At 44.5% G+C, this 241,136-nt stretch overlaps 4 protein-coding genes across 6 annotated transcripts; 2 read left to right on the top strand and 2 right to left on the bottom strand.

Moving 5' to 3' along the window:
* The first annotated feature begins 51,512 nt into the window (after positions 1-51,512).
* Positions 51,513-108,891, top strand: Ric3 (RIC3 acetylcholine receptor chaperone). Of its 2 annotated transcripts, none has more exons than XM_036196245.1 (6): positions 51,513-51,692; positions 81,417-81,643; positions 82,596-82,668; positions 85,984-86,077; positions 95,106-95,251; positions 106,211-108,891. In XM_036196245.1, the coding sequence occupies exons 1-6, from the start codon at positions 51,569-51,571 to the stop codon at positions 106,648-106,650; spliced, it is 1,104 nt and encodes a 367-aa protein (XP_036052138.1). In that variant the 5' UTR covers positions 51,513-51,568; the 3' UTR covers positions 106,651-108,891. The 2 variants fall into 2 exon arrangements, with proteins under 2 accessions (XP_036052138.1, XP_036052128.1); XM_036196235.1 differs by having other exon boundaries at positions 95,103-95,251.
* Positions 108,892-111,054: 2,163 nt separating this feature from the next.
* Tub (TUB bipartite transcription factor) lies at positions 111,055-191,439 on the bottom strand. 2 transcript variants are annotated; one of them, XM_036188808.1, is made up of 12 exons: positions 191,246-191,439; positions 124,957-125,008; positions 124,429-124,591; positions 121,708-121,851; positions 120,336-120,503; positions 119,671-119,789; positions 118,633-118,830; positions 118,249-118,361; positions 117,442-117,559; positions 116,023-116,121; positions 115,650-115,821; positions 111,055-115,265 (listed from the first exon to the last, which is right to left on the bottom strand). In XM_036188808.1, the coding sequence occupies exons 1-12, from the start codon at positions 191,422-191,424 to the stop codon at positions 115,132-115,134; spliced, it is 1,659 nt and encodes a 552-aa protein (XP_036044701.1). In that variant the 5' UTR covers positions 191,425-191,439; the 3' UTR covers positions 111,055-115,131. The 2 variants fall into 2 exon arrangements, with proteins under 2 accessions (XP_036044701.1, XP_036044710.1); XM_036188817.1 differs by lacking the exon at positions 191,246-191,439 and adding an exon at positions 132,975-133,320.
* A 9,028-nt stretch (positions 191,440-200,467) lies between these two features.
* On the bottom strand, positions 200,468-209,488 carry Eif3f (eukaryotic translation initiation factor 3 subunit F). Its single transcript, XM_036193294.1, has 8 exons — positions 209,078-209,488; positions 204,047-204,117; positions 203,740-203,819; positions 203,286-203,423; positions 201,803-201,894; positions 201,289-201,425; positions 201,092-201,205; positions 200,468-200,677 (listed from the first exon to the last, which is right to left on the bottom strand). Exons 1-8 carry the CDS (start codon positions 209,454-209,456, stop codon positions 200,600-200,602), a joined length of 1,089 nt encoding a protein of 362 aa, XP_036049187.1. The 5' UTR covers positions 209,457-209,488; the 3' UTR covers positions 200,468-200,599.
* Positions 209,489-216,804: 7,316 nt separating this feature from the next.
* Nlrp10 (NLR family pyrin domain containing 10) lies at positions 216,805-219,954 on the top strand. The gene is made up of 2 exons (XM_036177218.1): positions 216,805-217,081; positions 218,198-219,954. Exons 1-2 carry the CDS (start codon positions 216,805-216,807, stop codon positions 219,952-219,954), a joined length of 2,034 nt encoding a protein of 677 aa, XP_036033111.1.
* The last annotated feature ends 21,182 nt before the right edge of the window (positions 219,955-241,136 follow it).

Below are 241,136 nucleotides of genomic sequence, written 5' to 3'. Positions count from 1 at the left end.
GACCTGCAGCAGACAGGCAGACAGTGTGGCGTTTCTATCTGCCTGGCTGAGCTGGGCTCACCCAGAGTAGCAGGGATAATGCCACAGTGCCGGGCACAGTGCCTGGAAGGGAGCAGAGCAGACTATGGGCAGCTGTAGGCAGCCTGGCCAGGGAAGGCTGTGTGGACAGGCCCTCCACCCAGACCCTTACTTCTCTTCCTCAGGGCCTGTTCTCTACCTGGCTGGAGCCCTGAGCCCAGTGCTGAAGGAGCCTGGCTATGGCCTCCAGCTATGGCTACCCCTCCCATCTCTCTGCATCAGCCCCACACCTCCATTTTGAAGTGTGGAGACAAGGCTCTCAGGTGCCTGGAAGAAACTGCTTCTCTAAGTCCTGGTTTTGTGGCCAGGGGAAGGAATGAGTAGAAGCAAAGATCGTGGTGTAGGAATCCTCTGTGAAGGAGAGCATGCATCTCACACTCATGCATGTGTGAGAAAAGGAAGGCAGAAAAGGAGAGCCCAGGGATGTTTGTGATATGTGTTGGATGTGTTGGGGTGCTGACTGTGTGATTGATAGTGGACTGGGAATGAGGTTGAGTATATGCAGAGATGGAAGGATTGCAGTCCACAATGAACAGTTTTCTCCCTCAACTTGAAAATGCAGATTACTTTCCTGGATTGCAGCACAGTCCTCTACACCAGAGCCTATCTGGGCCCTTAAGGTCTAGGGTACCTGCCCCAAAGGCCTGGCTCCTAACTTCAGACTTTGCTGTAGATAAAGTTGTAACACCAGTTAATTACATGGTTATGGAGAGATAACGGAGCCACTCAAATGCAGTTTCTGGGCAATTACAATTGTTTCCAACAGAGTTACCATATTGCAGCCATGAAATAACATGTCATTCTGCAGTAATTATGTAATTAACTTGTCTCACCACTCTAGGTTGCACAACAATTAATTCACTCACAATAAGATAGACTCAAAATCAGACAGGCAGCATTTGAAAGCCCCCAGTAGAGGAGTTGGCCTTCTAAGAAGCCTCCAGACCTACCCTGTCCACCTCAGACCTTATCAGGGGACTTCCCTAGCTCCATATGTCCCAAAACATGCCAAGACCAGTGCCATGGACCTATTATTGCTCTCTTACCACCCTGCCCAGGAAGTAAGAATGAGCTGATTCCTAGCTAAGCCGGGAGACCCAGATCTACACTGTGAAGTGCTATGCCGGCTGACATGAGCTGGCCTCACCACGCTGGACATTGTGAGGGCCTGAGTAGGCTGCACCTCACCAGGAAGCCCCTATCAGTCCACAGATGCTCTGAAGGCAAACGATGCAGGCCTGGATTTAACCATGTGAAGCGACTAGGAGAGAGGATGTGACAAAGACTAAGCACTTTCTTGTGGGGCAACTGAGTCAGGGCAGCAATGACTGCTGAAACATAGGGATTGTGTATCTGGAGGGGATTTGTGCTCTCTAGGGGTAACTTAGGAAAAGCCTAGCCTCCCTCACCCCAGCCACTGCTAGGAGAAAGTCAACTGCAGGGTATGAATTACCCTAGGTTGGTACTCCTTGGGGACTGCAACCCACAGATGATTGAGGGTCAAGGACAGAGAGAGCTGAGAAGAACCATTGGGAGCTGCATCAGATCTAGCCTGGGGCACCTGGCACTTGAACCATATATGGACTGACTTTGCACTACACATAAAACCTTTCCATAGCCAGCCTCAGATGCGGGATGGCTCCATCTCCCCTCCCTGTCTTCCTTGGTGGCCTGGTATCAGAAATAATATCACAGAGCTTCTGGGCCCCATGCATGATGGAAACTGTTCTTGTCCTCAGTCCTTGATCTGAAGATGAACCACAGAGCAGTGCTCGGAAGGAACCTTGATGCCAATCTTGATGCTGCCTGTTGTGGAATCTCACATGAGTCTTGTCTCCTGGATCTGACCATGGTGACCTTTTTACACAGGAAGCATGGACAAAACCTACATGGCATTCCTGTCTGGGGAGCTCATCTCTATGAAGAGATGATTGCTTTTCTCAATGTCTGCCAGCAGAGACCATTCATGACCAGGCTCACTAAATCTGGCATTGAGTGATCCCCAGAACTACCTACCTGGCATACCAAGTGAGGGCAGGCCCAGGAAAGATGCTTCCTGGCTGCAACTGTTCATCACCCTCGGAGAAAATGCCATAGAGAGAATGATGGTGGTGGTGAGTCAATATTTAGCTATCTATTACCTTGAAAGCTCAAATTCCCAGGAAATGAATGAATATAGATGAGCTGATAGGAAGATAGGTGGGTTCAGAAAAAAATATTTGGTCAAGCCTGGTTTATCATGAGAAAATAGTCATGAGCCACTCTCCTCTCCTCTCCTCTCCCCTCCTCTCCTCTCCTCTCCTCTCCTCTCCTTTCCACTCCTCTCCCCTCCCCTCTCCTCCTCTCCTCTCTCCTCCCCCCCTCTCCCCTCCTCCCCCCTCCTCCTCCTCTTCTTCTTCCTCCTCCTCCTTCCTCTCTCTCTCCCCCCCCTCTCATAAAACCAGAAAAGAATTACCTTACTCAGAAACCATAGCCGCTTTTTAATCTCTGCACGAGATCCCCGAGGGCGGGCATTCATATCGCTTTAGCCCATCTAGGGTCTCAGTTTCTTGTCCCTGGGGCAGGAAGACAAAGGATGTTCCAGATCTTAGACTATTGGTACCACCAAAGTAGACTACATTTGAGCTCTTTACATCATTTTTGTTATCCACCATGAACCAGCCCATCCTTCCCATGGTTTTGTCTTCAATTTTGTGGCACTCTTGGCTCCTGCTATCACATTTAGATTCTCTTAAGCTCTTGTATGTCCAACGTGGACTCCTAGCAGAGTCCAGTGTTCAAATAGTAATCTCCATGTCACTCTATCTATCCCTTTAGGACTTGTATCTCCCCTTCTTGGAACTTGGGACATCCCTTGATGAAGCTACTTGTACCTGGGTTCCACCTTCTTGACACTCCAGGGTTTGAGTCTGACCCAGAAAGAAGGCAGTTGCTGTTCACAGTTGTAAAGGAAGGTCTGGTTCCTACTCTATGCAGGCTCAGGGAGGAGGGGGACAGGCACTCGGAAAAGAAATAGTTTTTAAGCCCTATTCCCAATAGAGCTATGTCAACCATCTTACATTCCGTTTGGACTCTCCCAGGCAGTTTTTGTTCTGGGCACCACCCCTCCATGAGAACTGGTGGGATCCCTCTGTGCTGCTGAGCTTCCTCAAAACACCCATTCCCCCTCTAGGCTACACACCCACCCAAGGCTCCCAGTAGATGCTGTCCAGACCCTGATTCTGTGAGTTCATGGGTTCTGAGTCCTAGAAAAGCAAGTACCCAATTATCCCCCAGAGCCTGGGCTTGGCGAAGAATCCAAGATCCCTTGAGAGTTTGGGTCCTTTTGGCTGGTCATGGTCCTTTGTGATGGGGATAGTCCTTTTCTCATCCCTTCCATCTTTGGCACACAAACAGATTCTGGAAAGGAAGTGATCCAGAGGGTCTTGCCTGAATGTTTGCTACAGATTCTGGCCTATGTCTGCTGCAGTGAGATGTCTTTCTGTATGCTGTGAATATGTGTGGCTCCCATTAGATAATAAATAAAGCTGTTTTGGCCTATGACAAGAAATCTTACAGCCAGGCAGGAAATCCAAGCAGAAATACAGAAAGAAGAAGGGCAGAGTTGGGAGAGACACCAGCCGCCGAAGGAGCAACAAGATGCCAGCAGACCTGTAAAGCCATGGCCATGTGGCAACATATAGATTAATAGAAATGGACTGAGTTAAGTTGTAAGAGATAGCTAGCAAGAAGCCTGAGCCATTAGGCCATACAGTTTGTAATTAATATAAGCCTCTGAGTAATTATTTTATAAGAGGCTGCAAGAGCTTGGGTGGGAGAGGTTCGTCTGGACTGTAGAGCTAAGCAGGACAAATTTCCAGCTACATTTGGTGGTGGCTGGTGTCTCTCGACCCTGCCCTTCTCTCTGTCTTTGTTTGGATTTCCTACCTGGCTGTAAGCTTTCTTGCCATAGGCCAAAACAGCTTTATTTATTATCCAATGGGAGCCACACATATTCACAGCATACAAAAAGACATCCCACAGCAGTCTGCTCTGTAGTGGGACACTGTTGAGGGACTGGAACTTCCAGGTTTGGGACAAATTTGGTTTTGTCTCTCAGAGATGAAAGATGCTTGGAGCGACTAAGGCAGGCTCTGGGTCATACGTCCCCACGTTGTGAGTCTCCCCACTGCATTTGGTGAACATAAAGACTTCCTATGGAAGATTCTGAGGGCTCCAAAGACTCTTAAGGCTCCCTTTCTCCTGTCTTAGTGTCTGTGCTCATCTGTCAGCCCACGGCGTAGGTGAGATCTGGGGCCAGACACAGGGAGCAGAACAAAGAAGTGAGAAAGAATACAAGATGATGCCTTGCCTGCTGGCACACACTTGTCATCCCAGCACTTAGGGAATAGAGGAGGAAGGATCCAAAGTTCATTGTCATCCTTAGCTACATAGTGAGGTCAAGGCCAGCCTGGGCTACATGAGACCGTGTCTCAAAAACACAGCAGAGAGGGGCTGGGGAGAGAAGACTCTGAGGTGGGGAAGAAACAAGAAGAGGAGTAGAGCAGGCATGAGAGAAGGGTCCAGGAAGAAGTGTCCAATTGCTGGGATGAGCCCAATAGAAAGGGTAGTGTGGCATGGCACTGAAGTGCTAGCTCAGAAGCCAGGTGGGTGACATGGTTAGGATTGTAGGCTCCCCACTTGGCAGCTGCGCAGTCTGGAGTGGGTCACTTGAGTCTCGGTGTACAGAGGAGAGCCATCCTTTTCTTTAAAGAGAATCTTGACTACCTATTTTTCAAAGTTGTCCTGAGATTTAGAAGATGGCACGGACAGCACTCGTGGCTTCAGACATGTTGGTGAGACCAGAAAAGCACTTGGTGTAGGACCCTTGACCTTATATAAGTGTACCATGTTGTCCACTGGTCTGACCTAGGTCTATACCTCCAGGACAGTTTCTGGGCCCCTCCTGTGCAAAGGCCTGACTCACTTCCACAGTCTTGGCCTCATCATTGCAGACTGTCTCTGGTACCTTCAAGCTCTCTGGAGAGAGCACTGTACCCTGGAGCAGGGGGGATCAGGGGACATTCATCCCATACTAGCCAAGAGGGCTTTCACAGATAAGATTATACCTGACCCATTTTAGCCTTTTTGCACTGTGTCCATCATTTGGTAGTTAAAAAAAAAAAAAAACAACACTAAAACTGAGGCCACAGGAACTTTGTGAGTTATACAATCTGGATTTGAACTCGGGCCTGGTCAGACTCTACCTTCCATGCAAGTTACTCAGAGATGAAAATCTCAGAGGCAAAGACCTGGGCAATAGAAGCATCTGGGAACCCAGAAATGAATTTTACTCCTGACAGAACCATGGGCCTGACTGAGATGGGGAGATAATCAGTTGATTAAATGCTTGCCTTGCAAGCAGAGAACCTGCATTTGATTCCCAGAAGCACATTAAAAAGTGAGCATGTACTATACACTTGTAATCCCAACACTGGGACGACAGAGGCAGGTGGATCCCTGGGGCTATCTAGCCAGCCAGCTTATCCTACTTGACAAGTTCCAGACCAATGAGATACCATGTCTCTAAATGTAGAGTGGATGACTTCTAAGGAATGATGTCTAATATTGTCTTCTGAACATACCCATGAGTATGCATACAGGATTGTTCTTGGGTGAAGACAGAGCCTGACATATTTGTCCTTCAGTGCATGTCTTAGCCAAGCATGTCAGTTCAGCCTGGTCTGCATTGGATGCTAGATAGGGTAACCAGGGCAGTCTCCTTATCTACTCCTCAGCTTGGAGCCCATCAGGGAGGCAGGCCCCAATGCAGCATTCTTCAGTCAGGAAGCAAGTCTACAGTCAATCAACTGAAAAGAAGCTAGTGCCTGCCACATGCTAGGTTTGTTGCTAAGAGCCGAGGAGTGGAGGTACCAGGTGCAAGGCAATAGGGCAGAGGTTTGAGGAGGGACAGGAAACATATTCCAAGGCATGGAGCAGCAGAGAGAAGCTTATTTAGATCAAGAGGTCTTAGGATGGACAAAATGGATCAGTGAGGAAAGAAAAGCCATCTGCCATTAAGCTTGATGACCTAAATTCAACCCCTGGGACCCAGTAGGAGAGGACTAACTAGCTCCCACATGTTGTCCTCTGACTCCCACAAGCACACTGTAGGATTTGTACACACAGAAATTGATAGATAGATAGATAGATAGATAGATAGATAGATAGATAGATAGATAAAGATAGGTAGAAGATAGACGGATAGATGAATGGATAGATGGACGGATGGATGGATGGATGGATGGAAAATAGATAGATAGATAGATAGATAGATAGATAGATAGATAGATAGACACATAGGTAGACAGACAAACAGACAGATTTAATAGAGTGGCCTCTGCTCACCCATCCATAGAGGCTACCTTACCCAAAAGGCTCACTCTGGGGACACTGAGGTCCAAAGAAATGTTAGGCAAGTGCACACTGGGTCCATCTAGCTTGAGGACTTGGTGTCCTTAACCTCCTGCCTCTGCCTCCTCCCTGTCATGCTTTGTGCTCCAGTCTAAGACTGCCTGGACACAGTGGATGGAGGACAGGAAGCTCCACGTAGCCCTGACACCTCCTCAGTTGACCTTTCCCTTTGCTTTCCAGATTAGTGAAAAATATTTTCCCCAAAATACGAAGAAAGAAATTGGGTTTGGGTTCTTGGCTGCCATCACCTATCTACACGTCCCATGGTACTACTAGCTAGGGACACATTGGCTGGATGTATGGTTTCTGGAGAGTCTCTTGGGGTCCTGGTGAGATTGTTCTGAACACTTAAAATTACTACCCTGAGCAGAAGATGCATCCAGAAAGCAGGTTTCTCTATACTCTGCATGACTAGTTTTCTAGGGAAAAAGACAATTTGCTATAAAAGCGGAATTAGCAATGCCCAAAGGGCCACAGGACATTGGGAGCTGGCAGGACTAGCCCCTGTTCTTTCCCTCTGGCCCTTCTTAATCTGCCTGGTTTGCTGTGATGGGGAGGGAGGGGCTGTGAGCTGAGGCTAAGCCTTGGCACCCATTCTGTACTTTCCTAGCTCATGGAACTGAACTAGCTTGAGGCTGCTGGGTTCCCCTTAGCTGTGACTTACAGGTGGGGTGTCCACAGGGCTGTCTGCTGCTACTGACAGCGCCCCCTAGAGGAGGGGTGTGTTGGCTGGCTCCTGTGGACCTCACAGCTTGCTTCAGCTTGGGTTTCATCCAGGGCAATGGATTTCCCAACTCCTGTCAAGGTGGACAGTCTTCATTCCTTGTCTGGGGACACCAGACCACCTTCTACTCATAGCCTCTCAGAGTGAAGGAGTGAGGCTGTTTTTTCACAAAGGAGAGTAGGGGAGGTCACTAGTTCCCCCAGACTCAGGAGCACTGAGACCACTGCTCCCAGTTCCCACAGGCTGGCTGTCTCTCTGCCTAGGGCTCCTGCAGCCCTAGCCTTTCCTGTACGCCTTCCCTGCACCTGCCTTCGTACTTAGGGCCTATGAGGGAAATAATCCTTGTGTTCATTATTTGACCCCCCTCCTCTGCCCCTCTGCTTTCATTAGAGACAAGAGAGCTAATTACCACCCCTCAGAGGCCCAGCTACAGGCCATTTAGAACTGACACAGCCCTTGAAATGATTTAAAAATCCCATTTTCCTGCAATGAAATGGGCCACCCTTCCCTCCTCATTAAGGCTAATTACTAAACGTTTCCCATTTAAGGAGGAGCCTTGCTCTCACCCTCCACCCAACCCCACCTCAGGAAGTGGTTTCCCACAGAACCTTCCCGGGTGGCAGCAGAGGCTCGCCCCTATCTTGACTGGATTTTGAAGACCCACTACACCACAGCATCCTATTGAATCCCCAAAAGCGAAGGCTGGATGGGACAGGCACAATGGGATCAGGCTCATGGAGTTGGATGGAGTGGTGTTGAGGAGGAGGGGAAGATCTGCATGGTGAGGGGACACTAGCATCTCTGAAGCTTGCTACGAAGCTGTTGACCCCAGACCAGAACATAAATGTGTTGCATCCCAGGGGGAGGCCTCCAAGGCTGGGGAAATGCTCCACGGAGCTCTCCGTGGTGCTGGATTTTCCTAGACAAGCCTTTTGGCTCAAGAGCAGATGGTTCCCTCGTTGGAACCAAAAAAGTAAAATTAATAATAATAATAATAATAATAATAATAATAATAATAATAATAATAACAATAACAACAATTATAAAATTAATAGAGTTGTGTGGCTTTTCCTAGGGGGATCTGAAAAATCTAGAGAGTGCCCTAGATAACAGATTAAAGAAATTATTCCACCTAAGTCTAGCTTGGGAGACCAGTGGATTTGTTGGGGTTCTCTACAGGAACAGGAGTGACTTAAATGGAGCTGCATTGCTGAAAAGCACACTCCAGCATGGATGGTAGCTGGCAGAAGCTGCATCCCTGATGGGCAGCTGCACCAGAGTTTCCTCTTCCCAGAAATTGTTTACTGTTTTTATATGCTTGTGAAGCTTGAGCCATTCTTGGCCTCCTGGGCATTGGAAGCTTTGTTAGGTTCCTCAGTCTTGTCTGGGTTCAGGAGGGAACATTTCAATTCAGAGGAAGTAGTTACAAGACACCAAATTAATAAATAAGACTGTTTTTTTTTTTTTCTGGGCAGTGTTTGGTATAGCTCAGGCTGACCTCAAATTCACTATGTAGCCAAGGATGCCCCTGAACCTCTGGTCCTCCTGCCTGTACCTCATAAGTATTGGGGATTAGAAATATGTGCTGCCACATAGTTTGTGCTTAATGCACGATAGACAAACACTATCAACTCAGCAACACCCCAGTCCTCATTCTTAATTTCAGTCTAAATTTGTTTATTTCCTAACATTTGTTCTTTGAATTTAGGGTTTCTAATTTAGGCTCTGAACTCCATCTGGCTCTGCTTTTCTGTATTTATTGAGGACTGGGAGACACAGTCCCTAAGGTTCTTCTCCTGGCATCTATCAGAAGCTTTTTATTTGCTTTCCAGAGGACATGTGGTGTAAACTGTCCCTGCATGCCTTCCTTCCAGCCTCACCAGTGAAATATGCACATTAATGTTTAGCTCCTAAGTGAGCTCTGTGTGGAGGGGCAGTATAAGGGAAAGTAGTGATGCCTGCTCTGTTAGGGGTGCCAAAGGCTTCTCAGTGAACACTTAGGGCAAGAAGGAATCACACTCTACACTCCACTGCTGTTTTTGTCTCTGCTGACCCCCCAGCAGCAGAGACACTTCAAAGAATGGGGTGCTATATTCTAATATATTCTAAGTCTTCATCTGGACTCTGTCAGTCCTGCCTACATTCAAGCTTTGCTTTCTGATGTTTGTAAACAAATGTCCAGGTAAGGAGAAAAAGTCCATGTAGAGGATGAAGCGCCCATTTCAGAGTCCCCCAGTAGATGCATATTCTATGCTCCTGACCCCATTTGGGGGACATCTAGATCTCCACTGCTCCTACCTCTGCTTGCTTAGTCTAAGCATGGTCCCTTTCTCAGTGTTCTCCAACTGCTGTGTCTGCAAGGAGCGGCTTAATATTTGTATCCTGTGGTATTTTCTGCCACAGGAGCTAGCCCTCTTCAGAATTTTTGTGACACAATTCCCATTCCCCACTCTCACTATGCTAATGGTCCACATCTGAACTGTTCACTTTTGTGTCACCATCATCATGCCTGGTGGGGAGAGCCGGAAGCAGGAAATACTTATTTCAGCCCATGGCTTCAGTCTGTCAAGGCAGCAAATGTGTAGTGCTGAGAGCATATGGCTGTTCACACAGTTGGGAACTAGAGGTCAGGCATCACCTTCAAATGCCCTCCCCTAATGACCTACTTCCACTGCATAGGTACCTCAGCCTCCTCAAACAGTGCCATCAGGGAAACAGCTACCGGAAACATGAATCTAAAAGGAACACTTTAGTTTTGAACCATGACAGTATCTCATATGCCACAGAGTTCTCTGTCCTAAGAAGCGAGAGAGCTGATGTCTATTCTCTCCTGGGCACCACCTACCTCCATGGCAACTTCTTGAAGCCTCAGGAAGAGTGTGACTGAGGCAGAAAAAAGTGAGATGATTTAATCCATGCCCCAACTGCCATCCCTCCCTCCATCCTGTCTCCCACCTATCTTTTTATTTAACCAGTGTCTAACAGGTCAAGAGAGATCCAAAAGATGAATGAAACCAAGCCCTCCCCTCAAAACTGTCACAGAGAGAAGAGTCAGGAGCTAGCCCTTGGAAATGTCATAACTCATTGTGCTCAGAACAGGCTACAGCAAGAAGGGACATGAGGGGACCAGCAGTCCAGGAGAAGGAAGTTTCTGAGCTCTCAAACACGGGTGGATGAGCATGTCAGACAGCAGTAGAGACACAGAGATGGGAGAGAGTGGGGCCCATAGCTTGGCATGCTTGCAGTCCAGAGGCCCTAGAGGTGACCTGCAAGGCTGATAACAGGGCTCTCTTATCAGGCCAGGGAGATAGGCCTTCACCCACAAGGCCATAGGGAAATGGCGAAGCTTTTTGAATGGAACAAGGACATGATTGATCTGCACTCTTTGAGAGATCATTCATGGATGACATCAAGGACCACCCCGAGGGAACCCAGGAGTGGGGACAGAGGGGACAACAGCCTTGGAGACACCACTTCTATCATCCAGGTAAGGAGTGGGTATTGCATCATTTGCTTCATGAGCCCTTGATGGACATTTTTGTGTTTTATTTTTAAAAAATAAAATTTGGGGTTGGGGATTTAGCTCAGTGGTAGAGTGCTTGCCTAGCAAGTGCAAGGTCCTGGGTTCAGTCCTCAGCTCAAAAAAAAAATTGAGGTAAGGACTCTTCATGTAATTTAGGCAAGCCCAGAACTTGCTATGTATTCTAGCCTGGCCTTGAACTTGCAGCCTCCTGCCTCAGTCTCCTGAGTGCTGGGACTACAAGCTGTAGCACTCTTTTTTGCAGGGGAGGGATAATTGAGACAAAGTCGCTTGTAGCCCAGACTGGCCTTAAACTAGTAATGTTGCCAAAGATGCCTTGAACTCCTGATTTCACCTTTCAAGTACTGGGCTTCTATTAATCCACACCCATAGTCACCTTACTTTTTTGTCTTATATCCATCAAAACCCCTTGGGGGGTATCAGAGGGTAGGTGCTCCCATTCAACCAGAGTTCCCTGGCTCTATTTCTCTCTGTTTAGAAATCATCCCAGATCACACACCAGGGATTTCAGCCACTCTTAAGTCCTCAGACACCATCCCCACTCCCTGCCCAAGAAAATAACATTAGGAGAGGTGTTCATACTGGACTGATGACTTTACCGAATTGTGTGAGCCATGGTTCTCTTTTCCACCCTCTGCTAGCAGGGCACTTGGGGCTTGCTGAGAAGTGAGTTGAGAGTAATGTCAGTATCCCCAAATGGCAAAGATGGAACATCTTTCTGTGATTAGTGGGTCCAACTGCAATCAAGATAGGGTCAGAAATGAGGAACGTCTGGAGTAATGGCACCTGCCTACAATCCCATCACTCAAGAGTCTAAGGCAGGAGGATCATATAGTCAGTCCTGGGCTATGCAGATATTCTATTGAAAAGAAGGAAGGAAGGAAGGAAGGAAGGAAGGAAGGCAGGCAGGCAGACAAACACCTAGACAACCATTCCAGGTAATGTTTATCAGACAACTAGGTGGAATGTGCATCTCTCTTGAGACCTTATTGCCTGTGGAGAGGAGCCATAGACATGCTGACTGTGGCTGGGACTAGAGTCCAGCCGTGAGCCCAGTGCAGTGATCCAGTGGTCAACTAACAGCCAGAAGCTGTATCTCCTGCCGCTTCACAATATATCTTGTTCAAAAACCTTAAGTTCCTTGCCCCTGAGTTAACTGTTGCTTGGAGACTCCTCTGCCACTCTGGGGCCACTGGCTCACCCCAGCAGTGCAGGGCCTGTCCCAGCACAGACCCTCCTCTTCCTCAGTTTTCTAACAGCTCCACTGACTGGGAACTGATTATTATTATCCACACATTACACTTGAGAAAGTGACTTGTGACTTGCCACACCCCAGCCTCTGTGGGTGAATTTGAGACTTCTGAGGGCCTGGTGCTCCCAGGGGGACATAGATATCCTTTCTGGAACCTAGGCTACCCCGTCTGGTGAGATGATTCCTGTGGAAGGATGGGAGCACATTGATTAGGGAAGTGGGGGAGCTTAAGTCACACTGATCCTAAGAATTGGCCCAAAGGAATAAACAGAGGACTCCAGGTAGCTGTACAAGGGTGGCTGCTGGGTCAGTGGAGGCCCTCTCCAGGGATCCAGCCTCCTGGTCCAGAGTCCTCTGAATGATCATTGCCTTCCCGAGTCCATGACTAGACACTCTCCTCTACCCTGTCCTGGAGGTAGAAACTGGGACAGTCAGTTCTCCAAGTGTGGCCAGGTGGCTTGTATCTCCCCCTCCCCTACTTTGAGCTCCCACTTCTCTAGGAAACTAGAAGCAATGTCCCCTAAAGACCCAAGATGTGACTTGCAATTCCCAGGTAGGCCAGCAGGAGGCACTCCACTATGTCACACTAACAGAAAGGCAAAGCGAGCTTCAGGGTTTCCCTAGCAGCTTGGCTGAAATCTCCTCCAACTAACCAGAAGATGGTTGTAGTTGTCAGCTTATTGTCTTCTGAAAACAGTCCCTCGTATGCTGGTTAGTTGTTTTCAACCTGACACAAGCTATTGTCATCTGGGAAGAGGGAATCTCAATTGAGAAAATGTCTCCATCAGATTGGCCTGCAGGCAAGTCTGTGGAGCATTTTCTTGATTAATGATTGTAGGAGGGTCCAGCCCACTATTTACTCCCCCTAAGCAGGTGGTCCTGGTTGTTATAAGAAACAAATTGAGCAAGCCATGGAAAGAAAGCCAATAAGCAATGTTCTTCAATGGTCTCTGCTTTGGTTCCTGCCTCTAGGTTCCTGCCTCCAGGTTTCTGCTTGAATTCCTGCCCTGACTTCTCTTCATGAAGGACTGTAAGCTGTACAATATAACCTTATAAGGACACAAGGTCTTTCCTCCCCAACTTGCTTTTGGTCATGGTGTTTATCACAGCAACTGGGAGCAAACTAATACACCTGGGCAGATTCTGGAGCTGTGGGAAAACCTACATCTTTAGCATCTCCAGGAGGATCAAATCAAGTTGTTTAAAAATTTTGAGAGTTGGCAAAGGGGGTTATTTTTGGCTTCTTTTGTAAATAGCAAGTCTGACTATTGGGGGTTGTGAGTGTTTTAGAGGGGAATAGACCCCTTGCCAAGAACCTTATTGCTGACCCAGGGTGCTTTCCTGGAGTGTGGGTGTAAACTGTGGGTGGTCATGGGTTCCCTCTGCTCTCCTAGATAGATTACCTCAGGCTTCTGGAAAGGTCCAGGACAGCAAAGATGCCACAGGAAGTCCATCTACTGTGTCAGAGCTGCAGTTCCCGTTAGAATGCAGCCTTAGTCCATGGTTTTCCGCCAAGGAGCAAAGTAGTCTAAAGTGGGGACTCCAGCACCTGGCAGGCTCTGGAGTGGCTGCTGTGGCTTTACATCGCTTACTTCAAGAGAGTGTCCCTACCTCCCAGAGACAGTAGGAAGGAGGTGACAGTTCAAAAGTGCTGCCTAATGCAATGTGGGGTGTATAATAGACCCAAAGTTAACACTCTCCTATGTACTATTATTGTTATTATATTATTAGCAGAATGACATCACAAGGAGAGGGTGACCGGGGATTAGAGAAAGGAGTGCAGACTTTGTATAAGGATCTCCAAGCTGCCTGTATCTCATTCCTTAAGGTGTTTAAATAGAGACTGGATGACCCCGTCTCTATCTCTGAGGGCCACCACTCATTATGAGCTAGATATTTGATGTCCTTCCTACAACTTTAAAAAATATAGATTAACAGATAAAATAGTATTAATGTGCCAGGCACAATGCAATGTTTTGAAATACTCACACACTGTGAAAGAGAAATATAGCTAATTAACCTAATACGTTACCTGGTCTCTTGTATACCTTATTGGTCTATTTTGTGGTGAAGGAAAGGGGGGAGTTGAGGTAGTCCCAGCCAATGTCTATAGTAGAGGACCCCAGAACTACTTCCCAACTCATGTCTCCATGCAGAAAAGCAACCCCCACCCCAAATTCCTTTTTCCCGAGCACAAACAGCAGGAGAGGGACCAAAATGGGGCCAGGAAGAGGTGGCTTAATAAAAAATCCCAATAAAGCTTTGCAGCCCCTGGTGGCCAGGGGCAGAGCCTGGGCATAAGCCTTCCATAGACCCTCCCACCAGGGGGCCCTAACTAATATTCCTGGAGCCTTTGCCTGCCCTGGGCTTCATTACCCATTCAGAAGGTCCAACAGGGCTCCCCAATGCTGCCTGACAATATTGCCAAGCTGCCTACCCCAGCCCCACCCCAGCATACACCCTCCCACTCCAGACCCTCTGATGAGGAATAGGATCCATGCAATCAGCCATTTGCCTAGGGGACCAACGGGGTCATCTTATTGTGGTCAGATGCCAGCTCCAGGGAGTCAGGCAACTCTGGTATGGAATTTGGAGCAAAGACTTATTAAGGAGCCACAGAGAGGCATGGGGTTCTTGTCCCCTCCCCCAGAACAGAGAGAACAAGATTGAAGAACAAGAACAGAACAAGATTGGTTCCAAGTAGCGAAGGTTTAGATAGATGGGACAGACTCCCTGCTAGAGTGGCTTGCTAACAGAGTCTCTTCTCCTTGGGAGCTCTAGGTGGGGCCAGCTCTTGCCTTGTTCCCTCTCTCTACCCTCTCATAGAAAAAAACAATGCTTTTAAGGAGTTCAGGCTGAGCAAAGTTAAGTCTGGCTAGTTTCAAGACAGCTAGACAAAGGGCTGGCACAAGATTGCCTACAAAAGGCAGGAAAAAGGAGTACAGACTCTGCAGTTAAGCTTAAAAAACAAACCTGTGAAACAGAGAGAGGTCCCCTGTTCCCCCTCCTCCAGCAGGAGCAGGAGGGGCTGAAACATTTGTTCCTAGAGAGGGTGGGGGGAGAAAATCCTAAGTGCTTCTGCTTTGGTGGTTTTTTTTTTTTTTTTTTTTTTTTTTTTTTTGCCAAATCATGCAGAAGATGCTGGCAGCTGCGAAGATTCAATTATGCACAATGCGAAAAATCATTTACAAAAATAATGGCACTCGAAAAAAAATGGCCTCTCCAGAAATGGCGTGGAACAATAAATCCGTTAATTAGCTAATTAATATTCAATTGGGGTCAGTGGACTTAATAGAACCTTTCTTGGAGACCCAAGAAATTCTAAACTGCCGTGAGGCGCCTGCCCACTGCCATTATCTCCGGCTAGCAGGTCCTTATCGGACTGCCAGCTGTCCCCAAACAATGCAGGCCCTTATCAGCTGGGGCAGCAGCCCTGGCCGCTCACTCCGACTGCCTCCACCCAGAGGAGCATGCAGCCTCTTGGTAATTGATATATGGCTCAGCTTTGTCTGAGGCTGTTTGCTCTGCTGGTATTTAAGGCAGCGCGGGACCCCCTGATTGATTGCCATTGGCCGAGTTTCTGCTGTCAATGACAACCTGTCAATGGGGGACCAGCCAATGATAGTGGCTAACATTCTTCATGTCCCAACCATCTGGGCCAGGCCAGAGGCCTGACATGCAGCTCCGTGGCCTGCTGGGTTTGGCCTGACTTTTGTTGTCCTCCTGAAGACTTGGGTAGGTAGATGTTTGACTAGAAGGCCACCTTGCCTTGCTTTGTCATCTGTTCAATCTTTCAGGAAATGGAAAGGTTGGACCAGACCCTTACTACTCCAAGTAAGGCCCATGAACTTGCAGCCACCATTGCCTGAGAGCTCCAGAGAGACTTCAGACCTCTAGAATTGAAGCCTGTGGAGTAAAAGCCCAAGAGTCTATATTTATCTAGCTCTCTGGTAAATTCTCAAGCTGGAGTTTGAGAAGTAGTTGGAAAGATCACAGTTCAAATCCCTGGCTGTGTCTCAGGATCATTTGGGTGTGAGGGGATTAGATATACTCCTTCCTGCTGTGTTAGGGTCTTTCCTTCAGTCCCGAGAGAAGTAGGTTGGCTAGCAAAGAGGCATCAGTCACTGTCATGGTCATGCCTGTGGGGATCCTGTTCAGTGTGAGAGAAGGCTGCACATGACCAAGGGGGTTGACAAGCTATGGAATACAGGACTCCAGGAATAGAGTTAGAATCCAATTCCATAGAACATGTTCCTATGGGAAGGGGTTCCAAGGCTAGCCCCTAGATGCTTTGAGACCCATAGCAGGCTGAATGAATCTCAGTACATCTCATGGACAGACAATGTAATCAGAAAGAGAGGAGAAGGAAGTAGAGGAAGTTGGTGAAGTATTGCTCTGATTGGTTGATAAATAAAGCTGTTTGGCCAGTGGTGAGGCAGAATAAGGTTAGGCAGGACATTCCAAATGGAGAGAGAAGAAGGAAAGAGGAGAGTGGAGGAGACACTGCCAGCTGCCTCCACGAGAAGCAAGATGTAAAGTACCAGTAAGCCACAAGCCACGTGGCAAAGTATAGTTTTATAGAAATGGGTTGATTTAAGATGTAAGAAATAGCTAGAGAGAAGCCTAGGCCATTAGGCCATATAGTTTGAAGCTATGGGAAGTTAGTGGGGGCAAAGCCAGCCCAAGCAAAGCACAGTTCTGTTTAGGAAAATGATACCTTGAGCACATGACCTGGCAGGGCCTTGAATCTCAAAACAATTAAGGCTCTAAGTCTCTGAGTGGTTATCTTAAAAGTGGCCGTGGGACTGGGGGCCTCGGGAGCTGGGCGGGACCAGATTGGAAATTTTCCTGTGTCCTGCCTGGTCTGAAGCCACTCAGACCCCAATAAACACACAGAGGCTTATATTAATTATGAACTGTATGGCCATTAGCTCAGGCTTATTACTGACTAGCTCTTACACTTCAATTAACCCATAATTCTTATTTATGTTTAGCCATGTGGCTTGGTACCTTTTCTCAGTTCTGCCTTGTCATCTTGCTCCCTCTGTGTCTGTCTGGTGACTCCTGACTTAGCCTTTCTCTTCCCAGAATTCTTCTTGTCTGCTTATCCCACCTATATTTCCTGCCTGGCTACTGGCCAATCAACATTTTATTTATCAACCAATCAGAGCAATATATATTCACAGCATACAGAACGACATCCCACAGCAGTGAAGAAGAGGGACCTTACATCTTACAAGGACTCAAAGCACAGGGTCAGTGTATCAGTTACTTTTCTTGTTGCTGTGAACAAATACTCAACAAGAAGCAACTTAAGGATGGGTGTATTCTGACTCACAAATTGATGGTGTAGTCCACCATCATAGGGCAGGCATGGCTGCAGGAGTGTGAAACATTTGGTTACATTGGGTCTACAATCAGAAAATAGAGATGGAAGCAGATATGCAGCTTGCTTTCTCCATTTTATTCAACCGGGGACCCCAGTCCATGGGATAGTGCACCTACACTTAGGGCGCATCTCTTCACCTCTGTTAACCCAATTGTAGCTCTTATAGACATTTCCAGAGGTTAGTCTCCTAGGCTGATTTTCTGTCTTGTCAAGTTGACAATCAAAGCTGACCATCATGGTTTGGTTTCAGCTGCTTTACTTTCTAAGTGGGCGTAGTGTCTTCAGTGGTCCACATTCCCACTGTACCCCATCTCTCCCTTCACCCCACTTGCCCATTCTCCATCAGTGTACCTTCCCAGGCCTGTTCTGAGAGGCCACATCTCTCCCTTCTCCCTGGCCTCCTCTGTCTAAAATCCACATGTCTGGAGCTGCATGTACTAGGGGACCAGCTTGCTCCTGTCTCTGCATATCAACAAGGAGGCTTAATCACTGCAGCTGAAGGACTGTAGGGGTCCTGGGCTTAAAGGCAGCCTAAGATGAGGCAGGTAGGGAAAGCCCACCTGGACAGCACCCCACCTCCTTTCAGATGCTGTGTGGGAACCACTCAAGCAACAGGGACAGGAAATTAATGAAGTAAAGAACACCAGGTAAAAGTAGCCCAGCTCACCCTCAATGTTCCTACTCTAACTCTGTCCAGGAAGGATGCTGCAGACCTCAGTGAAAGGAAAAGAGAACTGTAATCCGCCTAGAGCTATGCCCAAGTGCAAGGGAGTCTGGGTATCAATAGGGGGCAGGACCCAGCCATAGGAGCTATGGGAAGTTAGTGGGGCAAAGCCAGCCCAAGCGAAGCACAGTTCTTTTTAGGAAAATGATACCTTGAGCATGTGACCTGGCAAGGCCTTGAATCTCAAAACAATTAAGGCTGGAGTCCTTAATGACGCTAGATAAAACCAGAATGTGAGGGTTGGGCTACTGAGTTCTTTTCTGTCTCCAGGTACATCCAATATGTGCCTGGCAATCCAACTAGCCCCTTGTCCAATATGAAGCCACAGCACTCTCCTTGTCCAATATGAAGCTGTGGCACAAATGGGCTCCTCTAGGAACAGATGTCACCACCTCCTGCTGTGTGGGAGTTCTAAAAGGAATTTCCAGAGCTTCCCAGGGCCTTAGGGCAGGCTCAGCCACTTGCTCAGATGGGTGTGAGCTGTTAGAATCACCAGCAAAGAGCTTGGGGGAAAGAATAACTGATGTTCTCGGGCCACTAAATGATCCTAAGACTGTGCCATCACTGGGGCTCTGGGGTGATCCACAGGCTGATAAAGAATATCAAAAGCACATGTCTGTCAGTCATTGCTCTTCTAGATCCAATGACTGTCATTTGACTATGATAAGTTCTAGTGAGAAGCCTTCTGCTAAGTAAGTATGGATTATCCAAGCCTGAATCCCAGCCATTGAGCACTTAGCTCTTCAGCTGCTCAGGCCACTCAAATAGTTCATGCTTTCTCTCCCATCTGCTCATACCTGGGGCTAGCTCTCCCTCCTTGAGCAAGACTCCTCCTTTGAACAATTTGGGTTTAGCTCATCTCACTGGGTGTTGGAACTGCACATCAACATTGTTCCCATGTGGATTTGAGTTGTTATCACATCCAGAGAGAATGGATGTGGTACTGTCCTGGACAAGCTGGTGCAGGGTTAAGACACCCCGAGGCTCTTTTGCCCAGGTCCAGCCTGTCTTGGATATGTTTTAGAAGGCTCATAGGCAAAGTGTAGGTAGCAGAGATAGTGACAGAACCCCATAGCAATGAGACACTGAGACTCAGCAGTCAAATCTGAGAGAGGCAGAGGGCATCTCAAGCACTGGCTGGCCTGAGCAAGACAAGAAGAGCAACAGTCATTGGACTGAGGAGGCCACTTTTGTGCTGAGCACAGGCTTCCTGAGCCAATGGTGGCAGTTATCAGTATGAAAATGGTGGTAGACAGGAGGCCTGCAGGTTTTCAAAACTCCCACCCTGACCTTGAGTCTCTGGTTTCCCATATGCCCCAAGAGGCTTCTTCCTTGAGCAGGATGAGGGCTGAGATTGCTCTTTTGGGGTCCCTTGGACCATTCCACTTTATTTTCATGGGTGAGGAATAATAAGGCTCAGAGCACAATAGCTTTTTGTGGTGTGTGTGTGTGTGTGTGTGTGTGTGTGTGTGTGTGTGTGTGCTCGTGTGCGCGCACACATGTGAGAAGGCCAGAGGACAACTTCGGGTGACACCCTCAGGCACAATACACTTTTTTGTTGGTTTTAGACAGGGTCCCTTGTTGGCTTGGAACTTACAAAATAGGCTAAGTTGCTGGCTGGTCAGCAAACCCCAGAAGTCCGCCAGTCTCCTCAGTCCCCAAATGGGGATTTCAGTGTGTTATTTCACACCTGTCTGCCTTGTTGTTTGTTTGCTTGTTTTCAATTGTAGGTTCTGAGGACCGAATTCAGATCTTCATGTTTGCAAGGCAAGCACTTTTCTGACTGAACAAACTCCAAAGCCTGCTTTCCAAGTATACACTGTCCACATTGGGCCGGAGACAGGACAAATCCAGGGACTGCCCTTGCTCTTCCAGTCAGCTCTCTCCCTGACATCCACCGCCACAGATACACCCCCTCACTGGATGGACTCCACTGTGGGAGCGTCCAAGCCCTACCACCAGGGGAAAGAAAGTTTCTGTTAACCTGAAAACAAGGTTTAGGAGCAGGAGGCCCTGAGTGTGCCTGCGGAGTTTGGAGCTCCTTCAACTTCAGGACTAATTGCAGAGAGGCGGTGGGCGGGCTCTTGGCAAGCGATTAGCTGTCCCACTGCATGAATAATTTGCATAGAAAATGCTTTATTTTGGCAATCTATTAAAGGGCCCACAGTGCTGTGGCTTATCTCAGTCTCACAGCAAGGCAAAGGCTTGGCTATCTCGTTAAGTTCTGTTGATGCATAACAATTTGAAATGGGCACAAGCTAGTATGACATTTAAAGATGCCTTCACTTAATTATATTACACAAACACGGGGTTGTTTATCCTTGGGAATAAAGTCTTTTTGAAGTCAAAGTTGGCATGTGCATAAAGGAGGGCATTTTAACTGATTTTTCAAGAGGGGGCCTTCTCACTTCAAACTTTGGGGAGGGCGGCGTTGGATTTCCTTAGGGCCTTGTAACGCAGAAGGTTCTATGGCTGAGATGCAGGCTTTGAGATTGGTTCTTTAGTTTTTCTTCTTTCAGGGTGGCCTACAGTTTGGCACAGAGTACAGTACTGTGGAGAGAAAAGCTTATTAGAGCAAGGAACGGAGACCGGCTGTGTGACCTTGGGCGAGCGCCTTTCCTTCTCTGAGCCTCCCTTGCCTCCTGTGCAACACGTGAGGTGACCGCGTTTGAGGGCAGTGACCGGCAAACTACAGCTTATTTTTGCTTTCTCTTTGCTACTCTGTACATTGAGAGAGTATAGAAGCAGCCTTGGCTGACCATATGGCCCAACTTTAGAGTGTTTGTCTAGCATGCACAGATGGGTTCAATCCCCAGCACCGCATAAACTGGGCATGGTGGTACATGTCTGTCATTCTAGTATTTGGGCAGGAGGATCAGGGGTTCAAGGTTGGTCTCAGCTACACTGGGATACATGAGCCACTGTCTTAAGAACAAAACAAAACCACAGTGCAGCTTTTCTTGGGGAATCATAGGGAATTCAGGGAGCCCGTTGTGCTTTCTGAGGACTGGGCACACGCGGGAGGGGAAGAAGGGAAGGGCACACAGCTGTAGCAGGCATTGGCATGCTTTTGCTCTGCCAAGTCAGAAGGCCCAGGAGACTACAGAAAACACAACCTCGCCTCACTCCCTTTAACACTAGGAATTAAGTCCTGATGGGAGAATGCACAAGAGAGCTCTAGGGGCGCTTAGAGAGCTGTGAAGCTCTGTGAAGCCTGCCTGTATCTCCTTGTGCTCGAGGCAAAGCCATCTGAGAGTTGGCCGGGTCTTCACCTCTGGGCCCTGGAGCAGAGGCCAGGTCTGCCATGGAGAGGAGTTCTAGACCTGGGGTCCATTGGGCTGGCTTCCAGAAGAGCAGAGCTTTGGTGTTTCCAGTGACAGGGCTGTCTGTGGGTTCTTAACCGAACACACAACAAGAAGGGCTTTACCTGGGCCCTGGCTTCCTGACTCCGTGTTCTGAATCGCAGCCCTAGGAAATGGGTTCTCATTCTGCTCTCCATTTCCCTCCTGGCTCTCGAGGACTGAGGGCTACACACTCTTCAGCTTAGAGACATATGTTCATGCTTCTGCCTTTCTGTCACTCGTGTGTGGGTGTATGGATGTGCACATGACTATGTGTGTGCCTATGTGTGTGTGTGAATGTGTATGTTTACATACAGATGTGTCGTGTACACACATTTGTTCATGTATGTGCATGTATAGGTTCATAGGTGCACATGTATATGTGGGGATATGAATAGGTGTGCATATGTGTGTTTGAGTGTATCTCTGTGCACATGTGTGCATGCATGTGTTTGTTTGCATGAATTAGTGTGTCCAAGTATGTTTGCGTGTGTGTTCATGTATAAATACGCTCACACATGTAAGTGCATGCATGCATGTGTGCTTATATGTGTATTAGCGAGTGTGTTCATGACTCAATTTATGTGTATTTGAAGTTAAGTGTGCATATGTGTTTGTGTGATCATGTGTGTTTTTGTTTTGGTGCATGTTTTCACTTGTGTGTATTGTATGTTTGTGAATGAATGTGTAAGTCTGTGTTTTCATGTGTATATGCATGTGTTTGCACATATATGTGCATTAATGTATGTATGTGCATATTTGTAGTGCATGTGTGTGCTTGTCTACATATATGTGTGCATGTATGTGTTTTAAGTAGTGTAAGCATATGTTTACATATATATAGGTGTGTCTACATATATTTGCCAGTATATACCCATTTTTATGAATGTGTGCATGTGTGCTGCACTTGTGTATATGTATGTATGTATATGCATGCACATTGGCCTGAATGTGTTCAGGTGTATACTTGTGTGTACATCTATTTGTGTGTACACACATGTGCATGTGTGCATACCTGTGCATGTTTCTATCTGCATCTATTTATGTATATGTGTATTTCATGTTTCCATGTATATGCATGTACACTTGTGTGTGCATTCACGTGTGTATGTACATGCATATGTATGCTCTTTGTATTTGTTCATGTATGTGTATTCATGCTTGTGTGTGCAATGATATGTTTGTGTATGTTAGTGTTTGTGTGCTCAGGTATATGTATGTGTTTGCTTCTTCTTTTTTTTTTTTTTTTTTTGTGTGTGTGTGTGTGTGTTTTGAAACAGAGTTTCTCTGTGTAGCTTTGTGCCTTTCCTGGAACTCACTCTGTAACCCAGGCTGGCCTCGAACTCAAAGAGATCCACCTGCCTCTGCCTCCCAAGTGCTGGGATTAAAGGCATGCGCCACCACCGCCCAGCCTGTGTGTGCTTCTTAATGTGTGTCTGGAATTCAGATATGTTCCCTGCACTCACATCTGTCCCCTCAGCCACCTAGAAACCACAATGTCTTCTCTTCACCTTTATGTTGCCCAACCAGTGCTGAGAGTAGAGATGTTGTCCGTGGCCCACAGTGGAAGGAGGGAAAGGCATGAGAAACACTCCAGAAGGGCACCTGTGATGGTCAGTCTTCACTGTCAACTTGACTGGACTTAGAATCACCTAGGAGCGTAGCTCTAATCTTGCATATGGAGGTGTTTCCAGAGAGTTCGAAGTGAGGAGGGGACTTCACTCACCCTGTGTGCAGTGGCACCATCCCATGGGCGGGGCTCCTGAGTTAATAAAAAGGAAAAAAAGGAGAGAGCGAACTGAATGCAATGTGGCCAGCCTCCTCGGTTTCTGCTGCCTGGCCTTCCCTTTCACCATGCAGTGTGTCCCTTCAAACCGTGAGCCGAGCAATCTCCTCCTTCCTTAGGTTGTTTTTATTTTCTTGTCATATCATAGAACACTACTAACATAATAGTCTATGGTATAAATCAAGGCAGTGGACAGTAGTTATCAATCTTTGGCTAACTGTAACTAAGAAATTTAAATCTATAAAATGATGCACAATTATCATAGCTGCCCTGTTGAATCAAGTCCAATAACAAGAAGGCAATGTAGTTAGTGTAAGTGCTGCTTTCCGTCTTGGCTCAAGCAGTGTTTCAAAAGGGGGTCTTGGTCAGCAAAGGCCGATATTGGGCATCTGCCTCCCTGGGGTGGCTAAGCCCCTACACATGGCAGCTATAACAGTGGTCCACTTTGAGAGGAGTATAGAGGAAGCAGTTAGTCAATTTGGAGACTTCAGATCCCAGGGTCTCTTTGAAGCTTGAGGGGTGGATGGGTGTATATAAAAGGAGGAACATCTGATCCCTAAGGAACAGCAGGGGATGAAGAGCTGAACTTTCCTTGAGTCTTTTCCTGGTTCCCTAGAGGAGCAGAACTAATAAGATGACCATATGGCACAGAGGGGGTTTATTATATTGGCTTACACAATAGGGCTGAGTAGTTTAACAGTGAATGCCTTCATGCTGGAGAAGCTGAGAACCTGGTAGCTGGATGTTTTGACAGTCCCAACCTGGTGCTGAAGGCCTGGGGGATTCCTAGAAAGCCATCAGTCTTCAGTCCACACAGGAAAGCCACACACTGAGTTCTGATGGTAGGAAAAGACGGTGATAACAGCAGCAGCAGCACCAGGATAGACACACCTACCAGCAAGAAGTGAAAGTGGGCTGGAGGGATGGCCCAGTAGTCTAAGGGCACGTGCAGCTCTCCCTCCAGAGAGCCCAAGTTCAGGTCCCAGCACCCACATCAGGTGGCTCAGAATTGTCTGTAACTCCAACTCCAGTGTATGCACACTCATATGCAGATATACACACCTACACATAATACAAAATATTAAAAAAAAATTTTTAAAGGCGAGGGCAAATAAGCATTTCTACTTTTCCTAAGGACCTCTGTGTGTCTGGGCCGCTGCCAGCAGATGCTGCCCACTGTGAAGGACATTCTTTTCTATTCAGTTAATCCTTCCTGGAAATGCTCGCACAGACCCACTCACAGGTGTGTCTCTTAAATGGTTTCAGATATAATCACATTAATAGTCAAGATTACCCACCAAGGGGCTGAAGAGATGGCTCAGTGGTGCTCTTGCAGAGAACCCAGATTCAGTTCCCAGTCCTCACATGATAGATCACAACTTCCCATGGTTCCAGTTCAGGGGATCTGACACCCTTTTCTGGCCTCTGTAGGCATGCATATAATATGCAGACATAAATGCAGACAAAACACTCATACACATAAAAACATTTTAAAATGATTACCCATCATACCCAGTGTGGCTGGGGAGATGGCTCAGTGGGAAAAGATCTTGGTGTACAAGCACAAGGACCTGAGTTTGAATCCCTATCACTTATTTAAAAAGCTGGGTGTTTGGGTGGCAGTGGTGCACACCTTTAATCCCAGCACGTGGGAGGCAGAGCCAGGCAGATCTCTGTGAGTTCAAGGATAGCCTGGTCTACAAAAAGAGATCCAGGACAGGTACCAAAAACTACACGGAGAAACCCTGCCTTGAAATAAAACAAAAACAAAAAACAAAACAAAAAAAAACCTAGGGGCTGGAGAGATAGCTCAACAGTTAAGAGTACTGGCTGTTCTTCCAGAGGTTCTGAGTTCAATTCCTAGCAACCACATGATGGCCCACAACCATCTGTAATGAGATCTGGAACCCTTTTCTGATCTGCAGACAGAACACTGTATACATAATAAATAAATAAATCTTTTTAAAAAAAATCTAGGTGTTACTGTAGAAATGCCTATAACCCTGGTACTAGGTGGGGGACATAGATGGGATTGGGACTTTTGCTGTCTGCCAACCTAACTCCAGGTTTAGTGAGAGATCTTTCTGAAAGGGAATGAGACAGATACTCATAGAGAAGGACACCCAACATCTTCCTCTGACCTCTGTACACACACACACACACACACACACACACAGAGAGAGAGAGAGAGAGAGAGAGAGAGAGAGAGAGAGAGAGAGAGAGAGAGAGAGAGAGAGAGGAGGGGGGGCGTGCCCCTCCACCAAAAAACACCCCACACTCATACCCCAAATAAATAATAAAAGATAAACTATTATCCCCAGTAAAGTAATATCCTCATGCAACATACAGGAGCTGTATGATACACAAAGCTCTTTTGATTCATTATCTCATTTAATCTTGTAATAACTTCATTTTAAAAAGATAATTACTGCTCTAGTTTGGATGTTGACTTCCTCTAAAGGTCCACATGTTAAAGGCTTGGTTCTCAGAGTGTTATTATTAGGAGATGCTATGGATCTGTAGGAGAGGGGGCATTATGAGAGGTCCTTAGGTCACCTGGGGTACATCAGTGATTTGGGGAACTGTAGGATATGAATCCCTCATCTTCCTTTCTGCTTGCTTCCTGGCTCATGACATGGTTTTGTCTGCCACACATGTCAGGTCACTGTATTCAGGTACCATGATCCAAGGCCTGAAGCAATGAGACCACTCAGTCAGGGAAAGGAATCTCCAAAATTGAGAAGTAAATAAACCTTGCCTTTTATAAATTAATAATCTCAGGTCCTTCATTAAAGTGACAGAAGTCTGGTTCATACAACTATCCCACGAGGTAACTGAAGTCTCATGGGTAGATGAGCCTCCCAAATTTACTTAATGAATCATTGATAGTAAAGGAACCAGGGCACTTTTGCTTAATTCCTAGTCCAGAATTCCCCATTCAAAGCACACCGTCCAATGGGATGGGATGGAGTGGCAGGACAGGAGATCTATGATTCTGACATGATGGCTGTGGTATGGTGACACTAGGGACCACTCATCTGGCCTTTAGCATCTGCTCAAAGAGCCAGGGTCCAAGACAGCCTTCCCTGTGTGGAAGAAAGCAACAGATGCATAAACTGTCTTCCAGACAATCTCAGAGTATCTGAATCATTCCTCATTCAAATGTTGCCTGAAATCCTGCTATGTGCCAAGACTTGTTCTGGGTGACAGCCATCATAGTACCCAGGCTCAGTCCTCTTCCCCCCTATTTCTCCCAACTCAGAACAGGACTGTAGAATCTTGGTACCACAGACAGCTTATGGTAGGACATCAAGGAATACATTGGACCTGCAAAGAAGATGGAATCTTGGAGCATTTCCGGTCCCCCCCCCCATACTCCTTTTTTCCTGTAGAATAATTTCATTTGCTCTGGGAAAATATGATCTCCCCATAAAGGAGGTTTATGGCCTCCATCCTTCACACATTTAAGGCAATCTATAGCTCTGTTCTTTTGGCATAAGTCATTTAAAGCAGGATTATCTGCATATTCCAAGGCTACCTCCAGAAACCACCTAGATTCCCTCTTTTCTTGTTCTTTCTTTCTCCTCACTTCCTGACACTGTTTCCTGTGACCCAGCTCCTGTCTCACAACCCCAACTCCGATCCCTCTCCTGTTCTTTTAGACTCTGAGAGCTTGTCCTGTGACTTTGATTTTTCCCAAAATGAGTTCTGATTTAACTTGCTCTTTTCTTGCCTTGATCGGAGACCCTGATATGGCACCCAGACCTCCATGTACCTCAGGTAGCAGCTACATTTTCCTCTAGGCTGAACCTAGACAGGTAGTTGGTGGTGGGTATAACTTTGAAGTGGCTCACCCAGGAGAAAAAGAAAAAGCTGCAATTTGAGAACTATTTGGTGTCAGAGTCACAGCCAGGGAGAGGCTGCAATGTGCTACTGATAGAGAAGAGCTTGAAACGATTTCCTGCAGAAAGGCTTCCATTTCTTAGGGTTTCTTTTTAATAATGAGTAGAGTGGCAGGCGATGCTGCGGGAGACGAGAGGAGAGGGGGATACATTCTGAAATAGTCTCTGTGAAAAGCAGGAGACAGAGATGCTGGAGACCAAGAGCAGGAGGAGTGGGCAGTGTCAAGGATCTGACGGAAATGATGCCAAAATTTGTAGGATTCTGATTCTTGTGCCTGGGCAATTGTTCTTAGTAGCACTTAGCTCCCTGTATGCAGAGACAGAAAAAAAAAAATGGTTGCTGGAAGTTTGCTAACAGTAGAATGGAAAATGGAGGTCAGTGGAGTTGAGTGCTTTGGCCAAACAGTCAATGTAGCGGATTAGTGGAGGGAAGAGGAAGACTATGCCAGGAGGAAGCTGAAAACCTTCCAGAGAAAGGGGGGCATGAGAAACTGCCAGGTGCAATTAGAGAAAAAAAATCCAATATATAGAATCAGGAGGACATAAGCTTAGATGAGAAAATAATAGAAAGTAAGAATTTATAGGTAGCATAGCTTGGATAAGGGTCATGGAGAAGGTTGTTTCTATGGGCAAGGGCTGCCAGGTAGTTTGAGGATTGTACTGGTTAGTTTCTGTCAACTTGACACAAGGAGAGAGTGAATCTCAGTTGAGGGATTGTCTCCATCAGATTGCCTACAGGAAACTGTAGACAGATTATTCTGTCCTACTTGCCAGCTCTCAAATCATGACATGGAAACTTATTATTAATTATGAAATCTTAGCTGATAGTTTAGGCTTGTTTCTAACTAGCTCTTATTATCTTATAACTTAAATTAGCCCATTTCTATTCATCTACATGTTGCCATGTGGCTTGTGGCATTTACCTGTCCTCCTGCATGTCTTGCCCCTCTCTGTCTGACTGGAGACTCCCTTCTTCCCAGGATCCTCCGTGTCTGGAAACCCTGCCTAGCTATCAGCTGTTCAGCTTTTTGTTAAACCAATAACAGTGACACATTTTCACAGTGTACAAAAAGATTATTCCATAACAGGAAAGTCTGTGTAGCATTGTCTTGATTAATGATTGATGTGGGATGGCCCAGTCCATCTTGGGTGGTGCCACCTCTGGGCCTATGGTCCTGAATTGTATAAAAAAGGAAACTGGGGTGGGGGGTGGTGGTGCTGGAAAGATGGCTCAGAGGTTAAGAGCATTGGTTGATCTTCCAAAAGTCCTGAGTTCTATTCCCAGCAACCACATAGTGGCTCACAACCATCTATAATGAGATCTGATGCCCTCTTCTGGCATGAGGGAATATATGCCAGCAAAACACTATATACATAATAAATAAATAAATAAATAAATAAATAAATAAATAAATAAATCTCTTTTTTTTTTTTTTTTTTTTTTTAAGGAAACTGAGTAAAATGGAGAGCAAGCTAGTGTTCTTTCATGGCCTCTAGTTCAGTTCCTGCCTTGAGTTGCTGCCCTGACTTTCTTCATGATGGAATGTAAGGTAATTGAAGAAATGAACCCTTTCCTTCCCAAGTTGCTTTTGCTCATGGTCTTTATCACAGCAACAGAAAACATACCAGCACGATGATACAAATCAGAGTCATATGTACATGGAAGGTGATAGAGAAGATGGGAGTTCAGAATATGGAGTGGTCCCTTTCCACGGCTTTTTGAACCTCCTGCTTCTTCCTTGATGCTGGCTAAGAGGGTGATCTAGGGAGCATAAATCTATGTGGATTTATCTTATATCAATCACGAGGGCAAAGATAGGGACTCTTAGTGAAAATTATCTGCATGATGTCTTTCCCAAACTCCTTATCCAGCTGAGCCCTCATCTCAGAATATCAAATCCATGTGCAAAGCTCAAGTCCCCTCAGCCACCTCTTCCCTACCAGTGACAAAACATCATGGACACGCTGGTGGTAGGTGACAGATTGCAGATGTGGCTGCAAGTTAATCTTCTTTCCCCCCCTTTTTGCAGTGTGGCATGGAACACCCTGTCAAGATTACTAACTTTTGAATCTAGAAAGGTTTGAAGACTTGTCCAAAAGAATATGGCAGAAAAGCCAGGCAGTGGTGGTGAATGCCTTTAATCCCAGCACTCTGGAGGCTGAGGCAGGGGGATCTCTGTGAGTTCGAGGCCAGCCTGGTCTACAAAGTGAGTTCCAGGACAGGTTTCAAAGCTGGGCTTATGCAAGAGGCCATGTGTCTAAGGTCAGGTTAGGTTGCTAATTGATGGGGGAACCTACAGTCCCCAACTTAAATTCAGCTCGCTTCTAGAACTTTGAGCCATTGAATAATGCCATCCTGGATCATTATGCCCCCATCCGAGTCACCATGAAGAAGCTAAGAGTAGATGAACCAAACAAGGTGTCAGACTGGCCACCCATCTAGCCCATAGACTCACAAGAAAAAATAGTTATCACTAGAAGACACACTTTAGGGGACTGTGGTTTGTTATGCAGCAAAAATGCCAGCCAATACAGGATAAAATGGGGAAGACATAAAGTGAACTCTCCTAAGTAATAAAAAGATTATGATCATTAGTTGACACATAATAGGACCATTTCTCTTCTGCACAATACTGTCCCTTTCTTCCTCTGGGCTGATAGAGTCCTACACAAAAGAGCATGACTTGCCAAGGCATTACAAATAGGATACAGCTCCCATTTGTCCCTTAGACCCCCTTGTAAAGGCACACTTGCTCAAATTATGGTAGCCTCCTTACTTGTCATCAAGAAGCCTGATAGTGTCTTCTTCAGGAAACAAGTGTACTATGCTGTCCCCCAGCATAATTAATTGGATGGGAACCTGGTATCTGACTGGAGATGTTTCTTTTGGAAATGATAAAATGAATTTTATAGCAGGACTAGATGGTTAAAAGATGCATTGACAAAGGTCTTACAGAAAAGGTCTGGGTTTGAGTCCTGAAGGCCCATGCAGGTTATGGCAAGCTGAAACTAAGAAGCTGTGAGTGATAATAACTAGTGGTGGAATAGCAGACACAGGGTCTATGGATCCACTGGGTTAAGGACAGGACAACAAGGACTGTGAGTGCCTGCTGCTAAGGTCTCTCAGCCACCAGGATCAGAAACCAGTTTTCACCCAGGCCAATGTCCTGTCCTTGGGTTTCTGAATACTCAGACTCCCTGCTTATTCACTTCCCATGCTTTGGTTGATCCAAATAATACTACTCCTTGCATGGCAAAGCTCCCAGTAACACAGAACCATATCTCCTCATAGATACAAAGGCAGATAAACCCCAACACTGCCCATCTGTGAAGCTTCTTATGTTCTTAGTTCCTTTTCAAGTCTTGGTTAGACAGACCTAGGAGCAAAGACTTTCAGGGCCATCAGAAAGCACCTACACCACAACCTTCAGATCTCACAGTCACTCCTGAGCCTGCCCATAATACTTTTCTCCCTTCCACGGGGAAATACTCTTTAAAAACCGGTTGTCAATTCATACTAGGAGAAGCTGTCACCATTTACAAAAACCTCCATTCTACACTAGAAAGGATGCTGTGTATTCTCAGTTTCTCCTAACTTCTCCTGTTAGGACCCAGTGGTTTCAGAGCCAGAGAAGCTTATCACCCTGTCACATTTGTAAATGAGAAAATAGGATCCCACAAAGGAGAGTACCCAAGGTCACCAGTGCTGGACAGAAACAGGAAGTAAGACATGTAAGAACTGGAGCCCTTGTCTCCTGTCTCCTTCCTATTTCAAAAGATTCCCAACCAGCAGGTCTATGAGACAATTACAGACACGAAAGCATAGTGTGCATTTACACATTAGTTTTGACTATTTGTTATCTGTCAGGCCTTGCCTCAATTACATTGCCTTTAAGTAGTGTGATCTTCAACATTCCCTCTGGACCAACTCAACCTGGAGTCTATCTCAGGGCCAATGCAGAACCAGAACTCAGCCTAAAATCCCACTTCTCAGAGGTCCATAGAGGGTGACCAAGGGATAGCTGCCATGATCAACCTTCTGTTTCCATGGTAGTGATGCTGATGGAATTCTACCCCGGTCCCAGCCTCTACTTTTCTGAAATAAGAGGCCTGAGGCAGGCTGACCTAGAAATTTACCCTTCCTGCTCTGTTTATCAATCTTCGTGAGTCAGCATTCACCAAGAGCAGAGCAGCTTCCCTCTGCAGAGGCTCATCCAATGCCTCACAACTTTTGTGGTATATACTTCTAAGACTCATGCTGTAAAGAGGAAACTGAGGCTCACAGAAGTAGGCACTCCACTCCACAGCTCTAGCTAACCCTATGATACTACAATGGACATCTGAAAATTGCCAAGGGGCAGTGATTGGTGGCAAAAGTGACAGCAGGCACAAGCTAGAGTGTCTCTTCTTGGTGCAGGCTAGCTGAAGATCTGGGACCCCACTGGCTGCTTCCTCCTGGGTTAAACAGGGCTGTCAAGTCAGTTTGAACCTGAAATCCTGAATCCCAGACTGGGGTGGGGTGGGACTGTATTAGTTACCTTTATCTCACTGCTGTGCAAACACATGGCCAAAAACAACTTAAGGGAGTTCTCCCTTCCCCTCTATTCCTCTCTGGCTTACAGTTCAGGCAGTACAGTCATCTGTGGTGGACAAAATATGGCATTGGGAGTGTGAGATGGTTGACTGCGCTGCATCCCCACTCAGGAAACAGGGAGAGATGGATGCTGGTGCTCAGCTAGCTATCTCCTCCATACTCAGTCTCACGGGATGATGCTGTCTACAGTCAGGATGGATCTTCTCTCCTTAGTTAAACTTGTCTGGAAATGTTCTCATAGACACAACCAGAAGTGTGGCCTTCTGCCTTCATAGGGGCTCATGTTTCAGGCTCCAGGGATGGGAGGATCTGGGACTCAGGATGTGGGGTGGACAAGAGCTGCTGTTCCAGACACTATTCTTCAGGGTACAATTGTGGGCATGGGCAGTGTTCTAGTTTCATTTTGTTGTGATTAAAAATACCCTGACAAAGGCAACTTTAAGGGGAAAGAGGGTTATTTAGCTTCCAATTGGAGGTTACAGTCTGTCACTTGAGGAAGTCATGGCAGGGTCTTGAAGTAGATAGTCAGATCCAATCAAGAACAGAGAGAAATGAATGAGTACATGCTTCCTACTCAGCTCACCATCTCTACTTTTAAGAAGTCAAGGGTCCAAACTCAGGCTCCACTTTTAGGCTGGGTTTTCCCATGATCATAATGCAATCAAGAGACTCCCCTACATCATCTTGATCTGGGAAATCCATCATTGAGACTATCTTTTCATATGAGTCTAAGAGTGTGACAAGTTGACAATTCAAACTAAGTGGTGCAGGCAGTTTTCCCATCACTACAGGGTCATGACATAGAGTTGAATGTGCTGAAGAGAGTTATCACAAAGCAACTTTAACTTGAGAATGGAGCCACTGTTGTAGCAGTAGAGCTAGCCAGGTAGCAGGTAGGGTTCCCTGGTATGCGGGTGCCATGAGGACTTAGGGTCAGGTCTGTCTGCCATCCAGGGCCTCATGAACCTGAGAATACAGAGCAGAGCAGAGTGAACTGGACCATCTGGAGAGAGGGAAGGGGCTAGCCATGTTGGCTACGGAGCTCCTGGATAAGGCTCTCTTCAGCAGAGCACACACATAGTGGGTGATATATATATATATATATATATGGACAAATGACCCATGTATGACTACCGGTTCTTTGATAAGATGAGCAGTGATTCCATTCCTCCCTGCAGCCTACAAAATTCTCATCCAATGATCCCAAACCATCGCCATATACACACTGCCATCTGCTGGGGACAAAGAGGAGTGCTCCCAAAGCTGCACTGAGATTGGCCTTGCCTGCCTCTTCTGGCCTCCCAAGAACGCTCTCACACCTCCTTGGGGGAGCCAATCCCTTTGGGTTCTCTCCTGACTCCCCACTTTAGGTAGTTACTCCTAAGGACAGACCATCACAGAGGTACAGGCACAGAGGCAGGGGCTTGTCACAGGATTGCTGAGGGCTATTGCAGGGAGGCTGTGGAGTAGAGGTGTCTTTAGGGTAGGGGTGCTGCTCTCTGTTATGCATGGAGCATGGGAGAGAAGGAGTCACAGAGCCCAACCTGATGGAGGTCTGGAGTGAAAGCTACATGCATGTACTGACTCTAGTCTACTCAAGGGTTGCAGTCCCAGTGGACTAGGTTGGACAAGTCCAGAGTCGCTCTGAAGCAAAGGTGGGGTTGGGGACCTGTGCATCTATTTGAAAACTTAGGGAACTAATTGGGGAAGTCAAAGCCACATAGTGGAGAGGATGGAGAGATGATTCAATCAGTAAAATGGTTTCCGAACATGCACAAGGCCCTGAGTTCACACATCCAACACCCATGTAAAAAAGACAGGTGAAGTGGCATGTTGTTCCATGACTGTCATTCCAACACTGGAGGGGAATAGATCCAGGAGGATCCCTGGAGCTCACTGGCCAGTCAGCCCAGCTGAATTAGAGAGTTCTAGGTTCAGACAGAGACCTTGTCTCAAAATGATGATGATGATGATGATGATGATGATGATGATGATGATGATGATGATGATGTGGAGACTGAGGAAGATACTGACATTGACCTCTGACTTCCACATGTACAGACATGCATGCTTGTGCACTTTCATGCACACATGCTCATACATGAACATGTAAAGACAGCTATGTATCTCACATCAACACAACACACACACACATACCAACACAGAGACACCTAGTGGGATAGTAGAAAAGGACAGCAGCCTGAGACTTCCAATCAGAACTGCACATTTCATGCAGGAGAAAACTGAGTATCAGAAATACATTGCGTTTTGTCCTGACCTCTTGATAGGAGAGACCGTGGAAGCTCTATGAAAGGACTTGAGAGCATCTAGTCTAATCTCCTCGCTTATATAGGGGGAAACTGAGCTTCAAAGTTGGCAGCAGGCAGAAAAGCTGGCACACTGTCTGGAAATATCTGCCCCGCTTTTCTTGGGCACATGACTGTTCCAGCACGAAGAGATCAGCACCCTAATATGGGGTATGCTGAGGACAGCGGACTCTAGGGGTGGGGACTGGTGGGTGGGAGGCTGTCCAGGCTTCTGAGAGGAACACTGAGGCAGTAGCCACTGCATCCTGTCCTGTAGGTATACTTCCACCGCCTGCCTCACTGCTTAGCACAGGGCCAAGATGGGAAGCTTCTTTATTTCCATGCTTTTATTTACTCATCTTTTATTCATCCACATCCTGTCACTGTATATTATTTACATTATAAATCATATGTATTCCCATACTCCCTCTTTAGGAAAAAAACCCAAGAATCCAGATTGTTCTGAAGTTGTGAAAATGGTGGTGGTCGTGGCTACAGCTTGTCTCCTTCCCTCAGACCTCCCAGCAGGATGCAGAAACTCCTTGTGCCCAGCTGAAGCCTGGGACTGCCTAGACACCCCATCCCCAAGCCTCAAATGTACATCTGACCTTCAGTTCTTCAGAGGGGCACAGAAAAGAACAGGAAATAGCTTAGTTGGTACAGTGCTCACCATGCACATGTGAGGTCTTGAGTTCAATCCCCAGAATCCGTTTTTTGTTTTGGTTTGGTTTTTGTCTTGTCAGCCAGCCTGGTGTGGTGACACTAGCTTGTCATCCCAGCAAGCTCCAGGCCAATGAAAGAATCTGTCTCAGTTAAAAGGCTAGTGCCTTAAGAACAACACCCAAAGGTTGTCCTCTGACCTCCACATGCACACACACATACATGAACACTTGCACATACGTGAACATGCAAACACACATGAAAAAACTCAGAAAGGAGAAATGAAAGAGGGTGGGATCTGCAGGGAAACCACAGGATGGTGTGCCCCCCATTCTTGACATGAGGTGATCATGAAGGGTTAGATCGTAGCAGCAGCTGCTTCAGACTATCTGAGCTGAATCCAAGCTCATCTGGAGGAAAGCCTCAAGCAATCCACCAGAGAGATGGGCTACAGAGGCAGAGACCAAGTTCACATGTAAAGGAGCTGTGGAATCACGAGGTAACCTGTGGGGTGTGGTGTGTAAACCAAAACAAGTCCAGAATGAGGGCAACAGGTTGTGGTGGCGCGCAGCTTGTGGGAACAGCTTATATTTATAGCTTTGCAACTAAGTGGGCTTAGAAAGCCTGGAGTTCTGACAAGATACTGATTTTAAAAACTAGGCTGAGCAGATGTGCCCAGAAGCTGTGAGAATGAACGGGAAACTGATACCTACATGTTCAAGGAGGGCAAAGGCACAAAACATTATTTTATTTGATGTGTGCGTGTGCGTGTGCGTGTGCGTGTGCGTGTGTGTGTGTGTGTGTGTGTGTGTGTGTGTGTGTACACAAATGCTCAAATATGTGTGCCAGCACAACTGAATATAGTTGCACAGGCTTGTGTGAAAACACACATGTAGAGACCAGAGGACAATACCTTAGGAACCTTAGGTTCCACGACTCAGGTTTTGTTTAGAGACAGAGTCAATCATTGTACTGGAGCTCACCAAGTAGGCTAGGAGAGCTAACCAGCAAGCCCTAGGGATCTGCCAGTCTCTCCTCCCACAGTACTGGGATTACAAGAAAACAGTACCATGCCCAGCCACCTTGATCTATGTAGTGAGTTCTAGGCCAGGCAAAAATACAAAGTGTGATCCTGTCTCAGAACAGAAAAGAAGAGGAAGAAAAGGGGAAAGGAGGAAAGGAAGAAGAGAAATAGAAAACTGTTTGGCTTTTATTTGTTTTTATTTTTACAACAAAGCATCGCTCTACTGATCTAATTGCTTGCATTACTTATCACAAATAAATGTGACAAACAAGGAGTGCCACCTCACAACAACCCTTTATGAACATATTCTAAGAAGCCCAAATATATTCATGGAAATGGCAAAATCATCTTTATTCCCAGGCTCTGTCTTTTAAAAGTGGGTTAACCTGACAGTATTAGATACCAGGAGTTTCTAATATATTCAAATTTAATATATCCTATATCTGGATATATGTTTTATTCTCAAAATACTTGAAAATACATTTGAAGATAAAATTAAGAACAGACATTGAAGGAAGGCCTCTACTTCCCATGCTGCTATGAAACACCACCTTAAAACAGCCAGCTCTATATAGCTTGATAAATACTGTCTCAGTCCAACATGGGAACATGAGTGATCCATCACTCATTGCAAACCTGTTCCCACTTCATTTACCCAATTGTGGTTCTCAGTTGCTGTGTAATGTATATATCAACTTATTTCCAGACAGATGTTTTTTTCAAAGCACTCCATCTATAGAGTCTAGATGCTGTCATCTTCACTCATGCATCTGACAAATATTTATTGGAGCTATATGCCAGGATGTGTTCTAGCTGTTGGGGAAGCACAAGTCACCAAAAGATACAAGACCTCTTGTTCTCATGAAGCTTACGCTCTGAAGAGGAGGGTCAGGCAACCTGTGGAACTGATATGTATTGGAAGATGAGAAGGACAATGAAGAAAAAACAGGGCAGGAGGGTGAGCATTGTGTTTGCAGGAGTTGGTGGGTATATGTGCACATGTCTGTACGTGTGTATAGAGGTCAGAGAATAATCTCCTGTCACTCTTTAGGGACTTCCCACTTTTTGTTTGAGACAGGGTCTTTTACTGACTTGTAACTTGGCCAAGTCGGCTAAGTAGATCCCAGCAAGTTTCCAGGATCCACTTGTCTCTGCCTCCCTCCTCTCCATCACTGGAATTACAGAGGCCAAGATTTTTACATGGATTCTGGAGATCCAAACTCAGATCCTCATGTTTGCAGGGGAGTGCCTTGCCTTGGGTGTATTCTTGGCTAGTCAGTGAAGGAAAGCACTCTTAGAAGAAAGCCTTGGAGGAGGAGAGAGACTGAGCCATGTAGATATTTAGGGACAGAGCATTCCAGGAAGAGGGCACAATGTAGGCTCAGGATAAGTGCTTTCCAGGCATGTTTTGAGTGAGGCAGAAGGTGGAGTTGAAAGCTCAGAGAGGTCAGGGTATCTATGAACTCCCTCAGTGGGATCCAATCCTCTTGTCATTCAAGGATCATGGTTTGCCAGTTTCCTGGGGGACAAGCAACCAACGTTTCCAGGGCATCATTGACCTGGGTGGATACTGCTCCTCTGCTTGCACTTATTGTACCTCAGCCCTTCACTTGCAATTTTTGGTCACCTTCACAGTCAAGATTAGGATAAACCAGTCGTCCATTGACATTGTTACTGTCGTTGCTTTCTGTATGTTGCTGTGACAAATACCTGAAGAAGCAACTTTAGAAAGCCATAGTTGAACTTGTGGTTTAAAAAGGGATACAGTCATGGCAGAGGAAGCATGCTGGCAGGGACAGGAGGTGGCTGGTCACATTGCTTCCATAGTCAGGAAGCAGGAAGAGATGTATGCTAGTACTCAGCTCACTTTCTCTTTTTCATTTGGTCCAGGCACCTGTCCATGGAATGGTGCCACCCACATTCAGGGTGTCTTTTCCCTTCTCAGTTAAACCTCTTTGGAAGTTCCCTCACATATATTAAGATCAGAGGTATGTTTCATAGGTGAGTCTAAATCCAGTCAAGTTGGCAATGATTACTCATCACACTTTCTAATGCAGAGGCAAGAGTTATGGAACAAATATATTTTGTATTCCTAAGACCATTGCCACTGTCACAGGCATTTCTATGGGCTCAAGGAAAACATACAGAAAGCAAGCCTGGATATCAGCTTGCTGGAACCTAGTCCACAGACCATCTTCCTGCACAGGAGCACTTACCTGCCCAGCCCAACTCTCTATGAGTCCTCACCCCTCCACAAGTCACATGACTTAAAAGCTATCCTCTCTTAGCCACTCCCCAAGCTGTCAAATCCCTTTCTCTGGGCCATCAGAGTACTCTTGGATTTTCTTTCAGCCTCTTGCTGAAGGAAAACACTCATTTAGCTGGGAAAGCTCTTCTGCCTTCATTGTCTCAACTCCTACTCCAACTCAACTTAGGATGAGCCTGAGCCTTGTATGTGCAGAACCAGAAAATTCTTGGGAGTGCTTCCCCACTGCCTAGGTAAGCCGCCTGCAGTCTAAGAACATGGAAGCTTTTCTAAAAATGCCGACTTTTAACTCCTATAATGCTTGATACAAAAACTGTGGGGCTGGGGAAATGGCTCAACTGGCAAATTGCTTTGCTATGTAAGATGAGGACCTGTGTTTGAGCCCCCAGAATTGCTTGTGTTTTTAACCCAAGTGCTGGGGAGGTTCTTGAGGCTTGTTAGCAATCCAATCTAAGCCAAATCAGTGAGAGTACAGAGAAAGACTATGTAAAGGGAGGCTTTTCTCTGTCCTGCCCCATCCCATGGCCATTTCCAAATAATCACTCAGAGGCTTATATCAATTATAAATATTTGGCCAATGGCTCAGATTTATCACTAACTAGCTGTTATAATTTAAATTAACCCATTTCTATTAATCTATGTATTGCCATGTGACTGTGGTGTTACTGGTCTGCTCGCTTCTTGGGCAGCTGGCTAGTCGGTCAACTCTGCCCCTTTTTCTCTCTCTATTCACTATGGCTTTCCCACCTAGCTATAGTCTGCTGGCTATAGGCCAAATCAGCTTTATTTATCCACCAACGAGAGCAACACATATTCACAGCATACAGAAAGACTATCCCACAGCATTCCCCTTTTCTGTCTAATCAAAAAGAAAGGTTTTAACTTTAACATAGTAAAATTATATACAACAAAAGTTATCAAGTAATAATCAATATTTAGTATATTTGTATTAGGCAAAATTAAAGAAAATACTCCATCATCTATCCTATCTTTGTGAGTCTAAAGTTTTGTATCTAATTTAGCTTTTATCATAACTAAGGAAGACTGTAATTAGAACTATCTAGTCTTCAACTCTATCAGAGACCCCAGAAGGATATAATATTACCTTTGTAAACAGGAAGTGTATCACAAGCAACTTCAAAAATTCTAGAAATGACAGAGACATCTGGCTGCCTGGACAGTCACCCAAAGTTCTTTGGTAACAACATTGGGGCATCCATCTTCATCCTATAGTCCTAGAGTATCTATTAGAATTTTTAGTGAAACAAGAAATTTGAAGGACTGTCTTGTCTATTCTGTCAGTTTGTCAGTCATTTTTAGTGAAACAAGAAATTTGAAGGACTGTCCTGTCTATTCTGTCAGTTTGTCAGTCACTTTTCTCTGTGTCCTGCAGAATGTCTGGCAGTTTCTTCTGTGAAGCAGGAACCTGAAGGACCATACTGCCTTGTTTTGGCAAAGTTTAGCAGTCATTTTCCTGTGGGTCCTGCATGTCTAGTTTATACAGCATACTGTCAAACCATCAAGGAAAGAGCAGCTTCTTGTCCAAATGGCTAGCCTTGCCACATTGAAAGCAAAATCCATAATGAGTTTCTTCAATGCCCATCATCATCTTTAAAGTAATTGATCCTGCCAGAAGCAGATGTGTTTCACTGTTGAGAAAAGTCTAAGTTCTTAAAATATTTTAAATGCAATATTCTGTAGGTCTTTGAAGTGTTTGAAGATTACCTATCTCATGAAATATATCTTTGTATACCTAAAAAAACTTAACTATAATAGTCAAACTTATATGGCCATATAAGTTTGACTATTATAGATGACTATAAATCTGTATTTTAATTATATATTACATTTTAAATGAGATGCATAAACATAATACCTTAAACAAGAGTAGAAATATGCATACAGTATAACAATATTGACCTTAAATTTGTATCAATAAACCAAAATCCATACCAATGTAAAACATTTAGAGATTATTATCCTTTTAGAAAGAGACTGACTACTACCAATAACAATTTGTAACCACCCTCCCTTAAATGAAAACAAACATTCATAAATAATACTTTGAGAATTTTAGCATAGTTCTCTAGACTACTTTCTATTGACTGGGGGCGCTGGTAATCTGTAGTGGGAGTTTTCTCTAGTCCTGCTCAGGCTTGCAATCACTCTGACCCAAATAAACACACAGATGTTTATATTATTTAAACTGTTTGACCTAATGGCTCAGGCTTCTTGCTACCTAGTTCTTATATCTTAAATTAACCCATTTCTATTAATCTATAAGTTGCCATATGGCTTGTGGCTTACTGGTACCATCTTGCTTCTCATGGTGGTGGCAGCTGGCAGCTTCTTCTGACTCAGCCTTCCAGAATTCTCCTCTCTCCTTACCCCACCTACACTATACTTCCTGCCTGGCTACTAGCCAATCAGCATTTTATTTATCAATCAATCAGAGCAACACATTTACAGCATCCCCAGCACTTCCCCTATTCTTTTTTTTTTAAGGGAAGGTTTTAACTTTTACATAGTAAAATTACATATAACAGAACATTTATCAAGCAAGAATTATAGTTGCAATATCTAGTCTATTTATAATATCTAGTCTATTTGTATTTGACAAAATTAAAGAAGATATTCTATCTATCCTATTTTTGTGAGTCTAAGGTTTCATATCTAACTCATCTTTTATCATGACTAAGGAAATTATAACTATCTAGTCTTCAACTACATTAAAGACCTCAGAAGGATATAATATTACCTGAGAAATGGGAGAAGGACTCAAGCAACTTTCGGGAGTCTTGCAAGAGTAGACAGAGACAGCTGGCAGCCTGGATAGTCATCCAAAGTTCCTCTGTAAAGTTGGGACATCTATCTTCAGCCCACAGGTCTAGAGTCTCCCAGTCACTTCTTTTTGTGTCCTGTAGAAGTCTGGCAGTTTTCTCTGTGAAGCAGGAACCTGAAGTACCATTTTGCCAAGCGAAGTTCAGTGGTCACCTTCCTATGGGTCCTGCATGTCCAGTTGATGCAAACAGTCCAGGCAAGAACAGTTTCTTGCCCAAATGGCTATTTTTGCCAAGAAGAAGATAAACTCCATATAGAGTGTCTTTGATGCCCATCCTCCTCTCTGAAGTATTGGTGCTGCCAGGAGCAGACATGTCTCACTGTCCAGAAAGTCTAAATTTTTAAAACATTTTAAATGCCATATTCTGTAGGTTTTTGAAGTGTTTAAAGATTACCTATCTATCTGAAATATATCTATGTTTACCTAGGAAACTTAACTAACATGGCTACAAGTTTAGCTATCATAGAAGAATAATTATTAAACTGTATTTATTAATAATCCATTACAATCTAAATGAGTTACATAAACATAATATCTCAAACAAGAGTAGAAATATACATATAGTATAACAAAATTAACTTTAAATTTGTATCAATAAACTAAAATCCATATCAATGTAAAACATTTTAAACAAGTTGCTCTTTAAAAGTAGGTTCAACAATCTACCCTTTTATCCTATCATATCTATATCCTATATGTCTATATCAGTAATCTTATAGGGAACCTGAGAAAATTTGAAATAATGGCCAAGTCCTGGGAAGACCAGCTATAATTTTTGTTGATAGACATCACCTACCAAGGTTCAGGAGGTCTCCCTTGTTCAAACCTGATCCATATTAACCTGGAACAAATCCACAGCCTCTTGTTTCCTGTGGCAATAAAAGCAGAACCTCTTTCCCAAAGTAACATATCTTTTGACTTAAATTTTGAAGTCAAGACATTTTTTAAATATATAGGTTGGATTAATCCAGCAACATTTATAATCAAATGTCTCTTAGCAGCTGTTGCTCCTTCCTCAGCAGTCAGACAATTCAAAGACAACATACTAACATACAGTATCCAGACTCTCCATGTATTTTCCATCTTTATGTGGCCTTTTAAAAACATTCCTTTACTCCCCTTTTAAGGACTTTATTATTTTAAAACTGTTTCTTTTTGACTGTCTATACCTTCTTTTTTCTCTCCCAAGCCTATGTATATTTTAAACACACTGTAGCCTGTTTAGAGGGTTTTTTTTCTGTCTGAACCTGTTTTTACTGTGTATCAATAATCCTTTTTTTGTCTGCATGAGCAGAATTCCAAACCTACCATGCAGCATGCTGGTGGAGCTTGCGCTAGCAGCTTAAGGCAGTGGCTGGGAGAAGCCTCTCTGTACTGTGGCCCTGTGAGAGGCTGCGGGAGCCCACCATGTGGCTTAGCACATGGTGGTTGGTGGCCTGACCCACCTCACAGGCAGTTGTTGGGAGTCCAGTCTCTGTGCTACCATTGGCCTGAGGCTGTGAGACTAGGAAGCTGTGTCTGGCTCTGTTTTCGTGGATTTAGAACCTTCTTTTAAGCTTTTTCAGGTTTTATGTGAAAATTTCAGCTCCATGTTGGAATGCCATATGTAAATGGAGGCTTTTCTCTGTCCTACCCTATCCCACTGGTGTCATATAGGCATGGAATTGTCAATAAGGCATGGAATTGAAGCACAGCTCTCAGAAGTTACAAGAGTCATGTTGGGATCTTCTTGGCAGCCAAAAATCAGTGGTCTTCCAGGAATGTCTAATCAGAAATGGTATGGGCACCCCATGAGACAGATGGACATGTACTAACTGAATCTACATAGTCATTCAAACCTAGTAATGCATACTATGGCTTCTGGGTCAAGAGGATCATTCTTCTCATAATTCTTTAATCGTGTAGAGGTGGGTCCATGCTTTCTTCTACCTCTATTCAGTTTGGCCCTCTCACCTAGCCATATTCTGCTTGGCTATAGGTCAAATCAGCTTTATCTATCTACCAATGAGAGCAACACATATTCACAGATATAGAAAGACCACCCCACAGCAAGACCCTGCAAAATGAGGTAGAGAATGATAGAGGAAGACACCTGACAGACCTCTGGCTTCTAAACATACACATATGTGCATAAAGACAAATAACATACAATATAGATGTATAACACACACACCTATAGTATGCTGTGGAAAACATTACCTGGGAGACATACTACTTCACTGTATACTGGACTCTCTGAAGTAGAAGCTGTGGCCAAACATCAGCTATGCATTCAACCAGGTAGGGCATCTCCAACTACTATGAATGCTGGATCCTAAACTGCATTAGTTTCTTTTAAAATCATAAGGAAAATGAATTTTTAGGTCAAAGATTATGCTGCTACATAAACATCAAAGTGTTTGTCTTTTTACCAGGCAGAAAGATATACATGCAGGCATAAAGAATAATTTACAGACAGGCACAGTGGTATACGCTTTTAATCCCAGCACTCAGGAGGCAGAGGCAGGCAGATCTCTGTAAATTCTGGGCAGCCTGGTCTACAGAGCGAGTTCCAGGACAGCCAGAGCTACATAGTGAAACCCTGTTTCAAAAAGAAGAAAGAAACAAAAGAAAAGGAAAGGAAAGGAAACAAAAGAGAATAATTAAAAAACTTAAATGGGATTAATACAAAGGTACCTAAGAGGCCATACTAGTCCCTGGAGCCAGACAGAATCTTCCAGGAATTGAACCTGACTGGGTCACTGATGCTGGGTGGTTTGTCTCTCAGATCCTTGTAACCTAGTTGCATTAAAACCCCTTAAGTAAACTAGAATGACATTTAATTGCCTGTTGTTAGCAACAAGAAGACAGTACAGCCACAGTTATTTTGATAAGTATCTCTAACTGGGAGGGTAGCTAGAAATCAAACAACTCATGTTATGGAAAAGATGGAAAGGAGGAGGTAGAACTAAACTGGCTTTCTCTGGTTCTTTTCCAGGCTTTATTTAGGTCCTTGATCCACAGACCTTTCTGGAAATAAGTCAGACATGAAGGAAAGATGCTATCCATTTAAGAGTACCAGTAGCATTTAACAGAGGCAGGCTCTATGCAAGTTGCTTTGTGTGAGAACTCACTTATTCTTTGCACAAAACTTTCAGTTGCTAGCAATGAAGAAGAAACTGAAGAAAGCTTGATAACGACCCCCAAATGGGAGGAACGTGTTGATGGAGTGGAGGAGAGCTGGGGCAGCCTAGGAGAACAGTGTTGGGAACCTAGGTGGAGTTCCGTACCTGGGTGCTCAGGCTCCCCACTCCTGCTTTCTAAGGTGTACACTGTCTTCATGCTCCCTCCTTCAGACAGGACTGCTCCACCTGGTGGAGAAAAGAAGTTATCTGGCAAGCTCATTATATCTCTTTGTGTGGGTTCCACAAAGCCCTCTCTGAGGCAAGAATTCAAATGAACTGCTTTATTTGGAGGGTGATCTCAAAACAGGTAATGAAAGAGTAGGAAAGTGAACCAAAGTGGGTGTGGATGGGTTAGGAAGTGGTAGGGGGGAGTCTGTGTCAGGGACGGTTCCTTCAGTGGGTGGGTGGGTGGGTGTGTCAGGGAGGTGGCTATAGCAGGTGCAGCTAGGGCTCAATCTTACCAGGGTGCCATGGAGAGAATGTATGGAACAGCCCTCAGACTTGTTCTCCTTCAGAGTAAGAAAGACAGCTCTCTTCTTCACTGAGAGTTGGTCTAAGGGCGATGACCTAGCTAGCTTGCTTTCCAGGCCAGAGAATGACTTCATGTTGAAAGACTGAGGAATCTCCTACCCCATAATCAGAAACTGTGTACAGATGACTTCAAGGACAGACCACACTACTGTGACTTCAACGCCTTTGAACACTGTAGTTCCCAAAGCAGCATGGCGCTCTTTCTCCAGTTCTGTCCCCAAGGAGCCTAGAGGGCGAGCCACTTGCAAGAAGAGGGCTAAGGTCATATGACCACCATGGACTAATCACAGGTCCAGAGGAGCTGGAAGCTGCTTTATAGGAAGGAAGGAGGGCAGCTCATCTGTTGGAATAGAAAAAACAAACAAACAAACAAATAAAAACCTCTTATTCCTTTCCCTCACTCTTTTATGGACCTAAAGCCTCATTCACCCCTTTAGTGCTGAGTTATGAGAAGCGCTGACTTTGCTCTGCCCAATAGCCAGGGCGCCCGCAGACACGAACTTGCCTGCTTCTCTAGCTTTCAGCAACTTGATCCCCTTGCAGAAAGAAAACAGTCATTATCAAAAAGCCAATTGTCGTTATGCCTCTTTAGAAAAACTTCCATTAAAGATAAAGCAAATTTTAATTAGATTAAGTATCCAATTACTGTAATTACATTTTTTAAAAATTCACATCAGGAAGATGACCCTTTTAAAAAGGGTTACAGGAATAATTAGTGTATTCATATTAACCAAAATGTATTGGGTAATATTTATACCCAGAAGACAAAGTACGTTCTACACATTTCACCTTTGGGGGAAGCTTGCAAATGTTTTGGCAGTGGCATGAATATTTATAGGCAAGAATGTGCTCTAGTGAGATATGTGAGGAAGCATTTAAATGCTCACCCATTTTTACCCAAGGGTAAAGTATACAGAAAATGTAGTTCAGAGATTATGGATATGCAAAGTGTGACTTAAGTGGGGAATTTCTATTAGTTTGCTTAATTAATTGCCACCAAAGTCTATTTCTCCTTATTCATGGCAGAAAGAAGGTATCTGGCTTTGATTTCTTTTTGGAAGCAGAGAGGTCATTGTCCCCCTGCCCACTGGTCACCAGAAAGCATCTGTTGTTCATATTCCTTACTTTTGCCTACCCGGCCCCGTTGGGGAAGGAATCTGGGGCTTCTAGCAGCTTTCCCCCCACAGCCTTTCTTCTCATTCCAATTTTCTCCTTCAGGCCTGCCTTTCAGCTGCAGCCACACCTGCTGTTTCTGTTATGCATGTGCGGGTTCCCTCAAACGTAGTTTCCATTATACAGAGGAGAAACTCACTGGTTCTCTAGAGTTTGGATGGTCTCCGGGTGCTCCACTACACAACTTGTCTCCTGGAAAATTCTGATGACTGACTCCAGGCCTGTGTGGCCTCTACTCTGCCTGTCAGGAAGCTCTCCCTGCACCCTGGTGGAGGCAGATGGGACTGGAGCCTGTGGACAGGAAGCCTATATAAGAATATTTGTTTTCTTCTTTCTCGTCTCCTCCCTGGTTTTCTTCTTGTTGATTTCTCTCATATCTTATTTTCACATCTCAGTTGAAATCCCTCCTCCTCCAGACTTCCCACGAGAGTTCTCTGGCCTCTCTTCAGTCCTGTGTGCACCTATCTTCCAGGGAGGCCTCACATTTAGGAAGCAAAGAGACAGCTGTCACTTTAATCCAGTCACTTTACAGTTACTTATGAGTAAATACCCTGGAATTATATTTCCCATTGTCTCTCTCCCTGTGAAAACTCTGCAAGTGTCCTTATGTAAAGGATGTTTTAACTTCAGGATTGATTTCATGGACCTACTGCAGCTGCTAATCACCAGGATCACCACCTTTTGAGGACCTCGTGACCAGGACCACTAACAGGAACTGCCCAGGCCCCCCTGAGGACTTCAATTGTTTCTTTGGTCTAATACCTGAGGGTCTCTTAGTTTCCCCTCCTCGCTCCTGCCCACCTTTAGTCTTCTAGAATGGGTCTCTTGGAGGCTTCCAGTCTCAAGGGATGCTGTGGGAATGCCAAAACCAGCCTAGAATGTATTGGTAAATGATGCTGTTTGTTTCCAGGGAAAGAACAAGTAATCCGTAGTTATCTGTGGTCCCTGGTTATCTTTATGATCCCTTTGCCAAGCTGAAATGATTCCCTACACTCAAAAGTCCTTTCCAGAACTTTTCCCTCAGTTAATGGCCTGAATATATCCGTTTGCCAGGAGGACAGCTGTGTTGGGAAACATACTTCCTTGATCTGCTGTCCCTACACCATTCCTTTAACGTGTACCTGAACTCATCCTGCTCCTTTCCTCTATGCTGACTCTACCACTGAGTCCTTGTGTGTGCTTCAAGGTTTGGTCTTTGCTCTAATATTGGTCCCTCTTGCTTCTAGATTTTCCACCATCCCTTTTCTGACACTTCCCGATAAACACATAAATGTTTGTTTCTTCTCTTAAAAAAGAACAGTCCTAACCAGCTTTGGGGGCACATACCTGTAATCCAGCACTTAGGATTTGAAGTTCAAGGACAGCCTCAGCTACATGGCAAGTTCTATGCTAGCCTGGGCTAAGTAAGACCCTGTCTTTGAAAAACAAAGAATGCATACAGGCCTTCCTCAGCCTTCAGACACCTCAAATCACCACTGTACTCTATTCACTTCTTTCCATGCAAATCATACATGGGATGGACTTGACTTACCAGCTCTACTTCTCTGTCTTTATTTAGTATTTAGCTCATACCCATCAGATCTGGGATCTTCGTTCTCCAACACTATATTTAAAAACCTAAGCCCTTGCTTTTCGATAAGACCTGCATTTTTCTAGAGGATTTTAATTATGGTATACTTCTGGATTCAACATGTCCCTTGAGCAGGCTTTTGTCACTTCCAGGACTACACTTCATCTTGCTGCAATACTGACTGTGGATGCAGTTAGGGACTCCGGACTAAAACTTGGTGTTTTCACTTTTCATTAGGCAACTCCCCTGGTCTAATATGATCGTGATCTCTGTCCACTCACTGTAGGTACTGGCTGAAATTTATGCCACCACCAGTTCATTCATCTTCTCATGGTCTTCCATCCCTATACTACTATAACATAGTTCATCTCTTATCCTCCCTGTAATAAGTCTTTCTCTGTATCACCAGCTCCCAGATAATGACATGGAGACTGCTTATTAATTATGAAAGCTCAACCTATAGCTTAGGCTTGCTGCTAAGTAGCTCTTATAAATTAACTCATTTATTTTAATCTACATTCTGTTGTGTGGCTTGTTACCTCATCCCTCTGTACTGTGTGTCTCGCTGTCAACTCTGTCTTCTTCTTCCCAGAGTTCTCTCTCTGTCCTGAAGTCCCACCCATACCCCCCCCCCCGCCTAGCTATTGGCCGTTCAGCTTTTTATTACACCAATCACAGCAATATATTTTAACATAGTGTACAAATATCCCGTAACACTCCCCTCCTGTGCTTCTTCTTCTCCTTCCTGTACTTGTCTTAACTTTCTTGTTCTACTGGATACTTGGCTATTTCCTCTGGGCTGTTTCCTTGGCACTTTTTCCCTAAAAAAGATCTATTTGTCTTCCTATGGCTCAAAGCCTAGGAATGTAATAAGTATACAACTCATCCCTTATTAATGCTTTCAAATAGCTGCTTCCTTATAAACAAACAAACAAACAAATGAGCCAGTGCCACCACCATTAACAATAACAAAAATATAGTTCCAGGAGCTGGGGAGATGAGTAAGATAGCAAAAGGCTTTGTCTTACTAGTGTGAAAACTATGTTCAATTCCCAGAACCAGTTAAAACAAAAACAAACAAACAGACACAGTGCCATATGCTTTTCAGCCTAGTGCTGGTAGGTGGAAATAGGTGAGTCCCTAGGGCTTGTAGGGCTAGCTAGCCTACCTAGACTAATTTACTTAGTGATATCCAAGGCCAGTGAGAGACACTGCCTCAAAATATAAAGTGGATGGTGTACCTGTGACACTTAAAGTATCCCAAGGTTGTCTTCTTGATCTCCACATGCATTTGATTACACACACACACACACACACACACACACACACACCTCCTTAAAAGAACTTACCAAGTTCTTTGTTTATCATAGTTGTTTGTTGTATCTCTATACATATTACCTTTCAATCTTCTAACTCTCACTCAAGATTTTAACATCTGGGTCATTAGCTTCACCTGTCCATTTTTGTTCACACATGCGAACTTCAATATAGCATTGTTAACTCAATTTCCACTGTTACTCCTTTGCTTTCCATGAACACTCTTGCTAATGTCATTATCTTACAGACTTAATTTACTACTGATTATATTACCAATTGACTTCAACTTACACATCTCTTCTAAGCTGAACATACGTTCTAGATATTTCCATGTGGGTATTTCATGGAACATCAACATCAAAACTTGAACTCATGATCTTACCAACTTTATTATGTTCCTGTTATGAATTTTCTTATAGAGAATCAATGCCAACCCAGTCATGCAAACAAGGATTTGGGAGATTCTTCCAGATTCCCCAGTATCTCTTGGTGGCTGAATTCCCTCAGTAGCAGCTTCCTAACCTACACCTGTTGTCCATGAGCTCAGAGCTTCTCTCTAGCTTCTGCAGAGCGTAAAACTGGTAGTATTAGGGAAGGTATCCCTGGGTTTAAATCACAGATTCCAATTTATAGCAGGTAATTGCCGATAAGTGCCTTAAGCTTTCTGTGTCTTGTTTTTCTCATCTCTCAATTGGTCATATAATATTGCTTACTTCATACAGTTGCTAGGACAGTCACTTGAGTCATGTTTGCTGGTTAGTTTTTGTCAACTTGGCATCCAGGAAAGTCACATGGGAGGAAGGAACCTCAATTAAGGAATTGTCTCCATCATGTTTTCTTGTGGGTGTCTGTGGGAGATTTTCTTGATTGCTGGTTGATGTGAGAGGGCCCAGCCCACTGTGGGTGGTGCCATACCTGGGCAGTTATATCAAAACAGTAGCTGAGTAAGGGACAAGCCAGCATTCCTATGGTCTCTGCTTCAGTTCCTGCCTCTACTTCCTTTGATGATGGACTAGAAACTGTAAGCCAAGCAATATCTGTGAACCTGAGAATGTTGTAAGTACTTTACAGCTTTTAGTGGTATGAATGGCATAAATAAGGGTGCTAGCAGGGACAAACATCTGTAGGAAAGAAATCTGAAGGATATTTACTTCTGTTGTTTTTTGAGACAGGGTCTCTCTATTACATAACTCTGGCTGTTCTTGAACTCACTGTAGACCAGGCTGGCCATGACTCGTGGAGATCCACCTGGCTTTGCCTCTGAAGTGCATCCCATGCCTGGCTTGGATATCTGCTTCTCAGCTAGACCCTCACCCACTCCTCTTGTATTCATCTCCGTGCCACACCCTGACCTTTAAAGATAACCAGTGCTTCTAATTACTAGAATTTATAGGTTCTTGGGAGCAAAACAGTTTGCTTCATATAGGCTTTCCTTTTGTAGCCAATTAACTTTTTGTGTTGTAAATATTCATTATCCAATTGGTAGGTGGCTAGTGGATCACTAAAATGTGACTGACTAGTGCTACACAATCTGAAATAATATTTTGGATATATCAGTTTAAATAAAACTTACTTAAATTAATTCCACACATTTAATTTAACCCATTTAGTATGGCTATTAGAAATTCTGAATTGTGTTTCTACTGGATGGTGTTGCTGTTTTGACCTTTCTCATCTGCTATCCTGTTTTCCAGCATTCGGTTTAGTCTTGTAGGTTTATATCCTTTTTCATTTTGGGAGGTGTCTAGGGGAAAGCAAAGATAAACGCATGTGTTACACCCTCCATGTTTAACTGGAAGTTCTCCCTAGTTCTGAGATCTACAGTCTCAGGACTTTATGACTGGTCACCAACTGCATTGCCAGCTAAAACAAATAACTGATAGTTCTCTGAACATGGCAGGAAGCTTTGGGCAGTCCTGCCTTAGCTTTTTTTTTTTTTTTTTTTTTTTTTTTTTGCTTGATTTTCCTGGAATGCACCCCTAGCCCCTCTCACCTGTCTGCCTATTAAATAAAGAACTCAAACTACACCCCAGCAGAGCCTTTCCTGACTCCTCTTTGCAGCTGAATTGACTACGGAGTCCAGAATTTTGTTTAGATACCCACATGTTTCTCAGTGAAACCCATTTGATTCATCACACCCTGTGATGCTAACTTCAGAGTTTGATGTGTACTTTAAAACTAAAAGAACATTTGTTAAAGAAGTAGGGAAAGGTGGCATAGGGTCAAGGTTTTGTAACATGAAAAGGTTGGCTGAAAGGTTTCATAAGGATAGTTGTTCTAAGCTGTTTCTTCAGACAAGTTTTTGACAGGTGAAAATGACATCAGAGTTTTCCCAGGTATAGCAAACAAAATGAACAAAAGGCCCCTCGAAACAAGAAAATTAGTAGCAAATGAGTCATCCTGTTTCTAAAGAGCATTGGTAAGACTAGATCATGCAAGGTCAGATAAGAAATTTGATGTTATTCTGAAGGTCATGGTAGGTTCTGGAAGGCTTTGAGCTACGGCGAGAACTCAACAGTCCTGAGTTTTGGTTTTATGTCTTTGGTTGCAAATGGAGTTGTGGTTGCAAATGGAGTTGTGGAAGCGATGTGTGCATGAATGGAAGTTGGGAAAGTGAGTTCCTCCGGCAAATGAGGCAAGGGTTTAGAGATGGGTGGTGAATAGGGATAGAGGGGAACGAAAACCCTCCAGATTTAGGCACTAGGATGCCCGTGCCTGGGTGACAGCTGGACGCGGGCGAGCTGGAAGGTGGAAGCTTGCGGTTGATACACACCGCACCGCCCTAGGGAACTTGGCGGCGTAGCGGAGGGGGTACACGCGTCTTGTCCCTCGCGCGCCGCCGTCTGCGCAGGCTGCGGGTCTGTTGTGAGCCGGCTTGTGCGCTGCGGTTCCGGTTCCGGTTTCAACTCCTGGGCCCCGCGGTTCGCAGCCATGGCGTACTCCACCGTGCAGAGAGTGGCTCTGGCCTCGGGGCTCGTCCTAGCAGTATCGCTGCTGCTGCCCAAAGCCTTCTTGTCCCGCGGGAAGCGGCCGGAGCCTCCGCCGGGCCCGGAAGGTGAGCGCCGGCGATGCTCGCGGGCGGTCTTGGCCTCCCAGGCGTACTGCATCCCCCTCAATGGCTTGCATGACATCTTGTCACCTGTGCCTGAACTTAGAGTCAGTAGGTTTCCCCTTTCTACCATGAGTCTGTAGGATCCTTAGTTGGAAGTGGAGTTTCAGCTTTGTTTTGGATGCTCACTGGTCCAGCCTTTTGTTGTCTCTGTATAGTACAACTTGATCTGGGGTTGGTGCTGCACATCTGAAATGCTACCATTCCAGAGTCAGGAGGATCACTGTAAATCCAAGGCCAGCCTGGCCTCCTTAATGAATTCCAGGCCAGCCAGGGCTACATAGTAAGACTCTGTCTCAAAACAACATTTTGTTCAATAATTTAAACCATTTTTTCTTCCTGAGGTAGAGATAAGCAAGTTACTGTACTCCTCATGCCGGTTAGTTCTTGTTTTTTGGCATGTGTGTGATGTTTCAAAACCAGCCCCCTTGACTATTACACTCTGGCAGTTTTACAGAATCTGTAGATGCATGGTCCTGAATGCTGGGAGAATGGACTGGAACAATTTGCTGTTGTTCTCAAAATTCTGCTGGTAACTTTGGCTTGCTAATAATCCCTGTAACATCCTTGAGCCATGTGAACAGTCTGAACATTTCCTCTGATTTCAGCCTGTTGGTTGCTGGACAGCTCCCTTTGAACTGTAATCCTCTTTGAATTTGTGCATATTGGCTGTCCTTCCATCCTCTGGAGCATTAGAGATTAAAAATACTATAAATGCAAAGCACTGTGCTGTAGGGGCTAAAGGCAGGTTGAGCACATTATTCTGCCTGCAGAATGTATTTCATGAGCTTTCCTTGTAAAATTGCCATCTCCCCCCCCACACACACTTTCTGTCATAACAGAATTCAAAAAGTCTTGCTCATTTTTCTTTCCTATCATTGTTTTTAGTCTTGAGTGATGATCTTCAAGACCGTCTTCAAAATCTGTGATGATCCTGAACAGTGAAGAGTAAAACCCCCTTCCCCTTGGTTCAAATAGCTTAAAGAAGTACTATTGAATGTGAGTGGAAGACACTTCTGCTTCTCAGTGTTGTAGAGGGTATAGAGTTCATTGTAGATGTGGCTTCCTTCCCTTGAGAACCCAGGCACTGATGGTCAGTGTTCCCATCTTGAGGGTTTTGCCCTTTCTATTTTTTTTTCATTCCTCAGATGCTCATCTCTTGCTTCCTTCTTATCACCAAGTTTCTGCTCAGATGCATCCTCTTTAGATTTTGCCAGATGACCCCAGTTAAAGTAAAGCTTCCATCAGGACCACTTTAAAGGTGGTCTTGACCAACAGTTATGGTACATCCTATTATATGTCATGCACATGGTGTGCAGACACTCACTGAATTCCAAGGAACAGGAGTTAAGTCCCTGCCTTGGGGAACTCCTGGTTTAGTAGGTCTAGTAGAGGAAAACAGATGAGTACCAAAGTATCAGTTGCTGGTATTCATCTGGTCTACACTGAGAACAGTGGAGATGATCATATGCAACAATTTGTTATTGGAACTATAACAAAGGCTATATAGTTTTTTCTTTCTCTTCCACCCCAAGATCTAGTACATGTACCATGCAGTTTGTCTGTTTAAGCACACGAGTCAATTTCTTTTGCATATTCACAGTTGTGTAGACATCACCCCATTAAATTTTCCAACATTTCATCACTACACCCCAAGGTAATCTGTACATTTTAGCTGTCATCCTCCTCCTCATTTCCCCATCTGAGTCAAAGGCAGCCAGGCATCTTTTTCTGCCTCTGTAGAATTATCTATGCTCTTCCTAACTGGCTTTCTGTTTTGTTTTGGTTTTTTGAGACAAGGTTTCTCTGTGTAACCTTGGCTGTCCTGGAACTCACTCTGTAGATTAGACTGGTCCCAAACTCACAGAGCTCTGCCCACCTCTGCCTCTGAGTGCTGGGATTAAAGGTGCGCCACCACCTCTTGGCCTGACTGACTTTTTAAAACTAGCATAATGTCTCAAGGTTCATTTATCTTCTGGCATGTGCTTCATTCCTTTTAATGGCTGAATACTAGTCCATTGTGTTGATAGGTCACATTTTACTGATCTCTTTGTTAGTTGAGGACATTTGGTTTTTTTTTTTTTCTTCTTTTGCCTTTCAGCTCTTAGGAATAATGGTACCATTTATTTAAAGATTTCTGTGTGGACTTATATTTGTGATTGGAACTAAGAGTGTGATTTCCTAGTCTTATAGTTATATTTTACTTTTTGAGATACTGCCAGACAGTTAAAGCAACTTTACCACTTTAAAGGCTCATTAGCAGTATGTGATGGTTCTGATTTCTCTGTATCTTGCAAACTGTAGGGACAAAGTTGAAATGACCACAGCCATCATGGGTCATAACCACCATGATTGCCCTTGAGTAATCCTAGAGAACTTCCTGGCATAGTTTGTAGACAAAACCTTTAGAGTGGTATTTGGGACTATATGAGCAGAGCCCAGTGCTGTTGAGAATGTTCTTGACATCTTTGGCATTAGCTTGAGATAAACATGGTGTGTTCTTGGGTTTGGAGAAACCATTCTGTCCTGATGGTGACAAAAGCATCCTTCTTCTAACCCAAATAATGGAAAGTCACCAGTCTTTTTGCTGTTTTGACCACCATACTTCTGTCAGTTAGTCCCAAATAAATGACATTGAAGTCCTGGGTCTGTCTACCTTGCACCTTGCAGCTGGTGTAGCATTGATTGCGTGCCCTTCTGATTACAGCTGTCCTAATGAGTCAGAAGTGTCATCTCCTTGTGGTTATATTTGTATCTCTCTGGTGACTGATGGCATTGAGGAACTTTTTTGGAGGGGGGCATGTGTATATTTGCTTTTTGTATATCTTCTGTAGAGAAATATCCAAGTCTTTTATCTTTTAAGAATTGGGAAGCTCATCATTTTGTTGTTGAGTTGTATGTGTTACTATATACTCCATTTATTAGTCAAATATCTTCTCCCATTCAGTGTGTTGTGCTCACTTTATTCAAAAAAGAAAAGTTTTAAATTTTGATGAATTTCAGTTATTTTTTGTTTGTTACTTTTAGTGTCAGGTATGTCTAAGATAAGTCATTGTCTTACCTGATGATTTATTCCTATGTTTGCCAGTTCTATTGTTTATGCTACTGCATTTACATCTTTGGGACTTTGAAGTTATTTTTTGGCATATGATAGGAGGCAAGAGTCCAGTTCCATACGGGGGGTGTATAGTTGTTCCAGCACCATTTATTGAAGACTGCTCTTTCTCATTGAATTGTTTTTGGCACCCTTATAAACACCCTCAGTCAGCTATAACATGAGTTCATGCCTACATTTTCATTCTGTTCCAATAGTTTACCCATCCCCTACCTTTTTTTTTTTTTTTTTTGGAACTGAGGATTGAACCCAGGGCCTTGTACTTGCTAGGCAAGCACTCTACCACTGAACTAAATCCCTAACCCCAACATTGCCCTTTTGAAACTATAAAGTTGCACTCCCCTAGGTTTTCCTTTTGCAAGATGGTATAGGATTTTATGGGTCTTGTGACCAGCATTTCAGTATTAATTTAGTGACCAGTTCATTGATTCCTGAAAGAAAACAATAACAACAACAAAGAGCCAGATTTTGCTAGATTGTGTTGAATCAGTTTTGAGAATATTGCTGTCTTACTGATTAAGCTTTCAATCTGTGAACACAGGATTTCTATTTATCTAGATCTTTTTCTTTCAAAGAACTTTCAGTTTTCAGTATTTAACACTTATTTTGTTAAATATACCCCTTCCTAACTATTTTCTTTTTGATGCTATATTGTGAATGTTTTGAGATTGTTCCTTGTTAGACCATAGATACATGATGCTTATTGTATTGAGCCTGTACTTTACCACTTTCTGAACTTGTTTATTATTTTTTGTTGTTGTTGTTGTTTTGTTTTTTTAAGAAAAGTGAAACTTTTTTTTTTTTTCAAGATTTATTTATTTATTATGTATCGTGTTCTGCCTGCATGTATCCCTGCAGGCCAGAAGAGGGCATCAGATCCCATTATAGATGGTTGTGAGCCATCATGTGGTGGTTGCTGGGAATTGCACTCAGGACCTCTGGAAAGGCAGTCAGTGCTCTTAACCACTGAGCCATTTCTCCAGCCCCATATTAGGTTTTTTGTTTTGTTTTGTTTTTTTTAACATAATCATGTTGTTTTCAAATGAGAGGGTTTTACTTTTATTCTGATCTACATCCCTTTTGCTTCTTTTTTTGTGCTTAACTAGACTAGCTGGAGTCTAGTACTGTGTAGAATAGAAGTGATAAAAGCCAATATTCTATTTCAAGAAGAAATTTCTTGTATCATTAAATATAGTGTTGGTAGGGATGACTTAGTTGTCCTTTATCAGACTGAGGAAATTTTCTTTGTTTATATTTCGTTGAATCTTTTTGATCATGGGTTGGATATTGAATTTTACCAAATGCTTTTACACTGTCAAGGTGATTGTGTGGTTTGCTTTTAATTCCATTGAAATGGTATTTACATTAATTGGCTTTTATATATTAAACCAACCTTGCATTCTTTGGCTAAAAATGAAGAGGCAATTCTAACGACTGTGTGTGTGTGTGTGTGTGTGTGTGTGTGTGTGTGTGTGTGTTGTGTATGTGTGTGTGTTTCTTTTTCCTTTTTTTAAAACTGTTGAGAACTAGGACCTGACCTAAGGTTGCCTGAGGCCCTGATGTATGGAGAAGAACTGTAGCTCCTTTTCTAAACTAGGAATATGCTTGGTAGAGCCAGTAATAGTATGGGGCAGGGGCATGAGGGAGCTGTGGTTTAAGATCCTGAGAACCCAACTTGTCTACCCTAAAGGGCTATGGTTATCTATCCCAAGGCCTTTGAGATATCTTATGTTCCTTTTTTGCAATATTGCTAGATTAGCTTTCCACTGTCTTTGTCCCATTGTATAATTTTTTTTGCTGGCATTGTCCCATTTTTCCCTTTCAGAAAAAAAAAAAAAACCTATATAAGATAACGTACTTCTTTTTGTTGTTGTTATTTGTTTGTTTGTTTTCAAGGCAGGATATCTCTGTGTAACAGCCCTAGCTGTCCTGAAACTCACTTTATAGACTAGGCTGGCCTCAAACTCATAGAGATCCACCTGCCTCTGCCTCCAAGTGCTGGGATTAAAGGCATGCACCACTACTGCCCAGCTGGTGCTATACTTCTTAATAAACTTGCTTGGCATAAGACATTATTTATGTAAGACCTCTGACCCCAGCTTTACTGTCTTCTTTATCTTCTCTTTTCCTGGAACTCTCCCTTAGACCTACTGGTGGAGGTCATTAACCATCCAGTAGAAGAGAATTTCAAATAGGGGAAACATAGGGTCTTGAAAAAGGCATAAGAGTTTTGAGGTCTGAGACCAAAGATGTTGACAGAAAAGACCAAGTTGTGGAACTTTTTTCTGCTATAGTTGAGGAGTCTGGATTTTATCCTAGTCATCATAAGTTACAAGAGAAGAAGCGTTGTAAATTGTTCCAGTCTTGGGTGACTGATCGTTTACGTCAATGGGAATAATGAAGAAGAAAGGCCATGAGATGTTGTCCTTTTTAAAAATGGTTGCTTCCTTTTAAGCCACGGCTGTCTGAATCAGCAACTGCAACTCCGCTGCTACCAGCAGCAGTTAGGCCATAGGGCCATAGCTGGAAGGAATTCTGTCCCCTATGGCTCCAACTCTTTCAAAGCTACAAGGGAGCTTAACTGAACCTTTTTCCCTCTAAAGAACTCAAGATTCAAAGGTTAAGGTGGAATTCTGCTCTTCAGAGAGGCCGAGTAGCAAGTGGCTCACCCCCTCTCCTTTCTCAAGTCCTCCAAAAGCTTCTTACCCCTCCTTATAAAACCTTTTTCACCTGGCTCCTTCCTACCACTTCCTGTCAGCTACATGCTGACTCAATCTCCTGACCGCGGGTGGATTTTATTTAATCAAACATATTTTTGCATCATTAAACATTCCAGAGCATAAACAAAAGTAACACACCTTGAAATAAATTCAACAAGGAGACTTTATTACTTGTATCTCTGGATTTTGTTTCTTTCTGCTATGGTATCTCCAGCTCCCTTATCCACTCCTCATATAATGTAGTTGGAAATGGCTGAACACAGGCTACATTAGAAGGGGCTTCTAGAATTGCAAATAGCAGCAGGTATAAAGCAGTCCTGAGACAATTGTCTCCCTTCATATTCCTTTTAAAATTATTAACTGACTTTGCTGTGAGTTTTTGGCAGTCTCTCTGCTGACTTTGCTGTGGTGTATTAAAACTTCCTTTTAACAGTCATCTAGGTTTGTCCATTTTATACTGTTCACTTGACATTTTGGAACCCAATATGGGGCTTCGTAGTTTTCTCTGTTACATTTTTCCTGTTTAAGTTTGTCCTGGTACTTCAGCCTCTTGGAATTCTCTAAAGGGAATTCATTATTGAACTTATGTCTTTATCATTTATCTCACTATATTGATTAAAAAAAACTTTGTTAAAAATGTTTCAAACACAAGCAAAGGTAGAGTATGCTGTGTCTACACCCTCCCCAACCCCCACTTTCAGCCTTGACTGTGAACAGTGTGCCTTTGTGCTGGAGATTATGGGGGCCAATTACATTCAAACTACCACATTCCATTCCCTGGCCCCCATAGGCTTTTAACAGTATCATAATGCAAAATGCATTTAGTCTAACTTCAAAAGTCACCATAGTCTATCACCGTCTTAACAATGTTTCAAAGTCCAAAGCTCAAGGTCTCTTCTGAGATTCATGCAATCTCTTAATTGTAATCCCCTATAAAATAAAAATAAAAAAGCAGATCACATACTTCCAACATATAATGGCACAGGATGTACATTACTATTCCAAAACATAGGGAAGGGAGCTGCTAAGTTCTGCTGCTTGCTGGGCCTGGAACATGGCTCCCTCATTCAGTTACATCTCTACCAACTTTCTATGTTTCACTGCCTAAGTTTGGCTGTCCTTGTACTTGCTTTGTAGATTAGGCTGGCCTCAAACACAAAGATCCACCAGCTTCTACCTTCTGAGTGCTGGGATTAAAGGTATGCCCCACAATGCTGGAGAGCTCACTCTGGTGGTGAGGACAGGGGACAGGTGGCTGGTAGACCAACCCTACAGCTGCCCAGCCCCAGAATCAGAGTTATGACTTGGCCTGCCACAACATCTACACCATCTATGATTTTCTGGAGCACAAGAAGGGACCTCACCCACAGACCCAAAACTTCAGGATCTCTATGACACAGGGTTACAACAGAATATCCAAGAAGAGTCCCAGTGAGGGCCCAGCATCAATAAGGCAGTAGAAACCAGAGGCCTTGAACCAGACCAATGACTCTTTGCAATGAACACTTGCAAGTAAAGATATTCCGACAAAAGGGTTTACTGTGTGATTTACTGTGTCACACTGCAGCTTCTATGATGAGATTTTTAATGCCCTCCACTTTTTTTTTCCGTTTTTCTCTTAAATTTTGTTTTATTGGGGCGGGGTTCAGGGGCAAAGGGTGGAGGGCAGATGCAAAGAGATGGGGAAATGAATGGGAGCAAGATACATGATGTAAAAGATGCATAGAATAAATCAATAGAAAGTTTAAAAAAAAAAAGATATGCCTCACCACACCTGGCTTTAAGTTTTTCTTTAGTTTCTTTTTCTAAGTTGGAAACTTAGCTGGGTAGGATCTTGCCTTGAGGTCACCACTCCCTTTATTACATTTCTTAATCTGTTTATCTCCTTGAACACAGGGCTTAGCTCCATTCCACTTAACTCCATTCCTTTTCTCCTTTTTGTTATAAATCTTCATTAGAGTTATCACTAATAACTGCATGACAGAGTCTGTACTAGGTTGTTTTGAGATTTCCTCTGCCAACAGAATTAATCTAAAACTTTTCACTTTAGCCTCAGGTAGACTCTTTCAACAAGGGCAAAAAGCATCCACCTTCTTCAATAAAATATCACAAGAATGATCTCTAGGCAACATACTAAAATTCTTCTCCTCTGAAACCTCTTGAGCAAGCCCCCCACAGTTCATCAAATCGCACTCAGCACCACTGCCTTCCATGCTTCTACTAGTATGGCCCATTAAGCGGCACTTAACCTAAGTTGACACACAGCTCCCCTCCAGTGGCTTCCACACTCACTGGGATAAGGGCAAAGTCTTTATGTGACCGTAAGCCTTGTCCCTAGCTCCTTCTGCTTTCCCCTCTCTCCCATGTTGTTTTGGTCTCCTGGCCATCTCCTGGCTATTGCTTGAACACTCTGGACATGCTCTTGCCTCATGCTTTTATGTATGGTTCCCTCTGCCTGAAGGGCTCTTCTTTTCTCTACTCATATGTCTTTTCCTTCTTCTTCATGTCTTCACTGAAATGACATCTGATGTCTTCTCTGGGAGGTTCTGAGTAAAGTGTGTCTGTAGACTTCTGGTTGCTTCAGTTAAAGTTTCAGTCTCCTGAATCACTATCTATACTCTTCCTACTTTATTTTTCATCTTAGTATTTATCATCTTTATTGTCTCTTTTCCCACTTAGAAAGTAGGCCCCATTAGGGCAGGGATTTATGTTCATCTCCTCATGGCTGTATGTCCAGCTGTAGGTCAGGGGTACACAATGTAGATAGTATTTACTGTACACATGGAAGAATGAGTGAATTAGTACATGTTGCCTCCTAGGTATCAAGATTTTCACTATTAGAGTTTGTGAGCTATAATCATTGCCATTAATTGTGCCATTATTTATGGTTACGTAATTGGTCTTGCCTTCATGTGCTAAACTAGTGTGGATTTTATAAATTATATTGACAAAAAGCTTTAAGTGAGATGAGAATGTTGTATGATACAAATGAAAATAAAAATATGTATTCATTAGAAATATGTTCACATTTTAACAGTTGTTATATTGGACTGTAAGATTATGGGTGGCTTTTATTCTTTACATGTTTCTATGCATTTCTTATGTGGGTATATAGTTCTTTTATGATCAAAAAAGAACATATAATGGCTCTTTCTTCCCATACCCCTAGCCCCCCAACTGGAAGAATTCTTTTCAGAATCTATTGGAGAGCTAGAGCATGACTGCTTCTCTATAGTGTTAGAGTTCACCAGCCTCTCTATGTTCTGCAAAATGCAGCAATAATAATCTGGATCTTTTTCAGACTTCATCTTTACAGTTGTCTTTAATTCAGTGACTTTATTTCTCAGTTCTGTTGGTAGAAATTATATGATGAATAGACTTGATCATACCTTCCTCTGGAACTTCCCCACTTAGTATTGTTAATTATCCATTTAACCTGAAGGTTGCCCCTGTTGATAGAATGCATAGAAACTAAAAGCCAAGAAGTTCTGCTTTCTCTGCATCACGTTTATCACCAGGCAAGTTCCCTTTTTGCTCTAACCTCACTAAGAACACCATTTATTTTGCTGACATGTTTGCAGATTTCAACTTGTTTTGGACCATAGCCTCCTTGCCTAGCTTTTGGAGGTCCAAGTCATTCATGCTGATTGCTTCTGTGTTTGTTCATCTTTCTGGCCTTTTATAAGGACTTGTCTCCTGACTTCACTTTATATTTACTTTTCCATCTTTTTTCCCCCTACTTGTTGAGATTTTTTTGAAATGTCCAGCCACAAATGTACTTGAAGAGCTTTCCTCTTAAGGTCTCATGACATGGAATTGAGTCTCTGTGTTTTAAAAACTTCTTAACTTTGTCTTCCCAAGCTTGAACTGCACAGCTCCTGCTCCGGTTGCTGTAGCCACTAAGAGGGTATTCGTTTCTTCTTGGTCATGGTAGTGATCCATTTGCTTACCGTACATACCTTTTGTAGAACATAAACATCAGCACAATGGGTCAAGCTAACACTCTGTCCAGTGTTAGTTGAATCAGACTTTGAATGACTTCAGGGTAGTTGGATGCTAGAACTGGCATCAGCAGAGTCTTGTCCACCACCTGCACTGGCTGGGAGCCTTTCCTGCTCCCAGTCATGTATCTGAGCATGCTTGCCCTGCTGTCCTATAAGCCTTTTGCACTTAAAAGGGATGGTTCCTTACTGGCCACTTTCCAGGACACTCATTCCCTGGAATAATAGCTCAGTCTCTTTTACCACTATGTATTTCAGTGATGTGGGGCTCACTGAGTCTTGATTTCTCTGAGCTACAGAAGTGCATACATATGTATTATATGCCACATATGTCTGATTACTCTTGGTTACTTTAATTGGTACCTTTGTATTGGTATATAAGTGCCCAAGAACAGATGTCTTAACATGTCTGTTATCCTTATGAAACATCAGACATGTGCTCTGAAGGAGTGTTCAAAGAATATAGGCGATAGCCTGGCAGGAGACTGGAAAGGAAGAAGTCTGAGCTGTTCTAGCTCCAATGTTAAGGCATGTTGTGTTAAGTATTGCCACTACAATATCAATGTTCAGGGAGAAGCTTCTGCATCTTAAGGCCCTAGCCATTAAGACCATTCTTGAATTGTGGTTTAGTAGAGATACAAACACATCCAGTTCTTTATTGATTTATTTGCCCCATTAAGACCTTTCATGAACTGCTCTAATAAGAAATATAAACACATCTAGTTCTTTATTGATTTATTTGCTCAAGAATGAAATGCTACAGATGGTTAATGCTACTTTCAGAAAATTCTTTTGTTAATAGTGTGAGAGTGTATTTATGTTTGTCTCATGAGCAATATGGTGGTTACTATCAAGTGAAAGTAAAACTCAGCTCTGGAACGCCATTAAGCTTTTAGCCAAATCTAAATGATATACTAAAGGAAAACTTAATGATCAAATAAACCTAAATATGGGAACGCTTTCAATAAACTGTTTGGATTGAGTCAAGTTACATTTTATTGAATATTTAAATACTTTTAGAGGTTGTCATGCAGCTGTTTTCAGTGTTAAAAAAACTATAAATTTTAATGTCTTTAGTATTTTTATTTTGATCTTTTCATCTGCTTCTTTAAAATTTTTTATTACATCTATTTATCTATTTAGAGGAGTAGATAAGAAAGTATGAGCCACAAGACAGGAGCCAGTTCTTTCCTTTCATTTTGTGGATCCTGAGGATCAAACTCCTGTCATGGGGGCTTGGCAGCAAAGACCTTTTGCTCACTGAGCCATTACTGGCCTTCATCCATTTCTTTTATCTGTGTGATGCATGTGTGTAGCATATGTGCATGCAAACACACACACATACACACACACACACACACACACACACACACACACACACACACACGTGGAGGTTAGAGGACCTCAGATGTTAGTCCTTGCTTTCTACCTTGTTTGAGACATGGTCTCTTTGCAGCTGCGTACACCAGGCTAGCTGGTCTGCTCGCTTGTAGAGGTTTTTGTTTCTATGTCCCATCTCATCTAGGGGGTGCTGATATTACAATCCCAGGCTGTTGAGTGTAACTGTAGGTGGGTTCTAGGGATCCAGACTGTGGTCCTCACTCTTGTATGGTAAGTGCCTTTACTGCTGAGCCATCCATCCCCAAGCCCCATTAAAGCAGGTCTTTAAAAATAACACAAATCCTATTCATAACTTAAAACTTCATAATACTAAAAGACCAGAAATAATCTAAATGTTCTTTATGTGGAGAATGGGGAAATAAACTGGAGGTTTATTTAAGATACTGGTCAGTAGTATTGGTGAACTGAGCTATACATATCAGCATGGCTGCATTTCTGGGCCAAGATATTGAATTAATCATTCTCAGATAAAAGGAGGTGGGGGTTGAGTAGCATGTATATACATACTATAGTGTCATGATATCAGGTTTTTGTTTGTTTGTTTGTTTTTTTAAATTGTGATACAAAATGTCTGAGACACTCAACTTATAAAGAGGAAGGTTTATTTTTGGCTCTTAGTTTTGGAGATTCTGTATTGGTTTGGCCTGGTATTTGGAGCCTATGGTGAGGCAGTGAATTGTGGCATGAACATATGAAGGGCAAAACCTCTTACATTAGGACCCAGAAATCCAAAGAGTGAGGAGGGTGCTGGGTTCCCATAATCACCCTTAAGGGCACACCTCCAGTGACCTGAAGACCTGCCACCAGGCCCCCACTTCTTAAAGGTCCCATAAGTTCCCAACAATACAAACCTGGACACCAAAGTTTTAGCACAAGTTTGACCTTTGAGAGACATTTAGGACCCAGTAATGATCTAAGGGATCAAGCCTCCAGGCTCTTCTTCATGGCTTTGATTTCTAACCCTCAGTAAATGTACCAACTCTGCTACTTTCCAAAAGTCTTGGTAGCTTAATATGGGGAAAGGCCAGATGTCTTAATTCCAGTTTCCCCTCCAGCAGTAGGCACTGTGGCCAAGTACCAACTATTAAAATATTTCAGGCAAGATGAAGACTGGAACCAAAGCAAGAAGAACTCAGAAGAGGGGAAGAAACCATCTCAGTGACAGCCAGTTTGTACCAAACTAAATGGAGCATTTACTGTTACATTCTGACAGTAATGTTTTCACTTTGAAACATGTCAAGTATTTAAAGCAAGAAGAAATGAAATTCATGGCAACCAGTTAAGGTCATATATTTAGGGTGAAAATGATAAAATATTAAAATGAAAGACATAAATCTTCTTTCTGAAAAAAATGTAGTAGACTATATGTGTACAACAAAACAAAATTTAAACAAATTTAGGTAGCAATTCGGTATTAAGTACATATTTTATTCATATATAAAGTTTCAAAACATTCAAGTCATATTGTATATATATTATGAGTTATTTTATATGTATGAGTATAGGCAGTGCTTATGGAAGCCAGAAGAGGGTGCTGGATCCTGTAGAATGGAGTTATAGATTTGTAAGCTGCCATGTGGGTGTTGGGAACCAAACTCAGGTCCTCTGCAGAGCAGCCAATGCTTTTAACTACTGAACCATCTCTCCAGTCCCAGTATTACATAAGTTTTATGATTACTTAATCATTACAAATCCTGATTACTTTTCAGTGAAATGTAAAAGCACACACTCTAATGCAGTTTTGTATTAGGTGTTGTATACTGAGTGCATGAGACAGGCCCTGTGCCAAGCAACTTAGACACATAATAATTTGTTAGATAAATTGGTTATGGGGATGCTAACAAAAGTTGGGGGGGCGGGAAGACCTGTCTCAATAGCAGAAAACATTAAAGTAGTGGACAGCAAACGAAGTAGATGGAAGGGGAATCTGAGAAGTTGGGCCCATGGAAGCTGCATAAAGTCCGTACAGACTATGTTTCCATAGACAGTGGTTCTTAACCTTCCTAATGCTGCGACTCTTTAATACAGTTCCTCATGTTGCGGTGACCCTCCAACCATAGAATTATTTTTATTACTACTTTATAACTATAATTTTGCTACTGTTATGAATCATAATGTAAATATTTGTGTTTTCTGATGGTCAGTTGGGGGCTGTGGCCCACAGGTTGAGACCACTGTCAGAAGATTCATCATCAGCTTAATTTGTGTAAGTATACTTTGATGTTCACACGGCAGAGCTGCTAACACTACAGTGTCAGAGTGTGTTCCCATTGCTAACAGAAATGATTGTAATGAACACCAAACTCAGAGAGTGAGGCCAGGAGCCGTGGGGGGCTAGATGTGAAAATGATATGTGGTTTCCACATGTCTTGTTGTTGACGTTTAAAACATTGGAGGTTATTCTATTGTAAGAAACTTGGTTCACCAAGCTCTAAGAGGTGAGGCTTCCCTATGGAAGCCACTTATCTGTATAAAGAGAAGAATCTCTTCATCTTTGGTGTTCTGACTGCAGCCTACTGGTCAAGTACATCATTGGTTATAGAGGTTTTAGGTCAAAGTCAAAGTTTGAGAGAATGAATCTACAAAAGCAGGGTTTAGAAGGGGAAAATGAGTTTCATTTTCAGGTTTGAGATGATAAACATACAAAAAGACATAAACTGAGTGGTATTGGAGGAACAAGGAGCTCAGGGGGAAAGTCAGAATTATGGGTATGCATTTTGGAGATTATGATGAATTCCTTGAGAGTGAACACACTTGCAAAGGAAAAGAGAGTGATTGAGACAGAATTGCTGTGGGATGCCTTTCTGTACACTGTGAATATGTGTTGCTCTGTTTGGTTGATAAATAAAACACTGATTGGCCAGTAGCCAGACATGAAGTATAGGTGGGGAAAGCAGACAAGGAGAATTGTGGGAAGAAGAAGGGCTGAGTCAGGAGTCAGCATCTAGACACAGAGGAAGCAAGATGACAAGGCAGAACTGAGAAAAGTTAGCAAGCCACATGGCTAAACACATATAAGGATTATGGGTTAATTTAAGTGTAAAAGCTAGTCAGTAATAAACCTGAGCTAATGGCCAAGCCGTTATATTAATATAAGCTTCTGAGTTATTATTTTATAAGTGGGCCATGGGACTGTGAGGACCTGGCGGGACTGGAGAAACATACAACTACACAGAATCTTTGAGTAATTAAAGAACCACTAGAGAGACTGAGAAGGGCCAAGTTGAATAACCAGGCATTTTGGGAGAGTGATACCCCATACAGATCAAGGCAGGAAACTTTGACAGAGGTTTGTTCAGATTAATATTTATTGAATGACTGATATGTGACAGTTGATAGCCACTTTCTTGTGCTGCAGAGTGTGTATGTGTGCTAGAAATGAGAAAGCCACTGACTTGGCTGAGGCGGGGGGAGCATGTGCTGCGGTCCTCTCTCATCTGCAAATGCTCTGGGACTGGGGCTTCACCTCATGTCACTTTAGTTAGTCTGTCTGACACAGCACCAGGTGTATTGTAAAGTGTTCAGTGGTGAATATGTGAACTGTTAGAATGAAGAATTCCTTCTAGGTTGTAAAAGTTATTTTTACCATCTAGCCTGTATGTTCCATTTCTCTCCAAATAATCTTTCCACTTTACAACAGCTCTGTGATATGAGTAAACTTTTTTCATTATAAAACAGGCTTTGTCAATAACCTTTTGGGTCAGTTCTAATAGATGTGTATTCACTTCTTGCCTCGTCAGGATTCATTCAGTGTTGGTGTTGAGACTTACTCCCATGAGTCACTTCTTAACTCCTTGTCCAGAAGTTCTTGGGGACTGGGGAGATGTCTCAGTGATTAAAGCACTGTATGTTTCTTTAGAGACATCTTCATTCAGACCTTTTGGCCGTTTTGAATTGGGTTGTCTTTTAGTATTGAATGTTAAGAATTCATTAGTAATTTGGATACCAGCCCTAATCAGAAAAGCGATTTGTTAGTCTTTCCCCCACTTGGTGGGTTGTATTCATTTCCTTGATAGTGTCTTTTACAGGACAAAATTTTTAAATTTTGATTATGTCAAATTTATCTTCTTTTTGTTTGTTAGTTTGCTGTTACATTTGAGAAACCACTACCTAATCCAGGGTCATAAAGACTTAGATCTGTTGTTTTCTCTAATTAAACTTTTTTTTTAACCTGTTATACTTAAGTCTTTAATCTATTTCATGTTAATTTTTAGTATGGTGTGAAATATAGATCCATTTTCTTATTTTTATACATGACTATGGAATATGGTGTGGCTGTCACTACATATTTGTTGAAAGGCTAGATCCTCTCTCTCTCTCTCTCTCTCTCTCTCTCTCTCTCTCTCTCTGTCTCTCTCTCTCTCCCACTCCTTCCAAATACGTTCATTTATGGATGTGTGTATATTTTCCCAGCACATATGTAACTATGAGGAAATTTAATTTATAAATTAGGTATAGTAATACATACCAGTAACTAATAATAAAATAGAGCAATTGTAACAATATGCTGCAATGGTAGCATCATTACTCTTCAGTTTTGTGACCATTACTAAGTAAAATAAAGGTCACTTGAGCAGTGCTGCCTTAGTCAAGCCTGATAACTGAGGAAGAACTAAGCGATTAGCAAGCAGATAGCCTATATCTCATGGTTACCATGGATGATTTACTTCCTAGACAGGATGGGGTGAGGTGATATGACTTTATCGTACTACTCAGAATGGTGTGTATTTTATAATGTTTATTACTGGAATTTTCTATGTATGTAATACTTTTAGATCATGGCTGTCTATGGGTAACTGAACTTATAGAAAGTGAGACCATGTATAAAGGAAGTAGACTACTATACTTTGGTTTCTGTTACTGCCTAAAATGATCAACAGTCAAACTATCATGTGGTAATCCATCTGTTACTCAAGAATATATTCTATCAACAGGCAGTGGTGACACATACATTTAATCCCAGCACTCAGGAGGCAGAGGCAGATAGATCTCTGAGTTTGAAGCCAGCCTGATCTACAGAGTTCTAGGACAGCAAGGGCTACACAGAGATACCCTGTCTTGAAAAACTTAAAAAAAAAAAAAAAAAGTTGCATCTGAAAACCTGCCATTAGTCAAAAAATCAGGTGGTTTTTTGAGACAGTCTCACTGCACAGGCCAGGTGGCAGGACATCCCAAGACTCTTGATCCTCCTGCCTATGTCATGAGTACAGAGATTGTAGGTATAGCCACACCCAGCTGTCAATCAGTTCATTCTTTTAGGCTTTTCAGTGGCCTTTTCTGTCCTCTGACTTTTATGCTATTTAGTTTGCTTTTCTTGTCTTTGATCATTCCCCCTTTGTGCATGGATCACTCTGTTCCTCTGGGCTTTTTGGTGTTAGAAAAAGTTGATCCAGTTTTCCAGCTTTTCCATTTCCATTTAGGTTGAACAGGGTTGCTGCTCAAGCTCACAGCAGTCAAATAACATTTCTTGCTGTGTTCCACCAATACCTCGGACCCAAGTGTGTTCAGCCTTACCCTAACCATGGTCCTGTCCATCCCTATCCATCACCTCAGCACTTGAACCTCACAGCTAACTTACTGTAATAGCTTTTGGCTATTTTTTCTAGACTCTGCTTCCTTTCTTACTAGGCCCTGTACTCAACTGCTAAATTAATCCCCCTCAAGCACCTTTCTCATTAAGTTAGTTTCCTGATCCAAGATCCAGGGTATTGAATTCATGTACTGCACAGTAGTGTGTGAACTCTCCTTGTCTCTACTACCCTTTCCTCAATGATGCCAAACCCACTTGGCAGTGTTTCTTTGTTCTCAGTCTCTCATTTCCTTCAGCAGTTGACCCCATTTGATGGCCCTTTCTTCCTTTTAAAATGTTTGTTTCCTTTTAGTGTTTAAAAGTGGAATCTGTGTGGTAATGAGAACCTTGGTGATAACCTTGCTTGTCATCTGCCCTAGTTGTGGATATGCTCCCTTTTATCAATACCGTTCCATGAAAGAACTTCATTTCTATTTTATTTATGGCTCTTTTCCTTTTTACCTAGGCAGACTCTTGAACAAAATTCTTGTTTAATAAATCTTTATGGCCAAGCGATTGCAATAACATCATCAGTATGTAGGTGGAGTTTTCTGTCTAGACTACCTATCAGGTCTCTCCCAACAGCTGCTCCCCAAATAACCACACTGAGACATATTATTAATTATAAATGCTTAGCCGATAGCTGAGGCTTGTTTTTTAGCTAGCTCTTATAATTTAAATTAACCCATTTCTGTTCTTCTGTGTGCTGCCCCAAGGCTTGTTTACCTCATGTATGTACTTCCTATCCTGATCGATCTCCCCAGACTCTGCCCTTCTTCCCAGCATTCTCTCTGTTCTGAAAATCCTGCCTAGACGTCAACCAATCAGCTTTTTATTAACAATGAGAGCAACACAGCTTCACAGTGTCCAGAAGGATTATACCACGGCATCAGTCTGCAGTTTAAAATGATGTTTGTTTTTTTTTTAATCTCATTATCTGATTTTAATTTTTTTCACATTTTGGAAGGCCTATTAGAACAGTAAAAGAATTTGAGAGCATGTTGCTACATACATTAAATTAGATTATTGATCAGTAGCCATCTGATATATTAGATTGTGTCAAGAGAAAGACTGCTTTTTTATATACTGGCTTGGCATTTTTTATTGTATAATTTTGAAAAGAGATTTTTAACTAAATGAAAACCATTATAGACAATATAAGAAACTAAAATCATAATAGTCATTTCCTAGCTTTAAATAACTAGATAAACCATAAAGATAACTAATACAACATCATAATAAAATATTTTATATATAATAATAATACTACCATTTGTATTCTACAGGAAAAAATGCTTTTCCATGGCATAGTTTACTTATACATATTTAAGAGAAAATCTCAATGTATTTTGAAAAGTAAAATGTCTACAAATCCTATTTTGTATTGAATTAGTACAAGAAAAACTTGAAACAGCAATAAAAAAATTAACACCCTCTAAGGCAAATGTAGTGGTTTGAATGTAATTGGCCCCCATTAGATCATAGGGAGTGGCACTATTAGGAGGTATAGTTTTGTTGGAATGGCTATGGCTTTGTTGGAAGAAGTGTGTCACTGTGCAGGGAGGTGGGGTGGGGGTGGGGTGGAGGTTTCCTATGCTCAAGATCCAACCCGGTGCCACAGACCATTTTCTGTTACTTTCTGATCAAGATATAACCAGCATCATATCCACCTGCACACCGCCATGCTCCGTGCCATGATGATAATGGACTAAACCTCTGAACTGTAAGCCACCACCTCAATTAAATGTTTTCTTTTATAAGAGTTGCCGTGGTCATGGTGCCTCTTCACAGCAATAGAAACCTTAACTAAGACAGCAACAGGAAAAAAAATAGTTCATTAGAAATGAAAGTTGCTAAATATTACGGAGATCAAACTATAAATTAAAATATTGATTATTTATCAAGATCAGCCAGGATGTAGGAAAATGTATATGGATACATACTGCTGTGTGTGAACCCATATACTCTTTTGTGGAGTGCAATTCAAGAATACTTATTAAATTTAAACATGTACATACCCCTTAACCCAGGAAAACCACTTCCTGGAATCTCTTGTAGATCTCATGTAGCGGGAGTTTTCTCCAGTCCTGTCCAGAACCATGGACCCACAACCACTTATAAAATAATCACTCAGTACCACATACCTAAGTTAAATCAAGACCAGATAAACCATTTAAATAGTCCAATAACCCCTAAGGAAATAGAATCAGTCATTAAAAGTCTCCCAACTAAAAAAAGCCCTGGACCTGATGGTTTTACTGCAGAATTCTACCAGATCTTCAAAGAATACTTAATACCAATGCTCTTTAAATTGTTCCACACAATAGAAGCAGAAGATATATTACCAAACTCCTTCTATGAGGGTACAATTACCCTGATTCCTAAACCAAACAAAGATGCAACAAAGAAAGAGAACTACAGACCGATCTCTCTCATGAACATTGATGCAAAAATACTCAATAAAATTCTGGCAAACAGACTCCAAGAACACATCAAAACAATTATCCACCATAATCAAGTAGGTTTCATCCCAAGGATACAAGGGTGTTTCAACATACGAAAGTTCATCAATGTAATACACCATATAAACAAACTCAAAGAAAAAAACCACATGATCATCTCACTAGATGCAGAAAAGGCATTTGACAAAATCCAACACCCTTTCATGATAAAGGTCTTGGAGCGATCAGGTATATAGGGAACATACCTAAACATAATAAAGGCAATCTACAGCAAGCCAACAGCCAACGTCAAATTAAATGGAGAGAAACTCAAAGCAATACCACTAAACTCAGGAACAAGGCAAGGCTGTCCCCTCTCCCCATACTTATTCAATATAGTACTTGAAGTTCTAGCCAGAGCTATAAGACAACATAAGGAGATTAAGGGGATACAGATTGGAAAGGAAGAAGTCAAGCTCTTCCTATTTGCAGATGACATGATAGTATACATGAGTGACCCCAAAAATTCAACCAAGGAACTGATACAGCTAATAAAACACCTTCAGCAACATAGCAGGATACAAGATCAACTCAAAAAAATCAGTAGCTCTCCTATATACAATAGACAAACAGGCTGAGAAGGAAATCAGAGATACATCACCCTTTACAATAGCCACAAATGATATACAATACCTTGGGGTTATGCTAACTAAGCATGTGAAGGACCTATATGACAAGAACTTTAAGTCCCTGAAAAAAGAAATTGAAGAAGATGTCAGAAAATGGAAAGATCTGCCATGCTCATGGATAGGCAGGATTAACAAAGTAAAAATGGCCATCTTACCAAAAGCAATCTACAGATTCAAGGCAATCCCCATCAAATTACCAACACAATCCTTCACAGATCTGGAAAGAATAGTACCCAACTTCATATGGAAAAACAAAAAACCCAGGAGAGCCAAAAGAATCCTGCACAATAAAACAACCTCTGGAGGCATCATGATCCCTGACCTTAAGGTCTACTATAGAGCTACCATAATAAAAAATGCTTAGTACTTGCATAAAAACTGACATATGGAGCAATGGAATCAAATTGAAGACCCTGACATTAACCCACACACCTGTGAACATATAATTTTTGACAAAGAAGCCAAAAATGTACAATGGAAAAAAGAAAGCATCTTCAACAAATGGTGCTGGCATAACTGGATGTAAATGTGTAGAAGGCTGCAAATAGATCCATATCTGTCACCGTGCACAAAACTTAAGTCCAAGTGGATCAAAGACCTCACATAAATCCAGTTACTCTGAACCTGATAGAAGAGAAAGTAGGAAGTACTCTTGAACGCACTGGCACTGGCGATCACTTTCTAAATATAACACCAGTAGCACAGACACTGAGAGAAACAATCAATCAATGGGACCTGTTGAAACTGAGAAGCTTTTGTAGAGCAAAGGACATGGTCAACAAGACAAAGCGACAGCCTACAGAATGGGAAAAGGTCTTCACCAACCCCACATCTGACAGAGGGTTGATATCCAGAATATATAAAGAACTCAAGAAATTAGACATCAAAATGCCCAACAGTCCAATTAAGAAATGGGCTATAGAACTAAACAGAATTCTCCACAGAGGAAGTTCAAATGGCTGAAAGCCATTGAAGGGATTGCTCAACATCCCTAATTATCTGGGAAATGCAAATCAAAACGGCTCTGAGATACCACCTTACACCTGTCAGAGTGGCTAAGATCAAAAACATAGAAGACAGCTTATGCTGGAGAGGATGTGGAGCAAGGGGAACTCCTCCACTGCTGGTGGGAATGCAAGCTTGTACAGCCACTTTGGAAATCAATATGGTGCTTCCTTAGAGAACTGGGAATCCAACTCCCCCAAGACCCAGCTATAGCACTCCTGGGCGTATACCCAAGGAATGCTCACTCATTCCCCAAGGGCATTTGCTCAGCTATGTTTGTATCAGCTTTGTTTGTAATAGCCAGAACCTGGAAACAACCTAGATGCCCTTCAACTGAAGAATGGATAAAGAAAATATGTTACATATACACAATGGAGTACTACTCATCAGAGAAAAACAATGACATCATGAGGTTTGCAGGCAAATGGATGGATCTAGAAAAAATCATCCTGAGTGAGGTAACCCAGACTCAGAAGGACAAACATGGTATGTACTCACTCATAGGAGGATATTAGATGTAAAGCAAAGATGACTAGACTGCTACACAACTCCAGGGAGGCTATCTAGAAAACGGGACCCTAGGAAAGACACAGGGATCACCCAATGACAGAGAAATGGATGAGATCTACATGAACAACCTGGACGAGAGTGGGAGTAATGAAGGGCAAGATTTGAGGGAAAGAAAGCTTAGAGGAGCAGGAGATCCCAGCTGGATCAAGAACAGAAAGGGAGAACAAGGAATAACAGACCATGATAAATGAAGACCACATGAGAACAGGAATAGGCAGAGTGCTGGAGAGGTCCCCAGAAATCCACAATGATATATCCTCTGTAGACTGCTGGCAGTGGTGGAGGGAGGGCCTGATCTGACCTAGTCTGGTGATCAGATGACTAAATACCCTAACAGTCGTCTTGGAACTCTCATCCAATAACTGATGGAAGTGGATGCAAAGATCCTCAGCCAGGCCCCAGGTGGAGCTCCAGGTGTCCAACTGTTGAGACAGAGGAGGGACTACAAGAGCGTGAATTGTTGAATCCAAGATTGCAAAAAGCACAGGGACAAATAGCCAATCAAATGGAAGCACATGAATTATGAACCAACGGCTGAGGAGCCCCCAGCTAGATCAGGCCCTCTGGATAAGTGAGACAATTGAATAGCTTGATCTGTTTGGGAGGCACCCAGTCTGTGGGACCAGGACCTGTCCTTAGTGCATGAGCTGGCTGTTTGGAACCTTACACAGGGTCACATGCTCAGTCTGGAAGGAGGGGACTGGACCTGCCTGTACTGAGTCCACCAGGTTTAAATGAATCCCCAGGGGTGTCTTGGTCCTGTAGGACATGGGAATGGAGGGGAGGGGCTGGGGGGAAGAGGGGGTAGGGGCAGGAGAGGGGAGGACAGGGGAACCCATGGCTGATGTATAAAATTTAAAACACATAATAATAAAATAAATAAATTAAAAAAAAATAATAATCACTCAGAAACTTGCACTAATTAAACTGCTGGGCCATTAGCTGAGGCCTACCATTGACTAGCTCTTACACTTAACTCAGCCCATTTCTGTTAATCTATATGTTGCCTACCATTGACTAGCTCTTACACTTAACTCAGCTCATTTCTGTTAATCTATATGTTGCCACGTGTTCCATGGCTTTACCTGTTGCCTTTACATGTAGCTCCCTGGATGGCAGGCTGGTGTCTTCCCCAGCTTCCACCTCCCAGCCTCTCTTCTCTGTTTGTCCCACCTATCCTATACTTCCTGCCTGGCTACTGGCCAATCAGCATTTTATTTATCAATTAATCATAGCAACATATATTCACAACATACAGGACATCCCACAGCAATCCCATATAGGCAAGGATATGAACATAAAAAAAGGACATTTCAGCCTTCAAAAAATGTAATGTGAATTGATGTATATAAAAATATTTGAAAGAATAGACTGTTACCAATAGATAACATTGTAGAATTGGCTAAAGATATGGTTCAGAAGAGATTACTTATGCCTATATTGCTTGAATTTTTATAATTAATAAAAAGTAATAATATATTTAAATTTAAAGTATCTAAGAAACAAAATATCATTTTGGTAAGTAGCCAAAGATCTAGTAACACAACAATTCAAATCTTTGAATGTTGATGTTATACTAGAAAGAATGAAAATAAGCAAATAGAGTACTCATTGGTAGAAGTTATGTACACACTAATTATAAGAAAGACAAATATACTGAAAATTAAAAATAAGAGTTAATGATTTAGTAGATTTATACAAGAGCTGGTTCTTTGATAGAAAAACGCCTGGGAAAGCTAGAGACAATGTAAATATCCAAAATTAGTAATGAAATTATTTGAAAAATATAGAGAAAAAATACCTTTGAGCTACTTTGTATGTTTTGATGAAATGTATATAATAGTCTAAGGAAGAATATATTTATAAAACATGTATTTTTATTAAATTAAAAAAAATCAAAATTAACCAAACTCCATAATTTATTAAAAATGCTAGGACCTAATGAAACAAAATGTTTTTCAAACCTTTAAGGAGCAGATAGAGTTCATAAAATTATTGGGATAACAAACAAATGGAAACATTTAAGATCATTTTTGTGTTTGGTATCATTTTAAATTTAAGTGTGTGTGTGTGTGTGTGTGTGTGTGTGTGTGTGTTGGGGGGTTCCCATACCATAGCATGTGTGAAAGGCCAGAGGAAAACTGTGTGGAATCAGTTATCTCCTTTACATCTTTACATGGGTTCTAGGGGTTAATCTCAGTGGCTTTGAGTTTTAAACACTCAGGAGGCAGAGGCAGGCAGATCTCTGAGTTCAAGGTCAGACTGGTCTACAGTGAATTCCAGAACATCTAGGACTATATAGAAAATTATTTCTTGAAAAAAATAAATTGCATAATAACCTTAAAGCCAACATTCCTCACTTAATATGATAATTGATAATTTAAAAGAGATATAGTCATCAGTACCCAGAATAAGAGCTGGTGACTTGGTGGTTTCTCTGCCCAAAGTTGTGCTTCCTTTGTTGACTGACTTAGCCACTGTTCTAATGCTGTGAAGAGACACCATGACCATGGCAATCCTTATAAAAGAAGGCATTTAACTTTCAGTTTCAGAGGCTTCGTCTAATATCATCATGGCAGAGAGCATGGTGGCATGTTAGCAGACATGGTGCTGGAGAATAGCTGAGAGTTCTACGTCTGGATCTGTAGAGAGCAGAAAGGGAAACTTCAAAGCCCATCCCTAGTGACACTGCCTTCAACCAGGTCACACCTCCTAGTCCCTCTAATCCTATCAAAGGGTTCATTCCCTGGTGACTAAGCATTTACCTATATGAGTTCATAGGGGTGGTGGGCATTCTTACTCATACAGTCACGCTGACCCACTCTTATTTTTTTTAATCATGTTTTGAGACAGTCTTACTTCATAGTCCAGGTTGGCCTGGAACTCACTGTGGTATCCAGGCTGCCCTCAAACTCATGGCAATCTTTCTGCCTTGGCCTCCCCGATGTTAGTGTTATAGGTGTGAGGCACCATTCCTGGGCTGACCCACTCTGAAACGAAGGGTCCCCATAGCTTCCACGGCATCCCAAGCCAGTGCTGAGAGGGAAAGGAAATTTATTGGAGAGGAGTGTGGATAAAAATAGGATACAAGCCAGTGTGGCAGTGGTGCAGGCCTTTAATCCCAGCTCTCAGGAGGTAGGCGGATCTCTGTGAGTTCCAGACTAGCCTGTCTACAGAGCAAGACCCAGGACAGGCACCAAAACTACGTGGAGAAACTCTGTTTCGAAAAACCAAAACCAAAAAAAAAAAAAAAAAAAAGAAAAAGAAGAAGAAGATACCAGGCAGAAGGCAGCTTCCATGCCCAGTAGATAATGGTCTAACCTCATTGCCTTCCTCCTACCTAAGGGTGGAGTTCACTTAAAGATAGATAGCTCTCTCCATAAGAACTTCAAAATCTGTTTTACAAGTACAAAAATACCTTTCTTTTTAGGTCTATGTATGTGCTGGAGTGTGTATGCACATGTGTGTAGATATATCTGGAGGCCATTGGAAACTTCAGGTATTTTTCCTTGGGCTCTGTCTGTCTGTCTGAGACAAAGTGCTTCACTGACCTACAGCATACCAAGTAGGCTTAGCTGGCTGGTCATGAAGTCCCAGAGACCCTCCTGTCTCTACTTTCCTACCACTAGGATTACAAATGCACACCGCCATGCCTCACTCTTAAATATAGGTTCTGGGCATCAAACTCCAGTCCTCATGCTTGCAAAGCAGGTGCTTTACCTACTGGGCCTCAAGCCAGGTCATATGTATCTTCTCTAATGTCTTTATTTTAAGCCTTTATGCCTTTGTGTTTGCTTAAAAGGAATACAAAGAAATTATGTGTGTTCAGCTTGCATGATATTATCATTCACAGCAAGAAATGCAATGCAACATTACTGTTGTACTGAACTAAGAAGTTCCTCAGAGATACTCTCATATTGGGTATAGCCTGGATCTTCACTTATGCCATAGGAAAGAACTTAGGAGTTGTTATAAAGCGAAATTGAGTTCACTAAGGAAAGGATACTATAAACCCAGTGTGTAGGTGTGGGCTTCTTAAGAGAGTCACATTTAAGTACCTTAGCTCTGTGTGTGTGTGCACATTCGTGGGATGTGATTTAGTAGTTTTTGAAGTTACATTGCTCAAATGATGTCATTGATATCTAAGTTTAAAAGATTAAGTGAAAATATTGTGGTATACTTTTTGGGGGGATAGTGTTGGGGATTTACCTTGGAGCCTTGGACATGTTAGGTGTGGTGATATTTTGTTTGTACTCCAACAAATAAAATTTTCCTGAGGATCAGAGGACAGAGCCAGCCGCTATATTAAACATAGAGGCCAGGCAGTGGTGGCTCACACCTTTAATCCTAGCACTGAGGAGGCAGAGGCAGATGGATCTCTGTGAGTTCAAGACCATCCTGGACTACAAGAGATTAATCTAGTCTAAAAGAGTAACAGAGCCAGACAGTGGTAGCACACACCTTTAATCCCAGCACCTGGGATCTCATGCCTTTGCTCCCAGTATTTGGGAAACACACACACGCCATTAATCCCAGAAAGGTTGAGACAGGAAGTGATATGGCTGGGCAGAGAAAAGCATATAAGGCGGGAGGAGACAAGATCTCCTTTCGGCAGAGGAATTGGTGAGGTGAGAAGTGGCTGGCCGTGTCTTGTTTGCTCTAATCTTTCAGCGTTTACTCTAATATCTGGCTCCGGGTTTTTATTATAAAACCAATTAGAATTCATGCAACAGCTAGGCAGCTGCGTTGCCAAATAAACTGCATCCCTAGCCCTGACTTTTTGTTTAGAGGAATTTTATTCAAAGGTGGCTTAAGAGGTAAGTGGTACATATTTACAGATAAGAGAGGACTGCTGTTAAGATACAGGCATAGGTCATAAAAAGTCAAAGTAGTTCTTACTGTACAGTAAAAGGTAGGTCCAGGCATGTGTTTTGATTATAGATGTGGTTTACAAACCTGCTTGTAAGATTTTCTCAGAAAAATACAGTTCAAAGATGAGAAAGGAATGGTGATAAAGTTTGGGGCTTAAGCATGGTCATTAGTTAATCTATCATCTATCTCTTTGTGCCCCCTCCCCTTCCCTGACCCCATTTTCTTTCTGAGATAGTGTCTCCTATAGCCCAGCTGGTTATTTACCCAAGGATGGTTTTGAATTCCTGATCCTCTTGGCTCCACCTCCCTAGTGCTGGAATTATAGGGACATGTGACCGTGTCTGACTCATTAGCTTATTTAACACTCCTATTTGAGAAATCTCAGAAGAGTAAGTCTTGTTTCTTTGCAGGCCATCTTCACAGTGGTTTTGCTAGTCCAGTCAAAATTCTTGACTCTTAGCCAGCAAGAAAGGCAGAGCAAACTGGGAGATGGTGAGGCATCCTTTTCCTTCCTGTCTCTCTTCTTGCTTTTTCTATCCTACCTCTGTTTGTGTGTTCAGCTGGGAATTCAATCTAGAGCCTTGGGTATGGCAGGCCAGTTGTTTACCTGTGAGCTATTACACATGCTCGGTTCCCTTTCCCACTTTTGAGACAGGATCTTGCTGTGTTGCCCAGGCCAGTTTTACCCACAATCCTCTTGCCTGATATTCCAAATTCTGGGTTTATAGGTATGTGCTACCATGTCTGTCTGTAGACACTCTTACAATTTAGTTTCTAAAAATATAAAATTCGGTATTTGTGTCAAATCCATTTCAGTTTTTCATTTCTAGTTATGGAGGTCAGTTACTTGAAGCTCCTTACTACATCATCATAGTGAGCATTCCATCACAGATCTGTAGTGAATAATTCAGCACACCTATCCATACCTGTATTTGAGAACTTTTCCCAGATTTATGCACCAGGGAGGGACCACTGGATCATCCAGTCTATGTATAGTATCAGAAAGGACAGGTGTGCCACTTAGCAGGAGGGCTGTATGTTTGCACTCTTACCTCAGTGCACAGCAATTCTTGCCTTGCCATATCTTGGCCAACTTTTGCTACTTTCCACCATCCTGCTGGGTAGAAAGTCCTTTCTCACTAGTTAAACATTTTGGTCACACACCCTGTTAGTATTGCTAACTCACTGCTTACCAGCCACTGTCATACTTGGAGTTTCATCATTTATGAGTTGGCAGCCATTAGGTTTCTCTTTCTGTAAGTTCCTTCCTCATATCTTTAGACCCTTTGCTGTGAATTCCTGTGATGTCATTGGGTGGTAGACTCTTCCTCTATAGTATAGATATCTAGTCCCTTTTCAGTTTCAAATTTTAGAGCTTTTTCCTGGATTTCATTCCTCCTGATTCTGTTCATGGTCTTCTGTATTGGATGGAAATCCTGAATTTTGTTAGAGTCCTATATAGCAAATTTGTATTTTTAGAGTTTCTTTAAGGTTCTTCTGATTTTGGTGTTCTGTGCTTTAGAGTGTTACCCCAACACTTGTTTTTCAAACACTTTTACTTGTGTTTTTTTTTTTTTTTTTTGAAGACTTATTGCTTCCTCTTGTTCCAATTGGGCTTGTGGTGTTAACTTTTGGCCACTCTTAATGGAGTTTTAAAAATTCAAGAAAATGGATGACAATGCTCCCCTTCTCTAAGCTCTTCCAGGATTGGGCCTTTGAGCCTGTTTCTACTGTATGAATCCTGTCTGCTCAGTTATAGCTGGTTCAAAAAGATGCTTGCCTCCCAAAGCTCTGTACTCAGTCTTCCTCCAAGGAATTGGGAATTAGGGCCAGTCTTAGCTAGTTTCTTGAAGGAGTTGCAAATTGAGAGGCTGGAGAGACTGTCTTCTACTGTGGGCACAAAGAAACTAGAGGAGCTATCTGAGGAAAGAGATTGAAGTTGTGAGCAAAGAAATAAAGGGGAAAGGCTATGGTCCCATAGAGAGGAGAGGCTTTGAGCTGGAATGTGAAAGTAGCCGGCCTGGATCCTGATGGCTTTCCAGTTTCTGGTTCTGTGCTCTCCTGAGGCTACATTACATTTCCTTTCGTATTAGATAGGGGTGGCTAACCACTGTAACAGATAGACTCCAAAGTATATAATGGTCCTCACACAATGAAAGCTCACTTCTCACTTATACAAACAGGACCAGATGGCTCTAAGTTAGCTGGGTGGCAGCAGTAGAGGCCTGTGCCACAGTTACCTAGGAACCAAGGTTGATGGAGGCTCTTTCATTTGCAACATTTTGTAGTTGGAGAGCTTCTCTCCAGGTCCCACTAAGCCCCAGCAGTCCAGTAGCCCACTTATAAAATAAACACACAGACATTTATATTATTTAAACTGCTTGGCCATTAGCTCAGGCCTATCATTGTCTAGCTCTTACTCTTATATTTAGCCTATTTCTATTAATCTATACTTTGCCACATGGCTTGTGGCTTATCAGTACCTTACATCTTTCTTGTCATGGCGGCGGCTGGTGGTGTCTCCCCACTCCAGCCTTCACTTCCCAGAATTCTCTTCTCCTTGTCCCGCCTACCCTATCCTTCCTGCCTGGCTACTGGCCAATCAGCACTTTATTTATTTTAACCAACCAGAACAACACATTTGACATACAGACCATCCCACAGCACTGTATGACTTTCAAGGTCTCCCTGGACATTAGTATTCATCCTACAGAAGGAAATGATCAGTAGTTGAACCTATGGGAAGCTTTATAGGCCAAGTTCCTTTGGCTGGAACTCTGCCACATTTAATTCTACAGGAAGCTGGGAAATGTAGTTTAACTATGGACCCAGAAGGAAGAGGAAATGGGTTTAGTGAACAGGTAGAAATTACCACAACATGTTTGTATCTGTTTGATACTTCTATCTTTCTACAAATTCCTGTTTTTTCCTTAAACATGTTTGAGTTGCTTCTATTATTTGAACTTCAATGCATAAGGTGTTTTTGCAATACTTATATTTAAAATAAAAGAGATAAAGCTGGTGGTGGTGGTGGCGGCGGCGGCGGTGGCACATGCCTTTAATCACAGCACTTGGGAGGCAGAGGCAGGTGGATCTCTGTGAGTTCAAGGCCAGCCTGGTCTACAGAGCGAGTTCCAGGACAGGCTCCAAAGCTACACAGAGAAACCTTGTCTCAGATATATGGAGAGAGAGAGAGAGAGAGAGAGAGAGAGAGAGAGAGAGAGAGAGAGAGAGAGAGAGAGAGAGAGGGAGAGAGATAGAGATAAAGCTGAGTAATTTTTTTTCAGGAAAACTGGGCCGATTTCCACCTATGATGCATCACCACTCAGCACCCTCAGATGGTCAGATGCCTGGGGCTCGTTTCCAGAGGTCCCACCTTGCAGAGGCCTTTGCAAAGGCCAAAGGAGCAGGTGGAGGTGCTGGAGGAGGGGGTAGTGGAAGAGGACTGATGGGCCAGATCATTCCAATCTATGGCTTTGGAATTTTTTTGTACATACTGTACATTCTGTTTAAGGTAAGTAGAATTCTCTTAGACATATGTCAGTGAAAATCTAATGTTGTTGTAATAAAAATCATCTCCGATAAAACCCTGTAAAGGTCACACAGCTCTTTCAAATCCATCATCTCTTTAAAAACTCATCTCTTTGAACTAGTTAAGATCGCTATATCTCAGTTTTACAGTTAAGAAATCTTAGTCTAGATTTACAACTAAAATGTAAGGCCAGGGTTTAAATCTGGATCTTTTAGTTCATAATCCAATCAGCACTAATTCAAAGGAAAAGGACAAAAGACAAGGCATCTTTGTAAGCTGATAGACCATAAAGATGCTCTAAGAAGAGGCTTGTTCATGGGATGAAAACCAGGGTTTCCAAGGAACCACTGAGAGGCCATATTTAATGCTTCCAGGGTATAATATACTGTGTCTAGTGTCATCTCTGTGATTCTCCCAAGACAAACTGTCATATCTAGACACTAAGCCCAACATTCCTGGTTCTGGGGTGTCTTGCAGGGTCTTTTAAGGTAGACCTCCTATTAGTGCCACCTCCAGGCAGGTTTTTGTAGGCTACAGACTTGTTCTCTGTGAAGAGGTGTAGAACCTTCACCTTACACTCATGCTTAGTGTTAAGTGAGGAGATTTTAGTTTCTTCTCACCCAGGAATTCTGCAGGCAGCCTGAGTTGAACATGAGAATGTCTCTGGGGTTCAACACATCACCTGTCACTTGGATGAGCATGGGTAGAGCAGACAATTATAAGGAGATTTTATTTCCTTTGTGCTTTGATCAGTTTTACCTTCTTGACTCTTTCGGTGGCTTTTAAAAGGACGTTTCTCTAATGTTGATACTTGGTTTGATTTCTGACTTAATTTTTGTCTCCCAGCTTTTTGGTTTTTTCATTTAACATGCGGTGTTCCGTGACTTTGAGGTTCTGAGCTGCTGTTGATGTCCTGTACCTCCTTCATCCTCAGCTTTCAAAGGGAAAAACTGCAGAGGATCGGAACTGCTCCACTGCCCCACCTGGGAACACCCACAGGAAGATTAGTAAGTGCTCCTTACCATGTACTCAGTTTTACTGAGTTGGAGTGGAAAACAGCCAGGGGGACAGTCTGTGGCTATGTCCCAAAAGCATTTCTCAAAAGTGTATGGATATTGGGCCTTAAGGGCTAATGCTGCAAAAAATACAAGGCTGCTAGTTCTTTGGTACATGTTAGCAAATTAACGGTCAACATTTGGCTTATTTACTTTTCACTTACAGACTTCAAAATATTTGTAGCAGAGGAAAACTGAGGGAGAACTTGCATCAGTGACACAGTCTATTATTAGCTCTTGACCCCTTGAAGTCTTAAAATGTTCTGTCAAACAGTTCCCAACAGAGTATGCTGTGCTGTCAGGGGTAATGATATGCATATAGCATAGTCCTTTTCTCTAAGAATTTGTAGATTAGAATGATGCCAGGAAATAGAATCTGTAAGGTAAAGCACTTGCTACACAAGCCTGAAGACCTGAGGTGGAATTTCCAGCACTTAGGTAAAAAGCCAGGCATGGCTGTGCACACCTGTAACTGCAGCACTGGGGAGCCAGCCAGCCAACCAGCCAGTCAGCACAATGAGCCTCTGCTTCATTGTGAGATCCTGTTCCAAGGGAATAAGGGAGAAAGTGACAGAGGAGGAGGACACTGTGTGTCAGCCATCTTGTATGGCACCTACACACTGAACTCACACATATACGTCACACAGAGGGAAAAATAACTTGTGAGGAGGCATTACCTAGAAAGAAAGGACTTATCAAAGGCATTATGGAATCATGTCTGGATGTCTTGAGTAAAACTTAGGCAAGCATGAACTCTTGAGCTTGTTGAGGGCTCGATGGTGTTCATGGGCAGAAGCTGTAGGGCCCACACTTACCAGAGGACTGCCTGCCTCTGCCTCCTGAGTGTTAGGGTTAAAGGTCTGTTCCACCTCAACCATCAAAGGTTTTCTTGTTTGCTTTTCAATTTATTTTTAAGATTTTCAAATTAAAGGACATTTTTCTCATCAAAAGTTTTTGGTTTCTCTATGTAGCTTTGTGCCTTTCCTGGATCTCTCTTTGTAGACCAGGCTGGCCTCGAACTCACAAAGATCTGCTTGCCTGTGCTTTCTGAGTGCTGGGATTAAAGGCGTGTGCCACCACCACCTAGCTCATCAGAAGTTTTTAAAAGAAAGGCATCAGTAGAATGAAGTGAGGATGAGCCACAGAAGCATCTGCCCTAGGCTGTATCTCCTTTTGGAATTATTTCTGGATTCACTATTGTGTTAAATCCTCAATCACATTCCACATCCTTTTTGGCAATCCTAAAACAGTCAAGAATCCAGGGAAAGCTGCTATATCTCATCATGAGATAATAATGGTATTTTTATATATATATATATATAAATTAAAAGAATTAAAAGAAACTGTAGACAGTGAGAAGTCTTGAACTGATGAGAGGATTCAGTGGGTAGAAGAGCTGCGGAGTTTGATCTCCGGAACCCATGTAGAAAGGCAAGATGTTGTGATATGCTTCTGTGATGCATTCCTTTGCTGACATGGAGGCAGAGACAGAAGAATCGTCCAGAAGCTCGCAGGCTAGCTAGGCTAGAGTATGAAGTACACCAGAAATAAGACATACCCTGCCCTGCCTCAATAGAGTGGAGGCCCAGAACTAACTCTTGCAAGTTTTCTTCTGACCTACACACACATACACACACACACACACACACACACACACACACTCACTCACTCACTCACTCACTCACTCACTCACACACTGTGGGGGCCATCCCACCCCCACTTTTCCCCAGGGTACTCTTGAGCAGGAGCATCAGGAAATATTAGATAGAAGTACAGAGGGGAGAGAAACAGAAAACACAAGATAACCTTGAGAAGGCCTGGATCCTAATCCGTCGGGCCCTCACTGTCTCTGCCAAAGGGCTTTTAAAGGAATGCCAAGGGGTGGAACAAAAGACCTTCCCCCAGCACACCAAGTGCAGACCCTTCCAGACACTGAGATAGTACTGAGGCCTGTGGTGCAATCATCCTCTTTATGCAGACATGCTGGGTAAAGCCACGAGGAAATGTAAATGGGCTCCAACAACACACACACACACACACAAAACCACAAAAATAAATAAAAACAAACCAAAAAGCACACTCTAATAATAAATAAAATAAAAAACAGATTGTTAAGACTGTCTCTTGTCAGCGATAGAAAGAAGTACATCAAATGGTAAAATGGACTACTAAGACTGCTTTTTATAGCAATGGCAATAGCAGTGAGCCAGCTTTATCCTTTAATTAGGAATCATGCAAAAATAACAATAACCTCAGCACCACACAGTGCAGTTTGCACCCACTTTACAGGTATTAACTGCCTTCAGAGGCCTTTTAGAGCCAGGCAGTAGTGGTGCACACCTTTAATCCCAGCACTCAGGAGGCAGAGGCAAGCACATCTCTGAGTTAGAAGCCAGCTTGGTTTACAGAGTGAGTTCCAGGACAGCCAGGGCTACGTAGAGGTATGAAATAGAAATTTAGGTCATTTATACTGAGCAGCATTTAATTTTCCTACTGCCTGAAAGTTTACTTCATGTTTTGAGTATTTAGTCTCTCTCTCTCCCTCCCTCCCCCATCTCTGTTTCTTTCTCTGTCTCTCTCTCTCTCTCTCTCTCTCTCTCTCCCTCTCCCTCCCTCCCTCTCTCTCTCTCTCTCTCTCTCTCTCTCTCTCTCTCTCTCTCTCTCTCTCTCTCTCTCTCTGTGTCTGTGTGTGTGTGTGTGTGTGTGTCCATTCTACTGACCCTGTCTGAGAAAACTGTGTCTAGGGACACCCTAGCATGATCTATTCTTTATCCTAGACAACTAGGGTTAGAAAACTTCAGGCATGGAGCTCTCAACCATAGTTCAGGATTTCCAGACCATAAGTAGAGGCAAATGGCTCACCTCAGAGTCCTGATCCTTTTTTTTTTAGTACTGTCCAGGCTTGGTGCCTTACCCAAAAGCACTGTTTGGATCACACCGTCATCTGCCTACCTTCTGCATCTACTCTGGGGTGACTTTGCATGGTGTGTTTTCAGTGTTGGATGTTTTCTTTAGTGCACTCTGCTGGATTACTGCGTGGAAGAGGGAGTGATTTATTTATCATTCCCTAAGTGAGTATGTATTTTGTTGATCCTGGTGGCCAGACCACCAAGCCTTTTCTGTGCTGATTGTATTAGAGAAGCTCATGTCTATTCTCTTGAGTCTCTGAAGAAGCCTGGATTATTACAGATCTTTTTGGCTAGACCTTTCTTGGAAGGGTTTAGGGAAATGCATGTGATGGTTCTTAGACTGATGCTTGTCTTTCAGCCAACTTTGAGCTTATTCAACTGCAAGAAAAACTAAAAGAGACAGAAGAAGCCATGGAAAAATTAATCAATAGAGTGGGACCTAATGGTGAGAGGTAAGTTTTCTTTTTTTGTTTGTTTGTTTACTTTTGAGACAGGATTTCTTTGTGTAGCCTTGATTGTCCTAGGACTAGCTCTGTAGACTAGGTTGGCCTGGAATTCACAGAGATCCACTACCTGCCTCCTGAGTGGAAGAAATGAGACAGTGTGATGGCTCCTCAGGTCAAGGTTCTCTTTTTGTTTGTTTGTTTGATTTTGTTGGTTTTTGAGACAGGGTTTCTCTGTGTAGTCCTGGCTGTCCTAGAACTCACTCTGTAGACCAGGCTGGCTTTGAACTCAGAGATCTTTCTACCTCTGCCTCCCCAGTACTAGAATTAAAGGCATGTGCCACCATGCCAGGCTTGAGGTAAGTTTTCCATGTTTAGTGTAGCAACACTTTTTGCTTTTGATATACAGACTACATGTTTTGTCTTATATAAATGTCAGCTTAGGTGTAATATATGTATTCTTTCTCAATTGACACATTTCCATTTTCATATTTTGAGAAATATTGAGAAACCTGTTTTCAAGCATTAAATGTGGTACAAATTCTTGTGAGAGTTTGTGAAATCTGTATATCTTGCAGGGTCAAATAACCTAGTTTTAAGAAGGATTTTTCCCTAGTTGTCTAATGTAAACTTTTAAGTAAAACCTGGTTATTGAATTTTTTTTCTGAGACCAAATTAAAACAACAACAGCAACAAGGGGCTGGAGAGATGGCTCAGAGGTTAAGAGCACTGGCTGCTCTTCCAGAGGTCCTGGCTTCAGTTCCCAGCATTCACATGACAGCCTACAATTGTCTCTAGTTCCAGGGGAGGGAGGTCCATTGTTCTCTTTTTGCCTCCCTGGGCACTACAGACATATATTCAGGCAAACACTCATACACAAAAAATAAAAAATAAAATCTTAAGGAAAAATAGCAGCTGTCACCACATTAGGCATTTGTTTTGTGTTGATTCACTCCTAGTGCAGAATTAGACATGCAAAGTCGGTGTCAAGGGCCAAAATAATCCTTAGGAAGGAACACTTCTGTTCTGCCACACTGCCAAGGATCTGAAAAGGTAGGTGTAGGAGGTTTATGAAAATGGGAACAACTAAAAAAACAGAGACAAAAAAAAAGAAAAGAAAAGAAAAGAAAAGCCAGGAGCAGGGTGGGGTGGCATATGCCTTTAATCCCAGCACTTGGGAGGCAGAGCCAGGAGGATTTCTGTGAGTCTAAGGCAAGCCTGGTGTATGGAGCAAGATCCATGATAGGTACCAAAACTACACAGAGAAACCCTGTCTCGAATAACAAAAAAAAAAAAAAAAAATTAAAAAAAAAAAGCCAGAAAGGAGAAGCCAGAATGTGATATTATGTACCAAGACAGAGTCAGTCTCAGCTGAGCCTTCTAACAGGGGAGGAGGGAGAACTTCAAGCCATAACAGTCTTGTGCAGAATATTGAACATTCATGTGCAACTGTGGAGTCTTTGATGTAAGGAACAGGCCTTGGCCTCTTCTGTTTGCATCTTTCAAGTATTGTGCTCTATGTCTCCTCCTTTGCTCAGTGACATCTAGTTTGCTCATTTGGTTGCATATCAGAAGAGTAGGCAGCTGGCCAGTGGTGCCACATGCTTTTAATCCCAGCACTTGGGAGGCAGAGGAAGGCGGAACTCTGAGTTTGAGGCTAGCCTGGTCTATAAAGCAAGTTCCAGGAAAGCCAGGACTATGCAAAGAAACCCTGTCTCAAAAACAAAACAAAACAAAACAAAACAAAACAAAACAAAACAAACAAACAAACAGAAACAAACAAACCAAAAAACAACAACAACAAAAAAGAAGAGTAGGCATCCTCAAACTGCTGCTTTGTGGCCTGGCATTTCCTTATAATATCTCCTATGCTGTTAAAATGAGGATAAACACTGGAACATTGACTATCTATGTCAGGAACTTTGATCTTTTCGCAGTTCAGAAACTAGACTTACAACTTAAAATGTTTTGTAAAGTCACATATATACATTACTATATCTGTGTGAGTATATAAAGGTTGACTAGACTTACTAAAGACTGTTCTGAGCTAACTGCTTTTATAGACATTATCTAATGTACAAATATATGTGTAACTATATATACTTTTGTGGCTTTCCTGTCTGTGTGGAGAACTACCCTGACTTTTATAGACCCTTCTGCTTCAGATAAATATCCGTATCTTGGTCTGGGCTGTTGACTGTCCCAAGCAAACCTAAGGGTCATGAACTCCATAGATGAGTATCTATGGTTAGAGCCCCTTACTTGGGAGATGCAACCCCAGGGTTAAGAAACCACATGAAGATAGTCATCATTACCCACCATTACTCAGACTCAAATTAAATGATCCATCACTTGTCCAGTGTGTACCATCTCTCTCTTGGCCTGGCAGGAATTCAGTACTGTACCTCCTACTACACCTTCTGTCTTCTTTGTGCTTTATGTGCAGAGCCAGGGGAAGTTGTCCCTGCACTGCAGCTAGAGTTGTGCCACCTCTTTGTTCATGGGGACCCAGGTTTTTGCTTCTGTAACGTCTTATTCTTTACAAGATGCTGAGGTGTGGACCACTTGAGAACATATCGATCCAGCCTGCAAAGCAGCAAATATGTAAAGTGTTACCTGTAATACTTCTCAGGGGCTGGAAGGCAACTCTACTTCCATGAAAGCACATTCCCTGATAGCTAAGCATGATAAGCACTTTTAAAAGCACTTATTGGCATGTGAGTTTCTTTTTTTTTTTTTTTTTTTTTTGAGAACAGTATATTCAGTTCAGTAGCCTATTTATTGATTGGATGATTAGATTTTGTTGTTTAATTTTCTGCTCTTTATATATTCTTGATATTAGTCCACTGTCTGATGTGTATATATCAGTCAGTATATATAGATCCTTTACCATTTTCTGTAGGCATCTCTTCACTCTTCACTCATTGTTTCCTTTGCTGTGCAGAAGTTTTTTAATTTCACATGTTCCTATTCATCAGTTCTTAGGGAGTTTCCTATGCTATTTGGATCTTTGAAACAAAAATCTTGTGCCTAGATCCTGAAGTGTTTCACTGCTATCCTCCAGCAAGCTAAAAGTTGCAGAACTTAGCATGATCTACCTAGTCCTGGGTGGGCAGACCTTACAGACTTTGTTATGGACTCTCTTTTATTTTCACCCTCTCCATAAGGGTTTTGATCTATTTGAATAGGTTCTTGTGCAGGGTGAGATGGGTACCAGGTTTCCTTCTGTGCCTGACTCGGTGGCGTTTTTCTTCTGCAGGTCTAATTTTCATGATTATCAGAAGATCTGTGGATGCTCCAATGTTTTCTATTAGTTTATTGTTTTAATCATATCTTGACTTCTGTGGGGCAAGGAGAGGATTTAAGACAAGGAGCACATGCTTACTTATAGGCTCTATTCTTTTGTATAGTATTCATATACTACATGCTCCTGACTGCAATATGTTGGCCTGAAACTGAGAAATAGTCAATCTTGAAACTGTACCTTACATATGTCTGTGTATGAATAGAAATGTGGAAATGGTTCTTGATGTAACTTGTAAATTTGTCAGCCACCTTTCACCTCAGTGGTATAGAACTGTACACATGCAATGGCCTCTGTGTTATATCTGATTAATTAAACACAGTATCAAACTCAGAGACACAGGTTAAGGAACCAAGGTGAGATGTTCTTATTTCTGCCTTTAGAATTAGCAAGGTTTCCCTCCAGGAATAGTATGTCTGGTCAGAAATAACTTACCTGCTTGAAACATGGTGTGTCTGTGGAAGCACTGGTTGATAAAGAGCCTAGGCCTGAGTGGCCTGGCCTTGCAAACCTCCTTACATGCTCTCTTTACACCCTCCCAACCCATGTAACTACCTTTTTCCCTAAAACATCCTTTGCATCTAGGACCTTGGGAATACATTTTCCTTTGCTCAGGCACTGACCTCCCACTCCCACTGCATACTCATTTTGACTCTAGATTGTCAAAGCTCTCAACAAGGACATAATTTCCTCTGAGAGTCCTTACCTGAAACCACAGAGGCTGGCAGGGTGGTGCTTTGTGTTCACATCTCCTGGGCTTCTTGGGTGCTCTCTATAGCTTACTGCCATCTAAGCTTGTCTTCCCTGATGTCCTGTAACCTTTGGGAGAACAGAATTGTCACTGTTGGAACCCTGATGATGTCTGCATACTCTGCAATAATGACTATTTTAAAGCAGGGTCTCCGGCAACAGTAGCGTCTTCTGCGGAACCTTGTTTCATTTGTTCTGTGCAGGCCTGTATGGTTGTTAATGGCAGTTAGTAGTTTCTCTAGAAGTAAGTGTATCTGAGAGAGTAAAGTGTGCTGCTGCAGCAAGTAAACTCCAATCTACTGGCTTAAATATTGTCGACTTATTATGCTTGAGTTCTGTTAGCATCCCTTTATTGAGTAAGAATCATTGGTATCAGCAGGTTTTCTTTTGCAAGGTCCTGTGCCACAATCTGTTACCTTAAAGTTTTCAGCTTCTAGAAGTTGCCACTCCTTGGCTTATGACCCCTTTCTTTATCTTCAAGGACATCAATATTGGGTTGAGACCTATTCAAATTATATCACTTTGACCTCTACTACCCCCCTTTCCTACTTCTAAGGACCCTCTTAACAACATGGTGCATTTTCAGATAACCCAGGATAACCTCCCATTGTAATGTCAGCTGATTAGAAACCTCAGGTGCCCCTTACAACCACAATCCTTTTACAGGGAATTTTATGGATTCCAGGGATTAGAACCTGTTTGTCTTTGTGGAGGTGAGTGGGGTCTGATGGAAAGGGGAGAGCTTGAGTAAGCTTTATAAGATAGAAGGGTTTCCTCTGGCAGAATTCAGAAAAAGGATGTTTCAGGAGATAGTAATGGCCAGTGAGAGGAGGCAAGTAAGTGTCTGGGATAGTGAGCAGTTAGGAGCTGGAGTAGGTGGCTGCACTAAGGGTAGGATAAATGGATAGAGAAGTGGGTAATGGGAGAAAACTAGACAACTAGGAGTGTGCCTGAATGATAGGCTGCATTTGGTATTAATTGTTTTTGTGAAGGTTTTCAGAAGAAATGTCATGTTTTCCTATGTTGACAATAGGGCAGACATATGCTAGAAGCCTAATGAGAACGTTTGATCAAAAGGCAGTAGGTAGTGCTGCCATGGTGGGCACTTGGGGTGGCAGTAGGAAGACTACAGTGTATTGGGTAGCCATTCCAGCTTTTTGGGTGCCAGATATTGGTGAAATTATTAAGGCCACGCCACGTAGTTAAAGGGGAGGTTTATTTTGTGGGGCAACTTACAAGTGAAGGGATAGGTAACAGGGTCTGGGAAAGGTGTGGCACAGTCCAGAGGTGTTCTCTGGAGAACTTTGCTTGGTCTACCTCCAGCCTTTAGGGTCCAGGAACCAAGAGAGCTGGCACATCTGGATCTCAGGTCTTTAGGGTCCTCTCTTGGCCCTGCCTTGTAGGCATGACAGTTACCGAAGCCTCAGTGGGGGTTGGAACTTCCAGATCAAAGCTGGAATGGCTACCCACTACACTACAGGGTCCCAGCCAACTCTTGCTACTTAGATAGTTCTAGAACAACCAGGCTATATAGACAAATCCTGTTAAAAACAAAACCAATGAACAAAAACAAAGTGATAGGCCAGTGAAAATAGAAGAGAGGGACACAGATTATGGGAATTTCTGGCCATTGGACGTAATCCAGTGCTAATTAGCAGAAATTTGGGGGGAAGAGTACAGAACTTAGAAGAATATGGGGTATTTCACAATATCAGAGTTTCAAACCTCCAGCTTTTAGGAAGAGGGGCAATCACAGTAGCTCTGAGTAGCTCTGAGGATTTAGGGAGCAGGAGTGAAGGGGCTGCTCCAGGATGAATTAGAATCAGAGATGTCCACTTCAGGCTTTACTTGCTCAAGCTCCAACTGGTGAACAAGTACAGTTGGTCCAACCTAGGTCACACAACTCTCAATGAACCAATCACAACAGAGAGGAAGATGGGTAGGAAGACTGCCACTTGACCACCCACAAAGGAAGGTAAAGGGATGAGTGTCTTTACCCTAACCTCTAATATGAGCATAAGAGAGGCTGTGCCCTCAAAGGAAATTAAGTAGATAGAATGTGGAAGGAAAAGAAAGAGACAAAGATGCCCGAAGATTTATAGTTCTTCCTGGGAGATTCTGGCATCAACTAAGATAAAACACAAAAGAAGAGAAAGAAGATAAGGATTCTGAGAGTGAAACATGGACTGAACTTTGAATGTGGTTGAGATGCTGTCACAATACCCACGTATAATATATGATAGCAACAGGATTATGTGTTATTGGAGCTAAGATCAAGGTCACGGTGAAGGATGAGATCACCAAATCTTTGAGGCCATCATGTTCTTCTGTTAGTCTTGGTCTTTCCTTTCTGTTTTGTTCTCTCTGTGTTTAACTCTTGGATTTGGACTTGATTCTTTTAGTTAAAAGTCAGGTGACAGGGTTGGGGATTTAGCTCAGTGGTAGAGCACTTGTCTAGCAAGCACAAGGCCCTGGGTTCGGTCCTCAGCTCCAGAAAAAAAAAAAAAAGAAAGAAAAAGTCAGGTGACATTATTTACCACCTGTGGCCTTATATTTTTGTAGCATTTTGGAATTTGCCATAGACAACCTATCATCCTGTTCTGCTTGTTCATGTAGCTTCTTGTGATTCTTCATGTGGGCCCTGGTTTTGAAGGACTGAATCTAAGGTTAATTTGAAATTTAATGTGATGATAGGCCCCAAGTAGAGATGCTGAGGAAATAATTGGGCAACATGGATATCTGGGTAAAAAGTAAAGACTAAATAAGGACATCTTCTCTTTAGGTTTAATCTGTGATACTGGGTCAGCCTTCCTGGAGTGTGACTGTAAGAATGGAGACATGGTGGTCCTGAGAGTGCACCTTCATGATGGCCAGGCCTAGTAAATGGAGAGAGAGGGCCACAGTCAGAACTAAAAGAAATGGTTAGAGAAGTGGGAGCGTGAAGGTGTGTTCCTGGCTAAAAAGGAGGAGGTGTCCAAAGGATGCTCTCCAGGCAGAAGAATCAAAAAGAGCAAACTGAAGACAAAGACCCCTAGACTCAGGAGTAAAACAGTCACTGTTGATTTGTGTAAGTTTTGATAAATGGTAGAGTGGAGACCACATTTCAGAGAGGTAGAAGAAAATAAATGGTGAGGAAATGAGAAGCAGCCAGATGGACACATGGCCATGTTGTGAACATGTCTAACTACCCTTTGGGAATTCAAGGCAGGCTGAGACAGTAGGAATTCCATAAAAATGTTCATTGCAGTAAATCCGGAAGATGTGAAAATGTGTATCCTGAACTCTGTGTTTAATGGGCAGCACAGACACACGTTTTCAAAGTTAAAAGGATGTTTTAGTTTGGAATTTCATCTGTTCTATTTGAGTTAAAGGTTTCTGTTTTCCATGAGTTAGGAAGCAGAGGCTCAATTTTGTTTGATTTAGTGTCAGAATATTCCATGCACAGTTGGGGAAATGGACTGTAAAAGCAGCTAGTCAGAGTTTGTAAAAGCAGCCAGGTAGGTTGTCCTATTCTGCCCCTGAGTTCCCCCACAAAATGGGTCATTTTCCTTAGAGGGAGTTGGAAAACTGAGCTGATTTCGTTTGCTTCCCAGGGAGGATGGTGGAAGCGGCACACCTTCCTTTTCCTCAGTTACAATCTTAATGTTGGAAGGAGGGAGAAGCCTGATTTTCCTGTTAGGTAAAGTTCGTTAGGCTGAGCACTGAGAGGAACGCAAGGTAGAGCACACTGAGTAGATAGAGAACGGGGCACGGCTTTCTCTTTACTCCTCCACTAGATGAACTGGCCTCAAAGCAGATTTCTGTTTTCTGTCCTGGACCTCCCCTTTCTGTGTGATGCAGTGTTTTCCTCTCAGCTGTGTCATTATCCTCAAGCCTTGTGCTGTTCTTACAGGTATTTGCTCAGAACCACTGTGTAACTGGAGTTTTCCTGGTCCTGCCTGGCCCAGGGTCAGGACAAATTTCTCCCACCTGCCAGTCCTGCAACTGCTCAAACCCAACCAAGTAAACACACAGAGACTTACATTACTTATAAACTGTGACAGGCTTCTTGCTAACTGTTCTTATATCTTAAATTAGCCCATTTCTATTAATCTATACCTTGCCACATGGCTCGTGGCTTACCAGTATCTTAGCATCTGCTTCTCATTATGGCGGCTGCCAGCGTCTCTCTGCCTCAGCCTTCCACTTTCCTGAATTCTCCTCTCTGCTTGTCCCGCCTATACTTCCTGCCTGGCTACTGGCCAATCAGTGTTTTATTTATTAACCAATCAGAGCAACACATTTAACATACAGAACATCCCACAGCACCACTGCTAGTTGGCAATCAGATGAAGTTTTCTAAACTATAAATTGAGTGTTGTGGTGGCACTCACTGGTAGAGTGTTTGCTTACTGGAGTCCTAAAACAAAGAAGAGGAGAGGGAGTGGGAAAGGAGAGGTGGAAAAAGAAAAGGCATGAACTATAATCTCCATATGTAAATTTTAGTTTGTGGATCTCAGTTCCTCAGTTTCTGTCTGCATGATTGAGTGTTCCAAGTTATGTACCTCTGAGAATAAGCCTTCTGACTCCAGTATTTTTCTGTGGTTGGGACTAATGGCCTATTTTTCTTTGACATCCTTACTTCAGAGAAAGTGTCTCAGAGTAAAGGGAATAATGTACGAGTTCGAGGGAAATAGCAGGAGGCTGGGGACTCAGACTGGTGAGGTGTGCAGCTGAGACCACTGGGATCTTGTTTCCATGTCAACACACCATGGACTCAAGCAGTCATTTGAAGTACTCTGGAGATTAGATTCCCTGTTTATAAGATCACAACATGGAACTAACATTTCTGGTGCCAGCCATGACATTCCAGAATCAATTCTAGAATAATCACCTGCTATTAGACCTCCTCTTTGAGGATCCAAACAGGTCATGGTGAAGTTTCTCCCATTGCTTAGGAGTGCTGACTACCAAATGGCTGGATTATCTGATATTTCCCAGCAGAGCGCAGACTGTGACATCTGACCAAGAGAAACGATTACTGCATCAGCTCCGAGAAATCACCAGAGTCATGAAAGAAGGCAAGTTCATTGACACATCTACTCCAGAGAAGGAAGCTGAGGAAGCCCCTTACATGGAGGACTGGGAAGGTAAAATGCCGCCTTACTTCTTTATTAGCTTTCATCCAGAAAGGACATCTTTTACCTGTTTCCTTAAAAATCAGTGTGGTACTGAGACATGACAAATCATCACTTTTATGTTTACTTTCATAAATGTGCAATTGGAAAGTTTGCCAAATGTGTACAGTTGTAATCACACTATAGCCTCAGAATAGGATCATTTCATCACCCTAGAAAGTCCTAGCCTCCACCTCTGGCAGCAGCTGAGCTGCTTTCCACAACTGTGGTTTGGCTTTACCTATATAAATGGATGGTATTGCAGATGTGCTGTGGTGGGTGTCTTCTGTTTAGAGTAATGCTTTTGAGATTCACGTGTGTTGTTGAGTGTATCACAAGTTCTTTCTGAAATTGCTGGGCAGTATTGTATAAATACACCACAGTTTGTTAATCTACTTACCAGCTGATTAACACTGGGCTCTTTCTAGCTTTGAACTGTAGGATCTGAGCTGCTGTGAGGTTTGCACGCAAGGTTTCACAAGGCTTCTTTTGGACATACTGTATTTCTCTTTCAATATATGCTTAGGATTGGAATTTCAGGGTTTACAGTGAGTATATGTTTAAATGTATAGATACTGTAAGCTAGCTTTAAAGTGGCTGTACATTTGCACCAGCACCTTGTGAGAGTCAGTTATCCCATAACCTTGCTAATACACTGTCTTTCTAAATGTTAGCCATTCTATGAGATTACAGTGTTATTGCAGTCATAACTCAAATTTACATTTCCCCACACTTTTTTCATGTGCTTATTTTCAAACTGTATATCTTTGTTGAAGAGCCTGTTCAAATTATTATTTTTGATTATTGGTTTGAATGTATTTTTTTAAGTTGTAACATATTTATTTATTGTATGGAGGTCTTTTTTGAGACAAGGTTTTGTGATACAGTAGCCCTGGCTGGGCTATAGTCCCCATATAGCACTCAGGCTAGTCTTGAATGCATTGTTCTTATGCCTCAATATCCCTAGTACTGGGATATTTTATGTGCCCAGCTGCAAGAGTTTTTGTGTACCTTGTATGAAAGTACTTCGCCAGTTAGGTATTTTACATGTATTTTCTTATAATCTATAACTTGCCTTTTTATTTCCTTAATAGCATCTTTCAAAGAGAAGTCTTAAATTTTTATGAAGTCATATTTTTCTTTTAATTCACATTTTTGTGTGTTCTCTTTAAGACATCTTTGCCTAATCTAAAATGTTTTTCTCTAGAAATTGTATGGCTTTAGTGCTTACATGTAGTCTTATTTTGAGAACCTTTTGTTAAGTATAATTACATCATTTTCTCTCTTCTCTTTCCTCCCTCCAACCCATTTCTTGAGTTAATCTTTATAGATGGTGAGGCATCAGGACTTAAATTTGCTTTTGCATATCTCAATACTGTATCACTCTCCTTTAATTTGATTTAATTACTTTAGCACATTGGTTGAAAGTCAGTTGACCCTCTTTCTTTCTCTCTATCTGTATGTGTATGTTCTTAGGTGTGAAACCTAGAGCTTTGCATGTGTGGGATCATACTCTATCACTGAGCTCCATTCTAAGTTCATACCAAATGTCAGCCCTGAAAACATGTACATACAGGTAACATACAGATTGAGCAGGTTGTATTTATATGTTTTGGAATGCACATACACACACATACACATGTCACAACAATTAAAGAAAAAGAGCCCTACATTGGTTTTTCAGTTCTAGAATAGCTACAAACATTTGTTAAAACCTACTTTGTCATGATAATGGCTAGACTCGGTTTGCAAACGATTTCTCCCCTTTTATTAAAAGTAGATTCTTTTCTCATATATCTTGATTACAGTTTCACCTCCCTCTATTCCTTTCAGTTCCTCCCCACCTCCCCTCTGCTTCTGATCCACTCCCTTTCTGTCTCTAATTAGAAAACAACAGGCTTCTAAGAGATAACAACCAAACAGAAGAAAATAAAATATAATAAGATTAAATAAAAACCATCACACTGAATTGGACAAGGCAAAGCAACAGAAGGAAAGAGCCCTAAGAGAAGGCATAAGAATCAGAGACCCGGCGGCTTGGAGAGATGGCTTAGCATAGGACCCGGGTTAAATTCCCAGCATCCACATGGTAGCTTACAACTGTCTGTAACTTCAGTTCTAGGGGACCCCACACCCGTGACAAAGCAGCAATGCACATAAAACAAAGTTAAATTTAGAAAAGAAAGAAAGAAAAAGAAAAAGACTCAGAGACCCACTTGTTCACAAACTCAGGAGTCCCTCAAAGCTCTAAGCTGAAAGCCATCCTATATATGCAGAAGACCTGGTACAGACCTGGGTCGGCCCTGCGCTTGCTGCTTGACCTGTGCTTAGTGGAACAAGAGGGCCTTGTTCTCCTGGTGCCCACCTTTCATCCCTCTGGCGCTTACACTCTTTCTGCCTCATCTTCCTTGGGGTTCCCTGAGCTCTAAGGGGAGGAATTTGATGGAGACATCCCATTTAGAGCTGTGCATTGCAAGGACTCCCTCTCCGTATAATGTCTGGCTCTAGGCCTCTGTATTTGTTTGCAAAGATTATTTTTTTATGCTGGTGTTTATAAAGTCTACTTACTAGTGTTTTGTGTTTTTTTTTTTAATCCTATACTGCCATTGGACTTTATTTCAGAGTAATGCCAGACACTGCCTCATAAAATACACTGGGGTTGCAGTCTTTTCTGGAAGAGTTTGTGTAGAACTACTGTTAATCCATAATCACTAGTTGAGTTGATCTGACCTACCTGGGGAATTTTTATGTTTTGGAATGTGTGTGCAGGCACATGTGTGTGGACTTGTAAGAATAAGTTGAATGTCTTTAATACTTTAAGTGAGCTTTGAAAGTAGTTTTAAAAGTTTTACATACTTCATACAAATGGGGTGTTAGAAAAAGTTGTTCATAATTTCCCTGCTTACTATCACATGAGGGAAGTGTGTCCTTCTCTGTCCTGATAATCTTCTCTTCCTCTCACTTCTTTTCCCTGTTCACTGTTCAGAGACTTAGAACTTTGACCTTTTCAAAGGCCTGGGTTTTGTTCTCATCGTTAGGTTGGCTCTGGTTACCTTAGTAAGCCTTGTTTGAACCTGGTCTCCTACAAGTCTTGTGCTCTGGATAGTAGAACACAAACTGTTCCTACCCATGTATGAACTTAGGATGTTCTTCCTGCTGATGCTTAGTGGCTTCTGGTTCTTCCCATGTCATCACTCAGCTACAAACATGAGTTTCCCTCTCCATGTCTCTGGAGTGTTTAAGTAAGAAGCCCTGTAGTTCTCAGCAAATTCTGACTGCCTTCCTTCTCTGAGCTCTCATGTCTGTTTTCTTAACTCAAGGAACTTGGGCCTCTTTTCCTTCTCATGGATTACTGTGGACACTTGTTCTGTAGTATTTGAAGATGTGCAGAAGACAGAAACAGATGTTTCAGCAAAGAGGATATTACAGATTGCAGATACACACATTAAAGTATATTCAACATGATTTTCCTCTTAGAAAACACAAATCAAACTTAGAATAAGATAGCTGGGTGTACCAGTGCACAACTCTAACCTCAGCAGAAGCAGAAGCTTAGGCAGGTAGATCTCTGTGAGTTTGGGGCCAGCCTGGTCTGTAGAGCAAATTACAGGCAAGAGGGTTACATAGTGAGACACTGTCTCAAAAAATAAATAAATAAATAAATAATAGAATAGGATGCTTCTCTACACCTTTCAGAATGACTGAAATAAGAAATTGCAGATTGGGATACAAAGAAAGTATTATGTATACATCAGTAGTGAGATATAAAAGGGAATGGACATGTATTAGTTACTTTTCTGTCTCTGGGACCAAATTACTTTCCTTGCCAATGGCAGGAAGACTTAGTGGAACATCCCATTTCATAACAGCGAGGGGCCAGAAAGTAGAGGAGTGGCCAGGGATCCATCCTCAGCAATCTATGTCTTCCAGCTAGGCTTTGCCTCCTCCACAGCCTCCCAAAATAGAACTATCAGCTGGGAACCAAACATTCAAAATATGAGCCTGTAAGGGACATTTTGTATTCAATCTGCAACAGGATGTTTTGGAAAACAATGTAGTAGTTTGTTAAAAAAAAAAAAAATCTAAGCATGTAAATACTGTGTAACACAGCAGTTGGAGCCTTGACATTTATTCCCAAGAAATGAGGACAGGGCATGTAGAACTTGGCATGAATATTTCTAGCAGCTTTATTTAATAGGTAAAAACTAGAATCAACTTGAATGTCCTTCAGCAGGTGAATGGTTAAATGGTGGTACATGTATTACATAGTATACCACTAAATAATAAGAAGAAATGAATTATTGATATATGCAGAGAATTATGCTGAGTGAAGGGTAGAAGCTTCTTCAAAAAGATATGATTCTATATGTATAATACTCTTCAAATGGCAAAATTTTGGGAATAAATAACATACTAGTAATTGCTAGAGGTTGAGAAGCGACATGCCAGTAGGAAGGAGCAGGTGTGGTCATGAAGGGCAGCAACATAAGGCAGCTTTGTGGATGGATACATTCTCTGCTATATTCTTTTCTTTTTGTGTATGTTGAATGCATGCATGTGTATGGGGTATGTGTTTATGTATGCACATTCACGTGTGTGTACAGTTAAGAGGTTGAGGTCAGGTGCCTTTCTTAATTACTTTCTACTTTATATATTAAGGCAGGAGCTCTTGTTTAAATCCAGAGCTTTCCAGTTTCACTAGTCCAGCTAGCCAGCTTATCTTGAGGATTCTATCTCTGCCTCCCAAGCATTAGAATTACAGACAGGTCACTCATGCCCTGAGGATTAAATTCCAGGCTTCATGCTTGCAGGACAAGTGCTCTTCCACTGGGCTATCTCCCTAGATCCTGTTCCACAAATGTAGCTATTTTGTATGGTGGTTTGAAAGAAAATGACCTCCAAAGGGAGTGGCACTATTAGGAAATATGGCTTTGTTGGAGTGTGTATGGCCTTGTAGGAGGAAGTGTGTCACTGTGGGGGCGGGCTTTGAGTTGTCCTATGCTCAGAATACTGCCTAGTCTGTCAGTCGACTTCTAGTCGCCTGCAAGATATAGGACTCTCAGCTATTCCTCCAGCACCATGTCTGCCTGCATGCTGTCATGATGATAAGAGACTGAACCTCTGAAATTGTATGTGAGCCACCCCAGTTAAATGTTTTCCTTATAAGAGTTGCCATGGTCATGGTGTCTCTTCACAGCAATGAAATACTATGCTATATTTTTATTCATGCTATCACTGGAAGAAACTAGAATAACATGGGATTTGTGTGCTTCTTATAACTATATGTCAATCTATACCTATCTCAAGATAAAAACGTTAATTTATTGAAGTGACACAAGAAGTTATAGCATAAAGGTTAATAGTAAAGCTTTCTATACATAAAACTTCCACCTTCTGTAGTTAAAATAGTGTAAGAATTTAAAGCTCACACTGGATAGCAAATACAGATGAAAACACATTGATGGGTATAATATATAAAAAGTTCTATGACTAATGCAGAAGTCACTGAAATTCAAATAAACAGTTCACAAGAGAAAAAATGCCACCAGCTGTAAAACCTGTGAGAATACTTCAGCCTCACCAATCATCAATGTTCTGGCTTATAAATCTGTATTGTACAACTTTATTCCAAATATTACTCCTTTCCCCATCCTTTTCTACCTGCCTTGTAGGTTGTGTTGAGGTCACATAGAATTTTAGCTGTGGTACTAACTTTTAGAGACACGTGCTTTTTCTGCTTTAAGAATCATTTAACCGCCAGGCAGTGGTTGCCATGCCTCCCAGCACTCGGGAGGCAGAGGCAAGCAGATCTTTGTGAGTTCGAGGCCAGGCTGGTCTACAAAGCGAGATCCAGGAAAGGTGCAAAGCTACACAGAGAAACCCTGTCTTGAAAAACCAAAAAAGAAAAAAAAAAAAAAAAAAAAGAATGGTTTAACCATGGTATTATATTCCATGCTACATTACCAATGATTGATTATTTTACAGTGCTAAGTCACTCTTTCCATTTTTCTATTCCTCTCTTCTCCCTTCCTTCCCTAACCTTCTCCCTCCATCCTTTTTTTTCTGAGACAGGCTCTCACTATATAGCCCAGGTTGATCTTGAACTTCCTAGTCCTCTGTCTCTGCCCCCTGATTTTAAGCATACATGGCTGGATATGACTTAACTACTTGCCTCCTCTCTACTATGAATTGAACTTACAGCCTTTGAACATAATATGCATGTTAGGCCAGTGCTTCACCACTTAGCTCCATCTGTAAACCATTTAAAAGGTTTAATGGGTCATGCTAAGTTGCCCAGTCTGGCCTTGAAATTGCCTTGCACCCTAGGTAGCCATGATCTCAGACTTGAGTAGCTTGCCACCACTTTCTTATATCTAGCTTCATAGTTACTGAATTTAACTTATGATGAATTTTTGTATGTGTCAAGACAATGACCTGCCACATTTTTGATGTTTACATGTTAAAGGATTGGTCCCTAAACTGACATTATTGGGGTGTGGGCCCTCAGAGGAAGTCCTTAGTTCATTGCGTGGATGCCCTCAAAGAGGACTGTGGTACCCTATCACTTCCTCTCTACTTTCTGGCCCAGGTAAGCAGTTTGGCTCTGCCTCTTCCTTCGGTTGCAATGTGCTGCTCTTGTCAGAGGCCTAAAGCAATGGGCTTCCCAGTCTTGGGTTGGACTCTCCAGAACCTTCAACCACAATAAACCTTTCTCTTTATGAGCTAATTATCTTAGGTGATGCAGTGATGTAGAGCTGACACATGCACTTGAAGCATTTTTACTCTGTATAAAGTGCCATAGGTCAGAATACTTGGATATCTATATGGCGTTTTCATCTTGCTGCTAGAAAATTCATGACCATGCCATTTTCCTTAAAAGTTGGAAAAATTCTTGTTCATTCTGTACTTTCACTTGACTGAAAACAAGAAAACTTTTTCTGGTCTGATCTCAGTAGGTAGCCTATTTTTAGTTAGCTGTTTGTTTTCTGTCTGGGAATTCATTTTCGTTTTGTATTTTAAATCTGAATTTAGTCACAGTCATTGGTTCTGTGTGTGTGTATACATGAATATGTTTTTACTTTTGCCCAGCAGTTAGTGAGCCTTCTGTCAGTAAATAGATGTTTTCTCTCATTTTTTATTAATGCTTTGATCTGTTTTCCTTTGCTTTCACAGTCTAGTAATTCAAAATGGGGTACAATGATCAACCTCCACAATTTCTCAGAATTTCCATCTCTTTGTCATTTGTATTTGTTACAGGAGAATTTTTTAGTGGGAACTTTTAATACTTGGATTTGTTTTTCAGTCATGTTTATCTTAATCTTGTGACCTTTATTCCTGGGAATAAATTTTTCATCTTGTGATCATGTCTTTCTGTTTATAGGAATTCTATTTATTGTTCTGTAGCCTCTTGGATGTCACTAGGGATAAGTTGACATGTTAAATCCATTCCCCGTGTTGACTATTGGTGGCTGATGTATAATTTGCTTAGTTTGGTTTTCATGTTTTGAACTGCTGTGTTTTTCATAGAAGCAGTGAATCTCTGTTGTTTGCTTATTTTTTTCCAATGAAGTTTTAAAGTATTATGTCATTTGACATGAGCTACTTCAGCATTCGGGTGGGTCATTAGTGATAGTTTTGGGTTTAACGTTAGTTTTCCCTAAGTATAAATACTTGTTTTTAGTTTTCCATTTATATGGGATATCTTCTTTTTATCCTTTTTCCTTCACTCTATGTATGTTCTTTGAGTTGAAATGAGTGTCTCATAGGCAGCATTCAGTTGGGCCTTTTTAATTTTTTTAATCTATTCAGCTATTCTGTTGATTAGAAAATTTAACTCATTTATATTCAGTGTAACAATTGATAGGTAAGGACTTACTAGTATCATTTAAATTTTTTATTACATTTATTTGTGTGTTTGTGTGTGTGTGTTCATATGCATGTGGGTGTACACCAGTGTGTGTATGAAGGTCAGAGGACAGCCTATTGAAGTTGGTTCTGTCCTTCCACTATGTTGGTCCTGGGGTTGGAACCTGGGTTGTTAGGCTTGGTGGTAAGGTAAGTGCTTTTACCCACTGAGCTGGTCTCAGGAGCCCCTGACTATTACTTTGATAGTTGTTTTCTGGTCCTTTTGTAGATTCTTTGTTCTTTTCCTCCCCATCAACCTCCTTTTGGGGTTAGATTTTGTTGTCCCCATTAACCCCCTTTTGTGGTTGGATTTTGTTGTTTTGTTTGTATCTTTAGGTGGCTTGCTTGAAGCCTGGATCTCCAGTGGATGACCTGGAGTTGGAATGGGCCACAAGACTGAGTCTGCAGAGGCTAAGTGTTGGGATGGGCCTGGAACCTTGAGTCTATAAGGTCTGGTGCTGGGGCAGACTAAGGTCCTATTTTGCATGAGAAAGCCTTATGAGCCTACTTTAGGTCCTGGGACTGTAAGGATCCATAAGGTGATCTGGAAGCTTGATGCTATGCATTGGTCTAGTGAAATGAACATGGGCCCTGAATCCTAGACCAGTGGAGATTAGCTTCAGGACTACACCATCAGTTGGTAAATCTGGAGCCTGTGTCTGCATGTAACAACTTGGTTTCTGACTTCAGAGGTATCTTGATTCTGGGCAGACCTAGAAGCTGTGGCTTGGGTTTGCTAACTGGTACAGGGCTAGTCTGAAACCCAAAGCTTGCTTGTTGCTGCGTGTACCTGTATCGTTTCTATGGGAGCCAATATCAAGATTGCTAGGTGTAAGCATTATAACTAGGGTCATGGGACTGCTAAACTTTGTGCTAAAGGAGGCCTGATGCCTGGGGCCATGGTGGCCAAGATGATCTCAATCCTGGGGCTGCTGGATTGGGCCTAGAGTTTGAGTCTAATTGTCTTCCCTCCTACACCAAAGCTGGTAGTCATTGAAAAGCAAAGGTAAGCTTTGCTCTTGGTGAAGAGTACAGGCAAGCAAATGGACTTCTCTTGAGAAGTCAGTGGTTGAGATCTAAGTAGCAAGCTCCTGCCCTGGGGTGGTGAAAGCCTTTGGTAGCTAGTGCAGTCCATTTTCTATTGCTATAACTGGATACCAGATGAGGTCACTTAAAAAGGACGGAGGCATATTTAGTTGATGGTTCTAGGAGTCTAAGAGCATGGTGTCAGCATCCACTTGGCATCTGGTCAGAGCCTGCTTGCTGTGTCATTGTATGCTAGAGGGCATCACATGGTCAGACAGGGCAAGCTTGAAATCTTCAGTTTTTCTTTTCATAAATCCAGGAATGCCATCATGAGGAACCTACCTTCAGACCTGAGTTAATCCCCTCCTAAAGATCTCCCCTCAAAATACCATTAACATATGACTTTGAGGATTGAGCTTCAACAAGGATTTTGAAAGTGACAAACACTCAAACCACTAGCACTCTGTTGAAAGTTGTCCTGGGAGTGAAGATTGCATGGGCAAGATTCTGATACTCACGTCAGTGCTGGTGGGGATTCGGTAAGAGGGAGTGTTCACATCTCTGTGAGAACTGAAATGTTATGTGGCTCTTCTGGAAAGTAATTTGGCAGAAGATACAAAGTCTTTTTTAATGACTGTTCTCTTTGGCCTACTCTCCATATTTCTAGAAGCCCATCTTTAAGAATTGGGGTAGGTCTCGGTTTATATTCAGAGCTCCTCACTGCCACATAGCTTACAAGGGGGACAAACTGGGAGGAATCTACTTGAATGTCTTATATAAGAATAGTGAATCATGTCAGTTGTATGACATGGAAAAATACCCATGACACACACATATTAAATGAAAAAGTATAGGACAACAGTACATACTCAACACGATCTTTCTTTATTAAAAAGGCAGGAAAATACTATCTATATAGATTTTTGAAAGCCAAGATAAATTACCAGCGATAGGATTCGAAGTGAATTGTTTTCTTTTTAAACTTGTCTGTAACTAAAATTAGTAGGAAAAATCTAACAAAATAAAGGCTATGCTACCCTCCTCAAAAATTCTGCCAAGTCTGAGTGACTTTCGTAATCAGAAATGTTGTGAAAATGTCTCTAGATACCTCACATTGTATCAAAAGATTGCCATTTTTTCACAACTGATGGACAAACAGTGGTGTCTGTTAGAGCTGACTATATGGTTATGTCACCATGCAAATGGATTTTGAATTCTCCAGCTCCCCACATTGTACGGTGAGCACTGCCATTGCCAGAACCAGCGTATGCGCTCCAGCGTGGCCCATCTGCTGCTCAGGCCGGGCTGGGCTGACACAGATTCATCTCGCTTCATTCCTTATTTGGCAGCATAGCCCTTGTAGCTGAGTTCAGTGCCAGTGTCACTCATTTCATTACCTGTTTGTTGTTTCATCCTTTTGTTCCATTTTGTGAAATGAAGATGCCAGCAATGGGAATTCTGACCCCGAAAATGCAGCTCTTGTCCTGTGGGGTCTTGGTCCTGTCTTGCTAACTTGCCCCTGCTCACTGACACTTACAGAATATTTTGGTTGTTTTGATAAGTAGGAAGCACCATGGTTTATTTTTCAAAGGATTTAGCATTCCTTTCCCCAGCCCCAGCCCCGACAGATTTGGGATCTGTTCCAAATAGAAACTGTAAACACTAGCCTTAAGCTAAGCCCTCTCCATCTGGTAGGGGTGCATTCTCTATGCTGAAGGCTCATGCTGTTTGCTTAATCTTCATCAGCGCTGCAGAAACATGAGGGGTGAGACTTACCTCTACCTCAAGCACCTTACTTAAGAAGGATTTTCCTCTGCTTTGGTTTGTATTTCAGAGCTCATAGGGACAGTCAGCCAGACTGCTAGGACTATTAGAACCATCTTAGAGATTTATTGAATGGATTTGTTAGAATAGGCTAGCTGCTGCCAGAGAATCCTCTCTGATCCTGATACTATTTTCGAAGATGCTCTTTCTAAGACTTCGTTTTACTTTGCTCTCTAGGTTACCCTGAAGAGACTTATCCAGTGTATGACCTTTCTGATGGTATCAAGCGTAGGCAAGAAACAATCCTGGTGGATTACCCTGACCCAAAAGAGCCTTCTGCTGAAGAAATAGCTGAACGGATGGGAGTGATGGAAGAGGAAGGATCAGAGCATTTGAGCTGGGATCATTTGCCCACTGACCCTGCAGCCCAGAAAGATAATTCTGTCACCCTGTGTGATCCTAAACCAGAATCATGCTCCTGCTGTTTTCATGAAGAGGAGGATCCTGCTGTCTTGGCAGAGAATGCTGGTTTCAGTGCAGAAGGCTACAGTGAGCAAGAGGAAGCCACCAAGGAAGACTGGCCCCAAGACTTTACAAATGAAGGGTTGGGGATCAGCACTGATAGTACACACATGGGTGGCATGTTGAGGAAGCGCAACCCCCAGAGTTTAGAGTGAAAGCAGCCTGTTTGATGAAGTATCCATTACTCTATTCCCAAGGTATCCTTCCTGAATTTCATCCATGGCCCTGTGCCCTCTACTTCCTTCTCAGTGTTCAATATCATAGTTCTTGGGCCACTACCATGGATATTATCTATTCTTCCTGGTGCTTGCACACCCACACCTGTCACCTTGTAAAGTAGACATTAGTGTGAACACAGGACAACATCACCTTTTTCTTCCTGCCTTTCCGCATCAGAGACACTAACTCATTAGGTAATTATACTTGGTTGATTGTGCTTGGAGGTGGTACCACCTATGCAAAGGTCTGACCCCTCATAGGAATAACAGATGGTTTACCTGTAAATGAGCATTACATTAGCAGATATTGGGGACTTAAGGTTTTAAGAATGAAGATTTTAGACTCTCAAATGCCTTATTCTTTGGGCCTTTTGAATAGGTTAGTAGTCTCCTGAGGAGAAGAGCATGCTCAATTGTGAGGATAAGGGGCCCAGCCCAGAAAGACAGCCTCCCCTCAGAGCCTTCTAGGTTAAGATACCCTGGCTCCTCTGGAGTAGCAGGCTATGAACACACAAGCCTATTTGGAGACCATTTTGCTTGTATATTGCCTTGATCCCTAGCTTCCTTTGTCCTTACTCTGTTGAACAGAATTGCCAAATCCAGAAGCACCTTTGTATGTCTGGTCGTCTGTGGCTAGGGGCTATTTGAGGCATAAGTACTAGTCTGTGTCCCACAAAGATGGAGTTTGAGGCTGTTGAAGCTACCAAATGGCCTCAGTATAGTGGTCCTTCCATGAGTTCAGGTGGCCAGGGAACCATGTCTTTGTGAGACAAGATGAAACCTGTGAATCCTAACAAGGGGGAGTCAGTTCAGTTACATGTGAGACCTACAAGCTGAAAGAAGGCATCTCCAAGGACATTCCCAGGCATGAAATGGGAAACTCAAAAATTAAGGAATCCTGTGAAGCTGGATACAGTCTTTAGAGTTCTATTGTGCATGGCATGAATATGACACCAGAAGACAGTTTTGACCCCTCAGGAGCATACTGACTGCCATCAGAAGGTATGGGACCACACGAAGCTTTATGTGTTAGTTGAACTAGAAAAGGCTCTGAAGATTGAGTCTAAAAATGCACTACACTGCATTGATCTTTGTATAGACCATTTGACTGCAATTGTGAAGAGTGCAGTTAATGTGCACTGAGGATAGTCTTGGCGTAACTAACACTAAGGGTAAAAAGCAATGTAAGTACTCTTGTTTTGGTAAATTATTTTCTGTGTGATTCCCTCATCCACTGTGTGAAGTTGATCTACGATGATAGGCCTGGGTTCTCACTCTTGTTCATTCATCAGATAGTTGTCTGTGCTGAGTACTTAGAAGACTGGATTTGTACCTGGAAGAGTTCCAGTTTAATATGGGAGCCTGACAGATGCACTATAGACTATAGAAGGCTCGAGATTGGGAATTCTTCTGGGTCCTGATCCTCTCCTGCAACTCTGGCCGTAGAATTTTGGATTGGCTCCTTAAGCAGTCTGAGCTTGGTTTGGGCATCTGTAAAGTGAGGGTAGTAGAACTCAGGTCTCATGGGGTTATAAGCTGTAAATGAACTAGTCAGTGTGCATAGGGCAGCCTGACTAGCTCATGCATAACAACGTATCATGTGATAGCTATTTTATTACAGTATGGATGGACCCAAAACTACAGGACCATGGAAGAACAGGAATGTTTTTGCCAAAGTACCAAAAATTTCAGAAGAGACACTGTGGCATTCTAAGAACATGGGCAAGGAAGAGAAAGGACATTTTAGCAGAAAGAGTGGGTTAGCAAGGACAGTAGAGTGTATATATAGATGGATATTCAGCTGAAAAGTGTTACAGAGTCAACTCTGTTATTATTGGGGACTAGCTATGGAAACAGTTCCTGCCAGAAGGACCAATCGCATATAGAAATATATTTGTCTGTATACACCTGAAACGTCAATGTACCTTTCAGTAATTTAGAATGTAGGCATTTGTTTATTCATTCATTCATTCATTTATTTGTATTTGTCAGAATAGTATCCTTTGGATATGATGTTTTTACATGTATATCCAGTCCAGGGGACTGGTTTTCATTGTGATATTCACTTCTCAGTATTAAAGGCTGCAGTCTTCATCAAGGCCTTTCCATTAGGTCTGCAGTGACCTCTGGGGCACTGTAGCAGTAGCTGGCCTGAGAAGCCACTGCACATCACCTAGAGCCATGCTTGGTGTTCAGCCAGAAGACCCCTTACCATGGTCATAGGAGGAACCCAGGACAGTGCCACATTACAATGCTCAGGGACTGGGTCTGGAGGTATGCTGAGGGGTGGAGGTGGATTTAACCTCTAGCAGTAATGGCCTATGAGAACCATGTTCTTTGTGCTTAGACATAGGTGATAATTTATGGTCTGCACTCACTTTGAAAAAGGGAACTTAGGTAACACACATGGCATAATTAGTATTTTCATATCACTGTGACAAAATATCTAACAAAGGCAACTTACTGCAGGAAGAGCGTATAGTTTGGCAGCAGGAGCCATGAGGACTGGTTCAGTCAGGGAGCAGAGAAAGATTAATGCTAGCACTTGGTTTGTTTGCCCTCTTTTATTCAATCTGGGACCCCAGCCAGTGGGATGCTACTGTCCACAGTGAAGATGGGTCCTCCTCAACTAAATCATCTTGTAAAGTGTCAGACAGGTGTGTTTCCGTGGTATTCTAAATCCCATCAAGTTGGCAATTGAGATTGACCATAGAGGCAACAGGTATAAACCAAGATCTTCCTGGACATGTGTTATACAAATTTAGGATTTTTTATCAACCTGATGACTAAACAAAACCCTTCCCCCTTTTAGAACATCTTGTATATGATCTTTCTTCCTCACAAAGGCAGAAGCTAGAGTCGTCAGGACATGGTTCAGGTAGGGAATGCTCTTAAGTCACATCAAAAAACACCTGAGTAGGGGCTAGAGATGGCTCAGCCATTAAGAGCACTGGCTGCTTTTCCAGAGGTCCTAAGTTCCCAGCCACCACATGGTGGCTCACAACCATTTATAATGGGATCTGGTGCCTCTTCTGGCCTGCAGGGACACATGCAGGCAGAACTTACATGATCAATCTTTTTTTTTTTTTTTTTTTTGAGCTAAGGATCAAACCCAGGGCCGCAAGCGCTCTACCACTGAGCTAAATTCCCAACCCACATGATAAATCTTTTAAAAAACAGTGGTGGCACATGCCTTTAATCCCAGCACTCGGGAGGCAGAGGCAGGTGGATCTCTGGTCTACAAAGTGAGTTCCAGGAAAGGCGCAAAGCTACACAGAGAAACCCTGTCTCGAAAAACCAAAACCAAAAAAAAAAAAATCCCCCTAATTATCAAACTACTCTTCAATTCACCATTTATTTTGACAATTTGTATCTACAAAGAATATTTCATGTGCCACCTGTTGAGCAGTGATCAATAGCGAATGAACTATCCTGTAACCTTAGCCATCAGCATGTCTAAAACATTTTTTTTTTTTTTTTGGTTTTTTGAGACAGGGTTTCTCCGTGTAGCTTTGCACCTTTCCTGGAACTCACTCTATAGCCAGGCCTGCCTCTGCCTCCAGAGTGCTGGGATTAAATAAGGCGTGCACCACCACTGCCCATCTTTAAAACATATTTTTTATTATCAAGAAAACAGGCCATTTTTCACTTCATAGGGCACCAGTTTCCTTGTGGATGGACTGGGCATCACATCCACCTTATAGGACTGTCATGGAGGGTCTGTCCCAGAGTGAAATGCACACCTTCACTGTCTTGAATCTCTTGCTGCTGGACTGCCCCACTTGATACCTTCTCCAAGGCCAGTCTGACTGCTGGGAATGGTCCGGGGTCACTCTGTGGGGTATGTGTGACTTTGTGATGACTCCCTTCAAGACCATTAGCTTTGAGGCCTGCTTTCAGTAACAACTATAGGCCTCTTTCCATCATTTTGGCTTCAAATCCACCGCAGACTGAAAAAGATTCCCATACATGTCCTGTTTAAATGGTTCCAGCTCTGGACATGGCTGGAATCATGTGACTGGGCCTTTTCCACCCTTGAGTCCTACATCCTGGTTCTGTCTACAAGGACCATGCCCACCAGGCACACTTAGGGACTATTGGCCAGTTCCTTTGGGTGACCCAGATGGCCTCGAAGTATCTTCTAGCCTCATTTTTCCACACTGGATGTGGCACCACATGAAAAGACAGTGTTGACCTGTATGTCACTGGTTTTAAACACACTCTGCGCCTTTTTTGTTGCTCTTACCCACTGGACCCTTGAAACTCCCAGGAATGCGTGGAATGGAGAACATTTTCAGGAGAGACCATTTTCTCCCTCTATGAAAAAACAAGGGCACAGCAGTCAAACAGTTCAAGTTTAATTTGTTGATACATGTCTGTACTTAGACAAACACTAAATTCTACAACATACATAATGTCATTATGGGAAAATACCAAGTTTGTCATTGCACATACCAATAAATAAATACATTTGCTTCAGAATACCAAAAAGTTTATTCAAAAAGTCACTTAATAAAAGCACAGTTTTGCAAGTTCATCTAAAACTCCAGATAATTTTAAACAAAAATAAAATGTCTGACCACTCCAAAATAGGAAAAGACAATCGTGTGCAAATGGACATACATGTTCTAGGCGTTGTGAAACTGGCTAAGTGTGCTCCCAGCAAGAGGAATGCTGCCTGCCCTCACCAAGCTGGTCACATCCAGGAGGCTGGAGCTGGGCTTCTCCTTCTGTGCTACTCTGAGGTGCTCTACAGAAGACTCTAGACTTTAGCTTCATCTCCAGCTCTACCTGGACCTCAATGGGGGAGGAGGGGCAGGAGAAGAGGGGAGAGGGGTGCAGGATCTTTCTTAGGAAAGAAAGAAGGCACAGTGATGAGCCAGGAAAGGTAGTGATGAGAGCAAGGATTAACCTTCACCAACCCAGCTTTGACAGGTAAGGAGACAGACATCGGATTGTGTAGTTTGCTCAAATGCCCTAGCTGCTGTAAATGCAGTTGTACCCTCCTGGATCAAGTCATCTCTGTGCTGAAAACCCAAACCCATCCCGGTACTTAAGATCTTGAAATGACAAAAAATTGCAAGCTGGAGTGAATAAGGGCAGGTGGTCATAAACTGAAGTAAGAATCCATCCCATAGCCTGTTCTGGAGACTGGAGCAGGTCTACAAGCCAGAGCCTAGGGCAGTGTAAGGTCCCAACTCTGCAGGGCAGTTGGGCCCCAGTCACAGTGCTAGGCACCACAGAAAGCATGCTTTGATGGCACCTGGCATCCTGAAATCCCAGGAGGATATCACAGCTGGGGCAAGGAGTACAGAGAAGGGAAGGGCAGGGCTGCTGCTAAGGGGAAGCAGGCTGTCCACTGAGGAGATGGCTGTTGTGCTTGCAGAGCAGGGCTGTGGACGTGGCTCCTCCCTGCAGACCCCATCTGAGCAGTCCTTCCTATTGCTTAAACTTAGAACTACTTCTACTTCTAAATGAAGTTTGGAGGCAAATACCCTGCCAGTTCCAGAAAGAAGGAAAAAATAAACCACTTCTACAATGTTGTTGCCTCATCCGTGAAGGTAGATTTACCAAAAGTTCTCTTCCAGCCTGTCATAACACATCTTGGCTCCCAACACCGGTCTTCCCCTAGGCATGTACCTGACTTGCTTCCCCTTAGTGTCAAGATTGTTAAGGCACCATCACTACACCATGTTCATTTAAAAGGATGCACATCTCAGCTCCTCCTCCAGTGAGACCGACACTACATTTCCTTGATCATTTCCTGCTTGGAACCATGGAAGAAAGAGCATGGAAAGAAGGGACATAATCCACAGTGGTCACAACTGCCTCATTTTTTTTTTCCTACTCAGATGTGATCTTAAATGTCTGTTGGTTGATTGCAGATTGCCCTTTCCTCCAGACACACGTGCAGACGCACACACAGACAGACACAGAGCACCTTGGAGCCAGAAGGACAGAAAAAGCTAGACTCGGAGAGGACTTGGGGAAGCTAATGTCACCACTCTGCAGAGGAACTGTTTTGGAGCAGAGGGTGTAGTTTTAGGGTGGAAAGCCAGTAGCATACAGGGAAGCTGCCTAAGGTTCCAGCTGCCCCACACTCGTATAGACTGTCCATTCATCCCATCATCAATTTGTTGCCTAGTCAAGGACCACCTAGGAGAAGAGGGTGTGAAAGGTAAGAAATCTTACGTGGGAGAGGCTGAACCCACGTGATCCCCAGGGCCATGGTATCTGAGGTCCATGCGCCTGTGCTCAAGAAAAGGCAACATCACCAGGGGCTGAGTCCCAAGATCTGAGCTTGGGAGGCTGGTCTGAAGCAGGTTACTCAACTACTCCTGTCACTGGTGCCCCACAGAGGCTCTTGTGCTGAGGCTGCCTTTCTCTATAGTGGGCCTATTTCCTGGTGCTACCAAATTTATATTCAAATAGCCAACACCCCCTTTTTTTGTGTGCTGAAGCAGAGAGCAGAGGCCAAGAGTTTCCCATTGTGCTTCCAGTTCCTTCCCACCAGGGGCTCTTCCACCCACTAGACTCCAGAATCAGCCTGTTCAACCTCAACATTGTAAACCCAGATAAAGGGCTTGACTAGAATGAAGATCTGCTTTCTGCCACCTCTAATGTCAGCAGATTGCTCCTTATAAAGCCAGGGAAGGAGGGCAAACAGAACTATGGGAAGGGCACAGATGGCACTGGAATCTTTCATCAGGAGATAGGCCAGCCCCAGCACAGACGTCCTGGTGCCCTCTCAAAACTGCACTGTAAACAAAGGCTAACTCACTGGAAGGTCCTCTCGTGGAGATGTATGGCTCAGGTATGTCAGATCCTACTACTGCAGGTGTGCCTTGCTTAGAAGGAAATGGGAGAATCCAGATGTTTTTCTTAAGTACTATTTCCATTTATATCAACCCAGCCTCCTTACCTGTAGAGCCTCATTTACATACTCAAAGTATGGCTTTACTTTTACTTAGCCTTTTTGTGCATATCTATTTTAAAGCAATGCCTAAATGCTCTTTGCTTCCCACTGGTTTCTTATCTCCATCTAGGCAAGAAGCTTTCAAATGACACAGGCAAGGCTTGCAGTTAGTTCCCACTAGATGAGTGGTGCCATCCAAGGAAAAGTGGCAGTGGAAGGGATGTCCAGGCCCAGCCCCTGAACCCTCAGGCTGCCTGTCACATCTACACAAAGACGTTTGCAGTGGCTCTGCTGTGTCTGTGCACAGCTTGAAGCCCTCATGGAGGGGCCAGGCACAGGCCAGATCGGATCACACAACTTTCAACATGGAAATGCCTGATGTCCTACTGAAAGGTTTTCAATCTGAGATTAACTCTGAGGGTCCTAAGTCTCTGGAATTGGGAAGGGAAAGGGCATGCAAAATGGACCCCAGAAGGCCAGAGAGTCTAGTTTCTGGGAAACAGTAGAAACAAAGGAACTTGAGGTTCTAAACTCTGTCATTAACCAGTTAGGTAACCAAGAGACAAGTCCCATGTTCTCAGGGATCAGCATTGCTTTTGGTGAGCCATACAGCGTCCTACCACCTGAGCTCTTGTGGCCCTAAAATATCCTCCGCTCTTCTCATCCCGCTCCATTCCCCCAAGAATGGCACACAGCCCTGAATGATCAGGACATGCTGGCAACAATGGGGACTGGGTCTTCCCAGAGAGAACATTCTTCCTGAAGCATGCCATTACTCGAATAGTGACCTCTACCCTACATATGTGTCATAGGAGTTGTGCTGGGGCTGCTCAACGTCAGCGAGCCCTGATGTAGGGAGCCTCCTGGATGACTCCTGTAACCCCTGTCCACTCAGATATTTGGCTTGGAGAGCTGGGTTCTTGCTTCCAGAAGCAACAAATGAGTTACCACTCTAAGCTACCAGCTAATTCACACAGCCAGGCCCCTGCTATCCTAGCAAGGCTCTGCCACTCACCTATTCCCACCCCCCAACTTCCCTTAGGCCTGATGGGCCCTTTTGAGATGGAAGTACTTTCTGCTGACCACCAGGCCCTTTGCTACACAAAGGGCCTTATATATACACAGACTCACTGTACCCTACCTCCTGGGACACCCACGGACTTGTAGGCTGAGTGGACGGCTGGGCCACAGCAGCCCTGCTTGTGCTTCCCGCCCTCTGCACCTCCTGCTGAAGAGCTTGCCCTGTGTGGTAAACATAACTGTGGCAGGGTACTGACCCAAGACTGGTCATATGTGCTGACCTGGGGGCACAGAAATACTCCTTTTCCCTTCATACCCATTTGCTATCCCCCCACTTCAGCAGCAGAGGCAGAGCAGCCAGTTTCTGGTTGGTAAGGCCAGAAAGCCCGCTGAGGGCCTATGAACAGAGGGGAGGCAGGGCTGTCTCGGCAGGCAGGCAAGCTCCACTCCGGACTGGGCCATCCTAAAGGCTGAGGAGGCCACTACTCGCAGGCCAGCTTGCTGTCAAAGCTGGACAGCGCAATGGCAAAGGCCTGCAGTGCACACAGTGGGTAGTTGTAATCCATGGTGAACACGTCTTCTGCTACCCGGCCAAACTGCATGACGATGTAGTCCGCTGTGGCCATGCACAAGCATGGGTGGTGGAAACAGGAAGAGTAGACGAGACACAAGCCACAAGAGGGAAGGAAAAGGAGATGCCAAGAGATCCCAAAGGATGAAAAAACAAAGGCTCAGGAAAAGAGACGGGTGAGGAGCAAGAGGGTAAAGGGGGGAGATGCATACAGACAGCAGGGAACAGGGAAGAAAAGACATCATTTAAAGGGTGTTCTCAAGCCCCAGATTCACAGAATCTGGGGCCAGAGCTCTGATCACTACAGTTGGAAAGTTCTTGCTAATATAAGCCATATACCCACATCCTGCAATCTGGCTGGTATGGACTGGGGAGTGAGGGCTAGGCACCACATGTACATCGTCAATAAGGAGGGTCAGCAATACTCACGGTCATTGCCATGGATGATCTGGAAGTTCTTCACAGAAGCCTGGGTGACGCGCCCATGGAAGTTGAGTACGTAGGACTGTGTGTCATCATTCCAGACTGGTGTCTTGTTTTGCAGCTCAATGATGGCCTCTGTGTTCTTGTTCTGCCAGCGGGCTAGCAGTGTCTCGTGCTCCTGGTGGTAGGGAAGTGGGGACAGCTTTTCTTGAGCCAGACCCAAGCCCTGGCATCATAACCACCCAAAGAGGGATCTTACCCAGGAATGAGGTTCCCTAAACTTCCAGAGTTTCTCAAATTGTATCCCCTACACCTTGGGGAATTCTGCCCTTAGAAGCTCATTCAGAGGCTGGGGTCCAGGAAAGTGTCAGAGACTCACATTGCGGGGACGGATACAGACTCTCTCATGAACCATGTTCATGCCCGGGACAATCACACTCATCTTCCGAGGTCCCTTGAAGCCTAGGACATTTGTCTCCTGGGAAAACAAGAGAATTTAGTACTGGCTACCTCGAATTGCTTACCCATAGGGAGACTGGGCCAAGGAGGTAAAGACAAAGAGGAATAAAATGTCTGCAACATCTATACTTGATAGTCGAATGTCACCTCTAAATTTAGCACAGCCTAAATTACTCCCATTTCCAGCCCAGCTTGCTTCAGTCCATGGCAGCTCAGCACTTACATGAACTGGAGGCATACTAACTTTACTCTCTCACTCCCCCTTCTCACTCCTAGCCTATCCAGAATTTCTATCAGCTATATGTTCAGATTACACCAGAATCTAAGATCACCAACTGCTAAAGCAACTCCTTGTTTCTGCCCTGGGCCCCACGGCTCTCCTCTCCACCATCCGTTCTCGACACAGCACCTCACTGTCAGTCCTATTAAAGGGTATGTTTTCCTTCCCTGCTTAAACCTTTATTCTATCTCCAGGGCCTTCTGTGATTTGGCCCCTAGTCCTTAGTTTTCTTGCTATCTTAACTCTCTTCTGCAATCACTCTGCCCTCGTCAGACATGTGCGTAGCTGGTTTTCACTCCTGGTCTTTACTGGAGTTGCCTTGGCAAGACCCTGCCTGCCATCACTCCTAAATGTCCACATACACCTTGACATTTCATATATCTGTATCTCTAACTAGATTTTTAATTCTGACCATTGATCCATAACATACTTATTTCACTTACATCTGTTTTATGCCTTGTCTCTCAATAAAGATTTAAGCGCCATAAGGGTTTGTTTCTATTTCTGATGTCCTGAATCCTTCCTTCCAACAGTACCTGGGACACAGACGGACTCAGGCTGCTTCTCTAAGATTGACCAGCAGATGGCACTATGGAATCATCCAAAATGGCTGAGGCATCTAATAGGTTCACAGGACACCCATCCTTTACTTTTAGAAATGAAGAACCCAAGTTTGTAACAGAGAATGCTCATATGTGTACATTCCAGTCTTGTTCTTGTTGGTATAATGTTAGCAAGCAAGCTTCAGTTTCCAGACCAGGGGGAACAGAATCTCTGTTCTGAAAAGATTCTGAAAGGGCCCCGGATCCACACAAGTGCATGGCACTGTAGCTGCAGCAGGGAGATGTGAGTGAAGTCTAGAACAGAGCCCAGGCATCTACTTCCTCCTATCCAGGGACGGTTCCCAGAGCTCCCTAGGCAGTTAGCCTGCTGTGGTCGGAGCCCTGGAGACAGGTAAGGTCTAGGTCCCTGTCCCACACAAGGTCAATTCTACAGAGATCCTCACCCCAGTCAAACTATGGTTTGAGTTTCATGTCTACCTAGAAACTGAGGACTCACATAGCACACAGCTGCCAGCTCCTGGCGCAATGTTCCACTTTCCAGCGTAGAAGATGATGCCTTCTGAGGGTTGATGCCATTGTCATACACAGTGAACTTTGTGCCCATCAGGTTGGACCTGAAGGAAAGGCACAATCAACAGGCTTGTATACCTTTTCCCATGTCATGGCACAGCCCATTCTCTTACAAGAAGCCTACGGAGCATTATGGGATGGGCCAAGGGCAGACCTGGGGACAGAGTGGAGGAACCCCATAAGCAGTCAACTCTAAAGTCAACTCAACTCAAAGGACATCTCATTTCAGTGAAGGAAATTCAGGGAGTGAGACAGTGTTCATAGGTTTTTATGAACCATAGGAGGGGACAGAGGCACTGCTTTTTCTGGAAAGTAAGCAGAGTGGCATCTGGGAGGCCAAAGAGGATTCTTCACCTCATGGAGAAGGGCTGTCTCTGTGCTTTCCAGGGCTACATCCAGCTTTAGCTACTCACACCTTCACTTACTCTTCCTCAATGAGACCTCACTTGAGGCCTCCCCACCTCACCTCCTCAGGGCTTCTTTGCCTCTGGGTCCCTTGCCTCTGACCAGGGAGCCAAAACAACTCTTCCATGGTGGCCTACATCATTCAGTGATAGTTGGACCTGTCACTTATGCTGGGCCTGTACCCAATGCCTTCGAGCAGCTTAGTCCTGTCTGACACAAGGCTGGGCATTGACTGGCCTGTGGTTGGACTTGATGGAGAGGATCTCATTCAGAGATATCAGAAGGCTTTCTGGTCCCCTCCCTCGCTTTCCTAAAAGAGCACTAGTACCGCAATTTCCCAATATAGCTGTCGCCTCCCCGAGACAAGTCTGTTGGGTCCACAGAGATGAGGTAATTGGAAGTTTTGCTCTTCTTTCTCTTCCTTCCCGCCAGGAGGAACACCTTAAAGAGTAAAGCAATGTCACATTCCATATCTAGCCTCTGGCCCACAATTATGGTGTCCACTCACATATCTGGGCACATACACAAATGGTCACCTTGCTTCATCTCCCCCAATACATCTATATGTGCACACATACAAGCACTGATAAGCCCATGAATCCACACAAAACACTTACTTCCCTGGAGAACTGAGGCCAGAGGGAGCTAAGCTTCCCTCACATTCTAGCCTCTAGGCCTTCAAACTGAAAATACCTGCCCAGAGGAACCTCACCTTCTTGCCATCCTCACGGTCTAGGTGCAGAAAGTAGGTGGGGTACATGCCCCGGTCCATCCCCTTTTTGTCCCGAGTGATGCGGCATTTGACGGTGATCCCTTGTGGGGCTGGCCTCAGAGCAAATTCCTCTAGATCCTGGACCTCAATTTCCACAGGTGGTTCTGGGGCTGCCGGGCTGGGGGCTGAGGCTGCCTCCTATGGGGGGGGAGGAGAAGACTAAATTGAGAGGCTCTCCCCTTGAGACTGGTGGTCCAGGGTAAGTCTGCCTCCTGATTTAGTGAGGGGAAGGAGAGGTAGGTCAGGACCCCTGGAATGTGGATGTGGCTACCATGCCCCGGGGTCAGGAGCTGTCTTCTAGCCTCTCCCTTTCCTCAGTTCCTGGAGGTGAAGACAGGGATCAGAGCAGGTTCTCAGGAGGTCATCCTGTCCAAGTCCAGCCCTCCCTGCATCCTAGCCCTTTAACCCTACTGAAGAGATAGGAAACAGTAGACAAGCAGAGGAGCTCAGAGAAGCTTCATACAGACACCTAACCCAAGGAAAGCTAGCACCCCATAATGTTATCACACACACAAACAACTGTTCTAGTTTATCAATTTGACATAGCACAGAGTCAAGGGGGTGAAGAGGGCTGTGCTTGCCTATACCAAACTGACCTGTGGCCATGTCTATGATGGATGGTCTTGATGTGAAGGGCCCAGCCCACTGTGGGTGGCACTATCCCTAGGCAGGTGGGCTCAACTGTCTAAGAAAGCTAACTGAGCACGAACCTGAAGTGAATGGTCTTGTGCATGAAGTAAGTGAGCCAGCAAGCAGTGTTCCTCGGTGGGTTCTGCTTGAGTTCCCTCAACGATGGACTGTGATCATTGTGACAATGATGGATATGGTAGAGTAAGCCGAATAAACCCTTTCCTCTCCAAAATGCTTCTGGTCAGTGTTTTTATCACAACAGAAAACAAACAGACCACCACCCATAGGCAGACCTCACCACCAGGGTCAGCCTCCTGCAGGGGGTAAAGGCTCCTTCTCTTCACTCACCCTGATGGACTTTCTGCTAGTGGCAGAACTGGGGCGGGTGTTGCTGTTTAGCTGGGAGGAGCTAGAGCTGTTTTCATCTTCATCCTCTTCCTCATCAAAGCTCATGCTGCTGGAGATGCCTATGGTAAGCAGGGAACGTGGAGGATGGGCAGAGACAGGTTTTATAGTGAGAATCTAGGTGGTCACGTGGAGATGCACGTTCAGACACTGACTCACCGACACCCAGGCACTCATACAGCCATCTGCACACACCCTCACATTGCTGTATGTACTCCCACTCATCCAGACACATACAAGGACACATGTTCTCCTTGGTGCACACATGAACTGGGGCTTGTCACGATTCTCTTTGGGATGCATCCCCACCACCCAATTTTAGCTCAGTCCCTACATCTCACCTCTTCTTTCCCCTCAGTTAAATCATCCCTATCGCTTCTGTATCAAAGCCTGATGCAAGGCTGGCTACGCCAGTTCATACTTCTTTTTCTTAACTTGGTCTTATCAGGAGCCCTGGCTCCAACTTTCTCATCTGATGCCAATAATTCCCCTCCATGACATCCAGGGAAGGACTGGACCAAACATAAGAAGGCTATTTTCTTGGAAAAGAGTGCATCCAAGAACCTGGGACTGAGCTTTGGTCCCAGCTGGGCCCCCATGGGGCTCACCCTTCCTCTGCATCGTGGCACGGAGGTCCTGCCCGCTGGGCCGTGTGCCCCCACCGGCTGCTGTCTCCCCTGCATCCTTGGCGTGGTCTGACTGTCCCACAGTCAGGATCTGCACTGGGCCTTGGGCCTCAGACTTGTCTTCTGCCAGAGTCGCTGGCCCGCTGGTGCCTGCAGGCCAGATACTCCTGAGTTATATCCAGAGGGAGAGGAAAAGCCTGCATTCTCAGGTGTCCAGGAAAGGAGACGGATGGGTGACAGGGCCCTCTGAAAAATCTTATTTGCAAAACTGGTTTAAAAAAACAACTAATAACTACTGTCAGCCTGTTGATACTTGGTAAATTGTAAAGGGACATGGGCTTCATTTCTTCTGTCCTTCCCCCGCCCCAAGGTAACTGCCAAGGGTGGGTTTGAAATACTCCACATCCTTAAGACAGACAAGAACCATTTACAAAATCAACTGCACAGTGGAAAGAACAAGACAGAAAACAAAGATCAATCCAAACCATAGTTGAGGCCAGTAGTCCTTCCTGGACATAGACCTCTAAAAGCTACACATGCTTGTGTTTACTCTTCACACACTCACACATGTACAATCCACTCACATACACCATTAAAATAGGGCCCTCTCTCAAAGTCTGTGACTGGCACCTAGTCGCCTTCCCAAGCACATGGCCTCCCGTCCCATGTGCCCTGTCATCTGTTAGCAGAGCCTGCCTTCTTTTACACTTCCTGCCCAAGGAGCTGCAGCCTGAGTGACAGAAAAAGAGCCAGCACACAGGTGGCAGCTTCTCTGCCCGCCTGAGCTTTGCTCAGTGCTATAGCCAGCTCCAGAAACCCAAGGACCCTGACACCCCACTGTTCAACTATGACACAATGGCCTAGAAATCACTGGCCATGAACAAGGATTGAAGAAACAGTAGCCAGGAAAAAGGACTCGGGGAAGTGGCCACCATCACGATCTGTTAGACTGAGGGGCAGACACTGGTCTGTGGGTCAGAGAGTTCTGGGGACAGGGCAGGAAGTTGGGAGAAATCCACATGATAAGGCACAGTTGACACCTGATGTGGGAGCAGAAGCTTCTACCAAAGGGAGCATCCTGGCTTGGGACTGGATGAGGGAGCTCAGGCTGAGGTAAGCTGGGAGGAAGGGGGTTGGTCCTGAGTCACAGCTAAGCTGTACTTCACTTCCTGGAAGTTTGAAAGGCCCTCCACCCCCACAAACTAGCCAAGGTACTCATGAGCTAGACAAGGCCCACTGGTGGGCACCCTGAGCACACCTGAGTTCACATTCAATGAGAATGCTCATGGAGGATAAGCTCCACCCCCACAGCGAGGTCAGGCCTCCAGGAGGTCTGAGGAGAAGTCGGGCTAACCTTTATGCTTTCCCTTCTTCTCCTTCCTGGGAGCCCCACCCTGGCCCCCCGATGCAGCTGCTGCCTTGGTTTTCTTGGCTGAGGCTGGTGCTGGTGGACGAGTGGTTCCCAGTTGCACACTGGCGAGTGAGTCGGCCTCTTGACCTGCTCAAGAGAGAACCCAAGACAGAAAAATGGGTATTGGGTGAGATCAGCACTCCCACTTGACCACAGTTCCCACACCAGCCCTCATGTAGCTCTTCACCCGTCTCATCAACCCACTCATCAACCAGGCAATGGTCAAGCACAGGCCCAGCCTACTACAGTGAAGTCGACAGCTAGGAACTAAAGTCAGCCAACTGTTCTGAGCCTGGGCAAGTGAAGGGGGAGTGTCATGAGAATGTGCCATGGAGGATGGGAAGGACGCAAAGGCTGTATCTTCCGAAAGAGATGACAGCCATGACAGATATTCCAGAAAGCCTGCAGAGGTCTTGGGTGCTGGGCCCATGGGATCCAGTGTAAGGGAGGAGGGGCTCTGTGAAACAAAGGGCTAGGTACACCAGCAGCGAAGTATCAGGAAAGGCACAGCCGGTGTCCTCTATGGTCTCCACATAGTAGGACCCTAATCTGCTCAAAATCTATTGAACAGCTTCTGAACGCTCAAGACAACCAGCAGCCTCCAGCCTGGTAGGCTCCTCCTCTCCTTCCTCAACCTCACCACACACTCTGCCACCCAGCATGCATCCAGCCACACCAGACTGGTTTAGTGCCTTGCACGAACCTCACTCCTTTTATGTTATGGTGTCCTTACCTGCACTATCCTTCCCATCGGATTAATTCCTACTTCTGATTTCCTGGAAGCTCCAGAGAAGCTGTCCCCCACTGCCTAGTGAGAGCCAGTGTCCTGCCACCTCCTCACACAGCCTGGCTTCTTCCCACAAAATACACTGCGACCACCTGCTGAAACTCTCACCCACGTGGAACGGAAGCTCCGTGGAAACAAAACCACATCTGCCTGCTTACTCTGTACCCACAGCCACTAGTCCGCATCCCTTCACTGAATACTTAAGGAGAGTTATGGACGTATACCATGAATGAGCTTGGCAACAGGTCAAACCCTTCCACTGAGAGTGTCAGTTCTTAGGTCACTCCCTTACCAGTGAGCCCCTGCATTAACACCAACAGCCAGCAGGGGGCAGGGCAAGAGGCAGTAAAAACTAGGGACATTAGTGGGCAGGCTCAGAAGCATGGGGTCTTGGGCAAACAGCAGGTGTGCAGCAGCCTCTCTTGGCTTTGTCCACCACTCAAGGCTGGACAAAGACTTTGGGCCCCAGAGAAGCAGCAGGAACCTCACATATGCCCAGTGTACCCCATGGGGAAGGCCCCTAAAGGCCTCACCTATTCTGATCTCAGTGGGGAACAGCAATCACCTGAGTCTGGGTCCTGGGACACATTGTGGGTTCTTCCATTTTCCAAGCTCTAAGGCTGATTCTCCCTTTTTATAAGTGAAGCAAAAAGTACAGGAGAGGCTAAGCGACTCGCCACATCCATGAGCAAGTCTTGCCATGGTAAGGCAGTGGCGTGGCAAGCCAGGATGCACAGGACCAAAGGCAGTGGGGATCTTCCCTGGATGAAATTACAACACAGCAAATCAGGTACCTAATGCGATCCTCAGCCCTGACAGATGCCCAGAGACAGCCTTCATTATCAGGAACGAATGGGTTTCTTCAGAGGGTGGGTGTGCACATGGAGACCAACCTTACTTAGTGTGCCAAGCTGCGACCTATGCAATAGGTGAAGGACACCTACTTCCTTCCTTTTAAAGCATCAGGATGGTGAAGAGCTGAGATAACAGAACACAGGGAAGAACCTGAACATTGTGGGGTTGCGGGGGCAAGGCCAGTGGTTAGAGGAAGAGATTTCTTCCTCAGAAGGAAGAAAGCACTGCTAAGATCTTTCCTACCCTACCTACAAAAGCCAGGTAGGTGCCCATGGCGTAACTCCCCATTACTACTGTGCAGGAAGCAGCCACCTGCATGGCTGGCGCCAGCCCAGCAGAGGGCAGTAAAGACCGAGTGTGTCTAGCTCCTATCTCTCGCCTTCTCTCTCACAAACCCTGTGGCACTGAACCCAACCTAAGCTGGACAAAGTCCTGGACACCCAGATGCAAAAGAGTCACACCTGGGTAGGATGGGCTCTGAGAGAATGTCCAGATTGGGCTCTGCTGAGCACCAAGTTTAAGGAAGGCAGCCCTGGGGGATTCAGTCCTCAGCCAGGAGCAGTGACCTACAGGTCAGAAACCACACATAGTGAGGAGGCAAGAGCTCAGAAAGGAAGAAGGCAGGTGACCCAGGAGCTCCTAGCCTGAGTAAGGCAGGAACGTGGGAGAAGGATTCTTCATAGGAGAGAATGCTGGTGGGCACAGGATCTCAGGGACATGTTGCAGATCAGCAACCTGGACCTTGGAACTCCCCAGTCCATCAAGTTTGAACCTCTTGGCCTCGAGACCTAACACAGAAGATGACCATCTGAACATAAACAGGAGCCCAAGGCTAAGGCTGTCTCTCTGCCTGCTTCACTCAGCTGACACCTGAGCCCGGCACAACACTCAGCCTGGGCAAACCTCTACAGGATGAGTCTGCAGTCTCTCACAACCCTCTACCACCCTAATCTCCAGGGTGTGGTACCCCAGTGCAGGGGATTCCCTAGACTGGCAGTCCCTGGGGCAGAGGAAAGGTGTACCTTGGTAGCTGGTGCTGCCACTGCTGCTGAGGTAGGACTCCACCAGGGGGGCTTGCTCCTCTGACTGTCTGGCCCGCCGGCTCCGGGGCCGCCCATCTGCATTGGCCTGCACCATCAGGGGCTCCTGGCGCTTCTTCTTCTGTTTCTGCTCCAACAGGGCCCGCTACAGAGGCACAGGGCAGGCACACAGAGGTGGACTGGCCCACCACCTCCTCCAGAAGGAAGGGGTTCCCACAGTGGGGCCAAAGGGAGCACCCTGATCTCTGGGCTAGGTTCCAGAAGTTGTACTGGAGTCTCTCTAGCCTTCTCTGGGTTAAGGACTCATGCTGTTGGCAGCCGGTGACTAGTTGCCAGCCTGGCAGAAGAGGCAAGGACTGGGGTAGGGTTAGTATAATAATACAGAGCTGATAAACCAGAGAGCTCACTTCTCGACCCATGTGACAGGGCCATCCAGATGGAGGACTCACTGCTCCCAGACACCTCTGCTGAGATGCTACCCTTCCCACCAGCCCCGGCCCCCTCACTTACCTGCCGGTCAAGCTTCTGCTGCCTCAGGTTGCTGCCCTCATCATCTAGGACACTGCAGAGGGAGAGAAAGGTATTCAGGGCTGCCCAGTGAGGTTCCAGGAGGTAGCCCAGAACCCACACCCATCTTTTAAACTCTTATCATGGTTCCCATGTGGTGGAGGGAGAAAGAACGGGGAGGCTGCCATCTAGGAGCTAATTCAAGACAAGAAGGGAACATTCAGTGGTAGAGCACTCCTTAGTGTACATAAGGCTCTGGATCTGATCCCCAGCACAAACTAAACAAAGCCTCCAAGACTGGGTGTGGTGGATCATGCCTCTAAGCCCAGCATTAGGGAGATTGAGACAGGAGGACAGGAGTTCAAGGTCAGCCTGGAGACCCTGTCTTTAAAACACAGAAAACAACGGGCCAAGCCATATTTCCGCCATGTTGGTGGCTTATCCTCCTCTATTACCTTGAGGACTTCCCAAGCTATCCTGGCCCTGGTAAGAACAGGATGGAACCCCTTCAGGTGCCTGAGTAGAGCCAAGCCTGACAGGAAACCAGGAGTCCAAGCTGGAGCATCGGTCATTAGCCAATCCCAAGAATGCTGGCCTTCATGCCAGGACTTGCTTCTGCGGTTCCTTACCATCTTCTCATCTGCTTCTTTCCATCCTTTTTGGAATGAGCTGGGTCCTCTAGGGCAGACCATCTCCTTATCCCAAATTCCTGGCTCCCAGGTAGGAATAGGGGATATACTGACACAACCCTGCTCCCCTAAAGAGGGCATAGTGTCCTCATTTGGGAGAGGCTAAAATGCCAACCAGTGTCCCCAGGACAAGGCCAGGGCTAGGTAAGAATAACTGCAGGGTAGACACAACTAGCTAAGGCACAGCCCAGCAAATGGCTTTTAGCCCTTCCCTGGCCATGGACACAGGGTCAAGGTAGTACCAAGAGCACCAGATCCTTGAGTCCCACCAGTCTCAGGCCAGACAGTTCTCACATAGACTGCTCCTGCCCCCCTAGGAAGGCAGAATATGAACAGAGAACTGTTGCGGAATAGTCTTGTTATACACTGTGAAGATGTGCTGCTCTCATTGGCTTACTAAAGAGCTAAATGGCCAATAGCTAGACAGGAAGAGGTTAGGCAGGACTTGTGGACAGGGAGAGATAACTGGGATGAAGAATGATGGAATGACCAGGAGATGCAGAAAGAAGCAACATGAACATGCCATGTTGAAGAAAGATAGTGACCCATGCAGTAGAATGTAGATAAGAAATAGGGGTTAATTTAAGTTGTAAGAGATAGTTGATAACAAGCCTAAGCTATTGGCCAATCATTTATAATTAATAATAAGTCTCGCCGGGCAGTGGTGGTGCACGCCTTTAATGCCTGCACTCGGGAGGTAGAGCCAGGAGGATCTCTGTGAGTTCAAGGGCCCACATGCCCAAGAGCACCTGCACCCGGGGCTCCCACACATTACCAGGATCCAAGACCCCAACAAGCTGCCTAAAACTTCAGTCTGATTGAACTGTTAAACATCTTGCCATGAAAAGCACACTGACTCTGTGGGGTACCTCTAGAGACCTAGGTCTCTTGGCTCTCCAGAGAGAGCACAGATGTCAGGTAATCAAGACTCTAAGGGCCTTGAAAGGCTTGAGAGGCCACCACTTCCCACCACCCCCACTACTCACATCAGTAACACAAGGGCAGAGCATTCCCTGCAACTGATGTCCAAGCCTCACTGTTCACCAAGGTCCACAGCAGTGCACACTCACTGCTTCTAGAATCTGAGTGAGAAATGCAGTAAGGGCTCTATCCAGTGACTGGCAGGGGCAGAAAGGTCTGACACCCAGACATGCTCTGGTTGGGCCCAGCAGCCTCTGATCCTGGCATTTGTGTGCTAGCGGCCTGGCCTCAAAAGTCCCTGAGTGATCTCCATAGGGCAGGTATTGGCTTCCTCTGTGCCAGTGGGAGAGGATATTTACCTCTTACAAGATGTCATAGGCTACATTCTTTCAGAGGGCAGTGCTGGGGACAGAGGAAGTTACCTGGGTCATTCCAGAACAAAGAATATGCTTTCCTCAGTGCCAATGAAATTTCTAGAGACATCTAGAAAAGGTAAGGTGTGCATCAGCAAAGCCATCTGCAGACAGGCTCTGAGGCTGCAAAAGATGTTTCTGAAGTGGTGACTTCACCGCTCTGTGCCACACAGGGAGCTGTTTTCTTATCACAGCAGCTGTCACACTGCCCTGGACCTTCCATGCAGTTGTGTCTGGGGTCAAATGCTAGTACTTCCTCTCCCACTATCCCCACATTTCCTGTTTGGGAAGATGGACAAAGAGTCACAGGTTGATTACCAGATTAGATACAGGTAGTGATAAACCAGCCAGCCTCCATCTTGGGCTTATAAACCATCCTATAGTAAAGATAAACCAGGTTTATTCCTGTTTATGATTAAACCTGTTTCTCAAGGATTGGGCTATGCCCCTCTTTTAACCTTAACAACGAATGGTTCTGTACTGCCTGTTCCAGGAAATGGCAACTATGTATGCCTTTGTTTCAGAAGGTTGTTGTGACCACCTTGTTATGCTTGTGTTCTGCTTCTGTAATCCCCAAATACCCTCATTTGGAAACCCCCTACTCCTAAGCTATAAAAACCTTATCTTTTCCACATCCAATGCTGATCTCTTGAACTCTGCCTTAGGGAGAGAGAGCCCATGTACACAAATAAAGCTTCCTTTAATTAATTTGGCAATGATTTAGGTCAGTGGTCTTTCTTCTCAAATCTGTGGGATTAACAGTAGCAGGAACTTAACTGTGGCTTTCAGAGAAGGATGAACACAAGGGTACAGTCTCTGAGAGATTCTAGAAGTCACAGATGTATCAGAAGAGCCCAGATAGCCACCCACTATCTCACTCACATCGGGTATGTTCCAAAGGAATTGTGCGTGGCAGCCCAAGAACTGCTGTTAGAAATGACCCTCTCTAGGCCCAGCAAGATGCACACAAGGGGCCTTGTAATAACCCACCCACCACCCATGTTCACACAGAGAAGGCCGGGTTTCTAGATTGGCAAGGATACTGGGAGATCACAATCAGCGGGCAGCGACAAGCTTGGACAGGGGCAGTGGTGGGGGTGGGGGAGTATTCTAGTGAGGACACCGCATCTAGACAAAGACAAGCTCCCTGGTGAATGACAAAAGGACCCCCAGCACAGCAGCTTGCACTGAGAAACAGTGCAGCAAAGACGGCTGTCTCGAGGGGGAGAGCCAAAGCTCCCTCCCTGCCCGCACCACACCGGCTAGCCTTGCCTCTTCAGTTCCACTACATCATTCCTAAGGTGTCTGTCTTTCTTACAACACCTCCCAGGCCTGCCTTTCTGATGGGCACCGTTCTAGGCTGCACTAAATGATAAGCATGCAAGGAGACATTAATGGCTTTTTAATGACTTTGGTTCCAAATATGGAATCACTGCCAAGCCTAGGCTGCCAGCTGCAGCCCCGCCAGGAGGCTCAGACAGAGACAGGGCACTGATGGATGGGTTTTCCAGCTGACCCTGGCGGCTCCTTCATTATGGTCACCTCCTACTGGGAGCCAGACCTAGAAGGCCAAGGGACATTCAAATGTTCGAGTCACTGGCTCCGGTCTAAAGTATCCCCTGATCTGGCTGCTCTACCCAGAGTCTAAAGGGTGGCAACTTCAACTCCCATGAAGCCAGGCTATCTACAGCCACTTACGCCCCTGGAGAGACCAGACAGGTGTCTAAGGACTTGTGCTGTGGGCTGGAAAAGACCAGTATGACCAGTATTATTAGGAAACCTGTTTCTATCCTTCTCTTCCTACATTCCACTTTGTAAATGCTAGCTAATCACTACCAGAGGCCCAGACCAGGACAACACAGAGATAGACTCAGCCATCTGGATGCCCCATCCAAGCCCACTTGCAACCTGCCCGTTTCTTCCTACCTCCTTCCTTTCCTCAGCCACAGCAGAAGCTGCTCTGAACCTAGGAATCAGAACAATAGGCTATAAGAACAAGCCACCCAGAATGTCTGGGCTGCAACCCTGTGCCAAACACCAGAATGAGGAAGTCCATATCCATGACTCCCACTGCCTAGCAGCTGCTTGGCACACAGTTGGAAATGGGGGCAGTCTCTCACCTCTGAGGATGGGTCATCTCCTTCCGGCCAGGGGTTCCCAAACACACTATGAGAATTAAAGCTGCTTGTGGCATGGGCCTTGGCTTGGTAATTCAGAACTACCAGGGAGCATGCTCAAGAATCAATTTTGTTGTTTTAAGCAAGTACCATGGGCTTCTCTAATAATCAGTCATGCAAATGACTCTTGTGACTACAGCTGGTGATCTTCAAAGAGTAAGAACTGGAGTTTCCAGAAAGATTGCCTGAGGTTGTCAACACAAGGCACCCGAGGCTAACCCTGGCAGCAGAGCTGAAGGTGTGTGTGTGTGGGGGGGGGGGTTATGTGGGGTGTCTAACAAGAGCCCAAAGGACAGGAAAACCAGAGTCTTCCTTAGACTCAACCCAAGGTAGAGCTTGCCAGTCCCAACTGGCTGGAGGAAGATGTTTGGAACAAAGAAATAGTGAGAGGCCTATGTGGACCCTCACAGCCTGAGATTCGCTATGGCCTGGAGCTGTACCTTGCAGGAGTTCTGGAGGCTTTGCTGTGATGAGAGAACACTTTGGGTGTGTTCAGAACCCAGGAATGGGACCAGAAAGTCAAGAGACCCCTAAATGTTGTCTGGAGTGTGACATGACTTTGATTATAGAGGTAGCATTTTATCTATGCTGGGGAGTGCTGAAGGCTCAGCCAGACATACATGAGGTCCCTGCTCTCCAAGAGTTCATGATTTGGTGAAGGAAGCCCTGAGCACTGCATGCAAGAACACTGAGGTTGAGTCTACATGGATGATGGCTCAGCAGGTAAAAATGCTTACTGCTCTTGCAGAAAACCTGAGTTCAGTTCCCAGCACCCACGTGGCTATTTACAACTGCCTGTATCTCCAGTTCTGTGGCATGTGATGATGCCCTCTGCTGGCTTCCACCAGCTCCAGAATGCCACGGTGCACATAAATTCACACAGGCACACACAAACACACACACATAAAAGTAATAAATAAAAGAAAGGACTGAAGACAATATGGCTGAAGCCATGGTCCTTCCTCAGAGCTCTACCACCTACAACCTATAAACAGTGGCAGAGTCATTCGCTACAGGCACCGAACACTCTTCAAAAACACCGGTCAAGAAAGATGGGCAGAACTGAAAATGACTAGTCATGGGAAACAAAAGGCAGGCCGTGGCTCTAATTGTTGATCTTTATAGGTGAAATGGCTCCCTTTTAAATCAGAACATGAGCTTAATCCACGGTCATTAGAAACTGAGCCAAAATTACCCCTAAGAAGATTAACACCAACTATCACTGCTTTGAAGAAAATGAGTGGAGCCTAGGGAATGCAGGATGCAACCATCAGAGAAAGAGAGAGAAAAACCCTATGAGAAGAACTAACTCGTCAGTCTTTCTCAGTCTCTCCCCGCCATACGCCACATTCCAGTCTGACGTGCTGCGGCATTAGGGAAACCTCATGCTAGTCAAAGCACGTGTACATGCACTGCCCCCTGCCCGGCTGCCGAGAAATATGCCATTTCTTCTGTCCTGGTTTTCTGCCACCAGACCAGACCTGTGGCTTTGCCTGCAATCAGCAGCCTAGTATTGCAAAGGGCCACTTGAGTCTCCTCTCTCAACACGCCTCCCCTACTGGGAAGTCTACGCAAGCCCTGTGCTTTTCCAGGCTCTGTACATGCCCAGAAAGACTGGACAGGGCACGGGACGATCCTTCTGATGGCAGCCCACCCCCAGCTGAATACCTACCCTCCCTACTCTACAGAACAAGGAAGCAGGTGACAGGAATGGAGAAAGGAAGCAGGGTGGGCTGCCAGGGTGCCAAGCTGCTTTCAGGGCCAGGCTTCCAGGGTGGCAGGATTCTGTGCTTTCAGCTCAGTGTGGGAGGGAGAATGGGGGGGGGGTGATGATTAGACTTGGGCTGGGTTGAATGTCAATCACCCATTTCAGGATATCAATGCCCTGGGCACTTGTAACAGATTTCTCAGAGATAACCCTACCTCCCAGAGGTCTCTTTTTCCAGTAGCAAGCAGAAACCTCCCTAGCTTGAGGTAGATTTTTCTCTACAAGCTTTGCAAGTTGCTTTAGTCCTTGGGTCCCTGGGACAACCAGCCTTGAACCATGACCAGCCCAGCCTTCCATCTGTCGATACCTAAGCATGCCGTTATCCCCACAGTCGCAGTGTAGCCTATGGTTGGCCACCATCCTACAACTGGATCCCTTGAAGGTACTTCTCACAGCACTCTTGTCTGCTCAGCCCACAGGCACCACCTTCCACCTCTGCTGGCAGACAAATGGTCAGTGATGCTCTATAGGGCTGCACCAACTTCTAGGAGGTCCTTGGACCACAGAATGGCCCCAACACTATCTGCACCTCCAGCCTGGATATATGTCAAAGGCAGGTAGTCTTTTGGGTTAGTGCAACCCAGTCCCCAGGTCCCAATCAGTATTCTCCCTTATCCATGTGAGACTGAGGTACGGGCTCACATGTCTGCATGAGATCCTGTGTGTGTGTGTGTGTGTGTGTGTGTGTGTGTGTGTGTGTGTGTGTGTGTTGCTGGGAAGATAGAAAATAACTCAAGGAGCTCCCACAGAAGCTGAGCTCAGAGGCAGTAATCATTCTCAAGAAAATCCCTAAATTCCTAGGCCTTTGACAGGTGCCTGTTGGTAGGAAGACCTGCTTTTAACAAGCTTCAGGCAGTTCCAGCTGATTTCTATTTAGGATTCTATCTGGACAGACTCCTGGAAGGGCTCTGTCAGATTCACTTTCTGTCAGTGACTGGGCTCAGCATCCTTGCCTAGGGCACGTGGGTCCTGAGTGTCTGATTTTGCAACCCACTGAATGTGCACCTGGGTCAGCAAAAAAAAAAAAGTGGGTCTTGGCAGTCCAGCACCCTTTTTACACACATGCCTCTCCAGGAGGCTTTGAGAGCTTGTAGCCCATGGCAACTAGAGAGCCAATGAGTGGCCACGGATGTGGTGCTGCTATGGCAATGAGCTCTTTTCCCCGGTAATAGAATTGAGTTGAGTGGATGGAGAAAGGCCTGCACCTGTGTGAGGCTGGAGACCACCCCTCCCCCACCTCCCACACAAGAAAACCTGGGCCTGCCTTAGGTTAGACCAACCAAGTATCCAGGAACAGGAGGTGGTTCAGGGCTCTTGAATCCACGTGAGCGTGTAAGAGCAATTTTCTGTATTGTGAGTTAGTACCTTTAACAAGCACATTACTATTACTGAATCTCTGAAAGGTACTGAATAGTACTTGTAAGTAGGTAATATGGTGTATTTCTATACAGATGTGAATATGCACAGACTTCTAAGTAAGCACCCCTGTGGGCCAAGAATGAAGATCTACAGAGATATATGGGTTCATGTATATGTCAGTTGCCTTGTGGTCTGGGTTCTAACTGTCTCACAAATCCATGCCTTGGGGATGTGAACTGAACAGCATGGGCACCTTTGGCCCAGCGCGCAGATGCCCTATGTGTGCAAGCGTGAAGATGCAGGGGTGTGCGCACAAGCTATCCAGGCGCATGTCCTGGGTGCTGGGCCTAGGAGGCGGCTCAAGGCAGTTGCTTTCTCCGTATGCTACCAGACTCAACAAGGCCAGGGATCCTTTCAGAACCCTTGGGATGTTGAGGGTGGAGAGGGCAGGTGGCTTCGAGAACCTCAAAGTTGGGATGAAAAATCTCGGCACCTCCAACCCGCGCTCTCGGTGTTGGAAAGGATGCGGAGGGCATCAGAGCCCTGCTTCCAGGCCAGATGACCTGACCGACGCTGCATCCCGATTTGGGAGGTGGTGTGCGCCCTGGCAGCGAGCTACCGCCCTCCCCCCGCCCTCGGCGTTGGAGTGGGGGTCCGCACGCGCCCCGGGGCTGGGGAAGCAGTGCCCGCGTACCTGTAGGGAATCCAGTCGGAATGCGGCTTGGAAGTCATGTCTCCCGGGGGCGGGGCGGCGGCTGCGGCTTCCAAGGCCGGGACCGCTCGGGGCTGGCGCCGGGACCCTGCTCAGCTCTCGGGCCGCCCCGGGCCGCATCCTCCCGGGCCCCTCCGCTGGGCCCCGCCGAGGCCCTCTCTGCACGCCAGGGCCCCGGCCGCGAGCTCCCAGAGCGGCTGTCTGTGCGGCGCGGCGCGGAGGGAGAAGCGGCGGGAGTGCGCGGGGCTGCGGGAGCGCGCGGGCTGGAGCGCGCCCGAGGCGGGAGAGGTAGACCGCACCGCAGGCGCCGGGTCTCGCGCCCGGGGCTGAGCTCTGCGTGTCAGTCGCCGCCCCGCCCCTGGTCCCGCCCTAGCGGAGACCCCACCCCGGCCCGAGGATACAGATCGCAGGGCACCCACCCTTCTCTAGGAAGGACGCTGTCACCCAGCCCTAGTTTCTCCCTCTAGGACCTCAGCTATCTCGGATTTACCCGGGACAGCGCAGAGTAGGGGGACTCCAGTTAGAGGTGTCTCTGGTCTGAGTACGGAGGCCTGCTTCCTTCTCAACCTTCCATTTCATATGCCTGCCCCCAGAACCTTCTGATCTTTACTTTTAGTGGAAGTGTTTCCTCAGCCAGGGTCCTTCTTTTGCACCTAACACTTCCTGTCTTTGCTTCCACAACCAAGGGGAAGGTTATGTTAATTGTTGCACTCCAGGCCCTTAGAAAGTTGGAGCATTAGTGGGCACAATAGTTTTGAGAAGCAAATATTTTATCTCTATTTCCCAGAGAATGAACTGTGAGACATAAGGACAAGGAGCAAGGAAGTGTTGGAGCTGAAAATGAACCAGGATCTCTCGTCCTTCAAAGCCCCTTTAGAGGACAGCGAAATCTCAAGAAAGATCCTCTTAACCTTGAATGCTGATGAGGTCCCAGCTGTGACCAGGACCCACGGTTAATAACAGGCAGGGGAAAGAAGGGTGGCAGATCCATAGCAGGGCTAGTTGGAAGTGCAAGGTGCTCAGCGATGTAGCAGGCTGAAAGGCCAGCCTGAACCCTGTGCTAGGGATCAGGGAAGGGATAACTTATGAGCACAGTCCCTACACAGCTCCTGGGTGTGCTCAGGTGTGCCTTAAAAGAGAACCTATGGGGAGGTGCCCTGGCAGGACTGGAAGAGAATGGGAATGACCCTCATGTTTAGGGTGGTGTGGAGGCCCACAGAGGTTTCCTAGTGAGATCTGAGCTTGCTTTATCCAGCAGGGCAGCATTAGAGGATGACTTGACTACCAGGTGATTGATTTCCAGGTGATTGGAAGGGTCTGCACTTGGCTGTGTTAGGGGGAGGTCTTTGCTCCTCCCTTGGCATTCCTATAAAAAACCCTTTAGAAGAGAAAGGATGGGCTGGTGGATACGGATCCAGGCCCTCCTGAAGCTATCCTGTGTTCCTGCCTGTTTCTCTCTCTACTATATTTCTAACCTTTCTTACCCTTCTCTCCTCAAGAGTACCCTGGGGAAAAAGTGGGAGCTGGCCTCCCACAGGGTGGATCCCATCTTACTGTCCTGGAGCGAAGTCAGGATCTCCACCTGGGTCTTCTTGCAGCTTCTCAGCCTTGTCTGCCCCACAAACTCCAAACAATAATAACGGTCAATGGACTGCAGGAGTTGGGGCTTTGTTAGGTGAGATCTGTATAACTTCATTAATTTTTAGTACTACTCTAGGAAGTGTATTCATATGATACATATTGTTTTCAGCAGAGGGAAGTGAGGCCCAGGGCAGACAAGCATCATGCTCAGGGTCTCATAGGTGGTCCCTGGTGAAGCCAGCATCACATATCAGCTCGAAGTCCGTACTCCTCACCCTCTGCTTCTTCCTAGCACATTCAGTGCTCGTGAGTACACTCCCAAGCCCCTCTCTGGCTAGGAAGGAATCTTAGCTCCCTAAATACTGTTATCTTTGAATATTTGTCAACCTCTTAAGGGCTATTACTATCACCATGGACCTCTAAATAAAGGGGAAATCAGCTGAGAGTGAGGTGCAGTGCAAGGCTCTTGCCTTCAGGTCTCCTACCTGGTCTCCACACGGCCTCCCAGGAAGGGCAGTAGAGAGGGGCTGGCTGGTACCCCTTCCCTGGCAGCTCATAGCACAGCAGCAAAACTACTCCCCAGAGGCCTCTGTCCTTTGGGCCAGACCCCTGCCTAAAAGATGTGCAGGAGGCTTTGGTCCCTGAACTCCCCGTTGTCCATGCCACTTCTGCCAGGGTTATAATTATTTGCTTTCTACCTCTTCAGGATGACAAGCGTCTAGAAGACTTTCCCGTCTTGACTTTGAGGCTGCGTTTCCCCCTTCTTCCCAAATTATCTGACACCTTAATGCAATCAGAATTAAGCTGGAAGGTCTCAGGAGCCTGGAATAATTGAATCTATTAAACAGACTCTTCAGGCTCTGTCCTAAGGGAGCATAATCTGGAGGTAGAGAGAGGTGCAGAAATAAGACAGTTTCCATGGCTTCTCTTTCTGCATGAGCTGTGTGTACACATGGGATTCAGAAGAACCAGGAAGACTGTGCCAGTCATGAGTGTGTATGTACCAAAGAATATTTATGTACATAAGATGTGGAAGGATCAAGAGCTTGTGTGCATTCACAAGGGTCTGTATGCACCTGTGTGTGAACATGTGTCTGAGTATGTGTGCACATCATATATGGGGAAGCTGAGGATCTGTGTGCCAGTGTGTGTGTGTGTGTGTGTGTGTGTGTGTGTGTGTGTGTGTGTGATGTTCAAGAGAAAGAGGAACCATGTGCCACTGCATAAGTAAGCACATGAGAAGCCACTGGAGACTGTCAGTCTGGGAGAGGGGTGAGGGGAGAGAGAGCAAGCGAGCCCTGTGAGCCTCTCTATAGACAGAGCAGGCCTATATAAGAACATTGGTGAGATGTGTTTTTTTAAGTGGTGGGAGAGGAGGATGTGGGTATTCTGCAGGGTTTGTAGTGTTCACTATCAACTCACAACTCATGGAGGATTTTCCCACTTGAGTGGCACCCATGGTTCACTTTTTAGGTTAACCCTGGTGCCTCCATCAAAAAGCTACTCTAGAAAATCATATACACAATATTAGACTAGGCCACGACTAAACATTGTACATTTTTACAAGTGTGCTATATAAGTGACATTTTTTTTTTGTATGTGGAGCTGAGGATCGAATCCAGGGCCTTGTGCTTGCTAGGCAAGCATTCTACCACTGAGCTAAATCCCCAACCCATAAGTGACTTTGAAGAAGGGCATCTAGCTCCAAGAGCAAGGTCATCTCTACTGAAACACTTTACACAGCAAACCCAACACGCCTTCCTCACCACTGGTCTAAATACTGTGAGCGTGGAATATTTGCTAGAAATTTAAATTCTCCTCATCATACTTTAGGCATTTTTTAAAAAATAAACTGGAGACAGTACATGAGAAGGAATGCCATCTAAGCTTGAGGACCCAATGCCAGCTCTTCTCACAGATCAGTTCATCTAGGGAAGAGTTTGCATTCTAGCGCTTTGTTACTGCTATGCAGAAGCTTACCTCTTCTACGCTTAGGACAAGTTTATTGAATGAGGCCACCTCTTTCAATTTTGGAAGCCAAGGGGTATGAATAATAAATGAAAATGTATATAGACTGGGCCCTGTCTGGTGGCTTGGCATTGAGACCCTGCAGTCTGACAACAGCAATCCAAATCAATCAGGCGTCTACAAGACCCTAAGGCTGCTGCAGGGTTTGGTGGCTTTGGCAGGGATAAGGGGCAAGACTGCTCTTAGGGAATTGTCACTCTTGCAGTGGAAAAAGAGAGAAATGATGACTGTTAGTAACCAAGTGCTGGGGGGCGGGGCGACCGAGGAGGAGCAGTCAATGGAACTGGCAGGAGAAAGAGCACAGAAAGCTGCCCCCCTGCGGATAGAAAAGGGTAATGGTTGATTTGGGTCTTGAAGAATGAGGAAGAATTTTGTAGACCGGTAAGAAGGGAAAGAGGGAAATAATAGTTACCAAGAGTCTATGAACACCAGACACCATGCTCACTCCAAACTAGGTGTCATGAGCAACGTCACGGACAGAGGAGTGTGTGAAGCAGTGTGCTGAACAGTCTCTGGTGGCAGAAGATGGGCCTAGAAAGTTGAATAAAGCTAGATCATGTGCTACGGTGTTGGGTTTTATCCTATAACCAAGGGGGAGTCACTGAAGGGCTTTAAGCTGGTAATAAAGTGCCCAGGAGTAACCTTTAGATAATTATAACTAGGGACAAGATAACCAAAAGGAGACAAGGATAATAAATAATATGGAAAACTCCTAGATGGACAGTAGGAAAAGAGAATAAGGGATAAAATTAGGGTGAGGACAAAATGCGTATCAATAAGAACACAATTCTTCTTATAAGATTAAGTATCTTTGATGAGCTTATAATGAGAATAACTGGCTTATGAGATGGGACATCCTTTTGAGCACCGGTGTGCTCAGACAGTCCAGTGCTTTTCAAAGCTGTGCAGTAGACGGTAGCATGTCAGTAGCCAGACAGCACCCCGTGTAAGTCCTATTTAAAAGAGCTCCAAAGGCTGTCAGCTCCTTTGTGGTGGAAGTGAAGGTAAACAGGCGTATGGCTGTCTTGATAACATGTAGGGTAACAACTACTAGAGAACCAGCCCATCTATTTTCCAAAGTGTTGTTGAATACAATAGCAGATAATCACATAGACTCAGGGCTCTAATCTCTGAAGGCATGAAACAAAAGAGTTATGAAATCAGTGCATGATAAATAGAGAACCACTGGGCTTGGACATGCAGGACTGTCATTTGCTGTGTGTGTTCTTTGCCAGGCAGTCCTCTGTGTAGTTCATAAAAACACATCTGGGTGATGGGTGATGAAATGGAATTCTGCTCCACGTTCCAGTCAAAGATCATAGATTGTACATTCGAAAGAGGAGGGTAACACACTAAGCAGGACTTGGAAGAGCCTGGATCTGTTCCATGAGCATCTTGGCACATACAAGAGAGGCTACCAAGAAGGTCCTGGGAGGTTTAGTAGGAATGTTAGAGAAAGCCTTAGGGCCTAGTGACGCCTAATGATTGCAAAGTGTGGAGGAGTCTATCTCCTCCTTCATCTCAGATCAGGTGAATGAGGCTTTGCAGAGACCCACAGTGGAACTTAGTATGTGGCCACAGTGGTCTTGGGGGAGAGTGGACAGACAGTGGATGCATGCCTGACAAATACACAGATCCAGTGGTGACTTGCCTCTTCTCGGACGGACGGCAGAGAGGTTGCTGGGGACTCAGTAGAGGCTTGTGCCCCAGGTGTGCAAGACTAAGGGCACAGGAGTGGGTCCTGTATGTTGCCCCTGACCTTGGCAGGATAGTGAAGTGTGACTGGCTTGGACTCAGGCTAAGCGGTCTCCCAATGTGGGAGGTGATGATACCATGGGGGAGGCAAGCGTGAGTTTTCTAGGGCCCGAGAAAGGAACTTGAGAAGGAGCTCTAGGGAGGGAGTATACCTACATCAAGGACTCTGCTAGAAGGAGCCACAGTGATAGCATGGTCTCCAGGTCCCCACAATGGCACTCCAAAGGGAGAGAAGGGCAGAAAATAACAGCAGCTCCTCAGTACAGTCACGGAAGAACCCTGACCCCCTCCTCCTATCTCTTTCCTTCCATCAAGGAAGCAGAAGGTCGTTCTTTGCAAGCTCTCCCACTCCCTGCAGGAAGCTGTTCTGTGTCAGCCTGTACTGGGAAAGAGTTGTTAAAGTAACTGAAGTTGGGGCTGGGGATGCAGCTCAATGGTAGACACTTTCCTACCAGGCACAAGGTTCTGGGTTTGATCCTAGCATCACATCACACACACACACACACACACACACACACACACACACACACACACACACACACACAGAGTTATTTTTAGTGTAATAGGACAGATGACAGATAAGACAACTTTGGATTGCCTGAAAATGGCCATAAAAGCCCAAAGATTTAGTCTTAGAACTAAATTTCATCTAATTCTAAGGGAGAAAGAGGCCGCACAGAATAAATGTAAAGAGATCATAGGGGACAAAAATAAATTTGCTTTAGGATGTCTCATGAGTCATGCCTATTCCACTTAGTTATGCACGGCTCCTGGCATCATCATTTGAGATAGCTACTACGATGGCCCTCATTTTGCAGATGAAGAAATAAAAAGGTGTAAAATTTGCTCAAGGTCGTGCACATAATAAACAATAGAATCCAAGTTCAAATTTAGGCAGCAGAGAGTTCCAGGGCCCATAGGTTCAACTGTCATCCTCTAGAAAAAAAGAAGTAAGAGGCTGAGCTCTTGACTCATTCTTGTTCCAGAATTCTAGCTAAGGGAAACATGCCTATTGATGCACAAATATATTCATTAACATTTTATTTAGAATAGAGGAAATCAGCAGGGGTGGGGATGAATGTCTATTGATCGGGACTCAGATAAATAATTCTGAGTTCACTGGATGGATCATAAAGCATCTTTTATGGGAAAATTCTAAAGACAGAGGAAAAGATTAATGTCCTAGGATACAGTCAATATATGAATGGTCTCATTAAAAATAAAACTGCCCAGGGTGAGAAAGGCACAGTCTAGTGCCATTGGCTATGCCACTCAAGGGACCAGATCCTCCATTATCTTCGGTTCCTCCTTCCAGATGCTCCCAGTGCCTCTTAACAATGCTTTTGGCACCTGAGACCTAGTGATCCCAGCATAGCAGAGACAACATCCCATCTCCTAGGGCTAGGGAGATAGACAAACACTGTCTGTGCACAATACACTTGAGAAATAAAACAATTTAAAACCATGTAGATGGTTTATATTGGGTGATATGACACGGTCCTAGGATTACATTGCAGGTGGCTCTCTACCAATGCAAGCCGAGGAAGAAGTGTCCACAAGTCTTAGTCTGGTTATTTATTTATTGTGTGTGCATGGGTGTGTGCACATGTTCCCACGTGGAGGCCAGAGGCCAACCTCCAGTTGTTTCTCAGGAGGCATGTATTTTATCTTTTGAGACAGACTACTGATGGGACCCAGGGTTCTCTTTTTTTTAGGTTAGTCTGATTGGACAGCGAGCTCCAGGGGTCCTTCTAGCTCTACCTCCCTAGCATGGGGATTACAAGAACAGGCTACCATGCCCTACCTTTGACATGGGTACTGGGGATGAAGCTCAGGGTTTCTCACTGGTATAGCTTGTGGTTATTTGTACTGGAAGCCAGGAGGTACAGGAAGGATGCTGAATCATTGTACCTGCCCTTCATCTAGCACAACTGTGCTCCATTTGAGGCACTAAGCATCCCCTGGGCAAGGAGATCCAGAGCAGAAGCACCATGTCCCTGACCTGGGGCAGCTTGTGTTCCCCCCAAGCAGATGAGTCTAGCTCTCCCAGGAACTGAAGCTAGGGTTCAAAATAGAAGATAAGCGGACCAGGCCCCTGCGCCCAGACTCCAGGAGTGCTTGTTGTACTGGCATTATTGGATTTACAGATAAGCAACAGGGAATAAGCTGATCAGGAAGGGAGGGGGGAGCCCTCATTTGTTCATAAGACAGGATTTATCTGGCGGAGCCTTCTCCTTTGTCAACAGAGAGCCCTTTCCTTTGTATCCTGCAGCAAAGGACATTTTATTCCATAACCTTTCTGCTGCAAAGCCCAGGAGTGTGGATTTTTGACCTGTTTTTCCCCTTATCTAAGAAAACCAAGGTTATTGAAAGGTTAGAATGCATTTTTAAACAGTCCTCTCCTGAATTTACAAGCTAACTAGAGGGATCAATCTCTGAAATATAATGTCAACTCTTTGTGAAATTTATTATTCCAAATGCCCTGATATGTTTTTTTTTTTTTTGAGGTGGGGGAGTCCATACCCCTTCTTTATGGCTACTGCTGACTCATAAATATCAGATTCCAAAGCCACTGAAGATGCTGGATCTCACAGGGTGGCACCACAGGAGTGGAATTAAGCTGTATTCCTCACTGGTTATGTTTCCCCATCTATGGGATGGAAATGACAGTTCTATAAAAGGCCTATAGATGCCAGCACACGGGGGGAGGGGGAGGAGAGAACACAGTCCTGGGCTCTGTCAGGACTCTGTCATTCACATGCTGTGACCTTGAGGAGCCTGCTCTGTGCCTCATGAAAAGCAGGATGATCCCAAAGGTTCTATCTAGAACGAGCTTTCTCAGACATTTTGATATTTTATAGTACAACCACTGGGAGGTAAAAGATAGTTGTAGTTTGCTCAACTCTGCAGTAAGGATAGAGTCCTCCTGATCCACAGAAGAGACACTGGCAGCAAACACAGGCAAGCTTTAGTGAGGGGGATTTAATTCTCGTCCTCTTGGTATTGCTACTTCATAGGCGCCAAGGACCACTCTCATCTGTGAAGTAGAGAGAGTGTGGCCTTGCTTCCCGTATGGTATGTGAGGTAACATCATTTGCTGAGCCCTCAGGGAAGGGCAGCAAAGCACCAGTGCAGACCTCATTGATGGCTCACAGGGACCCGAGGAGCTCTTACACAGGAAGAAGCAGATGTGCTGTGGGTGGTCAGAATGCAGGGATTTACTCAGCCGCAGCCAAGGTCTGGGCCACAGGGCTGCTGCCCACAGAGGAGACAGGGATGACCAGAGGTGACCCTAGTTGAAGTCCTGCCTGGCACTAGAAGACAGTGGGGCAGGTTCCTCTCCTTTCTGTGTGTCTGACTTCTGGCACTATGATGAGGCACTGTGCAGCTAGTTTCCAGACTTCCTTAGGTGAGACCACGCCCAGGGTGGAAGGCATGATGGGAAGCACTTTCTCAGGCTTGCCTGCCTGCCTCAAATCTCTTCTGATCCTGGGCCTCATCATGGTCTACCTTCTCTCCAGGCCTGTGTTTATTCTGCAGTCCCCTCCCAGTGCAGGGCCTTCCCCTTTCTGCCCTGAGCCCAGCAGGGTGTGGGGACATAAGGACGAGGACTATACACTCAGCAGGACAAGCCCCTGATTCTGAGCTGCAGATCTCAGGCTAGCTGGCTCTAGCCCAACCCTCACAGGTTGTCAGGACTTCTGGGGATCTCCCGTGGAGGTGGATGAGCTGGAACACACTCAGAAAGAACTACAGAGGTTTCAGACTGTTCCCTGTGGGCAGAGCCTTCAGAGGCATGAAATTCCTCTAGCTCAGGCCACACTTTGCTTTACTGCCCTGATGATTTCCCAGGCTCTGTACTGTGTCCTAGCTCCCATACTTGCATTTCAGCCCATCTGCTTTCTGTGAATTATTACCACTCATTTTTCTTGCCATTCCAATGTCTCCCCCTACCTTTTTCACTCTAGTGGGCTTTAGGACCTTCCATCGGCCCCCTGCAGGTGACTAGACACCTGCTAATGTCATGGTCTGATATCTTCACATGCTCTAAAAATGCAACCAGTGTCTCACATCAGGAAGAATAAGTTCTAGGCCCGAGTTCCTGGCCTTCTCTGTGCCTATAGGAGAGTCTCTCCCCAGATTCTTTGGCCTCAGTGTATAGATCTGTGGGAGGAGGGGATTAGATCACTAAGCCTCCAAACCCGTAGGAGTACCCATCTGACAGTTTAGAACAAATATTTCTCCTTTCAGCCTTCAACTGCTCTGGGAGGGTTGAGCAGGAAGCTCAGACCCAGTAAGAGACTCCCAAACCATACCCAGAAAACAGGTAGGTGGGAAGGGCAGAAAGCATCCTGGCAACCAGCCTCAATTTTCTAACTCCCCATGGGAAGGAACAGAGGGACAAGACAGTAGGAAAAGTCCAGTGGTCAATAGATACGTGGAAACCCCACTATCTCCTCCTCTCTTCCATTCCCCATTAACAACGGATCTGTCACTAGGTCCTGTTATGTTTAACCCTGCTCACCATGCTCAATGCCACTACCTTTGCCCACGATAATCTGGGCTGGTTTTAAAGCACACTCTGCCATGAGCTTCCTTGGTGTGTCCTAGGAGCTAAACAGTTAATATACAAAAGCCTCGGCTGTGTGAGTTGTTATATAAGGAGCTGCACCCCCTTTCCCTCTGGCCCCCCTGCAGTCTGTTCTCACATGGCAGAGAGTGATCTTTGCAGAATGCAAATCCATCCTTGCACCTGCTGTTTAAAATCCTTTGCCGACTTCCTTGCTCCAAGGCCAAATTTTTTTTAAAGTGCCTGCAAAGCTGATGGTTTCTGCTCCCCAGCCACACTGGTCTTCACACGTGCTAGGTTCTTGGTCTGTCTACATTTGTTACTGTTCTCTGGAGTTCACCTGCCATCCCACCCTTCCAGGCCCAGGCTCTTGGTCCCAGTTGAGGTTCAGTGGAATTGGTCCACTATCTACATAGGCTACAGGGCCAGACTACCTGCATTTCTCTAAAGCTCCTGAGGGGGGCACTGGTGAGCACTCACTAGCCTACTCTATTAGAAAGGCAGATTATTTACATGATAGCAAATGTAAATTGGGGTCCCAGGAAGACCTGAAGAAATCAACAAGAACATGACAAGAACTGGAATTCATCAGAGGTGTCAGATAAAAAGAAAACAGTCAGTACTATTTTTATATAGAGAAATATTAATGAAAATGAGAAAGATCTCATTTAAAATGTCAAGGTTGCGAAGGAAACATTTAAAAATAATATAAACGAGGCTCTTTGTGATCCATAAGAAGAAACCCATAAGATGTAATTGCGATTTATGTGAACAACTCGGAGAGATTCCCAAGAAGACTGTTTTAAAAAGGCAATAATTCTTCCTAATGAGACAGACTTACTCAAAGAACAGTTTCAAGAGGTGATTCTGAAGCTCAGTAATATACAGGGATTCCTTAAGTCCCACTTTGGTAAGTGTGTGTGTGTGTGTGTGTGTGTGTGTGTGTGTGTGTGTGTGTGTGTGTGTGAATACACGTTCAACTGTGCATACATGTTTGTTCTGGTGCACATGGATGCCAGAGGTCAATGTTAAATGCCCTTCTAGAGAGATTTGGCTGAAGAGGGAAGACACCCTGATCGGGGCAGCAGCATTCCACGAGCTTGGTCCCTAACTAACTAAAAAGGAGAAAGTGAACGTGAAACTTAACACCCACTGTCATCTCTCTCTGCTTCCAGACTAGAGATGAACTGTAGCCTAGCTGTCTCAGCCTCCTGCCACCCTGCTGTCCCTGTCATGATGCTCTGTGTGCCTTCTTAAACCGTGACCCAAATCAAATTCCTTAAGTGGCTCTTGTTGGACAATAAGAAAATTAACTAATTCACCCCCCCCCCCTTTCCACCCAATCACTGGGCCTCTCTGTCATGTTGAGAGCCAGGTTTAACTGACCTGGGTTACAGCAGCCTGGGATAGTCTCCTCCCCTGGATAGCCCAAAATAAGATTATCTAGAAGGGGGAGAAGTGAGCCAAAACTAAAGGACACAGGTGAAGAAGGTGAAGAGGGAAAATTCTGAAAATGATTAATAAGAGGAACACCAGTCCTAACAGTTATCAAAGCACAGAGCTATAGTAACTACAATACTTTGACTGTGGACCTAAGTCTCACATGGATCTTCAAATTGATGAAAATAAGAAACCCGGGGGCTGGAGCAATGGCACATCAGTTAAGAGCCCTGGCTGCTCTTCCAGAAGACCCAGGTTTAATTCCTTGTACCCACATGGCAACCCAAATATCTGTAACTACAGTCCCAGGGAATCTGATGCCCTCTTCTGGTCTCCATGGGCACCAAGCACATACATGGAACACAGATATACATACAGGCAAAACACCCATCCATACAAATAAAAACAAAGCAAATAAATAAATAAAACCAAAACCCCTAGAAAGCTATGCTCTTAATATTCATTTCTCTATTAGAATTTAATCATCAATCACCCCTGCCCCCCACCCAATACTAAGAATGCTAAAGAAAGCAGTGAAATGTCAAAAGCTTACATTTATGCATGGTTGTTATCTGCAGGGGAACAAAGAGAGATTTAGAGCTATGAGGCCAGGGGCTGATTTTTCAGTTCAAGTAACTGTTACCATTGTGGCAAGAGGTTTATGCAGAGAAAGACGACAAGATAGAATGGTTAGAGCAGAAAGACCCCTGGGCTACAAGCCAGGGGTCTGAATCCCAGCCATAACGTCTCCCTGCTGAGCAATCTTGGGCTGGGCCTTCCCCCTTCCTGGGCCTTAGTCCAACATCGCAAAGATAAAGATTAATACAGATGACCTCTGGTGGCCCTTTTAGCTCAGCTGTCTGGGATGCAGTTTCCACAGCAGTTCTAGAAAGTAGCACAGGAAGATATTTGGATCTTTCCTCCTCGAATTACCAAGGGACCTCATAGGCCAGATCTGTTTGGTGAGGCTCACTGTGTACTCAGCCCTGTTATCATGAGGATTTCGAGATGAATGGGACATGGCACAGGCCTGGGCTGTGAAGGCAAAGGTCAGTGAAGGACATTGATAGATGCAGACAACAGTCTCAGCCTTGCACAACAGATCCTTTGGTGCCAGTGGTTGCTATAGAGGTGGTTGAAGAGAAAAGTCTTCCCCAACTTTAGACCTCATATGCCACAATACAACTTGTCATACACGAAGTGCTTATTGGTGTGATCATGGCATGACTGTTAGGGGAGGTAACCAACTCCTTTCTGATTAAATCTGAGGCCAACTCTGTAGGTGGGAGTTTATGCCTGGTACAGCTGACTCAGTCAAAGGCCCATTGCTAAGGTAAACTCTACTACTTTTGTGCTATTAACTGGATGTGTCAAAATTGCTCTTAAATATTTATGTTTATATCCAGAGACTGGTGTTCTTCTCAGCCTCCATCAAGGAAGTGTCTGTTTGCAGCAAATGGTGGTTAAGACTGAGAGTCAAGGCTGGTCAAAGTGTCCAGAACAAATAACTATTGAATGCTCAGCATTAAACAGGACCCCCATGCTACCCTCTCCAAGGCTTAAGGGATATTCTGGAAAAAGGGAGCAGGAAGAGCTGAATGATAGAAAAGAGGTCTGTGAAATGCTGTCTTATGGGCATGCCAGAGCTATGACACTAATGAACTCACAACAGCTGGGCATGGAGCCCCGCACAAAACAAAACTAGTACATATTCAGGCACAGGTGGGGGAGGGGCTCATGGGGCCCTGTTCCCCACCCCAGGGGAGCTAAAACAATTGAGGGTTGTAGGTGAAGTCGCTGTCTTCAGTGATGTATCTACTGGTTGGTTACATATGCTCTAGTGGCTAGCACAACACTCATGCTCTTGTAGGAAGCCCTGGTTAGACCAGTGGGTCATAGAGTAACAACAAAAACAAAAAGATGTGGAAGTGGGATGGAGACTTGGTGGAGTGGAAGGCTGGTAGATGTGGACAGAGGATAAGAGCGGAGGAGGTATCAGCGTGACCAGAATTTATTATATTCGCGCATGGAACTGTCAAAGAATAAATTCAACTGCCATAACACAAAATGAACGGTTATTAGCATAACATGATAAAAAACAAAAAGAGGAGAGAAACGGCGTGACCTGAAGGGAGATCACAGGAAGCCATTTGAACTGCAGGCTGTGCAGGATGGGTGGGAGAATATTGGAGGTGCTCAGGACTCCAGGCAGGAGGGACCAGGGGCAGAAAAAGCACAACCTTTGGAGATAGCTGCTGCAGCCAGACTTCCTGGTCTCCCAACCATAGCTCCAGCCCTGACTTGCTCTGTCACCTCAAATCATTTCTTATCTGTAGACAATTGCAATTATTTCCTAGGGCAAATCAAGGGGTTGTGAGATTTAATAAATGGAAGTCACTAGATCAGACTTCCATGTCTGTCAGACTCCAAATTGGACACGCTGGAAGTCTATGATTTGTAGGACAATGAAGGTATCTACAGCCACAGAAACTTTCTACTGTGTGCCTGAATAGTGTTAGGGGCTTCCCATTATTATTGCTAGCTCACATACAATTCTGGAGGTTAGGTGTTAATGTACCTACTTTTCAGAGAAAGAAACCAAGACTCAGCATTTTGTCAGGCATTTGCTCCTTCTTATGCTGTATATCTGCCCAGCTGAATTCACCAATACCCTAGGCTAGATTATCCCAGAAGTCTGCCTGTTCTCGGCTTAATTCTGGTCTTACCATAGAACACGCTGAACATTACCACACTCTATATCCACTTCCCCACTTCATGCTCACAGGATTTTTGGTTTTGGCCTAGGATGGAGGCTGACCTGGGCTTTCATACCTGCTTTAGGTATTGGAAGAGGCAAAAAGGAGACAACCGGTATTAACTGGCTAAGAAACCAGGCATGGTGGGGTATGCTTGTAATCCCAGCGTTCAAAAAGCCGAGGCAGAAGCACAGTAAATCTGAAGCCATGCTGGGCCTCAATATTCTGCCTCAAAAAAAAATCAAAAGATCCACAAAGAGTCTTTTCGTGCATTCATCTCGTTTATTCTTCTCAGCTACCCCGTAAGACAGCTATGAATGTCCCTGTTTTCCAAACAAAGAGGCCAGGCTCAGAAACATTAACCAGAGGTTACACAATAAAGTGCAAAGTCAGGCTCAGAATCTATGACCTACACTTCTGCACCAAACCACTTCTCAACTGGTTCTGGGCTACCTGCCACAACTCTTCTGCCTATAGCTGTTTAGCCCAGCCCCCCCCCCCCCAAGCCCAGGTACTATGGACAACAGGCCAGGAGAGAGAGAGAGAGAAAAAATGAGGATTTTCTGTTGACCAAGGCCTGACATATGTGAACCCAAGACATCTGTCACCAAAGCAATATGTATACTTTCCCCTTAGCCTGATGTCCACGATCCTGGCCTGCCCTCTGCAGACAACTCTGCCCCTGTCTAGTTAGTAGGTGGGAATGCTGATCTGGTGGCCAGTTTCTACTGCTTCTCTGAGAGGTTGGGCCCCACTGTATACACATGCTGACCCTTGTCCTCCCTTGTTCCCAGGATACCTGCTTGTACTTGGAGAGGCCCCTGGCACTGAGTCTGTAAGATCCCTTGGTTACATACATCATTCTACTTCTCCACTCTGCCGCAAATACCCTTGAGGATCCTCATCTGTCTATTTGTTCTCAAGCCTGCTGAGTCCTAGGGAGCCAGGATTTAAGCTGCTCATCTCTCATGCTCTGCTAGTTCCTCCTGCTCCATCAACTCTGTCTGCTCTGACTTCTCTCCTCCCTCATCTGGTCTGTCTGCCCTGAGATTCCAGGAAGCCCCACTGCCTGCAAAATGATGCCACTCATCCATCCCCAGGTGCTGTGCCTGCCCTTCAGTCTCAAAGTTTTGAGGCAAAGTGTCCTGATGATTACCTGAGGGTAGTTTTGCACTCTTAATTAGATCAGCATTTCCTAGTCCTTTTGTCCACAATTCCCACACTTAGATTTCAGCCAAGACACCAGGGTTCAGACCCCAACCAATGCTACAACCTTACCCAGACTGGGTTCTCTGCCCACTATCGGAGCCCTGACTTCACAAGCACTGACACATGATGGTCATTAGGAAGGATAGACAAGCATACTCCAAGTCTCCACAGACACAGCTGTAAGCACAGCTTGCATCCAGAAGACCACAGCTGTGTGAGTGATGCTATAGTTCTCAGCAGAGCTCAGGCACAGCCCACCAAGCTGAGGACAGGCAGAGGAGCGCGACCCTCCAGCCTCTCCTTCATGTTAGTCTTCTACCAGGAACAAGTGGTACTCTTTTAAAACCACATTCATCCCTTGGTCTCCACGCATTGGACACTGTGGTCTTGGAGTACATCTTGGCCTATCATGAGAAGCCTGAAGCCTGAGTAAGTCTAGCCAAGGACAGCACACTTTGTTTTTTGAACTGGGGTCTCTCCATATGTTGTCCAAGTGAGTTTGATTCTCCAGCCTTAGCATCTTAAGTAGCTGAGACTACAGGGATACACCACCGTGCCCTGTTGGTCCTGATCCAGTTCTTTGACTGAGAACATTCCTGTCAAGTTACTGTTGTCATTGCTATAAGACAAATGATACCCCTCAGTCTCTCAAGAGTCCCAATCATGTCCAACTTTATGTATCCTTATATCACCACATGTATAAGAACTTCACAGCACCACTCCTAACAAATATGGCAAAACAGGGGAAACCCATAAGTAAAATAGCTGCCAATACACCAAAACATGAAGCTCGATACACTGGAGTGCCATGGGGACACTCATATGTAATTGGTACTGTGCAAAGTGGCTTCAATATAGCTGAGTAACTATCTAGTAATGTGTGACAAGAACTATAAAATTGTTCATGCCCTTTGACCTAGCAAAACCACTTGGGGGAATGCTTCCCAGTAAAACACTAAGAAAGTAATTTGTTCAAAGATATTCATAGCTGTGATATTTATAATAGCAAGAGATTGGAAGGAACCCAAAGGCTCAGCCCTCGGGGATTGACTAAGCAAACTGGGTCAGGTGAACACTTTGGATGCTCTCCAGCCAGGAGGTGTGGACATGTGCGGTCTCAGGTGGAGTGAAAGCTGGACCCTGGGCTGTGAGATGGGACATAAGCCAACCCTGCCTCTGACTCCAGCTTCCACCATGGGAAATGCACAGCAAAGTTGTGCTGCCTTCAGGCTAATTCAGTCAGGCAGTAGCCTGCATGTCAATTATGAGGGTTTTAAAGGTCATTCATTTTGTCTTTTATAAAGATAGATCATTTTGAATTAACTAGGCACTTTTTAAAAAAGTTACTTAAGATACTGAAATCCACCCAGATTTCCCAATGATCTTTGGTAGACTCAACTCCAGGAGTTCTCTCCAATCTCCTTCTTCATGTTTCTGTAAGAGGTTCCAGGCTCATCCCATGACAATAGGGATGTGGGAATTCGTGTGGACCTCAGGTCTTGGGAAAGCCATGAGTACCACCACCTCTGTGAACTCAGCCACTGTGCCTGCTGCAGCAACCCCTTGTCCCTGGTGTCCAGACCTCCCCTCAGCCTTCCTCCTTCAACTTTTCTTTCTCTCCTGGGTCTCAAAAGCCTCTGGGTCTCTCCCCTATGCAAAAGTCCAAGTGACCAGAACATCCTCCAGAACCAGGATTGGAATACCCTAAACATACCCAGGGCAGGTGGCCTCCTAGAGCGGTCTAGGGGAGCTTTGAAAAGTAGATTCATGGGCTCCAACCTGGACTCTCTGAGACTGAGGAGGAAATGTGCACTGTTAAAACTCTCCAAGTGGGTTTTTCATGGTGCAAAGCATCACTGGAGAGCCTAGTTGCTGAACAAGGGCATGAGCCTATTCTACTGGACTGTTAAGTTCTAAGGGCTCTTAGCTTTGGAGAAAACCAACTTGTAGCTGGCAGTCTTAACAGAGACACCCACCCACACAGGTAACACAGGCACCATTCAAGGGATATCTCAGCTAGTAACCTGAATCATGCCCCAGAGAGTCCCTCCACAGGTCCAAAGAAAAAAGAGCCAGCTTGTGCCTCTGTCAGAGCCCAAGCCTTGGAGTTTCCCACTGCCTAATGCAGGGTCTTTTAGTCCATGCCCTTGTCCCAGGTGGAGAGTGGGGGCCTGTGACCCCACTCACCTTGGCCATACTTACGGAGTCATTTTATAGAGCTGCGTCCGCCTCTCAAACAGCGACCCTCCCCAGGCCCAGGGCCACAACCCGCCCACTGGTGTGGCCTGGGCAGACTCGGTCTCACCGACCCCTGTCTCCAGGACTCTCTTCAGCTTCACATTGGTGCTTGCATCTCCCGGCCTGTTGTCAGGAGACACCATGAGTCGTCACCCTGTCCCCATCCAACCTCCCTGCCAAGTGAGAGCCAGTGGCAGCCTCCTTGTAGTCCTGGGATATAAAGAACAGAAGAGGACAGGAAAGGACTGAGGGGACAGGGTCTTCCCAGGGTTCCTAGAGTGACTTTCTGAGCCCTATCTGAGGTGCTGTTAAGGGAACAGGAAGAAGGCCACTTGGTTCTGAGGTTTCCCTCTAGGCTGTTCCTGAGGGAACAAGAAAACTGGGAAGTCCTGGAGCTCTCCCCCAAAGTACTGCCTTGGAACCTGGGATTATGGAGCCTGCAGTGGCCAGGCCTCAGACATTTGGACCCCATAGATAGCAGAGCTAAGATGGATTGCCTTCTAGGCAATAGGACATGACCTGGGGCTGAAATGACACAAGGCAAGCAACAGATCCCTTGTTCCTCAAGCTGACCCCCATCCTCCTTCTCCCTCACAGGACCCCAGGTCAAGGCTGGAGGTCTGCAGCCCATTCCAAATTCTGAGGCCACACCTGAGGACTGAGAGCCAGGTACTGGCTTCTCTGATCCATCATGGGAGCTCCTCCCTCATCCTCCCTTCCCACAACACAGTCCTCACACACTGGTGGGTCAGGCCCCATCTGGTACCTAGCTATCAGCAATGCTGGAGGAAAGCTTCGTGGGCTGAAGGGGAACTGAACACCCTCTGAGGAGTCCTCCCACACATGGGCCAGGCCTGAGAACTAAGTTCTGGTTTCCTGTTCCAGGAATCTCTGCTCTGTATTTGTAGAGACAGGGTGGGAGTGTTAATGCAAGGGAGTCAGATGGGCTACTTCCTGGCATCATGCTGCAGTTTGCCCCGAGCACAGGAGTAGGGCCTCACTGGGGCCGGGGGGCACTCCATTGATGTATACACGGTGACCTACCAGCCAAGGGAGGGAGGAAACAAACTCCTGTACCCTAGATAGAAATTATTGCTATGACTGCCATGATGGAAATGGGCCTAGAGGCTCACATGGTATCTGAAGCCCAGTCAGGCTAGCTGGCTTTCCTTACGTATTTCTTTTTCCATCCCCATCAGGTCTTCACTGCCCCCCACTATGTGCCACAATGTCTGGAGTTCTCTGGCCCCGTGGTTTTCAGCCGGAGTACACCCTTTCATAGGCAGGACAAAAGGAAACTTAATTGAACAGCTCTGCATGCAGCTGGGGATGGGGCAGCAGTGGGTGTTCCTTATCTTCCCGTCCCCCACACACTTCTTTAGAGATACTTCCTGGGAACACCGCAGGCTCCAAATGTCATTTGAAAATCATTGGCCCAATCCAACCTTATTTTCAGATGAAGAAGCCGAGGCTCAGAGTAGGTAGTGATTGGCCGAAGGTCACACAGCAAGTTGGTAGCAGAGCTTAGACTGGCCTAACCATTGTGGTCTCCTGGAGTCTCCAGGATGGCTCTGAACGCCCCAGCCTTCTCCTTTACCCATTTTCTGGTTCTACTGCATGGAAGGATGGACCTACCATCCATGACACATCTCCCAGAAATGAGGTCCACAGGCTCCTGAACAGGCCCTTCAGCATTAGGTCTTGAAGCGTCTTCTGCAGTTCTTCTCATTCTGTGATCTCCCTGCTGATCTTGGAACTCTATGGCTCTCCCACCTACCCACAGAGGCTCTAGCCTACTTCCCAGTCCCAAAATGCCTCTCAGCCCCCTCCAGAAATGCCCTGAAATCTCAAGACCCCGAACTAAGGTTATCATGGCCTCCTCTTCCTCTTGCTCTTTGTCATCCAATCCCACATCATTCCAGTAATCTAGATGACTACCCCAATCCCATCTCCCACCACTAGCCCCATGCTTGCCTGAGTCTTCCTACATGTCCCCTCCCCTCTGTCTGGGGGCTGCTGTTTGGGCATAGTGCTCACATACCTAGCCTCCTTCCCACCTCCCTGCCTCAGGAATGTCAGCTTTGAAAAATCAGTCTAAACATACACTTGCTGGCTAGGCTCTTCCCTCAGGCATGGATCCCTCCCCACTGTGGTGAGGCCATGGGTCCATCTATCTCCTGCCTCTGCTGCTCTCTCTCCTCCAGACTGTCCCACCTCAGCTGTGCTCCCCCTTTCCAAATGCCCCACACAGATCTCTGCTTTCCCCTCTCCCTGCCTTGCACCATACCCTCTCATCTCTCTCTCCAGACAGCGTTTCTCCAAGAGTCCCCTGAGAGTTCCCTTGTTCTCTGTCTCCTAGCCTATAGTCATGTTCCTGAGCACTGCCCTGCCTGGACTCTGGGAAGAGAATTGATGCATTTTCAATTCAGACCCTAGGAGTACTTTGCTCTCAGTGTAAAATACACACACTGGCTCCATCAGGCCAGAGACTCTTGTCCTGCCACCCCCACAGCATCAGCTAGGCCCCACCCAGACAGCGTCAGCTAGGCCCCACCCCCACAGCGTCAGCTAGGCCTTTTCTGCCTGTACACTCTGAAGGGAGAAACTGACTGTGACTTGGTATCTGCTGTTGTAGAATATTATTTGAAGGTGTGTTACTTTTGTTTACATTGGATTTGTTTAACTCTGGGAAGCTGTGTTACTGTGCCTATCTAAAACACCCAATGGTCTAATAAAGAACTGAATGGCCAACAGCAAGGCAGGAGAAAGGATAGGCAGGGCTGGCAGGCAGAGAGAATATATAGAAGGGGAGATCTAGGAGTGAGAGAAGGAAGAGGACTCCAGGGGCCAGCCACCCAGTTACACAGCCAGCCACAGAGTAAGAGTAAGATTTACAGAAGTAAGAGAATGGAAAAAAGCCCAGAGGCAAAAGATAGACAGGATAATTTAAAGTTAAGGAAAGCTGGCTAGAAACAAGCCAAGCTAAGGCCGGACATTCATAAGTAAGAATAAGCCTCCATGTGATTTATTTAGGAGCTGGGTGGCTGCCCCAAAGAAACAAAGAGTAAGAAGACAAACAACAACAATCTGGGCTGTGAGCTCCCTGCACATGATGAGCCAGTCTTCTCCTGCATGTGACTCCCATCTGATGCCTGGCACAGAGAAGGGACTTAGTTATGAGTGTTAAATGACTTGGATCCCCAAGTGAGCCCTTCCACTTATGACAGGAGGTGGTCACAGCTGATTTAGTGACAGGCCATAGCTTGTGGGAATGTGAAAAGCTGTTCCCAATCCCCATCACTTTATCCCCTCTACCATAAAGAAGTATATTGAAGGTGAGGGTAATGCCAGACCTACAAAATGCTACAGAACAGCATCAAATAGTGATGCTTAATATCTAGCTCTCTAGAAAGTGTCTACATGTATACATACATAAGTTACTATATATTTTACTGACATAAATGATGGGCAGTTTATAAATACAAATTAAATACCCAATACTCAAGTCAGCAAGATGGTTCAGTGGATTAGGGCTCTGGCAACCAAGCCTGATGACCTGTGTTCAGTTCCCTTCAATTTGTCTTCTGACCTCCAGATACACCTCTCTCTCTCTCTCTCTCTCTCTCTCTCTCTCTCTCTCTCTCTCATCTTACTGTCTGTGCCACAGCCCTCTCCCCCTCTCCCCCTAAACCTACTACATTACTTGATATATACCACGCATGTATTTTGGGTACATGTATATCCATGATGCTCTCAAACTGCATCATGCACAGGAGCATGTCATACCTCATTTACACAGGAGAGAAAACTGACCTGCAGACAGTGGTCACCCACATATCACCTCCATCATTCCAAATTTTCCTAATGCCCATACACAAAATTATATTCCACAAATATACATGCCAAGTACCTGGGATTTGCATGCTTAACATACACATATTCTCCATCAAATACTAATTTCACTTTCCCAGGTATTCCAACTCTCCGCGCGCACACACACACACACACACACACACACACACACACGAGAGAGAGAGAGAGAGAGAGAGAGACAGAGACAGAGACAGAGACAGAGACAGAGTGAGACACACAGAGAGAGACAGAGAGACAGAGAGAGACGGAGACAGAGAGAGACAGAGAGAGAGCAATATAGAAAGAGCAACAGAGAGACAGAGACAGACAACTGCCCCCACCTTATCCTTGCCTGTTATCTATGTACTCTACATCCTGCTGCTCCAAAAAGATACTTATTTCAGATTGCCATAGCAACACTAGTCAGCTTCCCTGAGTCTAGCCTAGGGGCTTTTCAGTAGATGTAAGCTCAGCATCTGGGCCTGCACTCCAGGCTTGGAGTGGTCATGACTCCCCTAAGGGCACAGAGCACAGCCCCAACTCTTTTGCCTCAATGACGGCCAGTGAGGATGAGGATACTCCTTGAGCCTGAAGCTCAGACAACATGGATTCTAGGTCAGGGTCACCTCTCTTCAGAGGATTTCTAAAATGGAACCACAATTAGCAGAGGATTTTCCTTCCTCCTCCACACTCCCCCTTGCCCATGGGGCTTCCACTTCACACTCTGGGCCTTTGACAGACTCTTTGTAATGACAAAAAGCAAGTCACAGGAGCACCAAGGCTCTGCTGAATAACTGCCATTCCCTTAGCCAGATATATGTGAGATGTGCTTTCCAGCTGTGTTTGCACAGACACATGTGCCCAAGCATGGGCACAAAGGTAGGCTATACTAAGGAACATGTATGCAATGTACATACAAAGCAGAGATATCTCTAGATATTATCTGTGTATACATGCTGGCACAGCTAATGAGTGACGTACATGCATGTGTACACATAGAATGCTATGTGAACAAGCTGGGACACATGTTTACGACAGGAAAGCACAATATATGCATCCCAGTTTGTGGATTACAGATGGGGTTATCGCCATAGCTACTTCCTGTTTCACATGCAGAAACACACACACACACACACCCTGGCTCTGTCTCTATCTAGACCCAAGAAGGGACATGTGGAATGTCATTAAAGAACTTGAAGCCCTTGGAAAGGATTTTACAAGCTCAGAAGAGACAGAGCATATCTGAACATCTGCTAGGCTTTGGGACTGGCATCTCAATGAAGTGAACTTTCCATAAAAATCTCAGTCTTTATGATGGCCAGGGATGTCACCATAGTGATCACTATAGGATACATGTGTCTCACAGTATAAGATCTGCTTTTCACATAGAAAAACAGGTAAATCTCTAAACTTAACATGCTACATAGAGAGTAGGCCAACTAGGCTACACTGTAAGGCCCGAGGTAGGAGGGGAGAAGGAGAGGAGGAAAAAGAGAAGAGAAGAGAAGAGAGGAGAGGGGAGGGAGAAAGAGACAGAAACAGAGAGCCCGACAGACTGACAGAGAGAAAGAGAGAGAGAAAGAGAGGAAGGAGGAAGAGAAGAGGGAAGAGGAGGTGAGTGGAGGGACAGAGAGAGAGAAAGGGAGGGAGAGGGAAGGAGGGAGGGAGGGAGGGAGAGAGAGAGAGAGAGAGAGAGAGAGAGAGAGAGAGAGAGAGAGAGAAGTAAACTGGGAACTGCATTATATTCACTTGACAAGACACAGTGCACTGGATACAACTAAACATCGTCCTGTTAGTTCTGGCCAATGCAAGAATTTGTGGGGTATTTTCATATAATTACTAGAAAAAAGATAAACTGATTATTATTTATATATCTAGTAAGTCTCTGAAAACTATTAGAATTGACAGTTTAATGAAATTGATAACCATAGGATAGCTGTTCATAAATTATTGCTTTTCCCACATAGCTGAAACATCTAGTTAAAATAAATAAGAAACATTATATTCAAATAATCTTTAAGTAAATAATATCTATAAAATTCAAGAAATGCCTTAGTTGTATGCGGAAAACAATGAAAAATCTAATGACCTCCCCATGTTACCTACACAAACAGCCTAGCTGCTGTGATCACCCCCTCTTCCCGCCTGGCATTAGAACTGCATGTTCTAATCACAGCTGAAGGGAGCTTTTCTTACAACCAGAAGAATTTATTTCAAACTTCATCTGGAAGAGCAAGCTAATTTTCCAAGACAACCAAAGAAATTTTGTAAAAGTACAACATGAAGGGACTTGCCCGGTCAGCCACCAAACTGCACTATGCATTTTCCAGCATCTTCATGCATACCACAAACCTGTACCCCAACTGGGATCACAAACACAAGAAGGACCGGTTGCAGCAATGTAGCAGAGAGACAGGCAGTATACAGAGTCATTTTTTTAAAAAAGGGCTCATGACATAGATGGTCTTTCAAACACACCCAAGGAATGTCAGGTGTTTAGCAAATGGTTTAGAGATCAACTTGCTACCACTCAGAAGAAAAAAAGTCTATCCCTATGTCTTTTTACACACAGATACAAGTAACAGGTGGGATAAAGATTTATTTACAAAAGGAAACAAACAGGAAGGCAAAAGCCTCAGCATCCAGACATTCTTTCCATCAACTGCAGGGAGCTGGATATCTCACTGGATCCTGTTTCTAAATCCAGAGGCTGTGTTTTATCAGGTTACAAAAAAAAAAAATCACAGATTTTTTTCCTAGGTTAAAAATTTTAAAATCCTATTTCTTAGGCCACAGCCACTCCACCTGAGATCATGCAAATTTGGTAGCTACACTTTCCTATTCCTTAGGGAGAGTCTACCGATAGCCTTCTGGAAGCCAATATGAGAATATGAACATTATCAATGATCTCTAAAGACATTCATTCTTTGTGAACCATTAATTTTCTTTCTCTGAAGCCTTTCTAAGAAAATAACCACAAGAACATGGACATTTATGCCCTATGTTTGTCATAAATTTAGGAATTATGGAAAGAATCCAAATAAGGAGATGTTTAGATTTTGTAGATTTGTTAATCTACAAAAATCATCACACAGCCATTAAACATATTTGTTATATTTAGCTCCTGGAAAATATATTACATGAAAACTTTACATGACAAAACAGAAAATTTCTACTTAAAAACAAACTCATACTGCATAATCTTATAGATAACGTCCAAGATAGTTTTTCAAATAGTGCTTAATAGGAATTTAAGCCCATTAAAAACACTAACAGTTTTTATTAGTGATGAAGAACAACTCAGAACAAATGATGTCACTGTAGGACCCATTCTGCAGTGTTCACCACTCACCCCCAGCACTTCCTAAGACAGTTCCCAGTAGGACCACACCAGCACTAGCTCTGAGATCAGAATCTGCCAGGGAAGGCTTCCATCCTCTCTCTAAATGTAAGCTTTTCATTCATCACAGTGCCTCTTCTGGAGTAATATCTGCAGTATCTCATAAAGTTGCATTCCAACAAAGACATAAGCACTGTTGTTGGAGCAAGTGGGAAGCATAGAGAGCAACAGCAGAATACACGTTTTCTCTTTGGGCTCCGCTAGTTCCAGACAACTGATTGGTCAGATTTCACCAAATGGTTGAATAATTTATTTAAAACAATTATGTTTTGACTCCATAGTAAGAGCCTTTGGACTTACTTTCTTGTCTTTGTAGTGAACTAAGGACTACGAGAACTGGCCATGTAAATGACGTATTTGTTAAGAAATGCATCAATGAAATAATACTCGATTTCATCATTCACTAGAGGAGTGAAAAGCAAGACCACAACTCCATGCTTTGCACACTTACTAAGATAGCTGAAGTGAAAACACAAAGACAAAGCATTGGCAGGGGCTTCCAGCCACCCAGACTCACACCCTGCAGTGGAGGGACACTGGCAGGAGCATTCTGGAGAACTGTGGCAGCAGCCACTAGAGTTGAATTTAAGTAAGCCTCTGCAACCCTGCTCCTAGTACACATCCTGTGGACAAGCATATGTAAGAGCCAAGAGATACATACAAGAATGTCCATGGTGGCATTGCTAACAATCTCCAAGCATCCCAAATGCCCATCAGCAGAATGGATGCAGACCTCGTGCCAGAGTCACCTGCCTGAATACTATACAAGGACAATACATGAACCGCAGTAGAACCACATGCCTAAGAGATGAATCTCACATTGAGCAAAAGGAGCCAGATTAAACGTGAAGATAGTAAATCATCCCATTTGCATGAATGCCAAACAGAGGGTGAAATTAATGTCATGTTAGAAGTCAGGATAACTATTAGATGCAGTTTCCAGAAAGGATCTCCTCAGGGGGTTGTAGGGTGTCAGTGTTCTTCTCATCAGGACAGGTGGTGTTAACCTGACTGTGCATATCTGTAGACATTAGAAGCTGTGAAGCTTGTAATTTGTGTATGTTGATGTACAGCATAAATACTCCAATGAAAGTTTAAGATGGAAATTAATCACCCATCAACAGACTTTACCTCTGAGTGTTGTGAGTACAGGTAGTTTTAAATTTTTTATTTTATTTTTAATTATGTGTATTGTGTGTGTTGGGGGGTATGTGCACATGAGTGCAGGAGAACATGAGCTCAGGGGTGTCAGAACCTCCTGGAGCTGGAGTTACAGGCAGCTGTGAGCTACCTGAAGTGGATGCTGGGAACCAAACTTGGGTCTTTTGTAAGAGCAGTATGTCCTCTTAACCACTGAACGCCATAAGTAGTTTTGTTTTTCTTTATATTGTTTCAGGTAATCTATATTCACTAAAATGAACATGTGTTTTTAAAATACTATTTTACATATGTATATATGCATATATACAATGTACATAAACACACATATGTACATACTCCCTGAGGCCACCATGGTTCTAAAAGGTGTTGTGAAGTTGGTGTAGGTAGCAATAGGTCACCATTTCTTTTCCTAATGGTTATTTATTGTCTTCTTCCCAGACTTGGTTCCCCAATCTACCTGGATATTACAAACACCAGGGGAGCTCTTGAAAGTTCAGGTTCTTGTCCTCCCCCAGTGTCTGATGGTCTAGGATTGGTTCCAATACAACATCCCTTGAGGCTGAAAACACCAGCACCATATACCTCAGGGTCTGAACTAGGAAAGCTCCAGCTTTCCCAATTGTACAGGGATGGGGGAACCTGCCTGGGATTTCCCTTGGGTGAGGCTGTGAAATGGAAAATGTTCTAGGGTTTGTGTAGAAGAGCAAGTGCTGGAGAGTCTCAAGACAGGCCAAGTCCAGCTGGAGCACTGGAGATGGTGGGCTGCAAGGAACTTAAGAGCAAACACAGAATTCAGCAGATTGGCTCCGATCCTGCTCTGGGCTCAGCTCTGTGACTTTAAGGTTTAAATCTCAGAGCCCCAGCTGTACCACAGGAATCCACAGGGAGTCTAGCAGCTATTTCACAGTGTTGTGAATATTAAGTAAGATAACTACCCAAAACACCTGAGCTTGAGCTGACAGCCCAGGGATACCCAGGCCACTGAGAACTCCAAGGCCTTGATTCTCCTTTCCAGACATGCCCTTTTGTGAGTGCCTACTCAGTGCATGGCCCTCCACTAAAGGTACAATGTGGAAGCAAGACATCCTGGTCTCAGAGAGATCACAGCTTAGTAGAATTACCCAAATATAATCCACGGTTATGGAAAGCATCCAAGGTGGGCACATGTGCCCCAAACTGATGGCTGGAGTTTCCAGACCACAGGTTTGGGGCAGAAAATTTAAACAGAGCCAAGTGGTCTTTCTGAATGGAGAAGATGGAGGCCAGAGTTCAACAAGACTAAGACAACTAGAATTTGGTAATGAGAATATAAGGGGCTACACAGGTAAGAGAAGACAGAAGATAAGGACAGACCACACGCTTCAGACAGACAGCTCTGTCAGGCCTGGCTGAGGGCTACTTTTCGTGTACGTGTAAGAAAACCACTTGAGGATAGGGAATGAATCACCAAAGAGTAGACATAGAAATGTCTACTCAGAGGGATGTGAACAGTTTGTTCCCATAGGTGTGGAAAGATGCGCTACTCCCTAGGACAGATCCATTCCTTGGAGGAGCACTGCCTTAACAGTGGGATCAAGTCAGTCCCTATAGGCTGCCCTGGTTCGGCTTGCACAATACAGGAAAGGAAACCCCAGGTTGGACTAAGCCCAAAGGATTATATTGTGTCACAACACTAGATATAACACAACACTACTCAAGGAATAGAATGGAGTCCATCACCTCAACACAAAGTTCACAGAAAGTACTAGACACGAAAACATAAAGAAAACAGGATCCACAACCAGAAGGAAAAAAAAAAATCAATCACTTGTGTAGTGTGGGAAGAAACATATATTTGGACTCTCCTCCACCAACCCAGTTCCTGTTACAGAACTTTAAAAATCCTTGGAATTTCCCCAGCAATAGGAAGCTTGTTCTAATCAACCTGGGCTATGCCAGCACAGCTCAGGCTCCCAGATCACTTCAGGTTATAGGCTGGTTGCCAAAGGGACCAATCATGTGACTAGAGGGTTCCAGCTTTCAGTCCCACACTCAGATCAGGAGAGAGTAAGGGAGCTGAAGTTCAGCTACCATTCTCCAAAGGCCTAATTGATCAGCTATGTAACAGAACCTCCACAGAGCCCTAAACATTGGGTATTGGAGAGCTTCCATGCTGGTGAACATCTGAGAGGGTGATGCACTGGAGAAGCCAGAGGCTGCCTCCACACCTTGTCCTGTGCATCTCTTCTATTTGTCTGTTCCTAAGTTTTGACCTTTATAATAAACTGGTAATAGTCAAGAAAGCAGCTTTTTGGGTTCCACCATCCATTCTGGCAAATTACCAGGGGATCACAAGGCCGCCCAAATCATAGCTGGTTGGCTAGAAGTACAGGAGGCAGCTGGAGACTTGTTAGCCTCTGAAATAGGGGTGGTGTTGTGGGGCTGAACATGGGGGACACACTGACTCCTGGAGGCAGCAGAGCTGAATGGTAAGACATCTGGTTGACATCCAGAGACTTGTCAAAGTGGTTGTTGGTGTGGGAAAACAAACAAACCAATAAAAAACAAATCTAGCCAACAAGCAAATAAAAAACCCAGACATTCAAGTTTAGAGTGTTGAGGGTAAAGGCGGCACAAGGAGAAGCCCACAGGTGAGACTGAAGACAAGTCAAGGAAAGATGTTAAAAACATTTCTGCGAATTTACTCCACGCATGGGAAGTAAGAGAAGCTATAAACATGGCAGGAGGAACGACAGCTATAGCCAACACTTCAAATGCATCGCTAGTACTAGATACTACAAAGAAAAGATCGCTCAACTCAAAGCCACAGAGAGACCTACTCCAAGGCTAGGTCAGTCGTACCTCTTGTACCTTCAGCTCTAGGGAGGTGGGGACAGGAATATGTCATGTTTGAGGCCAGCAAGAACTGCATGGACACCTTGTCTCAAAAATATATGTATGTTAAAGTAAAACAGAAAAACTATGGAAAAAATCCACAGTATCAGTTAACTGAGAAGCAGTGTCAAACAGGCTACACAGGTGCAATCTGTACAGGTGCAATCTGCACAGGTGCAATCTACACAGGTGCAATCTGTACAGGTGCAATCTGCACAGGTGCAATCTGTACAGGTGCAATCTACAGAGGTGCAATCTACACAGGTGCAACCTACACAGGTGCAATCTGCACAGGTGCAACCTACACAGGTGCAAACTGCACAGGTGCAAGCTACACAGGCGCAACACGCACAGGTGCAATCTGTACAGGAGCAATCTACACAGGTGCAATCTGCACAGGTACAGTCTGCACAGGTGCAATCTACACAGGTGCAATCTACACAGGTGCAATCTGCACAGGTGCAATCTACACAGGTGCAATCTGCACAGGTACAATCTACACAGGTACAATCTGTACAGGTGCAATCTACACAGGTGCTAACTGTACAGAGCAATCTACACAGGTGCAATCTGCACAGGTACAGTCTGCACAGGTGCAATCTACACAGGCACAATCTACACAGGTACAATCTGTACAGGTGCAATCTGCACAGGTACAATCTGTACAGGTGCAATCTACACAGGTGCAAACTGTACAGGTGCAATCTGCACAGGTGCAATCTACACAGGTGCAATCTGTACAGGTGCAATCTGCACAGGTACAATCTGTACAGGTGCAATCTACACAGGTGCAAACTGTACAGGTGCAATCTGCACAGGTGCAATCTACACAGGTGAAATCTGCACAGGTGCAATCTACACAGGTGCAATCTGCACAGGTGCAATCTACACAGGTGCAATCTGTACAGGTGCAATTTGTACAGGAGCAATCTACACAGGTGCAATCTACACAGGTGCAATCTGCACAGGTGCAATCTACACAGGTGCAATCTACACAGGTGCAATCTGTACAGGTGCAATCTGCATATGTACAATCTACACAGGTGCAATCTACACAGGTGCAATCTGCACAGGTACAATCTGTACAGGTGCAATCTACACAGGTGCAAACTGTACAGGTGCAATCTGCACAGGTGCAATCTACACAGGTGAAATCTGCACAGGTACAATCTACACAGGTGCAATCTGCACAGGTGCAATCTACACAGGTGCAATCTGTACAGAGCAATCTACACAGGTGCAATCAGCACAGGTGCAATCTGCACAGGTGCGATCTGCACAGGTACCATCTGTACAGGTGCAATCTGCACAGGTGCGATCTGCACAGGTACCATCTGTACAGGTGCAATCTACACAGGTGCAATCTGCATAAGTGCAATCTACACAGGTGCAATCTGTACAGGTGCAATTTGTACAGGTGCAATCAGCACAGGTGCAATCTGCACAGGTGCGATCTACACAGGTGCAATCTGCACAGGTACAGTCTGCACAGGTGCAATCTGCACAGGTACAATCTGTACAGGTGCAATCTACACAGGTGCAATCTGCATAAGTGCAATCTACACAGGTGCAATCTGTACAGGTGCAATTTGTACAGGTGCAATCTACACAGGTGCAATCTACACAGGTGCAATCTACACAGGTACAATCTACACAGGTGCAATCTGCACAGGTGCAATCTACACAGGTACAATCTGCACAGGTGCAATCTACACAGGTGCAATCTGCACAGGTGTCATTAAAGTTGGGGGTCCAGAAAAGAGGGGGATAGAAAAAAATATGATGAAATAATATCCTTAGTCGCTCCAATCTGTAGATCTGACACTCTCTAAAGACCTCAACCTAAGAAACATGCAGAAAGTACAGCAAGGCCCCTCATAATCAAATTGATGAAAACTAGTAATAAAGGGAAAATCTTAAAGGCATCTACAAAAGCAGGGGCAGGGCAGACATTGCAAAGAGAATGAACAAAAGAAACTTCTCATTCAAAACACTACGAACTAGAGTAAGCACCAAGAGAAAATTTTACGCAAATGCCTGGTTAATTTCGACTCTCCTGATGGCCAAAATATCTTTCAAAGATGAAGGCAAGATAAAGACCATTTCACAGAAACAGAGAGACTAAATCAGCACTAGAAGAAGTCTTAACCTAAGTCTTCCAGGGACAGCACAAAGAATAGTAGTGTAGTAATTTGAATATGTAAAATAAATAATTTGAATATATGTCTAAGTGTATGAAGAACACTGGAAATGGGAAATGATAGGTACATGCAAATTTTTTCCTCATTAAAAAATAACTAGCAAATTGAAACTAGCAACATCAAGATTATACATCTTGACTAACTGGGAGTTATCTCAGAAATGCAAAATTGACTTATCTTGCAAAAACCAATTAACAGAAAACACAATATAAATACAATGAAGAGTAAAGCCCATATTATCACTTCAGTAGATGCAAAACAAAACACTCCAGCAATTTAATACCTTCTCATAATAAAAGGCCATTCAACAGAGTAAGACCAGAAGGGGACTCCTAATTTATAAGGCAAATCTATGAAAAACCCACATCTGACAAGACACTAAAGGTGAAAAGCCAAACAAATCTGCCCCAGAGACAAATCTACTTCCCCACTTGAGGGTCTACCCAAGATGGTTAGGAAAAAGGTGAAGAGAAGGCACCCAGACTAGAACAGAAGAAGGAAAACTGTCCTCTACATGCAGATGATATGATACTGTTTTAAGAACATTGATTGTGTCCACTAAAATACTCCAGAATTAATAAACAAATGCAAAAAGTTTTCAGAACACAAGGTCGACATAGAAAATCAGTTATGTTCTTATAAACATTCAACAAACAGTCTAAAATGAAACAATTCAATTTATCAGCATCAAAAAATAAAATACTGTAGGATAATTTTTAAAAAGAATTTCAAGACTGTACATTGAAAACTTCAAACTTGGGCTAAGGAGATGGCTTAGTCAGCAACAGAGTGTGTTGTGCAAGTATGAGGACCTGAGTTCAGATCGCAGAACCACATAGAAGGCTAGACGTGGCCACGCACGTGCCCGTAACCCCAGGGTTGTGAAAGGTGGAGACAGGAGGCTCACTGGGACTTGCTGGCTGCCATCCTGGCTGCAGGTTCAATGAGAGACTCTGGCTCAAGGAGATAAAGTAGAGAACAGTATAGCAGGACATCCAACATTCTCTTCTGGGTGCTGCTGCTCCCACATGAGCATGCACACCACATATAAACACACACACACACACACACACACACACACACACACACACACACACACACACAAATTGAAAAAAAAAAGGAAGAAAACTCCAAACTTCTAGAGAGAAAGTCATCCTGTATTTATGGATCAGATGACTACATAGAATCAGGATGGTAATGCTCCCTAAATTGATCTACAGACTCAGTGCAGTAACCCTCACCACATACCAGCTGGCTCCTTTGCACTGTGTCACAAATGCAACCTTCAAACACACACAATAATAATAGCTAAAGTAATGTTGAGGAAAAAATTAAAAATCAAATGCCAGCTAGATGTGGTACCGCACACCTTTAATCCTGGACAGAGAGCCAGAGACAGGTGGATCTCTGTGAGTTCCAAGCCAGTGTGGTCCTCACAGCAAGTTCCAAGGCAGCCAAGGCTATATAGTAAGACTCTATTTCAAAAGCAATAAAACAAAACAAAACAAAAAAGGATGCCAGAGAGAGCAAAGGAACTGAAAATGGGAGAGATGTAGCAAGATGGATCAACAGATAAGGGTGCTTGTTCTACAAACCTGGAGACCTGAGTTTGAATCCTAGAATCTACATGAGGTTGGAAGGAATAAATCAATTCCACAAAATTGTCATACGGACTCCATATGTGTACATAGCATGAACATGTGACCTCTACACACACACACACACACACACACACACACACACACACACACACACACCAATCATAAGAAAAGATTAAAAAGAACAGGAAGACAAATAGAGTACTAATAGCAAGAGAGTAGGTTGGAATTCAATGATATATATAAATAACACAATAAATGTAAGTGGTCTAAAGAACCCAATTTACTAGGTTGAATAAAGGTGGTGCAGTTATCTGTTGACTAAAAACAAAACAAAACAAAAACAAAAGCAAAAAAACAACACTTCAGGTACAAAATTGGTGAGGTTAAAAGTAAAAAGCATGAAGAAAGATGCCAAGGCAAACACTAATGAAGACAAAGCTGGAGTAATTATATATTAGAGGCTAAGTAGACTTCAAAGAAGTCCACTCTGGAATCAGGAAGGATGTCCATATCGATACAAGGTGAACTCCTTGAGTGCTCACAATGATCCCAAATGTTTGTAGACCTAAGAAGGGAACTTCAATACACAGGAAGCAAGAAGTGATCACCCGAAAATGCAAAGGAAGGGTAAGGTTCTTGGGCATGATGCTATCTCAGCCTAAAACCAAAGCAGAAGCTATTTTTCACTAATGGGATCACCAGAAACTAGGAGGAGGGAGGAAAGAAACCAAGATAGAAATTCTCACATCAAAGATGAAGAAGTGAGCATCAGAAAGGTGGGCAGCAAACAAGGAGAGGACAGCGTCACAAAGAGCAGAGGAAGAGGGGTCCCGGGAGGTGGGATGTGCTTGGTTGTGTCCAGGACTGCCAGGAGGCAAGGCTGGAAGCAAGAATTAGTTGCAACAGTATCACGGGTGGAGGAGTGGGAACAGAGGCCAGGCTGGAGTTGGCTGAGGGCTCAGCAGGTGAGGAAGTGGAGCTGACAGGCCCCGAGGAAAGGAGAGATGGGACTTTCTAAAATTCACTACTGGGGACTGCTTTTAACTGTGTTGCTGAGGAAGGAGTCAGGAAAATGGAGTGGGAACATATGCTGGAAGTGGATAGGAACTAGAACAGGCTGTTTGGGGTGCCAGAGGACATGGAGAGGGTTTTTAGATCTCTGATGCCGAGGCTAACAGGAAGAGTGACACCTATATACCTCAGTGTGTCAGCGACGAGAGGCATAGATTTCTATAGATGTGGGGAAGTTGGGGCCCAGGGTAGCGTGTAGAGAATGATGAGCATCCTTCCCTCTGCAAAGTCCGAGTCTTCTGGCAGCTGAGGATGAGTAGGGAAGTGTAGTATATGAAAGCAGTGTTCTGTGAGAGCTTTGAAACAGCTGTGGGAGACTGGAGTACTGCTGGGCACTGCTGGCGACTCAGAGAAAGCTGTGGGCATCTGGAGACCAGGACTCTAAAGGCAGACAATTACTCCCTAAGGATGGTGAGTTGCTGTAACATTAAGCTAGAGCATCCACATAGAAAAGGAATAAGAGATTACTCAGAGTGAAGATTAAAACTAGGAATTTGGGGAGCTGGGGAGATTGCTAGGTGGCTAGAACTAACTGCTCTTCCTGAGGACCTGGGTTCAATTCTCAGCACATACATGGCAGCTCACACCTATTTGTAACTCTAGTTCCAGAGGACCCTACCTGTAACCCCAGTTCCAAAGGATCTGATGCCCTCTTTGGGCCTCCATGGGCACCAGGCACATAAGTGGTACACAGACATGCATGTATGCCAAATACCCATACACATTAATAAAAACAACATAGGAGTTTGAAGGCTGAAGGTCTCTATGAACTGACACAGCTTCAGTGAGGAAGAAAGCATTCCTGGGGTGCAAAGAATTAAGGTTTCAGAGGTATATTAAATAAGAAGAGGGTATGGAGTTGGGAAGAGGACATATGAGAAGTTGGAAGTGAGGGTGGATATGATCAAAATACATTGCATCCACATATGAAACTCTCAAGTAATAGATGAATAAAATACAAATTAAAGATGTATTTATTCTATGCATATGAGTGGTTTGCCTGCATGTTAGTATATGTACCACATGTATGCCTGCAGAGGACAGAAGAGAGCACTGGATCCTCTGGAACTGGAGTCACATATGGCTGTGACTCACCATGTGCCAAGAACCAAACCCGAGTCCTCTGCAACAGTAGTAAATGTTCTTAACTGTTGAGCCATCTCTCTATCCCCCAAAGTATTTTTTAAAGATTTCAGAGGTGGCATCTTTTTCTGTGACTTTACTTTTAACTTCAGTGACTATATATCTGAAATGATTATCTTTTAGGCAGCATATAGTTGTCCTATTTTTAGTCAATCTAGTAAGTCTGGTCATTAATTGGGAGTGTTTAGATCACTTATGTTTACTGTTGTTATTAATATTGTTGAGTTCCATCCACCCTCTTATTAGTATTACTCTATTTATCCATTCTGTTCTTTTAAAATTATTATTGCTCTTATTATTATTAGTTATTATTAGATCTTAGGCACTTTTCATTAAACGATGATGAGATGCCAATGTGAGTAGATGAAATGGGCATGATATTCAAGGCGTTGAAGATAAAAAAACTCAAAGGTCATGCATGATATGGCTGCACTATGATCATGGCCTCAGAAACTTCTTGTGGTAAGACCTAGAATCAAACATGGTAGGCCAAGAGCCAAACTTCTATTGCTTTGCTTTCCTATATCCCTAACTGGCTCTAGAGATGTCTGACCTGTGGCCTACAAGCCACATGAGGCCTAGGTAGTGCTGTCACAATGTCAAGCAAGATACAAACAGCTGTGCTCTTGCATCTTGTGGTCCATGGGGTAAACACACCTGGGTTTAATGTGTGGCCCAAGACAATTCTTCCTTGTCCAGCGTTGCCCAGAGAAGCCTAAAGGTTGGACACCCCTTACTGACTGTTCCTAACTTATATGTGATCCTATAGCTCAGTCCCAATCCCTGAGACTACTTAGCTACTTACCACCTTGTCCATCTATGGACAGGTATGTCCATGTGGGGACTGGTCATCGCTGGTGAAATGTGGAAACCATTTTGAATTATGAAGATTGGCCCAACCTTAAGGGATATTGAAAGAGCCAGGGTGGTACTACAGGACGTGAATAAAATAGAGGTGTAGAAAATTCCATAACCAAATCAGCCTAGAAATATATTATGTCCAAGAATCCTTGAAAGCCCAGCCATCAGCTGTAGATGTCCACATATTATTCAAGGTCTCTCTTTAGCTAAGGCAAGAGCGCAGTCACAAGGCCAATGTCATTCCCAGGAAGCCCCATGTCTCCCACACAGTAAAATTTTGCCCCCTCATCTTCAGTGCATAGGAAGAGCCCTGAGGAGATAGCCTGACTCTCCCATGAACTTGCAGTGTGACCTGGCCCCAAAGCCCCAATTTTGCCTGTTAAACAAGGGGTTGGACGTAGGATCTCAAAGACACTGGCAGACCTGATGTTCTATGGTGTGTTGGATGTAGGAAGAAGACTCGTTAGCTCACATCACTCAAAATACAGGAGCTGCAAAATACAAATGAATGGAGTCCTGCAGGCTACATCAGTCATGATAGCAGAGGCAGCACTTTGGAGCTCTCTACTACAACCTTGTCCTCCTCTTCTTCCCAAAAGACCATAAACTAGGCTCAAGGGATACCTTTCCTTCATGAGATTCCCCAGGCTACAGAGTTAACCTGCTCTGAGACTGTATGTAGAAGAGGAGAGCATGGGAGGTCTCTGCCACAGGGCCATAACTGAGACCCCCAATTCTGTACAGAATGTCTCTTTAGGGTATCATCACCACACAGCTCATCAATGGTCTATGGCCAACATCCATGGGATAGGAGGTAGGGAAGAGAGCCCCAGATGCCCCAATTTCTCTAGCCCTTTTCCTTGGAAGGGCAGGCAGATTCCCTAGGTTCTTGGCACTCCTGCAGGCCCCCAGGTCCTCCTCGGCTGGAGAGGGGATCCCATCCTTCTGCCTTTGGTACAGATAAGGCTCAGCTCCTTCCTTTGCAGGTAGTTATTTCTGACCACCCTTCTGGCTAAGAAACGAATCCTGGGGATCCCAATACCAGTAATGATGTGCTGGTTAGGAGTCCTGGGTAAGACTTATCTGCTGTTTGCAAAAGATAGGTGTAGAGAGGCCAGCCTGGGGCCAGAGACTTGCATACACAGATAATGAAGACCGAGCTTTAGCTTCATGATCCAATCAGTAGTGCCCCTAGGCCACAGACTGGCTACATGGTAACTCATCCCTGGGGAGGTCTAGCTGAGAGCCCCAGGGAAGGCTGGTGAACAGAGCTGGGCCTCTGGGCCTTTCATCAGTGCTACCTGGATGGTGAAGAGGCAAAAGGACCACAGGGGATCTGACAGGAACAAATCAAGCCCATAATAGTCAAAGTAATATAGCTTTACCCAGTGGCCACACCCTTCCCTACACCCCACCTCTCACACACACCACAACACGACTAGAGAGCCACCCACACTGTCCCACCTCCCCACAAATCTCTCTTGTGGATGGCCTTCTCCAGGGCCAGCTCTCCCTCCTCCCCAGCCAGCTCACCCAGCGATTTCCCTTCCTTCCTTCCAGTACTTCCTCCGGGATGTTCTCCTGAGGACGAAAAGAAGAGGTGACTCTCCACACCCTTGCAGGCTCATCACATTATCCCCACTTATTGCCTAGCCACACTGTGGTCACTTAAGGCCTCCTCGAGTGTCCTGGTCTCAGCAGCCTCATAAAATAGATTAAGTGATAGATGAGGGTGGAGGGATTTCTGCAGGGTTGTTCGCTCTGTATGTCTAGCATGGAAGGTAGGCAGACCAGAACAAAGACAGCAGTGACTGGCTGTGGCAATGAAGCTGGGCTGGGGTTACAGAGAACAGGCAGAAGCTGGGTGGAGGAGCCCACCAGAGGAGGCAGAAGGTAGAACATGGAGTGAGCAGAAGAGTTGAGGCATTGGGGAGAGGCCCTTATTTGAGTGGTGGAGGATCCCTGAGGTGCTAGGCAGATCCCAGGGGTGCAGACCTCCTTGATCACATGTTTAGAACTTGGGAGACTTTGTGGTGAGAGTTTGGGGACCCCATGTGATAAGGGAGAAGAGGAGAACTCAGAACAGAAAATGGTGAGGCCAGTGAGTGGTAGACGGAGCTGACGCAAGGGCTAGTCCATGGGCCAAACACAGAGTGTTCAAGTGCTTACCTATCTCTTCGGTGGCCCCGTTTCAGGGGCCCAGGCTTCCTGTTCTGCTTTGAATGCCGAGATCCCATGGGCCGGGGAGTGCCTCCTGGGAACAAAATTCTTGTCTGGGTGAAGGAGTGCAAACCCAGAGAGAAAGAAAAGAGGGCCTAGTCCCATGATGGCCAGAGACTGGGGTGAGTTTGGGGAATGGTCTTACATCAGACTGTACACAAAGATCTGGAGTCTGTTGACAATGATGGTCTTCCCTCACCACCATGCAACAGTTAGACTAACAACCACCAGCACTGGTTAACTGGCACACAGAAACCCTTCAGATCTGGTATCCCTTCTAAGCTTGTCAAGATCAGGCTAAATTCTCAAGGTCCAGTGGCCATGCCACATAGGGATAGCCAACTGCTGATTTCCATGGCAACAGAGACCATGCATCCCTGTGTCTGTAGGTTACTATGGCAAACTGGGCTGCAGGGAGTGCACTGAAGTAAAAGACCTCATTTGGAAGGTCCACAGACAGATGGCACCGTCACTGATGCCCTGTATGTGGCCAGCTCTGTGTCAGAGGACAGGTTCTGGGGCGCAAGTACACACAATGTGCCTTTCAGAAGCCAATGAGACAGATTCACTTGAGTTCTCAGCCTGTCTCCTTACTCCACCCAGCTGACCACATGTCTTCACAGCTTCGTTTCCACTAGCCCCCTAACCTAAGAGTACACAGTCTGATGGCTGCACAGCCTCTTCCTGTCTGCAAATTATTTTCTCTACCTGCTCTTCAGATCTAGCACCTCATATATTGCCCAGGACTTCCCACTGTAGGGTGTCCTTGTCGATTTCCTAGGTGCCTAACTATTCAGTCTGCACCTTATACCTCTGTGAATGATCTTAGTCAGGCCACTGTGGCCCCATCTTAGCTTCTTGCTTTGCCCTATCCACCTTTATCTACCATGGGACATTCTGATGTTCTCTACTGAGAGAGCATCTCTGAGGTCTACTCCCCCAAAGCCAAGTCTGGATTAGGGTGTCCTCTCTAGCTGCTCAGCATCAGGATAATATCTGCCACAACTTGTTCCTCTCAACTCCATCCTCCAGTGGCACCAGGGGAAGTTGTCTGATGCCAATCTGATCATGTCCCCTCTTTGTTCTGCTGAACCCCTCAGAAGCACCCACTGCCTCAGGACAGACTCTTCAGTGCTCAGCTCCTCAGATGTTCCTGTCAATGCTCCAGGCTCCTCCTAGGGACACTGCCCCTGCCTTTCCCTTCCCTAATTACTTCCTTAACTTCCAACCTACCTCCTTCCTCATGATTCTTCCCCATCCATCCTCCTGTAAAGATCACATCCTGAACTTCAGCAAGGGTTAGCAACAATACATTTTCTAATAAAATGTACATTTTTATTAGAACTTCTAATAAAGTAGAATCTCTAATAAAATGCCTAAAACATATCTTTGGGACCTAACTTCAAACTTTGAGTAGAAAAGTTCTTCCCAGATATGTTGCTGACCCCACCACTACCGGGACTCTGGAGATCCGGGTCTCTAGTCTCAAAGCAAACAGATAAAGTCTTTTAGAGAAAGTAAATGGCCAGGGGAGGCATGCAAACAGTGAGCTATTCCACTAGCTCTCATCCACTGCAGAATACAAAAGCATCATAGATGGCCACTGAGATGATCCCACACCCATTCCAAATATTACAGATGGGAAGTGTGGTACAAACGGAGGAAAGGTCAGAGCCAAACCTCTGGATACTGCAATAAGTATGGGCATGTTCTAGGTGGGGAGTGTGAAAGATATAAGCCAACCTGCCACCCTCCTAGTGTCCTGCTTTTCTCTCTCCACCTTCCTCTACCACTGAACAGTCTGGTGCGTGTGCTTGGACCGTGAAGGGAGATCTCATCTTTCATAACCGTTTCCCAATCCCAGATGTTTTCTGTCCTGTCTCAGCAGAACAGGAACTTCTAGTTAGAACCAATAGGCTCTCAGAACTGATACTCAGACTGGCACTTTCTCAAGTCCTCCTTGACTTCTTCCTGCACAGGATTAAGCCAGGAGAAGTGGACCACACAAAAAGGTGACCGTATTAGCTGGAGCCAGCTTCGGGTGGTGGTGGTGGTAGTGGGGAGCCCATTCTTCTCACCTCGAGGCTGCTCCGTGGGTTCAGCTGCTACTGAGGCTTCTGCCCATGACACCTTGGGGAGGATTAGGGAAGGATGGTCAAAAGGAAACTTGGGGCTGGATAAACTGCATACCTCCATGTACATACCTCCCAGGGGCTAGGTAAACTGCATGTCCCCAAGATCACACCTCCCAGGAGCAGGTGGCTTCCCTGACCCTGAGGGGATGGACAGTGGTTCCAAAACCTCATCTTAAATACTTCAGCATCAAGATGTATACTCAGCAGGATCTTCTTCAAGCCCAGAAAGACTTTTTTGTTCTGGATCTGCCCTCCTGGGCCTTACGGAACATGAGTCTGAGCTGTCACAGTATTCTGCCTTTCCTTCTTGAGTGGGGAGCATAACCCTGTAAGTTGGGCACTAGTAATATTTCACAGGCAAGCTGAGGCTCAGAAACCTGTTCTGTATGTGTCAGAGTGGGCAGGCAGAACACGATGCTCTGTTCCTACATGTGAGGGGCAAGTTGACCTCTTCCCACCAAGAGGGCTGATGAGCCAGCTCAAAGGGTAGATCACTGATTAGTAGTCAAGACAGAAAGGTTTCTCTGCATGTCCCCTGAGACTGTTGTTCACCCCCTCAATAATGACAGGCATCCTGACCTGAAGTGGCCAAATGACCCAGGCCCAGCCCTCCCTATAACAAGGCATTAAGTATTGGCATCTTGATCTTCCTGAAATGCCATTCCGTCCTTAGATGAGCTGAGTACAGCCTGGGGATGGCAGGGAGAGGGTATTTGCTAGTGACGGGGGTGTGTGGGTGGGTGGGTGGTGGGTGGGTGGTGGGTGGTGGAGTTTCTTCCCTGATAGAGACTCTTGAGCACAACGGGAGCCCTTCAACAAACAAGACCTACCCTCTGCAGAAGGCTGGTTAGCATGCATCCATGTCTTTTTCAGTGGTTCATCTCCCTGTCACAATGAGATCTTCACTGTCTTCTTTCAGCCACATGCTGGCCTCTCCCTGGGAGGAATTCAGGCAAGTGTAATTTTCTCCACTTCTGCACACACCCAGGACACTTTTGTCACCTTTTATATACCTGTGCCAGGGATGCTGTGTGCTTACCTGTATTGCCCTGACTGGACATGCTCACAGCACCATCCGGCCTCTAGTTACTATATAAACTTTATGGCAGGCCTTCTTTGAGGTGTCTCAAGGTTGAAGCAGGTCCAGATGGATACATGGGGGACAGGCACACAAGGACAGCTATGGGGGTGGGGCAGACAGTTTCCCTGGATCCCTGACATCCTGGGCCCTCACTAGAATAGAAGTTGAGCCCCTCTACCCAACATAGTAAACGTGAATGCTGAAGAGAACAGGGGTGAGTTCCCAAAAGGAAGTGAGGATGGCAAGGCCAGGGACAGCTGGGCTGAAAAGACATGCAGAATTTAAGGATATGCTAAAAACGCACTACACAAGAATACTGCTTAAATTAAAAGAACGCTAATGTCCACAACTAAAGATTAGAATTTTAAACCACTATCTAAAAATAGCGGAGTTAGATAAGCAAGGCCATTTGTGCATTTGTTTTGATACTTTAAAACAATTGATTAATATGTGGGCATACTTGTACACGTGGAAACCAGAAAAGATCTTGGGGAAGTCAGGTCTCTACTTCCACCACGTGGGTCCTGGACATTCAGCTCAGGTTATCAAGCTTGGCAGCCATCTCACTGGCTCTTGATTATTTTCCAGAGATTATATAAAAACATTATTTATTTTTATTTGCGAGGGTTTGTTTGTTTGTTTGTTTCTTGAGATGGTGTCTTTTATCTCATTTGGCCTAACCTGGAACTCACTGTATATACCAAGTTGGCCATGAACTTGTGGCAATGCTCCTGCATCAGCCCCCAAGTGCTGCGATTATAGACATTTGAGCTACAATATCTGGTTTGATTAGTGGTCTTTCTAGAGATCCCTTTAATTATGCACGAGAGATAAATGTGTCTCTTACTTCATCTTTGTCTGGGCCCTGAAGGCGTGGGACAGTCTGAGTCTCTTCTGGAGACTCTAACTCTGTTGAAAACATATCATGTGACAAAGTGCCAGTACATGAGCTACCATCTGCCAAGTGCACAGATTCAGCTCAGTTCTGAGTGTATTGGATGCAGACTCACATGACTCTGATAGGAGAGGGCTTCTGGGAAGCACAGGTGCCTGGCATGCACATGGCCCCCTACACACGGGTGACAGTGACTCATAAGGTAGCACCCACTTCCTGCCCTCCCTCAGGTTGGCTGCTAAGAGGAGGGGAGGGAGAGAGTAGGGGGAGGGCAGGGAAGAGGCTGCAGTCTTGTGTGACTTCCCTGGAACAGCAGGTTAGCTGTAATTGCTCAGAGCTGAGAAGCTGTTGATAAATGTTCCTAATAATCAGCCTTCAGATCTGACACCAGCTCAGGCTGGGATGACTGTTTTGAATGGAAATCGAACCCAAACCAGTAATTACCCCGGTGAGTGATGCCAGCCTTCTCCAGGAGCCCGGTTCCAGACAGAAATGGCACCTGCATGTCAACTAAGGGCTCTTTTGTGGGGCCACACTCAAGAGGACAAGCTGTCCTGGACTCTGCCAATGTGATGGGACACAGTGGACAGAAATACCCACCTTTTCTTCCTAGGAACTGCTGCTCCTGGGGGACTCACCATTGTCACCAGTCTCTAAGCAGAGTCCCACCTCTGGCCTCACTCCCTGTGTCCTTTCCCCTACCACTTGGTCTAGGATCTCTGCTGACATTATCCCTCCCTGTGAAAAGCGGTACCTTCCCTACCCCCCACACAACCACAGTCTTCCAAGGTGGCGCCTAGGACCACTGGACACCGACTTAGGTGAGGAGCCTCTTGTACTGGCTTGAGCTGTGGCCAGGTGAGAGGGGTGGACTCATGACAGGCCCTAGAACCCATCCCAGCTTATGCCTCTGGTCCCTGTTTGTTCCTGGCTCCAGACAGGGCCTAGGAAACTATACCTGGAAATAAGCAGCACCCTCTGGCCCACCCTGTCATGCCTCAGAGCTCTTCATTTCATATCTGGACCTCTAGAATGCTGGCGCCACTCAGACCCAAGGCAGAGGGGGAAAGACTGCTCCTGGGTCTTGTGTTCTTTGCCCTGATTCTTGCAGGGCTGCTGGATACTAAGGAAGCATATGTTAGACAGCTAAAATGAAGTAAATACACTGGACACACCAACTATCTCCATTGTCTATATTGTGCCTGGTCTAGGCTGGTTAAGAGGTTTAGAGTTTGGGAGTTTCTAAGGGAAAATATAAGCAGGCAGCAAATTACAGCTACAGGTGGGTCCTGATAGTCTTTACTCAAGGAAACGCTCTGAGACACAAGCCTGGAGGTGTTTGTGAGAAGCCTCAAGAGAGACAGAGCTGGTCAGGTTAGTGGGATGCAGAGAGTGTGACCACAGCCTTTCAGGCTGTTACTGGATCTCTGTGAATGGTGGCAAGCATCAGAAAGAGTAAGAGGCTGGCACCTTGGGCGCCACCTAGTGGTGTCGCAGCAGGGATGCAGCTTCAGGCCAAGTGGTGTTTTCCTCCATCCCTGTTCAGGTCCCTGAACTCAAACGTGAACAGAAAGCCTAGAAAATGGGTTTTGTTTTGCTCATAAAGACTTGGGGCTTTGAGGACAGGGTGCAGCATGAGGACCAGGGTACGGAAACAGCAGAGCAGCAGGTAGGGAGGGGATGAGCTCCAGGGTCCCTTTCAGGACATCCTGCAACCTTCTAAACATTTCTCCACTCCTTCAGCAAGACCCTAGCTGTCACCAGCTCCTGGTCTGCCCACAGAAAGTGACCAGAGCCCATGGTCAGATGGCCTGCCTAGCCTTCCAAGTACCAACATTGACTTGGGGGTCCAGAGAAGCTACAATGGGCATTGTCAAGTTATCTGATTTGACAGTGGGAAAGGGTCCTGCCAGACCTACCCTGCCTATTCTGGGGTGCTCACTTCTCTATTCACTTTCACTTCTTGCCAGAGAGAAGTCATCACCAGAGCTGACTGGACCCTGAGGTAATGTTCCCCGGGTGGTGAACATTCAGCAGAGGGTATATCCGCTGTGCAGATGGGGCGAGGGTTGCATAGGGATGAGGTGGGCAGCTGTGGGAGGACCGGAGAGAATGGCCACCGTGGGGTAAAGCAGGGCAGCCCTGGGGAAAAGCTCATAGGGTTGCAAGCTTTTTCTTAAAGGGCCAAGGGATAAATATTTTAGACTTGTGAGCCAGATTAGCTCCACGATTGCTGAGTGAAAAATGCCTAGACAGCATTTAAACAAGGAGGTTCAGCAATGCCCCAGTAAACTGTTTACAAGAGCAGGAACTTGTCCGCTGGCCATAATGCCCTGATTCAGTACATCTCGCGGACATAGCCTCTTCCCTCACACTGCCAACAGATATAGGGTGCCCACAGACTACCAGCACACTCACTGAGATCTCTTAGGGCATGGCCAGGGTTAGAGTAGGAGCATTCCTGGAGTCAGGAGCCCAGCTCCTCATCTTGGCCCAGAGCACTCAGGTAGGGGACACTCACCTGCCTTGAAGGCGCCGATGTTGTTATTCTTCTTTCTTCCTCTAGGGGGGGGGGTCTCTTGGTCTAGCTGCTGCCCTTCCAACCTCTTCTCCAGCAGGGAACCCCCAGAGCAAGGGGTGGGGATAAGGGTGAATGGGGCTGAACTGCCCCAGGGACAAATCAACAGACAGATGACACCCGGGGAAGGTGAGGTGGCCTGAGGCGGGAGGAGGAAGTGTAACCCAGCACCGAGAGCCAGGGGCCAAGAAGAGGCCAGGCTGGCACTACTAGCCCAGTGAGGCTGGGCCCCACTGGACTCGTGTCCCAACCCGGGACACACATAACTACCAGAGGCCTGTCCAGCCTCCCCACCCCAGCCCCTGTTCCCTTGTAGGTGACTCTGGGCAATAAGATCACAAGTCCCTGGATGGGGCCGGTACACTTGTTCTCAAGTTACACTAAAAGTGAGACGAAGGAAGATGGTATCGAGGCTATGCAGACACAGCACGGGCTCATCCAACATTGATGCAGGCCCTGCAGTGCCCCAGAGCCCCTCTGAGAAGATGTGGGATCCCAGGCTGCAGCTTTTGGTGATGGGCTGCCAGACAGGGAAGGGTCCTCTGCTTTGCAGATCACTGTCCAAGGTCACATGGGGATTGTTTCCAGCTCTCTCATTGAATCAGACCCCTCTGGTGCTCTGGTGGATCTCCCTGACAGTGCAGGCCTTGCCACTGTTTGTTTGTTTGTTTGTTTTAAGACATTACTGCTTGTCAGAAACTTCCAGGAGAAGCCAGCTGTTCAGCGGGCCCTCATCATACCCAGCAACAGGCTCAGGGGAAGGGAACTGTATCCACACTGTCCCACCCCCCAGTCTCATCCCTTGCTCCCACCAAATGCAGAGGCAAAAAAAAAGGGCTGGCCAGTCTCTCTCCCTTCTGTTTTCCTTACATGCATTTCCACTCAGATACATAACACTGAGATACATGGCCACCCTCGTGGCATGTGTACACACACCTGTCACCAAGGATGCACAAACGTATCCATCTGTATCATGTGCACACACCTCAGATGATTATTGGTGTTCGCTGAGTGCATGCACAAATGCACACACTCACAAACTTTCTTGCAGAGGAGCCCAATCCTAACAGCTTCTGTTCTGTGACAGCTGGTGATGGCTATGAGGATATGACTCAGGAGGCCAGCCTGTGGAGAAAGGGACATAACCCCACTGGCAAGCCCCTGGTCTTCCTGGCATGGTGTTGGACTGATCTGTAGTGTCAGAGGAGTGTGGAGGCAAAAGCAGGTGGGATCCAGTCTTTGCTGCAGAATGGAGCTTTATAAGGAGTCAATCCTGGGCTACCATTACCCCGACTTTCCTAACTATAAAGAAACCCCCAGGTGTTGTGACTTCATCATTTGACCTGAGTTCTGTGCCCATCACTCTTACATTGGTTCCAATCTGCTGGCGTAAGTTTCTAGCAGGATTACCTGACAAATGCCTCTGTGACAAAAGTCTTGACACTAAAGCCTGCACTACCACTGTAAACCCAACACACACACACACACACACACACACACACACACACACATACACACACCTTGAATTCTCTTTGTTCATTGCCATTTCAGACACAAGATTACCTGCCTGCTGCTGCAGAGGAAGGATGACTGGGAATAAGTTCCTGAACCCCAACTTGGGCACTGTGGCTTTAAGAGAGTCCTTACCACCAAGGGCAGAGAGAAAGCAGCTCTCTTTCGACCCACTGCCTTTTAAGACAGATCCCCACCGATTCCCTGTAAAATGAATTCCATTTGCCTCATCAGATCCAGCAGCCCTGGCCCTGCCCTGCTAAATATCCATTAGCAGAGAAGCTCTGGAGCACAGCAGAGTCTCCTGACACCTGCCTCTGGAGACGTGCCCTGCCCAGTAACTTTGAGATAGCACTGTCATAGGTGGGGTCTCATCCTGCCTTCCCTGACATCATCCCTCCATCTGGCCTTTCCACTCGTGGGACACACACTAAACAGGAGAGCAGGATGGAGGGCGATGTTCTGGAAGGGGATCTGAGTATACTTTGTGCTGAATTGCTCTCTGAATAGACAGTTGGTCTCAATCCCTACAACAGTGCAGGAGGCTTCTAATGTCCCTGTTAACACTGTCCCCACATCCTGATGTCACTAGTCATGCACAGAAAGCAAAACTCTTAATGCTGTCATCCTAAGTTAGCATGCTGTTAGATACATTTTAAGTTTTGTTCACTCCTCTGAGCCTTCCATGTAAGACCCATGTCCCTTCCCCAACTCCCGAGAAAATCAAAATCACTGAACTTGGACTTTTGAAAAAATAATAAAATGTGAAAATTACAAGGAAGAAAGAAAGAAAGAAAGAAAGAAAGAAAGAAGGAAGGAAGGAAGGAAGAAAAAGAAAGGAAAGAGAGGGAAGGAAGGAAGGAAGGAAGGGAGGGAGGGAGGGAGGGAGGGAGAGAGGGAGAAAGGAAGGAAGGAAGGAAGGAAGGAAGGAAGGAAGGAAGGAAGGAAGGGAAGAGACTAATGACAGAGAAGAGACTGGGCCCCTTCCCACCAAGGGTTGCCTGTAACAGCATATCTATGTGCAGAGTGTGTGGTATATAAACGACCCACGAACAGGTTACAAGGCTGGAGCCAGGGTCCATTATGGCTTTTGCCTTTCTCAAGGTCTGGCTCACTTCTATCCTCAGAAATGCCTTTCTTCCTTCATAAACTCTTTCTTCTGTTACTATCTCTGTTTGCCTCTGTCCAAATCTTTGTTCAGAACACACAAACCCACAAATCCCAGCGAGTGCCCTCTGGGCCCCTACATCCGCCTCTAATGAGGCATGGTGCCTGCCTAACTAGTCCAGCTCCTTCACCTGCAGGGGAAATGGGTCCATGAAGCTAGTGACTTGTCCATAGTCAGCACGGGGGGCTTTCAATGAGGGGGGAGGGCATAAATAAACCATGGACTGCTGACTCTTCCTCCATCTTTCAACACACCTTCCTACCTTACAAAGAAGTACAGACAGTGAGCTCACCTGCCACAGGGCTGGGCCTGCTGCTCCAGGCTGCTGCTTCAGTCCCTTCCCAATTCTCTGAGGACTCTGACCCACCAGCAACGATGAGTGGAGTCGGTTAGCTGGGCTCTCTCTATGGGCCCCTCTAAGTGATCTCTCAGAGCTGTGAATAGCTCCAAGTTCCAGGAGTGGGGCTCCGTTTCACTGATTGATGTACTTGTGATTTCTTCCCATCCTTCCTTCAAGGAGCTGAACCTTGTTACACACATCTCAGGTGCTGGAAGGTCCTGAGACCCTGAGTCCCCATGTGATTTTATTCCTCTCTGCCACCAAGGACCTACAACTGTGCCTTCCTTACCCAACTAGCCCTAAGTGGTGATGTCCTGTTCTTCATTCACCATGCAGCTTCAAGTTCTGGACTGCCTCCTTCAACAAGCTCTCAACCTTCTCAGGCCCTTCTCTTCATGCCTATCCTTCCAACAGCTCCTGAGCACCTGGGGTGGGTCTTCTTGAGTTATCACACCCATCTCTGTATCCGGAACTCCCTGCCTTTCAGATTCAACTGCACAGATAAGTGGATGTGGTCCTGTCACATGCTGGGTACCAATCACAACAGCAAACCATCAAACTGCGGTCAGTGCTAGGCACTGGCCAGGGCACTCTGCACTCAGTTATTAAGTCGTGCAAGCAGTAACTCATCTAATCCACACAACCACCCTTGAAGGCAGGCAGATTACTGTGATCTCCATTGTACAGGTGAGACAGGGGAAATTCATGGTAGTTTAATAGTTCTCCCAAGGCCCCCTGTTCTGTGCAAGAGCTGTGAACAGTGTAAAGGAACATTTTTGGAAACATTCGAAAGCAGAAGCCAGAGCCATTGTTGAAATGTCTCTAAACCCTGGCTTCACCTCCCTCCCCACACCCACCACTGGCCAAATATATATGGACTTGCTAGCGGAGAGCCAGGCTCAAGTGTTCAATTTAAAAAATGAAATATTATTTTCAAATATGGATATGTGTGGTGGGGTTATGTATACCTGAGCGCAGGTCACAGTGGAGGCCATAAAAAGATGTCAGATTTTCTAGAATTGTAGTTACAGAAGGTTGTAAGCCACCATGTGGGTGCTGGGTATTGAACTGGGGTCTTCTGAGAAGCAGTGGGTGATACAAAGTCATCTCGCTAGCCCCAAGAATGCCATGTTTTAAAACAGAAGCACACACCTTGTTAGTATCCAGTTCTTCTGGAACGATACCGTAAGCCTTGGTATAGAAGGGCAATTCCCACAACAAGAACTTAACTACTTCTTCTGGGCTAGTAGCTCAGTTGGTAGAGAACTTGTTTAGTATGCACAGCCCTAGGTTTGATCCCCAGCATCGCATAAACCAAGTATGGCCCCCTGTGATCCCAGCACTTGAGAGCTAGAAGCTGAAGGATCAGAAGTTCAAGGTCATTCTAGGCCACCATAGTCAGTTCAACTGGGATACATGAGAATTTTTCCAAAACAAAACAAAACACCAACCAACCAACCAACAAAAGCCAAAAGCAACAAATAAAGCACCACAAAAAAGAGAAGTTTAGTTGCTTCCTCAACTCCTCAGAAACTTCCCAGCAGGCATAGAGAACAGAGCCAGCTATGACACTCTGCTTGAAAACCAGTGGACCAAAGAAAGCCACACGATACATGGTAGAGTAGGTCAGTCTCGTTATCTTTCCTTTATACGCTTCAGCTCAGTTAAATCAGGAGCTTCATCTGTCCTAATCCTACAGAGGACAGGCACGATCTGTCTGTTAATCCACAGCTCACTTGATGAGGTGGACAAGCAATACCTCATTAGAGTCCCACAGTGGTCCATCTATGTCAGTAAAGTTACCACTCCCAGTTTATAGATGGGGAAACTGAGGCTGAAGAGGATGATCTATCCCCTTGATGCACTTCTAAGTCACTTTAATCTTTGTTTGTTTTTTAAAGTTTATTATTTTTATTTATTTATTTGTGTGTGTGTGTGTGTGTGTGTGTGTGTGTGTGTGTGTGTGTGTATTGCACATGAGTCTAAGTGCCAATGGAGGCCAGAAAAGGAAGTTGGATCCTCTGGAACTGGAGTAACAGGTGGTTGGGAGCCACCTGGCGTGGATGCAGGGAACTGAACTCAGGTCCTCTGAAAAAGCAGCAAGTACCCCTCACCACTGAGCCATCTCTGTAACTGCCTTGTTTCTTTTTACAAGTACATGTGAGTTTTAAATCAGAATAGTAGATTTCTCTTCACTGGATTGTATTTACACCGTAAGAGGCAAGGCAGCTGAGATATGAACCAGATAAAGTTTAAACTGAAAACTGGCGCCCATCTGTGGCATCTCAGGGATCTAGTCTCTTGGGAGCCACAGCTACCTCTTGACAAGCTGCCTGCCATGTTCCTCTTCTCTTATCCTTTATCAAAATTTACCACAAGCTGCAATGATCAAAGCAGTGAGGTATCTGCATAAGGACAGGCACACAGGTGGAACCAAACCCAGACTTCTGAAATTAACTTATTCACTATAGGGATAACAACAAAAACCAGACAAACTGAACTTTATCAAAACTGAACACTTTTGTGATTTGATTGGCTCTGTAAAGGAAGTAGGAAGAGAAGCTCTGGAATAGGAAAATATTTTTAAATTATGCACCTGAAAGGGTTCAATGTCTAGAATATAAAAATAACCTCTACAATTGGACAATATAAAGAAATTATTTTTTAAAAATGAACAAAACAGCTCGTGGTGGAAGTGCACGTCTTTAATCACAGCACTCAGGACACAGAGGCAAGCAGATCTCTGTGAGTTCAAGGGCAGCCTGTTCTACAAAGTGAGTTCCAGGACAGCTAGGGCTGTTACACAGAGAAATCCTGTCTTGGAAAAAAAATATGGGTAAAAGGTAGACTCTCTTCCAAGATACATGAATGGCCAAGGAGCACGTGAAACTGTACTGATGCCCAACCTCATTTGTCTTGTGGGAACAAAAACTGAAGCCATAATAGGATACCATTTTGTACAGACTGAGACGGTTCTAATAATGCAGACATGAACAGGTGTTCATGAAAATGTGGAGAAGTGGGAACACTTATATGTTGCTGGTGGAAATAGAAAATGGTACAGTTTCAGTAGGAGACAGTTCTGGTTCCTTTAAAAAAAAAAGCAAAGAAAGAAAAAGCTAAGAATGAACAAATAGCAAGTCTACTCTAAATAACAGAGGCTTGGGCATTTGTAGAATTATGTTCACAGCTGTGATGCATAGCAATCAAAAGACCAGAACAACTGGATTGCCAAAATGTGGTATATTGTGTGTCAAAAATAGAAATGAAGTTCTTGTCCTTACTACAACACAGATGAATGTAACAAATAAGGGAAAGAAGCCAACCATGAGGAAAAATATGCTATTCAGTTTTATGAAATGTTAAGTACAGATAAATTCACAGAAATACCAAGTAAATTAGAGGTACCAAGAACTGGAGGGAAGGTGACTTCTTCCTCAATGGACAGAGTTTCTGTTCAGGATGGTGTCTTTTAGAAAAAGAGACGATGGTTACTGATGGATGTAACTAATGGCTGGCTCTGAACTCAGCTTAGAAACCACCGGAACTGCTCGTCTTATGTTCTATGCATCTCGCCACTGCTAATCAATCCTCTAGCTGTGTTGCTGGATGAAGCAACAAACACCTGGAAACTGGAATTTTAATGTATATTTACTGTGTGTGCACATGTGCCCTGGGTATTTATGTTGTTGTATTGAATTTCAAAACTCATCAAATTAATTTGAAATTGAAAAGTACCTATTACAGTCACAATGGCTTTGATAAAGAACCAAGTTGAAGTGCCTTAACTACCTGATTTAAAGACTAATAAAGCTACAGGAGCCAAGACAGTGTGCTATCAGCAGTAAAAAGAGAACCAGATCAATGGGCCAGACTAGACATAACTTAAAACAAGGACATCTGGCTTTGTGACTGGCTGCCCCTGATCTCCCAGTTCTCTCCCTGCCCTTTGAGACTAGCTTTTGCTATACTGTCTAGGCTGTCCTTGAATGCCTGGGCTGAAATGACCTCCTTTCCAGGCCTCTGAGTTGCTGGTACATACCATCATGCTCACCTTGATTTCTCTCTCTCTCTCTCTCTCTCTCTCTCTCTCTCTCTCTCTCTCTCTCTCTTTCAGACAGGGTTTCTGTGTGTAACAGCCCTGCCTGTCCTGAAATTCCCTCTGTAGACCAGGCTGGCCTCAAAGTCACAGAGATCTGCCTGTCTCTGCCTCCCAAGTGCTAGGATTAAAGGTGTACTTCACAACTGCCTGGCCACCTTGATTTTTCAATCCAGGCTCAAAGTAGAAACAGGAAAAGTATTTTCTAGAAGTGGTATGGAGGGGCTGGAGGGATGACTCAGTAGTTAGGAGCACTGCCTGCTTTTGCAGAGGACCCAAGTTCAATTCCCAATACTCATATCATGGCTCATAACCATCTGTAATTCCAGTCCCAGAGAATCTGATATGTTCTTCTGACCTTGGTGGTACCAGGCACCTAGGTGGTACACAAACATGTTTGCAGGGAAAGCACTCATGCACATACAATTTAAAAAGTAGAACTGGAACAATTGAATATCTTTTTAAAAGTTTAACTTTGTTCTTATTTATATCTATGTCTGTGTGTCGTATGTATACAGTATGTGTACAGGTAACTGAGGAGGCTATTGAAGGGATCTGACCCACTGTAGCTGTAGTTGTGGTTGTGATCTGCCTGAAGTGGGAGCTGTGAACTAAACTTGGGTCTTCTGGAAGAGTAGCAAGGGATCTTAACCACTGAAATGAGTAATCTCTCCAGCTCCATCTTTTTTTTTTTTTTTTTTTTTTAACCTATGTACCTCTATGGCCAAGCATGGTGGCATGCAACCATAATCCCAGCACATGGGAGATGAAGGCAGGAGGACTGCCAAAATTCAAGGCCAACATGGTCTACATAGGGAGTTCTAGACCAGCGAGGGCTACACAAAGGTAGCCTGTCTCAAACAAAACAACAAAACAAAACAAAACAATACCAACAAAACCACCACCACCACCACCACCACCACCACCACCACCACCACTACCACCACCACCACCACCGCCGCCGCCACCACCAAAACCAGCACCCAAAAGTAGGATAGACCTAAATTTAACACAAAGAAGGAGGCATTTTCAGGAAACCTTTTGTCTTATTCATTTATTTAAATGGTGGGAAACACTTCACTGTGGTTTTGGTAGCCTTAGCTCCGTGGAGGCCTGCAGGCCTTGGAACTGTGGTCCAAACAGGAAGGGGATGGCACGGCCTAGGGTTGGGAAATGGGTATGGCTTTTTTCACTTTTAGTTGATCAATAAGTCCTTGATATTTAGGGATAACCCATAAAAGAAAAATATTGATAAACTGGATCTCATCACAAGTAAAAATTTCTGCTTTAGAAAAGACATAAGAGGACGGAAAGGAAGCAAGAGGACCAGACAATACAGCCGGCTGGACAACCAAGGGCATAAGAGGACCAGACAATACAGCCGGCTGGACAACCAAGGACATAAGAGGACCAGACAATACAGCCGGCTGGACAACCAAGGACATAAGAGGACCAGACAATACAGCCGGCTGGACAACCAAGGACATAAGAGGACCAGACAATACAGCCGGCTGGACAACCAAGGAAGGACAACAGCACAGCAGGCACGCGTGTGGAAGGCGGAGGCAGGAGGACCAGGAGGCGGAGGCCAGCCTCAGCTACATAGAGCTTGAGGTTACATGAACTCCTGTCTGAACACACACACACACACACACACACACACACACACACACACACACAGAGAGAGAGAGAGAGAGAGAGAGAGAGAGAGAGAGAGAGAGAGAGAGGAAACACATAGCCAAAATATCAAAAGGACTCATAAATTCTTACAATAAGGTGACACCCAGTTTGAAAATAGGGAAAACACTTAAACTTAAACATATACTTTCTCCTAAAGACATGAAGATGGCAGATAAGCACATGAAAAGTTGCTTAACATCATTAGTTACCAGAGAAATGCAAAATAAAATCACAAGGACATACCATTAAATACCTACTGGAATGCTTCAAGTTAAAAAGTTTGCTGGTATAGTGTTGTCCCAGGGATGTGGGGGAGCTGGAACTCCCAACCACTGTTCATGAGAATGCCCAATGGTTTACCCACTTTGGAAAAGTTTCTTAAAAAGTTAAATATGCAGAGCTAGAGAGATGGCTCAGAGGTTAAGAGCACTGGCTGTTCTTTCAGGGGTTCTGAGTTCAATTCCCAGAAACTACATGGTGGCTCACAACCATCTGTAATGAGATCTGGTGCCCTCTGCTGGCCATGCAGACACAGCACTGTATACATAATAAATAAATAAAACTTAAAAAAAAAAAACAAAAAACAAAAAGTTAAATATACAATGACCATATAATCCAGACATTCCTCTGCAAATGTTTGCCCACCACCAAAAACATACTCATACACAGACTTGTACTTGACAGTAGCAAATTTGTATTTTATACTTATTCTATTTATTTGCAATATTCCCAAACTAATGGCAACCCAAAAGTCTGCCAGTGGCTGACTAGATAAACTGTAGTATATCCATATAATGGAAACTTTCTCAGCAGTAAAGAGATGATCTACTGTCTCAGGCAACAAGGAAGAATGTTGAATGGCCTTGTGTGAAAGCAGGCTGGTGTGAGTGCATACACTGTAAGCCGTTTGTTTAAAGTTCTAAGACATACAAACAAATTGAAACGGCACTCTGAGGATGGCACAGGAGATACAGAAGTCGGAGGAGGAACAGGAAAGAACTGTTACAAAGATGAGCAAGGGTGCTCTGGTTGCCTTGCTCTGCAACAATCTAGCCACATTCTGACCTTACGACCTTCCAGTGCTGCTCCCCCAGGGGACACTCTTCCCCATTCCCCATAGGGTTCATTCTCTTGCTCCTGGCCACAGGTCTGCTGAAGAATCACCTTGTCCACACTGCATGGCGGGCCATTTCCCTCCCCCACTGCCCTTGCAGCCAGCCTCTGTCCTCCTTACTTTCCTTCTCTGCACTTCCACATGGTTGTCTACGCCTATCTCTCTCACTCCCACTAGTCAGCAGGACCTGAGACGGGGCTCTGTTTTGTTTGCGGCATTATTTTGTCTCTAGAACACTGCCTGCCATTAGTGCTAAAAATTATTTAATGAATAGACTGATTTAAGAGACTGATACTATCTTTTGTAAATGGGGGTTACACCACCTGTCACATAACCAGTAAATGGTAGAGCTGGGCTTTTTAGCCAGATCATGTTGACTACAGAAAACCAGGAAGTTCTATGTGGTTATGTCTCTTTGACTCAGAGTCTAAGAGGCCAAACTGGTGAGTAGAGTGCTGTCGAAGAAAGCACTCGAAGTGATCTGCGAGAACAGAAAACAATTCATTTCTCTGTAGACAACTTGGCAATAGCCTGAGCCTAAAACTAGCAACCCTTCTTCAAGTGCTAATCACATAACCAGACATGAGGGAAAGTTCTACACAAAAGGATGTTTATCATGTAATTGTTTATAATAGCAAAAATAAGAATAAAAGTCCTCCAAATGGAGTGACTGGAAGGGATTGGAAATGCTGGAATCAGAGAGTGACGAGAGCTCCTGCCTGGTGTGATTCTTGCACTATCACAAACACCACGTCTTGGACATGATGAAGTTTGAAGAGCTGTCATGGCCAATGGAAGTGAAATTACCCACGGAGAAGTAAAAGAGATCTGCAAATGATGCAGGTGCCCCATCTGAGAATCCTTTTGTCATGATATAATACGCCCAAGAAAGCAAGTGGAGAAAGAGACAGCTGTTCTGGCTTTCCCAGCGCAGGTACCAGTTGAGAAACAAGCCTGGTCCAGAAAAGCTGAGACTGAGCCAAACCGTGAGAACTGTCCACTAAGTCCAGTTTACTTGTGGAGGTCAGGGTGAGACAGCTGAATCATAGAATTCCCCCCCACCCCCGCTTTTCTGAGGGTCATATGTAACACAGGCCAGCCTAAAATTTGCTCTTTAGGATCATGAACTCTTGATCATCCTGTCTCCAGCTTCTGAGTGCTGTGATTACAGGTGTGTGCTACCATGCTTGGTTTATGCAATGCTGGGGATTGAACCCGGGACCTCCTGCATGCTTGGTAAACACATAACAACTGAGCTACATCCTTATCCCAGAGTTTAACTTTTAACATCTGTGTATCTTTTTTTTTTTTTTTTTCTGAGACAGGGTTTCTCTGTGTAGCTTTGCACCTTTCCTGGATCTCACTCTGTAGACCAGGCTGGCCTCGAACTCACAGAGATCCGCCTGGCTCTGCCTCCCAAGTGCTGGGATTAAAGGTGTGCACCACCACCGCCTGGCTGCATCTGTGTATCTTGTATACATGTTGTGTAATATTTTTCACAGCCTTTTGAGGTAGTGTGATTCTTTTGCATTTACTATTTGTTTTGAAAGCCCAAACAGAGGTGGTTGCTATCGCCCGGTGGCTCCAGAGAACAGTCTAACCAGTAGCTTCACACCTGGGAACGTCTCCGAAAACTGAGTCCAGCTTCCTAATACCCTTATTTAGTTAATTTGGATGTGGTCTAGGGATTCTGTTTTCTTTGCAAAAGTCCTAAGATATTGATGTCAGGAGAGCAAGGAAAGACCCCTGGAGACAGGACCCCAGAAATATTTTCACTTCACAGCCTAAAAAGGAGAACAATGGTTTCCCACCCAGTTCCCGAAAGTCAGGGTTCCCAAAGACAATTACAATACTGACTAATCAAAGAGCAATGGTAGTGATTCCTGTGTCCCAACGGCTTGCTCTGCCCTTGCTATCACCTCACTTAATATTGCCAGCACGATTCCATTTTACAAATGAAGAAACTGAGGCCCAGGAAAGGGGTCGTTCTTTGAGGTTATCTAGGAGGAGTCATGATTTGAATGCAGGTTGTCTAGGTCCAGAGTCTCTAGGGGCAAAGTTTGTTTGTATAGGGGCAAAAAGCAAAAACAAAACACAAAACAAACCCTAGTTACTACTAAAAATTATCGTACCTTTAAACTTTTCTTCTATATTTTCATTAAGCATTTGGCATATGCTACTACCTGTCTCTACCCGACTGTACACAGTGGAGCCCATTTGAAAGCAGGTGCCTCTGTATCCCCAGTGCTCAGCCTATAGTTTGCATTCCACGCATGTTTGTTCATTAAGTATATAAATGTGTGATTTGTGATCGCACACAACCTGGCAGGTTCTCTCTCTCTCTCTCTCTCTTTTTTTTTTTTTTTAAGTTTTCTCTAGACAGAACACTGCTGTTCAGAAAGGGCAATTTCACTAGAATTGAGAGGTTTGGGGGAGGGTCAGCAGATTGCTAGGGCTGTGCTGGGAAGGGTGAATCGGCTGACTCAGATTATCGCCCCAGAAGAGGCCTTGAATGCAAAGGAACAGATGCACCGGATGCAAACATCAAGAAGAGGGAGAGTGGACAAATCTGCGGATCTGCTGGCCACGAGGAGATAGATGGGATGGCAGCGAGAGGAGACCCTGGGAGAGTGAGGAGGTGTCCTCGGGGAATCAGCCTTGGGAAGGAGGGACACCTGTTCCTCTGAATCTTAGAAAAACAAGCACTTCCAGAGATGCGGCCAAGGATTCTCAGAGGGAAGCAGAGCAGGTAGAGGGAAGAGCAAAGGGGCGGGGAAATCAGTTAATGAAGTTTCTCTCAGCCTTCACTGCTGAAAGCCAGGGATCAGAAGATTCACTCCAGGATTCTGGAGATTTACACAGAGCTGAGAACTTGAAAGAAAGAAAGAAAGAAAGAAAGAAAGAAAGAAAGAAAGAAAGAAAGAAAGGAAGGAAGGAAGGAAGGAAGGAAGGAAGGAAAGAAAGAAAGGAGGAAAGAAAGAAAGAAAGAAAGAAAGGAAGGAAGAAAGAAAGAAAGAAAGAAAATATCAACAAAACTATTATCCGCATGCTTTCCTTTAAAATGTGAGACGGGAGTTAACACGCAAAAAAGAAAAAAGAAACAGCAGAGCGGATATAGAGTCTGAATAATCTATTCTGCTTTATCACTAACTCATTTTACCGTCCTTTATTTTTCCCATTTTGCCAGGAAGGATGATTCCTTCCTCCAGGACTAGTGCGTGGGGAGCGCGGCTCCAAGCCGCCCACGCTGGCAGCCTCTCGCCATCACCACAGGGTGAACGCGGAGCCTGACACCCCCGCTCCAGAGCTGCTCCTGCGCCCCGACACCCAGCCCCGGGCTCTGATGCCGTCAGCCAGGTGGAGCAGGCACCAACTCCAGGTGCACGTCTGCCAGTCCGCTCCCGGACAAATCAGGTCCCCTACGGAGGGTCGGCTGGGAGCATCGCGGCAGTGCAGGGCAGGCGCGGCCTTTCCGAGGTTCCAGCGCCCACCAGTACCCGCGCACCCTCCTCCCATTGCTCTGGCCCGCAGGTGTTTCGATTCTGGATATCCGAGGCCATGGGTACCTCAGGTCCCGGATGCCTGCGGATGCGGGTACCAGCATCAGTCTCGAGCACGCGCGTCAGAGGCGCCCACGCGGGGCCACCAGGAGGGACCGGGAGGAGCTCATCTTCCCCGAGCGCGCCCTACCTGTCATAGCTCCAGCGGCTGTAGGACAGGGTGCGGTGGCTGCTCACTCCCTCCATCACTGTCCTGGACTGGGATTGGGGCTCCACCGTCAGTCGGGCAGCCGCAGCTCGCGGCTTGGGGTTCGGTGCTCGCTCACTCTCGGTGGGCCGGGCTAGAGCGCGGGCGGAGGACTGTACCATTCGCCCCCCCGGGGGTGACCCCCCCCCCCCGTCTCCACCAATGGCGAGGGCGCGCGGACTGCGGGGACCTGGACCCGAGGGGTCCCCTCCCCTGCGCGCCTGTCCCGCGGGGGCGCGGCTGCGGCAAACTCGACTGCTTATTTATTTATTTCCGATGAGTGCTCCACGTTGCCGTGGCAACCGCTCCATCTTTTCCGGCGTCAGTAGAGCACCGCTGCTTTCAAACCTTGCCGGGACCGAGATGGCTAAGAGGTTGCGCTTTTTGCTTGCGTGGGGAATCCCGGATGCGCTCTCCTTATTTAGGTCCCTTCTGCTGAGATGTCCCCGTCTTACCAACGCAGTAATGGTCTTTCACCCTCCACAGGGCAGGGGAATGCCCACCCCTCTGATTTCCTTGTATCTTGAGTTCTCCTGGTTCTTGCCTGCCCCTCGGGGAGCTCATTCTTGCAGCAACGTTACTCTTCAATTCACAATGTCCCTTTCTTTGCTTACAGGGAATGGAAATACATTCCTTCCGCTATATTGTGGCTCTGCTGTGGCTCTCAGAGCCAGAGAACCAAGCTCTGTAAACACTCCCATTTCTAGGCCATCTCGTGCTGTTTATGTCCCTTTGTGCCTTTTCTTCATTACTACCACAAATTCTAAATATCCAGCTGTCTTGGCTCAATGGGACAGGTTCAGGCGGAGTTCATAGTTCATACAGATCTTCTTTCTCAACATGGGGGATATACTAGAATTTGCAACTTTGCTTCAAAACTGCCAGATCTTCCCCCTGCCCCCCCCCCCCCCCCCCCCCCCCCCCATTGCTGACACTAATAAGGATCAAAGGCCCTTTCTCTGGGGCCTTGCTAGGCAATTCCACCGGCCTAGCTGAGGACTCTAGTGATGCTTAGGGTATAGTCTCCCCACAGCTTTCAGCTCTGGGGCAGAACTCTTGGCTTTAAACTTGTTTCCAAGATGTACCTGATCTGCACCTAGGGAAGTCTAAATGGACGGATCACCAAGATAGAGCAGGTGAAACAAAGAGGTGACTAGGGCCTGCCGGTCTTCCAGGCTCCTTTTCCCCTCCCCCACCTTGGGCTGCTGGGGTTTACAGGTATAATCTTCTTGCAGAGGTCAGGGAGGCCTAAGAAGGACTTTTCAGTGCAGCTGTTGTGGGAAGTCTGAGATGACTTCCCATCCAGGTCAGGGTCATGGAGTGGCCCATATTTATTCTCTGCAGGCAGAGTGCTGGAAGGCAGGGTTTGAGCTCTGCTAATGCTTAGAGACTTAATTAACCCTGTGCCTTACAGGAGTGGAGCTGGCAGTGACCTGTTGCATCCAGCCTGCATACATGCCTTTCCTGAACAGTGTTTTTTGTTTTGTTTTTTAATTTATTTTATTTTATGAGCATCGGTGTGAGGGTGTAAGATCCCCTGGATCTTGAGTTATAGACAGTTGTGAGCTGCCATGTGGGAGCTGTGGGTTGAACCTGGGTCCTCTGAAAAAGCAGCCAGTGGGTTTTTTTTTTTTTAATTTTTTTATTTTTATTTTTTAGATTTATTTATTAAGTGTACAGTGTTCTGTACTACATATATGCTTGCAGGCCAGAAGAGGGCACCAGATCTCATATGGTTGGTTGTGAGCCACCATGTGGTTGCTGGGAATTGAACTCAGGACCTTTGGAAGAGCAGCCAGTGCTCTTAATTGCTGAGCCATCTCTACAGCTGGGCGGTGGTGGCACACACCTTTAATCCCAGCACTTGGGAGGCAGAGCCTGGTGTACTCTGTGAGTTCAAGGCCAGCCTGGTCTACAGAGCAGCCAGTGCTTTTAACCATTGAGCCATCTCTCTAGCCCCCTGATAACACTTAAACATCTGGATAGGGTTGGGGAGATAATGCTGTCAGTCAAACACGTGCAGTGTAAGGACAGAGACTTGAGTTCGATCCTGAATGCAATAAGGACATGACCACTCCAAGGTATGGTTGAGAAGGAGGTTTTTGTTGTAGATATGAGGGAGAGTGCAGCCAGAGGCATCTGGAAGAGTCTGGACTGAACCAGAGAGAGGTGGGGAGTGAGAGAGGACCAAGATCCAAGTACAGAGCAAACAGGGCAAAAGAGAGAGTGGAGTGCTTGCCCAAATGGTAGGATTATGCAGGAACAAGAAGCAGGGTGAAGGGAAGGAAAGCCCCTGGGCAGGAGAGACTTAGGGTGGGGGCAGGGTGAGAACAGCTGAGAGGACCCACAGGTACTGAGTAACCTAGAGGCCAGCATGGGCTTTGGTATGCTAATAAGAACCACAGTTAGCCATTTGTCCCAAGTTTCTTTGGGACCTGACAGATCCCACATTAAAAAAAAAAAAAAGCCACTAGTCAGTTTGAAAGGTCAGGTCTAGGCCAGTGAGAGACCCTGCCTCAAAAACCAAGGCGGATGGCTCACAAGGAAGCACACTCGAGGCTGGTCTCTGGCCTCCACATGCTTGCACACATACACAAGCATGAGGCCAAACACATTCCCACAGCTGGGAGATAAGACATGATTTCTCTTGCCATCCTTTCTTGAATACTAAGGGAAGTTTCAGGGTAATAGAAGAGCAGAGAAGCGGCTGATCCTCACATTCTCCTCTAGACCCCAGACCACACTCAGCCAGCTTCTCTCACAACCTGCTTACCCGGTCCTTGTTGCTTTTGAGTGTACCACCCCTGCCCAATTTAGTCATGTCTATAACCACCGAAGTTTTCCAGAACCAGGGCTTACCAAGGGCTAGCAACGTGTTGCATATATCAGGCAGACACTGTTACTGTTCCCTGTGGAGTTCACAGACATTTGAAGACTGAGTCCTATACAGGATCCCTTTTCTGAACCACTTCTTGATGGTGAGACCCTTTGACAAGCCCATGACCTCAGAAACAGGATTAAGATTCCCAAAATAATTCATTTCCCCATGTGAGGTCTTGCTTCATTGTTTGGGCAGAAGTGGGGTCATCTATCTGGGAGTCTGTGAGCTCTTACACATAGATTGAAGAAGCACTGCCTTTGCCCTCATGTGTTGCAAGACAAGTCCCAAAGAAGTCTTTTTCCCAAATAGCATGCTGGAATGCTAACAGGACTGCAAAGGGATCTCCCTCAAGGGAGTGGTCCTGTTGCATACAGCAGCATCACCCCACTGGAAAGCAGGCTGGGTCAGAGCCAGCAGACACAGAGGCTTACTGAAACTGACAGTGCTCACTGTCTGCCAGGCCCCTTCTGCCTGCCTTGGGAAGACCACTGGGGTTACTTTCCCAGGAAACCAGCTAGTCGGCACTGAGTTCTATAGCTAGACTGTTTGAGTTCTATAGCTAGAGGGGCCGACAACAGGTGTATTGAGCTCCCACACCCGACACTCCAAGAAATAGAACCAAACTCAAGGCCAGGTGTTCTGACTCAGAGTTGAAAGCTGTGGGAGAGGCCCCATCCTAGACATCACTGAGGGGAGTTCTAGACTAGGGTGGTGGGATTGTCTAGCAAGGCCCCAGAGAAAGCATCTTTGACCTTTATCAGTGTCAGCAATCTGCAGGAAGGGAATGTGGCAGTTTTGAAGCATTGTTGCAAATCCTTGGCTATTTTCCTTTTTAAGGAAGATCTATGTGAACTCCCTTTGAACTTGTAGACTACATGACTTTTGAGGTCAAGGAATAAAAAGCCCTTGGGTATTCCTAGTGTTTGTTTGCTGGAGCCCTGAGCCACCATGTTAGAAGCCCAACCACTGTGACCTCTATGCTGTGAGAAAGTCTAAAACTACAAGGACAAGGAGAGGGACTATACACATGCTTCACTTGACAATCAGCTGAGCCCAGCCTTTGACCCACTACAGCCAGGCACTAGACATAGAGTGAGGAGGCTTTCATGATTCCAGTCGCTAATCCTTAAAATCATCCCAGTTGCCAAATCTTCCCAGTTGAGCACCAGACATAGAAAGGTATCAGTCATTGTTGCTTCAGGACATCTTGCCTTGCCTTGACCCCAACAATCTGTGAGCATTATGAAATGGTGGTGGTTTTATACCGGCTATGGCAGCCTGTATAAAACAAGCTGCCACAGGAAATAGACTGCTTTGTCTTAATAAGGCATTAGGAAGTCAGAAGTTGTTCCCTGGGAGCTGAATGATGAGTGGCCAGGCCAAAGCTGGAGGAGCGTGACTGCAGATGAAAGAGCAGAAGACTCCATTCAATGATGGAAAGTAGCTGGTGAGGTCTTGGGTAGGGTTGCCTAAGGACCCTGAAGAATGTCCACCATTGTATTTTAAGTTGGTTCTGCTCCTCCTTGTCGCATGCCCCCCCCCCCCCCCCCCCCCCGCCCTTGTCTCGAAATCTTCATCAACAGTCTGGTACGCAGACACTGTCTTCTATGGATGGTGCTGTGGGCAGTGTGGAAGGCAGGACTCCGGCTGTATGAGACAAGGTGCAGTGGGAGGAGGCCTGGCAACCCTAGCAAGCTATTGGAGACAGAATTAAGTTAGAGCAGGACCACAATGACAAAGGAGTTCAGGGGAGAGTATCATTTCCTGCAGGTCCTTGGATGGACTGGTGAAGGACTAGACTTCCTAAAACAGGGGGCAGACTAGAGAATCTATGAGGATTTTAGTGTATCCTGAGGCCAGAGGTTGGGATAAATTTGACATATGATCCCAGGGAAAACTACAACCTATTTAATGTATAACTTTTGGGGAGTTACTGGAGACTGAACCCAAGGCTTTGTGCATGTTAGGAACATTCCCTACCACACTGAGCTACATCCCCAGCCCTCTATTTTACTTCTACAGACTTAAGCAAGAAAATCATCTTCAGTAAATTCCAACTAAGGTGCCAGCTGCCCCAACCCTAAGCTAACAGTCTAATAGTGTCTGAGTCTCTGGAAAGCTATGCGGACCTTCAATTTGGAGGCCAGGCCTTACCTTCTGTAGTAAAGTATTCATATGCGGAAACAGAATTCATGTTTGAGTCACTGGGCCCAGGAGAGCATGACACTGAGCTATCAAGACCCAGGACTAAGACTGCCTGCTGTAATTTGGGATATCACTCAAATATTCACTCCAGCTGTAAACTTGGTGCTGTATGTTTATCAGTTCATCGGCCATAGACAACAAATTCACTGCATGATGACAAAGGTCATAGGTAAACTATATGAACAGGCGATTGAGGCTCCGTGGCATGTATCCTGCTTTCTCACCTCAGACTGTCAACTTTATGTGACAGAGTTTCCCACAACTGCTATAGGAAGAAAAAAAATACCTGACTCTGGCATATTGGTGGTTTGTCTTGATATAGTGGTATGAATCAAAACCAAAGTGCAACTACACTACATTCCCAATTGCAATTGGTTCTATAAGTTCTCAGGTGAGTGGAAAGGGACACTCCCTCCCCTCCCCCCGGAGAGGGATAGTACTCTTGGCCATCAGCTTTACAAGTACAGAGCAAAGAATGCACGTGTTCCACTGGACAATGGAGAATGAGTTGACTGGCTGATAGAGGCCTGCATGCAGCAAGGCTAGGATACAAGTCTGGGGAAAAGCAATGTGGGGAGACTAATGGGCCTGGTACCAGGTGCTATAGGTCTTTGTTTCTGAGGTCAGTGGCCACAGAAAGCATCTATTGTGAAAAAATATACTCAGTGACCTATTTGTAGATGCAAGCTTGTTGTGGCAGCCCCGCTGATCTCTTTGAACATATACAACTTTGCTCAAGTCTGTTGCATGTGCTTTCAGTGGTCCCAATGTAAATATGTTCCCCACCCAGATGAATTACTATCTCCAAATTGATGGCTTGTATTTTCAGCTAACTCGAACCTTAATCCCTTAGATTCCAAATAAAGCAATTTTACCAAGATCTCTAGACACAGCCCTACCTCATACCTCCAATCTTCAGAATGTGGCAAAAGCCTAATATTTACTGCCCCAAACTCTAGTGCTGTATAGAGGGGCCAGGTTCCTTAATAAGGGCCCCAAAGCCATAGACTAGCTTTGCACTTCTCCTTGCCCAGGTATTTCTCACTGGAGTAGTCAAGGCTATGCTGGAGCTACTCCTGGGCATATCAGCCTCATGATTTCTGTATAGAGGGGCTTAGGTTGTAATACGCATTGTGGTCTGGTTGGAAAGGGACTGGGCCCTAGCTTTACTTTGTTTCCTATTCAAGTAGACTACATGTCTACCTGGAGTATTTTTAGTGAAAATAGAAGACACTTTAGCATCATCATTCTGTGCCTCTCAGGTGGCTAACGTGCATCTCCTGAAGCCTTGGCCACTCATCTCACACTATCTTGGGATCTCCTAAACATAAGGTACTTATCCTGGGCAACCTTAGAAAACTGCTTAGGCACTGAGAAAGGTAGTCATAGGCTTTTGAATTATGTAAACATGCCCTCTAGTGGTCATAACTCTGAAAGTCCATTATAACAATGCATCTGGTAAGCCCATCATAGGCAGGACTAATGCCATGGATGGAGAGACCATGACAGAGCTGACAACTACCACCAGGGGACAGAACATAAGTGTAGAGCTAGCAAATGCCTACAAGACAGAAAAGATCATTCTGAGACATAGGGACCAAGATGAATCATACTAATCAAGGGACAAGCAGGTATAATTCACAGCCTAGACACTACCCTAGCAACTGCTCTCCTTCCTGGGAGATAACATTGGGGGTCCGAGCTTGCATTACTGAGTGTGCCCTGTCTAATACAAGACCGCCAGTGAGAGCAGCACCTGCATATAATTCCACCAATATTCTGCACATTACTATCATTTATTTTAACTACACCATGACAATCAATTACAGATATCACTTTAACTTTTTCATTTTATCTTTTAACCCTTCTATTATCAATATACAGGGCATTGTCTCATTCTTAACTATACAGTATTGCATTTGTCATAAAATTACTCATCTGCTGAGTAATTACTCATAAAACTACTCATTTGAGTTGATAAAAATTTTTATGCTAATAGAGCCAGATATAATTATTTATGTACTATACTGTTAAAATCAAACCAGTTTACCTGCAGGATATATGAGTACATGCATACACATGAATTCCCAGATTAATTTGATAAATAGAAATTCAAAATGCTGCAACATAGGCTATCCCTGCCAGAGATGCATGTCTGTCATGCTTACCTTTCTCTGGCTATCAATGCTAGTCATTCACAGAACAGAAAACATGATAGATTTTTATAATCAAGATCAAGCATCTTTCCTTTGTGTGTATGTGTGTATGTATCTTGTTTGTATCTCGTGTGTGAACTGTTTATATCTTGACACCCAGTAGATAATTGGCCTTTAAAAAACTGTTGTAGGCCTGGGTGTGATGGCATATGCCTTTGATCCCAGCACTTGGGAGGCCAAGACAAGTGGGTCTCTGTGAGTTTGAGGCCAGCCTGGTCTACACAATGAGTTCTGGGACTGTCAGAGCAAATAATAAGTCCCCACCTCAAAAACTAAAAACAACAACAAAAAAAAACCCAAAACAACACAACTGGTTGTGAGAATTCTGTGATAAGAATTCTGTGATTAGGTCTTTGATAGGAATTCCAAATATTTCTCCAGCTTTATACTTGCACTATTTGTGTATGTATTTTACCAGGTAAAATTTTTAAAGGGTTATAGGATAGCAATCTTTAAAACATAGCTTGTGGATTGACAGTGCTTAGGAAGTTCTTCCTCGTGGATCATTAAGAACACTACTGGAATGGCTGGTTTGTGTTTTTGAGTCAGTACATTCTGCTGTGGTCACACAGTAGTATTCTCTGCAGAAATTGTTTTGGAAGACATTTTTATTTTTCCATATAAACATTTAGAAACCACTTGTCCAGTTCAAATTATCTTTGCATTTTACTGGAATTGTGACAAATATGTAATTTACCTGAAGGAAAACTTTCATTTTAACCTAAGAATGTGCTGTCTTTATATAGATGCCTCGGTGTTTCTCATTAGTGTTCCATGTGCTGTCTTGGGTTTTTAAATATTATCTGATATAGTTCAAGCAGGTGTCACAGGCATACACAGCTGAGGATACGTTTCAACTTCTTCCCCTTTCCCCTGGTTGGGATTACAGGCGTGCCATCACAACTAATTTTATGAAGTGCTGGGGATCAAACTCCCACCTTCCAGAGTTTCATGCACCCTAGGGTGCATTGTACTAAGCTATAACCCCAGACTTCTCTTTAGCAATTTAGTTTTTTCCACCTTATCAACTAGACAATATTTAAAAAGCAAAAACCCTCTTTTCTCCATTATTTTCAATGTATTTTCTCTCATTTAAACATAGTGTCTATTAAGGCGAGAACCAAGCTAGGCGATAATGAAAAACACACCAACATCATCAATTCACATTTGGCTCTATTTAGACACATCAACCTACTGCTAGCCTTCACACTAGACCAGTCACTAGCCTGCACTTGCTTCTACTTGTCCGCCTCCCTCCACCTCTAACCTGACCAACCACTACTGTGATTTTTTTTTAAGCTCATCATTCCTCGGCTTGTTTAGGCACATGCATATCATACACGTGTCTGTATGAGGACACTTTTCCAGATCAAATAGTCTGGTAAAGCAGATATTCCTCACCATGGAGATGGACTCATGGGTCCCAGGTCTCAGGTATGTGCCATCCTTTTTGTCTTCTGTTCTGGCTCACTAGCACATCTCCAAGTCCTTCCATACTGTGCACAAGGCAACCTCCTGGCCTGCCATCCAGGTAAGATGCTATGGAGGAAAAAAAAATTGAAAAACAAAAACAGACAGAAAACAAAAGAAAACAAAAAACTATAAATAATTTTGGAGATTCCATTTGCTATGATCCTAAGAGTCTGAAAAAGAAAAAAAGTATGACTGTAAAGCCATTGTGCCAAGAAGGTCTGGTATGGTGCTGGGTGAAGCTAACAGTCTGGGCTGTGGGTGCACCTACTGCTGAGGAGCCATGCCAACATATAACCAGCTTCTCCCTACAGTGCCCACTCCCTGACTTCTGTATGAGCTCAAGAACACTTTTCTTTCTCCCAGCCAACAATAAAGTCACATCAGATAAAGTTCATTTACAAAAGGTAAGCTATGTTTATTAGGAGTCCCAAGTAGTTGACTGAGTCATTGTGACTCAAGACCACAAAGAAACCCTTTGCCTCCACTTCAGTCTGACCAGCGCCAGTGTCTCTTGGGGCTCATTCACAGGTTGACAAGTTTCTCATTGAGGGCAATCTGTGACTGGGTGAGATTGGCCAGGTAGGTCACCATCAGCAGGTCCTGAAAGACAAAGGAAAACAGTGAATGGAAAGGGGACAGAAAGGCCGACGCTGGCCAGCTCCACTGTGAACACTGGTTGAGCAGAGTCCAAATGACAGTTGGGCCAGACTCAGCAGGGGTTGAAGGTGGAAGCCAGGAAGGGAATGTGCATGAACACTATCTTCTCTACTGATGCTTATGGAATGTGGACTGTAATGGAGACTTGCGGAGTATGGGGGTGTGTCCTGTGAACACACAGATGGGGAAACCTAGAAATTGTCTTTGCTGCCTTGAATTTTAGCAGGTCTTCTACCTGAGTCTAGTTAACATGGCACTTGGAGGAGGAGATCCCCTGAACACACTATACTGCCTCCACCCTGGACTGTGTAGCAGCCTTCCTCTACCCAACTTCCAGGGTCCAGCCATGGCACTCACATTGATGTTGCTGTTGAGCATGGTCTCAAAGTCATCAGGAACTATCTTGGGTACTTGATTAACCAGGCTCATCAAGAAGCGGCCTACAGTGTTGTCAGCAGATACTTTTCCAGACTGAACACAAAACAAAGGCTCGGTGAGGCACTGTTAGGTACTGCCATATCAGCCTTCCCTTGCTTTTCCTCCCCGCTTCTCACCAGCACATCCTCAGCATACTGCAATACAGTGCTTAGAGCATCCTGGATGCGAGCTGAGGCTCCTCCCACCTGCTGTAGGTCACTTGAAAGTCCAATCACCCGGTTGGGGCTAAAACATGTCTTCATGATGAGGTCAACTGTGGGAGCGTGGGGCAGGCAGTAAGAGAGGAAAGAGGTCATTAACCACCTACTAACTCTCTCCACCCACTCTGGACGCAGTCAGCTCCCCCCCCCAAAAAATCCCTGCTCTCCACTCACTGACTCCTCTTTCTTTGGAGAGCTCAGTTCTTCCACCTAGCTTGTTAACTACTGGTTTTGGAATTGTATGGAGATTATGAGGCCTGTGAGACAGACAATTTCCTACCCTGAACAACCTTCAACTTCTAGTTAGCATGAACCTGGATCAGTGCTCTTTAAGCTACCTAAGCCCTTCATCATTGTCACAGAGAACCAGCTCCCTCCCCTGCATAAGCCTGGGGTCTCTAGGGGTATAGAGTGGAGGAAGGAAACTCACCTCCAATGCGTTCAGTGTCGTAGTACGCGTACTTCACAGTGAGAGGTGTGAACATCACTCCCATGGTCCTCCCAGGGACACCCATTAAAGTGCTGGGGAGGGAGGAGAGAGGGAGAGATGCCCTTAGGAGCAGCCTGCATGGATAGACTAGGGTGCGAAAGCAGTCACAAAGGCAATGCAATCCACAAATGGAATTCTCTTGAGAGAAAACTTTCCTGTTCCTCCTTGGCCTGGCCCCTTATAGGATGACCTCATACACTATCATGCCAGCAATGAAGTCAGGACTCTGGATGTTCCTGGCTGCCTAGACATCTATCTTTAGGGAAAAGAGACACACCAGAGCAATCCTTTTCTGGGCCTGAGCCTCTTATCACCAAAGACCAAACTGACTTATGCACCAAACCAATGGATTGGGTGCTAGACGTAACTTCACTAAAATTGTTGTGTTTACTATTTCAACTCTATTTTCATGAGTTTTGAAGAGGCTGAATTTGTAGAGACTAAGAAGGGGGGGGCGCGGCGGCGGGGGTGGGGAAGGCTCTGGGCATATCAACAGGCTCAAGTTGTACTAATAACTCTTCCCTCCTCAGCTGCTAAAGCCTTCCCTGAAAGCTGTGACAAATGGTGCTGTAGTTGCTGGCAAGTTCTGTGTCAACACTGCAATGTAATCATCTAAAAGTCTACTTAATCCCAGCTTAAAAGATGTGTCCCAAACAAGGCTAGCATCCTCTAGTTTATAAATACCGTGCAACTAAGTTCTAGGAATAATGAATGTGCTGGTTAGGTTTTTATTCCTATTTTTATTTTGTTTATTTGACATAAGCTAGGGTCATCTGGAAAGAACTTCAATTTTTTCACTAGACTGGCCTGTAGGCAAGTCTGTGGGGCATTTTCTTGATGGGTAATTGATGTGGGTGGTGGTGGTCCTGTGTGATAGAAGAAAGCAGTCTCAACAAGCCAGGGAACAAGGAAGTAGGCAACATTACTCTGGTTCTGCTTCAGGTTCCTGCCCTGACTCCCCTCAATGACAGACTCTGACCTACAGGGTGAGATAAGCCCTTTTCTTCCCAAGTTGGTTTTGGTCAGTTTTATCACAGCAACAGAAAGGAAACCAAACAATGCAAAACTAAAGGTAATTCAGAAAAGCCATGAACAAGGTCACATTAGGACCATGCTAAACACACCACGTGGGGACTGTCCCAGAAAGATGACACAAATGAAACCCGGTAGTTTGCTCAAGCACCAAAGGCACTATCATTTGGAATGGTCACATGCAACAAGTGCTCCAGTTTAAGTAGGATCAGTGAGTGTAAATTATGGGGTCGGATTTTGCTTCAGAAACTTCTCTAATGACAGCTGTCAAAAGAGGAATGAAGTTCCTGAAGAGACAAGGTGCTGCAGAATTAGACTTGAGTGGGGTAGGAGGGGGATGTCATCCAGGCATAATGGGTCACCTTAAATGCCCCTAATGCCCACGACTCACCTAACATAAGCCTTGATGCTCATGCGCCCATTCTGGAGACCTGTGTCCACGGTGAGGTGAATGGGGTTTGGGGCCTCTCGGCTGTAGTACTCATGGATCAGCACCGAATGTTCTGTGATGTCATGGCCTGTTGCATACCTGGAAAACAGAGTGGTTATAGGTGCACAACACCTGATGCCAATACCAAATACAACAGTGGTGGGGTGTCTCTGGGGTCCTGACACTATGTCAGCGGTAATTAACAGTGTCAACAAACTTTGCAATAACAAAAGCTATCAGTGAAAAAAAAATACTCTTGCCTTTATAGAATCAGAATTATCATCAAAACACTCGATCTATAGGCTCAAGGTCACATGTGTTGAATACTCTCTGAAGGGTGAGACAGGATCTAGTCTGAGGACAACGAGGCTGGCCCTCAACGAAGACTTCCCATCCACCCACTCCATCAACTTACCAGCCTAGGATGAGCTCATTTGGGGAGACTTTTTTGTGCAATTCATACATATTCTTAGCAAACTCCATGTCAACAGCCACCTGAGAGAGAAGGCAGGGAGGAAGTTAAGAAGCCAGAAGTACACACTAAAACTGGACAGGAAGAAGGAACCCCCCTCCAGATGAAGGGGCCAGGACGTGGGCAGGAGAGTGGTGCTTTGCCTGCAGCTCTGGTCACAGACACAGCACAGCAGGGGCCTCGAGCAAGCGAAGCCAGCAGGTGAATGGCCATGATCTGCACAGGGGCTGCTGAAATCCACTCAACTCACTTCATCTTCTGACTCATTGTGTGGCACTGAAAAGCAGTTGGTGACTTCCACTGAGTGCTTGTCAACAGTTCCTGGTAAAGAGAGAATGGCCAGGTGTTATATAATCCTGGGACCCCACAGCCCATGACTACCTTTTCCTTTCTTTGTTTTTGGAGTCAGTCCTTTGTAACTACAGATAAACAAGAACTCCTGAGCCTCATGTCTCTACCACCCAAACGCTAGGATTACAGATGTGCACCACCACACCTGGTTTATGTGGTGCTGGGGATTGACATCAGTGCTTCGTGCACAGTAGGCAAGTGCTCTATCAACTGAGTGGTATCTCCAGCTCCTACTTTTGAAATGCTTTTGGAGGTCTCCTCAAGCCAACAAACATGAAACCAACACATTAGCCCCAAGTTCAGCATCAACAGAACCAGTATTTTCCAGAGAACTCAAAACTCTGGAGTGATCCTCATCTCTTCCTTCTATCACCACTTAGGGTTGTCTTCCTTTATAATATTTTCCACTACCAGCCCTTCCCCATAACACCCTCTTCACTCTCGAGAGCAGAGGTTCTCAACCTTCCTAATGCTGTGTGACCTTCCTGGTGTGGTGACCCCAGCCATACAATTATTTTTGTTGCTACTTCACAACTGTAATTTTGCTACTGTTATGAACTACAATGTAAACATGTTTTTCAATGGCTTTCGGTGACCCCTGTGAAAACGTCATTCAACCCCCAAAGGGGTCCTACTGCTCTAGAGTTTCTCCCTGTATGCTAACCTGCACAGCTCGCTGAAGACAGACTGCCAATAGAGCAGCAGCCCAGTGTCACTGTATACAGTTTTCAGAGTTACCTTGACCCCCCCTTTGGACCAGCCTACCTCATCTCTCTACCTGTGGATCAACATCATCATCAGACTACCACAAACTTGTGTTCTGATAGCCTCACATTAGTTCCCTGATCTCACTGAGCCATGGGTCACTTCAGTCTCTTATAATATACTGGTACCTCCCCCCAGGTCCCCCACCCCGTATTATAACACGTCCCTGCTCGGTTTAATTCGTCTGCTAGAGCTATGGTTTCCATTTTCTGAGCTATGTTCTTAAACCCACAGGCATACATTCTCACCTGACTACTCATCCACATTTGATCGTGACTACTTCCTCCATTTCAGAGCCCTTTGGCCTCAGGGTCTCCACGACACCAGTCTCTTCTAGGTTTCTCCTTCTCTTCCTGATCTGTTGGCTCTTCCTCTGACCCCTCAGGTTTTCAGCATTCCTAGTGCTCCTAGTTTTTGTTCTGTGTTCCTTTTCTAGGTCAAGTCCTGACCCAGACACATTTCAGCTAATAAACGTTTACTTGCCTAATCTCTTATGCTTTATTTATGGCTTTTGGCTACAAAGGCAGAGTTGAGTAGCTGTGACAGACTGCACACAATGCTGAAAATATTTCCTGACCTTTTTTTTTTTTTTTTTTTTTTTTAAAACACAGCTGCCAATCCCTGTGGTAGGTGATTTTGTCCACTTTTATGATTTCAGTTACTTCTTATCTTCTGGAGGCTGACACACACTTGCCCACATCTCTTTACATTCTCTTCATTTACTGTTAAATTCTGTCTTTCTTTTACACTGATTGATTGTGGGAGAGCATGTGCAACTGCTGGCCTATGGAGGTCAGAGGACAATCTGCAGGAGTTCCTTTTCTCCTTCCACCACACGAGTTCCAGGAATGAAAAGAAGGTCAGGCCTGTGAACCACCTCGGCAGCCTTTCTCACTCCATTTCCCTAATGGACAAACCCTGGGCCACACTCAATGGCATCTCGGAAGGAGTACATACCAAGCCAAGTCAAACTCAAACCCAGGGCCACACTCAATGGCATCTCGGAAGGAGTACATACCAAGCCAAGTCAAACTCCATACTTCCTTCCTTCTAGGCACAACCGAAGACCTAGAAACCACCTTCTAACGCTGCTCTTCTGAGCATGCCCTGCCCTGCCATCTCTACTTCCTACCTTTGAATTCTCCATCTTTCCGTGCCCTGACTTCTCAAGTGCTTTTACTTTACTGGAACTGAATCTGTTGTCTAGGCCCAGCTCAGGTCTACTACTTTCCCAAAGCAGCCACATTTTCTCATTCCTCCTGGTCCCCCAGCTTTGGAACGGGCACTGCTCAAGAGCCTCCCACTGAGATGAGACTGCAGCTCGGCTCTCAGCTAGCTCCCATGACTTCTGCCCCAGAGCCCGGGGCCCAGAACCACTGGGGGCTTCTCCTTCTGCCACCCTCTCACAAGCCAGGATGGTGGACTTGGCAAGAGTGTCCTTTTAAAAAATATTTATTTATTTATTTATTTATTTATTTATTTATTTATGTATACAGAAGAGGGTATCAGATCTCATTACAGATGGTTCCAGGGCCTCTGGAAGAGCAGTCAGTGCTCTTAATCTGAGCCATCGCTCCAGCCCGCTGAGAGCTTTCTTTTTTCTTTTTTTCCCCCGAGACAGGGTTTCTTGTGTAGCTTTGCACCTTCCCTGGAACTCGCTTTGGAGACCAGGCTGGCCTCGAACTCACAGAGATCCGCCTGCCTCTGCCTCCTGAGTGCTGGGAATAAAGGCATGTGCCACCACTGCCCAGCTTTTTCTTTCTTTCTTTCTTTCTTTTTGTTTTTTTTTAAGATTTATTTATTTATTATGTATACAGAAGAGGGCGCCAGATCTTGTTACAGGTGGTTGTGAGCCACCAAGTAGGTGTTGGGGATTGAACTCAGGACCTCTGGAAGAGCAGTTGGTGCTCTTAACCTCTAGCCATCTTTCCAGCCCAAGAGCGTTCTTAAAATATGTTTATTTCTCAACAGTGGTACAGTTTAGAACTATTACATAAAAGTGAAAGTAAATTTCTCAGTTTTCAAATTCTTGGCATGTTATTTTTTTTGAAATTCAGGGATAAAAGGTAAGCATTCCCAAGTATTCACAGAAATTTCAAAATTACAGAATTTAAAAGGTATCTTTATAAAGATGCTCTATAATTTGAATAGCTAAAGTTTTTGTTTAAAGGATAAAGGATACTAAGTTTAGTAGTACTTACAAAGAACAATAACCCCTGGGTATATTCATTGAAAACAATTTAAAAATCAGGTCTTGTTATAAAATATAAAATTGTAAATTCAGGTCTTGCTCCTTTGGGAATCACATATGGACACTGGCCATTTAAAGACTTATTCCACACTGAAAATGTTACACCTTACTATGATCTTTCAGATCTTTTCTGTGAATCTTTCACAGTAGTTAAGTCTCCTGTCTCCACAGGACACCTGCTAGCACAACGGGCATCACATCTACAGTACAGGGACTATGTTTCTATCTTGGGTTTAAGGTTACAACAGTGTTTCTTTAACTGATTTTGAATTCTAAGTACCTAACAGTTTTATGGTACATAAAAGTCACGAATGATTTCATTTAGCCAAACAAAATCTTTTACAAATTCATGTCAACCTACGAAAAGCCCAAGCCCCTACAAAGCACACACTGCTTCATTTGTTTTTCTATCAAGAACTGAAATGTTTTGTAGCAGTGGGAGAACCAGAGCAGGATTCTGTCTGATAGAGAATCCACAGACTACAGCTACCTCCCTAAGATAAATGGTGTGAAACACAAACCTTGGGTAGACCCGGATTCCTAGAGTTAAACAGCTCCAGAAACTGGAAATTAGATAGCCTAAGTATTTGTCAAGTGGCAAGTCACTGATGCAAACATGTGTTGCTATAGAAGCTCACAATGGGGAAGTTACAGAATACTAACACACTGTGAGAGGTTACAAATAAAGGGAGTTAGGATTATAGTTGTGGAACTGAAATAAAATGATGAAGGGAATGGAAGATGCTTGTGGCAAAGAAAATGCAAGCCTGTTTTGATGAGAGACAATGTATCAACTCTAAGTTTCTGTTAAGTGCTACACTGTCAAAGAAATGTGTGGTGGGGTGGTATGGCCTCCTATGTAGTAGACCGTGACCAATAGCTGCTGTACCTGAGGTGTGCCAGCCATTAGTTGCTTTCTGTAATAATTTCATCCTCACAAAAACTGTCTGCTAAAGTCCCCCAAAGAACTAGATCTCTGGTGATTTGTCCTAAGACACAAAGCTAATCATTGCTGGAGTCTGACAACATATCCTGTCCTCTTTGTGCACCTGAATGGTCTTCCACAGTGCAAGAACTACTACAAGATCACCAGTAAGAAAGAAATGATGGATACAACTAGAGTGGACTGCCAGGGTTTAAAAGCTGTCACTAAGGCAGAGTGCAAGCAAGTCTGACAGGACCAGCAGTCCCCAGAGAGAGAAATTTATCAACAGTCTTCAGTACTTTTCAGTACTGGGATTAAAGGTGTGAGTCACCGCCGCCTGGCGATTACTCTTCATTTTAAGGTCGCTTGTAAACAGATAATACTATCGTTTGTGTCCAAATGGAATACGAGAGGAGTGAGGTGGGGGCAGAATCTTGGACCTGAGCATACACAGGTTTTATTCCACTAGAAAGTGGTATGAGGGAGGTTCTTGGGACTGAGCGTCTGTCTTAAAAGTTCAGGAAAACGAAGTATTATATATCCGGAATAGGTTTTGAACAAACCTGCTTTACTTGTTGAATTGGGGAAAGCTTCTGACACATCCTCTTCCCCTACATGTGGTGGTAGTGGTTATCAGTCAGATAAGAGGGGAAATGTGGGTACTGTGATTAAAAGGCAAGAGTTTTGAACTTCTTGCTGGCATCTGAGTTCATTTTTTGGCAACATGCACTCTCTGTACTTCGCTGATAGGAATATAAAATAACATGTAGATCAATTGCCACAAACTACTCAATAGCTCATACCTACTCCTTGCACATTTCTGTCGCTCAACCTAACAGTAATTCGGCAGGATCCAAGGGAAAGCAAGCCACATAAAGAAGGTGTAAAAGAGAAACAGGTTAAGAGTTCAAAGGCGTTGGAACGAGAGGAAACACTGAGAACAGGAGGGAGATGAACGGGAAGAAAGCATTCTTTTCTCCAGCACTCACCCAGCAGGGTTCCGATAACCCGGGCAGCTCCCTCGTTGCGTCGCTCGTAGCTGTCCACGATGGAGGCCAGAATGACCGGGTGTAGCCTGACCACGCGGCCGCCGGGGAAAGGCCCCGGGAGAGCGGGCCCAGGCTGCGAGGGTGCCGGCGTCTGCGCAGGGGCCGGTGTGGAGGCCGGTGTCTGGCCCGGTGCGGCAGGCGTAGCTGCCGCGGGGTCGGAGGACGAGGCTGGCGCCGGGGCCGTAGCGGGAGTAGCAGCCGGCGCCGGAGCTGGCGTGGGCGCTGTCGAGGCTGCAGCCGGGGCTGCGGTGGCGGCCGGCGCCGGGGCTGTGGCCACAGTAGCAGGAGGGACACTTGCTGGTACGGCCGGGGATGCCATCTTGCCGAGAAAGAGGGAGCCCAGGACGGAAGGGCGTGAGTTGGGCAGTATTAGGAACTTGGTTGGTTGAATTTGTACCACGTGAATCAACTCTTGATGACTATTGGGCACCGAAATATCCGGCTGGTGGTTAAGTTTTAGTGCGCTGTGTGCTCTTTAATTTCCGTCCGATATGCACTCTGTGAGGAGCAGGCCAAAGTAGTTCCTAGGAACTTTGGGACCTCCTGTGTGTGTGGCGGGGGAGAGAAACAACTAGCAATCTACACAATTGCCACCAGATGGCGGTACAGAGTAGGGTAAAGGTCTCAATTCTTGTTTTAGACTTAAATTGGATATTAAATGTCAAAGTGACTTTTAAAGGGGCTTCCTTTCCTTCCTTCCTTCCTTCCTTCCTTCCTTCCTTCCTTCCTTCCTTCCTTCCTTCCTTCCTTCCTTCCTTCCTTCCTTCCTTCCTTCCTTCCTCCCCTTCCTTCCTCCCTCCCTTCCCTCCCCTCCCTCCCTCTCCTTCCCCTCCCTCCCTCCTCTCCTTCCCCTCCCTCCCTCCCTCCCTCCCTCCCTCTCCTCCTCTCCCTCCCTCCTTCCCTCCTCCCCTCTCTCTGCCTCCCCCCTCTCCTCCCCTCCCTCCCTCCTTCCCCCTCCTCCCTCATTCCCTCCCTCCCTTCATTCCTTCCTTCCTTCCTCTCTCTTTATTCCCTCCCTCCCTCCCTTTCTTGTCCCTCCATCCTTTTTTCCTTTGCTTATTTTTGAAGTCAGGGTCTATGCTGCAGTCTATGCTGGTTGGAGTTCACTATATAAGTCAGGTTGGCCCTGAATTCACCTCAACCTCCCTGCCTCAACTTCCTGAATGCTAGGATTATAGGCATGAACCACCATGCCAGGCTAACAGTGCTTTCTTTGTGATGGCTTCATAAAGTGTCTCTAGGGAGGCATAGTCATTTAACAATTTAAATGCTTAATATACACCAGACACTCTGTAGGTGCTTGGGTAGATCAGTGAACCATTTTACTGGGGAAAGAAAAGCACTAAGAAAATGTTATATTATGTCAGAAAGTGCTGTGATACATGGTAATTGTTATTATTTAATTGTGCTACGAGAAAGACATGGCCAGTAGAGATTATGAGGGCATCAGGAGCTGTGAAGGGTCAGGGTAGGTCCCAATGAGGATGTCAAGTTGGGAGAAAACCTGAAGATTTCAGGCAGGCAGCCATATCTGGGGCTTTGGGCAGGGAGAGCCCTTCTGGTAGAGTGAACAATTAATGTGAAACGACTTGAGGTGAGTGAGAACTGGCCCAGTGCACTTAAGGAAATCATTTGGTGGCTAGATTGTTAAAAGCAGAAGAAAGGATAGATCTCTAAGCAGGGTCAGGAGCTGATTATTAAGACTCCTATGTCATAAAAAGTTGGGGGTAATGGCAGTGGAGAGACGCCTCAGCAGTCCAGAGAGAGTACTGTTATTGCAGAGGATCTGATTGGGGTCCCAGAAAGGGAAAGTGGTGGCTGGTGGCTCACAACTACCTGTAACTAGTTCTAGGGGATCCTATGCCCTCTTCTGGCCTCCACAGGCACTTGCAGACACATGTATACACATACAGACACACATGAATGTATAATAAAAAAAATCTTAAAAAAGCATTTGCGATTACAAAAATGAGACTTTTCATGATCTGCAGCCAGCAAGCTGGAGACTCAAGAGTGCTGGAGGTGTTGGTTCAATTCTTAAAGCCAGTAGGCTCAAACCCCGTGAACCAATGTTTCAGTTTGAATCAGAAGGCCAGAGGAGACCCATGATCCTTCTTAGAGTAGGTAGGGTAAGAAGTTCTTTAGTTATTTTTCTCCTTTTTCTTCCTTCCTTCCTTCCTTCCTTCCTTCCTTCCTTCCTTCCTTCCTTTCTCCCTCCCTCTCTCTCTCTCTCTCTCTCTCTCTCTCTCTCTCTCTTTCTTTCTTTGACAGGATTTCTCTGTGTAGCCTTGACTCTCCTGGAACTCTCTCTGTAGACCAGGCTGGACTCGAACTTAGAGATCTGCTTGCCTCTGCCTCCTGAGTGCTGGGATTAAAGGAATGCACCATCACAGCCAGCATTATTCTTCCCTTTTTTCTGTAAAAGATTTTATGTGAGTGGTATATGCATAGATTGTGTGTGTGTGTGTGTGTGTGTGTGCGCGCGCGCGTGTGCGCGAGTGCACGCACACGCGTGCATGTATGTATACTCATGAGTGTGCATATGAAGGTCAGACACTGGGTGACCTGCTTTGCCCTGTCTATCACCCTCTGCCCCACTTCCTTGAGATTGGGCTCCTCACTGAACCTGGAGCTAGGATGATAGTCAGTAAGCCCCGTGACCCTTTTGTTTCTCTATCCACAATGCTGTGGTTACAGATTCCCAGGTTACCTCACCTGGATTTTTTATGTGGGTGCTGGGGATTCTACCTCGGGTCTTCATGTTTGCATGGCAGGTGCTCTTACCCACTGAGCCATCTCCCCAACCCCTTTAAGACTTTTGTCTTGTTGGCAGAGATTCTTTGAACTTGGATGGTGTTTATTCCCGCCTGCTCCCTCCTTGTAGTCCTCCAATTATTCTTCCCATTAGTGTTTCCCTCCTCCTGATCTTCTTTTGGCTTTCATGTCATCCATCCATCCATCCATCCATCCATCCATCCATCCATCCATCCATCCATATACACACATATGTATATAATAAAATTATGACATATAAAAATAAAATTCTAGGACCCACATGTGAGGGAAACATGGCCCATATATACAGTAAGAGGAGACCCTTCTTGTTCATGAGAAGGCCAGGGCTTTTCTTTAGTTCAGGCTTCATTTGATGGGATGAGGGGCACCCACATTAGTGAGCACAGTCAACTTTAGTCAGTTACCGACTCAAATGATAGTCACATCCTAAGTACAGGATCACAGAAACTCTCAGTGATGTGTTGACCAAAGGTTGGGACACACAAAATTAACCACCGCATGTCACTTTCTAGTTCCCTGGGGGACTGTATTTGAGAAGTCCTGCCTGAAAAACAAAACAAAACAAAACAAAACAAAACAAAACAAAACAAGACAGGATTATCTCTACTAGGGAGTTATATGAAGGTGGGCCTGTAGGCTGTTTACCTAGCCCATTTCAGAGACTGAAAGGAAACATATGTATGTATGTATGTATGTATGTATGTATGTATGTATGTATGTATGTATATATTCTAGCTAACTCCTTGCTCTTGACTCTTTTGTCTCTGTTTTTCCTGCTCAGTTTATGTATTTTATGTCTCCCTACATTGCTTCTCTCTCAATTTTCTATCTCTGTTTCTGTCCTTGACCCTGCTTTCCCCATTTAAATCTTCTCTCTTTTGGGGACTCAGTTTCTCTGGTTATCATCTCTGCCCTAGCCGGGACAGGGTTAACATGATTTCATCTCTTGCCTCCGCCCCTCCAATTAAACTCAGTTCCTGTTTCTATAAATACTTAGGTGTTGCTACTAATCTCTGGCCCAGTGACTTAGACCTTGGGAGCTGGCGTTGGTGCAGTAAGTGGCCTCTGCTCTTTGTCATCCTATCTAGACAACCATGTCTCATTCTTTTATTTTCTCATCCTGGCTTCTTGATCTTAATCTCCGGTGCTCTGGTTTCTATTTCCAGCCTGATCTTGGCTAAGGCTTTGGGCAAGTCAGTTCCCATTCCTGCCGTTTCTCATGAACTCCAGGGAGTACTCACAGAGTACTGTGACTCGGGGCTTGGTGAAGGGGTAAAGGTGCAGAGGTAAGTGGGCTGGCTGCGCTCACCACCTGGCTTCCCCCCTCTCCTACCACCACTGCCTTTAAGCTCTTTGGAGATTCTGTTAGCCATATAGCATGTAGAATATAGCTTCTGTCTGACACGCTCACATTCATCTTCTGACCATGAACTCCACACAGCTGCTCTTCTTCCCACAGCCTTTCTCATTGAAAAGCCAGTCTTCTGGCTTTTCCTCTGTTTAGGGTCCTAATCCAGTCCCTGTTCTCACCCTCCCTCTACCATTTGAGATTTCTAGTCTTATCCTTCCTTTGGATGCTTTTTGTTGACATTTAAAAATACCCCCTTTCTATGTGAGAACAAAGGCCTTTCCTTAGCCTGCTGCTCCCAGCACTTTGCAGAATTTTCATGGCCAAGTGTCCTGGAAGACTTCTCTATCCTCTTCCCTCCACATCTTTGCTGCCTATCTTTTTCCTAGGGTGATCTATGACCTGTTGTTTTATCTCAGTGATGCATGTGTATGTATCAGAAATTCAGATCATTACGAAGTCTGTGCCTTAAACAGTTTCATCTTTCTCTCCACCCTATCCCTCTTCCCCAAGGCAACCACTTTAGATTTCTAACTCTCTTCTGTCTTCCTACACACACACACACAGAGACATATTTTTTACGTGTTTTTTATATATGCCTATGTGTGCGAGTGTGTGTACTTTGTATATGCACAGTCTAGAGGATGTCAGCTGTCCTGTTCTGTAACGCTCCACCTTGTTCCTTTGAGACAGGGTCTCTCACTGAGCTTGAAGCTATGCTAGCAGGCAACAAACCTCAGCCATTCTCATGTACCCACCCTCAGTGGTTTTACATGGGTGGCACAACATGAACTCAAGTCTTCCTGCTTGCTGCTCAGGTACCATGCTTACACAGATAGTGCTCCTACACACTGAACCATCTCTCTAGCCCCATTGCATCTTTGTACTTCTAAATAGTACACACATACAACTGCTTTTTGGCTCAAGGTTTTAGGCATTATCCACTGACCTTTTATCCTAATCATTCCATTACCATTCTTTCTAATTTAATTTTTTTTCTTTATATGTATGGGTGTTTTGCCTGCATGTTTATATCTATGTACCATATGCATGCCTGATGCCCTCAGAGGCCAGAAAAGGATATTAGATCCCCTGGGACTGGAGTTATAGATGGTTGTGAGCTGCCATGTAGCGCCAGGAATCAAACAGAGGTCCTCTGGAGGGGCAGCCAGAGCTCCTAGCCATGGAGTCACCTTTCCAGCCTCTCCACACCATCCTTTCATTGTGGGTATAGTATAGATCTTAGCTATTCAGTGGTTGTGCTGCTGTTCACCAGAGTGCTTTAGTTCACTATGTCCTGTGCCTTGGTCTTTGTTGCTCCTAAGATACTTATCTGACTTTCATTTCTGGTTGTCTGGTAACTTACTGTTGGTTTCTGCCCCTTTGGTTTTCTCTCCATAGCTTTTTCAGAAAGACAAAGACATCAGTTAAACTACCAATCCATTATCCTTTCCACCTTGAAGGCAACCTTTTTGGAGAAACTGCTTCAAATTTAGGGAGGTTTAGTGGAGTCCCTGCTCTTCAAGTCAACTGACCAGCTGCCTTTAGGGCACATTTAGGAATATGTTTGTACCTCTAGTTCACAGAGCTCCTGTTTTGTTTCTATTTTTTCCTTTTTCCTTTTGTCAGGGCACATCCTGCTGTGGCTTCACCAATGTGAAGAACTGGTACATGGTGGAGGACACAGTGCTCTGCTTCCTTAGTCAAACCTCCCCGTCCCGACTGGGGTCAAGCCGTAAACAGGACAAGTGGTTTCAGGGAGGAATGTGAGTCATCTTCTGTTCAGTCCTTCTTTTGGCAATATAATAGTTCATGCCTTTGGTCCCTCCCTTGTTGCCCAAGTTTAATGTTCGAAAAATGAGGTCAAGATTGTTTTTTTTTTTTTCTCCTAGGCAGGGTTTCTCTCTGTATCTCTGGATGTCCTGGGACTCACTCTGTAGACCAGGCTGGCCTTGAACTCAGAGATCCACCTGCCTCTGCCTCCCGGGGGTCAAGTGTTCCTCTGGTGAACAATTGCTCATGCCAACTGACATGTATGGGCATCTCCACTTCCCTGTTCACTGAGGTCCTTCATGGGTTCCAGCCCCACACACTGGGACTGTAGACAGACGGTATGTGTCTGAGAATTCATACCTTTGCTTTGAGTTCTAACCCTGCCATATAATAATTAAGATAAGAGGACTCAGGCTTGGCCTGCAGAGCTGAAAATGGACCTGTTGCATCTCTCTTGGACAGCTAGCTTTTTGTCCTCTTGCACCAGGGAGCTGTGCCATCCTCCCACCTCCAGCTCCTCAAGCCTGAGCTTGACTGGCCCAGTGCTCTGCTGTTGCCTTCTTGTCCTTCTGGAATTAGCTTCCCCAGAATTGGAGCTTTGTAGGGAATCCCCAGTGTCCCTGTGTCTTAATGTGTTTCTGAGAGATTTGTTCTTTTCATCGGTATTTGGTCAAAATACTGAAATCTGAGTCCCCACCAAGTCCATTACCAAAGACTATTTTGAGCACCTCCAGACATCATACTTCCACAATGGAGTCCTCATGACTTTGGAGTACAGGCATCTCCTGGATTCTGAAAGCTTCCTATTAATCCATGTTGTTCTTCTTCCCTTTAGTAAATGCTGAATTGAAGAAGTCACTTGTCACAAATTTAGCACTAATGTTGTCTGTTCCCTTCTTATTCTTATTTGAACTTGACTCCTTACCTGGAGACCAGTTTGGGACCCCATGATGTTGGTGTGTGAAGCAGTGGACCGAGGATGGAGATTTCCTAGTTTCCCATTTCTGTAGTCTCAGCAGATAATCCACAAGTTCTGGAATCATTCACAATCAAGGGCAGGCTCACTTTTGAAATTAAAAAAAAACAACCCAAATATTTGTTCTTAATACTAACTTAAGGAGGAACTGAGTCCAGTTTAAGAGTGCCTATGGGCCTCTGGGGACATTGCTTAGTTGGTAGAGTGTTTACCTAACACACATGAACCCCTAAGTTCAATCCCTGCACCCCACAAAGCCAGGCGTAGTACTGCATGGCAGTAATCATGGTACTCAGGAGATAGATGCAGGAAGATCAGAACTTTAAAGGTCATTCGCAGCTACAAAAAGAGTTTGAGGCTGGCCTAGGAAACATGAGACCCTGTCACACACACAAAAACATGTATACAGGAAGGAAGGAAGACTGAAGGAAGGAAGGGAGGAAGGAAAGAAGGAAGGAAGGAAGGAAGGAAGGAAGGAAGGAAGGAAGGAAGGAAGGAAGGAAGGAAGGAAGGAAGGAAGGAAGGAAGGGGGGACCTTTTTGCCAGTTACTCACACAGTTACACGTGCTATCTGATTAGACAGTTTTCCCTGCTGTCTCACCCATGTCCCTTTCTCAGAGCTTTGCACATATCTGTTCTCCCCTGGGCCTCTGCTCTGCAGACTACAAGCACCCAGAAGGCAATGTGGATGAAGAGTCTCCAGGCTGCTCCCCACTCAGCATTGTCTCACTACTTCTCACTTCCAGGCGGCTGGCTGGCTGAACTCTGACCACCATGGCGTTGGCACGAGCCAACAGCCCCCAGGAGGCATTGCTCTGGGCCTTGAATGACCTTGAGGAGAACAGTTTCAAGACGCTGAAGTTCCACTTACGGGATATGACCCAATTTCATCTGGCCCGAGGGGAACTGGAGGGACTGAGTCGTGTGGAAGTAGCATCAAAACTGATTTCAATGTATGGAGCACAGGAAGCTGTGAGAGTGGTGAGCAGGAGCTTGCAGGCCATGAACTTGATGGAGCTTGTAGACTACCTCAGTCGGGTTTGTCTGAATGGTGAGTGCAGCCTGAGAGAGGGGAGTGAGGGGGCACCAAAGACATCCCCAGGCCCCACAGACCTTTCCTTACACTGCCCTCTTCTTCTTGGGGATCCCCAGATTCCCAGGGTCTTAGGTAGTCTCCAGACTAGGGACCTATGAATGTTGGGTGCAGACCCTGAGCTGAAGGCAAGGGTTTGGATGTCTTATGACTAAAGCACCCCACCTCCTAATTGTAGTTGCTCTGCTGGAGAAGGGAAGGGGAAGTAGAAAGGGCCTGGAGATGGAGGACAGTGTTGGTGGAGTGAATTCCACTAACTAGGAACAACAGCATCAGAGTGTGTGGGTCACATCTCCCCAGCTTCATGACCAGCAGCCAGGCTGTGTTCATGGAGTCAGTGGGCTAATGTGAACCTAGACAGTAAGGGGAACCTAGACAGCAATGGAGCCTAAATAGCTACCCGATTTTTTTTCTGTGGGGAGGGGGTTGCAGGGGCTCTACTGGCATCTATGTTCCCAGTTTCCTTTCATTCCTGAGACCTCCTGCACTGCAGAAACGGGAGTGGATAAGCTGGGATGATTGCTCAGTCAGTAAGGTGCTTGTAACACCGGCAGAAGAACCTTAGCTCAGATAGCAGAATCTGTGTTTGTTTGCTTGCTTGTTTTTGTTCAGCTGCTGGGTGAAGCTCTTACCCACCCTTTACTAGAAACAGACTTCAGTTCCGTCACCAGCTTTCAGCTTCCCTTCTCTTTCCTTTCTCTGTCTTCACCTCATCCCATGAGAAATTTCACAGGACTTCTCAGGAACTTAACACATTGTCACACACACTGACACTGAGGTATGCACACCCCTTCCCCCACACAAACGCACACACTGTGTCAGCACATTTTCATGAGTGCGTGTAGATACAAATCTAGGTACATTCAAAACATGCCTAAACACATCACATACAAACACCGCCCCCGCCCCCACAAGCAGTAGTTTCACTTCATGAAGTCACAACCATAAACTTCAAAGCAACACACGTTAGAGGGTGCAGAAGATGAAACTGAAAAGCAAACTCAGGGTCTGAAGGGTCTTTATTGTCTTTTGTTGTTCTTATTCCGACACCGAAACTCCATTTGTGTTACTCAGATTACAGAGAAATTTACCGGGAGCATGTGCACTGCTTGGAGGAGAGGCAAGATTGGGGTGTTAACAGCAGCCACAACAAGCTGCTCCTGGTGGCTAGGTCCAGTCCCGCGAGTCCGGGATCGCCTTCCTGTCTGGACCTGGAAGAGGAGTTGGGTCCCGTCATGGTGGATTCTTTATTCGCTCCAGAGGCGGAGTCCTACTCAACCCCGCCCATAGTGGTGATGCAAGGCTCTGCAGGCACCGGAAAGACAACACTGGTCAAAAAACTGGTGCAGGACTGGGCCAAGGGGACCCTGTACCCTGGCCGGTTTGATTATGTTTTCTATGTGAGCTGCAGAGAAGTGGTCCTGCTGCCCAAGTGTGACCTGCCCAAACTCATCTGCTGGTGTTGTGGAGATGATCAAGCCCCAGTCACAGAGATTTTGAGGCAGCCTGAGCGGCTCCTGTTCATCCTGGATGGCTTTGATGAGTTACAAAAGTCCAGTCGTGCGGAGCGCGTTCTCCACATTCTAATTAGGAGAAGGGAGGTACCATGCTCCCTTCTCATCACCACTCGGCCTCCGGCTTTGCAGAGTCTGGAGCCTATGCTGGGTGAAAGGCGACATGTCCATGTCTTAGGCTTCTCTGAGGAGGAGAGGAAGAATTATTTCAACTCCTATTTTGAGGATAAGGAGCAATCGAGAAATGCCCTTGAGTTTGTGCAAAACAATGGTGTTCTCTACAAAGCATGCCAGGTTCCAGGCATTTGCTGGGTGGTCTGCTCCTGGCTGAAGAGAAAGATGGTAAGAGGCCAGGAACTCTCAGAGACACCTAACAATAGTACAGACATCTTCACTGCGTATGTATCCACCTTCCTGCCCACTGATGGCAATGGGGACAGCTCTGAGCTCACCCGGCACAGGGTCCTGAGGAGTCTGTGTTCCTTGGCAGCTGAGGGAATCCAGCACCAGAGGCTGCTATTCGAAGAAGATGTCCTCAGAAAGTACAGCTTAGATGGCCCCAGCCTCACTGCCTTCCTGAATAGCATCGACTATCGGGAAGGGATTGGCATCAAGAAACTCTACAGCTTTCGGCACATCAGCTTCCAGGAATTTTTCTATGCCATGTCTTTCCTTGTGAAGGAAGACCAGAGTCAGCTGGGGGAGGCAACGCGCAGAGAAGTGGCGAAGCTGGTGGAGCAGGAGAAAGATGAAGAGATGACTCTGAGTTTTCAGTTCTTGTTCGACATGTTGAAAGCAGACAGCACCTTGGGCTTGGGGCTGAAGTTCTACTTCAAAATTACTCCCTCGCTAAGGCAGGAGCTGAATTGTTTTAAAGAACAAATAGAAACCATAAAGCACAACAGGTCGTGGGATTTGGAATTCTCTCTCTATGATTCTAAAATAAAGAAAATTACACAAGGTATCCAGTTAAAAGATGTCAGATTCAATATACAACGTTCAGTTGAAAAGAAACCTGGTAAGGGAAAGCCATTTTCAGTGAAAAGCAGCCTTGGTAAGGGGCAGGTACAAAGACCTGTCTTGAAAACCAATAACAGCACGAAGGAACAAAAGGGGGCCTCTAATGGGAAAAGCAGAGGGACAGAGGAACCTGCCCAGACGGTTAGAAACAGTGGGCTGGCAAATACAGGAAAGGGGCATATAGAGATGAAGGGTCAGGAGGGTGGTGGGGTGGAGAAACAGGAGGATGGAGAAGGACAGAGAGTTAAAAAGGATGGAGAGATGAGAGATCAGATGAATGGGTACAAGAGAGAGTGAAGGACACAGACAAATAGAAGAGAGAATTACATAATCAAGGACCAGGAGACTTAGCATAGTATGTGCAATGGCTCATTGGAAGCAACCAGTCCTCACTATGGACATCTGAACTTTTAGTTAGCATCTTTCCTGCTAGGAGCTGTTCAGCACCTCCTGGATATGAAGTCACTTTGAGTAGCCCCTTCTATGCTTACATCAATGATTAAGACTTTTAATCTGACATTAGATTCTTTTTAAAAAAAAAATAAAATAAAATGTTTACATTAATAAAGTTAGGACCATATGCATTCTGTAAAATGTGGGTATATATGGAACACCCCTGTGCTGGGGCACAGTGGAAAGTCCTGTTGACTCTGTATTTGCATTCAGCTGTTGCTTAAATAAAGAGTAGCTTCCCATTATTTCTAGAAACTTCTACACTTTCTATTGTTAAAAGTGGGCCATGGCTGATTCAGCCCTAGACACTGGTCTTGGATGTTTTACTGTGGTTTGACTTAATTCTGTACTAATATGATCACTGTTAGCACCAGTTATACCCTCAACTGACTTTGCTTCGTGAACAGATGATGCAGTTCCAAGAATGGGTGCATCATCCTTTTCTGCTCTGGGTCTCTATATAGAGTAGGAAAGAAGAAAAGGATCCTTGTTGTAGGTCTAATGAGTTGATTGACCTCATTTGATAGTTGAGGAACTTCAGGTATAATCAGGAGCCCCACCTATTTGCAGATGCCTCAGATAGTTCTTTGCCCTCACATCACAGCTAGCCATGCAGAGGCCTGCAGAGACTGCCAGCATGGCACTTACTCCTTCTCAGTGGCTTTTGCAGGCTCTAGTGCAACTGAATATGGGTCCTTTAGCATGCCACAGAAAATCTACAGGAAGACCTTTTGCTTTTCTCATTTTTTTCCCCTATGAGTTGATCCCACATACAAAAATTCCAGTTATCTGCCAGACTTGCCCAAATGTCTGAGTTCAAGGTACTTCATCTTGAATGGTGAGTGTAGGACACTGAAGCCCTAACTATTAAGTAGTTTCCACATGGGAAACATGGTAGCTTGACATTTGACAATCATATCCATGGAAGGTATACCCACAGATGTGTGTATATACAGAATATATCTAAGAAGCAATCTGTGTGGTCATGAGCTTATGTAGAGAGCAATTGATAACTGGATTACTGACAGGTGGATGAAGCTTATTGGTACTCATTGAGATAGGCTGTGTTGTCTCCCCAAAGAGGTGATGCTCCTAGAAGACCAACTCTTGAATGTCATGGATAATTTGGGAACAATGAAACAGGTGCACATCCATATCCCTGCATGTTCTTGGTGCCAAGGATGCCTGTTTAAGCAATGTGAATCTAACACACAATTATGACTTTAGACAGTGTTTCAAAGATTCACATAGAAGTCACATTCAGTTCAAACTGGCTTGAGCAAAAATTTATATGATCCAGTACTTTTACAAAAAGCCAGAAAACCTTAAAAAGAAACTCTACCTGATTTCTAGTTGAGTATTACTGGCTCTATTGTTTTTGTTTTGAAACAGGGTCTTAGGTAACCAAGGCTGGTCTCAAGCTTCCTATGTAAGAGGATGACCTTGAACTTCTGACCCTTGTGCCTGAACCTCCCAGGGGTGGGTGTTATAGCATGCTGCTCTTTCTACCAATGTCATCATGGATATTTTCACCTCTCTGTTGCTACTTTTTTTTTTTGTCTGACACAGAGTGTCTCTACACAACCCTGGCTGTCCTGAACTCACTACACAGACCAGGCTGTCCTTACCTCCTGAGTGCCGGTATGAAACAGAAGTGCCACCACAACTGGCTTCCTTTGTCGCTACTTTGATCACTGTCTTTTGCTTTTATTTCAGAGAGTCACTTTTATGTGTTAGAAAGGATGGCAATAAAAGTTCTATCTTATATGATAATTATACCAAACCTACAATCTTCTAGCAGAAAGGGGAGAGGATTCTGACAGGCTCTTAGAAATGTCCCAAGCTTCCAGCACTGTGGTCTTAGAAGGTAGACATTTCTGCCTGGCCAGTCCTGGGTTAGATGGCCCAAATAAGATGACCACACCCTCCAGATCAAATGCCTACACTCCTGTGACTGCATGAATAAGGATAGTTTCCCCAAGGAAGGCTTTAGACAGAAAAAAATAGTGTGGCATGCAAATCCAAGCACATCTAATGGATTAGGGTTCCTTGGGATGTAGGGGGAACAAGAAGTAATGGGTCCATATGCTGACTAGTCTGGAAAATGGTCCTGGTGGCTAGAGGAAGCAGTGGCTTCAGGTAGAGAGAGGCTGTGCCCACCCATTCCTTACTTATTCTTCTTTCCATGTTCATGTTTCCATGACTTCCTTGTCTCTCTATCCTGCTGTGTGGGACACACACAACACTGGGTTGAAACTCACAAGACCCAACATCTTGTCTTACACTTAGAATAGAGGAGACTTATTCCCCGATTCCCATTGCTTCAGACCAGAGGACAAGGTTTGTGTTGGCCTCTCTGAAGTGGGTTTGCATTGCTTTCTCTCCTCTCCCCTCCTCCTCCTCCTTATCCTTTTTAAAATGCTTATGGGTGTTTTGCCTGCATGACTGTCTGTCTATGCACCACATGCAGGCAGAGGCCAGAAAGGGAGTTGCATTCCCTGAAACTGGAGTTAAAAATGGTTATGAGCCACCATATGGGGTCTGAGAATTGAACCTGGGTTCAATTCCTCTGGAAGAACAGTCAGTGCTTGTAACTGTGGAGCCATCTCTCCAGCCCATCTCTTTGTTTCTCAAGGAAACATTTTAGGGCCATTTCTGAGTGTTGTAAAACATTTTAGAGCTACTTCTAGCTCTTATTGCCCAAGGTCTTGCCTATACCCCAGGAATCTTTGAGGCCAAATATCTCAAGCATCTCTGTGGAAAGCACTCAGGTTTTCCTTTCATTGATGATGTTTCTTCTGCAATCCCAACGGGTCTAGGGGAAAAACTCTGTATGTTAGAGGTGGTCCAGGATTTCCAGAGGGTCAAAACTATATAGCCTTGATGGTTCCTTATTTAATCTATTCATTTGTTTACTTATTTATTGAGACAAGGATCCCCTGCAGCTCAAGCTGGCCTGGAACTTGCTGTGTAGTTAAGGCTGAACTTGGACTTCTGAGCCTCCTGCATCCACTCCTGAGGTGATACTCCTGCCTCCACTCCTGAGTTGCCAGGATTACAGATCTTTACTATAACACCTGGTTCATACAGTGCTGAGGATCAAACCCAGGGCTCAGTGCAGGCCAGGCAAGCCCTCTACCAACTGAGTAATATTTCTTGCTCTCAAATTTCTTTATTTTCAGATCCAGGCCAGTTTTAGCTATTTCTTTTGGGAAAGGATAATCCCATAATTTGGATGGTGTATACTAGAAAATTAGCTGAAAGAGTAGAATGAAAAAATCCCAATCAACTGCTTTAAGCTTTTTTCTTCTACTATTTTGCAGTTTATTTTAGAGATGGCTCCTGCAAATATTTGCAGATTTTTTTTCATCTTCAAGCTGTATGGTGCAGTTATGTAAGCAAGTCACAGACTGATTGTGCAGACTTTACCATGATGAACCTAGAACCTTGCAAAATCCTACATGGAATAAAAGCAGGACATAGGTTTACAAAGAGAGAGGATGATGTCCTTCCACCCTTTCTGCCAGAAGTTAACCCCTTCTATTAGGAAAATTAACCTCTGCAAAGGAGAACTCCCTTGAGCCTAGAGATGGCTCCAGAAGGATCTGCACTAACAGGCTTCTATAACCAGCTGCCCCTTGGCACTGTGGACTGAACCTAGAGCCTCACATGTGCTTGGCAAGTATGTCATAGCCCCATCTCTCATTCACTTCCACAGCCATCCTTTTTGAGAGAGTTACACTAAGTTGCCCAGGTTATCCTCAAACTCATTTTGTAGCCCCAAGAGGCTATGAATTCATGATCTTCTTGACTCAGTATCCCAAGAAGCTGGGGTTCCAGACTCAGATGACCAGGCCCATCTCTGAACTTTATTTGACGGCTGATGTCACTCTGTATGCTGTGAATGTGTTGCTCTGATTGGTTGATAAATATAATGCTGATTGACCAGTAGCCAGGCAGGAATTATAGGCAGGATAAGCAGACAAGGAGAATTCTGGGAAGAGGAAGGCTGAATCAGGAGATACCAGCCCTCCATCCAGGGAGCAGCATGTAATGGCACACAGGTAAAGCCACAGAACACATGGTGGCCTATAGATGAACAGAAATGGGCTGAGTTTAAGTGTAAGAGATAGTCAGTAGTAAGCCTGAGCTAATGGCTGAGCAGTTTCAACTAATATAAGCCCCTGTGTGTTTACTTGGGTCTGAGTGGCTGAGGGATCACAGATTGCAGGAGCTGGGTGGGACTAGGAAAACTTTAGCTACATTTACTGAATGTTCCTTTGCCTTTTATTTGTCACTCATAGAGATTCAGAGTGCTTTGAGTTTTGCCATTTCTTTTTCTTATGAAGTTTATTTAAAAATTCTTTTTTTTTTCTTTTTTGCTTTTTCGAGACAGGGTTTCTCTGTGTAGCTTTGCGCCTTTCCTGGAAATTGCTTTTTAGATCAGGCTGGCCTTGAACTCACAGAGATCCACCTGCCTCTGCCTTCCGAGTGCTGGGATTAAAGGCATGCACCACCACACCCAGCTTAAAAATTTCATGTGCATAAATATTTGATTGAATGAATATATGTGTATGTGTGTGTCTGGTACCTGAATCCCCTGGAGCTAAAGTTACAGGTGGTTGTGAGTCACAGTGTAGATGGGTGCTGGGAACTGAATCTAGATCCTCTTGCAAGAGCAGGAAGTTAGTTCTCTTAAACATTAAGCCACCTCTCCAGTTCTGTTCTGTAATTTCTTTTAAACTTTATGTTTCATTATTGAATGCAGTCTATAAATTGGAATTAGGACCTACCTCATTCCTCAGGAGCCTCCTATATACACAAACTGCACACATTAATAAGATGTTCGTCTTTCTCATCCACCCACATTTTGTTACATGGAGTTCATTCTAACTGAGAATCTACTGGGTTGATGAAAAAAATTTCTTTTTTTTATACTATACTAGCAGTTTATAACTATGGATAATATTTTCTGAAAACAGTGGAAAACTGGAAGATTTGATAAGTGACAAAATCTTATGTTTTCTTTATTTCCTTCTCCCTCTCTCTCTTTTCCATCCTTATTTAGAGATAGGGTCTAATATAGTGCAGGTTGACCTCCATCTAAATCACTCTGTATTCAAGGCCAGCTTTGAACTTTTATTCTCCTGCCTCAAACTCCCAGTGCCAGGACTACTGGTCTGTACTACCATACCTGGTTAAAATAAGACTCTCTTCTTAATCAAGTTTTCTTTCAGCTCCTCTGAGTCATACTTTCATTATTTTTTTTGCTGGACCAGACCTGCACAGTCCAGTTTCAGCAAGAATCTTATTAAGCTGTGTTACAGAAACTCCTGCCCTTTGAATCTGACTGCCCTGGATATCTGATCAAGCTTTTCACACTCTCTGCTCCTTCTGGGTCTCATCACCCAGGTCTCACTTCTGAAAGAATCTTGTCAGATTGGATGAGCTAGCACCCCCACTACCCCAGGTATTTCCTTTTAGTGATTTCTGTGCACAGAAGCCACTTGCTCTGTGTGTAAACCACTGGTGATCCATGATGAATTTGCTTCTATGTCGCAGTATTTTTCTTGGTACTGTGGTGGTTCCTAAATAAAATCCCCCTTTATCACCTGTTGTGTGATTGTGTGGCTTCTCTACCACAGTTCATAATCTGTCATTACCACTTGCTGTGTGGTTTGGTGGCCTCCCCACCACAATTCATGAGTCTTATGAGGAGGTTAGGAGGCAGGGATTAGTGCCTGTTGCAATCAGGCTATGTGCTCTGTAAGTACTCTAAAATAGAGCTTTTGGGCCTTACCTTGCTCCAGGTGACTTCATCTTATGGAGGGGTATTTGGCTCCACTTTTAGTATGAGAGCAGAGGTGGGATGACCACATGGCACTGTGTGTAAACACCACCTGTCTGGCCCCATCTTATGAGGCACAGACTGACAAACATGCTCTTTTTTTTTTAAACCTTTGGGATACAGCTAAGGCAGTTCTTTTATTATTATGATGATGATGATGATGATGATGATGATGATGTATACAGAAGAGGGTGCCAGATCTCATTACAGATGGTTGTGAGACACCGTGTGGATGCTGGGAATTGAACTCAGGACCTCTGGAAGAGCAGTCAGTGCTCTTAACCTCTGAGCCATCTCTCCAGCCAGACAAACATGTTTTTAAGAGTAAAATAAGCAGTGAGGCAGGATAGAATACAGGGATATTTGGGGGCATGCAAAGGGGAACACTCCCCCTGGAATTCAGTTGAAGTCTCTTATCCCTGAAAAAAGCAAGAATCTCAGCTCAGCTCAGCCCTCACTGCAGATACAACCAGTTCTAACTGGTGTCTATCCATCTGCTCACCCTTCTGAATCTGGTCTTACATATTGCTTCTATGGTCCTTTGGTTCCTCACCCCACCTTTAGGCCTCTGGAGTCCTGTATAGCTCACCTCTGCAGTTCCATTCAACACTAAGGCCTGGGTTAACGCTGTGGCCCTGTGGCTCAGCTCTGCCTTGCCTCTAGCATTCTCCAACTGAGTTTCTTAATATCCATCTACCAAGTGCAGCGACTCTCTTTGCACTTTCTATCATCTTTCTGCATTTACTAAGGCTTCTTTGAACTTCTTTAACCCTTTGGTAGCTATTCTGTAACTCGCGCGCGCGCGCGCACGCACGCAAGCACACACACACACACACACACACATACACACACAAACTCAGACACACAATGAGTGTGTGATCTGAGAGTTAATATTAGTATGTTGGTGCAAAAACACAGATATCATCTCAAGGAGTTTATTCTGAAGCCAAACATGAGAGGCAATAGCCCAGGAACATAGGTTCAGGTTTTCCCAAATACTATTCCAAAATGGTGACAGTGCTATGGTAACAGAACAAAGAACTTCATAAATCAAGATGCTTTTCAAATACGGTGGTGGAAACATGAGATAGGCCTATCTAGCAGGATGGGGAAATTTGTGCTACAGGCCTTAGATGCATTCTGAGGGCATTCTCAGTTTTTGGGTTGGTGGAAGCTAGTGCTCTGTTAAATTAATATATCCCAGAAGGTTTCCTGTGATGGTCACAAGAACACGAGGTTATACATAGAGGATAATGTCTATCCAAGGGGCCAAGAGAGTCCCAGATGATGATGATGATGATGATGATGATGATGATGATTATTTGGAGCTGAGGATGGAACCCAGGGCCTTGCACTTGCTAGGCAAGCGTTCTACACCTGAGCTAAATCCCCAACCCCACCAGATTATTTTTAATTAGGCTCTGGACCTGCAAACTTTCTACTGCTTCATAGCCTCATAATCACTGAACTTCTACTCAGTCAATCAGCCTTCATCATCACAGCTTTCTGGAAACTTTCCTCTATGAAAACAAAGAGCAGAATAAAAGACCTTGTGTTTATCAACAGGCAACTGTGGAGGGAAACCTGGGTGACTTGGCAAATTGTATCCAACTAAACTCATGTAACATATACATATATTGTTATTCAATAAATTCTAACATTGTAGAAAGGCACAAACACGTCAGTCTTTTTTTTTTTTTTTGGCATAGTACACTCATGATAGTGGCCTTATCTAAGAAACCCTGGAAAGGCCCCCCACTTCTTCAAAGAGATGACATCCATGAACCAGTAAGCGGCACTGTAATGTATACATTATGCTGCTAAGTTGTCATATACTCTTTGAGCTCCTGGAGAAGCTGACCCGGAGAGCGGGACTATTGCTCATCCCTTTTCAGAGCCAAAGCCACTTTTCTAGAGATAGGCTGGTCATCCTAACTGTGAAACAGAGGTCAAAACAACCCGGTGTAGAAACACTGTGCCTGAGAACAGCTAGAAGCAAACTATTTCTAACTTGTTACTGCTTATCTCACGATAAGAGAGTCTCCAGTGGGAAAGAGCTAGAAGCTCAGCCATGGCCACTCACCTGGGAATTCCAGTTAGATGGAGACTGCCCCACCTTCCTCAAGTTGTTTTCTGCTGGATGTTGTAAACACCTTATCTAATCTCTTTCTCTCTCTCTTTTCCCACACCCTACCCCTCAAACTGTGAGAAATTTCTCTTGTTTACAAGCCACTTGGTTCATGTTGTTTTATGATCGTACTCAAATGGCCTTAGATACAGTGTGAATGTCTATTAGTTTCTATTTTTCTATAGATTAAGGAATTAGACTTAAAAAAAGTAATTAACCTTGAACACACACACACACACACACACACACACACACACACACACACACACATATATGGTCTCTTTCTGATTTAAGGTTTACTGATATGCCAAAAGTTAGTCTTCCTAAGTGGGACTTTAAACATGACTTGGGATAAATAAACAAAAGGTAACTATTTGCATGCATGTTTTGTATAGTTTGCTGAAGAGTGACTAAATTATAAACAAGTAAAAAGTTTGACAAACTTAATGACTTTTATCTAATTAGTTATGTGTATATTTTTCAAATAAATCTCAACTCAGAGAGAGTTCACAAATTGACAATTATTTTTTAAAGCCCATCTTGGAATTTTGTGAATAGCAATAATAAAATCACAAACAAACAAACAAACAAACAGATAAACAAAGGTACATGCTGACAGAGAAGTGTCTAGCAAAGCTTTAATGAATATTGGAATGTTTAGGGACCTCCTTGGGTTAAATCTGAGAATAAGACTTGATGGTCTCTTGTTATCTGTGGGGGTACTTTCCAAGATGCCTAGTAGGTACCTGAAACCACACATGATATTAGACTTAGTATGTTATGTATTTCTACTATTATGTTTACATACGTATGAGATAGTTTAATTAATTTATTTAATCTTACCTTTTTGAAACAGAGTCTCATGTCACCCAGGCTGACCTTGAACCCTGGTCCTCCTGCCTCTATCTTTCCTCCCAGTGCTGAGATTTCAGGCCTGTGACATCATGCCCAGTTTTCATGGTGATGGAGATTGCACCCAGGATTTTGTTCATGGTAGGTAAGTACCCTACCAAACAAGCTAATGACAATATCCAAGTTTAACTGTTAAATTAGATGTAATGAGACACTAACTGCCCTAACTACTACTAATAAAGAACAATTGGAATGCTGTGATAAGAGTTATATGAACATGATTTCTTTCTAAAAATACATCACTTCTGTGTGTTTAATCCTTTTCCTGTGATGGTATGATGTAGCATAATGTCTATAAGATGAGATACAGGGAATGCATGGTATAGGTATTGTGATGTAGTGTCAGGCTACTAAAAGTTACTTGAACATAGTACTGTGCAACACTAGATCCCAGAGTTGGTGATGGAACTGGCAGGTAAATGTCTGGCAGGTATGTAAGGCATGCAGTATGGTTGTGCTGGACAATGGATGCCTCCTATCACTGGTAGAATGGATAGGGATTACATGAGATTTCATTACAATACTTAGCACAGCATTCAATTTAAAACATGAATTTTTCTGGGCTTTATTGACTGTTAGTACAGAAACAGTCAACAAGCAAAATCATTGTCAATGGGGTTATTACTCTGAGTTTATTTTACAAAGCCTATTTTATTTATTTACTTTTTGAGACAGAGTCTTGCTAGGAAGCCTAGGTTGTCCTGAAACATAATTTTCCTGTCTCAGCCTCCCAAGTAGTTGAAATTACAGGGGTGTACTGCCATACTTAGCCTATAATTAAGATTTTTTTTTTTATACAAGGATGCTGGAAATTGGGAGAGGAAAGATATAAACTCACAGTTGCATATCAAGGCTATGTTGGACACAAATAAATCCTAGGCATGGATTTTACCTATATTGGAGGCAAGGGTGATAAAAGGACCTTTGTTGATGCTACGCACATCTAAATCATGACAGAGATGGTAGAATGTTTTTGATTTGTTGGAAATGATAAATAACATTACTTATGCTGTTATTGTTGGTTAAGTGTTCATAAAATATAATTGGTAAGAGGACCAGTGGGATTTACTAAAAATATTAGGGACACTCAATGGAGCTTGGATAATTCTTGTTCCACATATCTTTTTAAAAGTTATTTATTTAGTTGATAGTATGTATATGTGTACATGTATATGTGTTGAGACAATATTTCATTGCATTACCCAGGCTGGTCTAGATTTCCTGGGTGAAGCAATCATTCTACATAAGCCTTCCAAATAGTTGAATGCTACTGCACCCAGTATTCTAATTTTGGTTTTAATTTGGATTTTTCCCCATGAATAATAACACAGAGTTTCTACACAGTTTAGTTGGTAATTTTTAAATCATTTATTCTGAATTAACTATTGAAGTAAAAAAGTCTATTTAAAGATGCTATTAACAATACCCCTCATGGACAAATATTCAAAAATCTCAATAAAAAATTTCTTTGAAGCAAATTGAAAACAACAATGTATAAAATTACAATTGAATATGATTTTCTTCAAGGTATGGCATTCTTTTCTTTTTCTTTGGTTTTTTGAGACAGGGTTTCATCATGTAGTTTTTGGTTCTTATCCTGGATCTCACTCTGTAGACCAGGCTGGGCTCAAACTCACAGAGATCCACCTGGCTCTACCTCTGGAGTTCTGGGATTAGTGTTTGCACTGCCGCCAGGTGAGATATGGAATTTTCAAGGCTGGCTCAATATTCAGAGTTTAAGGAATATGGACTATCATATCCATAGACTGAAGAAGAAAAATTATGTGATCATATTAACAAATGCAGAAAGGATACTATACAAAACCCAACATTCATTCACAGTAAAATCTCACAGCAGCTGAGGCTATAGCTCAGAGGAACAGCACTTGCCTAGCATGTGTGAAGCCCTGGGTTTGTTCTAAAGCACCATGGGAAAAACAAAACAAAACAGAACAGAACAGAACAGAACAGAACAAAACAAGACAAAACAAAACCTCCCAAGATATTAGGGGTAGAGGAAAATGCCCTCAGTTTGATAAGAACATTTAGGAAAGCCTGTGGTGGTTTGGATGAGATTGGCCCCTGTAGGTTTGCATAATTGAATGTTTGGTTTTTATTTGGTGGTATTGTTTGGGAAGGATTAGGAGGTGTGACATTGCTGGAGGAAGTGTCTCATTGGGGATGGGCTTTGAGGTTTCAATGAGCACTCATCAGACCAAGTCTTTCTGTTTTTGCCTCCATTTTGGGAATAAGATGTAAACTCTCAGCTACTGCTCCAGCAGCATGCCTGTCTGTCTGCTGCCATGCTTCCTGCCATGATGTTCATGGACTAACCCTCTGAAACTGTAAGCAAACCCCTAATTAAATTCTTTCTTTTGTAAGGTTCCTTGGTCATGGTGTCTTATCACAGCAATGGAGTAGTAACTAAGACAATGCCCTGTGGATTAAAGTGCTCTTATGAACACTAGTCATAGTTCTGAGACATGAAATGCCATAAGACCAGAAACAATATTCCTATTTGACACTGGATGGACATTCTAGTGATGCAATAAGACAAGAAAAAGAAAAATGTTTCCAACTGAGAGGGAAGAAATGAAGCAAGAAATCCTTGTTCACAGAGGATATGATTATCGATGCAGAAAATTCTAAAGAATTTATTTTGAAATACTTCTCTAAAGTGACTAAGTGACTTTTATATGCTAATTATATGTGATATTATACAATAAATGACTAATAAGTAAGGCTAAAGGATACAAGCTTCATATGCAAGAGTCTATTGCTTTCTTCTATGTGCACTTGGAATTCGAAATTTAAAACACAAAAACAAGCCAGGTAAGATGTTGCATACTGGGAGTGCCAGCTGTGTGGGAGGCTGATGTGGGAGGATCATCAGTGCCCAAGAGTATAAGGTCATCATGGTTGACACAGCAAGCCCTTGTCTCAAAAAACAGGAGAACTCCCACAGCAACATTTACCTGAACACTAAGAATAGAATCACCTAAGCATAAATCTAGTGAAATATATATGAGGTCTCGGAGAGATAATCTACAAAATGCTGTTGAAATGAGAAGTCTAAATAAATGAAGATCTGTTCCATACTCACAATAGGAAGAGTAATTGTTATGATGTCAGTTTTCTCCAAATTGATCAATCAATTTAATGCAATCTTAATTAAAATACATCCAAGTAATTTTGTAGACATTAAAAGACTGATTCTAAAGTTCATATGGAAAATCAGAAAGTCCAGAACAGGCAGGAAACTACTTAAGAACAAAACTGGAGGACTGACTTCAAGGCTTGCTCTAAAACCTTGGTAATCAGGACAGTGTGGTAGCAGTGAAATAATAAATTAATGGAAGAGGATGGAGGAGATCTAAAAGTAAGCCTAGGAAATAAGTCATTTGATCATAGACAATGGATCAAAGGCTATTTACTTGAGGAAGAGTAATATTTTCAATAGAAGATGCTGAAATGACTAGGTATCCACATGTCAGACATAAACCTAGATAATTATAATCTCAAAAATAAAATAAATCATTAAAAATGAACCTAGTTGTAAAATGGAAATGTGTAAGCTGCTAGAAGACAATGGAGGAGACAATCTGGATGACCTCATGTTTGGTGATGACTTTTAAAATATACCACTCAAAACATGATCCATGAAAACCTGAATAGTCTTGGAGTCACCAGGTTCAGGTTCCAACCATTCTAAGATCAGTGTGTAGTAGGGTGGCTGGTAGGTGAGCAGACACATAAGGGAGGGCACAATTGGCTTTGGATATCTAACTGGGGTTCTGGATTGGGCTCTAGGATATCCCAGGAACCAGCAATGGGGAGGGTGGCTGAGAATCTGTCTTGCTGGAGGACTGATTCTGGGAGTTCCTCCCTAAGTTTCTGGTTTGGATTATGAGTTTAGATTCTAAGTTGAAGTTCTGGTTTGGACTTTGGGTTCAGATTCCAAGCAGTCCCAAATTAATGTGGTGGGTGGGGTGGTTGAGAGGTGAGCAGGTGGGAAAGGGATTAATTTTGGAAGGTTTTTTTTTTTTTTTTTTTTTTTTTTGAGACAGGGTTTCTCTGTGTAGTTTTGCGCCTTTCCTGGAACTCACTCTGTAGTCCAGTGTAGATATAATTCTGAATGGTCTTATTAAATAAGAAACACAGAGCCAAATGCAGAGTTAAAAGCCCACACATCAGAGAGCAGTAGCCAAGAGCTGAGCCCACCTTCTTACCAACTGCTGCCGCTGCTGTCCTTCCCCTGAGAAAGAGACCTACTTTCTGTGTGTCTGTATTTTTTAATTGACTTTCTGTTCTGCCTTCTCATTGGTTCTAAACCCAACCACATGACCTCCTCGTCACTGCCTGTCTATACAGACCTCCAGGTCTCTATGGTTGGTATTGAGATTAAAGGTGTGTGTCTCCAAGCTGGCTATGTCCTTGAACACACAGACTCTGCCTGCCATGTGATCAGATTAAGGGCATGTGCTACCACTGCCAGACTTCTGCTAAATGGCTTGCTATTAGCTCTGACCCCCAGGAAACTCTATTTATTAACATACAAATAAAATCACATTTCAGCACAAATAAAAATATCACCACAGCCCAGGCTGGCCTCAAACTCTCAGAGATCCGCCTGCCTCTGGCTTGCCTCCCAAGTGCTGGGATTAAAGGTGTGCACCACCACTGCCCAGTGATTTGGGAAGTTTATAAGCAGGATTCAGGGTCTGGTGCCATGTAGTCCCAGTCTCTGGGGCCTCATTGTTGATGGGGTGGCTGAATGTGGGGAGAGAGGGGTGGGATAAGTAGCTCAATACTAAAGAAAAAAATCCCCTAATTAAAAAGCACATAAAATCTATGGGTCCTCAGCAATGGGAAAAAAAAGAAATTTAAACAATGGGCAAAAATATCTGAATAGACATTTTATTAAGGATGAGAGATGGCAAATAGACATTTGAGGATGCTCAATTGCATGTACCATTGGAGAATTGCAAATTGAAACCACAATAAGATATCATGATATGCCTGTAAGCATGACTAAAATTCAGAAGATGGACAACACAGAGTGAGGATGTGGGTCAACAGGAACCCTAATTAATTTCTGGTAGGATTGCAAGATGGTACAATGCTCTGGAAGACAGCTTGACAGTTTCTTACAAAAGCAGGGTGTAGTCTTACCTTACATGTGACCCAGAAGCCACAACCCTAGATATTTAGCCAAGTGACTTGCAAACTTACATCCACACAGAAGTCTGTACACAGTATTTGTAGTGACTTTATTCACAATTTCTAGAAATGGGGAGCAACCGAGATGCTGTTCGATAGGCGAATGGATAAACTGTGCTACAAACAGTGGAGTGCTATTCTGCAATGCAAAGTAAAGAGCCATTGAAGCAAGAAAATATACAAGCAACCTTTAAGAGCAATGGCTAGGTAGAAAAATCAGCTCAGAAGGCTGGCTTCTGGACCCATAAATCCAAATTTGGATCCTATAAATCCAAGTTCATGAGATTACCAAACTGGTAAAACTACGGGACAGTGAAAAGATCTTGGTTGGTAGAGATTCACAGATGGCAGGGAAGGGGCAGCTAGGAGCCTATTTCATATGCCATTGGAATGATGGTTCATGACATTATGAATCCTTCCAATGAAGGAAATCTAACAAAAGTTAGATAATTAATCTAATTATTTTAATTACATTAAAATAGTTAATTTACAACTGTTAACTTTTCTTTACTGGTAAATAAAATATTAGACAAGACTGTGCTACATAGAATGTATATCAAAATTAAAAAAGGAAAGGAGAAAAAATGTTCTCGAAAACAAATCCCTTACAGCCACATTTACATGTTTGTCACCTGCCTCCATTATTCTCTTCTCCTCTCCTCTCTTCCTTCCCTTCTTCCTTCCTTTCCCCTTCTTCCTCCTCCCTTTTACTTCCCCTTCCTCTCCTTCTTCCTCTTCCTTCCTCCCTCCCTCTTTATTCTGCCTCATCAAGTGCATTACTTGTATATCTTAGATATTAACCCCTTATTAGATATGTGATTTGTTAATAGTCTCAAACTGTAAACTGATTTTTCACATTGTGGGTTATTTTCTTTTGATGGATACATCAATAGCACTATCAGTGTGATGCCATCCCACTTGTCAGTTTTTGTTCTTGTAGTGTGAACTCTTGATATCACATAAAAAGCAACATATGTGCACACACTGGAAACACACTTGTCAGCTTTCTTTCTATGTTTTTATCCTAGAAATTTTATGGTTGCAGGTTTTACATTTAAGTCTCAATACATATTTCTTTTGGGTTTTTTGGAGACAGGGTCTTACTCTGTAGCCTAGGAAGGCTTGGGGGATCACTATGTAGCCAAGTTGACCTTGAACATACATCAATTCTCCTGCCTCAGCTTTCCAAGTTCTGGGATTACAAGTGTGAGCTACTACATCTGGCTATAGTTGGGTTTGAATGCTGTAGAGGATAAGGATCCATTTTCATCCCCTTGCATAGGTATTCAATTTCTCTACCTCCATTTATTGAAGAGATGGTCTTTTCTTGGAATTTAGTTTTGGTGCTCTCAATTGCTTTTATAAAATTTAATAAGATTTGGCTTATCTGGGTCATAATGTCAGGAGAAATCACTTCACCTAATATGGGAGAGTGGTACCCACATAGTTTTAATTGCATACCTTTCCTTCCTAGTACTTTTCATCTTGGCCATGGAAGCTTGGGTTATTAAAATACCAGTCAGAGCTTGTTGAAATGAAGCTTTAGCAAATAATTTTAGCATCCTTCTCTTTACTCTCACCTCTTAACCCTTGGGTGACAATCATGAACACATGCCACATTATACTACTATCATGACTTACATAAATCTAGACCCCTCTAACATTTCACCAGGAGTCTTCCTTTTTATTAAATATTTTTTTCATACAGTTTATTTTGGTCATGTTTTTCTTTTCCCCCAATTTTTCCCTGGTCTTCCCTACCTCTGTATCCACCCAACTTTATGACTGATATTCCTCTAGACTCCTCTGGCACTGAACCAGGAATTGACTATGCTTTTAGATGTAGCCATTTATAATTACTAACAATATTCTCTTTTATGCAAATTAAGATGCTTCCCCCTTTTTATCTCATTGGCAGTAATGTAGTTACATAATTTCTTGTGCCTCTTTTTGAACTCATTCTGTTGTTTCTCTTGTTAATTAGTAGAGATTTAAAAGGGAGTTGATGATTTCTGTACATCACACTTCTGCTGTGGATATCGCTCTATGTAAATAAAATTCTGATTGGCCAATGGCCAGGCAGAAAGTATAGGTATGACAAGAGAGAAGAGAATGCTGGGAGGTGGAAGGCTGGGGTGGAGAGATACTGCCAGCTGCCACCATGACAAGGAAGATGTAAGGTAATGGTAAGCCATGAGCCACGTGGCAAAGTATAGATGAACAGAAATGGGTTGATTTAAGATAGAAGAAGTAGATAACAAGAAGCCTGCCACAGCCATACAGTTTGTAAACAATATCAGTCTCTATATATTTACTTGGTTGGGTCTGAGCGACTGTGGGCCAGGCAGGAAAACTCTGACTATAAATGGCGCCCAACATGGGGCAAGAGTTTCCAACTAAAACCTGAGAAAAAAGATTCTAAAATGGAGTTAAAAACAGCTTCCTAGTTGTCTCTTTTAAGTTAGTAGCAGCCTGCTGGTTTGAGCTACTATGGTGGGTTCCTGGCATGTGCTTCTGACCTGCAATGGAGGGAATGAGGAGTCTACAAGCATCACTTTACTCTGCTGCATGGTGGATTTAGCCTTTGCTAGTAAAAAAAGAAAAAGGTTTCTGGGCTATGCACTGCTTTGATAGAACTGCTTCTGATAGTTGATGGTGCACATGGCTCCACACCCAGAGCTGGTGGTAAACTGTACCACAGCCATGTTGGGAAGCTGAGGTGGGTGAGCCAGCAGCCACAGTGGCATTTCAGTCTTACAAAGATGGATATTACACAGAGAATCTGGTTTATGTTGTCTTTGGGATTTTTAACTACAGAAAAAGATTTGATCATAAAAGCTGTTGAGTTAAACAAACATGTAAATTTTAAAGGTACCTTGACTTCAAAATTTGGATATAAGGATATGTTGCTTTGGAAAAGAGTCTCTGCTTTTGTTTCCACAGAAAGCCAGAGGCTATGGATTTGTTCCAGATTAAGATACATCAGGTTTGATCAGCCAAGACCACCTCAAAGGTCTCCGATGACACCATGGCCCAGATGATCCAAAATCCAGAATGGTTTCAAGGCAACTGGCTCAGAGGTTTACCCTCACAGACTACTCCATAATCCTAAAATATTCTTTGTGTCCCCATAAGATACAGCACGCCCCCCTCCAGCAGGAAGTAGTAAGAAAAACTACGCCCACATTCCCAAAATTACCAAGCTGGCTTTGGAGATGGAATTGGCTCACTCCTTCTCTAAACCCAGACATATTGCTAAAAAAAAAAAGGTTAAGAGATTTTTGTGTCCCAAATCAGAAGAGCCCTCTGGTGTGGGACATAAAAAAACAATATTTTTATTTAAAGCAGGTTGATTATAAATGTGATCTCTTTCTAAATAAGAAAAGGGGATATGATATAGTTATAATAGGATCAAAGTGTAGATTAAGGAACTTACTTCTAAAGAGCAACAACTTGTTTAAAATGTTTTACATTGGTATAGATTTTAGTCTATTGTTATAAACTTAAAGTTAATTTTGTTATACTGTGTGTATATTTCTACTTGTGTTTAAGGTACTTTGTTTGTATAGCTCATTTTAAATTGTAATGGATAATTAAAAGTAGATTAATAATTAGTCATCTATGATGATCATACTCATAGCCATGTTAATTAATTCTTCTAGATATACATAGAGATACTTCAGATAGATAGGTAATCTTCAAATACTACAAAGACCTACAGAATATGGCATTTAAAATACTTTTAAAATTTAGACTTTCTGGACAGTGAGACAGGTCTGCTCCTGGCAGCACCGATTTACTTCAGAGAGGAGGATGGGCATTGAAGACACTTTATATGGAATTTATCTTCACCTTTGCAAAAATAGCCATTTGGGTAAGAAACTGTTCTTGCCTGGACTGCTTGATCAACTGGACATGCAGGACCCATAGAAAGGTGACCACTGAACTTTGCTTGACAAAATGGTACTTCATGTTCCTGCTTCTCAGAGGAAACTGCCAGACATTCTACAGTACACAGAGAAAAATGACTGAGAGACTCTAGCCCTGTGGGCTGAAGACAAATGCCCCAACTTTACAAAGGAACATTAGGTAACTGTCCAGGCTGCCAACTGTCTCTGTCTACCCTGCAAGATTCCCAAAAGTTGCTTGCATCCTTCTCCTGTTTCTCAGGTAATATTATATCCTTCTGAGGTCTTTGATGTGGTTGAAGACTAGATAGTTATAATTTTCTCAGTTATGATAAAAGATAAATTAGATATAAAACCTTGGACTCACAAATATAAGATAGATAGGATATCTTCTTTAATATTGTAACTGTAATTCTTGCTTGATAATTGTTTTGTTATATGTAATTTTACTATGTAAAAGTTAAAACCTTCCTTAAAAAAAAAAAAAAAAAAGAAAAGGGGAAGTGCTGTGGATATCGCTCTGTGTAAATAAAGTTCTGATTGGCCAATGGCCAGGCAGGAAGTATAGGCATGACAAGAGAGAAGAGAATGCTGGGAGGTGGAAGGCTGGGGTGGAGAGACACTGCCAGCCACCGCCATGACAAGGAAGATGTAAGGTAATGGTAAACCATGAGCCACGTGGCAAAGTATAGATTAACAGAAATGGGTTAATTTAAGATAAAAGAAGTAGATAACAAGAAGCCTGCCACAGCCATACAGTTTGTAAACAATATCAGTCTCTATATACTTACTTGGTTGGGTCTGAGTGACTGTGGGATTGGCGGGTAAGAGAGATTTGTCCTGACTGTGGGCCAGGCAGGAAAACTCTGACTACACACTTCTTTTTACTAACTGCAAGGGTCCCACAGATTTTCTTACTATGACTGAAGCAGGTATGGCATCTTATAGAGGTCATGGCAGTACTATTGACAGTTGGGCTTTCAGTCTGTTTGTCAAAAAGTAGGTCAATTCAGTAGAGACTCTTGAGTTAGGAGGGTTTATCTATTCATCCTTGACTTCTTTCAAGAAAATTCCCTCTTACTTCTGCTTTTAGTTCCAGCCTCAAAGGTGTGCACTGCTGATGACATGACACACAGTGAAACCATTTGTCTCTGCTTCTAGTTATTCTCCATCTTTGTCACTGTCCTCCAGGACTGTCCATTCAATGTCTGTGTTATTGTATGGCCTCATTCATTCTACTCCATTTCCACTTCTTACTAGTCTGTCTAAAAGAAACAATTAATGCAAGTTTATTAGCTCTAGATATTTATCTTTCCTTTTGTAGTCACACAGTGTTTGCAAGCATACAAAGTATTTTCTCATTAGGACATTAGCATATTGAACCATAGTCATTGTTGAGTCTCTTTCCTTTAGGCACAATATTTCCTTTTTTTTGCTAGGGAGGTCTTTTTTTATTAAATACTTTCAGGTATGTATTGCTGGGATTGATACTATGCCAAGTTATAGAGCATTTCTATGAAATTATGCACCTAGCATCATATTCCATCCCAGTGACGGTCATTCCATCCCAGTGGTGGTCATATCTGTCCAGTGTGACTCACAAATGGACTGATAACTACTCCACAGAAAAGGACAGGAGTCCTTGGGTTGATTTTTAGGAGTGAAATCTCCTTTTCTTCAGGATGAGTGGTACATTTGCACTGGACACAGAATGGAGAGATATTGGCAGCCTTGATGCTTCTAAGGGAGGAATGTTCCTTGACAATGGAACCCACTCTAAAAAAGCAGAAGTATGGTACAGAGAAAAGAATCCATGTCCCTTGACAATGGAAAAGCTCCTCTAAGAAAGCAGAGGTGAGAGACTGGGAAAATAATTTATGCTCTGGCCACATCATCTGAGCTCCAGAGAAAGCTAAGTCTTGAGTGATTCATCCCTACATCTGCTGAGGCTGAGACAATGGTCCCATTGATTGGTCAACTCTGACTCTTATGCAGAGCCTGTGATAATAAATAAGACTATCTTATTTCACTAAAAATTTATAGGAATAGAGAACTTACATCATTTGTTCAAGGTACTATACCTAGCATAGGTGTCTTAAATTTAAGTTAATAAGATCCAACTATGAAAATAATCATAAACATTTTATATCCATAAAAATTTCACTGTGAGCTATTTTTAAACATTCCTGGTTTTTGAGAATTTCATCAGGGTTGGGGATTTAGCTCAGTGGTAGAGCGCTTGCCTAGCAAGCACAAGGCCCAGGGTTTGGTTCTCAGCTCTGAAAAAAAAAGAGAATTTCATATATATATATATGAAATATGATCATATTTACCTCCTTTAATGTTCTCCATATGCCCCCATGATGCCCCATTCAACTTCGTGTTTGTCTTTTGATTACTCACTAAGTTCAGCTAGTAATGTCCATATGCATGGGTGTGGGACCATCCACTGGATCATGGAAGAGCTAACAGTTGCTAGATCCTCAATAAAGAATGATTCTCTTTCCTCTAGCAATTATCCTGGTCTAAAGCCCATGACTGAGGAGGTCATAGGCCCTATAGCAAAACCTGCTATTATTATTTTGCTAAATGGTCATGCTGTGAATTTGCCTTTAAAACTTTTATGCTTACATTTATAGGCCTGGGTTTCTCTCAGCTTGGCCAGTGAAGCTTCTTGATCTGTAGTGGGCAGTGGTTAATGGAGAGATTCATAACTGGTCAGAGTATTGAGAATGAGACTCAGTGTACAACCCAAATTTTTATGTTCCCAAAGTCTTTCTAGAAAATTTGATGTTGATAACCAGGCTTTCCATAAAGTAACTTCACACACTTCATAACATCACACAAGATGTCCACCTCTGATCTGAACCTCCCATGGATCAGCTTGCTCTTACTCAGGCCTGCATCCCTCCTTCCCTTCTCAGTCTGATTTCTTAGCATTCATTCAGTCTCTACTTTCATTTTCTTAATTGGGATACAATGGTAGAATTAAATCTCTAGTGTGAAGACA

Source organism: Onychomys torridus, chromosome 1 (assembly GCF_903995425.1).
Source record: "Onychomys torridus chromosome 1, mOncTor1.1, whole genome shotgun sequence".
Classification (NCBI taxonomy): Eukaryota; Metazoa; Chordata; class Mammalia; order Rodentia; family Cricetidae; genus Onychomys; species Onychomys torridus.
The sequence above is the reverse complement of the archived record's forward strand: the minus strand, read 5'-3'. Positions and strand labels throughout refer to the sequence as shown.

Bases quoted from the DNA above. Each gene is read 5' to 3' on its own strand.
- Tub (XM_036188808.1), bottom strand. From the start codon at position 191,424: ATGGTACAGTCCTCCGCCCGCGCTCTAGCCCGGCCCACCGAGAGTGAG. The intron at 125,009-191,245 runs GTAGGGCGCGCT...CTCCCTCTGCAG, and splicing joins AGCCGCTGGAGCTATGACAG to TGTCCTAGATGATGAGGGCA. The intron at 124,592-124,956 runs GTAAGTGAGGGG...GTGCCTCTGTAG, and splicing joins AGCAGAAGCTTGACCGGCAG to CGGGCCCTGTTGGAGCAGAA.
- Ric3 (XM_036196235.1), top strand. From the start codon at position 51,569: ATGGCGTACTCCACCGTGCAGAGAGTGGCTCTGGCCTCGGGGCTCGTC. The intron at 51,693-81,416 runs GTGAGCGCCGGC...ATTTTTTTTCAG, and splicing joins GCCTCCGCCGGGCCCGGAAG to GAAAACTGGGCCGATTTCCA. The intron at 95,252-106,210 runs GTAAAATGCCGC...TTTGCTCTCTAG, and splicing joins TTACATGGAGGACTGGGAAG to GTTACCCTGAAGAGACTTAT.
- Eif3f (XM_036193294.1), bottom strand. From the start codon at position 209,456: ATGGCATCCCCGGCCGTACCAGCAAGTGTCCCTCCTGCTACTGTGGCC. The intron at 201,426-201,802 runs GTGAGTTTCCTT...ACGCTCCCACAG, and splicing joins CGACACTGAACGCATTGGAG to TTGACCTCATCATGAAGACA. The intron at 201,206-201,288 runs GTGAGAAGCGGG...TTTTGTGTTCAG, and splicing joins AGTATGCTGAGGATGTGCTG to TCTGGAAAAGTATCTGCTGA.
- Nlrp10 (XM_036177218.1), top strand. From the start codon at position 216,805: ATGGCGTTGGCACGAGCCAACAGCCCCCAGGAGGCATTGCTCTGGGCC. The intron at 217,082-218,197 runs GTGAGTGCAGCC...TGTGTTACTCAG, and splicing joins CAGTCGGGTTTGTCTGAATG to ATTACAGAGAAATTTACCGG.